Source organism: Oncorhynchus kisutch, linkage group LG15 (genome assembly GCF_002021735.2).
Source record: "Oncorhynchus kisutch isolate 150728-3 linkage group LG15, Okis_V2, whole genome shotgun sequence".
Lineage (NCBI taxonomy): Eukaryota > Metazoa > Chordata > Actinopteri > Salmoniformes > Salmonidae > Oncorhynchus > Oncorhynchus kisutch.
Window position 1 is genome coordinate 18,889,528 of NC_034188.2, and position 207,644 is coordinate 19,097,171.

Consider the following 207,644-nt stretch of genomic DNA (forward strand, 5'->3'; position numbering starts at 1 on the left):
CCCTGCTGAATGAATGCAGCCTTAGGCTACACCTAAACCATAGCCTATCAAAATGAATTTCCCATTAGAAATTATCACTTATATTTTTTAAAGTTTAACCCTGCTGTAAAAATTTTACTCCTGCAACAAAGCTGGTCAAATTATGATCCCACAACTGTATGTGGTGTGTGTACTTTGTACGACACAATTGCTTAAGAAAAATCTATCTGAGCTCCAAGCTATTTCTAGATTTGTTTTCCCATTAATCTGATCCAGTTGATGGACCCTGGTCAAAAGTAGTGCACTATAAAGGGAATAGGGTGCCATTTGGTATGAAGTCTTGGAACCTATCCTGATTAATCCCTTATACAGACTGCAATGGTGAGCCCAGTATTAATACCCTCTAACCTTTATAGCATTTCTCCAAAGTAGGCTAATCTTACGTTATCTGTCCAAAATAACAGTGGACATCACTGTCAGAATGAAAGGGCTATTTCCTCTAACCTAGTATGTTAGCTATCCCCGTACATAGAGGCCAGTATTGCAGCTGTCATCTCCCTCAGAGATGCCCTTCAATGAAGGCATCTTTTGTTTGGACCATAAGTCTGACATTGTTCCGCTCTCAGGTGCACGAACCATGTCGGATAATGGAACACAATATGTCCTCTTTTAGCACGGCTAGTCGGCTACCACTACCTTTCCCCATGAGCAAGGCACAACCGTTTCCTGTTACAGATCTTCTTCCATTTTTTATTTACGTTTTTTACTTCTACAGCTTTCATTTTCTATGTGGTTTTATTTCTTACCCAACCTTTGACAGTTTTATATGCATATTAAGCTGTGAGTAGGAGTGAACCCTCACTCTAAATATGATAACTTTATTAAATATGAAAAATCACATTGTGCAGTAGTATATGGGAGTTTTTGGGTATGTGTGTGTCAGTCAATGAAGAGACAGGAGAGAACATTCCTGTTCATAGGATAACAACAAACATGATAACACACTGACAACAGATACCTCTAAATAACAATGTATAGCAAGGCCTGCCATTCCACCACACTATACATTACATACACCTGTGTTTGTTTGTGTGAGTTATGATTCCACACAGCACCTTTATATGTCAACCTAAAGGAATGAGGTTGTGGTGCCTGTGAAAATAAACATTAGCTGTGAGATGTACAACAGGAGATTGTAAAGCCTCCAGCAGTGACAACATAAACCCTTCTCTCTCGCCCCCTCAGGGCTTGGGATTGTGTCTACTATTGTGATTGGTCACCACAGGTGAGGCATGTTATAGAAAAGCCTCTCTCCTCCCAGAGGGAAATGTCTTTGTTTGCTTCTGACAGGGGGAATGCATAGCTAAGCATCTCTGCGGCACTTTGAGCACTCAAAATGAGTCCCTGTATTTTCCTAATGTGCACTGAGATCTACTTTGATCTGCCCAAGCAGGTAAGGAGCATCTCTATCTGAGGGTGGGGGTGCTGAACCCATGCTGCTGCATTGCTTACCAGTATAAAGATAACCTCAGTTTGTGAATCCCTCAGCCACAGCAATAGTCGTAACTCACAGTGCTTTCAAATAAGAACAAGAAGATGGACAAATGTTTTTTTTTTACGAATGTTCATTGCTCCTTCAAGTATTATGCAACAATTTCAATGATTTGTAAGGAAATCAGTCAAATTAAATACATTTATTAGGCCCTAATCTATGGATTTCACATGACTGGGAATAGAGATATGCATCTGTTGGTCACAGATTGCTTCAAAAAAGATAGGGGCATGACCACCATTTGCCTCATGCAGTGCAACACATCTCTTTCCCATTGAGTTGATCAGGCTGTTGATTGTGGCCAGTGTAATGTTGTCCCACTGGCAACTGGCTGTGTGAAGTTGCTGGATATTGGCGGGAACTGAAACAAGCTGTCATACATGTCGATCCAGAGCTTCCCAAACGTGCTCAATGGGTGGTGACTATGCAAGCCATGGAAGAACTGGGACATTTTCAGCTTCCAGGAATTGTGTACAGATCCTTGTTACAAGGGGCCGTGTAATATCATGATGAAACATGAGGTGATAGCGGTGGATGAAGGACACGACAATGGGCCTCAGGATCTCGTCACGGTATCTCTGTGCATTCAAATTGCCATCGATAAAATGCAATTGTGTTTGTTGTCCGTAGCTTATGCCTGCCCATACCATAACCCCACCTCCACCATGAAGCACTCTGTTCACAACGTTGACATCAGCAAACCGCTTGCCACATGACACAGTACATGTGGTCTGTGGTTGCCATGCCGGTTGGACGTACTACCAAATTCTCTAAAACGATGTTGGAGGTGGCTTATGGTAGAGAAATTAACATTCAGTTCTCTGCAACAGCTCTGGTGGACATTCCTGTTGTTAGCATGCCAATTGCATGCTCCCTCAAAACTATATACATCTGTGGCATTGTGTTGTGTGACAAAACTGTACATTTTAAAGTGGCCTTTTATTGTCCCCAGCACAAGGTGCACCTGTGTAAGTATCATGCCGTTTAATCAGCTTCTTTATATGCCACACCTGTCAGGTGGATGGATTATTGGCAAAGGAGAAATCCTCACTAACAGGGATGTAAACAAATTTCTGCACAAAACTTGAGAGAAATAAGCTTTTTGTGCTTATGGAACATTTCTGGGATCTTTTATTTCAGGTCATGAAATATGGGACCAACACATATTGCGTTTGCATTTTTGTTCAGTGTATATCATAAATGACAATGTATTCTGTTGGGGCCTCCCAAGTGGTGCAGCGGTCTAAGACACTGCATCACAGTTCTAGAGGCGTTACTTCAGACCTGGGTTCATTCCATAGGACGGTGCACAATTGGCCCAGTGTTGTCCGGGTTAGGGGAGCGTTTGACCGGTGGGGCTTTACTTGGCTCATCGCACTCTAGCGACTCCTTGTGGTGGGCTGGGTGCCTGCAGGCTGACCCTGGTCGCCAGTTGAATGGTGTATCCTCCAACACATTGGTGCGGCTGGCTTCTGGGTTATGCTGGCGGGTGTTAAGGAGCGTGGTTAGGCGGGTCATGTTTCGGAGGAAGCATGACTCCACCTTCACCCTAAAATACAAAAAATAAAAATAACAATAATGTATTCTGTCATTTTTCATTCACGTCAGTGTAATCCATGAGACAATGACACAATGAAAGGTACATTCTGTCTCCAGTCCCACTGTTGGATCTCTCTGAAATTGCAACAAAGACAACAAAAAAAGCTCTAGCTAAAGAAGCAAGTGATGTCTGCCAAACCTGGGGCCTCCCTTTGGTGCTAAGGGCCTTTGGTGTGATATTTGATGCTAATCTCACTTTTGAGTCCAATTTTAGAGAATATGAATACATTTCTTTCTTCTGTCCCCAATCGAACACTGCTCTGTCCATCTAGTTTATGAGAAATGTGGTTCCAATTTCATAATAGTGGGAAGATGACCTTGCTTGCTGGCACTCGTTTGCGATTCCCTCACAGATTAGAATGTAGGCAATAAAACAGGCACCTGCTAGGAGTTGGTATAATAACTGAGTCAAATACAGAGAATGACGTGGACAGAGAGAACAAACCCTGAGAAGAAAGAGCTTCTCCTTTTACATTACAATGGTTGACCAGGATGCCCTCTGAAACCCAGCACTATTTTTGAATGCTGTAGCTTTACAAGGTTCCGGCGTTGATTTAGGCTAAACTTGTGGAGTCTCGCAACTGTTATTAGGCCTACACTAATAAAACCCGAATAATTACCATGAATTCAATTGAAAAAAATAATCTGGCGTTTTAATGCCAATCAGATCTGTGAGATTTTGGGCAATGGGATATGGAGACATGCATACATTACTCAGAGTTTGTATTCCAATCTCTATATAATGCACTACTTTTAACCAGAGCTAAGGGATGCCATTTGGAAACAGACAGAGATAGTTCAAACCTGAGCCAGATGATCACATTAAACCCCCAGAAAGACTCCATCAGGAGGATCATATTAAACCCCCAGCTAGTCTGCATCAGGACGATCATATCAAACCCCCAGTTAGACTCCATCAGGAGGATCATACTAAACCCCCAGCTAGTCTCCATCAGGAGGGCCATATTAACCCCCAGCTAGTCTGCATCAGGACGATAATATCAAACCCCCAGCCTGACTCCATCAGGAGGATCATATTAACCACCCAGCTTACACTCCATCAGCAGGCTATTATTAACCCTTCAGCTAGACTCCATCAGGAGGATCATATTAAACCCCAAACTAGACTACACCAGGAGGATAATATTAACCCCTCAGCTAATCTCCACCAGGAGAATCATATTAACCCCCAAGCTAGACTCCCTCAGGAGGATCATATTAACCCCCCAGTTATTCTCCATTAGCAGGATCAAATTAAACCCCCAGTTAGACTCCATCAGGAGGATCATATTTACACCCCAGCTAGTTTTAATCAGGAGGATCATAATAACCTTCCAGCTAGTATACACCAGGATAATTAAATGAAACCCCTAGCTAGTTTTAATCAGGAGGATCTTATTTAACCCCCAGCTAGATTCCATTAGAATGATCATATTAACCCCCCAGCTAGTCTCCACCAGGGTGATCAAATTAAACCCCCACTAGTCTCCATCAGGAGGATCATATTAACGCCCCAGCATTTTCTCCATCAGGAGGATCATATTAACCCCCCAGCTAGATTCCATCAGGAGGATCATATTAACCCACCTGCTAGACTCCATCAGGAGGATCATATTAACCCACCTGCTAGATTCCTTCAGGAGTATCATATTAACCCCCTAGCCTGTAGGATCATGATATCCCCCAGCTAGACTCCATCAGGAGGATAACATTAACCACCCAGCTATTCTCCATCAGGAGGATCATATTAAACCCCCAGCTAGTTTCCATCAGGAGGATCATATTAACCCCCCAGCTAGACTCCATCAGGAGGATCATGTTAACGCCCCAGCTAGACTTCATCAGGAGGATCATATTAACCCCCCAGCTAGACTCCATCCGGAAACACTGCAGCAAGCATTCTTCTACATACCAGCCAGTATGCTTTGATCAATTGCCTTGATCAATCACTTTGAATGCATCCCAAATGGCACCCTATTCCCCATGTAGTGCACTGTAGTGCACAAGTTCCATAGGTTCCATAGGGATCTGGTTAAAAGTAGTGCATTATGTAGGGAATATGGTGCCATTTGGGATGCAAGCCTTTATCTCCACTGGATCTATAAGGAAGGCTATTAAAAGGTAACAGTATCTTAACCAATTGAATGGGCTTTGATTTGCAGTCCCTATTCAGAGTAAGAGGATGTCATTATAATAGACATCTACCATAATAGACTGCTTCCAGACTTCTACCACTTCAGACTTCTACCGCGGCCTTGCTGCCTTTATTTTCACAACAATTACTGTTGTCGTCTAATGGTCTCAAATTAAAAAGTTTGTAGGAAAAAAACATATCATGCAGTAAATACTGTAATCCTGCTGTAATCCTGCTTTTCTAAGACCTTTCTTGCCTTGTCCAGTGTAGTTTAAAGCCAGAGACAGCTTCGACTGCCAAATCAGTATCTTTTCCTCCCTCCAGATTCCTTCAACTGTGAGCTATTAAGGCTGTCCCCATAGGAGAACCATTTTGGTTGCAAGTAGGACCCTTTTAGGTTCCATGCAGAGCCCTATGTGGAATGGGTTCTATATTGAACCCAAAAAGGTTCTACCTGCAACCAAAAGGGTGCGAGCTAGAACCAAAAAATGTTCCTCAAAGGGGTTCTACCTGGAATCAAAATTGTTCTTCAGCCTAAGAACCCTTTTAGGTTCTAGATAGCACCTACACTCAGTGTACGATATACACTGAGTGTATAAAACATTAGGTAAATGACATAGACTCTTTCCATGACATAGACTGGTCAGGTGAATCCAGGTGAAATCTATGATCCCTTATTGATTTCACCTGCTAAATCCACTTCAATCAGTGTAGATGAAGTGAAGGAGACAGGTTAAAGAATCATTTTTAAGCCTAGAGACAATTGAGACATGTAATGTGTATGTGTGCCATTTAGAAGGTGAATGGGCAAAACAAACCATTTAAGTGCCTTTGAACGGGGTATGGTAGTAGATATCAGGCGCAGTGGTTTGAGTGTCAAGAACTGCAACGCAGCTAGGTTTTTCAAGCTCAACAGTTTCCCACGTGTATCAAGAATGGTCCACCACCCAAAGGACATCCAGCCAACTTGACACAACTGTGAAAGCATTGGAGTCAACATGGGCCAGCATCCCTGTGGAACACTTTCGACACCTTGTAGAGTCCATGCCCCAACGAATTGAGGCTGTTCTAAGGGGGGTGCAACTCAATATTAAGAAGGTGTTCCTAATGTTTTGTACACTCAGTGTATATTGCACTGACTTTGACCAGATCCTTATGTGCCCTGGTCAAATGTAGTGCTCTATATAGGGAATAGTGTTCCATTTGGGATTTAACCCATATACTGTGCCTTCGGAAAGTATTCAGACCCCACATTTTGTTATGTTACAGCCTTATGCTAAATAGATTACATTTTTAAAAAATGCAGTGTACACACAATACCCCATAATGACAAAGCAAAAACACGTTTTGGGGAATTTTTACATATTTATTACAAATAAAAAACAGAAGTCTACCTGTGGTAAATTCAATTGATTGGACATGATTTGGAAAGGCACACACCTGTCTATATAAGGTCTCACGGTTGACAGTGCATGTCAGAGCAAAAACCAAACCATGAGGTCGAAGGAATTGTCCGTAGACCTCCGAAGCAGGATTGTGTCGAGGCACAGATCTGGGGAAAGGTACCAAAAAATGTCTGCAGCATTGAAGATCCCCAAGAACACAGTGGCCTCCATCATTCTTAAATAGAAGAAGTTTGGAACCACCAAGACTCTTCCTAGAGCTGGTCGCCTGCCCAAACTGACCAATCGGGGGAGAATGGTCTTGGTCAGGGAGGTGACCAAGAACCCTATAGTCACTCTGACAGAGTTCTAAAGTTCCTCTGTGGAGATGGGACAACCTTTCAGAAGGACAACCATTCTCTGCAGCACTCCACCAATTAGGCCTTTATGGTAGAGTGGCCAGATGGAAGCCACTCCTCAGTAAAAGGCACATGACAGCCCTCTTGGAGTTTGCCAAAAGGCACCTAAAGACTCTCAGAACATGAGAAACAAGATTCTCTGGTTTGATAAAACCAAGATTCAAAGCAAATCAAATTTATATGTCACATACACATGGTTAGCAGATGTTAATGCGAGTGTAGCGAAATGCTTGTGCTTCTAGGTCCGACAATGCAGTAATAACCAACGAGTAATCTAACCTAACAATTCCCAAACTTCTACCTTATACACACAAGTGTGAAGGGATAAAGAATATGTACATAAAGATAGATGAATGAGTGATAGTACAGAACGGCATAGGCAAGATGGACTAGATGGTATAGAGTACAGTATATACATATGAGATGAGTAATGTAGGGTATGTAAACAAAGTTGCATAGTTTAAAGTGGCTAGTGATACATGTATTACATAAAGATGCAGTAGATGATTGTAACGGTTTTCTTCCGTTGAAGGAGAGGAGGACCAAAATGCGGCGTGGTCAGAGTTCAACATGTTTAATATAGACGAGAACACTACAAAATACAAAACAACAAATGTGAAAACCAAAACAGTCCTATCTGGTGCATAGACACAAATACAGAAGACAACCACCCACAAAGTACCCACAGAATATGGCTGCCTAAATATGGTTCCCAATCAGAGACAACGATAGACAGCTGCCTCTAATTGAGAACCAATCTAGGCAACCATAGACATACAAACTACCTAGAAAGGAAACAGCCCCATAAACATACAAAACCCTAGACTAGGTAAAACACATAAATCCCCCATGTCACACCCTGACCTAACCAAAATAATAAAGAAAACAAAGATAACTAAGGCCAGGGCGTGACAATGATATAGAGTACAGTATATACATATACATAGGAGATGAGTAATGTAGGGTATGTAAACATTATATTAAGTAGCATTGTTTAAAGTGGCTAGTGATATATTTTTACATCAATTTCCATCAATTCCATTATTAAAGTGGCTGGAGTTGAGTCAGTGTGTTGGCAGCAGCCACTCAATGTTAGTGGTGGCTGTAACAGTCTGATGGCCTTGAGATAGAAGCTGTTTTTCAGTCTCTCGGTCCCTGCTTTGATGCACCTGTACTGACCTCGCCTTCTGGATGATAGCGGGGTGAACAGGCAGTGGCTCGGGGAGTTGTTGTCCTTGATGATCTTTATGGCCTTCCTGTGACATCGGGTGTTGTAGGTGTCCTGGAGGGCAGGTAGTTTGCCCCCGGTGATGCATTGTGCAGACCTCACTACCCTCTGGAGAGCCTTATGGTTGTGGGCGGAGCAGTTGCCGTACCAGGCGGTGATACAGCCCGACAGGAGGCTCTCGATTGTGCATCTGTAGAAGTTTGCTTTTGGTGACAAGCCAAATTTCTTCAGCCTCCTGAGGTTGAAGAGGCGCTGCTGCGCCTTCTTCACGACACTGTCTGTGTGGGTGGAACAATTCAGTTTGTCCGTGATGTGTACGCCGAGGAACTTAAAACTTACTACCCTCTCCACTACTGTCCTGTTGATGTGGATAGGGGGGTGCTCCCTCTGCTGTTTCCTGAAGTCCACAATAATCTCCTTTGTTTTGTTGACGTTGAGTGTGAGGTTATTTTCCTGACACCACACTCCGAGGGCCCTCACCTCCTCCCTGTAGGCTGTCTCGCCGTTGTTGGTAATCAAGCCTACCACTGTAGTGTCGTCCGCAAACTTGATGATTGAGTTGGAGGCGTGCATGGCCACGCAGTCGTGGGTAAACAGGGAGTGCAGGAGAGGGCTCAGAACGTACCCTTGTGCAAATTGGAGTGGGTCTAGGGTGTCAGGTAGGGTGGAGGTGATATGGTCCTTGACTAGTCTCTCAAAGCACTTCATGATGACGGAAGTGAGTGCTACGGGGCGATAGTCGTTTAGCTCAGTTACCTTAGATTTCTTGGGAACAGGGACAATGGTGGCCCTCTTGAAGCATGTGGGAGCAGCAGACTGGGATAAGGATTGATTGAATATGTCCGTAAACACACCAGCCAGCTGGTCTGCGCATGCTCTGAGGACGCGGCTGGGGATGCCGTCTGGGCCTGCAGCCTTGCGAGGGTTAACACGTTTAAATGTTTTACTCACGTCGGCTGCAGTGAAGGAGAGTCCACAGGTTTTGGTAGCGGGCCGTGTCAGTGGCACTGTATTGTCCTCAAAGCGGGCAAAAAAGTTATTTAGTCTGTCTGGGAGCAAGACATCCTGGTCCGCGACGGGGCTGGTTTTCTTTTTGTAATCCGTGATTGACTGTAGACCCTGCCACATACCTCTTGTGTCTGAGCCATTGAATTGAGACTCTACTTTGTCTCTATACTGACGCTTAGCTTGTTTGATTGCCTTACGGAGGGAATAGCTACACTGTTTGTATTCGGTCATGTTTCCAGTCACCTTGCCCTGGTTAAAAGCAGTGGTTCGCGGTGTCAGTTTCACGAGAATGCTGCCATCAATCCACGGTTTCTGGTTTGGGAATGTTTTAATTGTTGCTATGGGTACGACATCGTCAATGCACTTTCTAATGAACTCGCTCACCGAATCAGCGTATTCGTCAATGTTGTTGTTGGGCGCAATGCGGAACATATCCCAATCCATGTGATCAAAGCAGTCTTGAAGCGTGGAATCAGATTGGTCGGACCAGCGATGAACAGACCTGAGCGCGGGAGCTTCTTGTTTTAGTTTCTGTCTGTAGGCTGGGAGCAACAAAATGGAGTCGTGGTCAGCTTTTCCGAAAGGAGGGCGGGGGAGGGCCTTATATATGCGTTGCGGAAGTTAGAATAACAATGATCTAGGGTTTTACCAGCCCTGGTTGCGCAATCGATATGCTGATACAATTTAGGGAGTCTTGTTTTCAGATTAGCCTTGTTAAAATCCCCAGCTACAATGAATGCAGCCTCAGGATATGGGGTTTCCAGTTTGCATAGAGTCAAATAAAGTTACAGTGCCTTGCGAAAGTATTCGGCCCCCTTGAACTTTGCGACCTTTTGCCACATTTCAGGCTTCAAACATAAAGATATAAAACTGTATTTTTTTGTGAAGAATCAACAACAAGTGGGACACAATCATGAAGTGGAACGACATTTATTGGATATTTCAAACTTAAAAAAAAAATCAAAAACTGAAAAATTGGGCGTGCTAAATTATTCAGCCCCTTTACTTTCAGTGCAGCAAACTCTCTCCAGAAGTTCAGTGAGGATCTCTGAATGATCCAATGTTGACCTAAATGACTAATGATGATAAATACAATCCACCTGTGTGTAATCAAGTCTCCGTATAAATGCACCTGCACTGTGATAGTCTTAGAGGTCCGTTAAAAGCGCAGAGAGCATCATGAAGAACAAGGAACACACCAGGCAGGTCCGAGATACTGTTGTGAAGAAGTTTAAAGCCGGATTTGGATACAAAAAGATTTCCCAAGCTTTAAACATCCCAAGGAGCACTGTGCAAGCGATAATATTGAAATGGAAGGAGTATCAGACCACTGCAAATCTACCAAGACCTGGCCGTCCCTCTAAACTTTCAGCTCATACAAGGAGAAGACTGATCAGAGATGCAGCCAAGAGGCCCATGATCATTCTGGATGAACTGCAGAGATCTACAGCTGAGGTGGGAGACTCTGTCCATAGGACAACAATCAGTCGTATATTGCACAAATCTGGCCTTTATGGAAGAGTGGCAAGAAGAAAGCCATTTCTTAAAGATATCCATAAAAAGTGTCGTTTAAAGTTTGCCACAAGCCACCTGGGAGACACACCAAACATGTGGAAGAAGGTGCTCTGGTCAGATGAAACCAAAATTGAACTTTTTGGCAACAATGCAAAATGTTATGTTTGGCGTAAAAGCAACACAGCTCATCACCCTGAACACACCATCCCCACTGTCAAACATGGTGGTGGCAGTATCATGGTTTGGGCCTGCTTTTCTTCAGCAGGGACAGGGAAGATGGTTAAAATTGATGGGAAGATGGATGGAGCCAAATACAGGACCATTCTGGAAGAAAACCTGATGGAGTCTGCAAAAGACCTGAGACTGGGACGGAGATTTGTCTTCCAACAAGACAGGTGTTAGAATGGCCAAGTCAAAGTCCAGACCTGAATCCAATCGAGAATCTGTGGAAAGAACTGAAAACTGCTGTTCACAAATGCTCTCCATCCAACCTCACTGAGCTCGAGCTGTTTTGCAAGGAGAAATGGGAAAAAATGTCAGTCTCTCGATGTGCAAAACTGATAGAGACATACCCCAAGCGACTTACAGCTGTAATCGCAGCAAAAGGTGGCACTACAAAGTATTAACTTAAGGGGGCTGAATAATTTTGCACGCCCAATTTTTCTGTTTTTGATTTGTTAAAAAAGTTTGAAATATCCAATAAATGTCGTTCCACTTCATGATTGTGTCCCACTTGTTGTTGATTCTTCACAAAAAATACAGTTTTATATCTTTATGTTTGAAGCCTGAAATGTGGCAAAAGGTCGCAAAGTTCAAGGGGGCCGAATACTTTCGCAAGGCACTGTAGTTCAGGGCCATCGATGTGTCTGCTTGGGGGGAATATATACGGCTGTGATTATAATCGAAGAGAATTCCCTTGGTAGATAATGTGGTCGACATTTGATTGTGAGGAATTCTAAGATTGAACAATTTAGCCTGAATGCCAAGCATCACATCTGGAGGAAACCTGGCACCATCCCTACGGTGAAGCATTAGTGGTGGCAGCATCATGCTGTGGGGATGTTTTTCAGAGGTAGGTACTGGGAGACTAGTCAGGATCGAGGCAACGATGAATGGAGAGAAGCACAGAGAGATCCTTGATTAAAACCTGTTCCAGAGAGCTCAGAACCTCAGACTATGGCAAAGGTTGACTTTCAACAGGACAATAACCCTAAGCACACAGCCAAGACAACACAGGAGTGGCTTCATGACTATCTTTGAGTGGCCCAGCCAGAGCCTGGACTTGAACCCCATTGAACATCTCTGGAGAGACCTGAAAACAGCTGTGCAGCAACGTTCCCCATCCAACCTGACAAAGCTTGAGATGATCTGCAGAGAAGAATTGGAGAAACTCCCCAAGTCAGATGTGGCAAGCTTGTAGCGTCATAACCCAAGAAGACTTCATGCTCTAATCACTGCCAAAGGTGTGTCAACAAAGTACTGAGTAAAGGGTCTGCATACTTATTTAAATGTGATATTTCAGTTAGACCTTTTTTAAATAATTAGCAAAAATAAAAAATAAACAGTTTTCACTTTGTTATTATAGGGTGTTGTGTGTAGATTGATGAGGATTTAAAAAAAAAAAAACCATTTTAGAACTTGTTCTCAACTGGCCTACCTGGTTAAATAAAGGTGTTCTCAACTGGCCTACCTGGTTAAATAAAGGTGTTCTCAACTGGCCTACCTGGTTAAATAAAGGTGTTCTCAACTAGCCTACCTGGTTAAATAAAGGTGTTCTCAACTAGCCTACCTGGTTAAATAAAGGTGTTCTCAACTAGCCTACCTGGTTAAATAAAGGTGTTCTCAACTAGCCTACCTGGTTAAATAAAGGTGTTCTCAACTGGCCTACCTGGTTAAATAAAGGAGTTCTCAACTAGCCTACCTGGTTAAATAAAGGTGTTCTCAACTAGCCTACCTGGTTAAATAAAGGTGTTCTCAACTAGCCTACCTGGTTAAATAAAGGTGTTCTCAACTGGCCTACCTGGTTAAATAAAGGTGTTCTCAACTAGCCTACCTGGTTAAATAAAGGTGTTCTCAACTGGCCTACCTGGTTAAATAAAGATGTTCTCAACTGGCCTACCTGGTTAAATAAAGGTGTTCTCAACTGGCCTACCTGGTTAAATAAAGGTGTTCTCAACTGGCCTACCTGGTTAAATAAAGATGTTCTCAACTGGCCTACCTGGTTAAATAAAGGTGTTCTCAACTGGCCTACCTGGTTAAATAAAGATGTTCTCAACTGGCCTACCCGGTTAAATAAAGGTGTTCTCAACTGGCCTACCTGGTTAAATAAAGGTGTTCTCAACTGGCCTACCTGGTTAAATAAAGGTGTTCTCAACTGGCCTACCTGGTTAAATAAAGGTGTTCTCAACTAGCCTACCTGGTTAAATAAAGGTGTTCTCAACTGGCCTACCTGGTTAAATAAAGGTGTTCTCAACTGGCCTACCTGGTTAAATAAAGGTGTTCTCAACTAGCCTACCTGGTTAAATAAAGGTGTTCTCAACTGGACTACCTGGTTAAATAAAGGTGTTCTCAACTGGCCTACCTGGTTAAATAAAGATGTTCTCAACTGGCCTACCTGGTTAAATAAAGGTGTTCTCAACTGGCCTACCTGGTTAAATAAAGGTGTTCTCAACTGGCCTACCTGGTTAAATAAAGGTGTTCTCAACTAGCCTACCTGGTTAAATAAAGGTGTTCTCAACTGGCCTACCTGGTTAAATAAAGATGTTCTCAACTGGCCTACCCGGTTAAATAAAGGTGTTCTCAACTGGCCTACCTGGTTAAATAAAGGTGTTCTCAACTGGCCTACCTGGTTAAATAAAGATGTTCTCAACTGGCCTACCTGGTTAAATAAAGGTGTTCTCAACTGGCCTACCTGGTTAAATAAAGATGTTCTCAACTGGCCTACCTGGTTAAATAAAGGTGTTCTCAACTGGCCTACCTGGTTAAATAAAGGTGTTCTCAACTGGCCTACCTGGTTAAATAAAGGTGTTCTCAACTAGCCTACCTGGTTAAATAAAGGTGTTCTCAACTGGCCTACCTGGTTAAATAAAGGTGTTCTCAACTGGCCTACCTGGTTAAATAAAGGTGTTCTCAACTGGCCTACCTGGTTAAATAAAGGTGTTCTCAACTGGCCTACCTGGTTAAATAAAGGTGTTCTCAACTGGCCTACCTGGTTAAATAAAGGTGTTCTCAACTGGCCTACCTGGTTAAATAAAGGTGTTCTCAACTAGCCTACCTGGTTAAATAAAGGTGTTCTCAACTGGCCTACCTGGTTAAATAAAGGTGTTCTCAACTGGCCTACCTGGTTAAATAAAGGTGTTCTCAACTGGCCTACCTGGTTAAATAAAGGTGTTCTCAACTGGCCTACCTGGTTAAATAAAGGTGTTCTCAACTAGCCTACCTGGTTAAATAAAGGTGTTCTCAACTGGCCTACCTGGTTAAATAAAGGTGTTCTCAACTGGCCTACCTGGTTAAATAAAGGTGTTCTCAACTGGCCTACCTGGTTAAATAAAGGTGTTCTCAACTGGCCTACCTGGTTAAATAAAGGTGTTCTCAACTAGCCTACCTGGTTAAATAAAGATGTTCTCAACTAGCCTACCTGGTTAAATAAAGATGTTCTCAACTGGCCTACCCGGTTAAATAAAGATGTTCTCAACTAGCCTACCTGGTTAAATAAAGATGTTCTCAACTGGCCTACCTGGTTAAATAAAGATGTTCTCAACTGGCCTACCTGGTTAAATAAAGGTGTTCTCAACTAGCCTACCTGGTTAAATAAAGGTGTTCTCAACTGGCCTACCTGGTTAAATAAAGGTGTTCTCAAGTAGCCTACCTGGTTAAATAAAGGTGTTCTCAACTGGCCTACCTGGTTAAATAAAGGTGTTCTCAACTAGCCTACCTGGTTAAATAAAGGTGTTCTCAACTGGCCTACCTGGTTAAATAAAGGTGTTCTCAACTGGCCTACCTGGTTAAATAAAGGTGTTCTCAACTGGCCTACCTGGTTAAATAAAGGTGTTCTCAACTAGCCTACCTGGTTAAATAAAGGTGTTCTCAACTAGCCTACCTGGTTAAATAAAGGTGTTCTCAACTAGCCTACCTGGTTAAATAAAGGTGTTCTCAACTGGCCTACCTGGTTAAATAAAGATGTTCTCAACTAGCCTACCTGGTTAAATAAAGGTGTTCTCAACTAGCCTACCTGGTTAAATAAAGGTGTTCTCAACTGGCCTACCTGGTTAAATAAAGATGTTCTCAACTGGCCTACCTGGTTAAATAAAGATGAAAAAAAATAAAAAATAAGGCTGTAATGTATCAAAATGTGGGAAAAGTCGAGGGGTCAGAATATTTTCCGGAGGCACTGTAACGATTATCGTCGGGAGAAGGAGAAGAGGACCAAAGTGCTCATGTTATTTTGATTTAAACTGAACATAAAACAAAATAACAAAGAGAATGAACAAAAACGAAACAGTCCTGTCAAGTGCAGAAACACAAAACAGAAAACAACTACCCACAAAACCCATGTGGGCAAGAGCTACGTAAGTATGGTTGTCAATCAGAGACAACGACAGACAGCTGTCCCTGATTGAGAACCATACCTGGCCAAAAACAAAGAAATACAAAAACATAGAACGCCCACCCCAGTCACACCCTGAGCTAACCAAAATAGAGAATAAAAAGCCTCTCTATGGCCAGGGCGTGACAGGCACTGTATCTGATCCCTTTCTGCAGCATCTTGTTGTGGTGGTTTGTGTTGCCTTTAACATCTGCGAGCATGGAGGCTTTGGCAAATTAAAGGTCACTTTGTGCTCCGCTGATTAACCTCTGTATCAGTGCCTTTTGATGAGGTGTAGAAATCTTAGAGAGTTCATAGCATCCAACCACACAAGGGTCGGTTGCTGCCTTTGGGTTGCTCACATGGTATGATTTATTGCAACTTATATATCAATTTTTTCCTGAATAAAGTTTAGAATATAACTCACAGTATCTTTCATCGTTATGTTTTGAAGACATTTTTTTCTACTGCCGGTCTCATTTCATAGTGTGTGCAGTGCAGATTTAGTGTAGTAGTCTAGTTGAAGCAGGATCTCACCATCGTCTGCCAGTATTCAATGTTACATCTCATTTAAACCCTCTGTAATATAATGGCTCTAATGGAACAACCTTGTTCTCCCTTTCTGTAAATACCCAGACACACTTCTGTGCTGTTAACAAAAATGTCATACTTGGCAGAATGACAGTGACAAGGAAAAAGTGTTCCATTGATAAGCTGTAGTTAGACCGTTTGATCTCTTGCCATTTTAATTTGTCAACAAAGTAAACCTTCAAAGTAAATCATACTCCCTTAGGCTGTGGATAAGGGAGTAGGAGGGGAAGTCACATCAATTAATTAGAAAATTGGGTGTCTGCTGTAGTCTGCGATTAATTTGGTGATAAAATTAGTTTGGAGATGTGTGTTTAGGTTTGTGAGGATGACGTGTGAAAGTTGCCTTATTAGTCACCCTGAATTCCTCTGCTCTATTGATCACTACATGCAGTCTAGAATCAAATCAAATCAAATTGTATTTGTCACATGCGCCAAATACAACAGGTTACCGTTAACATTACCGTTAAATGTTTACTTACAAGCCCGTAACCAACAATGCAGTTTTAGGAAAAATAAGAGTTAAAAAATAAGAGGCTACATACAGGGAGTTGGCGCCCCCCCTTGGATTGTGCCGTGGTGGAGATCTTTGTGGGCTATACTCGGCCTTGTCTCAGGATGGTAAGTTAGTGGTTGAAGGTATCCCTCTAGTGGTGTGGGGGCTGTGCTTTGGCAAAGTGGGTGGGGTTATATCCTGCCTGGTTGGCCCTGTACGGGGGTATCATCGGATGGGGCCACAGTGTCTCCTGCCCTCTCCTGTCTCAGCCTCCAGTATTTATGCTGCACTAGTTTATGTGTCGGGGGGCTAGGGTCAGTCTGTTATATCTGGAGTACTTCTCCTGTCTTATCCGGTGTCCTGTGTGAATTTAAGTATGCTCTCTCTAATTCTCTCTTTCTCTCTTTCTTTCTTTCTTTCTCTCTCTCGGAGGACCTGAGCCCTAGGGCTATGCCTCAGGACTACCTGGCATGATGACTCCTTGCTGTCCCCAGTCCACTTGGCCGTGCTGCTGCTCCAGTTTCAACTGTTATGCCTGCGGCTATGGAACCTTGACCTGTTCATTGGACGTGCTACCTGTCCCAGACCTGCTGTTTTCAACTCTCTAGAGACAGCAGGATTGGTAGAGATACTCTTAATGATCGGCTATGAAAAGCCGACTCCTGAGGTGCTGACTTGTTGCACCCTCGACAACTACTGTGATTATTATTATTTGACCATGTTAGTCATTTATGAACATTTGAACATCTTGGCCATGTTCTGTTATAATCTCCACCCGACACAGCCAGAAGAGGACTGGCCACCCCTCATAGCCTGGTTCCTCTCTAGGTTTCTTCCTAGGTTTTGGCCTTTCTAGGGAGTTTTTCATAGCCACCGTGCTTCTACACCGGCATTGCTTGCTGTTTGGGGTTTTAGGCTGGGTTTCTGTACAGCACTTTGAGATATCAGCTGATGTAAGAAGGGCTATATAAATACCTTTGATTTGATTTGGTACCGGTACCGAGTCAATGTGCGTGGGTACAGGTTAGTTGAGGTAATTGAGGTACTGTGTACATGTAGGTAGGGGTAAGGTGACTATGCATAGATAATAGATAACAAACAGTCAGTAGCATCAGCATAAAAAGGTGTGGTCAATGCAAATAGTCTGGGTAATCATTTGATTAGCTGTTCAACAGTCTTATGGCTTGGGGGTAGAAGCTGTTTAGAAGCCTCTTGGACCTAGACTTGGCACTTCGGTACCACTTGCCATGCGGTAGCAGAGAGAACAGTCTATGACTAGGGTGGCTGGAGTCTGACAATTTTTAGGGCCATTCTCCTTCACCGCCTGGTATAGAGGTCCTGGATGGCAGGAAGCTTGGTCCCAGTGATGTACTGGGCTGTAAGGACTACCCTCTGTAGCGCCTTGCGGTCGGAGGCCGAGCAGTTGCCATACCAGGTGGTGATGCAACCAGTGGTGATGCTCTCGATGGTGCAGCTGTAGAACTTTTTGAGGCTCTGAGGACCCATGCCAAATCTTTTCAGTCTCCTGAGGGGGAATAGGCATTGTTATGCCCTCTTCACGACTGTCTTGATGTGTTTGGACCATGATAGTTTGTTGGTGATGTGGACACCAAGGAACTTGAAGCTCTCAACCTGCTCCAATTCAGCCCAGTCGATGAGAATGGGGGCATGTTCTTGGCCCTTCTTTTCCTGTAGTCCACAAGCATCTCCTTTGTCTTGATCATGTTGAGGGAGAGGTTGTTGTCCTGGCAACACACTTCCAGGTCTCTGACTTCCACCCTATAGGCTGTCTCATCATTGTCGGTGATCAGGCCTACCACCGTTGTGTCATCGGCAAACTTAATGATGGTGTTGGAGTCATGCTTGGCCACACAGTCATGGGTGAACAGGGAGTACAGGAGGGGACTAAGCATGCACCCCTGAGGGGCCCCCGTGTTGAGGATCAGTGTAGCAGATGTGTTGTTGCCTACCCTTACCACCCATGGGCGACCCGTCAGTAAGTCCAGGATCCAGTTGCAGAGGGAGGTGTTTAGTCCCAGGGTCCTTAGCTTAGTGATGAGCTTTGAGGCCACACTATAAGTCGTTTGCGTGACTTTAAAATGAGGGGCGTTGTACAAAACAAATTCATCAGCGATGGGATTGTCTGTAACCAATCTAACCATTCAAAGTATCAAAGTTGATAATGTCATCATGTAGTCTGGCTCTGGACCAACCCATCGGTTCATGGGACCAATCAGAAATGTGATAGTGTGTTCGCATTCTAGAAATTGTACGGGAGGGAGATAAATCCAGACTCATCGTAGAGGAGTGTCACGCCCTGACCTTAGTCATCTTTGTTTTCTTTATTATTTTGGTTAGGTCAGGGTGTGACAAGGGTGGTTTGTTAAGTTTTGTGTTGTCTAGGGGGTTTGTATGTCTAGGGGTTTAATGTCTATGGTTGCCTAGATTGGTTCTCAATCAGAGGCAGCTGTTTATCGTTGTCTCTGATTGGGGACCATATTTAGGTAGCCATATTCATTGGGTATTTTGTGGGTTATTGTCTATGTGAAGTTGCCTGTGTCTGCACGCGTTGTTCATAGTGTCACGTTTGTTTAGTTTGTTTAAGTGTTCTTCGTGTTCTTCCTTCATTAAAAGAAGAATGTATTCTAATCACGCTGCGCGTTGGTCTCCTCACTATGATGAACGTGACAAGGAGAAACATCCTGATCATTACTGGAGAGGTTAAACATAATGATCATTACTGGAGAGGTTATCCAATCCTGATCACTACTAAAGAGATTATACACCCTGATCATTACTAGAGATGCTATACTACCCTGATCATTACTAGAGATGTTATACAATCCTGATCATTACTAGAGAGGTTATACAATCCTCATCATTACTCCTGTAGATAGGTTATACAATGCTGGTCCTTACTAGAGAGTTTATACAATTCTGATCATTACTAGAGAGGTTATAAAAACAAATGTCTTAAACATATTTCATTAGAAACTAGAAGATTGAGAAACGCCCTATAGCTCTTACATTGTTTTCCAAAGCGCTTTGATGTTCTGTTATCCGATATGCTTTTGGATTTGGTGACCATTTAAAATTAATGGTTCCTCTCCCCCTTGGCCTATTATTTAAAGGCGGAGTCTACTACTGGCTGTATGAATGCCCCAGTTAATTTATATATTATTCTCTGGAGTGATGTGCTTGTTTCAGAAGTACATGAGGTTATTACTGTAAATGACGATTGGAGCTGTGCTGTTAAACCACCACATTATGTACTGGTAACCCCACAATAGGAACTGGTAACCCCCACAACTTTAGATTTTTAAAATCCCACTACATTGGTAACCCCAGTACATTAGGTATTTGTAACCCCAATATATCAGGTACTGGTAATCCCACTACATTAAGAATTGCTAACCCCAATATATCACGTACTGGTAACACCACTAAATTGGGTATTGGTAACACCACTACATTAGGTATTGGTAATACCACTACATTAGGTATTGCTAACCCCACTACGTTAGATATTGGTAACACCACTACATTAGGTACTGGTAACACAACTACATTAGGTACTGCTAACCCCACTACGTTAGGTATTGGTAACCCCACTACATTAGGTACTGGTAACACCACTACATTAGGTATTGGTAACCCCACTACATTAGGAACTGGTAACCCCACTTCATTAGGTACTGGTAACCCCACTAGGTTAGGTACTGGTAACCCCACTACATTAGGTACTGGTAACCCCACTTCATTAGGTACTGGTAACACCACTTATTAGGTATTGGTAACCCCACTACGTTAGGTACTGGTAACACCACTACATTAGGTACTGGTAACACCACTACATTAGGTATTGGTAACTCCACTACATTAGGTATTGGTAATACCACTACATTAGGTATTGGTAACACCACTACATTAGGTTCTGGTAACCCCACTACATTAGGGACTGGAAACCCCACTACATTAGGTATTGGTAAGCCCACTACATTAGGTACTGGTAACACCACTACATTAGGTATTGGTAACACCACTACATTAAGTATTTGTAACCCCAATATATCAGGTACTTGTAATCCCACTACATTAAGAATTGCTAACCCCAATATATCACGTACTGGTAACACCACTAAATTGGGTATTGGTAACACCACTACATTAGGTATTGGTAATACCACTACATTAGGTATTGCTAACCCCACTACGTTAGGTATTGGTAACACCACTACATTAGGTACTGGTAACACCACTACATTAGGTACTGCTAACCCCACTACGTTAGGTATTGGTAACCCCACTACATTAGGTACTGGTAACACCACTACATTAGGTATTGGTAACACCACTACATTAGGTTCTGGTAACCCCACTACATTAGGGACTGGAAACCCCACTACATTAGGTATTGGTAAGCCCACTACATTAGGTACTGGTAACACCACTACATTAGGTATTGGTAACACCACTACATTAAGTATTTGTAACCCCACTACATTAAGTACTGGTAACCCCACTACATTAGGTATTGGTAACCCCACTACATTAGGTACTGGTAACACCACTACATTATGTACTGGTAACCCCACTACATTAGGTACTGGTAACACCACTACATTATGTACTGGTAACCCCACTACATTATGTATTGGTAACCCCACTACATTAGGTACTGGTAACACCACTACATTAGGTGTTGGTAACCCCACTACATTAGGTATTGGTAACCCCACTACATTAGGTACTGGTAACACCACTACATTAGGTACTGGTAACACCACTACATTAGGTGTTGGTAACCCCACTACAGTAGGTACTGGTAACCCTACTACATTAGGTACTGGTAACCCCACTACATTAGGTACTGGTAACCCCACTACATTAGGTACTGGTAACCCCAATACATTAGGTATTGGTAACCCCACTACATTAGGTATTGGTAACCCCACTACATTATGTACTGGTAACCCCACTACATTATGTACTGGTAACCTTATTGTGCCTTATTGCTATTATAAACTGGTTACCAACATAATTAGAGCAGTAAAAATTTATGTTTTGTCATACCCGTGGTATACGGTCTCATATACCACGGCTGTCAGCCAATCAGCATTCAGGGTTCGAACCACCCGGTTTAGAATTTTCTATAATTGCGGTGGTATTTGCGTCCCTCACCTTCACAATCATGAAAAACACTTTAATATTACAAATATTTACACGTCATTCATGTTTTTGTTTGGTTTACACAACAGTGTTATCATAATGGTAAAAATGATCTCAAGTCATTAAGCTGCCATTGTAGTTGATTTTGAATGGGAAGGTGTACCCAAATACATAAAAAAGCCATGCCCAAATGCCACTCAGGTTAAGAATGACCCTAATATGACCTTCTGATATTTGAGGCAGAGAGAGTCTTGTGGTTGTGAAGTTTGGCATGATTGAGTTACATTCTGGTGATGAAACCATTACTAATCAAAAGACCAATACTGTGGCTAGGGGATGATTATTTCAACAATTTGCCTTGTACATGACTCTAACCATGTTTGAGCCCAGCAGCGACAGCTACTCATTCTCTGTCCAATTCGGTCAATAGCAGCCAGAACGAATGGTAGAAAAACAGTTAAAACAATGTATTTTTAATTTATTTTCATTGATCCTCTACAGAGAGAGCTACAGTTAACTGCCAAAATAAAGGAAACACATGAATAAATGAAGCATACAAAGTATATTAAAAGCAGGCGCTTCCACACAGGTGTGGTTCCTGAGCTACCATGGCTATACCCCCATAGGATGACAATGCCCCCATCCACAGGGCACGAGTGGTCACTGAATGGTTTGATGAGCATGAAAACAATGTAAACCATATACCATGGCCGTCTCAGTCGCCAGATATCAACCCAACTGAACACTTATGGGAGATTCTAGAGTGTCGCCTAAGCGTTTTCCACCACCATCAACAAAACACCAAATGATGGAATTTCTCGTGGAAGAATGGTGTTGCCTTCCTTCCAATAGAGTTCCAGACACTTGTAGAATCTATGCCAAGGTGCATTGAAGCTGTTCTGGCCCGTGCGCGGTGGCCCAACGCCCTATAAAGATACTTTATGTTGCTATTTCTATTATTTTGTCAGTTACCTGTTGTGGTAACTCTGTGGTAACTTTGTTTGTTTTCTGCAGAATCTTGCACATTGTTGTCATCCAAATTCAGAAGAAAAGTTCCTCCAGAATCCATGTCTTTATGTCGAATACAGTGTGTTTTATAGAAGTCATAGAATCCCCCCTGAAGTAATAAACCCACCCAAGAGGATTAGCAAGTCAATCACTAGTTGTTTGTTGAAAACTCAATGCATCCCATCACAGTAAACACGAAAATAACTACAAGTTGTGCATCTAATTATTTTATTCTCAAATCAACTAATTCCTGTTTTAACACAGAAAACAACATACAATTCCATCCTCATGAGCCTACTGTATAATAATGGTTTGTGGTCATCGTCAAAATTAATTAATCGGTGGTTTTCTGATTTATTGGTTTGGATGCTATGAACATGCAGCATTACACAGGAAATTCTTATTGCCTATCGTTTTCCCCTTCCTCTGTCTTTAATTCTCTCCCTCTCTCTAAGCCCTCTTTTCTCTCTGTCTTACCCTCGTTTTGTTATTTTACCTGGAGGTGCAGGTGTGAAGGGGTGAGGCCGTGGAAAAACATTCGATTCCATAAGCTTGTCATGAAGGAATCCATTGACTGACCACATCTTGGCACACAATGACAAATGGGTTAGCAATTTTCCGCCTGACTTAGGAACAACAAAGCACATTTCCACTTTCACCAGCAGGTATTGAGTGTAGAGTACAGTCTATCTAATCTCATGCCTTCTACAAATAGACAAAAAAAATATATATATTGTATTTGGTTTTGCCATGAAACTGTTTATTTTGGGCCCATACATATGATGTATCAATACAACATACATGTGTTTATGTGAAAGCTTGACTTTAGATATAGGTGAGGCCATTTGCTTCAGTATAACAGACTCCTCTAAGCATTAGAATGTGTTCTCTCTCTTTAATTAAAGAATCAACTCCTGAAGCGAATGAGTCTTTGATATCTTATACCAAAATGATCTTATAAGTACTTTATTTTCATTTTTTTTTTTTTTTGTCTGTATGATGTGTGTTTTCATACTTATCCAAAGCAGGAAGTAATGTGTCTGTTTTATAAAGAAAAGCATGAAGTAATGTGTCTGTTTTATAAAGAAAAGCAGGAAGTAAGGTGTCTGTTTTATAAAGAAAAGCATGAAGTAATGTGTCTGTTTTATAAAGAAAAGCATGAAGTAATGTGTCTGTTTTATAAAGAAAAACAGGAAGTAATGTGTCTGTTTTATAAAGAAAAGCATGAAGTAATGTGTCTGTTTTATAAAGAAAAGCATGAAGTAATGTGTCTGTTTTATAAAGAAAAGCAGGAAGTAAGGTGTCTGTTTTATAAAGAAAAGCATGAAGTAATGTGTCTGTTTTATAAAGAAAAGCATGAAGTAATGTGTCTGTTTTATAAAGAAAAGCAGGAAGTAATGTGTCTGTTTTATAAAGAAAAACATGAAGTAATGTGTCTGTTTTATAAAGAAAAGCAGGAAGTAATGTGTCTGTTTTATAAAGAAAGAATAAGCATAGCCTATACTCAGATTTACCCCCCAAGAGGAAACATTCTATCCACAATGCATGCTCCCCAAGTCAAAGTCATGAGTATTAGAAAAAACATTATCATTACATGGGTCTAATTTCAGCATCCTGCAGAGTGTTTTGCATCCTAAACCAATTCTCCAGGATGTGTACTCTGCGCTGCATCCATCCTTAATGACTGTTGGTAATGCTGGGCTGTTAACCAGTGTTGTTGCTGCTGATTGAATTACTTACAAAACCCAGAAGAATGTTTAAAGTGGAAACTATGGAAATTAACCAATTGACCTTTGTTGTGACCTTAAAATCTGTGATCCCTGTGGGAGACAGAACTGTCAGGCAGCTCCACAGCCAGAGAATCAAAGGGATCCAGGGATGGATTGGGACCAAAAATTGGCCCGGGCATTTCTAACACCCCTGCCCCCTTTTTCACTCAAGGCCCCCACACTGGTAATTTTTTTCCCCTTGAGGCCCCCATTATTAGACAAATAATTATAATTTTGTGCAAAACCCCAAATTTCGACAGGCCCACTGGGCTAAAGATGAACCAACCCATCTGGCATTTGCCAGAATTGCCCTATGGCCAGTCCACCCCTAAGGGATCTATGCAGCTATTACTACTGCTGCACCCAGAGACCTACCACCAAGCCCCCAGTTCAACTCCCTCTTCTACCCTCATGTATAAATTATCATTACAAATCAATCGATTCATAATGATGATGTATCTTATCGACTACTGGTTGTGTCAGACTGATTGCGGAAGACCAACTACAGTACTGAACAAATATTTATCTGATACTGACTACCACATTCAATCAGATTGCATTTTAGTTTTGGGGTAAAAAGGTGCTAGCTATGTCCCACAATTCATCATTGAATGGAGTAATGTCTCTTTTTCTAAATCCCTGCAGCTAAGTGAATGATTTGCGCTGGGGCATGAGAGAGCCATAATAGTGGGGTCTGAGTGTGTGTGTGTGTGTGTGCCCTGACAAGGTACTCCAGTCTGGGAGTCCGGTAGGGCGATTATGTCCTGTAGGGATAACCTGTCATGGTGCTGAGAGCCTAATTGATGCCTCATGCTTTTCAGGGGGCAATTATAGCGCCCAAATGTCAAGACCTAATTTGTGGCTTTGTAATGTGGACACATGGGCCGGGCACAGGGGCGGCCGAGGTGTCCACATGGGACATAAAGACAGGTTTGGTCAGCAGATGTGAGGTGGAAATGGTGGTGGGTGGGGGGGGGGGGGGGGGATATGAAAGGTTTTGGTGTGGGGGGACACTTACTGTGGGGAAAGGCTATGAAGGGTCATGGTGGGTGGGGAAACTGACAGTGGGGAAATGCTATGCAGGGTTGAGGTGGAGGACGGACTGACTGTGGGGAAAGGCTACGAAGGGTTGTTGTGGGGGGGAGGGGGCAGCGAGATAAAAAAAAAACTGTCGATCACAACTGGGATCAGACAAGCAAAGATGTGGGTTGAGAGTGGGCAAGAAAAAATAGGTATTTCACAGAATATACTGTATAAGGTATAGCTAAAACATAGCATATATAACGTATAGCTAAAACACAGAATATACTGTATAAGGTATAGCTAAAACATAGCATATATAACGTATAGCTAAAACATAGCATATATAACGTATAGCTAAAACATAGCATATATAACGTATAGCTAAAACACAGCATATATAAAGTATAGCTAAAACACAGAATATACTGTATAAGGTATAGCTAAAACATAGCATATATAACGTATAGCTAAAACACAGCATATATAACATAGCTAAAGCACAGAATATACTGTATAACATATAGCTAAAACACAGAATATACTGTATAACATACAGCTAAAACACAGCATATATAATGTATAGCTAAAGCACAGAATATACTCTATAACATATAGCTAAAACACAGCATATTCTGTATAACATACAGCTAAAACACAGAACATATAATGTATACCTAAAACACAGAATATAATGTATAACATATATCTAAAACACAGAATATACTGTATAACATATAGCTAAAACACAGAATATACTGTAGAACATATAGCTAAAACACAGAATATATAATGTATAGCTAAAACACAGCATATATAACGTATAGCTAAAACACAGAATATATAACTTATAGCTAAAACACAGAATATACTGTATAACATATAGCTCAAACAATCCCAGACATGTATGCAGTCATTCCTTGGGATTTATAGTGATGGGGTATTATTGTGACTAGACGTTTTACTGTGTACTGTATCATCTGAGTCAAGCAGCTGCTGCAGATGCCAGGTGTCAATCTGTTGTTATGTCCCAAATGGTACCCTAGCACCCTATTCCCTATATGGTGCCCTACTTTTGACCAGGGCCCTCCCTGGTCAAAAGTAGGGTACTGTAGGGTACTATATAGGGAATAGGGTGCAACATTAGGGCACTATATACAGAATATGGTGCAACAGTAGGGCACTATATAGGGAATAGGGTGCAACATTAGGGTACCATATGGGAATAGGGTGCGACAGTAGGGTACTATATAGGGAATAGGGTGCAACAGTAGGGCACTATATAGGGGATAAGGTGTGACAGTCAGGTACTATATAGGGAATAGGGTGCAACATTAGGGTACCATATGGGAATAGGGTGCGACAGTAGGGTACTATATAGGGAATAGGGTGTAACAGTAGGGAATTATATAGGGAATAGGGTGCAACAGTAAGACACTATAGAGGGAATAGGGTGCCATTTCGGACACATCGGGTCTGTTTTTTGTATCAGCACAGTTTTTCTTCTCGGGCCTCCCAGTTCTTCCCCCAGTCTCAGATCATTTATTTAATGCTCTAAGACACAACAGTGTCAGTTACCTGCTGGGAAGACCAGAACTGCAAGCTTTGCTCCAGGTCTATATGTTCAAATTGAAAGACAACATTTGCATGGTGTGGAAATAGCAGTGCTCAGAGTTTTTTTTACAAAGTAGTCTTTTCTCCTGATGTTTCCATGGAGATCTAAACAGAGGAGCATATTTTCCATTGGAGCTGACATCTCTGGACCTCAAATGACAGTAAATCAAATATGCAAGCCTAATTGCAGTTTGTAGAAAGTAGACCACAAAACCCTCAAAGATGGCTATGACATAAAAGAAAACAATTGTACTTAAAAGGAGTTACAATACAGGAAGTGTAACAACATGGTCATTCTCTACTGCATACCTTGATGTCTTGTGTTGTGGGATGAACCTTTAGTACACCAATCTTCCTGGATGATTTATCACAGAAGTCTAACATCTTCAGATGATGAAATCTTTTTCTTTCTTTCTGCTATTTTGGGGGATTTTCTTCCTAGTCCCCAGGATGTGTGTTGGTTTCTATTGTAGATACAATCAAGGCAACTTCGCCAGAGAAGACATTTCCTGCAGTCCAATGACCTAGTGGCCTCATGGGTGGAATGTTATTAATATTTTTCATATTAATAAACTTTTTTTTTTTAAACAGCTGAAAATCAAACAGTTTGTTATATTTCAGTCTTCTGTAATGTATAACGTGTAATATTGGGATGCAAACTCAAAACATAATACATGAACTCTATATCTGACATGGTGCAGGTGTCTTCTTTTTTTAAGCCCAAAACCATGTGTGTGAGGTGTATACTTTTGTTTCAAAGTAGATTTGTTTAAGACTACCACTCTGTGGGACCCTGATTTAGCCCACTGCAGTAAAAGTTTAAGGGATTCAGGAACAAAAATATCAAGTGCATAATAGCATACTTTTATCCTAGTCTTAATATGTCGGTAGACTGCCATGTACACAGACTTAAACAATGCACACAGACTTAATCCATGCATACACCATTGTAACTCATAATTTGGTGAGCATGGCAATTTACTATTGAATCAACAAACACCAAAGAGCCTAAAATCAATAGTTGTAGGATTTCAACAACACAAAGAGACAGTCAGACACCATCCTTAAGCAGACAGACAGACAGACACCACTTCTTAGAAGTGACCATGGCTTTACAACAGTAGGTGAGTTAAGCTCTTGGCACTTCCCCTGCTGTGTTCATCAGGCCAGCCTTTCTAAAGATAGAAATTATGCTCTCTAATAATTGGGGCAGACAACAAAGCTACCTATATTTCCAGCAGGCAGGTATGCTGGTGCTAACTCACCTCCCATATCCCCAGCTGACAAACAGGCGACAGAGGATGAGGAGCGGTGGGAACACCTGCACACGCTGTCTGACTGGAATGACTGACTGCAGAGATAGAAAGGCAACAAAGATCACTGACTTCCATACCTGCTCCGTGAACTCATTCACACACACACACACACACACACACACACACACACACACACACACACACACACACACACACACACACACACACACACACACACACACACACACACACACACACACACACACACACACACACACACAGTCTTGTACGGCTAATCTTGTTGGGACACACAATTCCATCCCATTCAAAATCCTATTTTACCTAAAACCTAACCCTAAACCTAACCCTAACCCATACTATTACCCTATCCCTAACTATCATCTAATTGATCTGGTATGCATGTTTTAATGTCCTCCCACTTTCTCCAGAACACTTTCTCCAGACCGGTCAAAGGTGCAATAACCCAAAAACCTAACCATAACCTTAACCCTAAACCTAACCCTAGCTCCTAACCCTAAAACTAACCCTAGCTCCTAACCCTAAACCTAACCCTAGCTCCTAAACCTAAAACTAACCCTAGCTCCTAACCCTAAACCTAACCCTAGCTCCTAACCCTAAACCTAACCCTAGCTCCTAACCCTAAAACTAACCCTAGCTCCTAACCCTAAAACTAACCCTAGCTCCTAACCCTAAAACTAACCCTAGCTCCTAACCCTAAACCTAACCCTAGCTCCTAAACCTAAAACTAACCCTAGCTCCTAACCCTAAACCTAACCCTAGCTCCTAACCCTAAACCTAACCCTAGCTCCTAACCCTAAAACTAACCCTAGCTCCTAACCCTAAAACTAACCCTAGCTCCTAACCCTAAACCTAACCCTAGCTCCTAACCCTAAAACTAACCCTAGCTCCTAACCCTTAATCTAACCCTAGCTCCTAACCCTAAATCTAACCCTAGCTCCTAACTCTAACACTAATTCTAACCTTAACCCTAAACCCCCTAGAAATAGTATTTGACCAACAAAATGTCCCCAGTTGGTCAAATTTTTGTTTGCTTACTCTTCATTGTTAAACACGTACACACACACACACACACACACACACACACACACACACACACACACACACACACACACACACACACACACACACACACACACACACACACACACTGAGAAACACACTGAGACACACACCTGATTGGGCTTCCTGCAGAGGCCTTTGAGGCTGCGGCTGAGGAGGTGATGAAAGTCAGGAAGCATCCATTAAGTGAGAGAGAGCCCCCGAGTGGGATGGATGAGGGGTTTAAGTGTTTTCACTAAGGATCCACAGACCACCTGCTGGGGCAACAAAAGTATCTCTCTAAAGGCTAGGGTGACTCCAAAACATAAGTCCAACAAGTGCTAAAGAGCACTTCTGGGCATCAGGTATCACAAGTCAGGGTGGAAACCTGTTTAGAGACACGACCCTCAAAATGTCAAGGGAGAACACTTACATTAATACAAAGTGTTTTTCTATGGCCAGAAAGGTAATGGCTAAGTGCCAGACTTTTTAAACGTTAGGTTACTTTGAATCTTTTGGTTTCTCATGCAGAACGTAATATCCAACAGAGGGAACCACAGACTAAGCCGGTCCTTTTCACATGGAAGCAACCTGTGATGACGCTCCCCAGGAATGGGAGCTGCCAGTCGTGACATTTCAGCACACTTCAATGATCACTGTTGAATACAATTTTTTTTATAAAACATACATTTTATAACTGTAATGTTCCCAATTCTGCATCTGTTTTGTTTTAAAATAGCAATATTTTAGTTGCCAGGACTGTGAAGAAAGAAAATTGCCCTTGTCTTTTGAAACCAAATATGTAACAATTAGTAATGCATCTAAACCCAGAATACGTGTTTAAAGGGTGGATAGTCAAGGATTATGTGTTTAAAGGGTAGATAGCCAGGGAATATGTGTTTAAAGGGTAGATAGCCAGGGAATATGTGTTTAAAGGGTAGATAGCCAGGGAATATGTGTTTATGGGGTAGATAGTCAGGGAATACGTGTTTAAAGGGTAGATAGCCAGGGAATACGTGTTTAAAGGGTAGATAGCCAGGGAATATGTGTTTAAAGGGTGGATAGTCAGGGAATACGTGTTTAAAGGGTAGATAGTCAGGGAATATGTGTTTAAGGGGTAGATAGTCAGGGAATATGTGTTTAAGGGGTAGATAGTCAGGGAATATGTGTTTAAGGGGTAGATAGCCAGGGAATACGTGTTTAAAGGGTAGATAGTCAGGGAATATGTGTTTAAAGGGTAGATAGCCAGGGAATATGTGTTTAAGGGGTAGATAGCCAGGGAATATGTGTTTATGGGGTAGATAGCCAGGGAATATGTGTTTAAGGGGTAGATAGCCAGGGAATACGTGTTTATGGGGTAGATAGCCAGGGAATACATGTTTATGGGGAAGATAGCCAGGGAATACATGTTTATGGGGAAGATAGCCAGGGAATACATGTTCATGGGGTAGATAGCCAGGGAATACGTGTTTATGGGTTAGATAGTCAGGGAATACGTGTTTATGGGGTAGATAGCCAGGGAATGCGTGTTTATGGGGAAGATAGCCAGGGAATACATGTTCATGGGGTAGATAGCCAGGGAATGCGTGTTTATGGGGAAGATAGCCAGGGAATACATGTTTATGGGCTAGATAGCCAGGGAATACATGTTTATGGGGTAGATAGCCAGGGAATACGTGTTTATGGGGAAGATAGCCAGGGAATATGTGTTTATGGGGTAGATAGCCAGGGAATATGTGTTTAAGGGGTAGATAGCCAGGGAATATGTGTTTATGGGGAAGATAGCCATGGAATACGTATTTATGGGGTAGATAGCCAGGGAATGCGTGTTTATGGGGAAGATAGCCATGGAATACGTATTTATGGGGTAGATAGCCAGGGAATGCGTGTTTATGGGGAAGATAGCCAGGGAATACGTGTTTATGGGGTAGATAGCCAGGGAATAAGTGATTATGGGTTAGATAGTCAGGGAATCCGTTTTATGGGGAAGATAGCCAGGGAATACATGTTTATGGGGTAGATAGCCAGGGAATACATGATTATGGGTTAGATAGTCAGGGAATCCGTTTTATGGGGTAGATAGCCAGGGAATATGTGTTTATGGGGTAGATAGCCAGGGAATATGTGTTTATGGGGAAGATAGCCAGGGAATACGTGTTCATGCGGTAGATAGCCAGGGAATACATGTTTATGGGGTAGCTAGCCAGGGAATACATGTTTATGGGTTAGATAGCCAGGGAATACGTGTTCATGGGGTAGATAGCCAGGGAATACGTGTTTATGGGGAAGATAGTCAGGGAATCCGTTTTATGGGTTAGATAGCCAGGGAATACGTGTTCATGGGGTAGATAGCCAGGGAATACATGTTTATGGGGTAACTAGCCAGGGAATATGTGTTTATGGGGTAGATAGCCAGGGAGTGCGTGTTTATGGGGAAGATAGCCAGGGAATGCGTGTTTATGGGGAAGATAGCCAGGGAATACGTGTTCATGGGGTAGATAGCCAGGGAATACATGTTTATGGGGTAACTAGCCAGGGAATATGTGTTTATAGGGTAGATAGCCAGGGAATGCGTGTTTATGGGGAAGATAGCCAGGGAATGCGTGTTCATGGGGAAGATAGCCAGGGAATACGTGTTTATGGGGTAGATAGCCAGGGAATAGATGTTTATGGGGTAGCTAGCCAGGGAATATGTGTTTATGGGGTAGATAGTCAGGGAATGTACACATCAACATAGAGAGCACCATTGAACAAGGTGCATTATATCATTATGGGGAGAAAAGATAGAGGTAGATGTTGATTATGTAGGTGTTCTAATGGGAAAGTCCCATCATATCCTACAAGGCTGAGAGTTGGCAGCAGAGCAGACTCCCCATGTCAAGACAGCAGTTGGCTTGCCATCACAGAGATGTTGAGATCACAGGCCTTTAGCTTTCATGCTTCAACACAGATATCCTCCCAACCGTTGAGGAAACTGTACAAAGGTACCAAGATGGTGGCTTTTAAATAAATATGCTGTTCAGCCATTGTCCGAAGATCATATGTTTTATATAACGTTCTAATTCCTGTTTCGTTCTAAATATTGTTTTGGATACAGTTGGATAGAGACATGCAGGTACTAAGAGGGCTATATCTCCTCCTTGGAGGACAAGCCCCTATAAAATAATTTGGCTATCACTGAAATTGCATGGATATTGTAAAACAATCTCTCTGTGAAACAATTTCACACAAAGAAATAACCATCAACTCAGTGGACACGCGTTCTGCTGCGTTAAAGCTGTCAGCAGACAAAAAAAAAGATAAGGTATTATAAAAAAAGAATGGGACACAAAGGTTTTCACTCAGTCTGGAGGCTGGAGAGATTTCTTGGCCACCTTGGCTCTCTTTCATTGTTCAATAATACTATTAATCAGGACTATCATTCTGCAACTGTCAACAGAGCTTACTTAGCCCTTATCGCGCTGACCTCCAGTTTTATACAGCTGCCAAGCCGCTGAACAGACCAACGGTAAAGGTCATTTTTTATTTGGCCCTGGCCGTGTCATTGTGAGGCCGCTACGTGAGCAAGTTCCACAGAGTGACTTTGAAGTTTTTATGCATGCATGGGAACCTCGCTCTTGTCTCTCAACATAATGGCAATCATAAAAAGAACAACAATGATCTCGTAAATAGGTTTATATATTTGAACTCACCAAATTCAAAAGACAAAACTATAGACACCAATTCATTACGCCTCTTTAGAAAATGTGAACTTTTAAAACTGAGTTAAACTTTATTTTTTGTAATTTTTTTGTCAGTTGGTTCATCAAGAAAACCATAGAGGTAATAAACAGTGTGGTCCTCTTAGTTTCTGAACCCAAATGTTAAAACATTTACAATACATCATTAAATGTTCCAAACAGATATCAAAAAGACAAATCTAGTTCACTGACTTTAATAAGGATACACTGCACAGACTTTAAATGTGATGCGTACAGCAGAGGGCTTTTTGGGAAAAAAATCAGCAAATTACAGTTTTCCCCCCACATTATTTTAAGACAATCTCACAATGTGGCCCAAGCTAAGTGAGAAAACTGGTATCCTCAGATTAAAAGAAATATTATTTCTATATAGATATAATTTCTAGTGGTTTCTCTATACAGTACTGTATATTTAACTGCAAAAATATATTCTGAAATAAATAAATATATAACATAAATATATGTATCTAGAAATGAATAAATAATACATTTTGAAATGATATCCGTGGCAAATATATTTCTGCTCCTTTCAGCATGATCTAGTCACATGTAAAACGAGAAGAAAAACAGGCGAATTCCTTCAAAATCCTTCTTGAATGAACAGAGCCCCCCCAAATAAAAAACAAGGTTCTTTAACTGTATAGAATCCCATAGATTTTGCCATTCTAACAATAGATAATAGAACAGTTCTATCATTATGTTCTATCTCTATGTTTTATCTCTATGATTCCAACTAGATCCTCAGTCCAAAGACACTTCCTGAAATGTATTGGCACTCAAACAGAAGAGTGACCCTCCCTCCCTCCTGCATCAGCATCGCTTCCTCTGATCCTGTTCCTCTCCTATTCCACACGACAGCTACTCTCGGGGGTCAGTTGGCCCCTGGAACAAACAGCCTCCTCATGCCTTGGTGTACATGTTGACAATGTCAGACATTCTAGACTGTCTTGGTCACCGCTGAGAGCTGGCCCGTGCATTCTGAGGGGAGGCCCCTGGCTAGTACCTTTATCCCCAGTGTAGGCCTTCCCTGCTGGCTGGCTGGAGTTGGGGCCGCTGTAGGGCTGGGACTGGGGCTGGGGCCGGGGCTGCTAAGGGATTGGTTGGCTCCACTGTCTTAACACCGCCAGTCACACTGCCTGGCCTGCACACATCCCTGCTTCCCACAGCAGGAGGGTCTAGAGCTCAATACACAGCTATTCCTGATCTGATCTGGGACGGTGGGTGCAGGCCAGTCTCAGCTGTGGCCCAGAATCTCCTTGTACAGCTCCGGTACCCGGTCAGGGTCCACGGGCCTGGGCAGGAAGTGGGTGAACTTCTGGTGTCGCCTGGACTTTGTTCCATCCCGAGCCGTGCCGTCCTTGTTTAACGCCACAAAGTAGCGAGTCCCTTTGTCTCCGTGCTTGTAGAGGTTGGAGGAGTATGTGTTGTACCAGTTCTCCTCAAACTGCTCCCTGAAGACACACTCAGCGCTCAGCTTCTCCTGCAGGGTAGAAACCAAGTCAGATCAGATTATGATGTCAGATTCGTTGACAATAAATCAACGGTCTTACCAGAGCAAGGATACATTTGTGGTAAGGCTGCTTGGTTTGTTTTGTTTATTTGAATGCCCATTAGCTTTTGCCATAGCACAGCTATTCTTCCTGGGGTCCACACAAAATCATCAAACATGACAAGTAACAAAACACTGATCCACAAGAACAGTCACAGAAATGTAAAATACAATGCTATACAAACAATACAACTAAATAATAATGTGTGTGTAGATTGTGTGTTAGAGTATGATAGAGTGTGTGCGTATATTTGTGTGTGTCATTTCACAGTCCCTATTGTGGACAATGATAAGACCATAACTAGTGCAGAACTGGATCATTTATGGAAGAGTGACAGCAGAACTGGATCCTTTATGGCAGAGTGACAGCAATAGTCAAGGAAACCCATTAATGCCACCTGCTGGTATATTCTAATGTATATTGGACAACAAAAGACCCAGGGACCCTTCTACAACACATATGTAATGAGAGGTGGGACTAGAAACAGCAGAGAAACAGTAAATGAGTGTAATTACTTACAGAACCATAGAGCTCTCCCTTGTCATTCATCCCCAGGTAGAGAGCACTGTCCACTCCTCGAATGCTTATCAATCCAACAGCAATGCTTATGAATTCCAAAATACCTGGAGAAGAATAAATCCGTTGTTCCAGGTGTATTTCACCAGAGAAACCTTCTATCACAGATTGTGACACACTAGGATAGAGTATAGCCACATTTTCCCTATGGGACTTTCACATTACTTCCAGTGATAATTATTGAACAGATTATAACAGTTGCACTATTGCTTTAGGGCTAATATTGGCAACTGATGTTATGGTAGGAAACTGATCTTGTTACACAAATCAAAAATTATTATAACAATAACTTGTATTATAAAATAATTATAAAATATTTGGTAACATTTTTAACCATAAAATATGAAAGTAATATGTAATATGAGATCTGTAATAACACACTAATAACTTGATAATTACCGAATCTACTGTGGTCCTTTCTTGTCCCTTGCACAGTGCCACCAGGAAGTATTTCCAGATGAAATCCAGTTCTACAGTATAACTGCCTTCTCCGGAGAATCCCTTTTAAAAGTGTTAAATCTGCCGTGGCGCTCCGGGACAGGCTTTCCCCGGCACCAGGTACGAGGTGTTCTCCCTGACCCAGCAGTACCGCTGGACTCTCTCCAAGAGACGTCAGGAGAAAATGGGACCCGACGTGTCCTACACCATCAATGCCGTGCAAGAAGCTTCCAACTTCACCCAGAGCAGCCATCGCAGCAGAGTCCTCCCGTTCGTCAGAGTTGGAGCGAGTAAAGTTCAACAGAGAGATCCTGAGTGAGCGCTCTCGCGTCGACAGTTTCCAGATTGCTACTCTGTTGCCTATTGCATGTTTACGTTCGCGTCCGTTACTAAGCAAATGCTCTGTTGAACTGAAACGGATAAGTCCCTTTTTCACTTGACATGTAAACCTTGGGTAATTCGTTCCAAATTATGACCCTACCGCTTGATGTCTTCATCAGTTGAGTTAAGATAATGTTGTTCAATTCTGGTAGTTCCCACGCTCACGAAGGGTTGAAAAATTGTGAAAACCAAATACAGTAGCAAGTCAGAACCTTTTACAGAGAGCTACCAGTGTATCCAACCCCTCTTTCTATGAGAGACACAAGACCACTGCTCTGCAGGTAAGGTAGGCTAGCTGTTGTAGGTTTGCGCACACAGTGCCTAAAGACGTGAGGCAGGTGCAAAATGACGGGGACTTTTAGTGGGCGGGGCTATCGTTCAGACTTGCCTTGGCAGAGATTTTTTTCTTCCTAAGGTATAAAATAAGACAGAGAGCGAGAGAGAGAGAGGGAGTTTGATCATGTATTTGGTTACACTGCAATATGTTGGCCATTGATTGTACTTTGCTACTTACCTATGGCAACGATAGTGACAGTCCTATCGCATTCTCACACTCATTAGTCTACTTCAGTTTGCACTGCACCAACCAGCAAGAGCAACTACCACAACCTAACAACACCGTGATGTGGTCAAAATACTTACACATGAAACAACACATACAACAGCCTATGTATTGAGCTATATAATCAATGCAATGTGATGCCTCTATTTTAAGGCATTGCCATATTAACCCGAAAAATTCTAAGAGAAACTTGGATTCTTGACTTAGAGCCGCTACAAGACTGGGAGCGCAAAACATTCAGGTAAAACGGGGTGAAACGTCACACGGATTATCTCGCGATGGAAAAGAACAGTTTGCCGCGATCTTCTGCTATGACACTTCAATGAACAACAGCCATGGCTGCCTTCCGTAGACTTATTTCCACATCGACTAATTTCTCATCTACCTCAGGGAGATTTGTATTTTGGAAACAAACACCGAAGAGAACTAAGACATTTAAACGTATTGCAACTGGAGTATGTATCGCCACCGGAGCTGGTTTCGCGAGTTATTACAATGTCCAAAATACACTGTCAAACCAAATCGATAATGGTTTACTTCTCGCATTACCAGAAGTATCTGCTACAGATAAGGTATTGTATAGCCTACTTGTCATGGCATGGGGCATTAGTATATAAAGCATGTATAATAAATATCATATATATCTGTCTATGTAAATGCCTAGCAGATAGCCTAATATTAATAATGCACGCAATAGGCTGCCAGTGAGTGACTCTGTAGCTACACGTTAACATGCCCACTCAACTCACAACGCGAGGCAGAGCTGAAAATACTATTATTTTCGGGTAAGATTCAAGATTGACGTTCCGTGATAGTAAAAAACCCATGGCATAAATAAAAAACGATCAAACAGGGATGCATTGTGTAGACAGAAACACACATGGCCATTTAATTTAAATGGACCAATGTGACTATTTGCCCCATTATAACAAGGGCGCTGTCCATGACATGGGGTGCTGAAATGTTTTGTACTGGTCTATTTCGTGAATATAGATTAAAATGACGTTACATAAATATAAAATACATATTAAGACCTCTTATAAAAATGTAAATTCTCTCTCTTTTTTGAATCTTTTTTTTTTATACAAGTGCCATGATTGCTATGTGAGAATAGGTGGAGGCAGTCTTCCTCGTCATAATATGCTTGTATAGGGCTATTTACATAGAGTGAGAAGACTTGGACATGTACAAGCAAACAGACAGGCAGTGACAATAATAATAGTGGAAACCAATAAGGCCCAGTGAGGCGTTGCTCTCACTCCCTCTGTTTAGTTGGCAGGTTTGTTTTAGGATGATCTGTGGGATCATTGCTGTAAAGCCTTCATTAGACTGTTGGATCAGTAAACCGTGCTGAAGTCACTGACCGAGGTCTAGTTTGCAACCCTCCTTTTACATTGTGTTCCTTTTTTAATACTTCCCAAATGCACCCTATTCCCTATATAGTGCACTATTTTTGACCAGGCTCTAGGGAATGGGGTGCCCTTTGGGGCATAGCCTTTGTCCCCACCCTCTTATCTAACTCTAGGGTGGTGAGGGTGGGAGTGGTGGTGACGGGACGTGGCTTGATGTAACCTTGACTGGGGGTTTGAGACACAGGAATCCAGGAACGTAGGAAACTGGACACGAGGACTTGGCGGAGGGGCTGACATTTGATGGTGGGGGTTTACCCAGAGGAGGAGGGGTGTGGGGGCAGGGGAGAGGGCGGGGAAGAAGGGGGGCACACATTCCCTGAGGTGTTTGCTGTGTGCCCAGTGGGCCTGGCACTCTGCCACCAGAGAGAGACGTCCACTCTGTCCTCGCCAGGCCAGGCAGGCCTGCCTCCTGATATCGCTGTTTTCTAAACATTTGTAGGAACGTTATCTGGTACACGCATGACAAAACATGGTGCCCATTTTTTGAAGTAAAACATGGGTTCTAGTTTTTAGCTCATAGGTTCTTCAAATTGGCTCATGTCCCCTGTAACTATTCTCCAAGTCAATGCTGTAAATGAGAATGTGTTCTTACACTAATGTTTGCCCATGAAAAAACATGTTGTTTTTAAAACTATTAATTGAAAACTTTTTCACACTTTGCTTAAAAACGTTAAATTATTTTGGATATATATATATGTGTGCGTGTGTGTTTGTGTGTGTGTATGTGTGTGTTTTGTTTCAGGCCAAGACATTTGATCTGGATGATGGGGATGTGTACATGTCGTCCCATGAGGCCAGGTTTCGGTTGTTCAGCTCAGTGGAATATGAGGGACAGCTCTATATGACCCCACTGAACTTCATTGAGTCTGTCACCATGGGTGAGCCTAAGAGTGAGTACTAACCAACAGGCACACACGCACGCACGCACGCACACACACACACACACACACACACACACACACACACACACACACACACGCACGCACGCACGCACGCACGCACGCACGCACGCACGCACGCACGCACACACACACATCTCAAACACCCACCACTTGTTGCTTCTCCTCATATAGTCGATAAATAGTCATCAAACTAAGATGTTGACATATGGTGCTGATTAAATAACAATCTTCAGCAGTTCTATTCTGTACTGTACAGATGATGATGGTAGAGTCCGAGGTGCCAATGTTGTTTGCTGGACACTCACACCAACACTCATTATGTAAAGGCCTTGTGAGTGACATAAAAATAACTGTGTGATTGGCTAGGAGTCAAGTAGATACAGATCTTTACTAGCAGCACCACTGTTACGTCTCATTTCTGTAGCAACAAACTCTGACGGACAGAAAAGCAGACAGACGGAGACAAAACAGCATGTCTCAAGTGATAGACATTCATGATGTCTGTGAATCATGATGATTTTAGTCACTACATTAGAAGCTGTTAAACACATGCTAAATTATCAGATATAAACTCACAGTATTGGGATTGAATAAAGATCTTGTCTCCTTCCCAAATGGCACCCTATTCCATAGATAGTGCACTGTGTAGGGAATAGGGTGCCATTTGGGAGATAGCCCTGTATTCTGGGGCCTGTTGATGTGGTGTGTCTTGGTTTCCCTGGCATGTAACGAGGGGTATAAATGGAGCACTAATGTGAATAGCACACATTGCGTCAGCCTTCTCTTCTCACTCTCTCTGATGGCTAATGTGTTACGAAATAGGGATAATGACGTTTTATGGTTTTATGCTGTGGTTGTAAAATCAGATAAGTTTTTTCCCTGACTGAGGATGTTTGGAAAAGTCTGGGATATAGGGCAATTATATATCACAGAATATTGTCATCATTTACATACAGTATTTCATGTGAAAATACCTTCTGCTTTGCGTTGCTGTTCAATTAAAATGATATCGCCAGAATCCCGTTTTCTAAAATTGTGGGAGCCTGTATGGTATTGTGGTAGCCTATATGGTATTGTGGTAGCCTATATGGTATTGTGGTAACCTATATGGTATTGTGGTAGCCTATATGGTATTGTGGTAGCCTATATGGTATTGTGGTAACCTATGTGGTATTGTGGTAACCTATATGGTATTGTGGTAACCTATATGGTATTGTGGTAACCTATATGGTATTGTGGTAGCCTATATGGTATTGTGGTAACCTATATGGTGTTGTGGTAACCTATATGGTGTTGTGGTAACCTATATGGTATTGTCGTAGCCTGTATGGTATTGTGGTAACCTATGTGGTATTGTGGTAACCTATATGGTATTGTGGTAACCTATGTGGTATTGTGGTAACCTATATGGTATTGTGGTAACCTATGTGGTATTGTGGTAACCTATATGGTATTGTGGTAGCCTGTATGGTATTGTGGTAGCCTATATGGTATTGTGGTAACCTATATGGTGTTGTGGTAACCTATATGGTGTTGTGGTAACCTATATGGTGTTGTGGTAACCTATATGGTATTGTGGTAACCTATGTGGTATTGTGGTAACCTATATGGTATTGTGGTAACATATATGGTATTGTGGTAGCCTGTATGGTATTGTGGTAACCTATTTGGTATTGTCGTAACCTGTATGGTATTGTGGTAACGTATATGGTATTGTGGTAACCTGTATGGTATTGTGGTAACCTATGTGGTATTGTCGTAGCCTGTATGGTATTGTGGTAGCCTATATGGTATTGTCGTAGCCTGTATGGTATTGTGGTAACCTATGTGGTATTGTCATAACCTATATGGTATTGTGGTAGCCTATATGGTATTGCCGTAGCCTGTATGGTATTGTGGTAGCGTATATGGTATTGTCGTAGCCGGTATGGTATTGTGGTAACCTATGTGGTATTGTGGTAACCTATGTGGTATTGTCATAACCTATATGGTATTGTGGTAGCCTATATGGTATTTTCGTAGCCTGTATGGTATTGTGGTAGCCTATATGGTATTGTCGTAGCCTATATGGTATTGTGGTAACCTATATGGTATTGTGGTAGCTGGTAGGGTATTGTGGTAACCTATGTGCTATTGTGGTAACCTATGTGGTATTGTGGTAACCTACAGTGGCTTCAGTCTGCTTTCCAACAGACACTGGGAGACAAATTCAGCTTTCAGCAGGACAATAACCTAAAACACAAGGCCAAATATACACCGGAGTTGCTTACCAAGATAATATTGAATGTTCCTGAGTGGCGTAGTTATAGTTTGGATTTAAATTGGCTTGAAAATCTAAGGCAGGACTTGAAAATGGCTGTCTAGCAATGATCAACAATCAACTTGACGATTGAAGAATTTAAAAAATAATAATAGGCACATTTTGTACAATCCAGCTGTATAAAGCTCTTAGAGACTTACCCAGAAAGACTCACAACTGTAATCACAGCCAAAGGTGCTTCTAAAAGTTTTGACTCAGGGGCGTGAATACGTTTGTAAATGAGATATTTCTGTGTTTCATTTTCAATAAATTTGCAAAAAAATTCTTTGTCATTATGGGGTATTGTGTGTAGATGTGTGAGAGAAAAAAATCTATTTAATCCACTTTGATGTCAGGCTGTAACACAACAAAAGGTGGAATAAGTCAAGGGGTATGAATACTCTCTAAAGGCACTGTATATGGTACTGTGTGAGCCTATGTGGGTGGTTTCAAACTTGTTCCCATGACAAAAAGGAGCATCTCAGGTATTTCAGAGAAATTGCCTGTTTGCTTAGAACAGTGTTGGTTTTAATTCTGCCAAGGTAAATGGTCACTCTTTTCTAGTGATTTTAATGATTTTCTCTCTTCAAAGAATGAGCCAGCCAGCCAGCCAAATAAGCCCTGACCCAATGTATTCCTATACTGAGGCTAAAATGTCTGTTGGGAAAGGCACCAGTATAACTCTGGTCCCCATTGTTAGAGACTGATGTATGTCTAATGAAAGAGTTCATAGTCTGTGTTGATGTGTCTGTTTTACAGGACATAGCTAGCATTGCTACACATAGTTTTCTCAGTGTTTTTTCATCAACATTTTAGTCAAAACCGCAAAGATCTTCTGCTGAACAAATATATATACGCAAGTTACAATTTCTGAGTTACAATTCAAATAAGGAAATCAGTCAATTGAAATACATTCATTAGGCCCTAATCTATGGATTTCACATGACTGGGCAGGGGCACAGTCATTAGTGGGCCTGGGAGGGCATGGGCCCACCCACTTGGGAGCCAAGCCCACCCACTGGGGAGCCAAGCCCAACCACTGGGGAGCCAGGCCCAGCCAATCAGAATGAGTTTTTCTCCACAAAACGACAGAAACACTCCTCAGTTTCATCAGCTCATCAGCTCCGGTAGGCTGGTCTCCGAAGATCTCACAGGTGAAGAAGCCAGATTTGGAGGTTCTGGACTGGCGTGGTTACACGTGGTCTGCGGTTGTGAGGCTGGTTGGACGTACTGCCAAATTCTCTAAAATGACGTTGGAGGCGGCTTATGGTAGAGAAAATAACATTAAATTATCTGGAAACAGCTTTGGTCGACATTCCTGCTGTCAGCATGCCAATTGCACGCTCCCTAAAAACTTGAGTCATCTGTGGCATTGCCAATCTGTGGCATCTATGCATTGTGTTGTGTGACAAAACTGCACATTTTGATCATGCTGTTTAATCAGCTTCTTGATATGCCAATCCTGTCAAGTGGATTATTTTGGCAAAGGTGAAAAGCTCACTAACAGGGATGTAAACACATTTTTGCACAGAAATAAGCTTTTTGTTCATATGAAAAATGTCTGGGAAATATTATTTGAGGTCATAAAATATGGGACCAACATATGTTGCATTTATATTTTTGTTCAGTGTATTTTTACTGGACCACTGTGCTATGAAACCCCTGGGTCACTCTAATCTTTATACATTTCAGGCCTTGGTGTGAATGTGAATGAACTTTTCAGGGGACTAAATGCACAAATTGAGGATTTCCCCTTCCTCTTATATTTGCTTGTCCACCCAGACACCTCCGTTTGGTGGGAGAGCTCTACAAAGCAAAGGGTCATCATAACTGCTTCCTCCATCAGAAACAGACCTTAAAGTTATTGTCACTGTTATCATCCCTCTGGGGTGGTAGGGCCATGTGAATCACCTAGCCTGGTGTTTTTATGAAGCCAACGCCTTATCTTATGGCCAAGGACCTTTTTATTGGGTATTGGAATGCGTTCCTGGAGATATGGCACTCATGTTTCAGTACAGCCCTGAGTCCAGCTGTCCTTTCTTACACATAGCCACTTGTTTTTCCACCATAAAGTGCATTATAGGCTTGTTCATAGCATATTGTGCGAATAATTGTAATTTTTTTCACCATGAATAATACTGATCAGTTAATTTATTCTGAACAATACTTTCTTTTTTCTTTTTAGAAAAGAGGATTTGGAAGTCTCTAACAAAACAGGTGGGAGGTTTGTGATTACAGCACTGCATACATTGACAAGTGTGAAAATGTATTTGAAATAGATCCCTGCTTTTCTCTTCTAAGAGAATAATCGATGTACACTGAGTGTACAAAACATTAGGAACACCTTCCTAATATTGAGTTGCACCCCCTTTTGCCCTCCAAACAGCCTCAATTTGTTGGGGCATGGACTCTACAAGGTGTCAAAAACGTTACACAGGGATGCTGGCCCAGGTTGACTTCAATGCTTCCCACAGTTGTGTCAAGTTGGCTGGATGTCCTTTGGGTGGTGGACCATTCTTGATACACACAGGAAACTGTTGAGCGTGAAAAACCCAGCAGCGTTGCAGTTCTTGACACAGACCAGTGCACCTGTCACCTACTACCATACCCCGTTCAAAGGCACTTCAATCTTTTGTCTTGCCCATTCACCCTCTGAATGGCACACATTCACAATCCATGTCTCAATTGTCTCAAGGCTTAAAAATGATTCTTCATAGTGTCACCTCCCCTTCATCTACCATGGAAAAGGGTGTTCCTAATCTTACACTCAGTGCATAATAATGAATTATTCATGTTTGTGTACTGATTCTTCAAAGAGTAAACACTGTGATTTTCTTCCATTGTTGAAGGAGTTGGAACAGATGCTGGCAGACACCCCTCCTGTTTTTAAAGGATCATCCAATTTATTCAGGAACCTACGTCACCGAGGTAAGACTCCTTAACTCTCTCTATCATCAAGAATATGGCCAGTGGAATGTTTGCAGGTTCCATATACCAAATCAATCGAGAACAGAGTACAGGCAGTAAACACCATCTTATCTTTCCATCAATCAGTGATGTTGTCATTTGCTCTCAGGTAACCTTAGATACAAGGGTGAAGCAAATCTACCCTATATAGGATGTACCATTGATTAGCGATACCGTTACCAGTTATAATAAACTACATCCCTGTACTGAGAATGAGATGTGCTTGTATTTTCAAAATAGTGTAGCGATCCTTGAAATATGAGCCACGTTACGATTCCCATCAAGTAGATTAAATTTATTGCTGCAATGCATAGTGTTTGCCTTTTACACAAGAGACCCGGGTTCGCTTCCCACTCCCTCGATTCGCTACAATATTGACAAGCTGAGGAATGGAGGTAATTGTAAATGTTCTTCAATGTTGTTATTTTCATGGAAACATGGTTCAAGTAACCTGTTCTCATTGCTCCCTGAAGAAGTGAACATCACTCCCTGCGTTTCAAACCCTGTGTTTGGTGTATAAGTTCTCCCCGCTCTCTCCTCTGTTGCTTTAGCTAAGTGCCAACGCTGGGATCTGGGGCTTTTAATCCTGCTGTTAAACATGGCGGTTTTGCCGAGAAAAAAAGGATTGGATTGATCAGCGAACAAAGCCTTGCTTTGAGAATGAGAGGTGCTGTTTGAACCCGGTTCTGTTGAGACACGTCCCACTGGCTGCCTCCTGATCACCATGGACATGATGAATCCTAAGAATGGAGTAGGATTACATCTCCGGTTCTGCCACTCTATACGAAGTGTTTCTGAGGAATTATTTCTATTGTCTGACAACATCTTCTTGAGCTCAGAGGTTGGAAGGGTTGGGGATTGGGGAGGGAAGGGGAGGGTTGGAGAGGGGAGGGAAGGGGAGGGTTGGAGAGGGGAGGGAATGTTTCTCTCTCCCTGAGTGAAGGTGTGTGTGGTATTGGTGAGACATGGCTGGAATCTTAAAGATTTTTTCTCTCCAACCTATTTAACCCTTAAAAAGTCAGAGAACTTTAGTCATTTTAAGGCCCTATACATTTTCAACAGAGAAGTTCTCGAGCAGATCAGTGACTCATGTTGGGATGCACCATTTCATTGGGACTTTTCAACAGAAACTCTCTATCGGCATCCAGTACTTCCCCACCGCATTCAACTATCCAAACGCAGACAAACATCAGATATCTGCAGAACTTTTATATGACAAGGAGTATCAGAAATATAAAGAAAGAGGATTTTATTGGATGCACTACCATAGTCCATTCATAGTATTTTTTCCTCCCTAGTGTCCTTTTTTGGGGGGAAATCTCCCTGGAGCAAAGGCCATACCTGAATCCTTTTCCCATAACACCCAGAGCTGTCTGTGCTTTAGTCACTGTCTTCTCCTGCAAACAAACGCATGGGAATGCTTTCAGAGGCAGCAAGACAACCCTCCTCAGTCTACTGAGCTGGACCCTGACAGTTACTCTTCTCTTCTTCTCGCAGTCACACAACAAAGGGAGTTCTAGAACACAAAAAGGAACAGGAAGCCGAATCAGGCATCCACAAGCAGTGACAGATCACTGGAGAATGTTTTAAACCTTGTTATCCAAACAGAGGACGCACCGAAGCCAGCACTGGGGCTTCATTTTGTTTGGGGTTGTGTCCAGATAGGTCACTTACGCTGTAAAGCCTCTGTTTGTGTGATGAGAACACCAACCATGAATTAAGAGGCACCTTTCTAAGATGTTATCAATATGAAAGAGAAGATTAGCTGTTGTCTAAAGGTGTTGCACTGTTTCGTGGGGTGTTTCATGCATGTGAGGAGTTAGGGCAGGACTTTGAAAAACTCTATATAACTCAAGTAAACTGCTAGACTAATGTTCAATTATTTTAAGAACTTTCTATATACATTTATGACAGTCAAGATTAAAGCCAAACATTTGTATTTTTGTTTCCAGGCATCATCGGTTACACAGAGTATCTATTCCTGCTCTGCATTTTGACAAGTAAGTATGTTTGATTAGATATTTGATTTAAAAAAGAAAACATACGTAAGATGTTAGTTTGAACGTGGTTTCTTGTCTTATCTCTTTTCTCGGTCCTTTCCCAGAACCTCATGCTGGCTTTAAGATAGCTTTCAACATGTTTGATGCAGATGGAAACAAAATGGTGGACAAACGGGAGTTCTTGGTGGTATGTAATTATCTTAAGGTTAAATGAGAAGGATGGTTCCTTTGGTTAGTGAAGGAAGTCTGAATAACATTGGAACATCTTCTGTCTTCTAACCAGCTTGAGGAAATCTTCCGTAAGAAAAAGGATAGAAAAGAAGCAGATGATGGTGCTCCAAGGTCTGACAAGCTGGTAAGGAGAGGCATTTCTTTCTGGAATATTCTCCGCATTTAGGCCATGCATTCATTCTAGGTATTAATTCCTGTAAAGTTCAGTTAGATAGAAATTACGAAGAGCAATGTTTCCCCATTATACATTTAAAGTTTGGAACAATAAAATTGTCCTGCAGGAAGTATGGAAGTCAGGGAGAAAGTGTTTGAGCTGTAGACTGTTGAAAGACATTATGGTGAATGTGGTAGACTGTAGACAGACCGCATGGTGGATGTGGTAGACTGTAGACAGATATTATGGTGGATGTGGTAGACTGTAGACAGTCGGTATGTTGGATGTGGTAGACTGTAGACAGACCGCATGGTGGATGTGGTAGACTGTTGACAGACATTATGGTGGATGTGGTAGACTGTAGACAGACAGTATGGTGGATGTGGTAGACTGTAGACAGACATGGTTAATGTGGTAGGCTGTAGGTAGACAGTATGGTGGATGTAACACCAGGATTTGATCACAATGATAAGACAGACTATCTGAGTGAGGTCCTATCACATCAACAGTACAACAGGATTAGTCTTATTCAGTGAACCAATGAAAGGAGTGTACATTTTTGGAAATGTTTACATTCAAATTAATGTAAAGTCTTTAGATTGATAGACTCTGAAATGTTTTGTGATAGTGTCCTGTATTGTTGAAGACTCCTTTGAACAATGGACAGTCTTCCCTGCATGTTCTAACATAGTTCTATTTCTACTCCATATCTCTAAAATGGTTCTATCTCTACCCTATCTCTAACATGGTTCTATCTCTACCCTTTCCCTAACATGGTTTTATCTCTACTCTATCTCTAACATGGTTCTATCTCTACCCTATCTCTAACATGGTTCTCTCTCTACCCTATCTCTAACATGGTTCTATCTCTAACATGGTTCTATCTCTACCCTCTCTAACATGGTTCTTTCTCTACCCTATCTCTAAAATGGTTGTATCTATACTCTATCTCTAACATGGTTCTATCTCTACCCTTTCCCTAACATGGTTTTATCTCTACTCTATCTCTAACATGGTTCTATCTCTAACATGGTTCTATCTCTACCCTATCTCTAACATGGTTCTAACTCTACCCTTTCCCTAACATGGTTGTATCTCTACTCTATCTCTAAAATGGTTCTATCTCTAACATGGTTCTATCTCTACCCTATCTCTAACATGGTTCTATCTCTACCCTTTCTAACATGGTTCTCTCTCTACCCTATCTCTAAAATGGTTGTATCTATACTATATCTCTAACATGGTTCTATCTCTACCCTATGTCTAACATGGTTCTACCTCTACCCTCTCTAACATGGTTCTATCTCTACCCTGTCTCTAACATGGTTCTATCTCTATCCTTTCTCTAACATGGTTCTATCTCTACCCTATCTCTAACATGGTTATATCTCTACCCTATCTCTAACATGGTTATATCTCTATCCTTTCTCTAACATGGTTCTATCTCTACCATATCTCTAACATGGTTATATCTCTACCCTATCTCTAACATGGTTTTATCTCTAGCCTATCTCTAACATGGTTCTATCTCTACCCTGTCTCTAACATGGTTCTATCTCTATCCTATCTCTAACATGGTTCTATCTCTACCCTATCTCTAACATGGTTATATCTCTACCCTATCTCTAACATGGTTATATCTCTACCATATCTCTAACATGGTTATATCTCTACCCTATCTCTAACATGGTTCTATCTCTACCCTATGTCTAACATGGTTCTACCTCTACCCTCTCTAACATGGTTCCATCTCTACCCTGTCTCTAACATGGTTCTATATCTTGCATGCCCGCATCCATCTTTCCCTTGCATTTTATAGAACTTACAACTGTATGGGAACCGGGAGTCCCGTGCACAGAGAGTATGTATTCTCCCTCTCACCAGAATATCTGCACTTTCTGTTATGTGTTTTCTTCTTGGCTAGCCTGTTGCATGTGGCCTATTTTGCTTATGAAAAATGTAAGGAATCTACTTTAGTAACTTAGCCAAGTGAGCTAATGGGCATGAAAACCACGGAAGCCATTCCATGCTAAATGCATTGATGGTATTACTGTATCTTGGCCTTCTCATGTGCAAGGTTAGCAGAGCGTCATGCGAGCTGCGAGGTAGCCAGGACAATGCAGCCGTAATGGGTCCAGTCCAAACTCTGGCTGTGCCGCTGGACTGCCACAGCAGAGCAGATGATTTATGTACTGGCCTGCTGTCTGTCAGAGTGGCTGGCTGAGCGATGGGTTCCTTTTCAAAAGGCCCTTATCTGAAGACTGACAGCATTCCTCCCGGACCCCCATGTTTTATTTTTACAGTTTCTTAAAAAGGGGTATTTGGTCTCGGGTTACCTTTTGTGGTGGGCTTGACCATGCTGATCGGCGTGCCAGTCAGTGAGAGCTATAGAGCTAGTACTGCTAGAATGAATGTCTCAACACAGACACATAGAAAAGGGTGCTGCTGCAGCTAGCAAGAAGAAAACCCGTGCTTTTGAGATGGTTGTTTTAAGAGCTGTTGGGTTAAGGTGTGTCTTGGTTTTGATTTGTTCTGCATCACTCAAGGTATCCTCTCAGAGAATGGTTCAAAAGGCAAATCTTTTCAAACTCTACATGACAGGCATGTCTTGAAGCCTGCGGTTGGGCTTTCCCCACCCGTGTATTCTAATTACAAACGTTTCATACTCTTTTAATGGGCCGAGATGGAGAGAGGCTAGCGGTACATTAAAGACTTAGTAATTAGCTCTGGGATCAAGTCATGAATCTCCCTCTGGTGAAGAGCGATGAAGCGCAGAGGAAGATATGTTCTATCAGCTGTCTCAACTGTCTCGTTCCCCTGCCAGGCATGGAAAAAGAACAAGATAAATAAATATTATGAAATGAAGCAAGACTCATTTTGAGGACATGTGTTAGAGGATCTGGCCCTCACTGGTTGGCTGTTCGTGGTGCCTTTGAACAAGGCGATGTCGAGACATGAGAGACATCGAGAACCAGGGCAGAAAGGATGAGGTAAAAAAAATCTGCACTTGTCAACAGAGTGTTTTGCTCACCTGTGGGTGGAGGCAGAAGTTGGCCCTGGAAAACTGTTTCACTGGGAATATTTGTTTCAAGGAAAGTCCTGGAGCTAAAACCTGATTGAATGGTGAACACTCCTACAGTTGAAGTCGGAAGTTTACATACACTTAGGTTGGAGTCATTAAAACTTGTTTTTCAATCAATCCACAAATTTCTTGTTAACAAACTATGGTTTTGGCAAGTCGGTTAGGACATCTACTTTGTATTACACAAGTAATTTTTCCAACAATTGTTTAGACAGATGATTTCACTTATAATTCACTGCATCACAATTCCAGTGGGTCAGAAGTTTACATACACTAAGTTGACAGTGCCTTTAAACAGCTTGAAATATTCCAGAAAATTATGTCATGGCTTTAGAAGCTTCTGATAGGCTAATTGACATCATTTGAGTCAATTGGAGGTGTACCTGTGGATGTATTTCAAGGCCTACCTTCAAACTCAGCGCCTCTTTGCTTGACATCATGGGAAAATCAAAAGAAATCAGCCAAGACCTCAGAAAAATCAATGTAGAACTCCACAAGTCTGGTTCATCCTTCGGAGCAATTTCCAAACTCCTGAAAGTACCACGTTCATCTGTACAAACAATTGTACGCAAGTATAAACACCATGGGACCACGCAGCCGTCATACCGCTGAGGAAGGAGACGTGTTCTGTGTCATAGAGTTGAGCGTACTTGGTGTGAAAAGTGCAAATCAATCCCAGAACAACAGCAAAGGACCTTTTGTTGAGGAAACAGGTACAAAAGTATCTATATCGACAGTAAAACAGGTCCTATATCGACATAACCTGAAAGGCTGCTCAGCAAGGAAGAGGCCACTGCTTCAAAACCACCATAAAAAAGCCAGAATACGGTTTGCAACTGCACATGGGGACAAAGATCATACTTTTTGGAGAAATGTCTACTGGTCTGATGAAACAAATAGAACTGTTTGGCCATAATGACCATTGTTATGTTTGGAGGAAAAAGGGTGACGCTTGCAAGCCCGAATAACACCATCCCAACCGTGAAGCACGGGGGTGGCAGCATCATGATGTGGGGGTGCTTTGCTGCTGGAGGGACTGGTGCAATTCACAAAATAGATGTCACCATGAGGAGGAAAATTATGTGGATATATTGAAGCAAAACAGCTCAAGACGTCAGTCAGGAAGTTAAAGCTTGGTCGCAAATGGGTCTTCCAAATGGACAATGACCCCAAGCATACTTCCAAAGTTGTGGCGAAATGGCTTAAGGACAGCAAAGTCAAGGTATTGGAGTGGCCATCACAAAGCACTAACCTCAATCCCGTAGAAAAAGTGTGGGCAGAACTGAAAAAGTGTGTGCGAGCAAGGAGGCCTACAAACCTGACTCAGTTACACCAGCTCTGTCAGGAGGAATGGGCCAAAATTCACCCAACTTATTGTGGGAAGCGTGTGGAAGGCTACCTGAACCGTTTGACCCAAGTTAAACAATTTAAAGGCAATGCTACCAAATACTAATTGAGTGTATGTAAACTTCTGACCCACTGAGAATGTGATGTGAAGAAATAAAAGCTGAAATAAATCATTCTCTCTACTATTATTCTGACATTTCACATTCTTAAAATAAAGTGGTGATCCTAATCTGACCTAAAACAGGGAATTTTTCCTTGGATTAAATGTCAGGAATTGTGAAAAACTGAATTTAAATGTATTTGGCTAAGGTGTGTGTAAACATCCGACTTCAACTGTACATGTAATGTTATCATTCATATAACTAGTATTACTAGTACTGTTACCAAAGAGTAATAATGCTAGACTCTCCATTATTATATCAATAGGACTGCAGGAGTAAAGGAATTCACTGTTGCATGACCTTACTGAGTGAGAGTTGGTCACACTGGTGAGAAGCCGCCTTGTTTGTTTGATGTCACACTAGTCCAGACATAACATTCACTTGGATGAAAAAGACACTGACTTCCACAGACACTTTGGGATGCTGTATTTGAAAGAATCATTGTATTCTTGAAATGTATTGGATGGTTTCAATTGCCCATGATTATACAAGAGTGGCAACATTTTCTCATTGATAGGGTGTAACCTGCCTCCACCTCTGGGACATGGTAGGGTGGGCCACTATCAACTACAATGAACAAAGAGAGATATCATTCCAAAATGTTTATTTAATCACAATCTGATCCCATTTCACAAGTGTGGATGAAAAGTACAGCGTAACCTGCATTCAGCTCGCAGCTATGTTCAAGCAGCTATGTTCAAGCAGCTATGTTCAAGCAGCTATGTTCAAGCAGCTATGTTCAAGCAGCTATGTTCAAGCAGCTATGTTCAAGCAGCTATGTTCAAACGATGATGTATTCAGATTGAGTGGATTCAGTTACACTGTAAACCTGTCATGAATTCACCCTTCACGCCCTGTGTGTCTCGGACATATGCAGCTGTCTTGGCTGAATTCCTCGCCAGAAGGCTGCATGCCCCAGTGCAGAGCAGAGCTCACAGCTTTATGGATGGGGTGTTTCAGTCTTTCACAGACTTCCTAGATATGTGGTTACTATACCGACAGTGAGGACTTCTCAGCACTCATGTCCTGTCTAAGACTGCCTGGCTGGGTGGTTGGATGTCAGAGAGTTATTTTACTGTTGTCACTGCAAGGAGGAGTTCAGTAGTGTCAATCAGTTCAAATCAGTTGGCTATTTGAAAGATACTCTGTCTGCCTGTCTGTCGGTCGGTCTGTTTGTCTATTCATCTGTCTGTTTCTAGTTCTGTCTGTCCGTCCTTCTGTCCATCTCTACTTCTGTCTGTCCATCAGTCTGTTTGCCTGTTTTTGTGTGTGTTTAATGCTAATGCCTGATGCTAATGCTGTTAATATCTGCCAGATGTGCTCTGTCGTCATCTAACAGCTCTACCACCATCACAGGTCCTTAGAAAAGAGGCCCAGCAGTTAGAGCCCCGGGGCATGTGGGATGCTCTGAGAAAGGGGGCAAGCCAAGCTCTCTTTTCTGACCTGGAGGTAGCTACACAAGTCTTGTTTTCAGATGTGTCCCTTTCCTATTTAACCTGTAGATGTTTACGGGTTCTCTTGATTAGGTCTGTGTAATGTTGTGTCTTAAATGTCACATGATATGGATCATGCTTAATATATTGATTTATTTTTGTTATTGATGATAAACTATGTTGTTGGCCCCTAGTTTGGTTGATGACTCTGATATGGCTCAGTACCATGTGTAACATGACTCTGATATGGCTCAGTACCGTGTGTAACATGACTCTGATATGGCTCAGTACCGTGTGTAACATGACTCTGATATGGCTCAGTACCGTGTGTAACATGACTCTGATATGGCTCAGTACCGTGTGTAACATGACTCTGATATGGCTCAGTACCGTGTGTAACATGACTCTGATATGGCTCAGTACCGTGTGTAACATGACTCTGATATGGCTCAGTACCATGTGTAACATGACTCTGATATGGCTCAGTACCATGTGTAACATGACTCTGATATGGCTCAGTACCGTGTGTAACTGTCAGGAGGAGGGAAAATGCTGGAAGTTCAACGTTGGTCTCCCTGTGTTTCCTAGCCACATATGAACCATTAACATAGTCAATTGTAAAATGACTGAAGTGTGCTACATTTACACATTGATATTAGACAATGAAGGGAGCATAAAAGCATTTGCCTGCATTTGTGTTGTTCAAGAGCTCTGTATGTGGCACTTGGCTGCATGTTTCTACGTACAAGCATGTGTGTGTTTGTGTGAGTCAAATGTATTTTGGTTGGGTCCTTGTGGATAAATGGTCCTCGTGGTCGGCCATAAGTGGTCCATTTCTTTATGAGGAATGGAAGTCAGACTAAATCACACATTTGTTTTCCCTCCCAGAATATAGATGAAAATATGACCGACACGACCCTGCTGGTTCATTTCTTCGGGAAAAAGGGAAAGGCAGAGTTGGGCTTCGATGATTTTTACAGGCAAGTAGGGAAATGTACAAAAACTCCAACTTACATCTTGCATTTGCAGTGTCAGATATATATATAATTTGGAACAAAGTACTGAGTAAGGGTCTCAATACTTTCCGAATGCTTTCCAAATGTGCGATGTATATAATGTACAATACACAATTGTAATTTCTACTAATTATAGAATAATTTGCACATTTGAATTAATCATACTCATCCTAACTCATTGTGGTAGCTATAGTCAGGTACCCAGTCCAGTGTCCCTTCTCTCTGTACTGTATGTGAGTTGGTGGTGGCATTACCTATTACCAGTGCTTCTATCTCCCTCTTCACTTCTGTCTCCCTCTCCATCTCTCTGTCTCCCTCTTCACCTCGCTGTCTCCCACTGCTCTCTGTCTCCCTCTTCACTCCCCACTGTCTCCCTCTCCAACTCTGTCTCCCTCATCACCTCGCTATCTCCCTATCCACTCCTCTGTCTCCTTCTCCACCCCTCTGTTTCCCTCTGTTTCCCTCTCTATCTCCCTCTTCACTCCTCTCTGCCTCCCTCTCCTCACTGTCTCCCTCTTCACCCCTCTCTTTCTCCCTCTCCACCCTTCTCTGTCTCCCTCTTCAACCTTCTCTGTTTCCCTCTCCACCCCTCCCCAGATTCATGGACAACTTGCAGACAGAGGTGCTTGAGATTGAGTTCCTGTCCTATTCCAAAGGCCTGCCTATCATCAGTGAGGAGGACTTTGCCCACATCCTGTTGCGTTTCACCAACGTAGACGACATTGCAGGTTACCTGGACAATGTGCGCAAGAGCATTACAGATGAGAAGGTGATTGTGGAGCGCTTGCAATGTAGTCTTTGCCTTATGCTAACACACTCAAACACCCTAAGGCTCCCCCTCACCTCAAACTACCTCCATCCTCCATCCCCCCTCACCTCAAATGAACTCCATCCCCCTTCACCTCAAACTACCTCCATCCCCCTCACCTCAAATTAATTCCATCTCCCGTCACCACAAATGACCTCCACACACCCTTCACCTCAAACTACCTCGATCCCCCCTCAGCTCAAACTACTCCATCTACCTCTATCTCCCACCTCAAACTACCTCCATCTCCTCTCACCTCAAACTACCTCCATTTCCCCTTACCTCAAACTACCTCCATCTCTCCTCACCTCAAACTACCTCCATCTCTCCTCACCTCAAATGACCTCCATCCCCCTTCACCTCAAACTACCTCCATCCCCCCTCACCTCAAACTACCTCCATCCCCCTTCACCTCTAACTACCTCCATCCCCCCTCACCTCAAATTAACTCCATCTCCCCTCACCACAAATGACCTCCACACCCCCTTCACCTCAAACTACCTCGATCCCCCCTCACCTCAAACTACTCCATCTACCTCTATCTCCCACCTCAAACTACCTCCATCTCCTCTCACCTCAAACTACCTCCATCTCACCTCAAACTACCTCCATTTCCCCTTACCTCAAACTACCTCCATCCCCACTCACCTCAATCTACCTCCATCTCACCTCAAACTACATCTATCCCCCCTCACCTAAAACTACCTCCATCCCCACTCACCTCAATCTACCTCCATCTCACCTCAAACTACATCTATCCCACCTCACCTAAAACGACCTCCATCCCCGCTCACCTCAAACTACCTCCATCTCACCTCAATCTACCTCCATCTCACCTCAAACGACATCTATCCCCCCTCACCTAAAACTACCTCCATCCCCGCTCACCTCAATCTACCTCCATCTCACCTCAAACTACATCTATCCCCCCTCACCTGAAACTACCTCCATCCCCGCTCACCTCACACTACCTCCACCCCCCTCACCTAAAACTACCTCCATCCCCACTCACCTCAATCTACCTCCATCTCACCTCAAACTACCTCCATCCCCCCTCACCTAAACCTACCTCCATCCCCGCTCACCTCAATCTACCTCCATCTCACCTCAAACTACATCTATCCCCCCTCACCTAAAACTACCTCCATCCCCCCTCACCTTAAACTACCTCCATCCCCCCTCACCTAAAACTACCTCCATATCTCATCTCAAACTACCTCCGTCTCCCCTCACCTTAAACTACCTCCATCCCCCCCTCACCTCAAACTATCTCCATCTCCGCTCACCTCAAACTACCTCCATCTCCCCTCACCTCAAACTACCTCCATTTCACCTCAATCTACCTCCATCCCCTCACCTCAAACTACCTCCATATCACCTCAATCTACCTCTATCCCCCTCACCTCAAACTACCTCCATATCACCTCGATCTACCTCCATCCCCCCTCACCTCAAACTACCTCTATATCACCTCAATCTACCTCCATCCCCCTCACCTCAATCTACCTCCATCCCCCTCACCTCAAACTACCTCCATATCACCTCAAACTACATCTATCCCCCCTCACCTAAAACTACCTCCATCCCCGCTCACCTCAAACTACATCCATCTCACCTCAAACTACCTCCATCTCCCCTCACCTGAAAATAGTTCCATCTCACCTCAAACTACATCCACCCCCCCCCTCACCTCAAACTACCTTCATCTCACCTCAAACTACCTCCATCCCCCTCACCTAAAACTACATTCATCTCCCCTCACCTCAAACTACCGCCATTTACCTCCATCTCCCCTCACCTTAAACTACCTCCATCCCCCCTCACCTCAAACTACCTCCATCTACCTCCATCTCACCTCAAACTACCTCCATCCCCGCTCAACTCAATCTACCTCCATCTCACCTCAAACTACCTCCATCCCCGCTCAACTCAATCTACCTCCATCTCACCTCAAACTACATCTATCCCCCCTCACCTAAAACTACCTCCATCCCCGCTCACCTCAAACTACCTCCATCTCACCTCAAACTACCTCCATCTCCCCTCACCTCAAAATAGTTCCATCTCACCTCAAACTACATCCATCCCCCCTCACCTCAAACTACCTCCATCTCACCTCAAACTACCTCCATCCCCCTCACCTAAAACTACCTTCATCTCCCCTCACCTCAAACTACCGCCATTTACCTCCATCTCCCCTCACCTTAAACTACCTCCATCCCCCCTCACCTCAAACTACCTCCATCTACCTCCATCTCACCTCAAACTACCTCCATCCCCGCTCAACTCAATCTACCTCCATCTCACCTCAAACTACATCTATCCCCCCTCACCTAAAACTACCTCCATCCCCGCTCACCTCAAACTACCTCCATCTCACCTCAATCTACCTCCATCTCACCTCAAACTACATCTATCCCCCCTCACCTAAAACTACCTCCATCCCCACTCACCTCAATCTACCTCCATCTCACCTCAAACTACATCTATCCCACCTCACCTAAAACTACCTCCATCCCCGCTCACCTCAAACTACCTCCATCTCACCTCAATCTACCTCCATCTCACCTCAAACGACATCTATCCCCCCGCACCTAAAACTACCTCCATCCCCGCTCACCTCAATCTACCTCCATCTCACCTCAAACTACATCTATCCCCCCTCACCTAAAACTACCTCCATCCCCGCTCACCTCACACTACCTCCACCCCCCTCACCTAAAACTACCTCCATCCCCACTCACCTCAATCTACCTCCATCTCACCTCAAACTACCTCCATCTCCCCTCACCTGAAAATAGTTCCATCTCACCTCAAACTACATCCACCCCCCCCTCACCTCAAACTACCTTCATCTCACCTCAAACTACCTCCATCCCCCTCACCTAAAACTACATTCATCTCCCCTCACCTCAAACTACCGCCATTTACCTCCATCTCCCCTCACCTTAAACTACCTCCATCCCCCCTCACCTCAAACTACCTCCATCTACCTCCATCTCACCTCAAACTACCTCCATCCCCGCTCAACTCAATCTACCTCCATCTCACCTCAAACTACCTCCATCCCCGCTCAACTCAATCTACCTCCATCTCACCTCAAACTACATCTATCCCCCCTCACCTAAAACTACCTCCATCCCCGCTCACCTCAAACTACCTCCATCTCACCTCAAACTACCTCCATCTCCCCTCACCTCAAAATAGTTCCATCTCACCTCAAACTACATCCATCCCCCCTCACCTCAAACTACCTCCATCTCACCTCAAACTACCTCCATCCCCCTCACCTAAAACTACCTTCATCTCCCCTCACCTCAAACTACCGCCATTTACCTCCATCTCCCCTCACCTTAAACTACCTCCATCCCCCCTCACCTCAAACTACCTCCATCTACCTCCATCTCACCTCAAACTACATCCATCCCCGCTCAACTCAATCTACCTCCATCTCACCTCAAACTACATCTATCCCCCTCACCTAAAACTACCTCCATCCCCGCTCACCTCAAACTACCTCCATCTCACCTCAATCTACCTCCATCTCACCTCAAACTACATCTATCCCCCCTCACCTAAAACTACCTCCATCCCCACTCACCTCAATCTACCTCCATCTCACCTCAAACTACATCTATCCCACCTCACCTAAAACTACCTCCATCCCCGCTCACCTCAAACTACCTCCATCTCACCTCAATCTACCTCCATCTCACCTCAAACGACATCTATCCCCCCGCACCTAAAACTACCTCCATCCCCGCTCACCTCAATCTACCTCCATCTCACCTCAAACTACATCTATCCCCCCTCACCTAAAACTACCTCCATCCCCGCTCACCTCACACTACCTCCACCCCCCTCACCTAAAACTACCTCCATCCCCACTCACCTCAATCTACCTCCATCTCACCTCAAACTACCTCCATCCCCCCTCACCTAAACCTACCTCCATCCCCGCTCACCTCAATCTACCTCCATCTCACCTCAAACTACATCTATCCCCCCTCACCTAAAACTACCTCCATCCCCCCTCACCTTAAACTACCTCCATCCCCCCTCACCTAAAACTACCTACATCTCATCTCAAACTACCTCCGTCTCCCCTCACCTTAAACTACCTCCATCCCCCCCTCACCTCAAACTATCTCCATCTCCGCTCACCTCAAACTACCTCCATCTCCCCTCACCTCAAACTACCTCCATTTCACCTCAATCTACCTCCATCCCCTCACCTCAAACTACCTCCATATCACCTCAATCTACCTCCATCCCCTCACCTCAAACTACCTCCATATCACCTCAATCTACCTCCATCCCCCTCACCTCAAACTACCTCCATATCACCTCAATCTACCTCCATCCCCCTCACCTCAATCTACCTCCACCCCCCTCACCTCAAACTACCTCCATATCACCTCAAACTACATCTATCCCCCCTCACCTAAAACTACCTCCATCCCCGCTCACCTCAAACTACCTCCATCTCACCTCAAACTACCTCCATCTCCCCTCACCTGAAAATAGTTCCATCTCACCTCAAACTACATCCACCCCCCCCTCACCTCAAACTACCTTCATCTCACCTCAAACTACCTCCATCCCCCTCACCTAAAACTACATTCATCTCCCCTCACCTCAAACTACCGCCATTTACCTCCATCTCCCCTCACCTTAAACTACCTCCATCCCCCCTCACCTCAAACTACCTCCATCTACCTCCATCTCACCTCAAACTACCTCCATCCCCGCTCAACTCAATCTACCTCCATCTCACCTCAAACTACCTCCATCCCCGCTCAACTCAATCTACCTCCATCTCACCTCAAACTACATCTATCCCCCCTCACCTAAAACTACCTCCATCCCCGCTCACCTCAAACTACCTCCATCTCACCTCAAACTACCTCCATCTCCCCTCACCTCAAAATAGTTCCATCTCACCTCAAACTACATCCATCCCCCCTCACCTCAAACTACCTCCATCTCACCTCAAACTACCTCCATCCCCCTCACCTAAAACTACCTTCATCTCCCCTCACCTCAAACTACCGCCATTTACCTCCATCTCCCCTCACCTTAAACTACCTCCATCCCCCCTCACCTCAAACTACCTCCATCTACCTCCATCTCACCTCAAACTACCTCCATCCCCGCTCAACTCAATCTACCTCCATCTCACCTCAAACTACATCTATCCCCCCTCACCTAAAACTACCTCCATCCCCGCTCACCTCAAACTACCTCCATCTCACCTCAATCTACCTCCATCTCACCTCAAACTACATCTATCCCACCTCACCTAAAACTACCTCCATCCCCGCTCACCTCAAACTACCTCCATCTCACCTCAATCTACCTCCATCTCACCTCAAACGACATCTATCCCCCCTCACCTAAAACTACCTCCATCCCCGCTCACCTCAATCTACCTCCATCTCACCTCAAACTACATCTATCCCCCCTCACCTAAAACTACCTCCATCCCCGCTCACCTCACACTACCTCCACCCCCCTCACCTAAAACTACCTCCATCCCCACTCACCTCAATCTACCTCCATCTCACCTCAAACTACCTCCATCCCCCCTCACCTAAACCTACCTCCATCCCCGCTCACCTCAATCTACCTCCATCTCACCTCAAACTACATCTATCCCCCCTCACCTAAAACTACCTCCATCCCCCCTCACCTTAAACTACCTCCATCCCCCCTCACCTAAAACTACCTACATCTCATCTCAAACTACCTCCGTCTCCCCTCACCTTAAACTACCTCCATCCCCCCCTCACCTCAAACTATCTCCATCTCCGCTCACCTCAAACTACCTCCATCTCCCCTCACCTCAAACTACCTCCATTTCACCTCAATCTACCTCCATCCCCTCACCTCAAACTACCTCCATATCACCTCAATCTACCTCCATCCCCCTCACCTCAAACTACCTCCATATCACCTCAATCTACCTCCATCCCCTCACCTCAAACTACCTCCATATCACCTCAATCTACCTCCATCCCCCTCACCTCAATCTACCTCCACCCCCCTCACCTCAAACTATCTCCATATCACCTCAAACTACATCTATCCCCCCTCACCTAAAACTACCTCCATCCCCGCTCACCTCAAACTACCTCCATCTCACCTCAAACTACCTCCATCTCCCCTCACCTGAAAATAGTTCCATCTCACCTCAAACTACATCCACCCCCCCCTCACCTCAAACTACCTTCATCTCACCTCAAACTACCTCCATCCCCCTCACCTAAAACTACATTCATCTCCCCTCACCTCAAACTACCGCCATTTACCTCCATCTCCCCTCACCTTAAACTACCTCCATCCCCCCTCACCTCAAACTACCTCCATCTACCTCCATCTCACCTCAAACTACCTCCATCCCCGCTCAACTCAATCTACCTCCATCTCACCTCAAACTACCTCCATCCCCGCTCAACTCAATCTACCTCCATCTCACCTCAAACTACATCTATCCCCCCTCACCGAAAACTACCTCCATCCCCGCTCACCTCAAACTACCTCCATCTCACCTCAAACTACCTCCATCTCCCCTCACCTCAAAATAGTTCCATCTCACCTCACACTACATCCATCCCCCCTCACCTCAAACTACCTCCATCTCACCTCAAACTACTACCTCCATCCCCCTCACCTAAAACTACCTTCATCTCCCCTCACCTCAAACTACCCGCCATTTACCTCCATCTCCCCTCACCTTAAAACCACCTCCATCCCCCCTCACCTCAAACTACCTCCATCTACCTCCATCTCACCTCAAACTACCTCCATCCCCGCTCAACTCAATCTACCTCCATCTCACCTCAAACTACATCTATCCCCCCTCACCTAAAACTACCTACATCCCCGCTCACCTCAATCTACCTCCATCTCACCTCAAACTACATCTATCCCCCTCACCTAAAACTACCTCCATCCCCGCTCACCTCAAACTACCTCCATCTCACCTCAATCTACCTTCATCTCACCTCAAACTACATCTATCCCCCCTCTCCTAAAACTACCTCCATCCCCCGCTCACCTCAATCTACCTCCATCTCACCTCCAACTACATCTATCCCCCCCTCACCTAAAACTACCTCCATCCCCGCTCACCTCAAACTACCTCCATCTCACCTCAATCTACCTCCATCTCACCTCAAACTACATCTATCCCACCTCACCTAAAACTACCCTCCATCCCCGCTCACCTCAAACTACCTCCATCTCACCTCAATCTACCTCCATCTCACCTCAAACGACATCTATCCCCCCTCACCTAAAACTACCTCCATCCCCGCTCACCTCAATCTACCTCCATCTCACCTCAAACTACATCTATCCCCCCTCACCTAAAACTACCCTCCATCCCCGCTCACCTCACACTACCTCCACCCCCCTCCACCTAAAACTACCTCCATCCCCACTCACCTCAATCTACCTCCATCTCACCTCAAACTACCTCCATCCCCCCTCACCTAAACCTACCTCCATCCCCGCTCACCTCAATCTACCTCCATCTCACCTCAAACTACATCTATCCCCCCTCACCTAAAACTACCTCCATCCCCCCTCACCTTAAACTACCTCCATCCCCCCTCACCTAAAACTACCTACATCTCATCTCAAACTACCTCCGTCTCCCCTCACCTTAAACTACCTCCATCCCCCCCTCACCTCAAACTATCTCCATCTCCGCTCACCTCAAACTACCTCCATCTCCCCTCACCTCAAACTACCTCCATTTCACCTCAATCTACCTCCATCCCCTCACCTCAAACTACCTCCATATCACCTCAATCTACCTCCATCCCCCTCACCTCAAACTACCTCCATATCACCTCAATCTACCTCCATCCCCCTCACCTCAAACTACCTCCATATCACCTCAATCTACCTCCATCCCCCTCACCTCAATCTACCTCCACCCCCCTCACCTCAAAACTATCTCCATATCACCTCAAACTACATCTATCCCCCCTCACCTAAAACTACCTCCATCCCCGCTCACCCTCAAACTACCTCCATCTCACCTCAAACTACCTCCATCTCCCCTCACCTGAAAATAGTTCCATCTCACCTCAAACTACATCCACCCCCCCCCTCACCTCAAACTACCTTCATCTCACCTTCAAACTACCTCCATCCCCCTCAACCTAAAACTACATTCATCTCCCCTCACCTCAAACTACCGCCATTTACCTCCATCTCCCCTCACCTTAAACTACCTCCATCCCCCCTCACCTCAACTACCTCCATCTACCTCCAGTCTCACCTCAAACTACCTCCATCCCCGCCTCAACTCAATCTAACCTCCATCTCACCTCAAACTACCTCCATCCCCGCTCAACTCAATCTACCTCCATCTCACCTCAAACTACATCTATCCCCCCTCACCGAAAACTACCTCCATCCCCGCTCACCTCAAACTACCTCCATCTCACCTCAAACTACCTCCATCTCCCCTCACCTCAAAATAGTTCCATCTCACCTCACACTACATCCATCCCCCCTCACCTCAAACTACCTCCATCTCACCTCAAACTACCTCCATCCCCCTCACCTAAAACTACCTTCATCTCCCCTCACCTCAAACTACCGCCATTTACCTCCATCTCCCCTCACCTTAAACCACCTCCATCCCCCCTCACCTCAAACTACCTCCATCTACCTCCATCTCACCTCAAACTACCTCCATCCCCGCTCAACTCAATCTACCTCCATCTCACCTCAAACTACATCTATCCCCCCTCACCTAAAACTACCTACATCCCCCGCTCACCTCAATCTACCTCCATCTCACCTCAAACTACATCTATCCCCCTCACCTAAAACTACCTCCATCCCCGCTCACCTCAAACTACCTCCATCTCACCTCAATCTACCTTCATCTCACCTTCAAACTACATCTATCCCCCTCTCCTAAAACTACCTCCATCCCCGCTCACCTCAATCTACCTGCCATCTCACCTCCAACTACATCTATCCCCCCCTCACCTAAAAACTACCTCCAGAGGTAGTTTGAGGTGAGGGCGGTAGGGTAGCCTAGTGGTTAGAGCGTTAGACTAGTAACCGGAGGTTGTGAGTTCAAACCCCTGAGCTGACAAGGTACAAAGCTGTCGTTCTGCCCGTGTACAGCAGTTAAACCCACTGTTCCTAGGCCGTCATTGAAAATAAGAATGTGTTCTTAACTGACTTGCCTGGTTAAAGGGTAAAATAAAAATTAAAAAATCCCCGCTCACCTCACACTACCTCCATCCCCCTCACCTAAACTACCTACATCTCATCTCAAACTACCTCCATCTCCCTGACCTCAAACTACCTCTATCTCCCCTCACCTAAAAACTACCTCTATCCTCCCTTCACAGCTTAAACCTACCTCCATCCCCCCCTCACCTCAAACCTATCTCCCTCACCTGCACCTATACCTCCATCCCCCCCTCACCTAAATTACCTCTATCCCCCCCCCCCGCCCACATTAAACTACCTCCATCCCCCCTCACCGTAAAACGACCTCCATCCCCCCTCACGTCAAACTACCTCCATCTTTTCCGGGGCTCTACCTCAAACTCGCCCTACCATCCCACCTCACCTCAAACTACCTCCATCTCAGCTCACCTCAAACTACCTCCATCTCCCCTCACCTCAAACTACCTCCATATCACCTCAATCTACCTCTATCCCCCTCACCTCAAACTACTTCCATATCACCTCAATCTCCTCCATCCCCTCACCTCAAACTACCTCCATATCACCTCAATCTACTCCATCCCCCTCCCTCACCTCAAACTACCTCCTATCACCTCATCTACCTCATCCCCCTCACCTCAAAACTACCTCCATATCACCTCAATCTACCTCCATCCCCTTCACCCCAATCTACCTCCATCTCACCTCAAACTACATCATCCCCCTCACCTAAAACTACCTCTATCCCCCCTCACCTCAAACTACATCCATCTCACCTCAAACTACCTCCATCTCCCCTCACCTCAAACTACCTCCATATCACCTCAATCTACCTCTATCCCCCTCACCTCAAACTACTTCCATATCACCTCAATCTCCTCCATCCCCCTCACCTAAACTACCTCCATCCCCTCACCTCAAACTACCTCCATCCCCCCTCACCTCAAACTACCTCCATCCCCCTTCACCTAAATCTACCTCTATCCCCCCTCACCTTTAACTACCTCCACCCCCCTCACCTAAAACTACCTCATCTCATCTCAAACTACCTCCGTCTCCCTCACCTAAAACTACCTCCATCCCCTCACCTCAAACTACCTCCATCCCCCCTCACCTCAAACTACCTCCATCTCCGCTCACCTAAAAACTACCTCCATCCCACTCACCTCAAAACTACCTCCATCTAGCTCACCTCAAACTACCTCCATCCCCCTCACCTCAAACTACCTCCATATCACCTCAATCTACTCCATACCCTCATCTCAAACTACCTCCATATCACCTCAATCTACCTCCATTCCCTCACCTCAAACTACCTCCATATCACCTCAATCTACCTCCATCCCCCTCACCTCAAACTACCTCCATATCACCTCAATCTACCTCCATCCCCCTCACCTCAATCTACCTCCATCTCACCTCAAACTACTCTATACCCCCCTCACCTCAAAACTACTCCACTCACCTCAAACTACCTCCATCTCCCCTCACCTCAAAATACCCAATCTCACCTCAAACTACATCCATCCCCCTCACCTCAAACTACCTCCATCCCCCCTCACCTCAAACTACCGCCATTTACCTCCATCTCCCTCACCTAAACTACCTCCATCCCCCCTCACCTCAAACTACCTCCATCTACCTCCATCTCACCTCAAACTACCTCCATCCCGCTCAACTCAATCTACCTCCATCTCACCTCAAACCACATTCCCCCCTCACCTAAAACTACCTCCATCCCGCTCACCTCAAACTACCTCCATCTCACCTCAATCTACCTCCATCTCACCTGAAACTACCGCTATCCCCCCTCGCCTAAAAACTACCTCCATCCCCGCTCACCTCAATCTACCTCCATCTCACCTCAAACTACATCTATCCCCCCTCAACTAAAACTACCTCCATCCCCCGCTCACCTCACACTACCTTCTATCCCCCTGACCTCAAACTACCTCTGTCTCCCCTCACCTAAAACCTCCTCTATTCCCCCTCACCTTAAACTACTCCATCCCCCTCACCTCAAACTACCTCCATCCCCCTCACCTCACACTACCTCCATCCCCCCTCACCTAAATCTACCTCTATCCCCCCTCACCTTAAACTACCCTCCATCCCCCTCACCTAAAACGACCTACATCTCATCTCAAACTACCTCATCTCCCCTCACCTAAAACTACCTCCATCCCCCCTCACCTCAAACTACCTCCATCCCACCTCACCTCAAACTACCTCCATCTCAGCTCACCTCAAACTACCTCATCTCCCCTCACCTCAACTACCTCCATATCACCTCAATCTACCTCCATCCCCTCACCTCAAACTACCTCCATATCACCTCAAACTACCTCCAACCCCCTCACCTCAAACTACCTCCATATCACCTCAAATCTTCCTCCATCCCCTACCTCAAACTACCTCCATCTCACCTCAAACTACATCTATCCCCTCACCTAAAAACTACCTCCATCCCCGCTCACCTCAAACTACCTCCATCTCACCTCAATCTACCTTCATCTCACCTCAAACTACATCTATCCCCCCTCGCCTAAAACTACCTCCATCCCCGCTCACCTCAATCTACCTCCATCTCACCTCAAACTACATCTATCCCCCCTCACCTAAAACTACCTCCATCCCGCCTCACCTCACACAACCTCTATCCCCTCACCTAAAACTACCTACATTCTCATCTCAAAATATCTCCATCTCCCCTGACCTCAAACTACCTCCTTCTCCCCTCACCTTAAAACTACCTCTATCCCCCCTCACCTTAAACTACCTCCATCCCCCTCACCTCAAACTACCTCCATCCCCCCTCACCTCACACTACCTCCATCCCCCTCACCTAAATCTACCTCATCCCCCCTACCGTTAACTACCTCCATCCCCCTCACCTCAAAACTACCTCCATCTCACCTCAAACTACCTCCGTCCCCCTCACCTCAAACTACCTCCATCTCACCTCACACTACCTCCATCCCCCTCACCTTAAATCTACCTCCATCCCCCTCACCTCAAACTACCTCCATCCCCCTCACCTCAAACTACCTACATCTCATCTCAAACTACCTCCATCTCCCCTCACCTCAAACTACCTCCATCCCCCTCACCTCAAACTACCTCCATCTCCGCTCACCTCAAACTACCTCCATCCCCCTCACCTCAAACTACCTCCCATATCACCTCAAACTACCTCCATCCCCCTCACCTCAAACTACTTCCATATCACCTCAATCTACCTCCATCCCCCTCACCTCAAACTACCTCCATATCACCTCAATCTACCTCCATCCCCCTCACCTCAAACTACCTCCATATCACCTCAATCTACCTCCATCCCCCCTCACCTCAAACTACCTCCATATCACCTCAATCTACCTCCATCCCCCTCACCTCAATCTACCTCCATCTCACCTCAAACTACATCTATCCCCCTCACCTAAAACTACCTCCATCCCCCCTCACCTCAAATCTACATCCATCTCACCTCAAACTACCTCCATCTCCCCTCACCTCAAATACCTCCATCTCACCTCAAACTACCTCCATCCCCTCACCTCAAACTACCTCTGTCTCCCCTCACCTAAAACTACCTCTATCCCCCTCACCTCAAACTACCTCCATCCCCTCACCTCAAACTACCTCCATCCCCCCTCACCTCAAACTACCTCCATCCCCCTCACCTAAATCTACCTCTATCCCCCCTCACCTTAACTACCTCCATCCCCCTCACCTAAAACTACCTACATCTCATCTCAAACTACCTCCGTTCTCACCTCAACTAAAATACCTCCATCCCCTCACCTCAAACTACCTCCATCCCCCCTCACCTCAAACTACCTCCATCTCCGCTCACCTCAAAACTACCTCCATCCCCCTCACCTCAAACTACCTCCATATCAGCTCACCTCAAACTACCTCCATCTCCCCTCACCTCAAACTACCATCCTCACCTCAATCTACCTCCATACCCCTCACCTCAAACTACCTCCATATCACCTCAATCTACCTCCATCCCCTCACCTCAAACTACCTCCATATCACCTCAATCTACTCCATCCCCCTCACCTCAAACTACCTCCATATCACCTCAATCTACCTCCATCCCCCTCACCTCAATCTACCTCCATCTCACCTCAAACTACATCTATCCCCCTCACCTCAAACTACATCCATCTCACCTCAAACTACCTCCATCCCCCTCACCTCAAAATACCTCCATCTCACCTCAAACTACATCCATCCCCCCTCACCTCAAACTACCTCCATCCCCCTCACCTCAAACTACCGCCATTTACCTCCATCTCCCCTCACCTTAAACTACCTCCATCCCCCCTCACCTCAAACTACCTCCATCTACCTCCAAAATCTCACCTCAAACTACCTCCATCCCGCTCAACTCAATCTACCTCCATCTCACCTCAAACTACATCTATCCCCCCTCACCTAAACTACCTCCATTCCCGCTCACCTCAAACTACCTCCATCTCACCTCAATCTACTCCATTCACCTCAAACTACATCTATCCCCCCTCGCCTAAAACTACCTCCATCCCGCTCACCTCAATCTACTCCATCTCACCTCAAACTACATCTATCCCCCCTCAAACTAAAAACTACCTCCATCCCCGCTCACCTCACACTACCTCTATCCCCCTGACCTCAAACTACCTCTGTCTCCCCTCACTAAAACTCCTCTATCCCCCCTCACCTTAAACTCCCTCCATCCCCCCTCACTCAAACTACCTCCATCCCCCTCACCTCACACTACCTCCATCCCCCCTCACCTAAATCTACCTCTATCCCCCCTCACCTTAACTACCTCCATCCCCCCTCACCTAAAACGACCTACATCTCATCTCAAACTACCCTCGTCTCCCCTCACCTAAACTACCTCCATCCCCCCTCACCTCAAACTACCTCCATCCCACCCTCACCTCAAACTACCTCCATCTCAGCTCACCTCAAACTACCTCATCTCCCCTCACCTCAAACTACCTCCATATCACCTCAATCTACCTCCATCCACCTCACCTCAAACTACCTCCATATCACCTCAAACTACCTCCAACCCCCTCACCTCAAACTACCTCCATATCACCTCAATCTACCTCCATCCCCCTCACCTCAAACTACCTCCATCTCACCTCAAACTACATCTATCCCCCTCACCTAAAACTACCTCCATCCCGCTCACCTCAAACTACCTCCATCTCACCTCAATCTACCTCATCTCACCTCAAACTACATCTATCCCCCCTCACCCCCTATAAACTATCACTAAAATACTCCATCCCCGCTCACCTCAATCTACCTCCATCTCACCTCAAAACTACATCCATCCCCCTCACCTAAAACTACCTCCATCCCCCCGCTCACCTCAAACTACCTCTATCCCCCCTCACCTAAACTACCTACATCTCATCTCAAACTACCTCCATCTCCCTCACCTCAAACTACCTCCGTCTCCCCTCACCTAAAACTACCTCTATCCCCCCTCACCTTAAACTACCTCCATCCCCCTCACCTCAAACTACCTCCATATCACCTCAAACTACCTCCATCTCCCCTCACCTCAAAATACCTCCATCTCACCTCAAACTACATCCATCCCCTATACACCTCAAACTACCGCCATTTACCTCCATCTCCCCTCACCTGTAAACTACCTCCATCCCCCCTCACCTCAAACTACCTCCATACTACCTCCATCTCACCTCAAACTACCTCCATCCCGCTCACTCAATCTACCTCAATCTCACCTCAAACTACATCTATCCCCCCTCGCCTAAAAACCTCCTCATCCCCGCTCACCTCAATCTACCTCCATCTCACTCAAACTACATCTATCCCCCCTCGCCTTTCCCCTCTAAAACTACCTCCATCCCTCCGCTCACCTCAATCTACCTCCATCTCACCTCAAACTACCTCCATCCCCGCTCACTCAATCTACCTCCATCTCACCTCAAACTACATCTATCCCCCCTCACCTAAAACTACCTCCATCCCGCTCACCTCAAACTACCTCCATCTCACCTCAATCTACCTCCATCTCACCTCAAACTACATCTATCCCCCCTCGCCTAAAACTACCTCCATCCCCGCTCACCTCAATCTACCTCCATCTCACCTCAAACTACATCTATCCCCCCTCAACTAAAACTACCTCCATCCCCGCTCACCTCACACTACCTCTATCCCCCTGACCTCAAACTACCTCTGTCTCCCCTCACCTAAAACCTCCTCTATCCCCCCTCACCTTAAACTCCCTCCATCCCCCCTCACCTCAAACTACCTCCATCCCCCCCTCACCTCACACTACCCTCCATCCCCCCTCACCTAAATCTACCTCTATCCCCCCTCACCTTAAACTACCTCCATCCCCCCTCACCTAAAACGACCTACATCTCATCTCAAACTACCTCGTCTCCCCTCACCTAAAACTACCTCCATCCCCCCTCACCTCAAACTACCTCCATCCCACCTCACCTCAAACTACCTCCATCTCAGCTCACCTCAAACTACCTCCATCTCCCCTCACCTCAAACTACCTCCATATCACCTCAATCTACCTCCATCCCCCTCACCTCAAACTACCTCCATATCACCTCAAACTACCTCCAACCCCCTCACCTCAAACTACCCTCCATATCACCTCAATCTACCTCCATCCCCCTCACCTCAAACTACCTCCATATCACCTCAAACTACCTCCAAACCCCTCACCTCAAACTACCTCCATATCACCTCAATCTTCCTCCATCCCCCTCACCTCAAACTACCTCCATATCACCTCAATCTTCCTCCATCCCCCTCACCTCAAACTACCTGAATCTCCCCTCACCTAAAACTACCTCCATCCCCCCTCACCTCAAACTACCTCCATCCCACCTCACCTCAAACTACCTCCATCTCAGCTCACCTCAAACTACCTCCATCTCCCCTCACCTCAAACTACCTCCATATCACCTCAATCTACCTCCATCCCCTCACCTCAAACTACCTCCATATCACCTCAAACGACCTCCATCCCCCTCACCTCAAACTACCTCCATCTCACCTCAAACTACATCTATCCCCCTCACCTAAAACTACCTCCATCCCCGCTCACCTCAAACTACCTCCATCTCACCTCAATCTACCTCCATCCCCCTCACCTCAAACTACCTCCATCTCACCTCAAACTACATCTATCCCCCCTCGCCTAAAATTACCTCCATCCCCGCTCACCTCAATCTACCTCCATCTCACCTCAAACTACATCTATCCCCCCTCACCTAAAACTACCTACATCTCATCTCAAACTATCTCCATCTCCCCTGACCTCAAACTACCTCCGTCTCCCCTCACCTTAAACTACCTCTATCCCCCCTCACCTTAAACTACCTCCATCCCCCCTCACCTAAATCTACCTCTATCCCCCCTCACCTTTAACTACCTCCATCCCCCCTCACCTAAAACTACCTACATCTCATCTCAAACTACCTCCGTCTCCCCTCACCTCAAACTACCTCCATCCCCCCTCACCTCAAACTACCTCCATCCCCACTCACCTCAAACTACCTCCATCCCACCTCACCTCAAACTACCTGCATCTCAGCTCACCTCAAACTACCTCCATCTCCCCTCACCTCAAACTACCTCCATATCACCTCAATCTACCTCCATCCCCCTCACCTCAAACTACTTCCATATCACCTCAATCTACCTCCATCCCCCTCACCTCAAACTACCTCCATATCATCTCAATCTACCTCCATCCCCCTCACCTCAAACTACCTCCATATCACCTCAATCTACCTCCATCCCCCCTCACCTCAAACTACCTCCATATCACCTCAATCTACCTCCATCCCCCCCACCTCAAACTACCTCCATCTCACCTCAAACTACATCTATCCCCCCGTCACCTAAACTACCCTCTCTCCCCCTCACCTCAAACTACATCCATATCACCTCAAACTACCTCCATCTCCCCTCACCTCAAAATACCTCCATCTCACCTCAAACTACATCCATCCCCTATCACCTCAAACTACCGCCATTTACCTCCATCTCCCCTCACCTTAAACTACCTCCATCCCCCCTCACCTCAAACTACCTCCATCTACCTCCATCTCACCTCAAACTACCTCCATCCCGCTCAACTCAATCTACCTCCATCTCACCTCAAACTACATCTATCCCCCCTCGCCTAAAACTACCTCCATCCCCGCTCACCTCAATCTACCTCCATCTCACCTCAAACTACATCTATCCCCCCTCGCCTAAAACTACCTCCATCCCCGCTCACCTCAATCTACCTCCATCTCACCTCAAACTACCTCCATCCCCGCTCAACTCAATCTACCTCCATCTCACCTCAAACTACATCTATCCCCCCTCACCTAAACCTACCTCCATCCCGCTCACCTCAAACTACCTCCATCTCTCCTCAATCTACCTCCATCTCACCTCAAACTACATCTATCCACCCTCGCCTAAAGGTACCCTCCATCCCCGCTCACCTCAATCTACCTCCATCTCACCTCAAACTACATCTATCCCCCTCAGCTAAAACTACCTCCATCCCCGCTCACCTCACACTACCTCCATCCCCCTGACCTCAAACTACCTACATCTCATCTCAAACTATCTCCATCTCCCCTGACCTCAAACTACCTCCGTCTCCCGTCACCTAAAACTACCCTCTATCCCCCCTCACCTCAAACTACATCCATCTCACCTCAAACTACCTCCATCTCCCCTCACCTCAAACTACATCCATCCCCCCTCACCTCAAACTACCTCCATCTCACCTCAAACTACCTCCACCCCCTCACCTAAACTACCTTCATCTCCCCTCACCTCAAACTACCACCATTTACCTCCATCTCCCCTCACCTCAAACTACCTCCATCCCACCTCACCTCAAACTACCTCCATCTACCTCCATCTCACCTCAAACTACCTCCATCCCCGCTCAACTCAATCTACCTCCATCTCACCTCAAACTACATCTATCCCCCCTCACCTAAAACTACCTCCATCCCCGCTCACCTCAAACTACCTCCATCTCACCTCAATCTACCTTCATCTCACCTCAAACTACATCTATCCCCCCTCGCCTAAAACTACCTCCATCCCCGCTCACCTCAATCTACCTCCATCTCACCTCAAAATACATCTATCCCCCCTGACCTCAAATTACCTCCATCCCTGCTCACCTCACACTGCCTCCATCCCCCTCACCTAAAACTACCTACATCTCATCTCAAACTACCTCCATCTCCCCTGACCTCAAACTACCTCTGTCTCCCCTCACCTAACACTACCTCTATCCCCCTCACCTTAAACTACCTCCATCCCCCCTCACCTCAAACTACCTCCATCCCCCCTCACCTCACACTACCTCCATCCCCCCTCACCTAAATCTACCTCTATCCCCCCTCACCTTAAACTACCTCCATCCCCCCTCACCTAAAACTACCTACATCTCATCTCAAACTATCTCCATCTCCCCTCACCTAAAACTACCTCCATCCCATCCCACCTCACCTCAAACTACCTCCATCTCACCTCAATCTACCTCCATCTCACCTCAAACTACATCTATCCCCCCTCGCCTAAAACTACCTCCATCCCCGCTCACCTCAATCTACCTCCATCTCACCTCAAACTACATCTATCCCCCCTCGCCTAAAACTACCTCCATCCCCGCTCACCTCAATCTACCTCCATCTCACCTCAAACTACCTCCATCCCCGCTCAACTCAATCTACCTCCATCTCACCTCAAACTACATCTATCCCCCCTCACCTAAACCTACCTCCATCCCGCTCACCTCAAACGACCTCCATCTCACCTCAATCTACCTCCATCTCACCTCAAACTACATCTATCCCCCCTCGCCTAAAACTACCTCCATCCCCGCTCACCTCAATCTACCTCCATCTCACCTCAAACTACCTCCATCCCCGCTCAACTCAATCTACCTCCATCTCACCTCAAACTACATCTATCCCCCCTCACCTAAACCTACCTCCATCCCGCTCACCTCAAACTACCTCCATCTCACCTCAAACTACCTCCATCTCCCCTGACCTCAAACTACCTCTGTCTCCCCTCACCTAACACTACCTCTATCCCCCCTCACCTTAAACTACCTCCATCCCCCCTCACCTCAAACTACCTCCATCCCCCCTCACCTCACACTACCTCCATCCCCCCTCACCTAAATCTACCTCTATCCCCCCTCACCTTAAACTACCTCCATCCCCCCTCACCTAAAACTACCTACATCTCATCTCAAACTATCTCCATCTCCCCTCACCTAAAACTACCTCCATCCCATCCCACCTCACCTCAAACTACCTCCATCTCACCTCAATCTACCTCCATCTCACCTCAAACTACATCTATCCCCCCTCGCCTAAAACTACCTCCATCCCCGCTCACCTCAATCTACCTCCATCTCACCTCAAACTACCTCCATCCCCGCTCAACTCAATCTACCTCCATCTCACCTCAAACTACATCTATCCCCCCTCACCTAAACCTACCTCCATCCCGCTCACCTCAAACTACCTCCATCTCACCTCAATCTACCTCCATCTCACCTCAAACTACATCTATCCCCCTCACCTAAAACGACCTCCATCCCCGCTCACCTCAAACTACCTCCATCTCACCTCAATCTACCTTCATCTCACCTCAAACTACATCTATCCCCCCTCGCCTAAAATTACCTCCATCCCCGCTCACCTCAAACTACCTCCATCTCACCTCAAACTACATCTATCCCCCCTCACCTAAAACTACCTCCATCCCCGCTCACCTCACACTACCTCCATCCACCTCACCTAAAACTACCTACATCTCATCTCAAACTATCTCCATCTCCCCTGACCTCAAACTACCTCCGTCTCCCCTCACCTAAAACTACCTCTATCCCCCCTCACCTTAAACTACCACCATCCCCCTCACCTCAAACTACCTCCATCCCCCCTCACCTCACACTACCTCCATCCCCCCTCACCTAAATCTACCTCTATCCCCCCTCACCTTTAACTACCTCCATCCCCCCTCACCTCAAACTACCTCCATCCCCCCTCACCTCAAACTACCTCCATCCCACCTCACCTCAAACTACCTCCATCTCAGCTCACCTCAAACTACCTCCATCTCCCCTCACCTCAAACTACCTCCATATCACCTCAATCTACCTCCATCCCCCTCACCTCAAACTACTTCCATATCACCTCAATCTACCTCCATCCCCCTCACCTCAAACTACCTCCATATCATCTCAATCTACCTCCATCCCCCTCACCTCAAACTACCTCCATATCACCTCAATCTACCTCCATCCCCCCTCACCTCAAACTACCTCCATATCACCTCAATCTACCTCCATCCCCCCCACCTCAAACTACCTCCATCTCACCTCAAACTACATCTATCCCCCCGTCACCTAAAACTACCTCTATCCCCCCTCACCTCAAACTACATCCATATCACCTCAAACTACCTCCATCTCCCCTCACCTCAAAATACCTCCATCTCACCTCAAACTACATCCATCCCCTATCACCTCAAACTACCGCCATTTACCTCCATCTCCCCTCACCTTAAACTACCTCCATCCCCCCTCACCTCAAACTACCTCCATCTACCTCCATCTCACCTCAAACTACCTCCATCCCGCTCAACTCAATCTACCTCCATCTCACCTCAAACTACATCTATCCCCCCTCGCCTAAAACTACCTCCATCCCCGCTCACCTCAATCTACCTCCATCTCACCTCAAACTACATCTATCCCCCCTCGCCTAAAACTACCTCCATCCCCGCTCACCTCAATCTACCTCCATCTCACCTCAAACTACCTCCATCTCACCTCAAACTACATCTATCCACCCTCGCCTAAAGGTACCTCCATCCCCGCTCACCTCAATCTACCTCCATCTCACCTCAAACTACATCTATCCCCCTCAGCTAAAACTACCTCCATCCCCGCTCACCCCACACTACCTCCATCCCCCTGACCTCAAACTACCTACATCTCATCTCAAACTATCTCCATCTCCCCTGACCTCAAACTACCTCCGTCTCCCGTCACCTAAAACTACCTCTATCCCCCCTCGCCTAAAAGTACCTCCATCCCCGCTCACCTCAATCTACCTCCATCTCACCTCAAACTACCTCCATCTCCCCTGACCTCAAACTACCTCTGTCTCCCCTCACCTAACACTACCTCTATCCCCCCTCACCTTAAACTACCTCCATCCCCCCTCACCTCAAACTACCTCCATCCCCCCTCACCTCACACTACCTCCATCCCCCCTCACCTAAATCTACCTCTATCCCCCCTCACCTTAAACTACCTCCATCCCCCCTCACCTAAAACTACCTACATCTCATCTCAAACTATCTCCATCTCCCCTCACCTAAAACTACCTCCATCCCATCCCACCTCACCTCAAACTACCTCCATCTCACCTCAATCTACCTCCATCTCACCTCAAACTACATCTATCCCCCCTCGCCTAAAACTACCTCCATCCCCGCTCACCTCAATCTACCTCCATCTCACCTCAAACTACCTCCATCCCCGCTCAACTCAATCTACCTCCATCTCACCTCAAACTACATCTATCCCCCCTCACCTAAACCTACCTCCATCCCGCTCACCTCAAACTACCTCCATCTCACCTCAATCTACCTCCATCTCACCTCAAACTACATCTATCCACCCTCGCCTAAAGGTACCTCCATCCCCGCTCACCTCAATCTACCTCCATCTCACCTCAAACTACATCTATCCCCCCTCAGCTAAAACTACCTCCATCCCCGCTCACCTCACACTACCTCCATCCCCCTGACCTCAAACTACCTACATCTCATCTCAAACTATCTCCATCTCCCCTGACCTCAAACTACCTCCGTCTCCCCTCACCTAAAACTACCTCTATCCCCCATCACCTCAAACTACATCCATCTCACCTCAAACTACCTCCATCTCCCATCACCTCAAACTACATCCATCCCCCCTCACCTCAAACTACCTCCATCTCACCTCAAACTACCTCCATCCCCCTCACCTAAAACTACCTTCATCTCCCCTCACCTCAAACTACCTCCATCCCACCTCACCTCAAACTACCTCCATCTACCTCCATCTCACCTCAAACTACCTCCATCCCCGCTCAACTCAATCTACCTCCATCTCACCTCAAACTACATCTATCCCCCCTCACCTAAAACTACCTCCATCCCCGCTCACCTCAAACTACCTCCATCTCACCTCAATCTACCTTCATCTCACCTCAAACTACATCTATCCCCCCTCGCCTAAAACTACCTCCATCCCCGCTCACCTCAATCTACCTCCATCTCACCTCAAAATACATCTATCCCCCCTGACCTCAAATTACCTCCATCCCTGCTCACCTCACACTGCCTCCATCCCCCTCACCTAAAACTACCTACATCTCATCTCAAACTACCTCCATCTCCCCTGACTTCAAACTACCTCTGTCTCCCCTCACCTAACACTACCTCTATCCCCCCTCACCTTAAACTACCTCCATCCCCCCTCACCTCAAACGACCTCCATCCCCCCTCACCTCACACTACCTCCATCCCCCCTCACCTAAATCTACCTCTATCCCCCCTCACCTTAAACTACCTCCATCCCCCCTCACCTAAAACTACCTACATCTCATCTCAAACTATCTCCATCTCCCCTCACCTAAAACTACCTCCATCCCATCCCACCTCACCTCAAAATACCTCAATCTACCTCCATCTCACCTCAAACTACATCTATCCCCCCTCGCCTAAAACTACCTCCATCCCCGCTCACCTCAATCTACCTCCATCTCACCTCAAACTACATCTATCCCCCCTCGCCTAAAAGTACCTCCATCCCCGCTCACCTCAATCTACCTCCATCTCACCTCAAACTACCTCCATCTCACCTCAATCTACTTCCATCTCACCTCAAACTACATCTATCCCCCCTCACCTAAAACTACCTCCATCCCCGCTCACCTCAATCTACCTCCATCTCACCTCAAACTACATCTATCCCCCCTCACCTAAAACTACCTCCATCCCCGCTCACCTCACACTACCTCCATCCCCCTCACCTAAAACGACCTACATCTCATCTCAAACTACCTCCATATCACCTCAATCTACCTCCATCCCCCTCACCTCAAACTACCTCCATATCACCTCAATCTACTTCCATCCCCCTCACCTCAATCTACCTCCATCCCCCTCACCTCAAACTACCTCCATATCACCTCAATCTACCTCCATCCCCCCTCACCTCAAACTACCTCTATATCACCTCAATCTACCTCCATCCCCCTCACCTCAATCTACCTCCATCTCACCTCAAACTACATCTATCCCCCCTCACCTAAAACTACCTCCATCCCCGCTCACCTCAAACTACCTCCATCTCACCTCAATCTACTTCCATCTCACCTCAAACTACATATATCCCCCCTCACCTAAAACTACCTCCACCCCCCTCACCTCAAACTACCCCCATATCACCTCAATCTACCTCCATCCCCCTCACCTCAATCTACCTCCAGCCCCCTCACCTCAAACTACCTCCATATCACTTCAATCTACCTCCATCCCCCTCACGTAAAACTTCCTCCAGCCCCCTCCTTCACCCCTTTACTGTTACCTCCCAGAAACCCCTCCTCTGCCCCCCTTAACCCTCCAGACGACCCCCCCACACACCCCCCTCCCCCCTTAACCCCCACCAGATGATCCCCCCTACACACCCGCTCAGCCCTTTTCTCTTGACTCACCAACACCTCCTGGCCCCCAAGGCAACTCAGCCTAAATACCCTCATAGCCTTTTGTTCCAAACACATGCAAGTGTGCTTTACTTAGTTTGGAAGTGTGAGATTGATTTAGTCAACCAGTAATCAACTGGTCATTCTCATGTTTTTCAATCAATTAAATCTTATTTTCTATTTTCAGTTTTGACAAAAAAGAAGATTAAGTGTTACTTATTTAGCAATAAACTGAGTGGCAATAATGTGTAGAGTGGTATCAGGTAACCAGCTTGCCATAACATAGATAGTGATACACCAAGATGGAATGGAATTTCTTATTGTGTAATTTCTGTTCTGTGGTATTACTGAAATGATTAATGTGGACATACTATCTAACCAAATACTTGTCTGAAAACTTCTCTGTTGTTTTTCACTTGCGGTGAAGGCAACCGTGAATTAGTTGCTGAGTGAAACTTTCACATTTGAGGTTTTTAGTTTGTTTTTCATTCGACACACTGACCCGCACATAAAGAGGTGAGCAGCTTCTTAGCGGGCCGAGTAGCTTGTTGCTAGATCGCCATTGATAATCAAGTGGGTCTCGTCGTTGTGCTAAGAGATCGTTTATGGAGCTTGCTTTGTTAAAATAGCAAAGCGTCACAAATGGCTCGTTACATCATTTGTTAGGCTCAGTGTGTTGGTTGTGTTGGAGGGGCCACTAAGGGAGGGAGCGAGCTATAGGAGTTTCTAGTAGAAGTGGGATGGTTGTGTCGGAAGGACGCCGGAGGGAGCGAGCTATAGGAGTTTCTAGTAGAAGTGGGATGGTTGTGTCGGAAGGACGCCGGAGGGAGCGAGCTATAGGAGTTTCTAGTAGCAGTGGGATGGTTGAGTGGACATCAATAGGGCCTGTGTTTGACTCATCTGCCAACCCTGAGATGTTTGGGATTCAGCCCCCTTTTGTTTTTGTTTATGTAAGTGTTAGGTTAATCTGCTTTAGAAAACTCTACAAACACTCTGACCTTTTCCCCAAAAGCTACAATCAACTCATAGTATCCATACCAGGGGGGAACAACCCAGCGATGTATACTCTGTCTGTTTGGTCATTTTCCTGCCTTTGTGTCTGTTATCTGTGTGATGTCTTCAAGGTCCCGCGGACACTAAAGTCTTCCCTCTGGTTTAAGTGGAGTAGATTATGTGTCATGTGAAGTGCTGTTGCATTGTCTGGCTGGCCTTTTGGGTTGGGACATCCAGTCGTTTGCTTTATGTGTAATTCATTCCTGTCTCTCTCACGCCGTTTGAGCCTCAGATTTGACTCCTCTTTTTACTTTTATACTTTAATATAATAGAGAATCTTTTTCAGTTTTTATTGATTTGAGTTTAGATAAATTACTGTTTAGTCTGCTTTGTAAAATGAATAGATTTAAATTGATTTGACTGACTTGGATTTGACTTTGATTTGAATTGGACTTTTTTAATCTTGTAGGGAATCACCTTTGATGAGTTCAGATCCTTTTTCCAATTCATGAACAACCTGGAGGATTTCGCTATAGCCATGCAAATGTACAACTTTGCCAACCGTTCCATTGGCCAAGGTTAGTTCCAATCGTTCCATTGACCAAGGTTAGTTCCAATCGTTCCATTGGCCAAGGTTAGTTCCAATCATTCCATTGTCCAAGGTTTGTTCCAATCATTCCATTGGCCAAGGTTTGTTCCAAACGTTCCATTGACCAAGGTTAGTTCAAATTGTTCCATTGGCCAAGGTTAGTTCCAATCATTCCATTGGCCAAGGTTTGTTCCAATCATTCCATTGGCCAAGGTTGTTCCAATCGTTCCATTGACCAAGGTTAGTTCCAATCATTCCATTGTCCAAGGTTTGTTCCAATCATTCCATTGTCCAAGGTTTGTTCCAATCATTCCATTGGCCAAGGTTTGTTCCAAACATTCCATTGGCCAAGGTTTGTTCCAAACGTTCCATTGGCCAAGGTTAGTTCCAATCATTCCATTGTCCAAGGTTAGTTCCAATCATTCCATTGGCCAAGGTTAGTTCCAATCATTCCATTGGCCAAGGTTAGTTTCACTCTTTATTTGATTTGTTTGACTACTGAAATACATGGACGAGGAATAACCACACTGTTTTTACACTGTTCCATTGTTCCACTCTTCAACTGTTCCACTGTTCCACTCTTCAACTGTTCCACTCATCCACTGTTTACACTGTTCCACTCTTCAACTGTTCCACTCATCCACTGTTTACACTGTTCCACTATTCAACTGTTCCACTCTTCCACTGTTAACACACCATCTATACACTATGACTGCGTCCCAAATGGCACCATATTCCCTATATAGTGCACTACTTTTGACCTCATTGACCCTGGTATAGGGAAAAGGGTGCCATTTGGGACGGTGACTACAATGGTAGTCCAACTTAGTGGCACAAATAATGGCATGCTGATTCTGTTCCCCTCGTCCCTCTCAGATGAGTTGGCCCGTGCAGTCTATGTGACGACGGGGCTGAAGCTGACTGAACACCTGGTCAACACTGTGTTCCACATCTTCGACGAGGACCGTGACGGACAGCTCAGTTACAAGGAGTTCATTGGTGTCATGAAGGACCGGCTGCACCGCCGCACGGTAAGGAGAGGGGCAGGCAGGCAAGGAGGGAGGGGAGGAGGGTAAGACAGGCAGGAAAGGAAGGAGTGTAAGACAGGCAGGAAAGGAAGGAGTGTAAGACAGGCAGGCTGGGAAGGAGGAGGCAGGGAGGTAAGGAGGGTAAGACAGGCAGGGAGGTAAGGAGGCAGGCTGGGAAGGAGGAGGCAGGGAGGTAAGGAGGGTAAGACAGGCAGGGAGGGAAGGAAGGTAAGACAGACAGGCTGGGAAGGAGGAGGCAGGGAGGTAAGGAGGGTAAGACAGGCAGGGAGGGAAGGAGGGTAAGACAGGCAGGGAGGTAAGGAGGCAGGCTGGGAAGGAGGAGGCAGGGAGGTAAGTAGGGTAAGACAGGCAGGGAGGGAAGGAGGGTAAGACAGGCAGGAAAGGAAGGAGTGTAAAGACAGGCAGCGAGGTAAGGAGGCAGGCTGGGAAGGAGGAGGCAGGGAGGAAGGGTGGAGTAGAGTTGTGTGGAGGCCGTCAGGATAGCTGATAGAGATATAGTCCTTCATTTGTAATGGGAACAGGGATGAATAGATCATGTTCACAGAATCTGTCTAAACAGAGCAATGCATGTTTATCATAAACTATGTTTAGAATTACCATGTCTTATATGTTGATAGTTTAGACACAGTCACTATCTAATGTTGATAGTTTAGAAAGAGTCACTATCTAATGTTGATAGTTTAGATAGTGACTGGTCCCTAATGTTGATTGTTTAGGGAACATTCACTATCTAATGTTGATAGTTTGGGGAGCAGTCACTATCTAATGTTGATAGTTTGGGGAGCAGTCACTATCTAATGTGGATAGTTTAAACAGAGTCACTATCTAATGTTGATATTTTTGACACAGTAACTATCTAAGGTTGATAGTTTCAACACAGTCACCACCTAATGTTGATAGTTTACACACAGTCACTATCTAATGTTGATAGTTTAGGGAAGAGTAACTATCAAATGTTGATAATTTAGACACAGTCAGTATCTAATGTTGATAATTTCCACACAGTCACTATCTAATGATAGTTATACACAGTCACAATCTAATGTTGATAGTTTCGACACAGTCACCACCTAATGTTGATAGTTTACACACAGTCACTATCTAATGTTTATAGTTTAGAAACAGTCACTATCTAATGTTGATAGTTTAGACACAGTCACTATCTAATGTTGATAGTTTCGACACAGTCACAGTCTAATGTTGATTGTTTAGAAACAGTCACTGTCTAATGTTAATCATGTAAACAGAGTTACTACCTAATGTTGATAGTTTTGAAACAGTCACTACCTAATGTTGATAGTTTTGAAACAGTCACTACCTAATGACAGTTTAGACACAGTCACTCTCTGTTGTTGATAATTTCGGGAAGAGTAACTATCAAATATTGATCGTGTAGGGAACAGTCACTGTCTAATGTTGGTCACTTAGGGAACAGTTACTATCTAATGTGGATAGTTTAGGGAACAGTCACTATCTAATGTTTATAGTTTAGATACAGTCACTATCTAATGTTGATATTTTAGACACAGTCACTATCTAATGTTGATAGTTTAGACACAGTCACTATCTAATGTTGATATTTTAGACACAGTCACTATCTAATGTTGAATGTTTAGACACAGTCACTATCTAGTGTTGATAGTTTAGACACAGTCACTACCTAATGTTGATATTTTAGACACAGTCACTATCTAATGTTGATATTTTAGACACAGTCACTATCTAATGTTGATAGTTTAGACACAGTCACTATCTAATGTTGATAGTTAGACACAGTCAATATCTAATGTTGATAGTTTAGGGAAGATTAACTATCAAATGTTATAGTTTAGATACAGTCACTATCTAATGATAGTTTAAACACAGTCAATATCTAATTTTGATGGTTTAGGGAAGAGTCACTATCTAATGTTGACAGTTTTGACACAGTCACTATCTAATGTTGATAGTTTAGACACAGTCACTATCTAATGTTGATAGTTTAGACACAGTCACTATCTAATGTTGATGGTTTAGGGAAGAGTCACTATCTAATGTTGACAGTTTTGACACAGTCACTATCTAATGTTGATAGTTTAGATACAGTCACTTCCGAATGTTAATAATTTACACACAGTCACTATCTAACGATAGCTTAGACACAGTCACAGCCTAATGTTGATAGTTTAGGGAACAGTCACAATCTTAATTTGATGGTTTAGATAGTCACGATCTAATGTTGATAGTTTAGACACAGTCACTATCTAATGTTGATAGTTTAGACACAGTCACTATCTAATGTTGATGGTTTAGGGAAGAGTCACTATCTAATGTTGACAGTTTTGACACAGTCACTATCTAATGTTGATAGTTTAGATACAGTCACTTCCGAATGTTAATAATTTACACACAGTCACTATCTAACGATAGCTTAGACACAGTCACAGCCTAATGTTGATACTTTAGGGAACAGTCACAATCTTAATTTGATGGTTTAGATAGTCACGATCTAATGTTGATAGTTTAGACACAGTCACTATTTAATGTTGATAGTTCAGACACAGTCAATATCTAATGTTGATGGTTTAGGGAACAGTCACTATCTAATGTTGATAGTTTAGACACAGTCACTATCCAATGTTGATTGTTTAGACACAGTCACTATCCAATGAGTGTTTAGACACAGTCACTATCCAATGTTAATTTTTTAGACACAGTCACTATCTAATGTTGATTGTTTAGACACAGTCACTATCCAATGTTAATTTTTTAGACACAGTCACCTTCTAATGTTGATAGTTTAGGGAACATTCATTATCTAATGTTGATAGTTTAGGGAACAGTCACTTTCTAATGATGTCTAATAATGAGGTAATGGGAGTCGCTACCTGACCAAAACCCCCCCCAAAAACCTGACCAAAACCCCGGTAGTAGTTGGCAAACCCTAGAAACTGCTGCACTTCCTTTACCGTGGTGGGAGTCGGCCAATTACGCTCAGCTGAAATGCGGTCACTCTCCATCTCCACCCCTTAAGTGGAAATGTGGTACCCTAGGAAGGAGACGGACTGTTTGAAGAACAGACATTTCTTAGCCTTGACGTACAGGTCATGCTCCAACAGTCGACCAAGCACCCTGTGCAACAGGGGACACATGCAGGTCCCGGAAAATCTCGTCAACAAAGGCCTGGAAGACTGATGGAGTATTCATCAACCTGTACGGCATGACGAGGTACTCATAGTGCCCTGAGGTGGCACTGAATGTCATCTTCTACTCGTCCCCCTCCCGGATACGCGCCAGGTTGTAAGCGCTCCTGAGATCCAATTTTGTGAAGAAGCGCACATCGTGCATTGACTCGATCGGACTGGCAATGAGAGGCAGCGGGTAGCTGTACCTCACTGTGATCTGATTGATACCCTGATAGTCAATACACGGGCGCAGACCTCCATCCTTCTTCTTCTCAAAAAAGAAACTCGAGGAGGCAGGTGAAGTGGAGGGCCGAATGTATCCCTGCCCCAGGGATTCAGAGACATATGTTTCCATAGCTGCCGTCTCCTCCTGTGACAGAGGATACACGTGACTCCTGGGAAGTGCTGCGTCTATTTATCGCACAATCCCCCCGTCGATGGGGTGGTAATTGTTGATAGTTTAGACCCAGTCACTGTATAATGTTGATCGTTTGGGGAACAGTCACTGTCTAATGTTGATAGTTTTGAAAAAGTCACTATCTAATTTTTATAGTTTCGAAACAGTCACTATTTAATGTTGACCATTTAGGGAACAGTCACTATCTAATGTTAATAGCTTGGGGAACAGTCACTATGGGGACAGTTTAAACAGTGTCACTATCTAATGTTGATCGTTTAAACACAGTCAGTATCTAGTGTTGACATTTTCGACAGTCACTATCTAATGATTGTTTAGACACAGTCACTACTTAATTTTGATAGTTTAGGGAACAGTCACTATCTAACTTTGAGAGTTTGGGGAACAGTCACTATTTAATGTTGATAGTTTTTATACAGTGACAATCTCATGTTGATAGTTTAGACACAGTCACTATCTAATATTGATAGTTTACACACAGTCACTATCTAGTGATAGTTTAGGGAACTGTCACTATCTAATGTTGATAGTGCAGACACAGTCACAATCTAATCTTGATCGATTAGGCAACAGTCACTATCTATTTTTTATCGTTTAGGGAAAAGTCACTATCTAATGTTGATAGTTTAGACACAGTCACTATCTAATGTTGATAGTTTTGAAACAGTCACTATCTAATGTTGACCATTTAGGGTACAGTCACTATCTAATGTTGATAGTTTGGGGAACAGTCACTATCTAATGTTGATAGTTTAGGGAACAGTCACAATCTAATGTTGATTGTTTAGGGAAAAGTCACTATCTAATGTTGATAGTTTCAACACAGTCACTATCTAATGTTGACAGTTTAGACACAGTCTTTATCTAATGTTGATATTTTTGACAAAGTCACTATCTAATGATTGTTTAGACACAGTCACTATCTAATGTTGATAGTTTAGACACAGTCACTACCTAATTTTGATAGTTTAGGGAATAGTCACTACCTAATTTTGATAGTTTGGGGAACAGTCACTATCTAATGGGGATAGTTTAGACACAGTCACTACCTAATTTTGATAGTTTAGACACAGTCACTATCTAGTGATAGTTTAGGGAACAGTCACTATCTAATGTTGATAGTTCAGACATAGTCACAATCTAATCTTGATCGATTAGGCAACAGTCACTATCTAATGTTGATCGTTTTGAAACAGTCACTATCTAATGTTGACCATTTAGGGAACAGTCACTATCTAATGTTGCTAGTGTTGGGAACAGTCACTACCTCATTTTGATAGTTTAGGGAACAGTCACTATCTAATTTTGAGCGTTTGGGGAACAGTCACTATCTAATGTTGATAGTTTTGAAACAGTCACTATCTAATGTTGACCATTTAGGGAACAGTCACTATCTAATGTTGATAGTTTAGGGAACAGTCACAATCTAATGTTGATCGTTTAGACACAGTCACTACCTAATGTTGATAGTTTCAACACAGTCACTATCTAATGTTGATAGTTTTGAAACAGTCACTATCTAATGGGGATAGTTTTTATACAGTGACAATCTCATGTTGATAGTTTAGACAGTTACTATCTAATGTTGACAGTTTAGGGGACAGTCACTATCTAATGTTGATAGTTTTTAAACAGTCACTATCTAATGTTGACCATTTAGGGAACAGTCACTATCTAATGTTGATAGTTTTGAAACCGTCACTATCTAATGTTGACCACTTAGGGAACAGTCACAATCTAATGTTGATCGTTTAGGGAAAAGTCACTATCTAATGTTGATAGTTTCAACACAGTCACTATCTAATGTTGACAGTTTAGACACAGTCTTTATCTAATGTTGATATTTTTGACAAAGTCACTATCTAATGATTGTTTAGACACAGTCACTACCTAATTTGGATAGTTTGGGGAATAGTCCCTATCTAATGATTGTTTAGACACAGTCACTACCTAATTTTGATAGTTTAGGGAATAGTCACTACCTAATTTTGATAGTTTGGGGAACAGTCACTATCTAATGGGGATAGTTTAGACACAGTCACTACCTAATTTTGATAGTTTAGACACAGTCACTATCTAGTGATAGTTTAGGGAACAGTCACTATCTAATGTTGATAGTTCAGACACAGTCACAATCTAATCTTGATCGATTAGGCAACAGTCACTATCTAATGTTGATCGTTTTGAAACAGTCACTATCTAATGTTGACCATTTAGGGAACAGTCACTATCTAATGTTGCTAGTTTTGGGAACAGTCACTACCTCATTTTGATAGTTTAGGGAACAGTCACTATCTAATTTTGAGCGTTTGGGGAACAGTCACTATCTAATGATGATAGTTTTGAAACAGTCACTATCTAATGTTGACCATTTAGGGAACAGTCACTATCTAATGTTGATAGTTTAGGGAACAGTCACAATCTAATGTTGATCGTTTAGACACAGTCACTACCTAATGTTGATAGTTTCAACACAGTCACTATCTAATGTTGATTGTTTAGGGAACAGTCACTATCTAATGTTGATAGTTTAGACACAGTCACTGTCTAATATTGATAGTTTAGGAAAGAGTCACTATCTTATGTGGATAGTTTAGACACAGTCACTGTCTAATATTGATAGTTTAGGAAAGAGTCACTATCTTATGTGGATAGTTTAGGAAAGAGTCACTATCTTATGTGGATGGTTTAGGAAAGAGTCACTATCTAATATTGATAGTTTAGGAAAGAGTCACTATCTAATATTGATAGTTTAGGAAAGAGTCACTATCTTATGTGGATAGTTTAGGAAAGAGTCACTATCTAATATTGATAGTTTAGGAAAGAGTCACTATCTTATGTGGATAGTTTAGGGAACAGTCAAAACCTTAATTTTATGGTTTATATAGTCACTATCTAATGTTCATTGTTTAAGGAACAGTCACTATCTAATGTTGATCGTTTAGGGAACAGTAACTTTCTAATGTTGATAGTTTATAAACCGTCACTTCATAATATTGATAGTTTAGACACAGTCACTATCTAATGGTGATAGATCGTGACTGTGTATAAACTATCAACATTAGATAGTGACTGTGCCTAAACTATCAACATTAGATAGTGACTATGCCTAAACTATCAACATTAGATAGTGACTGTTCCCTAAACAATCAACGTTAGATCGTGAATGTGTAGCCTAGTGGTTAGAGCATTGGACTAGTAACTGAAAGGTTGCAAGTTCATATCCCTGAGCTGACAAGGTACAAATCTGTCGTTCTGCTCCTGAACAGGCAGTTAACCCACTGTTCCTAGGCCGTCATTGAAAATAAGAATCTGTTCTTAACTGACTTGCCTAGTTAAATAAAGGTAAAATGAAATAAAAAACTAACGTTGATCGTTTAGGATTTTGTCACTATATAATGTTGATCGTTTAGGGAACAGTCACTATCTAATGTTGATATTTTAGACACAGTCACTATCTAATGTTGATAGTTTAGACACAGTCACTATCTAATGTTGATAGTTTAGACACAGTCACTATCTAATGTTGATAGTTTAGACACAGTCACTATCTAATGTGGATAGTTTAGGGAACAGTCACTATCTAATGTTGATATTTTAGACACAGTCACTATCTAATGTTGATCGTTTAGACACAGTCACTATCTAATGTTGATTGTTTAGACACAGTCACTATCTAATGTTGATTGTTTAGACACAGTCACTATCTAATGTTGATTGTTTAGACACAGTCACTATCTAATGTTGATTGTTTAGACACAGTCACTATCTAATGTTGATTGTTTAGACACAGTCACTATCTAATGTTGATTGTTTAGACACAGTCACTATCTAATGTTGATTGTTTAGACACAGTCACTATCTAATGTTGATTGTTTAGACACAGTCACTATCTAATGTTGATAGTTTAGACACAGTCACTATCTAATGTTGATAGTTTAGACACAGTCACTATCTAATGTTGATAGTTTAGACACAGTCACTATCTAATGTTGATAGTTTAGACACAGTCACTATCCAATGTTGATAGTTTAGGGAAGAGTAACTATCTAATGTTGATAGTTTAGACATAGTCACTTTCTACTGTTGATTGTTTACTGAACAGTCATGATCTAATGTTGATAGTTTAGATACAGTCACTGTCTACTGTTGATAGTTTAGGGAACACATATGATCTAATGTTGATAGTTTAGATACAGTCACTGTCTACTGTTGATAGTTTAGGGAACACATATTATCTAATGTTGATAGTTTAACCACAGTCACTTTCTGACATTCATAGTTTAGAAACAGTCACTATCTAATGTTGATAGTTTAGGGAACAGTCACTATCTAATGTTGATAGTTTAGGGAACAGTCATTTTCTAATGTTGATAGTTTAGACACAGTCACTATCTGATGTTGATAGTTTAGGGAACAGTCACTATCTAATGTTTATAGTTTAGACACAGTCACTACCTAATGTTGATAGTTTAGACACAGTCATTTTCTAATGTTGATAGTTTAGACACAGTCATTTTCTAATGTTGATAGTTTAGACACAGTCATTTTCTAATGTTGATAGTTTAGACACAGTCACTATCTGATGTTGATAGTTTAGGGAACAGTCACTACCTAATGTTCATAGTTTAGATACAGTCACTATCTAATGTTGATAGTTTAGGGAACAGTCACTATCTAATGTTGATAGTTTAGGGAACAGTCATTTTCTAATGTTGATAGTTTAGACACAGTCACTATCTGATGTTGATAGTTTAGGGAACAGTCACTATCTAATGTTTATAGTTTAGACACAGTCACTACCTTATGTCAATGTCGCAAATAAATGAGAACAAACAGTTTTCATATTCATTATTTGTTTTACATTGGTTCATGTTCATTGGTTCTTGTTAATTTATTCATGATCATTTGTTCATGGTCATTGGCTCATGGTTAATGGTTAATGGTCAAATGAGTCGCTTATCTGACATTTTGACGGTCAGGTGATTTCACTGTCTCAATTCCACTTCTAAATTCTGCTTCCAATTCTTGTGAAGATTTGCCTCCACCTAGTGGCGGATAATGACCATTGTATTTTACATTTTCTGTTTACATTATTCTCTTTCTCTCTCTCTCTCTCTCCCTCTCTCTCGCTCTCTCTCTTTATCTCTCTCTCTCTCTCTCTCAGGCGTTTAGAGTGGATGACAAGAAGAAGTTCACTTCTTTCAAGTCCTGTCTGAAGAAGGAGATCTCGTCAGGCAGATAGGTATATCTAGACACTTTGTTCAATCCACAATAGAAGTATAGTTAACTTCTTGGCGCTACCCATCCCGTTAGTGGGATCATTTTCGTCAGCAACCGCTGAATAGCATAGCGCAACAGTCAAATAATATTACAAAAAAATATTCATATTCATGAAATCACAAGTGCAATATTGCAAAACACAGCTTAGCCTTTTGTTATTCCACCTGTTGTCTCAGATTTTGAAATTGTGCTTTACAGTGAAAGCAATCCAAGAGTTTGTGTAAGTTTATCGATAGCATAGCATAACATCATGTACACTTAGCATCAGGAAGCTTAGTCACGAAAATCAGAAAAGCAATCTAATTAATCGTTTACCTTTGATGATCTTCGGATGTTTTCACTCACGAGACTCCCAGTTACACAACAAATGTTCCTTTTGTTCCATAAAGATTATTTTTATACCCAAAATACCGACGTTTGTTTGTCGCGTTATGTTCGGAAATCCATAGGAAAGAGCGGTCACGACAACGCAGACGTATATTCCAAATAATATCCATAATGTCCACAGAAACATGTCAAACGTTTTTTATAATCAACCCTCATGTTGTTTTTAAAATATATATTCGATAATATATCAACCGAGTGTGTAGGTTTTTCAATAACAGCGGGAGGAACAATGACGGCTTTACTCAGTTGCGCAAAAACTCCCTCTGAGAGCCCCCACCTATCCACTTACGCAATGTGATCCTTCACGCTCATTTTTCAAAATAAAAGCCTGAAACTATGTCTAAAGACTGTTGACACCTTAGGGAAGCCATAGAAAAAGGAATATGGTTGATATCCCTTTAAATGGAGGATAGGCTTGCATAGGAACAGAGAGGTTTCAAAATAATCCTGATTGGATTTTCCTCAGGCTTTCGCCTGCAATATCAGTTATGTTATACTCACAGACAATATTTTTACAGTTTTGGAAACTTTAGAGGGTTTTCTATCCTAATCTGGCATTTATATGCATATTCTAGCATCTGGTCCTGAGAAATAGGCCATTTCAAATGGGTACTTTCTTTAGCCAAAAACAAAAATACTGCTCCCTACACGCAAAAGGTTCATGCTATTTTGATTTGGAGATATAGATGCCACCATAACACATTATGATGGTCTTTGTTCCAGGTCCTTCTTCAAACGAGCTTAATTTTTTATGAAGTAGATAGAACAATCTCTCTTTTCAACTAGTGATGTGGTATGTTAAGTCAGCTCCAGGGATGTGATATGTTGAGTCAGCTCCTGGGATGTGGTATGTTAAATCAGCTCCTGGGATGTAGTATTTTAAGTCATCTCCTGTGATGTAGTATGTTAAGTCATCTCCTGGGATGTAGTATGTTGAGTCAGCTCCAGGGATGTGATATGTTGAGTCAGCTCCTGGGATGTGGTATGTTAAGTCATCTCCTGGGATGTAGTATGTTGAGTCAGCTCCAGGGATGTGATATGTTGAGTCAGCTCCTGGGATGTGGTATGTTAAGTCATCTCCTGGGATGTAGTATGGTGAGTCAGCTCCAGGGATGTGATATGTTGAGTCAGCTCCTGGGATGTGGTATGTTAAGTCATCTCCTGGGATGTAGTATGTTTTGTCAGCTCCTGGGATTTGGTATGTTAAGTCAGCTCCTGGGATCTGGTATGTTAAGTCAGCTCCTGGGATGTGGTATGTTAAGTCAGCTCCTGGGATGTAATATGTTAAGTCAGCTCCTGGTATGTGTTAGAGTTCCACACTAAACTCTTGTCAGCCTCAGCATTGAGTTATACTGTAATATTAAGGCCTGATTAACTGCTACCAGACACCAGCTTAACTCTCCATACATGAGCGGTCCGATTTAAACCCATATGAATGTTTCACAGGAAACAGACCATACTGCTCAAACAACGTGATGAAACAACACAAGGCTGCCACTGGGTCCATTTACCGTACAAACTGATCTGCATGTTTTTACATTGGACTAAAAGATAAAAACATCTTGTCTCCAAGTGTATTTTATATAACATAGTACAGAACATAGCATTCCAAATGGCATCCTATTCCCTTTATAGTGCGCTACATTATAGGGCTCTGGTCAAAAGTAGTGCATTATATAGAGAATAGGGTGCCATTTGGGATATAATCATAGAATGCATACATTGTTTTTCAATCTCTGCTATTTGTCTGTAGCCCAATCAGGGTCAAAGATCATGGGGGAGTGTACACTACATGACCAAAAGTATGTGGACATCTGCTCGTCGAACATCTCATTCCAAAATAATGAGTATTAATATATGGGAAGGCTTTCTACTCGATGTTGGAACAATGCTGCGGGGACTTGCTTCCATTTGGGAAATTAGGCCTGGCTCGCAGTCGGCGTTCCAATTCATCCCAAAGGTGTTCAATAGGGTTGAGGTCAGGGCTCTGTGCAGGCCAGTCAAGTTCTTCCACAACGATCTCGACAAACCATTTCTGCATGGACCTCACTTTGAGCACGGGGGCATTGTCATGCTGAAACAGGACCTTCCCCAAACTGTTGCCACAAAGTTGGAATCACAAAGTCATCTAGAATGTCATTGTATGCTGTAGCGTTAAGATTTCCCTTCACTAGAAGTAAGGGGCCTGGCCCGAACCATGAAAAACAGCCCAATACTATTATTCCTCCTCCACCAAGCTTTACAGTTGGCACTATGCATTGGGAGATGTAGGCCAACCCAGTTTCGTCTATCGGACTGCCAGATGGTGAAGCATGACTTATCACTCCAGAGAAGGCATTTCCTCTCCTCCAGAGACCGATGGTGGCAAGCTTTACACCTCTCCATGGCATTGCGCATGGTGACCTTAGGTTTGTGTGCAGCTGCTCGCCCATGGAAACCCATTTCATGAAGCTACCGACAAACAGTTTTTGTTTTGACATTGCTTCCAGAGGTAGTTTGGAAGTCGGTAGTGAGTGTTGCAACCGAGGACAGACCATTTTTTACGCGTTACTCTCTTCAGCACTCGGCGGTCCTGTTCTGTGAGCTTATGTGGCCTACCACTTCGCGACTGAGCCGTTGTTGCTCCTAGATGTTTCCACTTCACAATAACAGCAGCTCTAGCAGGGCAGAAATTTGACGAACTGACTTGTTGGAAAGGTGGCATCCTATGATGGTGCCACGTTGAAAGTCATTGAGGTCTTCAGTAAGGTCATTCTACTGCCAATGTTTCTATGGAGATTGCATGGTTGTGTGCTTGATTTGATACACCTGTCAGCAATGGATATGGCTGAAATAGCCAAATCCACTCATTTGAAGGGGTGTCCACATACTTTTGTATAAATAGTGTATGTGCACATTTTAGACCGTTCCTTAAATACAATGTACACCAACCAAGGGCACTGGGTCATGCAAAACAAACTTGCCCAATTATGTTGCTATACAACACTAGATTGCTAATGCAATGTGTTGGCCAATGAGAGGCTCTGAAGCCACTATCTTCCATATTGGTACTCCTCAGTAGGAGCAGTTCCTCCATATAAATTAATGGAATTCTACAGTATTTGAAACAAATTTTTCAAGCACAAAATTACATGCATTTAAGTATTTCTCTCTTGTAATGATGACAGTAACTTTAGCACTCTAACCAATCTACTTTAAAGCTGAAATCTGCATAAGGGGAAACAGCGCCACTGTTCGCCCCAGCACATTTGTTATTGTTTTTGTTTTGTTGATTAAACAGAGCATCCAGCATTGTGGTAAAAAAATGTTTCGTACATACTGTCATGACGTTTGCCTGGGGTTAGGTTTATGACAGTCATAAATACATCTTCCCACCCTTTTTTCCTCTCTCTACCCTACTGATGTTACATTTGCAAAACCCTTGGTTAACATAGAGATTCTGGGAACATCAGAAGGAGGGGGGAAATTAACTATATTCTGGTAATCCGACCAATTGAACATATGCGGTGGTACTTAATGAATATGATGTCAGTTCGGTTGTCATCTGAGACATACTCATCAATGATAAGATGACAAACTCTACAGTGGAAAGTCTACACATCAGAGTTATCAGATTCACATGGAATTGTTGTTCAATTTAAATGTTTGAATATGAAATTATTCGTGATGGGTTGAAATGTGATTTTAGCTTCTAAAATATGAGATTTGGGTTTTCATAAGGTAGGGCTCTGCTCAATCAGTGGCCCGCCCCTGTGAAGGGACATGGGCTATAAAACTTTTCAAACACGCCCTCCTCTCCCTTCCTATATAAAGCCTTGATGACAATGTAACCTCCTGTTCCGAGGATGTGAGGACGACGGTCCGATGTCAGAATGGTTCAGATAATAACTACAGAATGAAGCCAACATCAGCGTAAGCTTTGGTTGCGAATGGTATGACCACCAGAGACATTCTTCAAAGGACAAAGGACTCGGTTTGGCAACACGGCCTTCCATCTACCACCAACCTACTGAAGCGCAGCTCAGAGTAAATATTTATTGCATTTTCCTTTTCCAAATGGGCAGTCATTTAGAATGCATGAAATACTGTATTTATGATAGCATAGCTTCGCCCTTTGTTCCTCAGTCTTCCCGCTCTTTCACTCAAACCCAGCCCCTTTTCTTTTGTGTAACCAGCTGTCATATCTGTTCCGCCCGCTAGAGACGTTTTCCTTTATGACGTAATTTGTAATCAAGTTGATTAATTATGTGTATGTGTAATTCTGTGTGATTAGTTAGGTATTTAGTAAACAAATAATTAAACCCAATTTTCTATTGCTGATTCAACTTGTTAGCCAGGGTTTGTGCAGATAACCAAGAATTGACAACTTTCAGATGAGACTGAATTAAGGTGACGATTAATATTGACTGCTATTGATGTAAAATATTACTAGGTCTTCAAGAGTTTATTCGGAAGATAACAGCTCTATAAATAGTGGAGAGTCGTGGTGCCCCGACTCTCTAGTTAATTACATTTACATGATTAGCTCAATCAGGTAATATTAATTACGGAGAATAGAATAGCATGTCATATCACTTAATCCGGCATAGCCAAAGACACAACATAATTGGTGCCCACTGTGAGGAATCCAAAATAGAATGAGGCTTTCATTTTGATTCAGCCTGTATAAAATTGAAAAACAGATGACATAATATACCAAGTTATTGTACACATTTTTGGAGTGTTAAAGACAAGCATTATTGTGTGTGTGTGTGCTGAAGATTCCCCACCTCCATGTTGTTCTCTGACGTAGTCAGTGGGTAACATAAGCAAATACATTTCTGTATGAGGGCCGATAAAGCTAATTATAGAAATCTGAGAAATAGAGCATTTGACCAAACGCAGGGCTATTTCTGCCTGGCCCGTTTCAGACGCAGGTAGGCTCGGTCATTATTAATGTCTCGACCGAGGACAAAGAGCCAGCCGATTGAAATTCAGGAGATATAAGCTTGACCAGCGATATATATCTCTGTCTCTCTTGCGCTTCCTCGCGAGTAGACCACGGCGCATTTCGTTGTTGCCGCGTGTTCCAGTTAAAACATCGTCAAAAAACGCTGAAAAGGGTTTGAACATAATACGTTATAAGTAAAACCTTTCCCTTGCCAAGGGAATCCATGGGCTGCATTTTCAGGCACAAAGGAGGGTTTAGCTTGCATGCTAAAGCTAACAAGGGAAAATAGCCATTTTGTTTTCCTCCGCCTTGCGGAACGGAAATTCCTCCTCAAATTCCTCCTCCTTGCAGAACGGAAGTCCCGCCCCGGGTAGTTCCGTTTGATTTCAGCGTGTGAAATCATTGACTGTTGACATGTGCCCAGGGTATTCGTTCATGATGAATTATTCAGGTCACACTCAGGTCATTACTTATGATATCCAAACGGATATCAATGTCTTTTCCAATTTAACTAATAAGTGTCAATCTGTCAATTTACATTCTGAAATAGATATTTTAAATAATATCCAAATTGATGAGTTCTTAATAAGACATTGTAAACTTTTTCCAAACTAACCTGGATGAAGCAACTTCTCAGGTTAATTAAAGTTGAATTCCCAAATAGCCTATACAGGTCTGATGTATCATTATATTGATCAATCAGTAAAATTAGTTTTTTGCAAAACCATTCAGTAATCCAGTACCGACAGAAGCCCCGCCCCAACGGGAATCCCATGTGGTTTCGGCCTTAGGGAGAAGTGCACCAGTGTTGAATGTTCCCAACATTTGATTTACTGTTTACACTTATGATATCCAATCAATGGAGATTGTATGGATTATCGTCTCATTCAATTTAATAAGTTAAATTGTTGAACATAACTTAATGTTCTTCCAATCAAATGAGACACTTTAAAACTTCTCATATTAACCTGGATGAAGCAACTTCTCAGGTTAATTAAAGTTTAATACCCAGATAGCCTACCCAGGTAGGATTAATCATTGTCATTGATTAATTAATCAATTTGCAAATTCATTCACGTCCAACTTCCACATCACTGGTACGGAACTGATGGTTCGTCAACATCTATAAATAGATTAAACTTTAAACTTGTCTTTGCAGCTTCCAATGAATTCAAAACCCAAACTTAAAAAATAGGAACATTTTTCCTAATGTGCAAGCTATCAAAGGAGGTGGTCACCACTCCTCCGCTAATTAGTGAACCTCCACCCATAAAAGGATTGATCTCTGACCTCAGCAGCGATACCAACCCTAATTATGCCATTAGCGAAAAAACTGCCGAAATTGCGAACGCTTTCCAAAATTAACCATCAAACATAGGCTTTGTGACGGTTCTCCCCACTTTTGCACTCATGTATCGCCATAAAAATGTGGCATAGGTCCAATACCACAGTGCACAGCTGAAGCATGTGCCAGACATGGCTAACATGAGGGGACAGGTGGAGAGAACTGAGCAACTATTGACAAAAGCAGGAAATGAAAACTTTCTGCTATTCGAGGAACTGCGTTTCAAATCTGAACAATTAAAAGTAATTGCAAATACTTATGACGATGAACGAGCACAAACTCTTCAACAAATTCGTTGTCTCCAGGAACATCTCGATTTAGCCAAAATTAAATATGATGTTGTCCACTCCAAACTATATAAATCTGTTGAGTTATCTACAAACAGGAGCACGCAATTTGATAGCATGCAGGCAGTTTTGTTGAACGTTACTCAGAGTAACACGGTTCTACTCAAAATTCTGCAGACCAAAGACAATCAATTAGTGAACACAATGACTAAGTTGGAAGACAAATCAGCAGAACTCATTGAAGTCGCTGACCAAATTAATGATGAGAGAACTTGGGTGATGAAGATGGAAATCTTGATTTCTAAGCAAGCGGAAGAAATCTCCACACTGAATCTCTCGCTCCGTACTCAAGACTTCTATCTGCAAACCATGACAGATAAGTTTGAGACCGAAAGGAGCAAGTGCGACACTCACGTGTCCAAAATCAGTACTCTAAGCGCTCAAGTGGACTCTGCAATGCAGCAGAATACCACCCTTAGGTACCATCTGGAGGAAGTCCAGAATGGTCACGCTCCACAGCGTGACTACCCATCCAAGCAACCGGAGCCCTGCACTCAAAGGAATGAAGATGATAGATTTCAGATATTGCCTCCATTAAGTGTCCCTCAGTCTTCTCTACTTGGCCATTCGGCACTGAGTAATATGGCGCCTCTTGGCCAACAAAGCCAAAGCTTGGCTTCTCCTCTTGGCCTTTCGGCCCCACTTTCCCCACAGGATGAAGCCAACCCTCTCCGCCCCCTTGACGCGGAATATATTGACAAACTCGTCAAGAATTTCCCCACCTTTGACCCCGTTCCAGGTCAGCCAAACGATACTGAGACGTTCCTAGCTGACATAGAGGACGGGTTGGATGGCTACCCGAACGCTACGGATTCAGACAGGGTATACCTGTTGAAGCGAACATCGAATAGACACGTGACAAGGTTCATTCACCTACAACAGCCACATGTGCTAAATGACTACGCTAAACTTGCCACAGCTTTGAAATTAGAATTCAGTGGTTCTGCAACTCGAAAACACGATAGCTCACTGGCTAACACGGTCAAACAAGCTCGGAACGAACACACACAAGCTTACTATCATAGGCGTCATTCAGCTTCCTTTGGTCTACTCACTGAAACAGGCATGGAAGACTGTTACCATTTAAACAAATGTTCCTGTCGAACATGTATCCTACCTTCATTACCTACTTGGGCCCTGCCGCCCACGTTGGCTTGCCTATCTTACAACTCAGAGAGCTTGCAAGCACAGCTTCTGAGGCATCGAAAGCTTGCAATGCTAAGAGCCCTGACCACTCGGTTTTGAAGTTTGACCAGGAGCACTCCCTCCAGTTAGAGGGTGCATTATCAGGTATTGGAGCGTTAAGAGATGACGCACAACAACAGTTTCTACCACGAAACTATTGATTCCAATAACCTCCGCGGTCGAAATAACTGTAAAGTACGTCGCCATCAAAACGACTACCGCTACCGCTACAATCGACCTGTTCACTACGTTCCTGCATCCAACCCACAAAGTGTCAGAGCACAAGAGTAACAAAGGGTTGAAGGATGATCAAAACGTAGACCAATGTTCTCCAGAAGTTCCACTACGTGAAGAACTAAAGCAAGAAACATTTGAGAAAAGGGTAAAAGATAAGTTACAAGGACTAGACGGGGAATTACCGGATACCAGGTCCGCAGGAATTAACACCCATAGCAAGGACGTTAAAATTAAAATCTCTCCCGCTCTCACTCGAGACCCTATCCAGGGCCCTCTTGATCAAGAAACAAGCCCACGGGCTTTGTCTATAGACTCTGATACAAAGGTTGCGAAGAAAAAGGTCAAACGCTTCGTTAAAGCCAAGCCCACTCAAAATCTGAAAAGTCGATCTGCTTCCACCTTGAACAGAATTGACACATCACGTCATTGTGAACGACCACTCCACTTTGTGGGGAATATGTCCACTAAACACGAATCGAAACGCACATACCTGGAAACAGTACTGGAGGACTGCTTGACTTGTCATAAGCTAATTGATTCGGGTGCGACAATATCACTCATCTCTCAAACATTGTTTGATGATCCAGAAAGGGCTTTGAAGCCAACTAAACATTGGTTAAAAGTGGAACGATGCGACACTACACTTCGAGGGGTCCCTCAGACTACCTCGCCTCTCACATTGAGAGTCATGCTGAAACTACACTTCAAGAACGTATCGCTCGTCCACCCTGTGTATGTTACCAGCCTCAAAACTGTACCCCTGCTACTTGGAGCAGACTTGATGCATCGGTTACTCCCATTGATGGATTGGAAAACCAACCAGGTATGGTCACAGGCTACAGTGCCTTCTCTACCGACCACACTGCCTTCCCCTAACGCTATCTGCAACGCAGTCATTCACGAGCGGTATCTGTAAAAAGCACCCCTTGGGAAAAAGACGTTTAGAATCCTCTTGGGGCAGAATCCGATCCAATTATGATATCTCGACACATTCCATCAGCCAATCTGATTGACCATTCTTGTCATGATTTCGAGCCAGCTGTCTCTGTGAATGAGCAACTTCCCTCCTCCTTACAGTCGTGCAATACGGTAGTTGAGATGAACTTCTCTTGCCCTTCGGACACTTCCGCAAGCACTGCGGCCGTCTCAACAAGAAAAAAAACATTGATGCGCAGATTATACTCTGCTTCCGGAGACACATCTTCCGCTTTGTGGGGGTGTGTGTCAACCCTTACAATGACACTAATGGCGTCAGTCCAGCATCTGACCCGATGACTCCCACTGGTGAAACACTTTGCGATATCACAGATCGATATCCTTGTTTCAGTTTGCAGGTACTGAAGAGGTTGCCACACGCGGACGCTGTGGTGACTGACAGACCTCGACAGCCACTGAGGGTGTTGAAGCACAAACACCAGGAGATTTGGTTGAAAGGTTACAGCCATTCTCATAATAACGCGGCCACTGACAACTCGTACATAGGGTCCGAACCTTTCGTTTGCGCCTCGAATACCAACACCACGTGCTGGTGGGGTGATCCCGAGACACAAAGGGGGGGAATAGTAGCCCAGACCCATGATGAGCCTTATCAAGGCCAGTGGGGGGGGGGTCGAGACTACGGACAACACCGTACGAGGCCGCCAGAGCATAAATCAAATCTAGTTGTAAACTCCCCTTTGAGAACAGTGAGGAGCAAACAGGCCCCTAGACGGTGATTATCTTAAAACACATCTAAGATAGTACTGAGGTGTACCACACTGGTTGTAAAGGAAGTCCAGTGGACTTGTGCACCTCCAAAACAAATGGAAACAATAATCATTCCTTGCCATGTGTAGTAGTCACTACAAGACAACTAGTAAAATGCTCTAATCATGTATTCCTGTAGGATAACATTTCAGAATAAATCGGTAGGACAACTGGACCCCTTGAGTACCAGTACCAATACCACAGTCAGTCCAGCAACACTCAGTAAGAGGATTAGTAACCTCACAAGTTAAATTGCTATTGATAATAGTAACATAGGAGTCACTCAGAGTGCAACACGGGGAAGGGAATCTCCATTGCACTCTTCCAATGGTTACACACGCCACTAATAAATAGAACCCTCCGTTCAGGAGAAAAGTTATTAGAAGTCATGAACCACAATCACACCACGTACGACTGGTCTAATAATTTGAGTACTTCCGTCATGAGGTTAGCTCCTCCGTGGATAACATAGCTATGAAGTATACTTCTTCATACCTACCGCCACTACAATAGTGGAAGACAGTGACTGGTAGTAAAACCACTACAGACTCCCTCGACACCAATTCTGACTGACCTCCAGGCATTGACCTGAAAATTACCTGACTACGTCAGACTCATTCCGAACAAGTTGTAATCTGCCAGGATACTTGCATTCCTTCTCCTGACATGTGCATAATTGCACATGCACAACGGAACATCCAATTAGGATTTATGCTAGGATCACTTAAGGGTCCGAGCAAAATACCAGCCTTAGTAAAGTTGAACATTTATTTTGAGGCCTTTAACTCTACACTACAGCTACTTATCACATAGTTATCAACTTAGGATAGTACTCTAAGCAAATTAGGAAAGCCCTAGATATGACATTAGACAATGCTATGATAGGGTCATTTTGCCAAGACCATGGACGTAGATAGAATACAGTCCAATTAGATGATTAAGGTGGCATACCTATATTTTGTTTGGTTTATGCTTTCATTCATTTAGTTTCATTTTCTTCGGCACGTAGAAAGTGATAGAGCCATAAACAACTTCCACATACAACCATCAGTTAGTGCCACAAGGCCGCTCATTTGGGAGGAAATGTAATGATATATTTCATGAGTGTGTGTGCGTTGTTAACATCTGCCTAAGTTACTGCCCAGATCTTCCAGTCTGGACGACCAGACGACGGTTCCGGAACGGCGATCCCAATCCGGACATCCGCTGCCCAGCCATGGAGCGGACTTCTTCATTTGCAGACACCCAACCCGGGTCGACCACCAGAGGGGGGAATGCAACAGCGATCACCAACTGGACATCGGCTGTTCAGCCATGGAGCGGACTTCATTCGCAGAAACCCTACCCGGGTCGACCACCAGATGGGGACCACAACGATGGTCCACAACCAGGACAACCCATGGTCATTTTTATGTTGGTTTGCAACATGCAGATTAATCGCAAGATTGAACCCAACATGGGGGGACTGTCATGACGTTGGCCTGGGGGTAGGTTTATGACAGTCATAAATACCCCCCCCCCCTTTCCTCTCTCTACCCTACTGATGTTACATTTGCAAAACCCTTGGTTAACATAGAGATTCTGGGAACATCAGAAGGTGGGGGGAAATGAACTATATTCTGGTAATCCGACCAATTGAACATATGCGGTGGTACTTAACCTGTAGTGAAGCCCAGCCCGTGAACGGGACCGTTATCATCATCTGACACTAATTAGCATAACGCAACGGACATAAATCTTCCTAGAAATGTTTTCTATTCATGAAAATCACAAGTGAAATATATTGGAACACAGCTTAGCCTTTTGTTAATCACCCTGTCATCTCAGATTTTCTAAATATGCTTTACAGCCAACGCTAGACAAGCATTTGTATAAGTTTATCATAGCCTAGCATAGCATTATGCCTTGCTAGCAGCAGGCAAACTTGTCACGGAAATCAAAAAAGCAATCATATTAAATTGTTTACCTTTGATGAACTTCGGATGTTTTCACTCACGAGACTCCCAGGTAGACAGCCAAAGTTCATTTTTTTCCCAAAAGATTATTTTTGTAGGTGAAATAGCTCCGTTTGTTCTTCACGTTTGGCTGAGAAATCGCCCGGAAATTGCGGTCATCACAACGCCGAAAAATATTCCAAATTAGCTCCATAATATCGACAGAAACATGGCAAACATTGTTTAGAATCCATCCTCAAGGTGTTTTTCTAATATCTATTCGATAATATATCCGTCGGGACAATTCCTTTTTCTCTAGGACCGATTGGAGTAATGGCTACCTCTGCACTTTACGCGAGAATCTCTCTCGGGGCCACCATGTGACCACTTACGCAATGTGCCCCCATAGGGCTATTCTTCAACAGAAATGCGTAAAACTATGTCACAATGCTGTAGACACCTTGGGGATTACGTAGAAAGCTCGTTGATGGTACATTCACAGCCATATAGGGAGTCATTGGAACGCAGTGCTTTCAAAACCTGGGGCACTTCCGGATTGGATTTTTCTCAGGCTTTTGCCTGCAACATCAGTTCTGTTATACTCACAGACAATATCTTTACAGTTTTGGAAACGTTAGAGTGTTTTCTATCCAAAGCTGTCAATTATATGCATATTCTAGCATCTTTTCCTGACAAAATATCCCATTTAAAACGGGAACGTTTTTTTTTTCAAAAATGAAAATACTGCCCCCTAACACCAAGAGGTTAATGAATATGATTTCAGTTCGGTTGTCATCTGAGACATTCTCATCAATGATAAGATGACATAAACTCTACAGTGGAAAGTCTACACATCAGAGTTATCAGATTCACATGGAATTGTTGTTCAATTTAAACGTTTGAATATGAAATGATTTGTGATGGGATGAAATGTGATTTTAGCTTCTAAAATGTGAGATTTGGGTTTTCATAAGATAGGGCTCTGCTCAATCAGTGGCCCGCCCCTGTGAACGGACATGGGCTATAAAACATTTCAAACACGCCCTCATCTCCCTTCCTATATAAAGCCTTGACGACAATGTAACCTCCTATTCCGAGGATGTGAAGACGACGGTCTGATGTCAGAATGGTTCAGATAATAACTACAGAACGAAGCCAACATCAGCGTGAGCTTTGGTTGCGAATGGTATTAACTTTGAACTCCTTTTCACAATAACGTTACTACAATGTTTCCAATTGACCACCAGAGACATTCTTCAAGGTCAAAGGACTCGGTTTGGCAACATGGTCTTCCATCTACCACCAACCTACCGAAGCGCAGCTCAGAGTAAATATTTATTGCATTTTCCTTTTCCAAATGTGCGGTAATTTAGAATGCATAAGATACTGTATTTACGATAGTACAGCTTTGCCCTTTGTTCCTCAGTCTTCCCGCTCTTTCACTCAAACCCAGCCCCTTTTCTTTTGTGTAACCAGCTGTCATATCTGTTCCGCCCGCTAGAGACGTTTTCCTTTATGACGTAATTTGTAATCAAGTTGATTAATTATGTGTATGTGTAATTCTGTGTGATTAGTTAGGTATTTAGTAAATAAATAATTAAACCCAATTTTGTATTGCTGATTCAACTTGTTAGCCAGGGTTTGTGCAGATAACCAAGAATTTACAACTTTCAGATGAGACTGAATTAAGGTGACGATTAATATTGACTGCTATTGATGTAAAATATTACTAGGTCTTTAAGAGTTTATTCGGAAGATAACAGCTCGATAAATATTATTTTGTGGTGCCCCGACTCTCTAGTTAATTACATTTACATGATTTGCTCAATCAGGTAATATTAATTACGGAGAAATTATTTTATAGAATAGCATGTCATATCACTTAATAGGGCATATATATCCGACAATAATCTGCTGTTCTATCGTGCGTGCAATGATGTTCAATGATGTTCAATGGTGTGCAATGATGTGTAATGATGTGTAATGATGTTCAATGATGTTTAATGATGTTCAATGACGTTCAGTGATGCTCCATGATGTCTGAGGGGGAAAAGCTGTGTCATTGTTTGAAGTAGCTTCTTTGTTGTTGTAATATCTCAAATGGACGTGACATTTTCACCATTATGGATTCCAGCTTTAAGAATTTTTTTTTTGTATAATTTAAAAGTATGCGTCAAGGTGTCTAATACAATATACTACTGTGGGCTAAAACTAATGTAGACATCTAGTGTTTATATACTGTACATCATTGGTATGAGATTATGGCCAGGAGTAGTTCCTGAACACCTGATCTGACCAGGAAAAGCTCTGGGCCATCTAGGGATTCTTGAGGTTAGTTTATAATTAACTCAGGAGTACAGTTTCTTTCTCCAGTATTTTTATGTTGCCACTGAACAGGTCGATAGTGTTAGATGCTGTGTGTGCTATGTTCCTCAATGTATTCTCTAATAATTATTTTCATTTTGCAGATCACCAGCTGAATGTCCTGCACTCTCAGTCTGCACCCCCCTCTACCTGGATAGGCTTCCCCTGATCCATGAAGATCATTCAAAACAACAGTGCAGTTCATTTTGCTATCAATTTGAAGATGAGAGAAGGATAGACTAATGTGTCAGTCTCTGCATAGTCGTCTAAAAAGTAGAAATTAAATTAAATAGGATTCTCCCCACCTAGGCCTAGTTGGATGCTACTCGAGTTGTTTTCAAGTTGATATTGATATGAGAAGGAGGATTTCTCTGACAAAGGATTTCTCTGATGACCCTAAGAGTAAGCCATTTTAAATACCTGAAGTCTTAAGCTTGTTGTTCAGCTTTCAGTCTGAAATCAACAATATGTAGTACTGTGATGTTAAGTTGCATTGATGGTATTTTATTTTTCTACCAGATTGTTTAAAATAAAAAATGAAATCAGGGGAATGCTATGGATCAGGACTGGTGTAACACCTTCCTGGTCTTCTACAAGTCACACGAGCTGATCGGGTCACTGGAAACTCCAACCTATTGTTGCAACAGATTTATTCACCCAGGGTGAATATATTATTGATTCATCATTCACCATTTTACCGTATTCATTTGTTATTAATTTGTTTGTTTATCACTGTAAGTCTTTGAAAAGGAAAAACCCATTTGGTTGTTTTGTGGCTGGCAGGCTGTAGCTCTGACAGTGTGTGTAGTATTGTTCAGTGTGGTTCCCTCCCAGTCCTAAACCTGCTAATCTGCCTCTATGCATTGCTGACATACTTTCTCCAAGCCTGTCTGCAGCCCACTGCACAGATCAGCTTACGCAGGGGAGTACAGCCTCCCTCTTGTGTTCTGTTCACACGGCTGCCTTCTGCAGCTCATTCTCAAATAACTCAGAGCCAGCTAGCTAACACCTTTCAAATTGGGGTTTTATCTCTGGGGTTCATTGTGTAAATAGAGGCAGCTAACTCCATTAATAATTATTATAATCAAGAGTTTACTCTGATGTAATGGAGAAATTCAGTGTGTATATTAACTATACACACTATTCATACTAGGCTTATTCAGACTACTGACAGGGATTCTATACAATGAGGACTTTATGAATTTATGGTAATTGTTTTTACTAAAGGCAAAATACAATGTTTAAATAACATGAGATTCCTGTTCAGAGGCGTACCTATGTTTATTTCCCAATGGGTTACCCAGGAAAATCTTATTCTACTGTGTACCATCATGACATATATATTTTAAAATGTCAAATATAGTGTATATGCATTTCAGTGATGTTTTCTAGAGACTGTAGTTCTGGTCTGATGTGGTGGATTTCCGCTTGAATAGAGACTTGGGTCAGCATTACAGCGTGGTTGGAATTTAAGGCAATGTTCCTGTATTAGCAGAGACTGCATTCATTGTAAACGCTGCAGATGTCGGCTCAATAGGAAATGGCCTTTACGTGTTTAGCATGCTATCTGCAATGCTCCAGCGAAACAGATTGAACATAGCCCTTGGTTTGCTAGTTCCAATGTCTAACAATATTATCTTGTATGTTACATATTAAATCAAATAAATGTATTTGTCTAATTCGCCTACTTCTTTGCATGGTATAACATAATACATTAGTAATGTGAATATCCTACATCTCCTCTTAGTTGACCTCTTTTGAATGATATTTGGAAGTCGTGAATGACAGCTCTCTCTACAGAACTTTGTTTAGATGACCAAATGGATTACACAGGCTGTTACATAGACTTGGTAAATAAAGATGTTAAGAACAATCAATAGCTTTGTGTCATTTTTGTTCTGGATTTCACGCACGCACGCACGCACACACACACACACACACACACACAAACAACCCCTGACCTCAAAGGAAATATTTGGTTGGTGTTTTCACACAAGTCAGCTAATTACCAGCTGACTGTGTCACACATTCCTCAGACATTTGAAACAGAGTGGCTATATATTATTACCAGCATATGCACGGACAGCCCTGTTTTACTTATTGACATAAAAATACAATCAAATAGGCCTATTCTACAAAAAGGCACATTTAATTAAGCATAAGGTCTGATAATTGTTTTCTCCATCATATAATGTAGGCCTACTTTCACCAAGGTTAGATCTATGGCAAGACAACATTAAAAACAACTTAAATGGTGATTAACATTCTCTTCTCTGCATCAATGGTCAGAGGGTCAATTGGATCATTCCAAAGAATAAAAATGTATTTGCAGCATCCTACGAACGTCATGGCAACTTGGTGAAAAGGGGTGGTGCTGACTATTTTGCAGCGCAGAGAGGAACGAGAGACGTCGCGCTGCCGTGCTCTGCGAAACGAGGTGGAGGCAGCAGAACAGAAGTGCTACGTCCTGGCTGTCGATCATACGCGATTTACAGGCAGTAATGAAGTGACAGACACAGACAGAAGGAACAGACAGACAAAAACTTAATGTCAAACAAATGGTGTCTAAATAGAATATGGCGCCGTCGGGCTCGCGTAGTATCAAACGGAGCTGTCAGACAGTTTTGTATTGGATTCCAGTTATTTTTATCACCCTCATAGTGGCTTGGTCTTACTACGCGTATGTTGTACAGCTCTGCATAGGTAAGGATAACTCTACTGTCGGCACAGTATGGGTTTTAACGCTTATAGGATGCTGTGGATGCCTTGCAGTGCCCTTATAACCGATGTGACCATGTGTTTTTCCCTGCTCCTGTGCTGCGTCTCATTTCAGCATTCACTCATTTTGGTCCTGTCTGATTTTAGATGCAGAACTATTTGTTTATGCAGGTGCTTGTAGTTGACAGTACCAATTTCTATCATAATTACAAAGACAGTTATTCTGGACATATGTTCATGAATATGTTGGTTTATGGAAGTCTCCCATAAAAACTGTTGAGTCACAGCTATAACTGAAATAGATGACATTAGTTGCACATGTGTGAAACAATATGGGGAGCATATACTGTATGATCATAATAAATTAATTACAGTAGAAATGTAAATATTGGTTGTTTATATATGGGCTGAGTTTTATATTATTCAATAATATTGGCAATGTGTTTGATTATCTCAAAGAATCTCTCATATATGTATAGTCATTTATTATAATCCAAACAACTATACAAAAAACAATCCCTGAGGAAATTGAAGGATGTATATCAACTTGTAGCGTGTCTGTAAAACATCCATGTTTTGGTCCGCTTTTAAATTTTTATGACCATGAAAATTCAAACCCCCTCCATTTGAGTTCCTCTCCAGGGCAAAAATCCCCTCACAAGGATGGGTTTAAAGATTGACGGCCCGGACCAGAGCCATATATATATATATGTATGTGACTTTACTATCCTGTGCCTGTATGGAGGGATTATATGTACGTACTACTACTTCATACAGCTCTGACAACATTCCTTACATGTGTTCATGTGTCGCATATTCACCACAACACTTTGACGTGATCAGCACTTGATTTACAAGTGTAGTCTAAGGGCCCTGGTCAAAAGTAGTCCCCTATAGGGTGCCATTTCGGACATTTAGTTCCCCCTCCCATAGCTTTCAAGGCTGTTTTTTAGACTGCCAATGTTACATTTGGTTAAATTATAGTGTAAAAGAGCATAATATTACACAACATATGAATTGGCCTGAATAGGGATACTGATTCCTGAGGTGAGGAGCTCTGTGTGTGTCAGAATAAACCAGGGCCAACCCACTCCTTGCTCTATTTGGCAGTATGTCAGGTCTCCACCTCCTCTGCAAATGGACTCCGCATTTACCAAGAAGCATCACACGCAAACTAGTCTGGATTCAAAGAGCAGTGGTTGCAAAGTATCGTTTTTGAATGTTGCTATGCTTGTACTATCATCAGTCTATTGTCCAATCAAATCCTTTTCTGTTTGACACTCACATTGTTTTTAGTTTAGTCTTTTGGATTTAACAACAACCATGTCAGCTGACTTTGAGCTAATATTCCACAAAGGGTGAATAATGACCTGTTTTAATGTCTTTGGCATTCTGCCCTAATTTTTTCTTCTTCTGTACAAATAGCCCTAAAATACAGTATCTGTAAACAGACCATAAATGTCTCCCTTTTGGTTTTCTTATAAAGCTGTGAGTGTTATTATATGATACAATATCAGTACTTGTTGCATTTACAACTTGTCTAAGTCATATCATCAACTGATTTCAGTCAGAGCATGGCTATGGATTGACTGCATTATTTGAATGGAATGTTGGCATGTTAGTAGTTAATTTTGAAAATGAATGGAATCATTCCTCTAAAACTGTCTGGCTAGCTAGCTAACATACAGTGCAGATAAACTCTTCAAATGTATTATTTTACACAATATCTTATCACATCACTGGCAAACAATGGTTGACCAACTCCCTTACCAAAATGGCTGACCTTTATCCCATTTTAAGAAGGTTAATTTCCATTATAGTACTCTAATTCCTAATTCTATGGTCTCAGGTGAGAGTGTTGCTGCCCTAATTCTACACCGCTGCCCTACAGTGTCTCAGATGAGTGTTGCTGTCATCACTTTGAGTTCCCCTCTTAGCCAGCCCAGTCATCAGCCTAGTCAGGCTGACCCTTACAGCCAGCCCAGTCATCATCACAGTCAGGTTGACCCTCCCAGCCAGCCCAGTCATCAGCTCAGTCAGGTTGACCCTCCCAGCCAGCCCAGGCATTATCCCAGTCAGGTTGACCCTCCCAGCCAGCCCAGTCATCAGCCCAGTCAGGTTGACCCTCCCAGCCAGCCCAGTCATCAGCTCAGTCAGGTTGACCCTCCCAGCCAGCCCAGGCATTATCCCAGTCAGGTTGACCCTCCCAGCCAGCCCAGTCATCAGCCCAGTCAGGTTGACCCTCCCAGCCAGCCCAGTCATCAGCCCAGTTTTGACCCTCCCAGCCAGCCCAGTCATCAGCCCAGTCAGGTTGACCTTCCCAGCCAGCCCAGTTTTGACCCTCCCAGCCAGCCCAGTCATTATCCCAGTCAGGTTGACCCTCCCAGCCAGCCCAGTCAGGTTGACCCTCCCTGACTCTAGAGACACACCTCCTGTTTCCTTCCTGCTGTTCTAAACACTATCTAAAACAGGCAAACCTTCCCCGTTTGTCTTAGAACACAATATTATGGCCAGTAACAGAGTCAACCACTTTTTCAAAACCCTTCTCTGCACCAGAGGTAAGAAAGGCTGAAAATCTCTGACCGGTCCTATAGAGTTATTCCTAACCATGTGTCCTGACCAAGAAACACAGGGGCTCAAGTAAAGTTCTCAGCGGATGTTGTTAAGTAGATTTAATTGATTAATCTGTTATTATCAATGCTTTTAGCGCATACAACTAATATGATAGTTTGATATTTGCATTGACTGTAAAATTACTTTTTTATATATATTTGTAGTTTTCTTCTATCTGCAATGAAACCAGTAAGATATGACTAGAAGTGTTGTTGCCTGCGGCCAGCATGTGGTGTGATGAGGTCTAGAGATAACTGTTGGAGGGTATCGTCAGCTGATCCCTTTGTTAATCCCATTGTCTGACTCGCATGCAATCTCTGTCTGACCCAGATTTCCTTAAAATTATCTTTAATAAATGGCAGCAGGGTCTTTAAAGTTGACAAAATGTTAGTCACATATCTGTGACAGTGGAGGCTCATCCGAGGAGGAAGGGGTGGACCATCCTCCTCAGTGAATTTCATAAAGATAAAACTAGTGAAACATTAAATAAGTTATCCTTTTTTAGATAAAACTATACTAAATATATTCACGTCAACAAATAATTGATTAAAACACACTGTTTTGCAATGAAGGTCTACAGTAGTTTCCGTCCTCCTCTGGGTACATTGACTTCAATATAAAACCTAGGAGGCTCATGGTTCTCACCCCCTTCTATAGACTTACACAATTATTCTGACAACTTCTGGAGGATTTCCTCCAACCTATTAGAGCTCTTGCAGCATGAACTGACATGCTGTCGACCCAATCAAAGTATCAGATAATCAATCTACACTAATGACCAAAAGTATGTGGAAACCTGCTTGTCGAAAATATTGTTCCAAAATCATGGGTATTAATATGGAGTTGGTCCCCCCTTTGCTGCTATAATAGCCTCCACTCTTCTGGGAAGGCTTTCCACTAGATGTTGGAACATTGCTGCGGGGACTTGCTTCCATTCAGCCACAAGAGCATTAGTGAGGTTGGGCGATTAGGCCTGGCTCGCAGTTGGCATTCCAATTCATCACAAAGGTGTTCGATGGGGTTGAGGTCAGGGCTCTGTGGAGGCCAGTCAATTTCTTCCACACTGATCTCGACAAACCATTTCTGCATGGACCTCGCTTTGGGCAGGAAAGGGCCTTCCCTAAACTGTTGCCACAAAGTTGGAAGCACAGAATCATGTAGAATGTCATTGTATACTGTAGCGTTAAGATTCCCCTTTACTAAGGGGGGCCTAGCCCAAACCATGAAAAACAGCCCCAGACCATTATTCCTCCTCTACCAAACTTTACAGTTGGCACTATGCATTCGGGCAGGTGGTGTTCTCCTGGCATCCGCCAAATACAGAATCCTCCGTTGGACAGCCAGATTCATCACTCCAGATAATGCATTTCCACTGCTCCAGAGTCCAATGGCGGTGAGCTTTACACCAATCCAGCCGACACTTGGCAATGCACATGGTGATCAATTCTTGTTCTGACGTTGCTTCCAGAGGCAGTTTGGAACTCGATAGTGAGTGTTCCAATTGAGGACAGACGATTTTTAAGCGATACGCGCTTCAGCACTCGGCGGTCCTGTCCTGTGAGATTTCGTGACCTACCACTTCGCAGCTGAGCCGTTGTTGCTCCTAGGCATTTCCACTTCAGAATAACAGCACTTACAGTTGACCAGGGCAGCTCTAGCAGGGCAGAAATTTGACGAACTGACTTGTTTGGAAGGTGGCATCCTATGATGGTGCCATGTTGAAAGTCACTGAGCTCTTCACCATTCTATTGCCAATGTTTGTCTAAGGAGTTTGTATGGCTGTGTACTCAATTTTATACACCTCCCAGCAACGGGTGTGGCTGAAATAGCCAAATCCACTCATTTGAAGTGGTGTCCACATACTTTTGTATATATAGTGTTGTACTGATAGCATAATCTACAACTAGCTAGCACTACAGTGCATAAAATGTGGTGAGTAGTTGACTCAAAGAGAGAGAAAGACAATAGTTTAATAGTTTTGAACAACTTAATTTATTCCTAAATTAAGGAGAAGCAAAAGAGAGAGAGAGACAGATTGAGATTTGGTTGTATTTTCTTTTTAACTTTCACTTAGCTAGTGAATGTAGCGAGCTAGTTTAACCTACTCAAACACCTGACTCAAACAGAGAGGGATGCTATGTTAGCTAGCTATGGCTATCCAGCACTGGATGGATGAGAGACAGCTAGTTCACCTGTGAAGTCCTTGTGTCGCAGACCTGGGCTCTGTTGCAATAGCAGGACGCACGCACGTAACGCACAGAGCCAGTTTCAGTTGCTCAGATCACCTTTCCTCGGCTCTGACTGTATGTTGTGCAGACTGCAGTGTGCTCTGAGCCTGTGTGCTCAGGGATGGAATTTAAGGATTTTGGGCACTGGCCAGCCAGCCTAGTAGACTACCATTTTTACTAGCCCGGGTCAAAAATCTGTGCCATGCGATATTTGAAAAGACAACATTTCTCTAGGCGGCAGGCTAGTTTGGTACGTTTTCTACTAGCCCGGTTGAACAGTACTAGCCTCAGGCTAGCTAGCTAACTTAATATCCATCCCTGGGTGTGCTCCTTCAAGGGCTTTTTGAAACTGGAAGGAACAAGGATGATGAGCTCTTGGGGAACTATGTGTTGGGTATTTATTGTATTAGTTATGTGTAGGATGCTGTGTCTCAATTAGGGAGCTGGTCCTGTCTTTTCAGGGCTGTTCATATTGTTTTTTAGGTGTGTGTTAATGCTGTTGATGTGTATTAGGTGTGTGTTAATGCTGTTGATGTGTATTAGGTGTGTGTTAATGCTGTTGATGTGTATTAGGTGTGCACTGGTGCTGTTGGTGTGTATTAAGCGGGGGTTGGAACCTACATTATTTTTGTTCTAAACAGAACCTTTTTTTGATGTTGTTACTTTCCACTCCACCAATCATGCAGTGCGGATAGCAATGAGGATTGAGCTAATTGCTATGAAGTGGGCAAGCTATAGCTCAGTGAGTTGTTTACATGTGTGATGGAAAGACACGTGCGAGATGCAACTGACATTTTGCGGGTGGGGAGAGAATGAGAAAGCAGTTCCGGCTCCAGGATGACATACCTGAGGTGACATTTTAAATCCATGGGTGGGCACAACTAGTATTGCTTTAGAGCCCTAATAAAATAAGGTAGATTGGTCCTACTGCTGTTGAAATGTACAAAAATGTATTTGAAATGTAGCCTTACACATCAACAACCATTGTTTTGTATAATGGCACAAGAAAGATATGCGCCCCATTATGACATACAAGTGTATACAAAATACAAAATGCAGCCATAGGCCTAGACATAATACAAAATGCAGCTGTTGCAGCCGTAGACCTACACATAATACAAAATGCAGCCGAAGCTACCGTAGGCCTACACATAAAGCCATAGCTGCCGAAGGCCTAGACATACAGCCGTAGCTGCCGTAGGCCTACACATAATACAAAATGCAGCCGTAGCTGCCATAGGCCTACACATAAAGCCATAGCTGCCTAAGGCCTACACATACAGTCGTAGCTGCCGTAGGCCTACACATCATTTGCGCCTACCAACAGGATGAGCACCGCTATGGTATCAAAGATTCTTACAGGCTTCGCTTAAACTTTTCTGTTGAATTTGTGACTCTACGCAATGAGCGTAACCTACAGTCAGGCAAGATGCCACTTCTCCAGGTGCACAATATTTTCTGTGGGAGAGTTTCAGAAAATAGGGCTGTGAGACACAGGCTTAATCGTAGACACATGGAATGTAGGGTGAATACGGAGAGTACAGGGTAACAAAAGATGAACAGCAGTGGAACTAAGGACTCTAGAGATTGGGAAAGGGCCAATGAAATGGGTGGAAAGTTTGCGGGACTTCACCCGAAGGGGCAGGTCCCGTGTGGATAGCCGTACCCTCTGCCCAATGCATTAGCGAGGAGCTGGAGTCTGGCGGCGATCCACATGTCGACTATACCTGGAGTTGGTCTTGAGATGCGCCCGGGCATACTCCACGCAAACCAGTTGTCGGCTCCAGGTAGTGGGGTTGGTCGAGACGAGGCATCTTAAGGTTGTTTCCAGGTCTTGGTTTGCCCACTCCGACTGGCCGTTGGATTGGGGATGTAATCCGGAGGACAGGCTGGCCGATGACCCAATAAGGGTGCAGAACGCCTTCCAGAACTGAGACGAGAACTGAGGAATCCAGTCGGAGACCATGTCCACCGGAAGTCCGTGGATCCTAAAGACGTGCTACACCATTAGCTGGGCCGTCTCTTTGGCAGAGGGTAGTTTGGGGAGAGGGATGAAATGGGCGGCCTTGGAAAACCAATCCACTACCGTCAGAATGATGGTGTTGCCATCAGACGGAGGGAGCCGAGTGACAAAGTCCAGGGAGATATGGACCAGGGACGATGAGGGACAGGTAGTGGCTGAAGGAGGCCGGAAGGGGCTTGCCGTGGAGTCTTATTCTGAGCACAAACGGTGCATGCGGCAACAAAGGCAGATGCGTCAGGAACCATTGTGGGCCACCAGAAACGTTGTCGGGGGAAGGCCAGGGTCATCCGGAACCCGCATGGAGGAAGGAGCCCATTCCAGGACCCGGGACCGGACTGATTTAGGGACGAACAACAGGTTAGCCAGGCCACCTCCAGGGGCATGCTGGGAACGTTGTGCCTTGCAGACCAAGGTCTCAATACCCCAGCCCACAGCAGCCGCAAGGCATGAGGTAGGGAGGATGGTCTCCGAGTAAGAGGATGTGGCAGCGGGACTGTACAGGTGAGAGAGGGCATCAGGTTTAACATTCTTGGACCCTGGGCGATGGGAAATGGTGAAGTTCAACCTGGTGAATAACAGAGCCCACCGGGCCTGCCTGGAGTTAAGGCTCCTGGCTGTGCGGAGATATTCCAAATTCTTGTGGTCGGCCCAAACCAAAAACGGATGTTCTGCTCCCTCCAGCCAGTCTCCACTCCTCCAGTGCCATCTTGACCGCCAGGAGTTCTCGGTTACCCACGTCATAGTTTCTTTCTGCAGAGTTGAGATGATGGGACAGGAAGGAACAGGGATGGAGCTTTTGGTCCTGGACAGATCGCTGGGACAGGATAGCCCCCACTTCAACGTCAGAAGCATCGACCTCAACCACAAACTGACGGGACGGGTCCGGATGGATGAGGATGGGGGCTGTAGTGAACCGACACTTCAGGTCCACAAAGGATCTGTCAACTGCTGGGGACCATGTGAACGGTAATTTCTGAATCCAGCTTTTAAGGTCATTAGGCTACTAGACTATGCTTCGGAGGGGGGAGGGGCAGGTTGCCTAAACATGTACACACGCTGACAAGATTTTCAGCTTGCAGGCAGACACTGGAAGAAGTTTCTGATTGACAGAGGGAGAGCTTTGCATAGGTGTTTTTTTTTTTTTGCGGGACTGGAAAAAATTGCCCGGGAACGTAAAATTATGTTGATAACCAGTTCCCATGCTTTGAAAATAAAGGCTCTGTTCTGGAACAGTATAGATCACTTTCGTTCCCAGTTCTGATTCTATTCCTTTAAATATTTATTAATTTTCCGGTTTTTGGTTCTGTTCCCTGAACCGGTTCCAACCCCTAGTATTAGTTGTGTCTTGGTGCTATTCATGTGTATAGGTGTATTAGTAGGTGTGTGTAGTAGGGTGCTACTCATGTATATTAGCTGAGCTGAATCAGTGTGTTGAGGACTGGGGTGCTGATCCTGTCATGTGGTCAGCTGCTTTGTCTCAGGCCTGCCCTGCCGCAGGTGGAGCAGCCGCCAGTCAGCATTCACGCCAGACTGCACCAGGCACGATGCTACTGTTGTTGCCACTGCTTTTGTGTTAATGCACAGCAATGCTTTACTATATCAAAAGGTAAAAGAAGGAGAGTAATTTATGATTGGATCAGGTCGTGATTATGTTTCTGTAAGTTGTGGGAGTTTGATGTGTCAGATGGCACTTATAGGGATTCAGTGCACTTGCTGGATGTCTGCATCATCCTCAGTTTATTTATCGTTATTAAACGGTCATTTGTGTGCCAAGGATATTGATGCCAAGTACACCAAGGAGAAAATAATCCTTTGTTTTCAGCACAATCTACACATTATGATGACACATTATACTGAAGAATGTTCAAAGCATTTCCATTTCTTTATTTGTCCATAATACAGCAAACAACACAAAGACATGACTGCACATTTCTCATCTTCTCTTTTCAGAATCGATCGACAACATTGGACAGAAGAGTAAGTTCCTGACCCATATATATTCTTCTACAGTATAATGAACATTAATACCTGCCAGTAGCAGTATGATAGGGGGAGAGTGGGGCAAGTTGAGACAAAGGGGTAAGTTGAGCCACCTTTATTTCTAGGAAACCATACACAAAATTAATAATTTGACCAAATATTTAAGAAGAGGTCCTCATTGCATGCAGTCTGTGAAGGAAAAAACCACATGGAAAAAGTGGTAAGCAAGTTAGGTCCAATAAACAGATTTTCACCACGTCAAATAAATGTATTGGGTTAGAAGTTTCATGATGCTTGTATCTAAACCAATATAGATAATTTAAAGATTGTTCTTTACTTCAGTTGGGGTCTCTATAAGCTTCAATATGAGGTCATAAACCTAGTATGAACGTGCATCCCTATATTTTGTGGGCTAATATAGTCCAAATGTTTGCCTTGGGGTAGGTTGAGCAAATGGCCATGGGGTAAGTTGAGCCAATGGTAAAGACAATGGCAAGTTGAGCAAATTGAAGTGTTTTCTTCCCAGGCGTAATGCAAGGCATTATTGCTGGGATATGAGGTAACAACAGGGCCTGGCCTATGTTAAAAGTGTGTGTTAGGTGTTAAGCCTGTGTTAAAAGATGCTTAAAATTATTAAAACACAAAAATATCAAATGAAATGTTATTTGCCACATACGCCGAATTCCGCGAAATGCTTACTTTACAAGCACTTAACCAACAATGCAGTTTAAAGAGAAATAAGATTGAAGGAAATATTTACTAATTAAACTAAATTAAAAAATAAATAATAATAATAAAGTAATAAAATAACAATAACGAGGCTATATACAGGGGGTACTGGTACAGGGTCAATGTGGAGGCTATATACAGGGGGTACTGGTACAGGGTCAATGTGGAGGCTATATACAGGGGGTACTGGTACAGGGTCAATGTGGAGGCTATACACAGGGGGTACTGGTACAGAGTCAACGTGGAGGCTATATACAGGGGGTACTGGTACAGGGTCAATGTGGAGGCTATATACAGGGGGTACTGGTACAGGGTCAATGTGGAGGCTATATACAGGGGGTACTGGTACAGGGTCAATGTGGAGGCTATATACAGGGGGTACCGGTACAGAGGCAATGTGGAGGCTATATACAGGGGGTACTGGTACAGAGGCAATGTGGAGGCTATATACAGGGGATACCGGTACAGAGGCAATGTGGAGGCCATATACAGGGGGTACTGGTACAGGGTCAATGTGGAGGCTATATACAGGGGGTACTGGTACAGGGTCAATGTGGAGGCTATATACAGGGGGTACTGGTACAGGGTCAATGTGGAGGCTATATACAGGGGGTACCGGTACAGAGGCAATGTGGAGGCTATATACAGGGGGTACTGGTACAGAGTCAACGTGGAGGCTATATACAGGGGGTACTGGTACAGAGTCAACGTGGAGGCTATATACAGGGGGTACTGGTACAGAGTCAACGTGGAGGCTATATACAGGGGGTACTGGTACAGGGTCAATGTGGAGGCTATATACAGGGGGTACTGGTACAGGGTCAATGTGGAGGCTATATACAGGGGGTACTGGTACAGAGTCAACGTGGAGGCTATATACAGGGGGTACTGGTACAGGGTCAATGTGGAGGCTATATACAGGGGGTACTGGTACAGGGTCAATGTGGAGGCTATATACAGGGGGTACTGGTACAGAGTCAACGTGGAGGCTATACACAGGGGGTACTGGTACAGAGTCAACGTGGAGGCTATATACAGGGTGTACCGGTACCAAGTCAATGTGGAGGCTATATACAGGGGGTACTGGTACAGAGTCAATGTGGAGGCTATACACAGGGGGTACTGGTACAGAGTCAACGTGGAGGCTATATACAGGGTGTACCGGTACCAAGTCAATGTGGAGGCTATATACAGGGGGTACTGGTACAGAGTCAATGTGGAGGCTATACACAGGGGGTACTGGTACAGAGTCAACGTGGAGGCTATATACAGGGTGTACCGGTACCAAGTCAATGTGGAGGCTATACACAGGGGGTACTGGTACAGAGTCAATGTGGAGGCTATATGCAGGGGGTACTGGTACAGAGTCAACGTGGAGGCTATATACAGGGTGTACCGGTACCAAGTCAATGTGGAGGCTATATACAGGGGGTACTGGTACAGAGTCAATGTGGAGGCTATACACAGGGGATACTGGTACAGAGTCAATGTGGAGGCTATATGCAGGGGGTACTGGTACAGAGTCAACGTGGAGGCTATATACAGGGTGTACCGGTACCAAGTCAATGTGGAGGCTATATACAGGGGGTACTGGTACAGAGTCAATGTGGAGGCTATACACAGGGGGTACTGGTACAGAGTCAACGTGGAGGCTATATACAGGGTGTACCGGTACCAAGTCAATGTGGAGGCTATATACAGGGGGTACTGGTACAGAGTCAATGTGGAGGCTATATACAGGGGGTACTGGTACAGAGTCAATGTGGAGACTATATTTACGGGGGTTACTGGTACAGAGTCAATGTGGAGGCTATATACAGGGTGTACCGGTACCAAGTCAATGTGGAGGCTATATACAGGGGGTACTGGTACAGAGTCAATGTGGAGGCTATACACAGGGGGTACTGGTACAGAGTCAATGTGGAGGCTATATGCAGGGGGTACTGGTACAGAGTCAACGTGGAGGCTATATACAGGGTGTACCGGTACCAAGTCAATGTGGAGGCTATATACAGGGGGTACTGGTACAGAGTCAATGTGGAGGCTATACACAGGGGGTACTGGTACAGAGTCAACGTGGAGGCTATATACAGGGTGTACCGGTACCAAGTCAATGTGGAGGCTATATACAGGGGGTACTGGTACAGAGTCAATGTGGAGGCTATATACAGGGGGTACTGGTACAGAGTCAATGTGGAGGCTATATACAGGGTGTACCGGTACCAAGTCAATGTGGAGGCTATATACAGGGGGTACTGGTACAGAGTCAATGTGGAGGCTATATACAGGGGGTACCGGTACAGAGTCAATGTGGAGGCTATATACAGGGGGTACCAGTACAGAGTCAATGTGGAGGCCATATACAGGGGGTACCTGTACCAAGTCAATGTGGAGGCTATATACAGGGGGTACCGGTACCAAGTCAATATGGAGGCTATATACAGGGGGTACTGGTACAGAGTCAATGTGGAGGCTATATACAGGGGGTACTGGTACAGAGTCAATGTGGAGGCTATATACAGGGGGTACCGGTACCAAGTCAATATGGAGGCTATATACAGGGGGTACTGGTACAGAGTCAATGTGGAGGCTATATACAGGGGGTACCTGTACCAAGTCAATGTGGAGGCTATATACAGGGGGTACCGGTACCAAGTCAATATGGAGGCTATATACAGGGGGTACTGGTACAGAGTCAATGTGGAGGCTATATACAGGGGGTATCGGTACCAAGTCAATGTGGAGGCTATATACAGGGGGTACCGGTACAGAGTCAATGTGGAGGCTATATACGGGGGGTACCGGTACCAAGTCAATGTGGAGGCTATATACAGGGGGTACCAGTACAGAGTCAATGTGGAGGCTATATACAGGGGGTACCGGTACCAAGTCAATGTGGAGGCAATATACAGGGGGTACCGGTACCAAGTCAATGTGGAGGCTATATACAGGGGGTACTGGTACAGAGTCAACGTGGAGGCTATACACAGGGGGTACTGGTACAGAGTCAACGTGGAGGCTATATACAGGGTGTACCGGTACCAAGTCAATGTGGAGGCTATATACAGGGGGTACTGGTACAGAGTCAATGTGGAGGCTATACACAGGGGGTACTGGTACAGAGTCAACGTGGAGGCTATATACAGGGTGTACCGGTACCAAGTCAATGTGGAGGCTATATACAGGGGGTACTGGTACAGAGTCAATGTGGAGGCTATACACAGGGGGTACTGGTACAGAGTCAACGTGGAGGCTATATACAGGGTGTACCGGTACCAAGTCAATGTGGAGGCTATACACAGGGGGTACTGGTACAGAGTCAATGTGGAGGCTATATGCAGGGGGTACTGGTACAGAGTCAACGTGGAGGCTATATACAGGGTGTACCGGTACCAAGTCAATGTGGAGGCTATATACAGGGGGTACTGGTACAGAGTCAATGTGGAGGCTATACACAGGGGATACTGGTACAGAGTCAATGTGGAGGCTATATGCAGGGGGTACTGGTACAGAGTCAACGTGGAGGCTATATACAGGGTGTACCGGTACCAAGTCAATGTGGAGGCTATATACAGGGGGTACTGGTACAGAGTCAATGTGGAGGCTATACACAGGGGGTACTGGTACAGAGTCAACGTGGAGGCTATATACAGGGTGTACCGGTACCAAGTCAATGTGGAGGCTATATACAGGGGGTACTGGTACAGAGTCAATGTGGAGGCTATATACAGGGGGTACTGGTACAGAGTCAATGTGGAGACTATATTTACGGGGGTTACTGGTACAGAGTCAATGTGGAGGCTATACACAGGGGGTACTGGTACAGAGTCAATGTGGAGGCTATGCACAGGGGGTACTGGTACAGAGTCAATGTGGAGGCTATATACAGGGGGTACCGGTACAGAGTCAATGTGGAGGCTATATACAGGGGGTACCAGTACAGAGTCAATGTGGAGGCCATATACAGGGGGTACCTGTACCAAGTCAATGTGGAGGCTATATACAGGGGGTACTGGTACAGAGTCAATGTGGAGGCTATATACAGGGGGTACCGGTACCAAGTCAATATGGAGGCTATATACAGGGGGTACTGGTACAGAGTCAATGTGGAGGCTATATACAGGGGGTACCTGTACCAAGTCAATGTGGAGGCTATATACAGGGGGTACCGGTACCAAGTCAATATGGAGGCTATATACAGGGGGTACTGGTACAGAGTCAATGTGGAGGCTATATACAGGGGGTATCGGTACCAAGTCAATGTGGAGGCTATATACAGGGGGTACCGGTACAGAGTCAATGTGGAGGCTATATACGGGGGGTACCGGTACCAAGTCAATGTGGAGGCTATATACAGGGGGTACCAGTACAGAGTCAATGTGGAGGCTATATACAGGGGGTACCGGTACCAAGTCAATGTGGAGGCAATATACAGGGGGTACCGGTACCAAGTCAATGTGGAGGCTATATACAGGGGGTACCAAGTTAATGTGCGGGGGTACAGGTTAGTCGATGGTAATTGAGGTATGTACATGTAGGCTGGGGTAAAGTGACTATGCATAGATAATTAACACCGAGTAGCAGCAGTGTAGTGTGATATGATGAACACTGATACCATGCCAGATGAATAACCCAGAGTTTGAGGCTTATCTATGGGCAGTCATGAGCCAACAGTCATGAGCCAACGGTATCCATTAGTAAGACTTCCATGATATTAGTACCATTGTGGGGAGAGGAAGTAGGTCTCTTAAAGGGTTTGTCAAAGAACTCATAAATGTCTGTTTCCTCTGTCAGGCCTGAATCAGTTATCTACACAGTCAGAGTCAGGAGAGGCAAGACACCCAGGATGTTGCATGATGGGTCTGGGAGTACGCAGTTAGAAACAGTTGAATATTTTGTATTTATTTAACCTTTATTTAACCAGGTAGGCTAGTTGAGAACAAGTTCTCATTTGCAACTGTGACCTGGCCAAGATAAAGCAAAGCAGTGTGACACAGACAACAACACAGAGTTACATATGGAGTAAACAAACAAGCCAATTACACAAACAAGTCAATTGCACAGTAGAGAAAGGAAAGTCTATATACATTGTGTGCAAAAGGCATGAGGAGGTAGGCAATAAATAGGCCATAGGAGCGAATAATTACAATTTAACAGATTAACACTGGAGTGATAAATGAGCAGATGATGATGTGCAAGTAGAGATACTGGTGTACAAAATAGAAGAAAAGTAAATCAAATAAAAACAGTATGGGGATGAGGTAGGTAGATTGGGTGGGCTATTTACAGATGGACTATGTATAGCTGCAGTGATCGGTTAGCTGCTCAGATAGTTGATGTTTAAAGTTGGCGAGGGAAATAAAAGTCTCCAACTTCAGCGATTTTTGCAATTCGTTCCAGTCACTGGCAGCAGAGAACTGGAAGGAAAGGCCGCCAAATTAGGTGTTGGCTTTGGGGATAATCAGTGAGATATACCTGCTGGAACGTGTGCTACGGGTGGATGTTGTTATTGTGACCAGTGAACTGAGATAAGGCGGAGCTTTACCTAGCATAGACTTATAGATGATCTGGAACTAGTGGGTTTGGCGACAAAGATGTAGCGAGGGCCAGCCGACTAGAGCATACAGGTCGCAGTGGTGGTTGGTATAAGTTGATTTGGTAACAAAACGGCACTGTGATAGACTGCATCCAGTTTGTTGAGTAGAGTATTGGAAGCTATTTTGTAGATGACATCGCTGAAGTCGAGGATCGGTAGGATAGTCAGTTTTACTAGGGTAAGTTTGGCGGCATGAGTGAAGGAGGCTTTGTTGCGAAATAGAAAGACGATTCTAGATTTGATTTTGGATTGGAGATATTTAATATGAGTCTGGAAGGAGAGTTTACAGTCTAGCCAGACACCTAGGTATTTATACACACGTATTATCTATGCATAGTCCACATAATATGATTTTCTGCAAGTCCCTTATCTATACAGGCTGGGACCCAATAGAGACATTCACTGTAGCTAGTCTAATCATTGCTACAAGTTTCATCATAGCAGAATAAAAAATCATAGCTCTGCCAGAGCCTTATCTAAGGGCAGTTAGTCAGGAGGTCGCAAAGTCTTGACACGTTCTCCTTTGGTGGTTCTTAAGACAAATGTGCTCTGTTCAATGTCAAATGTGCTCTGTCCAACTATTGACTTTAAGTTCATGGTAAACAGGGAATCTTTCAGAGATCTAGCCTCTAGCAGACAGATTACTTGGCTGCACAGTGAGCTGTATGTCTTTCTATTTCCAGTTGTTTATCTGCTGGCCTATCATGTTGTCTTCATCTTGTTTACCTGGACCTACTGGCAGACCATCTTCACCAAGCCCATGAACCCCCTGAAAGAGGTGAGTGTGTGTGTGTGTGTGTGTGTGTGTGTGTGTGTGTGTGTGTGTGTGTGTGTGTGTGTGTGTGTGTGTGTGTGTGTGTGTGTGTGTATTTGATCAAATAGGCTAGTCTGGATGAGGTACAGGGAGAGGTACAGAACTAGGCTAGTCTGGATGATGAGGTACATAACTAGGCTAGTCTGGATGATGAGGTACAGGGAGAGGTACAGAACTAGGCTAGTCTGGATGATGAGGTACAGAACTAGGCTAGTCTGGATGATGAGGTACAGGGAGAGGTACAGAACTAGGCTAGTCTGGATGATGAGGTACAGAACTAGGCTAGTCTGGATGATGAGGTACAGGGAGAGGTACAGAACTAGGCTAGTCTGGATGATGAGGTACAGGGAGAGGTACAGAACTAGGCTCCAGTCTCTCCTGCTATTTAAAATGATATTGAGAGTGATATTTACAGTGATATTCCATTCTTCTCCGACTGCCTGAAGGAGCACTCTATTATCTCTGCTCCTGACCACTCAGATTCAGTGCTTGTTGTTGTTGAATCCATGCGTTTTAGACTACACTCAAAAATTCTCCTTCCAGTACTGATTGCTCTGGTTCATTCAAGGGGCGATAGCTTAACATTCAGGTCACTCAATAACAATGTTTTCCTTCATACTGTAAGGTGTATTTGTTAGATGATTCAGTGGGTGGTGATATCTGTGACACCGGGCACATGGTGTTTGTTATTGTTGAAGTTATTAGTCCTCAGCCTTCAATCATAAAACGCCTGAGTGCCTCAATGTAATAATGTAGCAGCGCTGCTGTGGCTCTGCAAACAATCTAGCTGCTCAGAAGGAAAGGGCAAAGATAGAAGTGCACATGACTTAGCTGGATCAGCCTTGTGACACACAACAGTACTGTACTGCAGTCCTCCAGCACTCAGAGCTACACAGCATTTACAGTAGATCACAGCATTATAATAAGACCTCTAATGGGAAGTGCATCTCATTAGTAATGGCTGTAGGCCTGCAATATTCTAGAGGTTTAGGATCGTAATTTGAGCCAGTTTGCTGCAGTAGGAAAAAAATCCTGCAGCAACAGAAAATGTGAATTAATAAGTTGATTATAATGAATGGACATTTTTGTAGGGGAAAATCAAGTGTGGAAGTTTCAAATTTCAGAAGACTTTTTAAACCTAATTTGTACCAGGGCTTTTTAAACCCCCTACAACAGGGTGATCAAATTAAGATCCTACATCTGTTGAGGCACAGGATGTTTCTTATTCTGTTCCTCTATCCTCTCTGTAGTTCCACCTGTCCTACTCAGACAAGGAGCTGTTGGAGCGTGAGGACCGTGGAGAGTCTCAGCAGGAGATTCTTAGAAGGATAGCCAAGGATTTACCCATCTACACCCGCACCATGTCTGGAGGTACTCTACAGAATACAAGCTAAAACAAAAAGTCTGCCCTGTGGGCTGACATTTACCAACCCAATAAACCAAAAGTGGTTGCACCATATACTCTAATAACACAAAAACAGTCCAGTTGTTTTGATGATTATACATTGACTCAAGAGTGAAAGTATAATTAATTTCTCTCTGGTGCGGGACCTGCACCAACGTTTTTTATAGGCCCAATTACATATATAATCCCTATTAATTGAATAGGATCTCTCTGGACCGAGTCAAAGATGTGTCATTTAACTTTTAAAATGTATAACCTTTTATTGTGGCATAAACACAACCAGTCATAATGTTTTTATCTGATTGTCGAACAATCACGTCAAAGGGCTCCTTTACTAGGCTACCCGCACATGTTCATCCACTCACAACATATTTCCAGCCTCATAACAGTGGTGAATGGAAAGAGACATCTGTTACACTAAACACCACAAAGTTGTCATTAGGCCAGAATTGATGCATCCATTGCTGTCTGCGTGGGCCTCGTTGTCGGCCGCTCATCTCTGCCTTGGCAAAATGTTGGTGTTCTCGTCTAACCACATCGCATTTTGGAGTGTAGGCTATACCATCCATTTTCAAATCTATTTGCTTATTTGTCATGCCTCTGTCATGAGGTAATGATAAAAAGGGATGTAATAGCCTACAGTTTGCTTGACATTTTGTTTCAGTTATTGTGATAGGCCCATGTTTTACTGGTACGGCGTACCTCCACTATTTATCTTTCCGGTACGCCGTACCGGACTGCCTTATTTTCTCCCCTTGTTTGTAAATAACATTCACCTGATGTTGCAAGAATGTCCACAGAATATACAGTGCCTTCGGAAAGTATTCAGACCCTTTGACCTTTACCACATTTTGTTAGGTCACAGCTTTATTCGAAAATTGATTAAATAGTTTCCCCCCCCCCCTCATCCATCTACACACAATAACCCATAATGACAAAGCATTTGACATTTTTGCTCATTTATAAATAGAACCCCCCATAAATACTACATTTACATAAATATTCAGACCCTTAACTCGGTACTTTGTTGAAGCACCTTTGGCAGCGATTACAGCCTTGAGTCTTCTTGGGTACGACGTTACAAGCTTGGCACACCTGTATTTGGAGAGTTTCTCCCATTCTTCTCTGTAGATTCTTTCAAGGTCTGTCATGTTGGATGGGGAGCGTTGCTGCACAACTATTTTCAGGTCTCTCCTGAGATGTTTGATCGGGTTCAAGTCCGGGCTCTGGCTGGGCCACTCAAAGACATTCAGAGACTCGGCCCGAAGCTACTCCTGCGTTGTCTTTGCTGTGTGCTTAGGGTCGTTGCCCTGTTGGAAGGTGAAACTTTGCCTCTGTCTGAGGTCCTGAGCGCTCTGGAGCAGGTTTTCATTAAGGATCTCTCTGTGCATTGCTCTGTTCAACTTTGCCTCGATCCTGACTAGTCTCCCAGTCCCTGCCACTGAAAAACATCCCCACAGCATGATGCTGCCACCACCATGGTTCACCGTAGGGAAGTTTGGTGCCAGGTTTCCTCTAGACGTGTCGCTTGGCATTCAGGCCGAAGAGTTCAATCTTGGTTTCAACAGACCAGAGAGTCTTGTTTCTCATAGTCTGAGAGTCTATAGGTGTCTTTTGGCTGTCATGTGCCTTTTACTGAGGAGTGGCTTCCGTCTGGCCTCTCTACCATAAAGGCCTGATTGGTGGAGTGCTGCAGATATGGTTTTCCTTCTGGAAGGTTCTCCCGTCTCCACAGAGGAACTCTGGAGCTCTGTCAGAGTAACCATCGGGTTCTTGGTCACCTCCCTGACCAAGGCCCTTGTCCTCCGATTGCTCAGTTTGGTCCAGGCGGCCAGCTCTAGGAAGAGTCTTGGTGGTTCCAAACTTCTTCCATTTAAGAATGATGGAGGCCATTGTGTTCTTGGGGACCTTCAATGTCGCAGACATTTTTTGGTACCCTTCCCCAGACCTTTGCCTCCACACAATCCTGTCTCGAGGCTCTACGGACAATTGATTCAACCTCATGGCTTGGTTTTTGCTCTGACATGCACTGTCAACTGTGGGACCTAATATAGACAGGTGTGTGCCTTTCCAAATCATGTCTGTCATTGTAAAATAAGAATTTGTTCTTAACTGACTTGCCTAATAAAGGTTCAATAAAAGTGGGGTAGATTGGCTGATGATTAATTTGTTATTGGTCAGTGGGGTAGATAGGCTGACAATTCATTTGTTATTGGTCAGTGGGGTAGATAGGCTGACGATTCATTTGTTATTGGTCAGTGGGGTAGATAGGCTGACGATTCATTTGTTATTGGTCAGTGGGGTAGATTGGCTGATGATTCATTTGTTATTGGTCAGTGGGGTAGATAGGCTGACGATTCATTTGTTATTGGTCAGTGGGGTAGATAGGCTGACGATTCATTTGTTATTGGTCAGTGGGGTAGATAGGCTGACGATTCATTTGTTATTGGTCAGTGGGGTAGATATTGTGGTGATGGTGTCTGACTGACGCTGTCTCTCTTATTCCTCAGCTATTCGTTTCTGTGATCGCTGCCAGCTGGTCAAGCCTGATCGATGTCACCATTGTTCAGTCTGTGATAAGTATGACTCTGCTCATGGCCCTATGCACTGTTCATAAGAACCCTGCTGAAAATTGTAGCTGTTATTGAGTTTCCTTACTGTTGTTTTACAGATGCATCCTAAAGATGGATCACCATTGCCCCTGGTCTGTATTGCTACTCTACCATTTCATACTTAATCAAAGTGATATTTGATTAATTATTCAAAGGAAATGGAACAATATTTTCTATTCAGTCACTGTATGATTTGTAAGAGTTTTTAAATCTCGTTTGGTACATTGATCACTTTTTTCGTTGTCATCAAAGGCTTAACTGATGTCTACGATGTAGATGATATTTCAGCCTTGTCCGTTTCTGTTTGGGGGCCATTTTTACCATCTGTATGTTGCTGTCAAACGGTAGGGTTTTCCCATATGGTGTGATATTGACTTGGAGCATTGCCTTCTTGTTTTGGAATGTGACAGGGTGAATAACTGTGTGGGCTTCTCCAACTATAAGTTTTTCATGCTGTTCCTGGCATACTCCTTATTATATTGCATTTTCATCACTGCTACAGATCTACAGTACTTCATTAAATTCTGGACCGTGAGTAAAATATTTTCATGGTGAATTTTTGAATAATTGACATTCTGTACAATCTAAACCAGTGGAATGATTGAATTTCTAATGTCTGTTATATCTATATGTCTCTATATCCATGCTCATTAGATAATTATGTTTAATGACTAAATAATACAGTATGAAAGATGATGCTTGGTGTATAACTGAAAATAACTGTTTCATGTTCTGATCTTGGTATTCTGATTTCTCTGCAAGGCTGAAGGTAGAACACACGACCGTCTGTTAGAATACCTGGTATGAGCCAATCAGCGGCATTGGATTTGAGGACGATGATCACTGATTGGTTAAGCTCCCCCTAGACTAGTTTCGTAGTGAACTATGCTAACACCCAACTAGCTGGCAGACTTTACTTACAGGTTATGCCTAATGCACACATACAGGTACTGTGTCGTGTCTTTGGCTATGCCGGATTAAGTGATATGACATGCTATTCTATAAAATAATTTATCCGTAATTAATATTACCTGATTGAGCTAATCATGTAAATGTAATTGACTAGAGAGTCGGGCACCACAAAATAATATTTATAGAGCTGTTATCTTCCGAATAAAACTCTTAAAGACCTAGTAATATTTTACATCAATAGCAGTCAAAATTAATCGTCATCTTAATTCAGTCTCACCTGAAAGTTGTAAATTCTTGGTTATCTGCACGAATCCTGGCTCACAAGTTGAATCAGCAATAAAAAATTGGGTTTAATTATTTATTTACTAAATACGAAACTAATCACACAGAATTACATATACACATAATTAAATCATAACTTGATTACAAATGACATCATAAAGGAAAACGTCCCTTGCGGGCGGAACAGATATGACAGCTTGTTTCACAAAAGAAAATGGTCTGGGTTTGAGTGAAAGAGCGGGAAGACTGAGGAACAAAGGGAAGAAGCTGTGCTATTGTAAATACAGTATCTTATGCATTCTAAATTACCGCCCATTTGGAAAAGGAAAATGCAATAAATATTTACTCTGAGCTGTGCTTCGGTAGGTTGGTGGTAGACGGAAGGCCGTGTTGCCCAACCGAGTCCTTTGAAGAATGTCTCTGGTGGTCAATTGGATACGTTGTCGTAATGTCGTTGTGTGGTAGACAGGAAACTCTGTCTGTTCCTTCCTAACCCTCGTTTGCTGTTCCTAACTCAACGGCTAGGAGGTATCACTTCTGTAGTGAATAAGAGTTCAAAGTTCATACCATTCGCAACCAAAGCTCACGCTGATGTTGGCTTCGTTCTGTAGTTATTATCTGAACCATTCTGACATAGGACCGTTGTCCTCACGTCCTCGGAACAGGAGGTTATATTGTCATCAAGGGCTTATATAGGAAGGGAGAGGAGGTCGTGTTTGAAAAGTTTTATAGTCCATGTCCCTTCACAGGGACCTTTCACTGATTGAGCAGAGCCCTATCTTATGAAAACCCAAACCTCACATTTTAGAAGCTAAAATCACATTTCATCCCATCACGAATAATTTCATATTCAAGCATTTAAATTGAACAACAATTCCATGTGAATCCAATAACTCTGAGGTTTAGACTTCAAATGGTAGAGTTTATGTCATCTTATCATTGATGAGAATGTCTCAGATGACAACCGAACTGACATCATATTCATTAAGTACCACCGCATATGTTCCATTGGTCGGATTAACAGAATATTGTTCATTTCCCACCACCTTCTGATGTTCCCAGAATCTCTATGTTAACCAAGGGTTTGCAAATGTAACATCAGTAGGGTAGAGAGAGGAAAAAGGGGGAAAGAGGTATTTATGACTGTCATAAACCTATCCCCCAGGCCAACGTCATAACAACTGTAAGACTAATATATTGTGTTTGTTTGGAACCACTCCCTCAGAATGGTCTGCCTGACACCCAGGCTAAGTTCCACATCATGTTCCTGTTCTTCGCTGCTTCCATGTTCTCTGTCAGTCTGGCCTCACTGTTCGTCTACCACTGCTGGCTGGTCTGCAAGAACAGATCCACTCTGGGTAAGAGCTGGCATGGTGTATCTGTGTGTTGTTGTGAGCATTTCCCTTGTGTCTCACTAAACAGAATAGAAACAGACCTAACATGGGTGCTCTGACGGAGTTTCCAAGAACAGGCCTGGGATAGGGACCTTATTCTATTCTTCTCCACATCAAATAAAAACACAGATTGAGTCAGTCATCAGTGGTATGATTTGATAAGGCTCTTTGTTATGGCAATCAGACAGACAGACAGACAGACAGACAGACAGACAGACAGACAGACAGACAGACAGACAGACAGACAGACAGACAGACAGTAGTAGTAGCAGCAGCAGCAGCAGTAGCAGTAGCAGCAGCAGTAGCAGTAGTAGTAGCAGCAGCAGCAGTAGTAGTAGGCAGTAGCAGTAGCAGTAGCAGTAGCAGCAGTAGCAGTAGCAGTAGCAGTAGCAGTAGTAGTAGCAGCAGTAGCAGTAGCAGTAGTAGCAGTAGCAGTAGTAGTAGTAGCAGTAGTAGCAGTAGCAGTAGCAGCAGTAGTAGCAGTAGTAGTAGCAGTGGTAGTAGTTTTAAGGGTAATATAAAAGTGGTGCAACGTTCAATGTATCATCCATTTTTGTCCATATGGCACAGCTCTGTGTGCACAGTGGTGCACTTTTTTGTCTCTACGATCTGAGTGAGTGGATTATTCATGGAGTGAACAACAGGCTCACAGTAAGAGGCTTAGTAACAGACACTGGACAGGTAGCCCTGCTGGACAGGTAGCCCTGCTGGACAGGTAGCCCTGCTGGAAAGGTAGCCCTGCTGGACAGGTAGCCCTGCTGGACAGGTAGCCCTGCTGGAAAGGTAGCCCTGCTGGACAGGTAGCCCTGCTGGAAAGGTAGCCCTGCTGGACAAGTAGCCCTGCTGGAAAGGTAGCCCTGCTGGACAAGTAGCCCTGCTGGAAAGGTAGCCCTGCTGGACAGGCCTTTAGAGGACATGGTCAGTCACACCTAGTAACACAGCACAGCCAGCAGACCTGAAGGCATAGATCTGTACTCAGAGAGCAGGGTTCTCAGGCTCTTTGGCTCATTGTCATTACATAAAGTAAATTACAAATGGCTGATCTTCATTTTTGCTGTACCAAGGGCAGTTCAGTGAGATGGAGTCAAGGGTGTTAGTCTGCAGTTGTGGCAGGCTTTTAAACAGCAAATCTCCCCACCCTTTGAGAATATCAAACTCTTTCAGCAATCTCTTCCCCATTAAGATATTTGACAACTGATGTCTCAAAATGTATTTTATCCATGAAGGTGTTGCTATTGGTTCAGGAGTTGCGTAAGTGCCCACAAAACAATGACGTTCCTCTCTCAGTTTCCTTTGAACTATGAAACATCTAGATTGCATATGTTCTCTATAAACGATGCAAAACTAAATCTCTCCTCAGTTTTGGTTCAACACTGATCATATTCTACTCTGTTGTTCAGAGGCTGTCCGCGCGCCAGCTTTCCGTCATGGGGCCGATAAGAATGGCTTCAGTCTGGGCCTCAGTAAGAACTTCCGCCAGGTCTTCGGTGATGAAATGAGATACTGGCCATTTCCTGTGTACTCCAGGTATATACTTATTCCCTTATTTTACCAGATAAGTTAACTGAGAACATATGATCTATTACAGCATCGACCCGGGTAAGAATAAGCCAATTGGAAGCTGTGGATGATTAGGTGGCCATGATGGTATTAGGGCCAGATTGGGAATTTAGCCAGGACACCGGGGTTAACATGTCTACTTTTACGATGCCATGTGATCTTTAGTGATCAGTGTCAGGACACCCGTTTTAAAATCCCATCAGAAAAATGGCACCCTATGCAGGGAAATGTCCCCAATCACTGCCCTGGGGCAATGGGATCTCCTTAGACCAGAGGGAAGAGTACCCCCTACTGGCCCTCCACACCACTTCCAGCAGCATCTGGTCTCCCATCCAGGACCAACCCTGTTTAGCTTCCGAGGCAAGCCAGCAGTGGGATGCAGGGTGGTATGCTGCTCGCAAATAAAATATCATGATATCGACTCTGACTGAACCCACTGTGAAAACACTGACATTCTCAGCTAAACAGAAAGGTCTGGCAAGGCTCTGGATTATACTTTGGGGCTGACAGTGACAGAGAGGAGGGGAGAAGGAAGAACTTGAACTCAGTGGTGAACTATGGGGGCAATGAGGGGACAATGTTTCTCAGCGTGAGAGGAGGTTAGTTAGTTGTTAGTTATTAGGAGGATGAAGAGGAAGACTTTTAAACACAGGATTGTGTTTTGTGCTTAGTCTGGGTGATGGGTGCTCCTTCCCAACCTGTCTGGTGAACCAGGATCCTGAGCAGCCCACCTCTCCTGGACACAACCCCCCTCCCAACAAGGCGTAAGTATTCATCTCCTGGACACAACCCCCCTCCCAACAAGGCGTAAGTATTCATCTCCTGGACACAACCCCCCTCCCAACAACACGTAAGTATTCATCTCCTGGACACAACCCCCCACCCAACAAGACGTGTTTTAATCTCCTGGACCCCCCCCCCCTAATACATAAGTATTAATCTCATGGACACAAACCCCCTCCCAACAAGACGTTAATATTCATCCCTCACAGGAAATCACTGTCCTGCCTACACTCTTCATACATTTGGTCCTTTTCCATAAAGATGGTTTTTGGATACAGATGTGAGAGTACTTTAGAGTACTTTTCTAACAGTTATTTTGCTAATAGTCCATTGAAATCCATTCATGTACTGATCCTGCCTAATGGTTTGTCCTGTGTTGTGCAGTGTTGTTGGAGAGAGCCACCAGTTCCCAGCCAAACCACTGAGGGAGTCCCAAAGTCGACTACTGAACAGCGCCCCCTCCTGGACAGAGAACGGGGGAGCAGAGGACAAAGAGAGACGGGGTGAGGGCTCAAATATCTGATGGGAGCCGGGAAAACCCTAACCTTATCTTCATGTCCAGATCCCGGTTCAACCCTAACACTAGCTTCATGTCCAGATTCTGGTTCAACCCTAACTCTAGCTTCATGTCCAGATCCTGGTTCAACCCTAACTCTAGCTTCATGTCCACATCCTGGTTCAAGCTTACTCTAGCTTCGTGTCCACATCCTGGTTCAACCCTAACTCTAGCTTCATGTCCACATCCTGGTTCAACCCTAACTCTAGCTTCATGTCCAGATCCAGGTTCAACCCTAACTCTAGCTTCATGTCCACATCCTGGTTCAAACTAACTCTAGCTTCATGTCCACATCCTGGTTCAACCCTAACGCTAGCTTCATGTCCACATCCTGGTTCAAACTAACTCTAGCTTCATGTCCACATCCTGGTTCAACCCTAACGCTAGCTTCATGTCCAGATCCCAGTTCAACCCTAACGCTAGCTACATGTCCAGATCCCGGTTCAACCCTAACGCTAGCTTCATGTCCAGATCCCAGTTCAACCCTAACACTAGCTTCATGTCCAGATCCCAGTTCAACCCTAACGCTAGCTTCATGTCCAGATCCCGGTTCAAACCTAGCTCTAGCTTCATGTCCAGATCCCGGTTCAACCCTAACCTTAGCTTCATGTCCAGATCCCGGTTCAAACCTAACCCTTGCCATGACTCTAACCCCAGACTTATGTCCAGTTTTTTAAACTTTTAAATGTTGTCTACAAATCATTATTCTCCAATAACTTAATTAACTGTATGCATGCTGTGTTTTTCAGGCACAAGTAACCCAGCAATGGCCATAGAGAATGAAACATAACCACGGTGAGGAATGAAGACTTGTAAGTGGAATCATAGGTGAGTTGAAAATTGATCTCAATATTTAAAAATTATTATCCACAAAGCTTGAGGTAAAAACGATATGGTTTATTTCTAATGAATCACATAATGCTTATTTCCTTCAACAGGTCTATGGTGATCCCAGTGTTCAGCGTGCCTATGAGAATGTGCAGTTGTGATATTACCATAACCAGTCATCTTTCTTACCATAACACACTGCTGTAGTTAATTGCTGCTTAGAAGGGCTTAGTTTACTGTTGTTTTTGCTCTCACCAGTATCATTGGAAACAGACGATGTAACATTTGCAATGAATCCAACGAAGCATTGTTATTGTTGTTTCTAAAGAAATCATTTAACATGGTGGAAACTGGTTTCCTGTTGGCTGAATATTGAGTATGAGATCAAGTTGTGGCCTCGGAAGATTGAGGTTGCATTCCAATTACTTGCCGTGTTTTTTCAAGTTTGGATCTGAAAAGCATAAGAATAGAATGAGAAGTGTTTTATTTTCACTTTGTATAACAGGTGGTTGGTCTAAGAAGCTACATGTGTATGTGTTCAGTACATCTATATTATTTTAGTAAAGGACCCTTGAAGTATTGTTGTATGATTTGATTATCTTGGACTTCGTCTTCAAATTAGTCTATTTTTACTTGTGTAATGTCTAAACTAGAATGACTAACTTGTATTTGTGATTATTGACAGAAACAGTATAAATATTCAATTTTAATGTAATTTTAGAATTTGCCAATACTTAATCCTAAACCAACACGCAAAGATGTATGATAGTGAATGTTGATTCTATGATTGTATAGACATATTAAGAGTAAAAGATGCTTTGTGTGTGTGATTATTGGATGAGATATGCAGTGTTAAGCTTTTTATGGCATTGAACATGAAATAAGTATTGAAGAGATTAACAACCTGTTGTGATTTTAAAAAAAATAATCCTTCAATTAACTGATGCATGCTTCATACTCAGGATGCTAACTAAACATAAGAACGTAAATAGTTTCATGTATTATACCAGTTTCTCTCTCTTGGAAACGCGGTAACATCACTGTTGCATAATAATCATTTGAATAAGGGCTATATTGATATTCTTTGATTTGAAAGGATTCCTGTGTTCCTCTGGCATTGGTGAGGATACCATTGGCTCTTAGACATCACCAATCAGTCTTATTTTTTATGTCAGTGTTCTTGCCATGTCAAGTGTTCCTGTAGTGCTATTTATTGTCAAACTGCCAGCCAAAGATCCTGTTTTTCTCCAGAGGCCTGACACACTGGCCTATGGTCTTCAAATCCAAGCCTCGGTTTCAGAATGTTTGCTGCATTCTCAATTCAACTCCATTCAAATATGGAAGTGCTGCAGAAATAATACAGTGATTGCTCCAGCTGTTTCATTCCTTGTGAGGGTTCTGTTCTGATTGTACTCCTTTGGTCCTTTTAAATTACATTTTCTGTTTGGAAATGAGTCATCAGCATCATTTCGCATCAGTTTTCATTTTGGTAAATGGCTCAAATGTATGCAAAATCTTGTCAATCTATATTTTTTTAATACTCTGTGCATGAATGGAGAAAAATACCTTTATGAACATGTGAGGCTATGTACTGTACTGTGATGCCTTATCAGATAAATACAATGATGCCATGTTCAGCCTGTTTATATTGCTATTGACTGTTCTTGTACCTTTCTCCTATATAGGCCTCAATAACCTATAAGGTATATAATTTAAAATATGACTCTTAAACAGATTTCAAACTCACTCAAATCAAGTTCTTATATGTTAGAAAAGTTTGAAGCCTTTATTTACAAAAGCTTTAAAAACAATCTCTCGTATATTGCATTTTTTTCATTTTTTTCTTTACATATGGAGGGGAGGGGGGGTCTCGTCACATGAAAAGAACCAACCAGTACAATAAATTAAATATTAAAATAACATTAAAAAAAATGTAGCTACTATTAAGGCTAAGTTTGGTGAAAAAAAACAACTTATTTTCATAATAAAGACAGATGTTAAGTGAAAAATGTTAACTTAGAGAAGGCAACAAAGAGGAGCATACCAGAAAAACTTAGCTTTTCATATAAAATCATGGATCTGGTTAGGAGCTTTAAAGTGCAAAATTTCTACAGAAAAAGTTTGAAAAACTAAAATCCCTTGTTTCTCTTCAAGCGCTTCATGTGAAATCTAAATGAACCAACCAGCCCCTCTAAACTGCTTTCATAGAAAAAAAACATGATTTTAAGCACAAACACACACACAATGATTTTGTTCTTCCATTATTCCAGTCGTCGTAGTAATTGACTAGAGCAGACCATCCAGAAAGATCCCAGTGATGATGTCATGACAGCTGTTTATTGGCTTCCTCCTCGTAGGCGTTCCCTGTGCCGTTCTGGACGTATGCAGAGCCTGAACCCAGCCCGTACAAGTGACCACAGTACTTCGCATCGTCGATATGATCCTCAAAGAACATCTAAAAAAATATGTGATGTCATCAGATACAATAAAAAGTATACTAGTTTGTAGTTAGGTTTCCACCCAATTGGCGACAGATTGCAGATTTTAGAATATTCAAAGCCAATATGCGCATTTTACATCAGTGGTGTTTCACCAAACAGACTTGTTGCAAAAAAACAAAAACATTGTGCACATAAAATGCACTTTTTCGCTTGAGTTTTCATGTACCGAATAAAAAGAAAAAGTTTAATGTGTGTCCATCGATTTTCAACTCTACCAATAGTAATCACAACTGTTGTGTTACATGTGCCTACTTTGGTCTTGGCACCTGCGATCAAACCAACTGCTCGCAAATACAGTGGCTTATTATGGATAAGAACGAGAATATTTTTATTTTTCAAAAGGCAGTCAAGCATCGATCATCACGTTACCAGAATCAGACCCTAGATATTTATTGGAAAGAGCATCAAGATCACCGTGCATTTTCACCACCCTGTGTTATTTCATCTATAGCCTAATGAACTGCATGCTTTCCCGAGTTGTAGTGGGAGGACCACACACACATCGCGTGACTCCAAGTTTACATTGATATGATGGTTAATATATTAATATTTGCCCATAAAGGCATTTCCACCACCACTTCTCGCATAATAATTTTACTGACACAAAAAGATCTTACCATGTCAAACGAACAAATTATCTGTCAGAATTTATAAAATTGTACTGAAACTTCCTGTTTCAATCACAGCTGTCAGGATTTAAAAAAAATACGGTATGACTTTACTCCCATAAAAACTGTGGATGGAAATGTGGTTAGTGAAAGTAGTATATGTTTATCTCTTTAATACCATCTGGTGGCTCTTTGAAGAAATGCAAGTTGTGAGTCATCTCCCTGTTCTATGATCCATTCACACAAACATCTCAGTACCAACCCTATTCCCTTTATAGGGCACTACTTGGATCTGGGCCCATAGGGCTCTGGTCAGAGGTAGTGAACTATACAGTACCATTCAAAAGTTTGGACACACAAACTTATTCAAAGGTTTTCCTTTATTGTTACTATTTTCTACATTGTAAAAATGGGGCGGCAGGTAGCCTAGTGGGCCAGTAACCAAAAGGTTGCTGGATCGAATCCCCGAGCTGACAAGGTAAAAATCTGTTGTTCTGCCCCTCAGTTAACCCACTTTTCCTCGAGCGCCGACGACGTCGATCTCAATTACGGCACCTCTCTGATTCAAAGGGGTTGGGTTAAATGCGAAACCTGCAAACCTGCCAAGAGAGGGCCGCCCATCAAAACTCACAGACCAGGCAAGGAGGGCATTAATCAGAGGCCACAAAGAGACCAAAGATAACTCTGAAGGAGCTGCAAAGCTCCACAGTGGAGATTGGAGAATCCGTCCATAGGACCACTTTAAGCCGTACACTCCACAGAGCTGGGCTTTACGGAAGAGTGGCCAGAAAAAAGACATTGCTTAAAGAAAGAAATAAGCAAACACGTTTGGTGTTCGCCAAAAGGCATGTGGGAGACACCCCAAACATATGGAAGAAGGTACTCTGGTCAGATGAGACTAAAATGTAGCTTTTTGGTCATCAAGGAAAATGGTATGTCTGGCGCAAACCCAACACCCCTCATCACCTGAGAACACCATCCCCACAATGAAGCATGGTGGTGGCAGCATCATGCTGTGGGGATGTTTTTCCATCAGCAGGGATTGGGAAATTGGTCAGAATTAAAGGAATGATGGATGGCGCTAAATACAGGCGCTAAATATTTTAATTCCAGGTTGTTAGGCAACAAAATAGTAAAAATGCCTAGGGGAGGTGAATACATTCGCAAGCCACTGTACTTAAGAATATCAATAAGAAGACATGCTTGGGCCAAGAAACACGAGCAATGGACATTAGGCCGGTGGAAATCTGTCCTTTGGTCTGATGAGTCCAAATTGGAGACGTTTGGTTCCAACCGCCGTGTCTTTGTGAGACACAGAGTAGGTGAACGGATGTACTCCGCATGTGTGGTTGCCACCGTGGAGCATGGAGGTGTGATGGTGCTTTGCTGGTGACACTGTCAATGAATTATGTATAATTCAAGGCACACTTAACCAGCATGGCTACCACAGCATTATGCAGCGATACGCCATCCCATCTAGTTTGCGCTTAGTGGGACTATCATTTGTTTTTCAACAGGACAATGACCCAACACACCTCCAGGCTGCGTAAGAGCTATTAGACCAAGGAGGAGAGTGATGGATTGCTGCATCAGATGACCTGGCCTCCACAATCACCCGACCTCGACCCAATTGAGATGGTTTGTGATGAGTTGGACAGCAGAGTGAAGGAAAAGCAGCCAACAAGTGCTCAGCATATGTGGGAACTCCTTCAAGACTGTCGGAAAAGCATTCCTCAAGCTGTCATCAAGGCAAATGGTGGCTACTTTGAATAATCTAAAATATATTTTGATTTGTTTAACACTTTCTTTTTTGGTTACTACATGATTCCATATGTGTTATTTCATAGATGTGATATCTTCACTATTATTCTACAATGTAGAAAATAATTTTAAAAAAACATTTAAACCCTTGAATGAGTAAGTGGTGTGTCATAACTTTTGACTGGTACTGTATAATGAATATGGTTCCATTTGGGACACACACATGGACAGAGTACCTCTCTCATCTTGAAGAATGCCATGCCTGTCAGTAGTGAGTCTGAGCCAGCTTGGTGCTGGGGGCCAATCCTCTCCAGCTCCAGCTGTTCTGCCACTTCCTGTAGCCCACCCTGTCAATCAAACTCCGCCCTGTCACTCACAGATTCTGCTAATCTAGCCATCTGGCCATGTCTATAATGCATTTAAAGGCTATCGATTAAGACTTGTGGCCTAGTTAGCTCTCTGAAAACTCATCGAATACAAAGTTGAGTAATACTTTCTTTAACTTATGATGTGCTGAAGTTACCTTGAGGTTTTTGCAGCTCTTCATGAGGTACTTGACATCATATATGATGGGGAAGAACAGGCGAAGGATCTCAAAGAAGTCCACTTCCTCTTCGGGCAGGTTAGAGTTGGACAGAATCTTGATCAGATAGCCAAAGTCATAGCCACTGCAAACAGAAAAATAAACCAAATGCTTCTTAGGTCTAAGATGATTGATTTTAACAATGGTCAAATTTGCACCAGATGTGACAAATAACATACGTGTGGTTAGAATCTGGATCTGATAAGATGGCGCCGAAAAGGATGGCTGAAGTTTTACATGCTCCTAACCAACTGTGCTATTTTGTTAGTTTTTGCGTTGTTTTAACTTATTTTGTACATAATGTTGCTGCTACCGTCTCTTATGACCGAATATAACTTCTGGACATCAGAACAGCGATTACTCACCACGAACTGGAAGAAGCTTTTTCCTTTAATGAGTTCGACAAGAAGGATATTCTGCTTTCCCGGGAACAGGCCCAAATGTCATCATTTGTGTGAAGAAAAGCCGGAGGAAAAGAAGGCGCAGGCCGGGCTGCCTTCTGAGAATCTGTAGGCGAGCGAGTAAACTCCCCCTGCCATCTGTCCTGAGAATCTGTAGGCGAGCGAGTAAACTCCCCCTGCCATCCGTCCTGAGAATCTGTAGGCGAGCGAGTAAACTCCCCCTGCCATCCGTCCTGAGAATCTGTAGGCGAGCGAGTAAACTCCCCCTGCCATCCGTCCTGAGAATCTGTAGGCGAGCGAGTAAACTCCCCCTGCCATCCGTCCTGAGAATCTGTAGGCGAGCGAGTAAACTCCCACTGCCATCCGTCCTGAGAATCTGTAGGCGAGCGAGTAAACTCCCCCTGCCATCCGTCCTGAGAATCTGTAGGCGAGCGAGTAAACTCCCCCTGCCATCCGTCCTGAGAATCTGTAGGCGAGCGAGTAAACTCCCCCTGCCATCCGTCCTGAGAATCTGTAGGCGAGCGAGTAAACTCCCCCTGCCATCCGTCCTGAGAATCTGTAGGCGAGCGAGTAAACTCCCCCTGCCATCCGTCCTGAGAATCTGTAGGCGAGCGAGTAAACTCCCACTGCCATCCGTCCTGAGAATCTGTAGGCGAGCGAGTAAACTCCCCCTGCCATCCGTTCTATTTGCAAACATGCAATCATTGGAAAATAAAATTGATGACGATTATCCTACCAACGGGACATAAACAAATGTAATATCTTATGTTTCATAGAGTCGTGGCTGAACGAAGACACGGATAATATAGAGCTGGCGTAATATTCCATGCACCGGCAGAACAGAGAAGAGGCTACTACGTCTGGTAAGACGAGGGGTGGGTGTGTGTGTCTTTTTGTCAAATAACAGCAGGTGCGCAATGTCTAATATTAAAGAAGTTTCGAGGTATTGCTCGCCTGAGGTAGAGTACCTTGTGATAAGCTGACAGCCACACTATTTACCAAGAGAGACCTCATCTATATTATTCGTAGCCATCTATGTACCACCACTAACCGATACCAGCAGTAATAGCTCACTCAACCAACTCTATAAGGCCATAAGCAAACAGGAAAATGCTCATCCAGAAGCGGCGCTCCTAGTGGCCGGGGACTTTAATGCAGCAAACTTAAACCAGTTTTACCACATTTTTACCAGCATGTCACATGTGCAAACAAAGGGAAAAGGGAAAAAAAAAAAAAACTCTAGACCACCTTTACGCCACCCACAGATATGCATAAAAAGTCCTCCCCCCGCCCTCCAGCTTACAAGCAAAAGCAAAAGCCGGAAGTACCAGTGACTCGCTCAATACGGAAGTGGTCAGATGAAGCGAGGACTGTTTTGCTAGCACAGACTGGAATATGTTCCAGGATTCATCCAATGGCATTGAGGAGTATACAACCTCAATCATCGGCATTGAGGAGTATACCACCTCAATCATCGGCTTCATCAATAAGTGCATCGACGACGTCATCCCCACAGTGACCGTACATACATATCCCAACCAGAAACCATGGATTTACAGGCAACATCCACATCGAGCTGAAGGCGAGAGCTGCCGCTTTCAAGGAGCTGGACACAAATCCGGACGCTTAGAAGAAATCTTGCTATGCCCTCAGACGAACCATCAAACAAGCAAAGCGTCAATACAGGACTAAGATTGAATCCCGGTAGCCGGTAGCCGTGTGAGCAAGACCTTTAAACAACATTCACAAAGCCATAGGGCCAGATGGATTACCAGAACGTGTACTCAAAATATACACGGACCAACTGGCAAGCGCTTTCACTGACATTTTCAACCTCTCCCTGACCGAATCTGTAATACCTACATGTTTCAAGCAGACTACCATAGTCCCTGTGCCCAAGGAAGAGAAGGTAACCTGCCTAAATGATTACCGCCCCATAGCACTCACGTTGGTAGCAATGAAGTGCTTTGAAAGGCTGGTCATGGCTCACATCAATAGCATCCTCACGGATATCCTAGACCCACTGCAATTCGCATTCCACCCGAACAGATCCACAGATGACACAATCGCAATCCACACTGCCCTTTCCCACCTGGACAAAGGAACACCTATGTGCGAATGCTGTTCCTTGACTACAGCTCAGCATTCAACACCATAGTGCCCACAAGCTCATCATTAAAGTAAGGACCCTGGGACTAAACACTTTCCTCTGAAACTGGATCCTGGACTTCCTGACGGGACACCCCCAGGTGGTAAGGGTAGGCAACAACACGTCTGCCACGCTGATCCTCAACACTGGGGCCCCTCAGAGGTGTGTACTTAGTCCCCTCCTGTACTCCCTGTTCACCCACGCCCGCCATGGCCAAACACGACTCCAACACAATCATTAAGTTTCTTGACGACACAACAGTGGAAGGCCTGATCACTGACAAAAATGAGACACCCTAAAGGGAGGTCAGAGAACTGACATTGTGGTGCCAGGACAACAACCTCTCCCTCAATGTGAGCAAGACAAATCGTGGACTACAGGAAAAGGCAGGCTGAACATGCCCCCATTAACATCGACGGGGCTGTAGTGGAGCGGGTCGAGAGTTTCAAGTTCCTTGGTGTCAACATCACCAACGAACTATCATGGTCCAAACACACCAAGACAGTCCTGAAGAGAACACAAAAAAACATTTTCCCCCTCAGGAGACTGAAAAGATTTGGCATGGGTCCCCAGATCCTCAAAAAGTTATCCAGCTGCACCATCGAGAGCATCCTGACCGGTTGCATCACCGCCTGGTATGGCTATGGCAACTGCTTGGCATCTGACTGTAAGGCATTAGAGGGTAGTGCGTACGACCCAGTACATCACTGGGGCCAAGCTTCCTGCCATCCAGGACCTATATAATAAGCGGTGTCAGAGGAAAGCCCATAAAATTGTCAGAGACTCCAGTCACCCAAGTCATAGACTTTTCTCTGCTACCGCATGGCAAGCGGTACCGGAGCGTCAAGTCTAGGACAAAAAGGCTCCTTAACAGCTTCTAAGCGGTACCGGAGCATCAAGTCTAGGACCAAAAGGCTCCTTAACAGCTTCTAGCCCCAAGCCATAAGACTGCTGAACAATTAATTAAATGGCCACCAGACTATTTACATTGATACCCCCCCTCTCCATTTGTTTTGTGCACTGCAGCTAATCACTATTTATTATCAATGCAGTCACCCCTCCCTACATGTACAAATGACCTCAACTAACATCTACCCCCACACACTGACTCGGTACCGGTACCCCTTGTAATATAGCCTCGTTATTGTTATGTTCATGTTCCTTTTTATTATTTTTTACTTTAGTTAATTTGGCAAATATTTTTTTACTATTCTTGAACTGCACTGTTGGTTAAGGGCTTGTAAGTAAGCATTTCACTTTAAGGTCTACACTTGTTGTATTCAAATAAAGTTTGATTTGATTTTAAATGGCCTACCTGTGGAAAGAAAGCCACTTGACACCCTCACAGAGCACCACCCCTGAGGTCATGAGCAGTTCAGCCAAGTACAATGTCTCGATCCCCTCCTCCTCATGCTTCTTGAACTGGATGCCTGATGTTGTCAAGAGCTCGATGGAGTCCTGTGCATACATGTCCTCCCTGACGACGGAAAGGGAGACACCGGTCACACTCACACCTAGGCTCAACATTTATAACAGGGTTTCTTAAACTGTGGGTCGGGACCCAAAGTGGCTCCTGGGCATGTGAGAGGTGGGTGGCGAGTCATGAGAATATATCTATATTAACACAATTTCTTCTTAATTTGGGTAGTTGGAACAAGATATGGGTCACAGGAAGATAGTAAATTTATATATTTTGTGTCAAGAGCCGAAAAAGTTTAAGAACCCCTGATTTATATCAATGAATGTAATGGCTATAAGAACAAGGGGTACACTAAGCATGACAAAGTTGTTGTTGCTGTGTAAGTGGATGCAGTCCCACTATATATCTTCTTCAATGTCTGAGACTGCTGATAAGCCTTTAGGTTTTACTTCCACAATAGAAACAAGTTACATGTAAACAACAAAATACTACTCAAAACACTGTCTTCAGTGCCTCACTAAAACATGAAAATAAAACAGTACCTGCGATATGCTCGAAAGCATTTATGAAATATGTCAATATAAACATTTGAAAAATGACTTGAGGCACTAGGAGAAAAGCAAGTCAATTAGCTCGTTGAGAAAGTAAGCAGCTCATGTGACAGGTGCAGCCTATTTGGTGGCTCAAGTGAAAGTCTTGGCCACATGGTTTCTAAACAATCTTGGTCACATTGTCCTTTACCTGAATGGTGTGCAGGCAGTGCAGCTTCAGTATGACCATGTTCACTCCTGTATGGAGGTCCTGAACTAGCTCTGGTCCAGGGCGTTCAATGTGGCTTGCTGACATTGAGCCTTCAAATGGCCTGGCCCAGAACTAGTCATGAGCGTGACCCTGATTGTGTGCAGTGTCAACACTGAACATAGGCCTGTTCTTGCCTTGGTTTCATACATCATATGAGCAGGTTTTTTGTGCCTTTGCCCATCAGTCCAGACATGTAAACTAGTCAAACTCCATACTACAATAATATCACCTCAATAACAGACTACATCAAATGGACTTCCTTTTTGTAGTTACTTTAATGCAGAAATCTCAAGTTATAAAAATCAAATTCCTCAAGAAAGTACCGTACAATACATATAAACATTACAATCATCTTTAAAACCTTTCATGGTAAAAACAAAAAGGTTCTTCCTTTTCTCCTAGTGCCTCCAAAGAGCCGTTGCTATGAAACTTCCCCTGTTCTGTAGGTGCTGTACAAGAGGCAGGTCATATAGCTGAGTTCTCTAACATGGGCAAGTCAAGTCTTTATACAAGACATGAAAATTAGTTGAACATTGATAGACATCATAGAAAGGGGAACGCTTACGTGAGGTTAAACTTAAAATTGAACTGCCATGTTGAAGTTCCCGGTGGATATTCACCCTGTTCATTCATAAAGGTAAGGCCCAGCTGGATAATCTTTAGCAAGTCTACATTACATCGCAGTAACTGGTACTGGTAGTCAGCATTGCTTCTGAACTCTCCAATCGGTCTCGCAACTACACCTGGAAACTCTGTGTCCTATGAACAGAACACAAAGCAATAGAGAAGGCAGAAATGGAGCAGCAGCACAATGTTCAGCAAATATCTGTCAGTGTCAACCAAGATGCCTTTAATCAGAACTCTTCATAACTTACCATGGCAATGTAGTTGTATTTTCTAATGACCTGGCGGATCCTTTTGAGTTCTTCATCCAGGTTGTCAGCCCAAACCTCACATATTCTTTGGCTATGATCCACAGTAGCCGCGGGCATAGTGCCAGCTCTACAAGCAAGGCATCAAAAACAAACAAACAAACTCTCAATCGAGAAAATGACCATGGAATTGTGGTCCTTCTTTATTTGTTTGACCTGGAGATAAACAACAAACAATGTCCGGTTACACTATAACCCTGTGAGATTTCTTGCCACATACTCGATGGTTACATTAAAACATCTAGCTAACGTTAACTAGATTTGACAGAATTACAGACATCTAACGTTAGCTAGCTAATATACTGTGTAACATACTGCCTAATCTAGATAGCTAATGCTGTAGCTAACAATCTTGCTGTTAGGAGGACTTTACTATGCTTTGATGTTATTGGGGCAAATAACTGGCTAGCTACTTTTTTAGCAGGCTGTGATGACAGGCACCCATCTAGTTATCGAACTGAGCTAACTTACCTGTCCCACTAGCTAGTTAGCTAGCAGTTCACTAGCTAATTAGCTAAGAGTCTGCTAACCTTAGAGTGGGGACAAGAGGCGTTTCTCTTCAGATACAATGATATCATAGTGTTTCATCGCCTCTTATAATGCCCAACCCTAGCACCTGTCAGCTACCGTTAGCCAGCTGGCTAAAATATGTGGCTGGCTAGCAAATCTAGCTAACGTTAACTTAGCTAGCTAACCAACTCCTAATAGGGATTGAATTTCAACCTTCCCGACTTAGCGTTCGCTAAATAAGGGTTGTGCAATTAAAAGTAAACAGTTAAAAAACTCCCAATTACCTTGTTTAAAAACGGTCAGGGCCTTTTAACTAACTTTTAAACAGTTTTATATTCCAAATACCGACAGTCATTGATATCAACCCACAGCTGCCACCTCTGAACCTCCATTACAACGTCATCACGCACACAGTGACGTCACGAACGTATACACGTTGGCCTTTGGAGTCCAAGGACGGGGGCGTATTCATTACGCCGATTCTGTTCCGAAACGTTTGTTAAACGGAAGCAAACGGAACGAAATGGGCGGGACTTACCTGAATCTGTCCAATAGAACGTCTCGTTTTAGTTTGCAACTGTTTGGACTAATGTAATACACCCCTGGTTCCTTTTCGTCTCTACGTCTTCTTCTAGGTTTATTGGCAGACTACACCCCAAAATTTGTCTGGCCGCCTCCTAGTGTGCAGGTTGAAAAAATGTACATTGTGGGGGTGGGCAAAAATATCCATACAGAGCAGGGCCATAACTACCAGGGGAGAACGACTCAACCTTCGCATTGACGTTTTCAACTGAGGAACCCGTCCACGGTACTGTAGGCATTGTTTCCAGAAAACAGGATCCCCATTATACTAACTAAGCATTTAGTTGGATGATGTATACAAGGAGTAGGCAACCCTGGTACAGCATGTGGGAGAAGTCAGAGCTCAGTAATTGAGTTGGAGGGGTATTCAGGTGGATTTTTCCCATGCGTATGGGTAAATACCATCTTCCCACTTAGTTATGAACGTAGCATAAGCAAGCAGAAAATATCCATCAAAAACTTGAATGTTGAATCAACTTTCATAAATATACTTTTTGTTTATAAGGTAAGGCAAAAGTCTTAATCCCAAGAATGTTCAATCTTTATTTAATGCACAAGTCCTCTTATAGCTTTAGTGGTCTTTTCTAGTGAACTTTTAACACAATCAAATCAATTCATTTACAAATTAACTAAATAAAAATAAATATTTATGTTGTAATATTCCTTTGAAATAGGATATAGATAGGACATATTATGTATATTCTTTATACAAATAAAACAACGTGCAATGCTTACAATAGCAGTAGATATTATTCCACAAGACATTCAGTACCTGTGCTTTGACAGTGAAACCTAAGCTGTTTGAGCAGAATTGTGATCATTCTGTTGGGTGAGATGCACAAAGCTACTCTCCTCCCTGTGTGTCCGTCCCCTAGTACTAGCATGCCAATATCTCCACATGCTACAGCCTGCTGGGTTGGTTCAGTAGCTTCGTGAGTTACAGCATGCACAAGGAGCCCAGTGAACCAGATGGACTGGCTTTGGTTATAAAACTACACTAAATTAGGAGGTTTACTGCATGAGTATAATGACAAATTTGGCATTTGATATCATGTTTTGGTTTACAGTGCACTTGAAAGATTTTTAGTCCAAATTTAATTTTTAAATGTATTATTATCATATTACACATTTGCATAAATATATAACATTAAATATTTTATTTAGTTGTAAAGGCTCTGACGAAATCCATTCATTGTTGTAGCTAACTTCTTAAGTATGGAATACCATAAACCACATGAAAAGTAAAAACTCTACACAAATAACACACATACAGATCAGATCCACTTGTCATTTCACTGACTAATCATTCCCAACAGTTAGTCAGTTTATAATACCCATTGCGCAATTGCCCATTAAAGTGCACCTCTCTTCCCTCTGACAACATTAATGTCACTACTGCTCAGGCAGCAGAGTAGGCAGCCTCATCAGGGTCCTTGGCACTGTCCTCACTTGGCGGGGAGCTGAGGTCTGCTATGCCCGACTCCTGGTCATCACTGTTGGTGGAAAGGTCTGGGTCGGACGGTTTGCGGCGCTCCCCTGGTCGGGGGAGGATCAGAAGACTGTTCTCTGGCCCCATCTGCTGGCAGGGTGATGAACTGAGGAAGTCTCCCAGTCCGCTGTAGTCTCCTGGGGTGTTGGCCAAACCCAGGCAGCTCTCTGAGGGGGGAGAGGCCCACACCGCGTGGCTCCTATCCAACGTGTTAGTTTTTGTCTGGATGCTCTTCCCCTGCTCCTTCTCCAACATGGCTATTTTCTAGGGTGGATAACACTACATAATATTAGAAAAAAAACTAAGACAAGAACAGCGACTTCAATCAAATGGTCCTGGTCAAAAGTAGTGCACGAAATAGGGAATAGAGTGTGATTTGGGACATAGCCTATATCATCAGCCCTCCTGTCCTGCCTTACCTCCTCGTGGGAGACAAGCTGCTCCTCCAGCTGCTGTGTCTCCTCTCTGATGGCCATCAGGTAGTCTATCACAGACTGGCGAGGATGCATGCCTCTGTCAAAACGGTTGTATAAGGCCCTCCAGAACCTACACACACACACACACACACACACACACACACACACACACACACACACACACACACACACACACACACACACACACACACACACACACACACACACACACACACACACACACACACACACACACACACACACAGTTTATACATATTCAATACAGTTGAGAAAAATAGTGGGGAAATACTACTTGTCCTTAAATATGCACAACCTACTTAAAACAGTAGGGGGCGGTAACTGGGCGCAGAACCCCCTGAGTCTGGCTGTGGTCAGGTCTGTACAGGGGGTTGATGTGGTCAGTCCTGTTCTCCCACAAGTAGGTCCACAGAGAATGGGTCTTCTCCTGATGTCTGACAACACAAAAACATATCTCACATGTCAACCATAGACACAAACATCACACATGTCAACTACAGACACACATCACACATGTCAACTACAGCCACACACATCACACATGTCAACTACAGCCACACACATCACACATGTCAACTACAGCCACAAACATCACACATGTCAATTACAGCCACACATATAACACATGTCAACTACAGCCACACACATCACACATGTAAACTACAGCTCAACACAAAACACACCACACATGTCAACCAGTTGGAGGCTTCTCTGAAGAGAAAGGGGAGGACCATACTCCTCAGTAAATTTGATAAAAATACAAATAGCGAAACATTACAAAAGTAATCCTTTTTAGATAAAACTATACATGTCACCAAATAATTGATAAAAAAAACGCTGTTTCGCAATGAAGGTCTACAGTTGTCTCAACATCACTCTGTAGTGTAGCACCATGGTGTAGCCAGAGGACAGCTAGTTTCCGTCCTCTGGGTATATTGACTTCAATACAAAACCAAGGAGGCTCGTGGTTCTCACCCCGTTCCCTAGACTTACACAGTAATTATGACAACTTCCGTAGTACATCCTCCAACCTATCAGAGTTTTTGCAGCATGAACTGACATGTTGTCCACCCAATAAAAGGATCAGAGAATGAATCTAGTACTGAAAGCATAAGCTACAGCTAGCTAGCACCCAAAAGAGTTCTACCTGGAACCAAAAATGGTTCTCCTATGGGGACAGCCGAAGAACCTTTATGGAACCCTTTTTTCAAAGAGTTTAGCTATATTTCTGAAAACAAATTCACTTTCACTTACTCCGGCTCAAACAGAGAAGGATTCTATGTTACCTATGGCTATTCAACACTGGAACTCTTCTAAGTCAAGGTAAGCTTTTGGCTTTATTAATTTATTGCCACCTGGGCACGCCAGTGTAATTGCTAAACTGCTTGCTGCTGTAACTGTACACTGTACTGCATGATTGTAGCGGGTTTACTAACGTGTTAGTTCTAGTAGCTATGTTTACTTGACGTTAGCTAATATGGTGACAACGGTATAGCAGTTAAACGGAACCAAACAAGGATAAACATACCTACATTTGTCTAATAGAAACACTTGTTTGTAACTGTTGGACTAATGATTACAACCTAGATCAGCTAGATGCAGGCAAGAGTGTGCAAGACGGTATTGAATGTGTCAATATCTGTTACATGGATTACTCAAATTTCTCTCGATTTGTGCTGTTGTAAACCTTCATTCATTCAACCTCATGACGGGTATCATGTAGTAGCCTAAACCTACCGCTGTTACATTGACCTGGGTGAATATAATATGAATGACAGTCATCCAATATGCTGTAATAGAAATAAGGCCATTCTCAAAAAAACGGCAACGACCAACTACAGCTGAACACAAAATTCTGACTGAGAAAGAAAGAATGTGTGTGTGAATTCCTGCTCTCTTTTGTCTGGTCTGACTGAAGCTGTTCATGTCTCTTGGATTGGCTAGCCCAGTAGGCCTATTTGTTTAAATCTGTGTCTCATGTTAGGTGAATTTGAACACTATTATATCTGAAATAATAAGCAAAAAAGCCTTAACATTTCAGTAAATAGTTTAGATTAGTTATGTGTGAAGTCACAGTCAGTTTCAAAAATCCAAGACAAGGAACGGCAAATTGACAGACTTCTATCTATTACCTTAGCTCTGCTTTCTCTTTCTGGTTATTATCTATGCTCCACCCTCTCCTTCTGGTTATTACCTAAGCTCCGCCCTCTCCTTCTGGTTATTACCTAAGCTCCGTCCTCTCCTTCTGGTTATTGCCTATGAAGTTTCCGTACTGGCAGGAGTAGATGTGGTTGTGGATGGTGATGAGGAACCTCTCGTTGTACTCGAAGGCACAGGGGAACTGCTCCGACAGCTGCCACACACACTCCAGGAACTGGTCTATGACCGGGGACACCTCCTTGGGGTCTCCATCCAGGTGGTTGTATCTGAGGGGAGAGGGCAACATGGGCACCCTGCTTTCCAAATGGCACCCTATTCCCTATATAGTGTACAACTTTTGATTTTGTTGCTAAAGGAAATAATTATATCTGCAAGAAAACACAATAGTTCACACCTGTGAGAGAACTTGTGTCCAAAGGAAACCCAGTCTCTTTCAATGAGAACCTGAATACAGGGGAATAAAATATGATTTACTTATGCATGAGGATGCCAGAAGGTGTTATTTGTATATAACTTGGGTCTAAACCTGTTTCATCACTTTCATCTTTGTTTCACAGCAAAGAGTACAAATATTACAGAGAGAGAGACAGTTTGCACCATGAGAAAGCTTGAACTTCCTCACCCAATGTGTGGGGTGGTTTTCTACTAAGTCTCAAGATGATTGTAAGAAGTCAGGCTTCCTGTCACAGTAACTTTTTTCCATGGAGATGCCTTTTGGCAGAAACCCAGTCAGACAGAACAAATCCTCATGATCAAAGAATCCAGAACCATAAGCACAGCACGGACCTACTTACATTACCTTCCAAGAGGACGTGATCAACTACAATCACACCGTAATTTAACAGTATGTCAACGTCAATGTGCTTACATGTCAATAAAAATGTGAAAAACTAAAACACAGCCAGAAACGAGGGGAAAAGGAATGTTCTTCATTTCAAATGAAGTGCCATCTATTCAAACAAGTATTGAGCGCTAGTGGCTACTAGGTAGAGGAGGTTTTAAACATGAATCATTACAAACCTGCTGATCATGTGTTAAGAGCTGTCTGTATGATATAATATTTAGGGTAATTATTTCTATGAATATGACATACATGAACCCATACACTATAAACTGACTATAGGTTCAAGATGTACACTAGTGAATATGCAGATACCCTGCTCAGAGAGACAGTAGGGGATGTACCATGAGTCCTTTGAGAGTCCTGTAGTAGGGGTCCAGGAGCACGGAGGCCACAGAGCACACCTGAGCAGTACGATCCCAACCGTCTGAGCAGTGGACCAAGACACTAACGCCATCCTCTGCAACGGCCTGCACATGCATGCACGCACGCAGACACGAGAGAGAGAGTCTGAAAAACAATAACTTAACCCTCCTGCTGTGTTCCCGTCGAATTGGACCGATTTACATGTTTTCTCTCTGAAAAATGTAGTTCATTTAATCTGATTGTCATAAGGTTCCATGACGTTGTCCACATGGGGCATCTGAACACACAAAATACATTTTGATGATTTTCATTACATTTTGGGTGTTTTATTTAACATTTGTACATCTGTGGTGTTCCCAGTCAAAAATGACCTGTCATTAGGAATGAATGGGTGAGACTATAATTAATGTATAAAATTGAGTTCAGGCATATGCCCATTCATCAGATGGACACACTTCCTCTCCCAGAACCCCACATGCATGTGTGTTTGAGGGCACACACACACACACACACACACACACACACACACACACACACACACACACACACACACACACACACACACACACACACACACACACACACACACACACACACACACACACACACACACACACACACACACACACACACACACACACACCTTCTTCACTTCCATGGCAACCCCTACGGGAACCTTTCCCCAATAGAATCTTTCCCCCACAGGAACCACACCTGTTGACATTCTCACAAACAATCGCAACATTGTTTCAATAATATTTAGAACTTTTCTTGCAGCTCTGGTATATAAAGCTTTTTTGAGGCCATGCTGACAATTAATTCTGCGGCAGCACAATGACCAAACGATATAGTGTATGTGAGGCTCTTGATTATATCTTTGATCATGACACTGGTGAGGAGGAGAGTCCTTGTTAAACTTTGACACAAAGTAGTCTGTGATAAATAGCACAATGTGTTTCATCTGAGTATTTGTTATAGTCAAAATAATCTATACATTGTGCTTTTTTTAACTCAAAAACGAGTTGTATGAGCTCAGGTCAATGAGGCCTACAGGCCATAAATAGCAAATAGAATATAAAAAAAACTGTTCACAAGAACAGTTTAGAAGATCTAACACAACATTAGGTGGTAATATATGCATTATTATGGATTTACAATCAGCTATAATGGGTTGGTCATTTTGGACCGGGAACACAGAATGAATTAACATGAAAAGAACACAACAGGAGGGTTAAGTGTAGCACTGAGACAGACAGAGGGGATTATCATCCAGACAGACTAACCTTGGCGATGAAGATGCCAGCATCCAGGACAGCTTTGATGTGTTTTAGCCAGCCTGAGCTTTCCAGACCCTCCAGGAACTCTGACATGGAGGGGGACCATGCCTCACTCACTGCAGGGGAAAACACACCGGGTTCAGTGGTAGACACGGATACGGTTACAAATTCCCCATAATTCCCCGGTTTTCCAGAAATCATGATTGGAGGATTCAAAGATGTTCTGCTTATTCCTTCCTGATTCCAGGAATCTTCTAACTGGGATTTCTAGAAAACTTTGAAATTCAAGGTTTTTCTTTATTTTGACTATTTCCTATATTGGAAAATAATAGTGAAAACATTAAAAAAAATTGAATAACACATATGGAATCATGTAGTAACCAAAAAAGTGTTAAACAAATCAAAATACATTTGAGATTTTTCAAATTAGCCACCCTTTGCCTTGATGACAGCTTTGTACACTCTTGTCACCCTCTCAACCAGCTTCATGAGGAATGCTTTTCCAAGAGACTTGAAGGAGTTCCCACATATGCTGAGCACGTGTTGGCTGCTACTCTGCGGTCCGACTCATCCCAAACCATCTCAATTGGGTTGAGGTTGGATGATTGTGGAGGCCAGGTCATCTGATGCAGCACTCCTTCACTCTCCTTCTTGGTCTAACAGCCCTTACACAGCCTGGAGCTGTGTTTTGGGTCATTGTTCTGTTGAAAAATAAAAGATAGTCCCACGAAGCGCAAACCTGATGGGATGGCGTATCGCTGCATAATGCTGTGGTAGCCATGCTGGCTAAGTGTGCCTTGAATTCTAAATAAATCACTGACAGTGTCACCAGCAAAGCATCCCCACACCATCACACCTCCTCCTCCATGCTTCACGGTGGGAACCACACATGCGGAGACAGGCCAAAGGACAGATTTCCACCGGTCTAATGTCAATTGTTTGTGTTTCTTGGCCGGAGCAAGTCTCTTCTTATTGGTGTCCTTTAGTAGTGGTTTCTTTGAAGGCCTCCTCTCTCCTCTGAACACTGTGAAGCATTTATTTGGGCTGCAATTTCTGAGGCTGGTAGCTCTAATGAACTTATCCTCTGCAGCAAAGGTAACTCTGGGTCTTCCTTTCCTGTGGCGGTCCTAATGAGAGCCAGTTTCATCATAGAGCTTGATGGTTCTTGAAATTTTCCAGATTGACTGACCTTCAAGTCATAAAGTAATGATGGACTGTCGTTTCTCTTTGCTTATTTGAGCTGTTCTTGCCATAATATGGTATTTTACCAAATTGGGCTATATTCTGTATACCACCCCTACCTTGTCACAACACAACTGATTGGCTTAAATGCATTAAGGAAAGAAATTCCACAAATGAACTTTTAACAAGGCACACCTGTTAATTTGAAATGCATTCCAGGTGACTACCTCATGAAGCTGGTTTGAATAATCTCAAATATAAAATATATTTGAATTGGTTTAACACTTCTTTGGTTACTACATGATTCCATTTGTGTTATTTCATAGTTTCGATGTCTTCACTATTATTCTACAATGTAGTAAAAATAGTAAAAACAAAGAAAAACCCTGGAATGAGTAGGTGTGTCCAAACCCTGGAATGAGTGGGCGTGTCCAAACTTTTGACTGGTACTGTATGTTTTCTTCCCAATATGATGTTGGGGACTCTTGAGTCAATATTGACACAGGCCATTTGACACTGGATCTCACTTTAAATATTGAGACAGAAGACAGGCAACTAAATGCAGACTCAATTCTGCAGCATACAGCTTAATGCATTACGTGATTTGTTTTCCTTGAAAACATACAGTGTATAACTTTTCATTTTTAATCTGAAAGTTTAAGATCAATAATTTGTCAGTTGTGACAAAGTGACAAAATAATGTTTCCAGAGTTCCTCCAGTGTTGACAGCTTGGTTAACAAAGGAGAGTTTTCAAATAAACACAAATATTTTCAATAATAATTTGTAGATATGCCAACTCCCTACAAAAACATCCATCTCTCCAGACAGCTATTAAGAGTTGACAGAGGTACACAGAGGGGTGGGTTGACAGATGTGTTGACGTGTGTGTGTGACCCTGAGTACTGTACTTCCAGACAATATTAGTGCGCTGACCCGTGAGCCCACCTGACATGTGACTCTGCAACAGGCAGCTGGAGCCTGCAGGTTCAGTCAACGGGTTCAGTCAACCTTGGTTTTACAGCATGGGCTAATTTCCGGGAAACTATTGTTCTCTGAAGGATAATAAAAAAATGTTTTGAACTGACATAGCTATCTACTGCATTGCCATGCAATCTGTTGCAGGACAAAGCCTCTCTCTTGCATTCTTCAGAACTCGTAGACTCCCTTGTGTTTCCAGGGGGCAAGGAGTTATCACAGCTAAGGCCAGATATTATTTTTCATACGCTAAATCACATAATTCTCACGCCCTCCGTCTCCCTCTTAAGGGGAAAAAGGTCCCAAATCGGCCACTCCAGGAAACAAAAATAGTTTGCAGATGAAATCCAGATGGATTCAATGTCTTCCTGGCCCTGCACATTGCCCAGAAACGCTCCTATGGGTCAACCTAAGTCCTGATTGCAGAGCAGAGCAGTCTGCATCGCTGCATATTAAAGCCACAGGGGTGGCAGGGGACCTGGTATATTGATTCCACTTAAAGAGAATGAAGTGGGATCACATTTGAGGGATCAAGATTAATCCAGTCTGGAACTGTATTGGGTTTAATAAAGTTGAGAGACAGTAGACAAAACAAACCTGTGGCTGTGAGTGAATATTACTTTGGCATTCTCTGAAATCAAGCTCTCAGTGATGTACTGAACAACACAGAGATTGGCTTTTATGGCTGAACGAGGTCTAGTGAGCCACAGAGTGATAGCTAGCTGGTCGACTGTAGAGTATTCATATGGATGCAATGTAAGATGATCTGCTACAGGCCTCCAACACTGTGGGAGTTGACCCGATTCATACCTTCTAGCATTTTCTGGAGGCTGTTCCTCATCACATGGATGTTCTCAATGCCTATGAACTGAAACTTGATGTTGGAGTAGTTGTCTTCGTTTTCATAGCCTTTCCCTGCTGCTCGGTTTGCTATTGCATTAAGCTGGAAAGACATACAGTACATACAGTTTAATCAAAGAGAAATCCTCAGAGAGACATGACTTTTAAAGACTAGATGGAGCAAGGCTTCCGCATGTTAAAGTTAGGATGAAGGTTGCCACTGTTTTTGTACATGTTGTGCATGTTCTGAACGGCATGAAGCCAGGCATTTAATGTGAGCTTGACCAGCTGACACCAGGCCCAAGATGAGCCCCTGGCCCCAGGGCCCAGCTGGCAAAGTGCTGCATTGAAAAACAAAGCTCCACCTGAACATACAGAATAGACGTTGTTGAAGGACTTCCATTGGCCCTGTGGCCAGGGGCTCACCTTGGGCCTGGTGTCCACCACATACATGAAGTCACTACGGGGGTTGGACCTCACAATGGCCTCCAGCATCTGCTCATCCTCTAGGCAGCGGGCACTGAAGCCAGACAGGGGCTGACTGCTACGACAGATGGCAGCCTGGAGAGGGGGTAGAAGGGAGAGAATTTACTCTAAAAACAATGTAATATACTATGTATACAAGGCCCTGTTGTACTATACAGTCAGAATAATGGCATATTCACACTGCTGATACATATTTAGGACAGAAACCTACATTTACCATAGTGATTATGTCTTGGCGTAATACAGGAACTGCACAATTTCATATTTTTGTATGAGGCGTGGGGGAGATTGGGCCAGCGACCCCTGTGTGGTTCCCAGAGTGACTTGTCCCCCACAGATCATACATACAGAGCAGCAGGGAGAACAGAGCCACATCTGAACACTGAACCCTGGGAACCTGACCTCACACATAAAACACTCTAACCCAGGCTGCAATATGAACTTTATATAGAGACTGGTCCACACTGTTCTACTGCAATATGAACTTTATATAGAGACTGGTCCCGACTGTACTACTGAAATAAGACATTTATATAGAGACTGGTCATCACTGTTTTACTGCAATATGAGCTTTATATAGAGACTGGTCCTCACTGTTCTACTGCAATATGAACTTTATTTAGAGACTGGTACTCACTGTTCTACTGCAATATGAACTTTATATAGAGATAGGTCCTCACTGTTCTACTGCAATATGAACTTTATATAGAATACTGCTCCTCAGTGTTCGACTGCAATATGAACTTTATATAGAGACTGGTCCCAACTGTTCAACTGCAATATGAACATTCTTTAGAGACTGGTCCTCACTGTTCAACTGCAATATGAACACTTATATAGAGACTGGTCCTCACTGTTCAACTGCAATATGAACACTTATATAGAGACTGGTCCTCACTGTTCCAATGCAATATGAACTTTATATAGAGACGGGTCCCTACCGTTCCACTGCAATATGAGCTTTATATAGAGACTGGTCCGCACTGTTCTACTGCAATATTAACTTTATATAGAGACGGGGCCCTACTGATCTACTGCAATATGAACTTTATATAGAGACTGGTCCTCACTCTTCTACTAAAATATGAGCTTTATATAGAGACTGGTCCGCACTGTTCTACTGCAATATGAACTTTATATAGAGACGGGTCCTCACTGTTCTACTGAAATATGAGCTTTATATCAAGACTGGGGGGGGGGGGGGGGGGGTACTGTCACGTTCTGAACTTAGTTCTTTTGTTATGTTTTTGTGTTAGTATGGTCAGGGCGTGAGTTGGGTCCTGCGCATTGGTCCTCCGATCCTTCCCACCGGGCTATGGCTGGTGGGAGACGTGGACCCAACTCCACCATAGTCTTTTCCTGCCTCTTTACCCGCCTCCGTGGCCTCTTTAGAGCGGCGACCCTCGACGCCGACCTCGGACTGGGGACCCTTGCAACGGGTCCCAATGGACGGGAGATTCCGGCAGCACCGGAGTAATGGACGGCTCTGGCAGCTCCTGACTCACCGGCGGCTCTGGCTCCTGACTGACCAGCGGCTCTGGTAGCTCCTGACTGACCGGAGGCTCTGGCAGCTCCTGACTGACGGGCGACTCTGGCAGCTCAGGACAGGCGGGAGACTCTGGCAGCTCAGGACAGGCGGGAGACTCTGGCAGCTCAGGACAGGCGGGAGACTCTGGCAGCTCAGGACAGGCGGGAGACTCTGGCAGCGCTGGACAGGCGGGAGACTCTGGCAGCTCTGGACAGGCGGGAGACTCTGGCAGCGCTGGACAGGCGGGAGACTCTGGCAGCGCTGGACAGGCGGGAGACTCTGGCAGCGCTGGACAGGCGGGAGACTCTGGCAGCGCTGGACAGGCGGGAGACTCTGGCAGCGCTGGACAGGCGGGAGACTCTGGCAGCGCTGGACAGGCGGGAGACTCTGGCAGCGCTGGGCAGGCGGGAGACTCTGGCAGCGCTGGGCAGGCGGGAGACTCTGGCAGCTCCTGACTGGCGGGCGACTCTGGCAGCGCTGGGCAGGCGGGAGACTCTGGCAGCGCTGGGCAGGCGGGAGACTGCCCAGACCGGACCGTGGATGCGCACTGGAGGTCTCGAGCACCGAGCCTGCCCAACCCTACCTGGCTGGATGCTCCCCATATCCTTCCACCGGGGTGTTATGCTGTGGAGCGCACGGTGTCCCCAGTGCGGGTGCATAGCCCGGTGTGGCACATTCCAGCTCCTCGTATCGGCCGGGCTAGAGTGGGCATCGAGCCAGGTGCCATGAAGCCGGCTCTACGCATCTGGTCTCCAGTGCGTCTCCTTGGGCCGGCGTACATGGCACCAGCCTTACACATTGTGTCCCCGGTTCGCCAGCACAGCCCAGTGCGGCCTATTCCACCTCGCCGCACTGGTCGGGCTACGGTGAGCATTCAACCAGGTAATGTTGAGAGAGAGCTCCAGTGTGCCTGCACGGTCTGGTCTTTCCAGTTCCACCTCCACTCACCAGCCCTCCGGTGGCAGCCCCTCGCACCAGGCTGTCTCTTCGTCTTCTGCCTACAGGGTCTCCCGCCTGTCCAGAGCTGCTAGAGTCTCCCGTCTGACCAGAGCTGCTAGAGTCTCCCGCCTGTCCAGAGCTGCTAGAGTCTCCCGCCTGTCCAGAGCTGCTAGTCTCCCGCCTGTCCAGAGCTGCTAGAGTCTCCCGCCTGTCCAGAGCTGCAAGAGTCTCCCGCCTGTCCAGAGCTGCTTGAATCTCTCACCTGTCCAGAGCTGCTAGAGTCTCCCACCTGTCCTGAGCTGCTAGAGCCGCCAGTCTGTCCTGAGCCATCAGTCAGCCAGGAGCTGCCAGAGCCGTCAGTCAGCCAGGAGCTGCCAGAGCCGTCAGTCAGCCAGGAGCTGCCAGAGCCATCAGTCAGCCAGGAGCTGCCAGAGCCACCAGCCAGTCACGCCCTGACCATAGTTTGCTTTCTATGTGTCTATGTTAGTTGCTTGTGTCAGCACATTTTGGTATATAGCTTCACGGTCGTTTTTCGTTTCTGGTTTTGTATTCAGTGTTCAGTGCTTTCTTTAATTAAAATATCATCATGAACACATATCACGCTGCATTTTGGTCCGCTTCTTACGACGATCGTGACAGGTCCTCACTGTTCTACAGTAGATACATAGGCACACAGATGTAGTAGTCATCAGTCCTGTGCAGAGATTGAAGCCGGTTGTATGTCTAATTCACTCTGCTCTGACTCTGGTCTCTAGGGTGGGTCATACATGGGCTGCATTCCAAATAGCACCATATTGGGCCCTGGTCAAAAGTAGTGTGCTATATAAGGAATAGGGTGCTATTTGGGACACACATGCCCTCATACCGTACTTCATAGAAGTGCATTGAAAAGAAAAGATTTGTTCATCAGATTGGAGCCCTGGGTTTCCTTGGGAAGTGAAGCCTGTGCCAGAAAAGCCCAGCCCTGTCTGAACTAGATACTGCAAGGAGCTGCAAGGAGCCTGGCCTGAACCTTATCACAGCCATGTATACTGCTAGGAGCATGGCCTGAAGCTTATCATAGCCATGTAAACTGCTAGGAGCCTGACCTGAATCTTATCACAGCCATATATACTGCTAGGAGCTTGGCCTGAACCGTATCACAGCCATATATACTGCTAGGAGCCTGACCTGAACCGTATCACAGCCATATATACTGCTAGGAGCCTGACCTGAACCTTATCATATCCATATATACTGCAAGGAGCCTGGCCTGAACCTTATCACAGCAATGTATACTGCTAGGAGCCTGACCTGAAACTTATCACAGCCATATATACTGCTAGTAGCCTTGCCTGGAGCTTATCAAAGCCATATACACTGCTAGGAGCCTGACCTGAATCTTAAAGAGTTACTTGTCTAACAGAACACAGAGGGTGTTCTTTAATGGAAGCCTATCATACAATCCAGTTAGAATCAGGAATTCCCCTGGGTAGCTGTTTAGGCACCTTGCTTTTTTCAATTTTTACAAACGACATGCCACTGACTGAGTAAAGCCAGAGTTTATATGTATGCGGATGACTCAACACTATACACATCAGCTGCTACAGCGACTAAAATGACTGCAACACTCAACAAAGAGCTGCAGTTGGTTTAAGAGTGGATGGCAAGGAATAAGTTAGCCCTAAATATTTCTAAAACTGAAAGCATTGTATTTGGAACAAAACACTCACTGCAACCTAAACCTCAACTAAATCTTGTAATAAACTATTTGGAAATTGAGCAAGTTGAGATGACTAAACTGCTTGGAGTAACACTAGATTGTAAACTGTCATGGTCAAAACATATTGATGCAGTAGTAGCTAAAATGGGGAGAAGTCTGTCTATAATAAAGAGATGCTCTGCTCTTCTTAACAACACTATCAACAAGGCAGGTCCTACAGGCCGTAGTATTGTCGCACCTTGACTACTGTTCAGTCGTGTGGTCAAGTGCCACAAAAAAGGACTTTGCAATGGACTCAGAACAGGGCAGCACGGCTGGCCCTTGGATATACAGAGAGCTAATATTAATAATACGCATGTCAATCTCTCCTGGCTGAAAGTGGAGGAGAGATTAACTTCATCACTACTTTTATTTATGAGAGGTATTGACATGTTGAATGCACCGAGCTGTCTGTCTAAACTACTGGCACACAGCTTGGACACCCATGCATACCCCACAAGACATGCCACAAGAGGTCTCTTCACAGTCCCCAAGTCCAGAGCAGACTATGCATTCAACACAGTACTACATAGAGCCATGACTACATGGAACTCTATTCCACATCAAGTAACTGACGAAATCAGTCAAATTGGATTGAAAAAACAGATAAAAAAAACACCTTATGGAACAGCAGGGACTGTGAAGCAACACAAACATTGGCACAGACACATGCATACACACACGATAACATACACACTATACATACACATGGATTCAGTACTGTAGATATGTGGTAGTGGTGGAGTAGGGGCCAGAGGGCACACAGTGTGTTGTGAAATCTGTGAATGTATTGTAAAATTTTGTAACGGCTTCTAGAGGTAGTGGGTGGAGGAGTCAGGCGCAGAGAGCAGGGTAGTTCAAAATGTGGATCTTTTATTTCCAAAAAACAGAGAGACGGTCACGCCACACACACAAGGGCGCATAAAGACCCAGTCCAACAAACAGGATGAAACTGTTCGGAAAATGGAATCCACAAAATATTCACACACCATAAACAGAACAACAAGTCCACACAAAAGCCGACGGGCCTTACCGGGTTTAAATAGCCCACAACCAAAACCTAAACACGAAACAGGTGCAACTAATCAGACACAACTAAATGAAACAGGAAAGTGAATCGGTGGCAGCTAGTAGCCCGGCGACGACGACCGCCGAGCGCCGCCCGAACAGGAAGAGGCACCATCTTCGGCGGGATTCGTGGCAGTACCCCCCCCGACCCCGGCCTCGAGGGCGAACCGGAGGGCGAGATGCAGGGCGATCCGGGTGGAGGCGGTGGAAGTCCTTCAAGGGGGAAAATGTCCCCCACTGGTACCCAGCACCTCTCCTCCGGACCGTACCCCTCCCAGTCCACGAGGTACTGCAGGCCCCTCATCCGGCGTCTCGAGTCCAGAATAGCTCGTACCGTGTACGCCGGGGACCCCTCGATGTCCAGAGGGGGCGGAGGGACCTCCGGCACCTCACCTTCTTGTAGGGGACCAGCTACCACCGGCCTGAGGAGAGACACATGAAACAACGGGTTAATGCGATAGTAAAAGGGAAGTTGTAATCTATAACACACCTCGTTTATCCTCCTCAGGACTTTAAATGGCCCCACACACTGCGGCCCCAGCTTCCGGCAGGGCAGGCAGAGGGGCAGGTTTCGGGTCGAGAGCCAGACCCTGTCCCCTGGTGCGAACACAGGGGCCTCACTGCAGTGGTGGTCAGCGCTCTTCTTCTGCCGTCCACCAGCCTGCTTGAGAGCGTCCTGGACTGCCCGCCAGGTCTCCCTAGAGCGCTGTACCCACTCCTCCACCGCAGGAGCTTCGGTCTGACTCTGATGCCACGGAGCCAGGACCGGCTGGTAGCCCAGCACGCATTGGAATGGCGACATGTTCGTTGAGGAGTGACGGAGTGAGTTCTGGTCCGCCTATGGGACGTACCTCGCCCATTCTCCTGGCCGGTCCTGGCAATACGACCGCAGAAACCGACCCACTTCCTGGTTCACTCTCTGAGACACAGGAGGAGACATAGAGCCTCACATCCTTGGCTAAGGTGGGCCACCAGTATTTCCCCCTAAGACCCCGCACTGTCCTTGCAATCCCAGGATGACCTGAAGAAGGTAGTGTGTGAGCCCACCGAATCAATTGATCACGGACACCAAGCGGCACGTACCTGAGACCGGTCGGACACTGTGAAGGCGCAGGTTCCAACCGAAACGCCCGCTTGATGTCCGCGTCCACCTTCCATACCACCGGAGCCACCAGCCTAGAAGCTGGAAGGATGGGAGTAGGATCGATGGACCGGTCCTCAGTGTCATAGAGACGGGACAGCGCGTCGGCCTTAGTGTTGAGGGAACCTGGTCTATAAGAGATCGTAAATCTAAATCGGGTAAAGACGGCCCACCTAGCCTGACGCGGATTCAGTCTCCTCGCCGCCCGGATATACTCCAGATTGCGGTGGTCAGTCCAGGTGAGGAAAGGGTGCTTAGCCCCCTCAAGCCAGTGTCTCCACACCTTCAGGGCTTTTACCATAGCTAGCAACTCCCGGTCCCCCACATCATAGTTCCGCTCCGCCGGACCCAGCTTCTTAGAAAAGAAAGCGCAGGGGTGAAGCTTCGGTGGCGTGCCCGAGCGCTGTGACAGCACGGCTCCAACCCCAGCCTCGGACGCATCCACCTCCGCTATGAACGCTAACGAAGGGTCCGGATGCGCCAACACCGGCGTGTCAGTAAACAGCGCCTTCAACTGGTTGAAAACTCCATCTGCCTCGGCCGACCACCATAAACGCACCGGCCGCCCCTTCAGCAGTGAGGTAATAGGCGCCGCCACTTGGCCAAAACCCTGGATAAACCTCCGGTAGTAATTGGCAAACCCTAAAAACCGCTGCACCTCCTTTACCATGGTCGGACTCGGCCAATTACGCACGGTGTTAACGCGGTCACACTCCATCACCACCCCCGAGGTGGAAATGCGATAACCCAGGAAGGAAACGGCCTTGACGTATAGGTCATGCTCCAGCAGTCGCCCAAGTACCTTGTGTACTAGGGAGACATGCGCAGCCCATGTGGCAGAATAGATCAAGATGTCATCAATGTATACCACCACACCCTGCCCGTGCAGGTCCCTGAGAATCTCATCTACAAAGGATTGAAAGACGGCTGGAGCATTCTTTAACCCATACGGCATGACGAGGTACTCATAGTGGCCACCAGATTATACGCGCTCCTGAGGTCCAGTTTTGTGAAAAAACAAGCTCCGTGGAATGATTACACCGCCGTAGCGATGAGAGGTAACGGACAACTAAATCCCACTGTGATCGAAAATAGACCTCCCTCCTTTTTTTCACCAAAAATAAACTCGAGGAGACGGGTAACATGGAGGGCCGAATGTACCCCTGTCTCAGAGATTCCTTGACATATGTCTCCATAGCCAACGTCTCCTCCTGTGACAATGGGTACACATGACTCCTGGGAAGTGCAGCGTTCTCCTGGAGGTTTATCACGCAATCCCCCCGTCGATGGGGTAATTTAGTCGCCTTTTTTTTTATTACAAAAAGCGATAGCCAAATCGGCATATTCTGGGGAAATGCGCACAGTGGAAACCTGGTCTGGACTCTCTACCGACGTGGCACCGATGGAAACTCCTATACACCTACCTAAACACTCCTCTGACCACCCCTGAAGAGCCCCCTGTCTCCAGGAAATGAGGGGATTGGGAATAGCCAGCCAGGGAATCCCCAACGCCACTGGAAACACAGGTGAATCAATAAGGTAGAAACTGATCCGCTCCCTATGATCCCCCTGCGTTACCATGTCCAGCGGAATCGTGGCCTTCCTGACCAGCCCTGACCCTAACAGTCGGCTATCTAATGGAGTGCACGGGGAAAGGTGGGTCTATCTGCACCAACGGAATCCCCAACTTACGGGCGAGTCCGCAATCCATAAGACTAGTGCCTTCTGCTGGAGAGAGGGAAAAAACGCAGGGAAAAAATAAATAAAAACATGTGACCAACAAGGAGCTCTGGGTGAGTTTGGTGCCTACTCACCTGGGGTGGCCGAGAAGTGTTCCGCCTGCCATCTCAACTCCCAGACGGACTCCTCCAGCACCGGTCCGAAGTGTGTCCTCTCTGGCCGCAGTAGGTGCAGGAGGAGCCTCCTCCCCTGGTCCCCCTAGATGCAGCTCCTCCTAACTCCATCGGAGTTGGAGCGGGAGGGCTGGGAGGTGGAACTGACAGGACCCCCTCTGAACGCCTGCGGGCAGCTAGCAGGTTGTCCAGTCGGATCGACATGTCTATAAGCTCGTCGAGGGAGAGTGTGGTGTCCCGACAAACTAGCTCCCTGCGGACGTCCTCCCGGAGGCTGCATCGGTAGTGGTCCCTCAGGGCCCTGTCATTCCACCCCGCACCAGAAGCCAAGGTCCAGAACTCCAAGGCGAAGTATTGCGCGCTCCTCATCTCCTGTCTGAGGTGAAACAGTCGCTCACCTGCCGCTCGGCCCTCTGGAGGGTGGTCGAACATGGCCCGAAAAACGGCGGGTGAACTCCGGGTAGTGGTCCCGAGCCGAGTCTGGGCCGTTCCAGACCACGTTGGCCCATTCCAGGGTTCTACCCATCAAACAGGAGACGAGGAGGCTCACACTTTCCTCACACGAGGTAGTTGGACGAACAGTAGCCAGGTAGAGCTCAAGCTGGAGCAAAACACCCTGGCACCCAGCTGCCGCTCCATCGTACACCCTCGGGGGCGCGAGACCTAACGCGCTGGGACCAGTCGATGGCGTTGGAGGAGTGGGTTGCGTCATCTGTGGGGGAGCTGGGGCGGATGTCGGGAGACCACTCCTCTCCCATCACTCCATCCTCTCCATCATCAGGTCCATCGCTGAACCGATCTGATGGAGGATGGTTGTGTGATGGAGGACGCGCTCCTCCATCGATGGAAGAGGGGTGGTCGCTGCTCCTGCTGACTCCATGGTTGGTGCGGGCTTCTGTAACGGCTTCTAGAGGTAGTGGGTGGAGGAGTCAGGCGCAGAGAGCAGGGTAGTTCAAAGATGTGGATCTTTTATTTCCAAAAAACAGAGAGACGGTCATGCCACACACACATGAGGGCGCATAAAGACCCAGTCCAACAAACAGGACGAAACTGTTCGGAAAATGGAATCCACAAAATATTCACACACCATAAACAGAAAAACAAGCCCACACAAAAGCCGACGGACCTACAAGGTTTAAATAGCCCACAACCAAAACCTAAACACGAAACAGGTGCAACTAATCAGACACAACTAAATGAAACAGAAAAGGGAATCTGTGGCAGCTAGTAGTCCGGCGACGACGACCACCGAGCGCTGCCCGAACAGGTAGAGGCACCATCTTCGGCGGGTTTCGTGACACATTTTAAAATAGTTTAAACTGCCTTAATTTTGCTGGACCCCAGGAAGAGTATCTGCTGCTTTGGCAGCAGCTAATGGGGATCCATAACAAATACAAATCACAGCCTGACCTGAACCTAATCACAGCAATACAGTGCCTTGCAAAAGTATTCACCCCCCTTGGCTTTTTTACTATTTTGATGCATTACAACCTGTAATTTATATGGATTTTTATTTGGAGATCATGTAATGGACATACACGAAAAAGCTCAAATTGGTGAAGTGAAAAAAAAAAAAAAACTTGTTTCATAAGATTCTAAAACATAAAAAACGGAAAAGTGGTGCGTGCATATGTATTCACCACCTTTGCCAAGATGCCCCTAAATAAGATCTGGTGCAATTAATTACCTTCAGAAGTCATATAATTAGTTAAATAAAGCCCACCTGTGTGAAATCTTAGTATACAGTTGAAGTCAGAAGTTTACATACACCTTAGCCAACTACATTTAAACTCAGTTTTTCACAATTCCTGACATGAAAATTCCCTGTCTTAGGTCAGTTAGGATCACCACTTTATTTTAAGAATGTGAAATGTCAGAATAATAGTAGAGAGAATGATTTATTTCAGCTTATATTTCTTTCATCACATTCCCAGTGGGTCAGAAGTTTACATACACTCAATTAGTATTTGGTAACATTGCCTTTAAATTGTTTAACTTGGGTCAAATGTTTCAGGTTTCAGGTCCCACAATAAGTTGGTTGAATTTTGGCCAATTCCTCCTGACAGAGCTGGTGTAACTGAGTCAGGTTTGTAGGCCTCCTTGCTCGCACACGCTTTTTCAGTTCTGCCCACAAATTTTCTATAGGATTGAGGTGAGGGCTTTGTGATGGCCACTCCAATACCTTAACTTTGTTGTCCTTACGCCACTTTGATACAACTTTGGAAGTATGCTTGGGGTCATTGTACATTTGGAAGACCCATTTGCGACCAAGCTTTAACTTCCTGACTGATGTCTTATAGAGACTGTTGTTTCAATATATCCACATAATTTTCCTACATCATGACGCCATTTATTTTTTGAAGTGCACCTGTTCCTTCTGCAGCAAAGCACCCACACAACATGATGCTGCCACCCCAGTTCTTCACGGTTGGGAAGGTTTTCTTCGGCTTGCAAACCTCTCCCTTTTTCCTCCAAACATAACGATGGTCATTATGGCCAAACAGTTTTATTTTTGTTTCATCAGACCAGAGGACATTTCTCCAAAAAGCACAATCTTTGTCCCCATGTGCAGTTGCAAACTGTAGACCATAGATGAACGTGTTACCTTCAGGCGTGTGGAAATTGCTCCCAAGGATGAACCAGACATGTGGAGGTCTACAATTTGTTTTCTGAGGTCTTGGCTGATTTCTTTAGATTTTTCCATGATGTCAAGCATAGAGGCACTGAGTTTGAAGGTAGGCCTTGAAATGAATCCACAGGTACACCTCCAATTGACTCAAATGATGTCAATTATCCTATCAGAAGCTTCTAAAGCCATGACATCATTTTCTGGAATTTTCCAAGCTGTTTAAAACTTCTTAGGGCTGCAATCCAGTTAACGGGATGACAACAGCCAGTGAAAGTGCAGAGCGCCAAATTCAAACAGAAATCTCACAATTAAAATTCCTCAAACGTACATGTATTTTATACAATTTTAAAGGTCATCTTGTTGTTAATCCCACCAAAGTGTCCGATTTCAAATATTCTTTACAGCGAAAGCACCACAAACGATTATGTTAGGTCACCACCTAGTCACAGAAAAATTCAGCAATTTTTCCAGCCAAAGAGAGTAGTCACAAAAAGCACAAATAGAGATAAAAATGAATCACTAACCTTTGATGATCATCATCAGATGACACTCATAGGACTTCTTGTTTTGTTTGATAAAGTGCATATTTATATTTTAAAAATCTAATTTTACATTGGCGTGTTACGTTCAGTAGTTCTAAAACATGCAGTGATTGTGCAGAGAGCCACATCTATTTACAGAAATACTCATTATAGATGCCGATGAAAATACAATTGTTAGACATGGAAATATAGATACATTTCTTTTTAATGCAACCGCTGTGTCAGATTTTTTTTTTACTTAACGGAAAAAGCAAACCATGCAATAATCTGAGTACAGCTTTCAAACAACAAAGCAGCCAAAAAGATATCCGCCATATTGGGTAGTCAACAGAAGTCAGAAATAGCATTATAAATATTCACTTACCTTTGATTATCTTCATCAGAATGCACTCCCAGGAATCCCAGTTCCACATTAAATGTTTAATTTAGTTCGATAATGTCCATCATTTATGTCCAAAGAGCTACTTTTGTGAGCTCGTTTGGTAAACAAATCCAAAGTCATGAAGCGCGTTCCCTAGTTGCATACGAAATGTCAAAAAGTTCCGTTCCTGTCCGTAGAAACATGTCAAAAGATGTATGGACTCAATCTTTAGGATGTTTTTAACATAAAACGTCAATAATGTTCCAACCGGAGAATTCCATTGTCTTCAGAAGTGCGATGGAACAGAGCTCCCTCTCATGTGAACGTGCATGGTCAAAGCATGGTCAGCTCATGGCAGACCTTACTCATTCCCTTCTCATTCGGTCCCACTTCACAGTAGAATCCTCAAACAAGTTTCTAAAGACGGTTGACATCTAGTGAAAGCCTTAGGAAGTGCAACATAACCAATATCCCACTGTGTTTTCAATAGGGGCTGGGTTGAAAATCTACCAACCTCAGATTTCCCACTTCCTGTTTGGATTTCTTCTCAGGTTTTTGCCTGCCATATGAGTTCTATTATACTCACAGACATCATTCAAACAGTTCTAGAAACTTCAGAGTGTTTCCTATCCAATACTAATAATACTATGCATATATTAGCAACTGGGACTGAGGAGCAGGCCGTTTACTCTGGGCACCTCTGGGCACCTTTCATCCAAGCTACTCAATACTGCCTCTGCAGCCATGAGAAGTTAAAGGCACAGTCAACTTAGTGTATGTAAACTTCTGACCTACTGGAATTGTGATACAGTGAATTACAAGTGAAATAATCTGTCTGTAAACAATTGTTGGAAAAACTATGCACAAAGTAGAAGTCCTAACCGACATGCCAAAACTATAGTTTCTTATCAAGAAATTTGTGGAGTGGTTGAAAAACTAGTTTTAATGACTCCAACCTAAGTGTATGTAACCTGTATATACACACCTCTTCTGAAAGGCCCCAGCGTCTGCTACACCACTAAGCAATGGGCACCACCAAGCAAGCGGCCCCATGAATACCAAGGAGCTCTCCAAACAGGTCAGGGACAAAGTTGTGGAGAAGTAAAGATCAGGGTTGGGTTAGAAAAAAACATCCAAAACTTCAAACATCCCACGGAGCAGCATTAAATCCATTATTAAAGCATTGAAAGAATATGGCGCCACAACAAACCTGCCAAGAGAGGGCCGCCCACCAAAATTCACAGACCAGGCAAGGAGGGCATTAATCAGAGAGGCCACAAAGAGACCAAAGATAACCCTGAAGGAGCTGCACTCCACAGAGCTGGGCTTTACGGAAGAGTGGCCATTGCTTAAAGAAAAAAAATAAGCAAATACATTTGGTGTTCACCAAAAGGCACGTGGGAGACTCCCCAAACATATGGAAGAAGGTACTCTGGTCAGATGAGAAAAAATGTAGCATTTTGGCCATCAAGGAAAATGGTATGTCTGGCGCCAACCCAACACCTCTCATCACCCAAGAACACCATCCCCACAGTGAAGCATGGTGGTGGCAGCATCATGCTGTGGGAATGTTTTTCATCGGCAGCGACTGGGAAACTGGTCAGAATTGAAGGAATGATGGATGGCGCTAAATACAGGAAAATCTTAAGGCAAACCTGTTTCAGTCTTCCAGAGATTGGACGGAGGTTCACCTTCCAGCAGGACAATGACCCTAAGCATACTGCTAAAGCAGCACTCGTGTAGTTTAAGGGAAAACATTTAAATGACTTGGAATGGCCTAGTCAAAGCCCAGACCTCAATCCAATTGAGAATCTGTGGTATGACTTAAAGATTACTGTACACCAGCGGAACCCATCCAACTTGAAGGAGTTGGAGCAGTTTTGCCTTGAAGAATGGGCAAAAATCCCAGTGGCTGAATGTGCCAAGCTTATAGAGACATACGCCAAGAGACTTGCAGCTGTAATTTCTGCAAAAGGTGGATCAACATCTTTGGGGGGTGAATAGTTACGCACGCTCAGGTACTCTGTTTTTTTGTTTTACTTCTTGTTTGTTTCACCCCCCCAAAAATTTTGCATCTTCAAAGTGTTAATAAGCATGTTGTGTAAATCAAATGATACAAACCAGGTTGTAAGGCAACAAAATAGTAAAAATGCCTAGGGGGTGAATACTTTCGCAAGCCACTGTACTTAAGAATATCAATAAGAAGAGACATGCATGGGCCAAGAAACACGACCAATGGGCATTAGGCCGGTGGAAATCTGTCCTTTGGTCTGATGAGTCCAAATGTGAGATTTTTGGTTCCAACCGCTGTGTCTTTGTGAGACGCAGAGTAGGTGAACGGATGTACTCCGCATGTGTGGTTGCCACCGTGAAGCATGGAGGTGTGATGGTGCTTTGCTGGTGACACTGTCAATGAATTATGTATAATTCAAGTAGCCTATCAGAAGCTTCTAAAGCCATAACATCATTTTCTGGAACCTTATCACAGCCATATATACTGCTACGAGCCTGACCTGAACCTTATCACATCATATTCATAGATACTGCTAGGAACCTGGCCTGAACCTTATCACAGCCATATACACTGCTAGGAGGTTGGTGGCACCTTAATCGGGAAGGATGGTGTCGTGGTAATGGCTGGAACGGAATGGTATAGAATATATCAAACATATGGTTTCCATGTATTTGATGCCATTCCATTTGCTCCGTTCCAGCTATTATTATTAGCCTGAGCAGCCTCCACTGCATACTTCTAAAAGCATGACATGAAGCTTATCACAAGCAATGGGCCTGGTTAAGGAGTGGTCGATGGCCTCCCTGGGGAGCAATGGGCCTGGCTAAGAAAGTATTATAATAGTTCCAAAAGCAGAGCGTGGCTCCTGCTCAGTATGGCCAGAGGATATGCTTGGTCATCCCAGACTCACTCACACACTGGGATTAGCAAAGGCCACTGACCAGCAGAACAAGGTCTCCAATGAAATAACATGACTTGGAATTACTAAGTACTTCTGATGTACAAGAGTTATCAACAGCATGGAGATTGTAACCTCAAGGGTCAAATGAACAATTTAGCCATTTTAGCAGGCACTGTTATCAAGAGCGACTTACAGTAGTGAGTGCATATATTTTCATACTTTTCTGTCATGGTCCCCCTTGGGAATCGAACACACAACCCTGGTGTTGCAAGCACCATGCACTACCAACTGAGCCACACCTGACATTTCCTGGTTAAACAGAGTTCAACAAAAATAAAATAGGAATATTCCAGCAGCATTTCACAGAATTGGGTAGAATTTTGTATAAATATACACTACTGTTCAAAAGTTTGGGGTCACTTAGAAATGTCCTTGTTTTTGAAAGAAAAGCCCATTTTTTGTCCATTAAAATAACATCAAATTGTTCAGAAATACAGTGTAGATGTTGTAAATGACTATTGAAGCTGGAAACGGCTGATTTTTAATGGAATATCTACATAGGCGTACAGAGGCCCATTATCAGCAACCATCACTCCTGTGTTCCAATGGCACGTTGTTTTAGCTAATCCAAGTTTATCATTTTAAAAGGCTAATTGATCATTAGAAAACCCTTTTGCTATTATATTAGCACAGCTGAAAACTGTTAAGCTAAATAAAGAAGCAATAAAACTGGCCTTCTTTAGACTAGCTAAGTATCTGGAGCATCAGCATTTGTGGGTTCGATTACAGGCTCAAAAGGGCCAGAAATAAAGCACTTTCTTCTGAAACTCATCAGCCTATTCTTGTTCTGGGAAATGAAGGCTATTCCATGCGAGACATTGCCAAGAAACTGAAGATCTCGTACAACGCTGTGTAGTACTCCCTTCACAGAACAGGTCAAACTGGCCCTAACCAGAATAGAAAGAGGAGTGGGAGGCCCCGGTGCACAACTGAGCAAGAGGACAAGTACATTAGAGTGTCTAGTTTGACAAACAGACGCCTCACAAGTCCTCAACTGACAGCTTCATTAAATAGTACCAGTCTCAATGTCAACAGCGAAGAGGAGACTCCGGGATGATGGCCTTCTAGGCAGAGTTGCAAAGAAAAAGCCGTATCTCAGACTGGCCAATAAGAAGAAAAGATTAAGATGGGCAAAAGAACACAGGCAATGGCCAGAGGAACTCTGCCTAGAAGGCCAGCATCCCGGAGTCGCCTCTTCACTGTTGACGTTGAGACAAAGTATTTATATACACTGCTCAAAAAAATTAAGGGAACACTAAAATAACACATCCTAGATCTGAATGAAATGAAATATTCGCATTAAATACTTTTTTCTTTACATAGTTGAATGTGCTGACAACAAAATCACACAAAAATTATCAATGGAAATCAAATTTATCAACCCATGGAGGTCTGGATTTGGAGTCACACTCAAAATTAAAGTGGAAAACCACACTACAGGCTGATCCAACTTTGATGTAATGTCCTTAAAACAAGTCAAAATGAGGCTCAGTAGTGTGTGTGGCCTCCACGTGCCTGTATGACCTCCCTAAAACGCCTGGGCATGCTCCTGATGAGGTGGCGGATGGTCTCCTGAGGGATCTCCTCCCAGACCTGGACTAAAGCATCCGCCAACTCCTGGACAGTCTGTGGTGCAACGTGGATGGAGCGAGACATGATGTCCCAGATGTGCTCAATTGGATTCAGGTCTGGGGAACGGGCGGGCCAGTCCATAGCATCAATGCCTTCCTCTTGCAGGAACTGCTGACACACTCCAGCCACATGAGGTCTAGCATTGTCTTGCATTAGGAGGAACCCAGGGCCAACCGCACCAGCATATGGTCTCACAAGGGGTCTGAGGATCTCATCTCGGTACCTAATGGCAGTCAGGCTACCTCTGGCGAGCACATGGAGGGCTGTGCGGCTCCCCAAAGAAATGCCACCCCACACCATGACTGACCCACCGCCAAACCGGTCATGCTGGAGGATGTTGCAGGCAGCAGAACGTTCTCCACGGCGTCTCCAGACTGTCACGTCTGTCACATGTGCTCAGTGTGAACCTGCTTTCATCTGTGAAGAGCACATGGCGCCAGTGGCAAATTTGCCAATCTTGGTGTTCTCTGGCAAATGCCAAACGTCCTGCACGGTGTTGGCTGTAAGCACAACCCCCACCTGTGGACGTCAGGCCCTCATAACACCCTCATGGAGTCTGTTTCTGACCGTTTGAGCAGACACATGCACATTTGTGGCCTGCTGGAGGTCATTTTGCAGGGCTCTGGCAGTGCTCCCCCTGCTCCTCCTTGCACAAAGGCGGAGGTAGCGGTCCTGCTGATGGGTTGTTGCCCTCCTACGGCCTCCTCCACGTCTCCTGATGTACTGGCCTGTCTCCTGGTAGCGCCTCCATGCTCTGGACACTACGCTGACAGAAACAGCAAACCTTCTTGCCACAGCTCGCATTGATGTGCCATTCTGGATGAGCTGCACTACCTGAGCCATTTGTGTGGGTTGTAGACTCCGTCTAATGCTACCACTAGAGTGCAAGCACCGCCAGCATTCAAAAGTGACCAAAACATCAGCCAGGAAGCATAGGAACTGAGAAGTGGTCTGTGGTTATCACCTGCAGAACCACTCCTTTATTGGGGGTGTCTTGCTAATTGCCTATCATTTCACCTGTTGTCTATTCCATTTGCACAACAGCATGTGAAATGTATTGTCAATCAGTGTTGCTTCCTAAGTGGACAGTTTGATTTCACAGAAGTGTGATTGACTTGGAGTTACATTGTGTTGTTTAAGTGTTCCCTTTATTTTTTTGAGCAGTGTAATATATATAAATATATATATATATGAGAGAGAGAATATAAAAATATGCGTGGCCTGTTTTGAGAGATCTGTCAAGACTCACATGGTTTTCTTTGCAGTAGTATGACAACGTGGGAAATCGACCTCGGCTTCGGAATTTGGAACTCCCAACAATGACTGGGTGGGTGGCTGATTTTGGCACATACAGCTCAGCAGGATAAGTGTCACTCACCTGTTGGAAAATGACAACAAAAAAATCACCATTCATGCAGTGATATGGTTTGTACATAGTCAAAATACTATCTAGGTAAGAGATGGGCAACTTTGATGGGGATGGGGGCCACAAAACATCTGAACTCATCACGAGGGGCCGCAGTGGCTCGTGGGTGCAAACAGAGCCGTCCCTAACCTTTTGGATGCCCTAAGCAAAATTTAGTTGGACATAGCACACAAAAAACAGGGACCCATTTTGGCTCGTTTTTCTTTCTTTCTTTCTTTATTTTACTAGGCAAGTCAGTTAAGAACAAATTCTTATTTTCAATGATGGCCTAGGAACAGTGGGTTAACTGCCTGTTCAGGGGCAGAATGACAGATTTGTACCTTGTCAGCTTGGGGATTTGAACTTGCAACCTTCCGGTAACTAGTCCAACTCCCTAACCACTAGGCTACCCTGCCGCCCCAGGGAGCACCACTTTGAAAACTACTGGCTGAAATTATACAAAAGTTTGAGAGTGCATCTTTAATATGATATCTGAGTGAGAGTGACTTACAAAATCAATGTGGACTACCCGGTCCGTAATTCTACCATGATTACTACAAGTTTCGATAGCTGGCTAAACTAACTTATCAATCTAACAAATGCTAACTGACCTGAGCTAATTGAGTGGCTGTCAGTGACTGACATAAGAAGACAAAAATTGTTAATGCACAACCAAATTTTGAAATTTCACCTTGTGTATTCTACTATTCTAACTCTCAACAGTAAGTTGAGACACCAACGAGATCCTAAAAAAAAATTGCCAATTGGTCTCCTTGTAGGGTAATATGTGCATCTTGCGTACAGACCTTGTAGTCACGGTTAACTGGGGATAGAATCCAGAGGTGGTTGGGAACGCCCATTCTACTGTACTCAGCCTTGAGGCTGAGAAAGTCCCAGGCCTGTCCTCTCACCTCCTTGTCACTGTTAGCATGAAAGGAAAAGCAGTACAGCTCCTCATATCGCTCTGCAAGGCAAAACACAACAGTAATAACAACACTGACATAGCAAGGTTATTTCAGGTAGAGAGGGGGGTATGATCAGCAGTTGATTGATTGGAAAAGAGCATGTAGCACTCACGTTTACATAACGTCATGTAATACAACAACACAAGATTTATTTATGGAACAAAACAAGATGTGGTTATGGAATAAAACAAGATATCGTTATGGAACAAGACAAGATATCGTTATGGAACAAAACAAGATATCGTTATGGAACAAAACAAGATATCATTATGGAACAAAACAAGATATCGTTATGGAACAAAACAAGATATCGTTATGGAACAAAACAAGATATCGTTATGGAACAAAACAAGTTATTGTTATAGAACACAACAAGATATCGTTATTGAACAAAACAAGATATCGTTATGGAACTAAACAAGATAGCGTTATGGTAATGTCCATGTCAGCGTGCACCTGGTCGGGAGAGGCGCAGCAAGGAGACGTGCACATCATGGCAGTCCCTTTCCTGGGGGATGATAAACCGGAGGGCCTGGTAGTTCTTACAGTGGACGAGCAGAGGACTTCCTGTGGTGGTTGTAGCTTGTTTCTCCACACTGCACACTAAACTGTGCAGAACCTAGAGGGGTGAAGACAGCAGAGAACACAAGGCTCAGTAACCCCTTTCATATTTTCAAGGCACAATATTGCCCAATACTGGACTTTTTGTCCAAGGACCTTAGATGTTCTGTTTAAAGGGCAATGTGGCTCTGGAAGCCAAAACAGCCAAATACTCCTTCTAATCGTGAATCGATTCTCAATTGTGGTATGGTTCTAGAAACATAAAGCCCTCTACTTTGATATCACATCAAGATAATTGCACAAATGCAAAATATACACTCACCGTACATTGTTTGAACCGATTTTAACTCAGTTACAGTCAACAGTATTTTTCAGTGACAACATACAGTGCCTTGCGAAAGTATTCGGCCCCCTTGAACTTTGCGACCTTTTGCCACATGTCAGGCTTCAAACATAAAGATATAAAACTGTATTTTTTTGTGAAGAATCAACAACAAGTGGGACACAATCATGAAGTGGAACGACATTTATTGGATATTTCAAACTTTTTTAACAAATCAAAAACTGAAAAATTGGGCGTGCAAAATTATTCAGCCCCCTTAAGTTAATACTTTGTAGTGCCACCTTTTGCTGCGATTACAGCTGTAAGTCGCTTGGGGTATGTCTCTATCAGTTTTGCACATCGAGAGACTGCAAAACAGCTCGAGCTCAGTGAGGTTGGATGGAGAGCATTTGTGAACAGCAGTTTTCAGTTCTTTCCACAGATTCTCGATTGGATTCAGGTCTGGACTTTGACTTGGCCATTCTAACACCTGGATATGTTTATTTTTGAACCATTCCATTGTAGATTTTGCTTTATGTTTTGGATCAGTGTCTTGTTGGAAGACAAATCTCCGTCCCAGTCTCAGGTCTTTTGCAGACTCCATCAGGTTTTCTTCCAGAATGGTCCTGTATTTGGCTCCATCCATCTTCCCATCAATTTTAACCATCTTCCCTGTCCCTGCTGAAGAAAAGCAGGCCCAAACCATGATGCTGCCACCATCATGTTTGACAGTGGGGATGGTGTGTTCAGGGTGATGAGCTGTGTTGCTTTTACGCCAAACATAACGTTTTGCATTGTTGCCAAAATGTTCAATTTTGGTTTCATCTGACCAGAGCACCTTCTTCCACATGTTTGGTGTGTCTCCCAGGTGGCTTGTGGCAAACTTTAAACTACACTTTTTATGGATATCTTTAAGAAATGGCTTTCTTCTTGCCACTCTTCCATAAAGGCCAGATTTGTGCAATACACGACTGATTGTTGTCCTATGGACAGAGTCTCCCACCTCAGCTGTAGATCTCTGCAGTTCATCCAGAGTGATCATGGGCCTCTTGGCTGCATCTCTGATCAGTCTTCTCCTTGTATGAGCTGAAAGTTTAGAGGGACGGCCAGGTCTTGGTAGATTTGCAGTGGTCTGATACTCCTTCCATTTCAATATTATCGATTGCACAGTGCTCCTTGGGATGTTTAAAGCTTGGGAAATCTTTTTGTATCCAAATCCGGCTTTAAACTTCTTCACAACAGTATCTCGGACCTGCCTGGTGTGTTCCTTCATGATGCTCTCTGCGCTTTTAACGGACCTCTGAGACTATCACAGTGCAGGTGCATTTATACGGAGACTTGATTACACACAGGTGGTAGTGTGTTTTTTTATTGGTCACAGGGGAGGGTAGTGTGTTTTTTTATTGGTCACAGGGGAGGGTAGTATGGTTTTTATTGGTCACAGGGGAGGGTAGTATGGTTTTTATTGGTCACAAGGGAGGGTAGTATGGTTTTATTGGTCACAGGGAAGGGTAATATGGTTTTTATTGGTCACAGGGGAGGGTAGTATGGTTTTTATTGGTCACAGGGGAGGGTAGTATGGTTTTTATTGGTCACAGGGGAGGGTAGTATGGTTTTTATTGGTCACAGGGGAGGGTAGTATGGTTTTTATTGGTCACAGGGAAGGGTAATATGGTTTTTGTTGGTCACAGGGGAGGGTAGTATGGTTTTTATTGGTCACAGGGTAGGGTAGTATGGTTTTTATTGGTCACAGGGAAGGGTAATATGGTTTTTATTGGTCACAGGGGAGGGTAGTATGGTTTTTATTGGTCACAGGGAGGGTTGTGTGTTTTTTCCAGATTTCCATTCACTCTTTTAGAGCTTTTACGACACATTTCTTCATCTGCCTACATGCTCCTCCCATATATCAAGGTGCTTTGGTACTTCCCTTATGCACAAAACTTTCCATCCAGCCTTTTTATGTGAGTAAAGTAGCCTACATGTCTGATAAAAAATGTCACTACATCATGGGAAAGAATGCAGTTTATAAGGCTACAGAAGCAAGAAGTTATGATGAACTTCACATGGTGGTGAAAGTGCACAGTCATGCGGTTGATGCTCCTTTCAATAAATATTGATGTTCTTATTCTGGTGACATGATGATTGATGCTTGGCTGCCATTTGACAAATAATATCACACTTGAGTCCATAATAACCTCATCATGTAGTAGGCTATACCTGCACTGTATCCGCAACCTGTTGGCTAGACTGCACGTGCCAATACCAGAGTGGGAACATTCGCTATACATACACAATTTTTTTTGTGACAAAACCATCAGTACACCTAGAGTTGAAAATGTGATGTTAACCCATTTAACTTGTACTGTATTTTTTATTCTGCACATGGGAATGTAATGCAGGTTTCTGTGCAATTCCCTATTCAGGTAGGATGCAATTTTGAAACTTACATGTATTTATAATAATTTATTTTAACATTATTATATATCATTGTTATTATTGTAAGCCTATTTATTAATCGAAACCAGTTCTTTAAATAGGCAAAACCAGTTTTGTTTAATTCTGCTGAGACATTTTCATTGTCTAAATTAAATTTGATCGGTCTTCTAAATTGTGTGCTCCGTACTTAGTTTAAGATAGATAATAAGTAGCTCTGATGTCAAATAAATAACATTAGCCTAGTTCATTCATTTGTTGCATATGGCAGGCACTTGTTTTGTTTCATTCTGTTGAGCCATTTTCTTAGGCCAAATTAAATTCCAACTGTAATGCTGTGTTTGCTGCAATATAATAGCCTGCTCATATTTTTCCTTTAATTTACTTTTGATATTACCCTGATAAAGTTTAGAAACTTTTGTGAAGGTTTGGTGTGGTGTGGATATTATTAAGATTTAGCTACTGCAAGCATATGATATGAAGGCGGTGTGCAACAGCGCGTCAACTGATTCCGACAGTTAAACTTGAGGTGAGGAAGAATGTTTCAGGCATACCAGAGTTACTCCTATAATCTATAACAATATGCTTATTTTTATACAAAATATTCCGATACGAATTAGCCTCCTTATGTACATCTATATCTGTGTAGCAGACGCAGTAGCCATCTGACATAAAGAAATGCATGTCGGTTTCGTAGCATGCCACTGGCATATCTTATTGCTCTCTCTATCTCTCTGGAGATAGGCCTTCTCTTCCACACCGATCTTGACAAACCATTTCTGTACGGACCTCACTTTGTGCACAGGGGCATTGTCATGCTGAAACAGCAAAGGGCCTTCCCCAAAATGTTGCCACAAAGTTGGAAGCACAGGATCGTATAGAATGTCATTGTATGCTGTAGCATTAAAATGTACCTTCACTGGAACTAAGGAGCCTAGCCCGAACAATGAAAAACAGCCCCAGACCATTATTCCTCCTCCACCAGACTTTACAGTGGGCACTATGGTAGCATTCTCCTAGCATCCGCCAAACAAAGATTTGGCCGTTGGGCTGCCAGATGGTGAAGCGTGATTAATCAATCTAGAGAATATGTTTCCACTGTTCCAGAGTCCAATGGCGGAGAGCTTTACACCATTCCAGCCGAAGCATGGCATTACAAATGGTGATCTTAGGCTTGTGTGCGGCTGCTCGGACATGGAAACCCTTTTCATGAAGCTACCGACGTACAGTTATTGTGCTGACATTGCTTCCAGAGGCAGTTTGGAATTCAGTAGTGAGTATTACAACTGAGGACAGACGATTTTTACACGCTACGTGTTTCAGCACTCGGCGGTCCCTTTCTGTGAGCTTGTGTGGCCTACCACTTTGCAGCTGAGCCATTGTTGCTGCTAGACATTTCCACTTCACAATAACAGCACTTGCAGTTGATCGGGGCAGCTCTAGCAGGCAGAAATTGAATGAACTGACTTGTTGGAAAGGTGGCGGTGCCACGTTGAAAGTCACTGAGCTCTTCAGTAAGAACATTCTACTGCCAATGTTTGTCTATTTTTATTTTATTTTATTTATTTTACCTTTATTTAACCAGGTAGGCAAGTTGAGAACACCTTTATTTAACCAGGTAGGCAAGTTGAGAACAAGTTCTCATTTACAATTGCGACCTGGCCAAGATAAAGCAAAGCAGTTCGACAGATAAAACGACACAGAGTTACACATGGAGTAAAAACAAACATACAGTCAATAATGCAGTATAAACAAGTCTATATACAATGTGAGCAAATGAGGTGAGAAGGGAGGTAAAGGCAAAAAAGGCCATGATGGCAAAGTAAATACAATATAGCAAGTAAAATACTGGAATGGTAGTTTTGCAATGGAAGAATGTGCAAAGTAGAAATAAAAAATAATGGGGTGCAAAGGAGCAAAATAAATAAATTAATTAAAATTAAATACAGTTGGGAAAGAGGTAGTTGTTTGGGCTAAATTATAGGTGGGCTTTCTACAGGTGCAGTAATCTGTGAGCTGCTCTGACAGTTGGTGCTTAAAGCTAGTGAGGGAGATAAGTGTTTCCAGTTTCAGAGATTTTTGTAGTTCGTTCCAGTCATTGGCAGCAGAGAACTGGAAGGAGAGGCGGCCAAAGAAAGAATTGGTTTTGGGGGTGACTAGAGAGATATACCTGCTGGAGCGTGTGCTACAGGTGGGAGATGCTATGGTGACCAGCGAGCTGAGATAAGGGGGGACTTTACCTAGCAGGGTCTTGTAGATGACATGGAGCCAGTGGGTTTGGCGACGAGTATGAAGCGAGGGCCAGCCAACGAGAGCGTACAGGTCGCAATGGTGGGTAGTATATGGGGCTTTGGTGATAAAACGGATTGCACTGTGATAGACTGCATCCAATTTGTTGAGTAGGGTATTGGAGGCTATTTTGTAAATGACATCGCCAAAGTCGAGGATTGGTAGGATGGTCAGTTTTACAAGGGTATGTTTGGCAGCATGAGTGAAGGATGCTTTGTTGCGAAATAGGAAGCCAATTCTAGATTTAACTTTGGATTGGAGATGTTTGATATGGGTCTGGAAGGAGAGTTTACAGTCTAACCAGACACCTAAGTATTTGTAGTTGTCCACGTATTCTAAGTCAGAGCCGTCCAGAGTAGTGATGTTGGACAGGCGGGTAGGTGCAGGTAGCGATCGGTTGAAGAGCATGCATTTAGTTTTACTTGTATTTAAGAGCAATTGGAGGCCACGGAAGGAGAGTTGTATGGCATTGAAGCTTGCCTGGAGGGTTGTTAACACAGTGTCCAAAGAAGGGCCGGAAGTATACAGAATGGTGTCGTCTGCGTAGAGGTGGATCAGGGACTCACCAGCAGCAAGAGCGACCTCATTGATGTATACAGAGAAGAGAGTCGGTCCAAGAATTGAACCCTGTGGCACCCCCATAGAGACTGCCAGAGGTCCGGACAGCAGACCCTCCGATTTGACACACTGAACTCTATCAGAGAAGTAGTTGGTGAACCAGGCGAGGCAATCATTTGAGAAACCAAGGCTGTCGAGTCTGCCGATGAGGATATGGTGATTGACAGAGTCGAAAGCCTTGGCCAGATCAATGAATACGGCTGCACAGTAATGTTTCTTATCGATGGCGGTTAAGATATCGTTTAGGACCTTGAGCGTGGCTGAGGTGCACCCATGACCAGCTCTGAAACCGGATTGCATAGCAGAGAAGGTATGGTGAGATTCGAAATGGTCGGTAATCTGTTTGTTGACTTGGCTTTCGAAGACCTTAGAAAGGCACGGTAGGATAGATATAGGTCTGTAGCAGTTTGGGTCAAGAGTGTCCCCCCCTTTGAAGAGGGGGATGACCGCAGCTGCTTTCCAATCTTTGGGAATCTCAGACGACACGAAAGAGAGGTTGAACAGGCTAGTAATAGGGGTGGCAACAATTTCGGCAGATAATTTTAGAAAGAAAGGGTCCAGATTGTCTAGCCCGGCTGATTTGTAGGGGTCCAGATTTTGCAGCTCTTTCAGAACATCAGCTGAATGGATTTGGGAGAAGGAGAAATGGGGAAGGCTTGGGCGAGTTGCTGTTGGGGGTGCAGTGCTGTTGTCCGGGGTAGGAGTAGCCAGGTGGAAAGCATGGCCAGCCGTAGAAAAATGCTTATCGAAATTCTCAATTATGGTGGATTTATCAGTGGTGACAGTGTTTCCTATCTTCAGTGCAGTGGGCAGCTGGGAGGAGGTGTTCTTATTCTCCATGGACTTTACAGTGTCCCAGAACTTTTTTGAGTTAGTGTTGCAGGAAGCAAATTTCTGCTTGAAAAAGCTAGCCTTGGCTTTTCTAACTGCCTGTGTATAATGATTTCTAGCTTCCCTGAACAGCTGCATATCACGGGGGCTGTTCGATGCTAATGCAGAACGCCATAGGATGTTTTTGTGTTGGTTAAGGGCAGTCAGGTCTGGGGAGAACCAAGGGCTATATCTGTTCCTGGTTCTAAATTTCTTAAATGGGGCATGTTTATTTAAGATGGTTAGGAAGGCATTTAAAAAAAATATCCAGGCATCCTCTACTGACGGGATGAGATCAATATCCTTCCAGGATACCCCGGCCAGGTCGATTAGAAAGGCCTGCTCGCAGAAGTGTTTCAGGGAGCGTTTTACAGTGATGAGTGGAGGTCGTTTGACCGCTGACCCATTACGGATGCAGGCAATGAGGCAGTGATCGCTGAGATCTTGGTTGAAGACAGCAGAGGTGTATTTAGAGGGGAAGTTGGTTAGGATGATATCTATGAGGGTGCCCGTGTTTAAGGTTTTGGGGAGGTACCTGGTAGGTTCATTGATTATTTATGTGAGATTGAGGGCATCAAGTTTAGATTGTAGGATGGCTGGGGTGTTAAGCATGTTCCAGTTTAGGTCGCCTAGCAGCACGAACTCTGAAGATAGATGGGGGGCAATCAGTTCACATATGGTGTCCAGAGCACAGCTGGGGGCAGAGGGTGGTCTATAGCAGGCGGCAACGGTGAGAGACTTGTTTTTAGAGAGGTGGATTTTTAAAAGTAGAAGTTCAAATTGTTTGGGTACAGACCTGGATAGTAGGACAGAACTCTGCAGGCTATCTTTGCAGTAGATTGCAACACCGCCCCCTTTGGCAGTTCTATCTTGTCTGAAAATGTTGTAGTTTGGAATTAAAATGTCTGAGTTTTTGGTGGTCTTCCTAAGCCAGGATTCAGACACAGCTAGAACATCCGGGTTGGCAGAGTGTGCTAAAGCAGTGAATAGAACAAACTTAGGGAGGAGGCTTCTAATGTTAACATGCATGAAACCAAGGCTATTACGGTTACAGAAGTCGTCAAAAGAGAGCGCCTGGGGAATAGGAGTGGAGCTAGGCACTGCAGGGCCTGGATTCACCTCTACATCGCCAGAGGAACATAGGAGGAGTAGAATAAGGGTACGGCTAAAAGCTATGAGAATTGGTCGTCTAGAACGTCTGGAACATAGAGTAAAAGGAGGTTTCTGGGGGCGATAAAATAGCATCAAGGTATAATGTACAGACAAATGTATGGTAGGATGTGAATACAGTGGAGGTAAACCTAGGTATTGAGTGATGAAGAGAGAGATATTGTCTCTAGAAACATCGTTGAAACCAGGAGATGTCATTGCATGTGTGGGTGGTGGAACTAATAGGTTGGATAAGGTATAGTGAGCAGGACTAGAGGCTCTACAGTGAAATAAGCCAATAAACACTAACCAGAACAGAAATGGACAAGACATATTGACATTAAGGAGAGGCATGCTTAGTCGAGTGATCAAAAGGGTCCGGTGAGTGGAGAGGTTGGTTGGTGATTTAGACAGCTAGCCAGGGCATCGGTAGCAAGCTAGCATAGGATGGAGGTCTGTTGTTAGCCACCTCCTGCGCTCCGTCAGTAGATTAGTGGGGTTCCGTGTGGTAGAGGGGATCAATCCAAATCACACAACAACAACAAAAATAAAAACAATAGATATAGTTATAGAGGCCCAAGAAGAAAACATAATAATAATAATAAAAAATAGAAAAAAAATTGTCCGATTGTCTATTCAGATAGCAGCCGGTAAAACAGCTAACGGTTAGCAGGCCGCAGATGGGCGTTCAGGTAACGTCGCGACGGAGGAGCCAGCCGAATAACTCCTTCGGGTAGATAACGTCGGCAGTCCAGTTGTGAAGGCCCGGTGGGGCTCCGCGAAGGCAGCAAAACGGGTCCGGATAGGCGACTGCAGCCCAGGTGCGATTGATGGAACTCAGGAGTGATTGCCGGAGCTTGCTAGCTCCGGAACAATTGATGTTTGCTCCGGAATCGACGAAGGCCGATAGTCACACGGATAGCAGCTAGCTAGCTGTGAGATCCGGGCATGAATGTCCAGAGAGCAGTCGAAATCCAGGGACATGGAGAGAAAAATTGGTCTGGTATGCTCCTCTCCGAGCCGCGCTGCGCCGTACAGAACTGGCGATAGACTTTCGAGCCAAAGGATAGCCGATGACCACAAACCGTGGTTAGCTGAACACCAACGACTTGCCAGTAAAGGAGCCAACTAGCTTCTGAACTAGCTTCTGGATTAGCTTCTGGCTAGTTTCAGGCCAGCCTCCTGGAGTTTCTGGCTAGCTTCTTGGAGGATTACAGATCTGAGGTAAATAATACTTTTTTATAAATATACATTGGTGAGGCGGGTTGCAGGAGAGTGTTTTGAAGATGAGTTGATGGAAAATAAAAATAAAATGTATGTGAAAAAGTTGTAAATATATATATATACAGGACACGACAAGACGAGGACAAAAGACGTTTGAACTGCTATGCCACCTTGGAGATATGAGATTGCACGGGTGTGGATGAAATAGCAGAATCCACTAATTTGAACAGGTGTCCACATACTTTTGTATATATAGTGTATATTGAAAGAATATATGAAAGCAACATTCAATGACTTTACTGAGTTACAGTTCATATAAGGAAATAAGTCAAATTAAATAAACTCATTAGGCCCTAATGTATGGATTTCACATGACTGGGCAGGGGCACAGCCATGGGTGTGTCTGGGAACCAGGCCCATCCATTGGGGAGCCAGGCCCAGCTAGTCAGAATGAGTTTTTCCCCAAAAAAGGGCTATATTACAGACAGAAATACTCATCAGTTTCATCAGCTGTCCAGGTAGCTGGTCTCAGAAGATCCCGCAGGTGAAGAAGCTGGATGTGGAGGTCCTGGCCTGGCGTGGTTACATGTGGTCTGCGGTTGTGAGGCCGCATATGGAATCATGTAGTACCCAAAATAGTGTCAAGTGTTATATTTTTATTTGAGATTCTTCAAAGTAGCCACCCTTTGCCTTGATGACAGCTTTGCACACTCTTGACATTCTCTCAACCAGCTTCATGAGGAATGCTTTTCTGATAGTTTTGAAGGAGTTCCCACATATGGGGATTACTTGTTGGCTGCTTTTCCTTCACTCTGCGGTCCAACTGATCCCAAACCCTCTCAATTGGGTTGAGGTCGGGTGATATTGGAGGCCAGGTCATCTGATGCAGCACTCCATCACTCTCCTTCCTGTTCAAATAGTCCTTACACAGCCTGGAGGGGTGTTTCGAGTCATTGTCCTGTTGAAAAATAAATGATAGTCCCACTAAGAGCAAACCAAATGGGATGGCGTATGCTGTGGTAGCCATGCTGCCTAAGTGTGCTTTAAATTCTAAATAAATCACTGACAGTGTCACCAGCAAAGCACCCCCACACCATCACACCTCTTCCTCCATGCTTCACGGTGGGAACCACAGATGCCGAGATTGTCCTTTCACCTACTCTGCGTCTCACAAAGACACGGTGGTTGGAACCAAAAATCTCAAATTTGGACTCATCAGACCAAAGGAGAGATTTCCGCGGATCTAATGTCAATTGCTATGTTTCTTGGCACAAGCAAGTCTCTTATTATTATTGGTGTCCTTGAGTAGTTGTATCTTTTCAGCAATTTGACCATGAAGGCTGATTCAGGCAGTCTCCTCTAAACAGTTGATGGTGAGATGTGTCTATTACTTGAACTCTGTGAAGCATTTATTTGAGCTGCAATCTGAGGTGCAGTGAACTCTAATGAACTTATCCTCTGCAGCAAAGGTATTTCTGGGTCTTCCATTCCTGTGGCAGTCCTAATGAGAGCCAGTTTCATCATAGCGCTTGATGGTTTTTGCAACTGCACTTGAAGAAACTTTCATAGTTCTTGACATTTTCCGAATTGACTGACCTTCATGACTTAATGTAATGATGGACTGTCGTTTCTCTTTGCTTATTTGAGCTGTTCTTGCCATAATATGGACTTGGTCTCTAACCAAATAGAGCTATATTCTGTGTACCACCCCTACCTTGTCACAACACAACTGATTGGCTCAAATGCATTAATAAGGAAAGAAATTCCACAAGGCACACCTGTTAATCGAAATGCATTCCAGGTGACTAACTCATGAAGCTGATTGAGAGAATGCCAAGAGTGTGTAAAGCTGTCATCAAGGCAAAGGGTGGCTACTTTGACAAATAAAATAAATCAATCAATCCAAACTGTGCAGAGGCAATTTGGTGAATGGAAAGAGACATCTGTTATAAAACACCAAAAAGTTGAATGACAGTCAGAGATTGTCAAATCAAGCCTTCCATACTGGATAGACTACAGGGTAGGGAGGGCTGTGTTTTTTGTTTGTCCAGATTAACAACCTATTTATTGTGGTGTTGAAAACGCAAAACATGTCAATACGTTTTTTTTATTGGTTGTGTAGTGCATTGGCACAAAAATCTGTTGGTGGAAAATGTGTTGCATGTATTTATTATAAATTACAAATATGGCATCAAATTGCTGAAAATCGAATTTCTTCCGAGCTGATCTTTGTCCACAACCGGCTCTGATAGTGAAGTAATGAAACAGGTTTTCGGCGAACCCTTAACCTTCTGGCCCGTACATATCCCTGCGTGGCATTGACTGTGCCACAAAATCAAAGTAGATATCCATGTTTATAAATACAGGGTTGCTACACTTATTGTTATTTGTGGTCATAAAACATTATTTTGGGTTAATTATATGAGGGGGGAGGGTGTTCAATTTATTTTACAGTACAAGGGGAGGGTTATGTGAAAATATTTTTTATGTTGGGGAGTGGGTTGCATTTTGGTTTAATGACACCTTGAGTTGGACCAGCTACCCCTCCATGCATCCCCCCTCCCCCCCAATAAAATCCCTAACATGGAAATATGGCGGTGTGGGAACCTTAAACCTAGCCCTATTAATGTGTGTAGTTATTTAACCTTCCGTTTTTTTAAATAAATGATTTCTCACCGATATGAAAGACACTTCCTTGTTTCCAAAACCGTACCACAAGCGATACGTGTACAGGTTTAGAGCAGGCGCTTATCAAAACTCCCCTGGTCAGAAGCTACTATGCACAATAGCAGCTAAAGGTAGTTAGCTTCTATGAGTGGGGATAGGAACATTAGTGCTGCCAATGTGATACTATTGTATTGCACAAACCAAAATGATGCAGGACCGGGACTTCCACATTTCATTACGTATTGTTGCAGAAGGCTATATCAAATATCGTATCAGACTGGAGCAGCCTACCCATGTTTCTGTACGGATCTCACTCTCATTCTCCACAAAGATGGTGTGAGTGGCTGTCAGGTACAAAGTGCCCACTGAGGCTCTTCTGGAGGAGATTTTGTCAATCAGTCTGACTTTCTCAACCTGGGACAGGACAGATGGAGTAAAATAAACACACTGTGGAGAAATGGAACATGCATAACATAGGCCTATCTCTTTAATATGTAATATATAATCATCATAATAGGACTACAATAATTATTGTTTTGAACACTGTAAAGAAATAAAGTATATGTGGTTTGCCGACATAGGCGACGACATTTGAGTTTCTCATGATCAATAAAATATCAGATTACATGCAATATTAAATTGTTATTACACACTGATAAAATGTTGGCCAGTCAGCAGCATAGGTAAGTAACACTGTGGGGTGAACGGCAACTACAGCATACGTGGCCACATTTGACAGTCCCCTTTCCCTTATTATAACAAATCATGTATTTTATAGTGGTTCCAGTCTTACTGATATTTAATGCAAAACACTATGTATTTATAACAGTTGCTATGGGCTAGGGGGCAAAATACAAAGTGTAAATCTGAAACATCGAGGCCGGGTAGAATAAATTGACAATTGCATTAGTCATTAGTGCGGAATACGGTTTACCTTAGGCAGTCGGATGTGCTCCATCACTGTGGAACATAACAGCCAAGATGACTGCAACTGAACAGGCAACAATATTACACTACACTAAATTGGCGGATTAGTATTAATTCCTGTCGCATTTTACGCATTATATACTCAGCGATACTCAGCCATGGTCTTCTTCCTCCAGCGGTGCAGCCTATGAATATTGCTCTGCGTGGTCCTAAAGCCCATCCTTTCATATATCGCAACAAAAAGTTTCAACGAATAAAAATAAGGCTATAATCACAATCGACTTGGAATAAATGGTAGGCTATTGTAATGTTAATGTAAACCTGTTGTTAGGTATGCCCAGGTTTAATGGGTGAATCTGTAATTGCTACATTCATTTTTGGACATAAATTAATGATTTGTACCCATCGATTCTTGAAGAATATAACTTATAAATAAATGCCTCATGAGCTTACTAAAACTGTCATAACCCACAATAAAAGTTTATGCTACTCCAATGTTTGTAAACAAAGTACATGTAAACAAACACTATATACCATCAAAACATGGTTAAAACTATAATTGTGCTATCATGGATGGTCAGTCCTTGCATCCATAGGTGTCTATACATTTGAGAGTGGTTTCATTTCACCATCTCCATCCCTCAGCTTTTTACCACAACAGGAGTGATTTGTTATTGTTCCAACTACTGATTGCCGCTTTAAATTGACGTTTCCATCAGAAGGCTATCTATTTTTTGTTCACCTGACTGTTCACTGACTTTTACATACCTGTATGTCGCTGATAACTGAGCTCTCACAACAATACATGTTGCCCTGTGCCCTCCCCTCCTGGCTCCTGCATATGTAAATATTTTTTTTAAACGTATCTAAAAGTCCACCTTTCCTTCTACGTCAGAGCAGCACGTGGTTGGGGGTGTGCTACATTCTCCAATAAGAGCTGCTGTCCCGATTGGACATTTCTGTCCAGCCTGGAATCGCTAAAAGTAAGTGTCTGGCAGCACACTAACATCTAACTTTTAACTAAACTAACATCTAACTTAAAACTAAAATATATAAATGGAAGGTACACTATTGCAAGTAATTTCAAAGCTATATGGAGAGTTTAAGAGTATTTTATCAGGGAGTGGCATCTTGAAGCTTTGGATAGTTTGGATAATTTATTGAATAATGAATTATGTGGTTCCACATCTCATGTGTATTTAAACTAGAGTACGTTAATTTAGTAGGCTATATTTAATTACTCAGAATGTTTCTTAAAAATACACATTACACAGTTATAGGCTAATAACTGCTATAACTGTCTCTATGCACGCTTGTATGGAAACAATTTGGCAGTGATGTACAGTTATCTATTCTAAAATGTGTAGCCTATGTACCATCATATGTTAAAGATCAATGCATTATAGCCTATGGTTACAGAACTGTTTGATAGTGTATGGACATAATACAGTACCTTGCAGTTTGCTGGCTTCATTGCACATTTTCTACATTCGTTTTATTTTCAAGCTTTGCTGCACTTATGCCAATTGTGTGCTGTGCAGTTACATTGGCATAAATAAACACTTCACTCAGATACGTGATGTTTCATTAACTTTCAATAAGAGCACAAGTTCAGCAAAAATGTATCTTACTTTTTAGTGTTGCACCCCAACCCCCAAACCAGAGAGAGACCGTTGACACACCTTAGATCATATACATTTAGGTTGACCATTTTGAAAATGATCAGTTCTGCATGTGTAGCCTACATGTGTGCCCTATACAGTGTTGGGGAAGCTACTCTGAAAATATAGTTTACCAAGCTACCAATTACTTCACACTGGAAGAAGTTGAGCTAAACTAAAGCTACCATTAAGAAAAATATAGTTTAATTAACTAAAGTTACTCTGAAAAATCCAAACTACTTTGGGAAAAATTATCATATGAAAATCTGAAATGTCATAGAATAGAAAATGGTAGATCACTGGAGTCAGATGTTAAGAGAATGTGTAATTTGGCCTATTAAACACAAAAAATATGTTTCAAATGAGAATTAGGCCGGTCTGATGCTGAAAACGAAAGGAAATTGTTGTCTACTTCACCCATATTTTATTTTCTCAAAAGAAAGTAGTGTGTAGTTCAAGTAGTTAGTTACATCGCTATATGGCAAAACAGTAATTAACTATAGAAAACACTACCAAGATTTGAATTTAGCCACCAAGCTACAGCAAGCATCTAATTACATTACTAGTTGAACCACATGTAACTCACTACTCCACAACACTGGTCCTATAGCTGTACTCAATGGGATCTCATGTATAAGAATGTCCAGGGCAAGTTCAATTAATTTGTTATGAGATTCAGTCAATCTGATAGTTGCCTACTGCATCACATGGGCCTGGATGCCTGATAGCTGAAATGTAGCCATCCATTTTACACTTTGTATAATATGTTATGGGATATATTTATTAGTTACCATGGATAGAGAAAAGTATTTTGCAGTGTTAGGGTCAATTCCATTTAAATTCCAGTCAACTCAAAAAGTGAACCAATCTCCAATTCAAATTCAAAAATTTCATAAATGAAAAGCATTGCAGAGAATTTTAACTGGAATGGAATTGACCCCAACCCTGCGCTTTTGAGCTCCATTCATTAAAAGTTTTTCCAGAGAAGTTGAAAAGTTTCGCCAAGATTTAATGAATGGATATATCCTTATGCTGTTTTACTCTTGATGCAAGACCATCTGTTGCAGGACATCAAAGAGCTAGAGGATCAATAAAACAGTTCAGTTAAACTAAGCAGAAGTGATTGACTTACTGATGCTTGGCAGCCCTCCTTCTGATATCTGGTCATGCATTCAGGAATCAAACAGCCCGGGCCATACTCATACAAATAAACACCTCTCAACCACTAACACTGACTCTGGAAGTAAAACAGACAACATACAGTAGTACCTATCTATGTTATTCTTTGATACTATCTATGTTATTCTTTGATACTATCTATGTTGTTCTTTCTCCGATACCTGTGGTATAGCCTACATTTGAGAGGAATTCATTACAGTAGCTAGGTTTCCATCCAATTGGCGACAGATTTTCATGTGAATAATTTAAAATATGCATAAAAACATGTGCCTTTTCTCACCAGAAATGTTTAGATCAAATTGACTTGTTGCTGATTAAATTGTGTGCATGATGACGTAGTGCACATAACAATACCTTTTGTGATTAAATTCCCATGTACCGAATAAATAATACAAATGGGTTTCCATCACATTTTCATTAAAAAAAAAATGTTATATAGCGAGTGTGCCCACTGGTATTGGCACGTACGCTCTAGCCAACAGCTTGCAGATACAGTGTGTTTATGGCCTACATGATGAGACTATTCTGGATAAAAGTGCAAGATCATAATTGATTTCATCTGTAGCCTAATAAACTGCTCGCTTTCCCGACAGAGTCGTAGTGGGAGGACCACACATGTCATCTTGTGACTCTTACTTCGATATGATTGTTATTATATCAATATTTCTCGCATAATTACTTTTACTGACACAAAAGGATCCCATCTTGTCTAGCAGAATTAGTTTTGTCGACATTTGGAAAGTTAACCAACACATTTTCTGTTTCCATCAGGCCTGTCTTGTCCGAAATGTACTTTACTCACTTAAAACAGTTGGATGGAAACCTGGGCCCAGATTCACACAACATTCTTAAGACATTTCTTCTTAACTACCATTTTTTCCTTAACTATCGACTTATGACTAAAGTTAAGCAAAGTTGACATTCCTCAAAAAGGTTATTGGAAATGTTCTTGCGCTATTGATCATTTCTTTCTCCTTAAGCAAAGAGTTAAGAAATAATGTGATTCTAGAAAATAAAGTTATTAGATTTGTTCTTAATTCCATGATAGCTAAACCCTTGTTTTAAACTCTGGGCAGTGAGAGAATAAGCTCATAAAAGCAATTGAACATGTTTAATTCACACAAACTTCATCTGAAAGTTTCAATATTGATTATTGTAAACCCAGAACATGATTTAGAACAGTAATCTCAGTCAGAAATATGCTAACATGATTTCCATTTCTAGCGAGATAGCTTGTTAAACTGGTTGCCTAGCAACAAACAACTTAATAAGATTCACAAGAAGATATTTGAGAAGTTCATAAGAAAATCACGAAATCTTAAGATGTTGAGGAATTGCACTTACGAACTTCTTATTTTTTTGCATAAGAATAAGCTTCTTAAGTTTTTGCATAAGCTTCTTAAGTTTTTGCATAAGAAAAATCTGGGCCCTGGTTAGTCACTCGTATTTGTAAACTTTTGTATTGTGTGTATTGTTATTGTATTGCTAGATATTACTTACTGTTGGAGCTAGAAGCATAATCATTTTGCTGCATCTGCTGTAACATCAGCAAATCTGCGTAATAATAAATAAGCTTTGATTTGGTTTGATTTAGGAGTACAGAAATCAGTGGTAGATATGTCAAACGTTTAGATTCCATTGTTTGGTTTGCATGGTGGAGTTTTGTGTTGGTTCACTTTCATAGGACTAATGGTATTAAAAATTAGAGTTATGTAGTATTTTCTTTATTTTATTGTGTTGGGACGTGACTTTCATTAATCTGATGACTTTTATTTATTCAATCCACTAACAATGTTTAATTGCTACTCAATTAAATTAATCATGTAACAATGAACTCATTTGGAATTTGGGGCAGCACGGAATAAGTTGTTTACAGAGTTACCTTCTCCTGAATTAAGCTCTAAAGATACAGCTGAAGTCTGAAGTTTACATACACTTAGGTTGGAGTCATTAAAACTCATTTTTCAACCACTCCACAAATTTCTTGTTAATTAACATTCTATAGTTTTGGAAAGTCGGTTAGGACATCTACTTTGTGCATGACCCATGTCATTTTCCCAACAATTGTTTACAGGCATATTATTTCACTTATAATTCATTGTATCACAATTCCAGTGCGTCAGAAGTTTACATACTGTCACGCCCTGACCTTAGAGAGACTTTTTATCAAATCAAATCAAATCAAATTTATTTATATAGCCCTTCGTACATCAGCTGATATCTCAAAGTGCTGTACAGAAACCCAGCCTAAAACCCCAAACAGCAAGCAATGCAGGTGTAGAAGCACGGTGGCTAGGAAAAACTCCCTAGAAAGGCCAATACCTAGGAAGAAACCTAGAGAGGAACCAGGCTATGTGGGGTGGCCAGTCCTTTTCTGGCTGAGCCGGGTGGAGATTATAACAGAACATGGCCAAGATGTTCAAATGTTCATAAATGACCAGCATGGTCGAATAATAATAAGGCAGAACAGTTGAAACTGGAGCAGCAGCACAGTCAGGTGGAAGTTGAAACTGGAGCAGCAGCATGGCCAGGTGGACTGGGGACAGCAAGGAGTCATCATGTCAGGTAGTCCTGGGGCATGGTCCTAGGGCTCAGGTCAGTTGAAACTGGAACAGCAGCATGGCCAGGTGGACTGGGGACAGCAAGGAGTCATCATGTCAGGTAGTCCTGGGGCATGGTCCTAGGGCTCAGGTCCTCCGAGAGAGAGAAAGAAAGAGAGAAGGAGAGAATTAGAGAACGCACACTTAGATTCACACAGGACATCGAATAGGACAGGAGAAGTACTCCAGATATAACAAACTGACCCCAGCCCCCCGACACATAAACTACTGCAGCATAAATACTGGAGGCTGAGACAGGAGGGGTCAGGAGACACTGTGGCCCCATCCGAGGACACCCCCGGACAGGGCCAAACAGGAAGGATATAACCCCACCCACTTTGCCAAAGCACAGCCCCCACACCACTAGAGGGATATCTTCAACCACCAACTTACCATCCTGAGACAAGGCTGAGTATAGCCCACAAAGATCTCCGCCACGGCACAACCCAAGGGGGGGGCGCCAACCCAGACAGGATGACCACAACAGTGAATCAACCCACTCAGGTGACGCACCCCCTCCAGGGACGGCATGAGAGAGCCCCAGCAAGCCAGTGACTCAGCCCCTGTAATAGGGTTAGAGGCAGAGAATCCCAGTGGAAAGAGGGGAACCGGCCAGGCAGAGACAGCAAGGGCGGTTCGTTGCTCCAGAGCCTTTCCGTTCACCTTCCCACTCCTGGGCCAGACTACACTCAATCATATGACCCACTGAAGAGATGAGTCTTCAGTAAAGACTTAAATGTTGAGACCGAGTTTGCGTCTCTGACATGGGTAGGCAGACCGTTCCATAAAAATGGAGCTCTATAGGAGAAAGCCCTGCCTCCAGCTGTTTGCTTAGAAATTCTAGGGACAATTAGGAGGCCTGCATCTTGTGACCGTAGCGTACGTGTAGGTATGTACGGCAGGACCAAATCAGAGAGATAGGTAGGAGCAAGCCCATGTAATGCTTTGTAGGTTAGCAGTAAAACCTTGAAATCAGCCCTTGCTTTGACAGGAAGCCAGTGTAGAGAGGCTAGCACTGGAGTAATATGATCAAATTTTTTGGTTCTAGTCAGGATTCTAGCAGCCGTATTTAGCACTAACTGAAGTTTATTTAGTGCTTTATCCGGGTAGCCGGAAAATAGAGCATTGCAGTAGTCTAACCTAGAAGTGACAAAAGCATTTATTTCTCTATTTGGTTAGGTCTGGATGCGATTTGGGTGGGCAATCTAGTTTTTCTATTTCTTTGTTGTCTATCATTGTCTCTGATTGGTGATCATACTTAGGCAGCCTTTTTTCCACCTTTAGTTTGTGTGATCTTGTTTGTGAGTAGTTGCTTTCTGCACTGCATGTAGCTATACGTTCGTTTTTGTATTTTGTTGATTTTCGGTGTCATTTAAATAAAAGTCAAATGTACGCCCACCACACTGCACCTTGGTCCAATCCATCTCTAAACGATCTTGACACATACACTAAATTGACTGTGCCTTTAAACAGCTTGGAAAAATCCAGAAAATGATGTCATGGCTTTAGAAGCTTCTGATAGGCGAATTAACATAATTTGAGTTAATTGGAGGTGTACCTGTGGATGTTTTTCAAGGCCTACCTTCAAACTCTGTGCCTCTTTGCTTGAGATCATGGGGAAATCAAAATAAATCAGCCAAGACCTCAGAAAACCAATTGTAGACCTCCACAAGTCTGGTTCATCCTTGGGAGCAATTTACAAACACCTGAAGTTACCACGTTCATTTGTACAAACAATAGTACGCAAGTGTAAACACCATGGGACCATGCAGCCATCATACCGCTCAGGAAGGAGACGTGGTCTGTCTCCTAGAGATGAACATGCTTTGGTGCGAAAAGTGCAAATCAACAACAGCAAAGGACCTTGTGAAGATGCGGGAGGAAACAAGTACAAAAGTATCTATATCCACATTAAAACGAGTCCTATATCGACATAACCTGAAAGGCCGCTCAGCAAGGAAAAAGCCACTGCTCCAAAACCTCCATAAAAAGCCAGACTACGGTTTGCAACTGCACATGGGGACAAAGATCGTACTTTTTGGAGAAATGTCCTCTGGTCTGATTAAACAAAAATAGAACTGTTTGGCCATAATGACCATCGTTATGTTTGGAGGAAAAGGGGAGAGGCTTGCAAGCCGAAGAACACCAACCCAACTGAGAAGCACGGGGGTGGCACCATCATGTTGTGGAGGTGCTTTGCTGCAGAAGGAACAGCTGCACTTCAAAAAATAGATGGCACATGAGGGGAAAATTATGTGGATATATTGAAGCGACATCTCCAGACATCAGTTAAAGCTTGGTCGCAAATGGTTCTTCCAAATGGACAATGACCTCAAGCATATTTCCAAAGTTGTGGCAAAATGGCTTAAGGACAACAAAGTCAAGGTTTTGGAGTGGCCATCACAAAGCCCTGACCTCAATCCTACAGAAAATGTGTTGGCAGAACTGAAAAGGTGTGTGTGAGCAAGGAGGCCTACAAATCTGACTCAGTTACACCAGCTCTGTCAGGAGGAATGGGCTACCCAAAATGCTTGACCCAAGTTAAACAATTTAAAGGCAATGCTACCAAATACTAATTGAATGTATGTCAACTTCTGACCCACTGGGAATGTGATGAAAGAAAGAAAAGCTGAAATAAATAATTCTCTCAACTTTTCACATTCTTAAAATAAAGTGGTGATCTTAACTGACCTAAAACAGGGAATTTTCCCTAGGATTCAATGTCAGGAATTGTGAAATGTATTTGGCTAAGGTGTATGTAAACGTCCGACTTCAACTGTATATAAGTTGTATATCGATTACAGTCACTTATTATTAATCATTACCTCAAATCAGTCTCATTCTGAACGTCGCAGACTTCTTGAATATGCACGAACCCCTACCTTTTGTGATTATTCAGTACTACACAAATTGATTTAATTATTTATTTACTAAATAAATAAATAATAACACAGAATACACATACACACTTACATGAGACAAAAGTCCCTAGTGGACTGACAAGATATGACAGCTTGTTACACAGAGATGGAAAAGGGGGTGGGGAAAATAGAGAGATAGCGAAAAGGGGACATTTATCGTACATTTGGAAACTACGCTCACAGTAACCATATACCTTACAAGTGAACCGCAGCCCGTTTGGGTAAGAAATGCAATGTATTTACGTGTAGATGTCTTTGTTTGTCATCTCTCTGTTGAAACCATTCAAGCGTTCTATGGGGATTGGCTCGATGGGTGTAAGGCTCTGGTTGTCCACCAGAGATCACAATGTCCTTCTTAGTTCGCTGTGGCTTCAATGATTCACCAGTGATTGTCTGCTTGCTGTTTGCTGGTCTCCTATGTTAATTCTTAATGAAACCTTTTAAGCATTCTGGTTGAAAAGGGCAGTTCCATCACACTGACACGTTCTACTGACCTCAGTCAGGGAGTGGCTTAGTTAATGTGCAACGGACATGAAAACTATGTCCGTGTTAGAAAACTAAAATCATCTTATCTTAACAAAAATAGTTTCATGGTTATTCATATTGTATTAACATCATATTGGATGGAAACTTAACAGCCGAAGGGGGGTTTCCTTCCTAAGAGTTATGATGAACTAGGAGTGGTGGGTGGAATCAGACGCAGAGAGCAGGGAGGGTTCAGTCGTTTGTCAAATTTATTCACCAGCGCGACAAAACGGTCACGCCAACACACAGGACGTATATAAGTTGCCAGTCCAAAACAACAGGACAAAAATAGTCCGGAGAATAAAGACACGAATAAATCACACCATCAAACACAGAGTAACAAAAAACAAGCCCGCACAAATACCCAGTGGGCCTAGTGCCCTTAAATACCCTACAAACAAACCCTAATACAAAGCAGGTGTTCCCAATTAACCAATAACCAAAACAAACGGAAAGGGAATCGATGGCAGCTAATAGGCCGGCGACGACGACCGCCGAGCCCTGCCCGAACAGGAAGAGGCACCATCTTCGGCGAGGTTCGTGACACTAAGTTATAGTATTTGGTTCATACAGTGTTTAATCTCATCACAAAAGGAAAGCAATATGATCCCCACTGACCGTTCCTATGTTAGAAATATTGTTCCAAAATTTACTCTTTGGATGTTAGAGTTTTCGGGCTGCAAAATGTCTCTGTAACAAAGACATCTCAATCTTGATACTAGAGACCAAAAGGAGTCGTCTGCTACTTACAATTTACGATTGGGGTGAGGTGTCATAAAACCGTCCCAGCCCCCCCTCTCCTCTCCTGTGGGAGAGAGGGGGATCTGGCTATCTGTCAGCCATTTGCCAAGCTGATCTGAGGCCTTGGATCCTCGACCAGAAGAGACATGACAATTGTGATAGCTACAAAACTTTGAGCACCCATCACTTTATTATAACAGTGATACTGTAGGGGTTGGTTGGCACACTTTTGTTAAAAAGAGTCTTGTAAGATATACTGGTGTGTATTTCTCAGCACCAGTATATCTCACAAGACTCTTTTTAACATTAATAGAAAGACCAAGGTCTGTAACGACACAGGATGAGACCCAGATGCAGACACAGGCAGCAGATGGTTTATTAAGTCTCAGAGATTTATTATCTACAAGGGGTAGGCAAATGGCAGGTCCAGGACAGGCAGAGATCAGGAATCCTAATAAGAGTCAGGCAGGCGTAGAACGGCAGGCAGGCTCAGGGTCAGGGCAGGAAAAACAGGTCAGAACTGGAAAGACTAGAACAAAAATTGGCAACAGACAGACCAAACGCAGGTGTAAATACACAGGGGATAATCGGGAAAATAGGATACATGGAACTCAGCGATGAGGGCTGGGTCCAGGATGTTCCTAGCGGGGATCCAGTACCTCTCCTCAGGGTCTTTACCCTCCCAGTCAACCAGGTACTGGAATCCCCTGCCCCGAGGTCAAACACTCAGGAGGCGCCTCACCATGTACGCCGGATGGCCATCGATGAGGGGGGAGAATGGTGGGCCTTGAAACAGGGGACAAAGGGCTGTGAGACAGATGTTTAATCTGAGACACATGAAAAGTGCAACAGAAGACAAACAGCAGAGGGGCGAAGGATTTTAGAGATCAAATCAAATTTTATTTGTCACATGCGCCGAATACAACGTGTAGACCTTACCGTGAAACGCTTACTTACAAGCCCTTAACCAACAGTGTAATTCAAGAAAGTGTTAAGAAAATATTTACCAAATAAACTAAAGTAAAAAATTAAAAAGCAACACAAACAATAACGAGGCTATTACAGGAGGTACCTGTACTGAGTCAATGTGCAGGGGTACAGGTTAGTCGAGGTCATATGTTGGTAAGGGTGAAGTGACTATGCATAGAAAATAAACAGCGAGTAGCAGCAGTGTAAAAAACTAATGGCGGGGGAGGGGTTGTCAATGTAAATAGTTCAATGTTAATAGATTAATTGTCCACCAGTCTTATGGCTTGGGGGTAGAAGCTGTTAAGGAGGCTTTTGGTCCTAGACTTGGTGCTCTGGCACGCTTTTTTATTTTTTATTTTTTTATTTCACCTTTATTTAACCAAGTAAGCTAGTTGAGAACAGGTTCTCATTAACAATTGCCACCTGGCCAAGATAAAGCAAATAAGTGCGACACAAACAACAACACAGAGTTACACATGGAATAAACAAGTGTACAGTCAAAAAACACAATCGAAAAAAAGAAATTCTATATACAGTGTGTGCAAATGGCGTGAGGAGGTAAGGCAATAAATTGGCCATAGTAGCGAAGTAATTACAATTTAGCTAAATTTAACACTGGAGTGATCAATGAGCAGATGGTGATGTGCAAGTAGAAATACTGGTGTGCAAAAGAGTAGAAAAGTAAATAAAAACAATATGGGGATGAGGTAGGTAGAATGGGTGGGATATTTACAGATGGGCTATGTACAGCTGCAGCGATAGGTTAGCTGCTCAGATAGCTGATGTTTAAAGTTAGTAAGAGAAATATAAGTCTCCAGGTTCAGAGACTTTTGCAATTCGTTCCAGGCATTGGCAGCAGAGAACTGGAAGGAAAGGCGGCCAAAGGAGCTGTTGGCTTTGGGGATGACCAGTGAGATATACCTGCTGGAGCGTGTGCTACGGGTGGGTGTGGTAATCGTGACCAGTGAGCTGAGATAAGGCGGAGCTTTACCTAGCATCGACTTATAGATGACCTGGAGCCAGTGGGTCTGGCGACGAATATGTAGCGAGGGCCAGCCGACGAGAGCATACAGGTCGCAGTGGTGGGTGGTATAAGCGGCTTTGGTAACAAAACAGATGGCACTGTGATAGACTGCATCCAGTTTGCTGAGTAGAATATTGGAAGCTATTTTGTAAATGACATCGCCAAAGTCGAGGATCGGTAGGATAGTCAGTTTTACGAGGGTGTGTTTGGCGGCGTGAGTGAAGGAGGCTTTGTTGCGAAATATGAAGCCGATTCTAGATTACATTTTGGATTGGAGATGTTTAATATGAGTCTGGAACAATCTAGCCAGACACCTAGGTATTTGTAGTTGTCCACATATTCTAACTTAGAACCGTCCCGAGTAGTGATGCTAGTTGGGCGGGCGGGTGCGGGTGCGGGCAGCGAACGGTTGAAAAGCATGCATTTAGTTTTACTAGTGTTTAAGAGCAGTTGGAGGCCACGTAAAGAGTGTTATATGGCATTGAAGCTCGTTTGGAGGTTAGTTAACACAGTGTCCAAAGAAGGGCCAGATGTATACAGAATGGTGTCGTCTGCGTAGAGGTGGATCAGGGAATCACCTGCAGCAAGAGCGACATCGGTGATATATACAGAGAAGAGAGTCGGCCCGAGAATTGAACCCTGTGGTACCCCCATAGAGACTGCCAGGCCGATGACCCAATCAGGGTGCAGAATGCCTTCCAGAACCTGGACGAGAACTGAGGACCACAATCGGAGACCATGTCCATGGATCCGGAAGACGTGTTGCACCATAAGCGGGGCCATCTCCTTGGCTGAGGGCAACTTGGGAAGGGGAATAAAATATGTGGCTTTGGAATACCTATCCACAACCGTAAGGATGGGGGTATTGCCATCTGACGGGGGGAGAACAGTGACAAAGTGAGTAACAGGGAGTGGTTGAAGGAGGCCAGCCAGAGCTTGCCGCTGAGTCTTGTTCTGTGCACACAGTGCAGGCTGCGATGAATGCGTAGACGTCAGGAACCATGGTGGGCCACCAAAAATGTTGTCGAATGAAAGCCAGGGTTCGACGGGAGCTGGGATGACAGGTACGTTAAATCGAATGAGCCCATTCCACGACGGGGCCAAATCATGGACGAACATCCAGTTAGCTGGGCCATCAAACACACTCTGTCCACTTGTTACAACGAGCCCCATCATGGGGTTAGATGTCACACAGTATGGGGTTGATTGTCACAGTGTTTGTTGGTAGCTTCTCCCTGTTGTAACAGGAAGTGAGGCAGTATATCATACAGTCTTAGAAATAGTCTTTCTTTGGTCAAACCATCTTCCTAATCAAATTCAGCATTTTATGCCTTGAGAATAACATATTACATTTGGAGTAAATTGGTGTGTGCATGTGTGTGTTTGTGTACATGTGTGTGTTTGTGTACATGTGTGTGTTGGTGAACATGTGTGTGTTTGTGTACATGTGTGTGTTTGTGTTCATGTATGTGTTTGTGTACATGTGTGGGTGTGTGACAGAAAACATATGTGTGTGAGAGAGAGTCAACAAACCCAGATAGCACAGATACCTCTGCCCAACGAACATATACAGAATACATTGGGAAGATCCAGTTTAGACTCTGTTTGCTAATTGGCAAGACGTCTCACAGATGTATTAAAGATGTACCTACATTCTAAATTCTACAGTTCTACATGTTTTATATGTCGGCCAGGCGTCAACATTCTATTCTGATTACTCTGCGATGTCTTCCCAATATGCAAACGCTCTCCACACTGCATATTCCTAATACATTTTGATATGTCAGCCAAATATGTTGGTGTTTACTGGGAAAGGATGTCTCTATAGCAACAGCACAAAGGAGCCTGGGATTTATTGTATAGTGGAGGTGGCAATGTCCCGGAACAATATGGTTATAATGGAGTTGATAGTAAAAACCAACCTCACATTCTATGTGACAACCATCATCCTTCTCGACAATGCAACAACAATAACAAACAGTAAAAGATAAGAAGACGCAGAAATAAAAATATAAATCATGCCTTACCTTTGATGAGCTTTTTCTGTTGGCACTCCAATATGTCCCATAAACATCAGAAATGGTCCTTTTGTTCGATTAATTCCATCGATATATATCCAAAATGTCAATTTATTTGGCGCTTTTGATCCAGGAAAACACCGGTTCCAACTTGCGCAATGTGACTACAAAATATCTCAAAAGTTACCTGTAAACTTTGCCAAAACATTTCTAACTTTTTTGTAATACAACTTTAGGTATTTTCTAAAGTAAATAATCGATCAAATTGAAGACGGGATGATCTGTGTTCAATACAGGAAGAAAACAAACTGATGCTACCTTTCTGGTCACGCCCCTTTAACAAACAGTACACTTGAAGTGACCCTCGTTTTGAACAGGGCTACTTCTTCATTACACAAAGGAAAAACCTCAACCAATTTCTAAATACTGGTGACATCCAGTGGAAGTGCTAGGAACTACAAGAAGGTCCCTTAGAAATCTGGATTCCCTATGAAAACTTATTGAAAAGAGAGTGACCTCAACAAAAACAAAAAATCTGGATGGTTTATCCTCGGGGTTTCACCTGCTACATAAATAAAATAAAATAAAATGTATTTATATAGCCCTTCGTACATCTGCTGATATCTCAAAGTGCTGTACAGAAACTCAACCTAAAACCCCAAACAGCAAGCAATGCAGGTGTAGAAGCACGGTGGCTAGGAAAAACTCCCTAGAAAGGCCAAAACCTAGGAAGAAACCTTGAGAGGAACCAGGCCGGGTGGAGATTATAACAGAACATGGCCAAGATGTTCAAATGTTCATAAATGACCAGCATGGTCAAATAATAATAATCACAGTAGTTGTCGAGGGTGCAGCAAGTCAGCACCTCAGGAGTAAATGTCAGTTGGCTTTTCATAGCCGATCATTAAGAGTATCTCTACCACTCCTGCTGTCTCTAGAGAGTTGAAAACAGTAGGTCTGGGACAGGTAGCACGTCCGGTGAACAGGTCAGGATTCCATAGCCGCAGGCAGAACAGTTGAAACTGGAGCAGCAGCATGGCAAGGTGGACTGGGGACAGCAAGGAGTCATCATGCCAGGTAGTCCTGAGGCATGGTCCTAGGGCTTAGGTCCTCCGAGAGAAAGAGAGAAAGAGAGAATTAGAGAGAGCATACTTAAATTCACAGAGGACACCGGATAAGACAGGAGAAGTACTCCAGATATAACAGATGACCCTAGCCCCCCGACACATAAACTGCTGCAGCATAAATACTGGAGGCTGAGACAGGAGGGGTCAGGAGACACTGTGGCCCCATCCGATGATACCCCCGGGCAGGGCCATACAGGAAGGATATAACCCCACCCACTTTGCCAAAGCACAGCCCCCACACCACTAGAGGGATATCTTCAACCACCAACTTACCATCCTGAGACAAGGCCGAGTACAGCCCACAAAGATCTCCGCCACGGCACAACCCAAGAGTGGGCGCCAACCCAGACAGGAAGATCACGTCAGTGACTCAATCCACTCAACTGACGCACCCCTCCTAGGGAGGGGCCCTGTCACCAAGAAGTTTAATCAACGTTTCAGTAAAAGTGCCAGTTTTAGCCAGACAGCTAATTTTCAACCGCAGTCCCTGGGCAGGTTATAGTACCTGAATAATGTTGAAATTAGGAATTAGAAGAGATAATGGTGTACTGCTTTTGCCAACTTGCTGTAAAGATGTTTGCCTGCTCTGACAACAGATTGTTTAGCAAAACCCTTTTTTAAGATTTGCACCAACAGAGTGATCAGATACGGTTTGATGAGGTGACTTAATAACTCATAAAAACCTCACAGATATCCCACTGCATGTTCTCTGTATTGACATATCAAATATTCCCAGTTGTGTCATTCATTGAAGTATCTTCTTTTTATAGTCTTATGCAAACACAAATCAACAAAGATAGCCTGCTATGAATGCATACCCTTCAACCTAATTGCTTAGCTTTTATGAGGATCTGATAGATGCTTTCTAAATCTGGATGTTTATGTGGCTATTTTTATACATCGTTTTCAAATCCTTTTTGGCAATGAATATTATGGGAAAAGGGAAGCATGCTGGAACTGGAAGTACGTGAGGGTGAGTGCTTTAGTATCAACACGCTCCTTCAGAGGGGGTCATTCTTTCTAAACCGTAATATTTCTAAATAGTGGGGGGGTTCTTTCTAAACTGCAATATAATACAAAATAAATGACCTTGGGGAGATTCTCATCAATAGACACTGTACTGTATGACGGCCAAAAACAATGCAGTGTCCTGCTGTCTAATAAAGGCAGCATTAAGGGGAACTAAAAGTGTGTACACAGGTGATGTCTCTAGGCCTTTGGGATTATTGCCTAGACAGTTCTTAAAAAGCAATATAAAGAGGATTTGTGTTGTTGCTGCTTACTTTTTTTCCCTAAGAATTGTAGCAAAGGTTAAGGGGTATCTGATGAATGACAGGCCTACCATCTACCTACATCAGTTAGGCCTATATCACCTGGATGACAGGCCTACCATCTACCTACATCAGTTAGGCTTATATCACCTGGATGACAGGCCTACCATCTACCTACATCAGTTAGGCTTATATCACCTGGATGACAGGCCTACCATCTACCTACATCAGTTAGGCTTATATCACCTGGATGACAGGCCTACCATCTACCTATATCATTTAGGCTTATATCACCTGGATGACAGGCCTATCATCTACCTACATCAGTTAGGCCTATATCACCTGGATGACAGGCCTACCATCTACCTACATCAGTTAGGCTTATATCAACTGGATGACAGGCCTACCATCTACCTACATCAGTTAGGCCTATATCACCTGGATGACAGGCCTACCATATACCTACATCAGTTAGGCTTATATCACCTGGATGACAGGCCTACCATCTACCTAGATCAGTTAGGCTTATATCACCTGGATGACAGGCCTACCATCTATCTACATCAGTTAGGCCTATATCACCTCGATGATAGGCCTATCATCTACCTACATCAGTTAGGCCTATATCACCTGGATGACAGGCCTACCATCTACCTACATCAGTTAGGCTTATATCAACTGGATGACAGGCCTACCATCTACCTACATCAGTTAGGCCTATATCACCTGGATGACAGGCCTACCATATACCTACATCAGTTAGGCTTATATCACCTGGATGACAGGCCTACCATCTACCTAGATCAGTTAGGCTTATATCACCTGGATGACAGGCCTACCATCTATCTACATCAGTTAGGCTTATATCACCTGGATGACAGGCCTACCATCTACCTAGATCAGTTAGGCTTATATCACCTCGATGATAGGCCTACCATCTATCTACATCAGTTAGGCCTATATCACCTCGATGACAGGCCTACCATCTATCTACATCAGTTAGGCCTATATCACCTCGATGATAGGCCTATCATCTATCTACATCAGTTAGGCCTATATCACCTCGATGACAGGCCTACCATCTACCTACATCAGTTAGGCCTATATCACCTGGATGACAGGCCTACCATCTATCTACATCAGTTAGGCCTATATCACCTGGATGATAGGCCTATCATCTACCTACATCAGTTAGGCCTATATCACCTGGATGACAGGCCTACCATATACCTACATCAGTTAGGCTTATATCACCTGGATGACAGGCCTACCATCTACCTAGATCAGTTAGGCTTATATCACCTGGATGACAGGCCTACCATCTATCTACATCAGTTAGGCTTATATCACCTGGATGACAGGCCTACCATCTACCTAGATCAGTTAGGCTTATATCACCTCGATGATAGGCCTACCATCTATCTACATCAGTTAGGCCTATATCACCTCGATGACAGGCCTACCATCTATCTACATCAGTTAGGCCTATATCACCTCGATGATAGGCCTATCATCTATCTACATCAGTTAGGCCTATATCACCTCGATGACAGGCCTACCATCTACCTACATCAGTTAGGCCTATATCACCTGGATGACAGGCCTACCATCTATCTACATCAGTTAGGCCTATATCACCTGGATGATAGGCCTATCATCTACCTACATCAGTTAGGCCTATATCACCTGGATGACAGGCCTACCATCTATCTACATCAGTTAGGCCTATATCACCTGGATGATAGGCCTATCATCTACCTACATCAGTTAGGCCTATATCACCTGGATGACAGGCCTACCATCTATCTACATCAGTTAGGCCTATATCACCTGGATGATAGGCCTATCATCTACCTACATCAGTTAGGCTTATATCAACTGGATGACAGGCCTACCATCTACCTACATCAGTTAGGCCTATATCACCTGGATGACAGGCCTACCATATACCTACATCAGTTAGGCTTATATCACCTGGATGACAGGCCTACCATCTACCTAGATCAGTTAGGCTTATATCACCTGGATGACAGGCCTACCATCTATCTACATCAGTTAGGCTTATATCACCTGGATGACAGGCCTACCATCTACCTAGATCAGTTAGGCTTATATCACCTCGATGATAGGCCTACCATCTATCTACATCAGTTAGGCCTATATCACCTCGATGACAGGCCTACCATCTATCTACATCAGTTAGGCCTATATCACCTCGATGATAGGCCTATCATCTATCTACATCAGTTAGGCCTATATCACCTCGATGACAGGCCTACCATCTACCTACATCAGTTAGGCCTATATCACCTGGATGACAGGCCTACCATCTATCTACATCAGTTAGGCCTATATCACCTGGATGATAGGCCTATCATCTACCTACATCAGTTAGGCCTATATCACCTCGATGACAGGCCTACCATCTACCTACATCAGTTAGGCCTATATCACCTGGATGACAGGCCTACCATCTATCTACATCAGTTAGGCCTATATCACCTGGATGATAGGCCTATCATCTACCTACATCAGTTAGGCCTATATCACCTCGATGATAGGCCTATCATCTACCTACATCAGTTAGGCCTATATCACCTGGATGACAGCCTACATCTTTAATTATATTATTTTGCATGCATAGCCCTTTTTTTTCTTTTTTTTTCAATGTTGAAAATCCTTTGAGAATGACTCTTGACTCGCGAATAAAAGTTGATGTTAGAAAGGGGCCTTATTTTGCTCAATCTCTTTGGTGAGGCTGAACAAGGTCTTCGAACTAATCTGGATGTAAAAAAAATATTAATAAAAAACTACAAGTGCAGCAAAAGCTGATTCAAGTCTAGATCTCTAATCTGGCTATTCCATTTTCAGAAAGGCTGTTCTACTAAAGGGTACGACGTAGGACTCCTGTTGTATGTGTGGTGCTCTGACATGTCATTTTAACAGCCTTAACCTGTCCTCTAGCTGTTTTCATCAGGCTTCCGAAAACTTCAGGCCAGCGGTGAACAATTGTGCCCTTTGCCTACTCGCCCATCTCTTATTTGTCCATTTGAGGCACTTTAATCCTTTAGATTTTTTTTAAAGGGAAAATCAACTAAAAAGTTTGCATCATCATGATGATGCGGCATGTGACACTTTGCTTCTTGAAAGTCCAATTTCTTGAAAACTTGACTTCTGACATGCAAAACATTTTGGAGACATTATCAACAGTGGACTAATCTGAAATAAAACGTTGATGGAAAGTGTATAGGCTACATACATGTCAGTGCTTGCCTCTGTGTAGTGCTGTCATTGGACCATACGATAATCTATTTTGGTGCTATTGGTGTATCCCAATGCTTAATGCTTCTACTCGGAGCCGTTCCCTATCTTATCATCACTAATCATTCACTCCAACATTTCCTGGTGACAGCACTGTTAAGTGGAGCAAGCTGCCCATTGCCTACACGACAAACAGTCTTCATTCTGTTGACCATGTCCACGGTTGTGTAGCTGGGTCAATCAGTTATCGTCCATGGACAAATGTATTCAATAGGCTTTACACAATTAGTCTGTGTCAACATATAAACCGGGGGAGTGACCCACTTTGTTCTTTCCATCTGTGCCATGGTAACATTGGTTGCATTAAAACTATTGCTGGACATAATGACATAGAACAGTCTTGTATCATGTCTAAAGAGCATTACAGATGAATGTGACCATGGATGTGACCTCACATGACTGTGTTAACTTATAGGGGTCAGGAGTAGCCTATTCTTCCACCTCCATTCTCTATAGAATGTGCTCTTACGATGCATTCAACGTGTCTTGATTCGGGCCTTTGTTCAGTTCTTCTGAGAGTGATTGGCTATAGTAGTTAGAGTAGTGCCTGAATGGTTGGAGTCATAGAGTCAAACTGAGAGAGTAGTGCCTGAATGGTTGGAGTCATATAGTCAAACTGAGAGAATAGTGCCTGAATGGTTGGAGTCATAGAG

The 207,644-nt window shown here is 43.7% G+C and overlaps 5 protein-coding genes and 1 long non-coding RNA gene across 14 annotated transcripts; 2 read left to right on the forward strand and 4 right to left on the reverse strand.

The window, feature by feature from the left end:
* Positions 1-33,150: 33,150 nt before the first annotated feature.
* On the reverse strand, positions 33,151-36,382 carry fgf20b (fibroblast growth factor 20b). Its single transcript, XM_020503620.2, has 3 exons — positions 35,667-36,382; positions 35,211-35,314; positions 33,151-34,621 (listed from the first exon to the last, which is right to left on the reverse strand). Exons 1-3 carry the CDS (start codon positions 35,956-35,958, stop codon positions 34,376-34,378), a joined length of 642 nt encoding a protein of 213 aa, XP_020359209.1. The 5' UTR covers positions 35,959-36,382; the 3' UTR covers positions 33,151-34,375.
* Positions 36,383-36,532: 150 nt separating this feature from the next.
* micu3b (mitochondrial calcium uptake family, member 3b) lies at positions 36,533-106,319 on the forward strand. 4 transcript variants are annotated; one of them, XM_020502070.2, is made up of 15 exons: positions 36,932-37,220; positions 38,803-38,950; positions 43,447-43,478; positions 44,111-44,189; positions 46,181-46,228; positions 46,333-46,415; positions 46,512-46,583; positions 48,433-48,474; positions 52,560-52,652; positions 53,525-53,616; positions 54,250-54,421; positions 79,934-80,042; positions 80,930-81,084; positions 89,852-89,929; positions 104,547-106,319. In XM_020502070.2, the coding sequence occupies exons 1-14, from the start codon at positions 36,984-36,986 to the stop codon at positions 89,927-89,929; spliced, it is 1,440 nt and encodes a 479-aa protein (XP_020357659.1). In that variant the 5' UTR covers positions 36,932-36,983; the 3' UTR covers positions 104,547-106,319. The 4 variants fall into 4 exon arrangements, with proteins under 4 accessions (XP_020357661.1, XP_020357659.1, XP_031645658.1 ...); XM_031789798.1 differs by lacking the exon at positions 48,433-48,474; XM_020502071.2 differs by lacking the exon at positions 52,560-52,652 and having other exon boundaries at positions 36,960-37,220; positions 104,547-106,309.
* On the reverse strand, positions 70,311-71,090 carry LOC116353576 (uncharacterized). Its single transcript, XR_004202991.1, has 3 exons — positions 71,080-71,090; positions 70,898-70,954; positions 70,311-70,347 (listed from the first exon to the last, which is right to left on the reverse strand). It is a non-coding gene; the product is annotated as an uncharacterized LOC116353576 (long non-coding RNA).
* A 504-nt stretch (positions 106,320-106,823) lies between the features above and the next one.
* Positions 106,824-135,119, forward strand: zdhhc2 (zDHHC palmitoyltransferase 2). 2 transcript variants are annotated; one of them, XM_020502073.2, is made up of 14 exons: positions 106,824-107,145; positions 115,975-116,001; positions 123,013-123,107; positions 124,394-124,514; positions 127,059-127,128; positions 127,220-127,252; positions 127,571-127,691; positions 127,923-127,961; positions 129,580-129,712; positions 131,149-131,275; positions 131,980-132,072; positions 132,476-132,594; positions 133,397-133,475; positions 133,586-135,119. In XM_020502073.2, the coding sequence occupies exons 1-13, from the start codon at positions 107,019-107,021 to the stop codon at positions 133,435-133,437; spliced, it is 1,146 nt and encodes a 381-aa protein (XP_020357662.2). In that variant the 5' UTR covers positions 106,824-107,018; the 3' UTR covers positions 133,438-133,475; positions 133,586-135,119. The 2 variants fall into 2 exon arrangements, with proteins under 2 accessions (XP_020357662.2, XP_031645659.1); XM_031789799.1 differs by lacking the exon at positions 127,923-127,961.
* Positions 134,451-145,616, reverse strand: cnot7 (CCR4-NOT transcription complex, subunit 7). Of its 5 annotated transcripts, none has more exons than XM_020502075.2 (7): positions 145,426-145,616; positions 144,575-144,701; positions 144,265-144,458; positions 142,794-142,955; positions 138,869-139,013; positions 138,582-138,692; positions 134,451-135,930 (listed from the first exon to the last, which is right to left on the reverse strand). In XM_020502075.2, the coding sequence occupies exons 2-7, from the start codon at positions 144,689-144,691 to the stop codon at positions 135,799-135,801; spliced, it is 861 nt and encodes a 286-aa protein (XP_020357664.1). In that variant the 5' UTR covers positions 144,692-144,701; positions 145,426-145,616; the 3' UTR covers positions 134,451-135,798. The 5 variants fall into 5 exon arrangements, with proteins under 5 accessions (XP_020357664.1, XP_020357663.1, XP_020357665.1 ...); XM_020502074.2 differs by having other exon boundaries at positions 144,575-144,787; positions 145,426-145,574; XM_020502076.2 differs by lacking the exon at positions 138,582-138,692 and having other exon boundaries at positions 144,575-144,787; positions 145,426-145,578.
* Positions 145,617-146,242: 626 nt separating this feature from the next.
* mtmr7a (myotubularin related protein 7a) lies at positions 146,243-187,842 on the reverse strand. The gene is made up of 14 exons (XM_020502081.2): positions 187,642-187,842; positions 186,999-187,121; positions 175,031-175,193; positions 174,416-174,573; positions 173,454-173,582; positions 155,736-155,870; positions 155,280-155,412; positions 152,318-152,427; positions 151,013-151,138; positions 150,222-150,271; positions 149,893-150,093; positions 147,967-148,101; positions 147,632-147,758; positions 146,243-147,476 (listed from the first exon to the last, which is right to left on the reverse strand). The coding sequence occupies exons 1-14, from the start codon at positions 187,663-187,665 to the stop codon at positions 147,123-147,125; spliced, it is 1,968 nt and encodes a 655-aa protein (XP_020357670.1). The 5' UTR covers positions 187,666-187,842; the 3' UTR covers positions 146,243-147,122.
* Between the last annotated feature and the right edge of the window lie 19,802 nt (positions 187,843-207,644).

Coding starts and splice junctions, on each gene's coding strand:
- mtmr7a (XM_020502081.2), bottom strand. CDS start 187,665: ATGGAGCACATCCGACTGCCTAAG. Junction 174,574..175,030: donor GCTGCGCCTCTCCCGACCAG/GTGCACGCTGAC, acceptor TTTGCCTTGCAG/AGCGATATGAGGAGCTGTAC. Junction 147,759..147,966: donor ACCGCCCCCTACTGTTTTAA/GTAGGTTGTGCA, acceptor GTGTGTGTGTAG/GTTCTGGAGGGCCTTATACA.
- zdhhc2 (XM_020502073.2), top strand. CDS start 107,019: ATGGCGCCGTCGGGCTCGCGTAGTATCAAACGGAGCTGTCAGACAGTT. Junction 127,253..127,570: donor ATGGATCACCATTGCCCCTG/GTCTGTATTGCT, acceptor GGAATGTGACAG/GGTGAATAACTGTGTGGGCT. Junction 132,073..132,475: donor AACCCCCCTCCCAACAAGGC/GTAAGTATTCAT, acceptor TGTGTTGTGCAG/TGTTGTTGGAGAGAGCCACC.
- cnot7 (XM_020502075.2), bottom strand. CDS start 144,691: ATGCCCGCGGCTACTGTGGATCATAGCCAAAGAATATGTGAGGTTTGG. Junction 138,693..138,868: donor AGAGCTGCAAAAACCTCAAG/GTAACTTCAGCA, acceptor TTTGATTGACAG/GGTGGGCTACAGGAAGTGGC. Junction 135,931..138,581: donor CATTCTTCAAGATGAGAGAG/GTACTCTGTCCA, acceptor ATATTTTTTTAG/ATGTTCTTTGAGGATCATAT.
- fgf20b (XM_020503620.2), bottom strand. CDS start 35,958: ATGGCTGCTCTGGGTGAAGTTGGAAGCTTCTTGCACGGCATTGATGGT. Junction 35,315..35,666: donor AAAGGACCACAGTAGATTCG/GTAATTATCAAG, acceptor ATTCTTCTCCAG/GTATTTTGGAATTCATAAGC. Junction 34,622..35,210: donor AGGGAGAGCTCTATGGTTCT/GTAAGTAATTAC, acceptor TCTACCCTGCAG/GAGAAGCTGAGCGCTGAGTG.
- micu3b (XM_020502070.2), top strand. CDS start 36,984: ATGGCTGCCTTCCGTAGACTTATTTCCACATCGACTAATTTCTCATCT. Junction 37,221..38,802: donor AAGTATCTGCTACAGATAAG/GTATTGTATAGC, acceptor GTTTTGTTTCAG/GCCAAGACATTTGATCTGGA. Junction 52,653..53,524: donor CTCTCTTTTCTGACCTGGAG/GTAGCTACACAA, acceptor TTTCCCTCCCAG/AATATAGATGAAAATATGAC.